Source organism: Ovis aries, chromosome 12 (genome assembly GCF_016772045.2).
Source record: "Ovis aries strain OAR_USU_Benz2616 breed Rambouillet chromosome 12, ARS-UI_Ramb_v3.0, whole genome shotgun sequence".
Lineage (NCBI taxonomy): Eukaryota > Metazoa > Chordata > Mammalia > Artiodactyla > Bovidae > Ovis > Ovis aries.
The window spans coordinates 41,079,258-41,359,694 of record NC_056065.1 but is presented as its reverse complement, the minus strand read 5'-3'; the positions used below and the strand labels follow the sequence as shown (position 1 = coordinate 41,359,694).

At 50.7% G+C, this 280,437-nt stretch overlaps 11 protein-coding genes and 1 long non-coding RNA gene across 38 annotated transcripts; 6 read left to right on the top strand and 6 right to left on the bottom strand.

The window, feature by feature from the left end:
• Window positions 1-61,942: 61,942 nt before the first annotated feature.
• FBXO2 (F-box protein 2) lies at window positions 61,943-76,872 on the bottom strand. 2 transcript variants are annotated; one of them, XM_060396486.1, is made up of 7 exons: window positions 67,778-76,872; window positions 65,334-65,454; window positions 63,948-64,319; window positions 63,372-63,501; window positions 63,204-63,299; window positions 62,611-62,749; window positions 61,943-62,372 (listed from the first exon to the last, which is right to left on the bottom strand). In XM_060396486.1, exons 2-7 carry the CDS (start codon window positions 65,392-65,394, stop codon window positions 62,238-62,240), a joined length of 933 nt encoding a protein of 310 aa, XP_060252469.1. In that variant the 5' UTR covers window positions 65,395-65,454; window positions 67,778-76,872; the 3' UTR covers window positions 61,943-62,237. The 2 variants fall into 2 exon arrangements, with proteins under 2 accessions (XP_060252469.1, XP_042113185.1); XM_042257251.2 differs by lacking the exon at window positions 65,334-65,454.
• Window positions 68,360-73,415, top strand: LOC101112585 (F-box only protein 44). Of its 4 annotated transcripts, none has more exons than XM_012187332.3 (6): window positions 68,360-68,431; window positions 69,342-69,613; window positions 70,715-70,812; window positions 70,985-71,080; window positions 71,187-71,322; window positions 72,256-73,415. In XM_012187332.3, the coding sequence occupies exons 2-6, from the start codon at window positions 69,349-69,351 to the stop codon at window positions 72,369-72,371; spliced, it is 711 nt and encodes a 236-aa protein (XP_012042722.1). In that variant the 5' UTR covers window positions 68,360-68,431; window positions 69,342-69,348; the 3' UTR covers window positions 72,372-73,415. The 4 variants fall into 4 exon arrangements, with proteins under 4 accessions (XP_012042722.1, XP_012042718.1, XP_042113197.1 ...); XM_012187328.3 differs by having other exon boundaries at window positions 70,715-70,841; XM_042257263.1 differs by having other exon boundaries at window positions 68,775-69,613.
• On the top strand, window positions 75,840-97,123 carry FBXO6 (F-box protein 6). 4 transcript variants are annotated; one of them, XM_060396487.1, is made up of 8 exons: window positions 76,639-76,721; window positions 79,400-79,546; window positions 85,278-85,541; window positions 92,326-92,620; window positions 94,705-94,831; window positions 95,350-95,445; window positions 96,353-96,488; window positions 96,716-97,123. In XM_060396487.1, exons 4-8 carry the CDS (start codon window positions 92,356-92,358, stop codon window positions 96,887-96,889), a joined length of 798 nt encoding a protein of 265 aa, XP_060252470.1. In that variant the 5' UTR covers window positions 76,639-76,721; window positions 79,400-79,546; window positions 85,278-85,541; window positions 92,326-92,355; the 3' UTR covers window positions 96,890-97,123. The 4 variants fall into 4 exon arrangements, with proteins under 4 accessions (XP_060252471.1, XP_060252470.1, XP_042113191.1 ...); XM_060396488.1 differs by lacking the exons at window positions 76,639-76,721; window positions 85,278-85,541 and adding an exon at window positions 75,840-75,944; XM_042257257.1 differs by lacking the exon at window positions 85,278-85,541.
• An 89-nt stretch (window positions 97,124-97,212) lies between these two features.
• On the bottom strand, window positions 97,213-102,502 carry MAD2L2 (mitotic arrest deficient 2 like 2). Of its 3 annotated transcripts, none has more exons than XM_027975638.2 (9): window positions 102,389-102,502; window positions 101,886-101,937; window positions 101,665-101,783; window positions 100,289-100,360; window positions 99,621-99,721; window positions 98,725-98,819; window positions 98,331-98,404; window positions 97,782-97,874; window positions 97,213-97,559 (listed from the first exon to the last, which is right to left on the bottom strand). In XM_027975638.2, the coding sequence occupies exons 2-9, from the start codon at window positions 101,923-101,925 to the stop codon at window positions 97,518-97,520; spliced, it is 636 nt and encodes a 211-aa protein (XP_027831439.1). In that variant the 5' UTR covers window positions 101,926-101,937; window positions 102,389-102,502; the 3' UTR covers window positions 97,213-97,517. The 3 variants fall into 3 exon arrangements, with proteins under 3 accessions (XP_027831439.1, XP_027831440.1, XP_042113184.1); XM_027975639.2 differs by having other exon boundaries at window positions 102,399-102,502; XM_042257250.1 differs by having other exon boundaries at window positions 102,447-102,502.
• Window positions 102,503-109,531: 7,029 nt separating this feature from the next.
• Window positions 109,532-141,502, top strand: DRAXIN (dorsal inhibitory axon guidance protein). The gene is made up of 7 exons (XM_015099216.4): window positions 109,532-109,666; window positions 124,120-124,580; window positions 127,465-127,652; window positions 129,304-129,415; window positions 130,519-130,608; window positions 132,049-132,138; window positions 136,405-141,502. The coding sequence occupies exons 2-7, from the start codon at window positions 124,160-124,162 to the stop codon at window positions 136,515-136,517; spliced, it is 1,014 nt and encodes a 337-aa protein (XP_014954702.3). The 5' UTR covers window positions 109,532-109,666; window positions 124,120-124,159; the 3' UTR covers window positions 136,518-141,502.
• Window positions 135,903-152,475, bottom strand: LOC121820781 (uncharacterized). 2 transcript variants are annotated; one of them, XR_009595829.1, is made up of 4 exons: window positions 151,736-152,475; window positions 145,124-151,322; window positions 139,777-140,282; window positions 135,903-137,451 (listed from the first exon to the last, which is right to left on the bottom strand). It is a non-coding gene; the product is annotated as an uncharacterized LOC121820781 (long non-coding RNA). The 2 variants fall into 2 exon arrangements; XR_006061471.2 differs by having other exon boundaries at window positions 145,124-152,475.
• A 108-nt stretch (window positions 152,476-152,583) lies between these two features.
• On the top strand, window positions 152,584-171,333 carry AGTRAP (angiotensin II receptor associated protein). 4 transcript variants are annotated; one of them, XM_060396489.1, is made up of 5 exons: window positions 152,584-152,793; window positions 165,583-165,617; window positions 168,231-168,336; window positions 169,151-169,325; window positions 170,634-171,333. In XM_060396489.1, exons 1-5 carry the CDS (start codon window positions 152,659-152,661, stop codon window positions 170,735-170,737), a joined length of 555 nt encoding a protein of 184 aa, XP_060252472.1. In that variant the 5' UTR covers window positions 152,584-152,658; the 3' UTR covers window positions 170,738-171,333. The 4 variants fall into 4 exon arrangements, with proteins under 4 accessions (XP_060252472.1, XP_027831438.1, XP_027831437.1 ...); XM_027975637.3 differs by having other exon boundaries at window positions 169,151-169,346; XM_027975636.3 differs by having other exon boundaries at window positions 152,693-152,841.
• A 15,219-nt stretch (window positions 171,334-186,552) lies between these two features.
• Window positions 186,553-212,077, top strand: C12H1orf167 (chromosome 12 C1orf167 homolog). The gene is given in 19 exon segments (XM_060395956.1): window positions 186,553-186,594; window positions 190,713-191,722; window positions 192,656-192,863; window positions 193,950-194,082; window positions 197,145-197,331; window positions 201,256-201,431; window positions 201,910-202,096; window positions 203,743-203,920; window positions 204,005-204,159; window positions 204,825-205,033; window positions 205,820-206,054; window positions 207,351-207,734; window positions 208,254-208,588; window positions 209,924-210,017; window positions 210,320-210,345; window positions 210,399-210,549; window positions 210,784-210,963; window positions 210,965-211,394; window positions 211,784-212,077. Coding segments are annotated over 19 exon segments (4,503 nt in total). The 3' UTR covers window positions 211,967-212,077.
• Window positions 212,078-212,371: 294 nt separating this feature from the next.
• Window positions 212,372-227,208, bottom strand: MTHFR (methylenetetrahydrofolate reductase). Of its 9 annotated transcripts, none has more exons than XM_042257244.1 (14): window positions 227,153-227,208; window positions 226,652-226,813; window positions 224,918-225,981; window positions 224,404-224,649; window positions 222,781-223,019; window positions 221,852-221,962; window positions 218,410-218,603; window positions 217,213-217,463; window positions 216,803-216,937; window positions 216,465-216,645; window positions 216,026-216,208; window positions 214,824-214,925; window positions 213,878-213,997; window positions 212,372-213,360 (listed from the first exon to the last, which is right to left on the bottom strand). In XM_042257244.1, the coding sequence occupies exons 3-14, from the start codon at window positions 225,025-225,027 to the stop codon at window positions 213,142-213,144; spliced, it is 2,091 nt and encodes a 696-aa protein (XP_042113178.1). In that variant the 5' UTR covers window positions 225,028-225,981; window positions 226,652-226,813; window positions 227,153-227,208; the 3' UTR covers window positions 212,372-213,141. The 9 variants fall into 9 exon arrangements, with proteins under 9 accessions (XP_042113178.1, XP_042113180.1, XP_060252096.1 ...); XM_042257246.1 differs by having other exon boundaries at window positions 224,404-224,646; XM_060396113.1 differs by having other exon boundaries at window positions 212,372-213,997; window positions 226,905-227,208.
• A 229-nt stretch (window positions 227,209-227,437) lies between these two features.
• On the top strand, window positions 227,438-260,667 carry CLCN6 (chloride voltage-gated channel 6). 6 transcript variants are annotated; one of them, XM_060396109.1, is made up of 23 exons: window positions 227,438-227,471; window positions 227,578-227,626; window positions 228,413-228,472; window positions 234,192-234,257; window positions 234,938-235,003; window positions 237,592-237,658; window positions 239,617-239,723; window positions 240,465-240,591; window positions 241,647-241,714; window positions 243,003-243,061; window positions 243,907-244,039; window positions 245,061-245,174; window positions 245,422-245,588; window positions 246,132-246,258; window positions 248,562-248,688; window positions 248,961-249,114; window positions 249,460-249,619; window positions 249,709-249,815; window positions 250,801-250,987; window positions 251,927-252,084; window positions 252,201-252,357; window positions 253,838-253,945; window positions 254,089-255,170. In XM_060396109.1, the coding sequence occupies exons 4-23, from the start codon at window positions 234,246-234,248 to the stop codon at window positions 254,686-254,688; spliced, it is 2,805 nt and encodes a 934-aa protein (XP_060252092.1). In that variant the 5' UTR covers window positions 227,438-227,471; window positions 227,578-227,626; window positions 228,413-228,472; window positions 234,192-234,245; the 3' UTR covers window positions 254,689-255,170. The 6 variants fall into 6 exon arrangements, 5 of the variants coding, with proteins under 5 accessions (XP_060252092.1, XP_004013764.1, XP_060252091.1 ...); XM_004013715.6 differs by lacking the exon at window positions 227,438-227,471 and adding an exon at window positions 257,468-260,667 and having other exon boundaries at window positions 227,526-227,626; window positions 254,089-254,214; XM_060396108.1 differs by lacking the exon at window positions 227,438-227,471 and having other exon boundaries at window positions 227,526-227,626.
• Window positions 260,668-262,871: 2,204 nt separating this feature from the next.
• On the bottom strand, window positions 262,872-263,951 carry NPPA (natriuretic peptide A). Its single transcript, NM_001160027.1, is given in 6 exon segments — window positions 262,872-262,883; window positions 263,410-263,540; window positions 263,543-263,603; window positions 263,606-263,610; window positions 263,613-263,736; window positions 263,832-263,951. Coding segments are annotated over 6 exon segments (453 nt in total).
• Window positions 263,952-274,335: 10,384 nt separating this feature from the next.
• NPPB (natriuretic peptide B) lies at window positions 274,336-275,536 on the bottom strand. The gene is given in 3 exon segments (NM_001160026.1): window positions 274,336-274,352; window positions 274,886-275,132; window positions 275,411-275,536. Coding segments are annotated over 3 exon segments (390 nt in total).
• Between the last annotated feature and the right edge of the window lie 4,901 nt (window positions 275,537-280,437).

The window sequence follows — 280,437 nt, the reverse complement described above, 5'->3', positions numbered from 1 at the left end:
TTATAGAAAGATATAAGTTGGCCAGACCCTGGTCATCAAGTGTGGAAACAGAACTGATATTAGAGACAACCAAAACCCATCCCAGAAAGTACTGTATCTCAGGAGACCTTTATAATGAGATCTGTAGTCAACCTTCGCTCCTTCTCTCGGGGTATGTAGTTACTGAGAATTACCACTGAGCTCTGTTTCCAGTCTGTCTTGTGCTCCTGGGAAGCTGCAGAAAGGCACTTTAAAGCTGATTCTTTAAGATGTGACTCTCTGTTTTTGTCCTCGCTGATGAACTCTTGACCGTACTGAGTGTGACAGTCTCCCTTTAAGGTCATGAAGATTTCAACACATTCTGAGGGTGGCACCTGCATTTCCTGTTTCAAGTCTTAACTAGGAGTATTGTTTCTCTTTTGTTTATCTATCACATATTTATTTGGGGCCAAGGAGGGGAGAGACACATCCTAGGGGCTTTTGGTGTGGGTGTCAGCCAAAAGGAAATTGTAGAGACAGCTTTCAATCAAATTTACAAGGGAATGTTGGGGAAGAAAAGAAAGTGGTTGGACAGACAGCTGGAAGCACAGACATTTGCAAGGCAAGTGGGGAAGAAGGAATCTGTGCCAAGATTAAGAAGGGGCCAACTGAGAAATGGAAGGGATACAGACAGGATCACCTGTAAAGTCAGGAAGAAGGACGTCAAAAAGTTGGGGGTGGGGCGGGAAGATTTTTCACTATTAAAAGAGTTTAATGATAATTCACAGTATGGCCGAAGATTAGGGGAAACAAGTGCTGTCTATCCCAACTCATGGGTGTCATTTGATAAAATTTTTCAGGAGGGCAATTTAGTAATGCTCACCCAGTCTTTAAAATACATACACCCTTTTGGAGCAATTTTGCTTTCAGTCATTTATTGTTAGATTTCGCTTCTGAAATGCTCTTTGTAATTCTGTTCCTAACAGGGGAAAACTAGGCTGAACCTATATGTGACTTAAAACATTCCAACAATAGGCATTTAGTTCCATAAATTATGGTTTTATCCAGACTGCAGAATGTCAAGGAACTATTCACACTGACAGTGTGAATGTTTATTGACATGAGAATGGACTCGACCACACAGCCAATGAGAAAATGAATCACAGAGCCGTGTGTTAAGTGTGATCTCCATTCTTTATTCCGGTTGTTAATAGATATTGATTAAAAGTCTATAAGAACAGCACCACAGTATCAATAGAGGTTCCTCTTGGTGATGAGTAGTGAGGGGGTCCGTGGTGGGGGATCAGCTTCCACCTGGCCCTAAATGCCACCTGCGACTGATGCCCACCCAGCTGGTGCCAGCATCCTGTAACCCCTTCTTTTATTTATTTATTTATTTATGGCTGTGCTGGGTCTTTGCTGCTCGGGCTTTTCTCTGCAGCAAGTGGGGACTACTTTCTAATTGTGGTGCGGGGGCTTCTCTTTACGGGGGCTTCTCTTGTTGCAGAGCAGTACACGGGCTCCAGAAGTTGCATGGACTCAGTAGCTGCGGTTCCTGGACTCTAGAGCACAGGCTCAGTAGTGGTGGTGCATGAACTTAGTTACTCCACAGCATATAGGATCTTCCCAGACCAAGGATCGAACCTGTGTCTCCTCACTGGCAGGCAGATTCTTCACCACTGAGCCACCAGGGAAGCCCCTGTAAGCCCTCCTAATGTACCTTTCCTATTGCAGAAGTTGGGGTGTCTCCCCCCAAATCTCACTATACTTCCCAGACTCCCTCAAAACTTAGAAACTTCAGTGATCTTGCCAGTTTAAAAATACTCCTGTGGACTGAATTGTGTCTCCCAAAATTGATATGTTGAAGCTTAACCACCCCCTCAACCAAAAGTGATGGCATTTGGAGATATGGCCTTTGGAAGGTGATTAGGCTTAGATGAAGTCATGAGAGTGGGACCCATATGATGGGATCAGTGCTCTATTTAGAAGAGATACCAAATAATTCTCTGCCCTGTGAGAATACAACGAGTGAGAAGGCAGCCGTCTGCAAGCCAGGAGGAGAACCACATCAGCCAGCATGTTGATCTTAGACTTCTCAGCCTCCATAACTGAGATAAGTGAGAGCTAAGTGCCTGTTATTCAAGCTACCCAGTCTATGGTATTTTTCTATAGCAGCCAGAACACATACCACATCTGTGTTTTATGCAGCAAGCCAGATTTCCGAAATTGGATTCTTTTTCACTTCTTAAAGGTTAACTTCTAAACACTGACCTTCATGGGGCTTGACTGCTTTGGCTGTTTCTGTCTGGTGGCTATGGCCTCATTCCTGGGCAGTTCCAGTGGCCTGGACTCCAGTGACCTGGCAGGGCTCATGAACCTAGTATTGTTGGTGTGGATGGTAGCAAGTGCATCCTGCTTCAGCAGCTGGGTTGGGGCAGTGGCGATGCTGGTCTTGGTGGCAGAGGTTTAAATCTGGAACAGCAGCCCCTCAATTCTACAAGAGGCTTCCTGACCATAGAAGTGACAACCCCTGGGGCTTCCCAGGGGGCACAGTGATAAAGAATCCGCCTGCCAGTGCAGAAGTGACAGCCTCCTTTTTGGTGGCCCAGTTCTGCTGCCTGACTGCAGGAATCAATCCTGAAAGGTCAAACTGGAGTCTGGGCCTCCAACCCCTAACGATTCTATAGACCATTAAAGATCCGGTGAAATATCCCTTCTCTCCTCTGAAACTAGCCTGAGTGTCCTCATCTCATTACTCCTAACAAAGGGGAGTTAGGGCTGGGTTCTTTCTTCCCCTCTGCCCTATTTTAAGGCCTGAGCTCAAAACCCAACTTCCCTTGGAAACCTCCCTTTGATTCTCAAAAACTCTCAACAGCGACTACTCCATCCTTTGTGCTCCTGCCATAATCTATCCTAATGTAAGGTGATCTTTCTGCCTGACCAGGATGGGACGTCTACCAAGGCCTCAGGGGACAGAAAGTCACAAAGATCTTATTTCAAAGATCTAGGTCACCATATCTGAATTTTTCTGATATGCAGATGGTATCATGTACTATTAATATTGTAAAAGAAGCTTCAGAAATAAGGCTATAACATGGTGAAGGTGAAACCAGAGGCAGTACGGAAAGCTATGCTGAAACCAAGAACAAACTAGAGAAACTGACTCCCCAAAAAGAAGTGTTTGGATTTTACCACTGGGTCCTTGATGAGTCTCCTGGATAAGAATCATCCGATATCATAATCCCTCACCACACAAGGCTACCGAGTACTTGAAACAATTATTCCAAACTGAGATGTGCTCTAAGTATAACGCAAAGCATAAGTGAAGAACCGACTCATTGGAAAAGACCCTGATGCTGGGAAAGATTGAAGGCAGAAGGAGAAGGGGATGGCAGAGGATGAGATGGTTGGATGGCATCACTGACTCGATGGACATGAGTCTGAGCAAGCTCCGTGAGTTGGTGATGGACAGGGAGGCCTGATGTGCTGTGGTCCATGGGGTCGCAAAGAGTCGGACACGACTGAGAGACTAAACTAACTGAACTGAGAATAAAATACACACCGGACTCCTAAGAGTCTGCCAAAAAAATAAAATAAAATAAAGAAGAATGTGAAATATTGCATTAGTGGCCTTTCTACTGATTACAGGCCAAAATGATAGCAGCTTGGATTTTTTGTTGTTGCTGTTGTTCAGTCACTAATTTGTGTCCGATTCTTTGCAACCCTACGGACTGCAACACGTCAGGCTCCTCTGTTCTCCGCTATCTCTCGGAGTTTGCTGAAATTCATGTCTGTTGGGTCAGTGATGCTATCTAACCATCTCATCGTCTGCCACCCCCTTCTCCTTTTGCCTTCAATCTTTCTTAGCATCAGCCATCTTGGATATAGTGTGTTAAACTAAATATGTTATTAAAGCTCATATTACCTGTCCTTTTTACTTTTTGAACGTGGCTGATAGAAAAATTTTAAATTCTGCATGTGCTTGGCATTCTATTTCTAATAGACGATGGTGCTGCCCTAGAGCACCTCAGGGAACAGGGACGGATGGGAGCCTGAGCTTGAGGGTCAGGAAGTGAGCACACTAAAGGGAGATGAAGAGAGGTGGGAGAGAAGGTAGATTTTTCAGAAAATTCACAGTAAATTAAAAAGGAACCACGGAAAATGGCTTCAGGGGAAGAGAGAGTCCAGGGAATGTATTTTAGGATGAGGAATCTGCGGATGCTGGCTGAAAATTAGGGTCCAAGAGTGGGAAAGAAAATCTGCCAGAGAGAGGAAAATTTATTGAGCAGTCCCAGAGTGGGAATGGAGGATGGGGACAGACACTGAACTCCTAGGGAGGAGGAGTATTTATGGGCATTAATCCCTTAACTGAAAAGGCAGGCTGAAACAGTACAGGGTGAAACAATACGTGTGTGTAATATACACACACCAAAGACAGAATAATCACCAAAGACGTGCGTGCTTTCTAGGGAGTCGGACTGCCGTTTCCTCTCAAGTGGATTTTCCTGTGTCTTCCAGTCTCTTTCATTCTCCAGGTATTGATTATGTAATTACAGAATCCAAGAGGCTTAGGAAGCTTCTGCGTTGCAGAAGGACACACAGAAAGCAGTTCTTTTGAGTCCCCTGAGACTCACCCCAGGCTTAGCAATCAGAATCTTGGGGTGGGGGCTCCCCAGTGATTTTGAAGGCAGCCCTGCTCAGAACCTCTCTGGCTCTGCTGCACAACCCATAAAGCTGCCTGGAGGCACAATGAAGCTTTGTAATACAGATGTGGGCTTTGGTTCCTGGCCTGGGTGCCATCCATCTCTCAGATCGATGGCCCCTCCAGGGTTGCTGGCTCAGCAACCTGTTCTCAGGCAGCAGCAAAGAAGCCTGGGAAGGCTTCTGGTTCGAAGCTGAGTCCGGGGAGCTTCCCAGGCAGGCCTGAAACTGATGACAGTTTCAGGTGACAGTGTCAGTCACCAGTCTGGCAGACGCCCCAGAAAGACAGTTGCATTAAATTCCTTCAGCCCTCTCACCTTTAATCCCCTGGCTGGCCAGGGCTGGTTGGGGTCATCCCATTCCACGTTGAGTTCAGGATAAAATGAGCTTAGGGAGCACTAACTATGGGCCCGGAGGTGGGGCGGCATTGGACATACCCCATCCCACTGACTGTTTTTTAAATAATTTTATTTATGTATTTATTTTTGGCTGTGCTGGGTCTTCACTGCTGTGTGAGCTTTTCTCTAGTTGTGGGGAGAGAGGGGCTGCACTTTGTCGCAGTGCTCCAGCTTCTCTTGTTGCAGAGCACAGGCTCTAGAGTACTCAGGCATCAGTAGCTGCAGCTCCCAGACTTCAGAGCACAGGCTCAATAGTTGCAACTCTGCGGCAGGTGGGATCTTCCTGGGCCAGGAATTGAACCTGTGTCGCCTGCATTGGCAGGTGGATTCTTTACCACTGAGTTACCAGGGAAGCCCCCCACTGACTCTTCATAACAACCCCACTGATGCTGATACCTTTTACTTCCCATTTTACAGATGAGGAAACCGAGACTCAGAGAAGTTAAGCCACTTGCCCAAGGGCACAAAAACCCAAGGCTGATCACTTAGTGGTCATACAGAACTCAAGCCAGTCTCAGGATGGGCTCTGTGTTCACCTCAGAGCCCATCCTGAGATTTCTCATTTACCTGCTTTTGTCCTTGACCTGCATATTTGAGTCTTAGGGAAGAAGGGTTTGGACTCTAGGAGTGAGCAGAATTTTGCATCTCTCTCTCCATTACCTGGCAGAAAGATGGAGAGTGCCTGGGGCTGGCCTCCTGCAGAGAGAAGTTCAGGGGGGCACCCTTTTAGGGAAAGGGTCCCTGTGAGGGGGCCAGAAGTAACTATATTCAATATGGTGTCACTTTTGACTTGTGGAAACTTGCCAAATGATTACAAACTAAATCTCCCGATGACAAAATAATGAGCAACTCATTTGAAATGCAAAATATTGGTAAATAGGTAAATCTCTGGTGAGAAGATAGAATAAATGGCACTTGGATGACATTTTGTGATTAAATTAAATGGCAACGGACTCGTGAATAATGTACCTAGAGATGTCTGGGGAGGGCAGTTTTTTCCCCTGAAGCTCAGGATGTCGAGCCCCAACTGTTTCCAGTTCCAGTCTAGGAGCTCAGCTGTCAGTCATGGGCTCTGGGATTTGAGGTGGGCAACTGGCCGGTCTACTCCACCACAGACCTTCAGAGAAAGCAGGGCCTGCCTTGTCCTTCCAGGAACCAACCCCATGTCTGACGGTGCCAGAGGAACCTTCACAATGTCTAGTCCACTTCTACACCTAGGGAAGCTAAGAGCCAGAAAAGGCAAGACACTCATCCAAGGGTGACTGGCAGAGCCAGGACTAGGACCCAGGTCTTCTGACCTGAAGCCCAGAAACCTGCCTTCTGCTCCACATCTCTCTTTAGCCCAGTAGTGACTAGTCTCCAGAGACGACCCCCCAAATAAACTGTACCTCCCAATGAGTGGTCCCCGCCCCTTGAATGTGGGCTGGTCTGTGACTTGTTGTTGACCAACAGAACATGATGGAAGTAACGCTGTATGACCTCCAAGGCTAGGTAACAAGAAACCTTGTAACCTCTACCCAGGCTTATTGGATGCTTGCTCTGGGGAAAGCCAGACACCCTGTAAGAAGTCCAACTATGCTCCAGGCTGTGAGGATACCCCAGCTAGCCACGTGAAGAATGTGCACAGAGAGGGACATGGCCGGGTAGCCCCCAGCTCTTCCAGCATCTCAACTGAAACACAAGAGATGCACATGAAGAAGTCATCTTAGACAACCAGCCCTGTCGGGCTTTCGGATGACTCCACCCAATCCGCCATCTGGGCTGTGACCCCTCGAGAGATCCCAGTGGAAATTTACCCAGCTCAGATATGCAGATGACACCACCCGTAAGACAGAAAGTGAAGAGGAACTAAAAAGCCTCCTGATGAAAGTGAAAGAGGAGAGTGAAAAAGTTGGCTTAAAGCTCAACATTCAGAAAACGAAGATCATGGCATCTGGTCCCATCACTTCATAGGAAATAGATGCGGAAACAGTGGAAACAGTGTCAGACTTTATTATTTTGGGGCTCCAAAATCACTGCAGATGGTGATTGCAGCCATAAAATTAAAAGACGCTTGCTCCTTGGAAGGAAAGTTATGACCAACCTAGATAGCATATTAAAAAGCAGAGACATTACTTTGCCAATAAAGGTCCATCTAGTCAAGGCTATGATTTTTCCAGTGGTGATGTATGGATGTGAGAGTTGGACTGTGAAGAAAGCTGAGTGCCGAAGAATTGATGCTTTTGAACTGTGGTGTTGGAGAAGACTCTTGAGAGTCCCTTGGACTGCAAGGAGATCCAACTAGTCCATTCTAAAGGAAATCAGTCCTGGGTGTTCATTGGAAGGACTGATGTTGAAGCTGAAACTCCAATACTTTGGCCACCTCATGCGAAGAGTTGACTCATTGGAAAAGACTCTGATGCTGGGAGGGATTGGGGGCAGGAGGAGAAGGGGATGACAGAGGATGAGATGGCTGGATGGCATCACGGACTCGATGGACGTGAGTCTGAGTGAACTCCGGGAGTTGGTGATGGACAGGGAGGCCTGGCGTGCTGCGATTCATGGGGTCGCAAAGAGTTGGACACGACTGAGCGACTGAACTGAACTGAACTGCGTCTCATCAACCCACAGAAATGTGAACATCAGTTCAGTTCAGTTCAGTTCAGTTCAGTCACTCAGTCGTGTCCAGCTCTTTGAGACCCCATGAATCGCAGCACGCCAGGCCTCCCTGTCCATCACCAACTCCGGGAGTTCACTCAGACTCGCATTCATCAAGTCAGTGATGCCATCCAGCCATCTCATCCTCTGTCATCCCCTTCTTCTCCTGCCCCCAATCCCTCCCAGCATCAAAGTCTTTTACGATGTGAACATAAGTAATAAATTACTGGGGGACTTCCCTGGTGGTCCAGTGGTTGAGAATCCATCTGCTAATGCAGGGGATGTGAGTTCAATCCCTGGTCCAGGAACTAAGATTCCACATGCAGAGAGGCAACTAAGCTCATGTTTCATAATTACTGAGCCTGCTCACGGCAGCTACTGAAGTCCAGGCACCCTACAGCCTGTGCAGACAAGATAAGCCACCACAGTGAGAAACCTGTGCCCTGCAACTAGATAAAGTAGAACACAGCAATGAAGACCCAGTGCAGCCAAAAGTTTAAAAATAAATTAAAAATAAAGTGATAAATTACTGGGACTTCTGTGAGGTGCAGTGGTTAAAATTCCATGCTCCCAATCCAAGGATACAGAGGGTTCGGGTTCAATCCCTGCTTAGGGAACTGGGGCCTCAACTGATAGTTCACACACCACAACTAAAGATTGTGTATGCCACTATGAAGATGGAAGATCCCACACACTGCAACTAAGACCTGGCATAGCCAAATAAATAAATAAATGAAAATAACTTTTTTTAAAAAAAAGCATCTCTTCAAAAAAAAAAAAAAAGACTGAGTCATAGCACTGGCTAGGTGGCAGTAGTTTGCAGGGCTGAGACCAGGTTCTCCAGAAAGCTGCAATGCTCTGAGTCAGCGTCCAACTCATGGTGCCATTTCTCCAATAGCCAAGATTCATGATCCAGGAATCAAGGGCCAGAAACGAGAGTGGTACCACCCACTAGGACCCCTTAGTGACCTGATAGCAAAATGCTTGCTTCCTCTCCCTGTGACTTTATGCTCCGCTGGCCCAGAGGTCTTACTTACGAATGGACAGATGGTTCCACTTGGAGACACATGATTGTTCTACTGAACAAGAAGTTGACTGCCACCTGGTCACTTCAGACTCCTCGTGCCTCTCAATCAACAGGCGAGTAAGAGAGTTACAGTGCTAGCTAAGGTAATTGATCTTGATTACCAAGAGGAAATTGGACTGCTGCACCACAGTGGAAGTAAGGAAGAGTATTGTTGTTCAGTTGCTAAGTCATGCCCAACTCCTTCCAACCTCATGGACTGTAGCCTGCCAGGCTCATCTGTCCATGGGATTTCCCAGGCAAGAATACTGAAGTGGGTTGCTATTTCCTTCTTCAAGGGATCTTCTTGGCCCAGGGATGGAACCTGCATCTCCTGCATTAGCAGGTGGATTCTTTACCACTGAACCACCAGGGAAGCCCAAGGAAGAGCATGCCAACTGAAAATTGTCACTTGCCATCTGCCGCTACAAGGATTAGGTCACTAGCCACTGCAGCCTCTGACCTTCAACACACCCTAAACTCTTTTTAGGAATGAGCACTCTGTGCTCTGGGGAAAATTGGCAGAATAGGCCTTTGGATAGTCAGATATTTTCAGGAGAAGATTTTATGTGCCCAATTCTTACATCCCCTCATACCTAGAAAAGCACTATAAATCATTAATGATTACATCTGCTCCTTATGACTAGCAACAAGCCTCTGCCAAAAGGTGAGCTCGACTGCACCTACCTCCCTTCACTAAAATCACACATAACACTGAACATCCCCCCCCACCACCACCACCTCTTTGGAGCAGTTTCTCAAAGCTATCTGAAATTCTCTCTCCTGGGCAATAGTCCTGATTTTGCCCCCAAAAAACCTTAGCACACAACTCATAATGTACATTGTTATTTTCAGTTGACAAGTATTCTGGAATACAAAAGATCCCTCAGGATGTCTTTTAGGATTACCGTGCCCTTTGATTAAAGTCACTGAAAAACTACCACAACTCAATCCAGGAAGGACTACCTACATTGAGGTGCTTCCTGAAGGCAAATGGAATACAAATATAGTGTCAAGAAAGGTAGTTTTAAATACCAACTATGACCATGTGACCAGTGTAAAAAAATCAAGGACTTTAAGTGTCATGAGTATTTCCACCTTATTTGTTATGTTTGTGTGTATATATACATGTATTAAGTAAATATCTTTGTTTCCTTTCTTTATCATGTAACATAAGATGTACTGACTTTATGTCAGTACTTAGATATTGTTAATTTTACATCATAGTATCTAAGTTATAGGATATCAGAAAAAAGAGTAAATATCCCTCAAGTAAACATCACTTACCTCTTCTTCTGGGAAAGAGATCAGTGCATTTTCAGTTGTATGAAGCATAGTTCAATCAAGTTAGGTGGACTTATGACCTTGCTATTGTATTTGTTCAGAGATTAGGTACAGTATAAGGGGATGTGTATGGAGGCCAAGTTGATAAGAGTTGAACTTATGACAGTTAATTTTACCTATCAACTTGGTTGGACAAAGGGTTGACCAGATAGTCAGTAAAACATCATTGCTATCTCACATGTCTGTGAGGACATCCCCAGAAGAGACAAGCATTTGAATTGGAAGACTAAGTAAAGAAAGATCACCCTTTACCAACATAGGTGGGCATCATTCAATCCATCTAGGGCCTGGATAGAATGAAGAGGCAGAGGAAGTGCAAACTTCCTCTCTTTGCTTGAGCTGGGACACCCATCTTCTTCTGCCCTGGACATCAGTGCTCCTGGCTGTGGGGCCTTCAGACACAGACCAAGACTCACACCATGGGTCCCCTAATTCTCAGGTTTGGGGACTCAGACTTACACCATCAACATCCCTGATTCTCAGGCTTTCAGTCCCCAGTGAATTATACCACCAGCTTTCCTGGTTCTCCAGCTTTCAGATGGCAGATGGCGGAACTTCTCAGCCTCTATTATTGTGTGAGCCAATTCCTATTTTAAAAATCTCTATACCTCTTTTATGCATATATATATATACATATCCCATTGATTCTGTTTCCCTGGAGAATGCTGACTAATCCAGCTACTAAGTTTGGGGCCAGTTTTTTATATAGCAATTTATAATCAGCATATAACTGACCTTCACAAAGAGAAAGAGTTTTCAGACAGCTCTAGCAATGGGAGATCAGGGCGTCCAGCCCCTCCTTCTGAGTTTAACGTGGGTTAAATCTGAACCCTGGATCTCCCATGAGGCCCACTGTTTCCCAGGTCCAAGGAAACCTGTCAGAGGTCATAGAGACACGGACCCTTTGGTTTATTTATTCAACAAATATGGATGAAGTTCCACCGTGCGAGCAGTAAGGGTACAGTTGGGAGAAAAACAAACACTGATCTCACTCTCCTGGGACTTACATTTCAGCAGGAAAAACAGACACCAGTCAGGTAGCCCTAGGCGTCCAGTTAGAGAGAGAAGTGTTCGGATTCCATGAGAGGCAGCCCTGCCCACCCTCCTGAATCCCCATCCAGTACCCATTGCCTCAAAGGAGGGGACACATGACAAGCCATCTGGGGAGGCTCCCAGTGTGCCTTACCTATGGGCTCACTGGTGTGAGAAGATTAAATATGAAAAATGTTCATAAATTACTCCTTGCAAGTGGGTGGTGCATAATGCTCAGTAAATGGCAGCTGTTGCTTTTATTTTCATTACTACCATGGTCATTAATGAAAGTCATACAGAGTGAAATAAGTCAGAAAGAGAAAAATAAAAATCTTTCATGCATATGTGTGGAGTACATGAATTCAGATGTGTGGAATCTAGAAAAATGGTACAGATGAACCTATTTGCAGGGCAGGAATAGAGATGCAGATGTAGTGAACAGACTTAGGAACAGAGTAGGGGAAGGGGAGGGTGGGACAGACTGAGAGATTAGGATTGACACATCCATACTATCATGTGTAAATAGCTAGTGGGAAGCTGCTGTTTAGCACAGGGAACTCAGTTCCATGCTCTGTGGTGACCTAGACAGGTGGGATGGGGGTGGGGGTGGGATGGGGGGGGGGGTGGGAGGGAGGTCCACGAGGGAGGGGATATATGTATACATATAGCTCATTCACTTTCTTGTACACCAGAAACTAACACAACATTGTAAAGCAATTATACTCTCATAAATGTTTAAAAAGTGAGTGTGCTTTACAAGAGTCTTCTATTTTTCCCAAAGTAATGGAGCACCTGTGGAGTATCTTTCCACTGCCTGCTTTGTAACCTGTTTGCAGTGGGATCCTCCCCAAGCCCCTGAAGCTTAACATCCCCAGATCTTCCTCCTCTCAGTCTTTTTCCCAACACTGCTCATCCTGACTTCTCAGCTCTGCCAGTGGCTCCAGTATCCATGACTTGGGGACACTTGAGCCAGTTCTCTTGTAAATGGGGTGGGAGGGAGCTCAGGGGGGAGTAAAGAGAGTAGGCTTCTCCAAGCCCAGGAGGATAGTGCTCCAAGATAGTTTTGATTTCCTATTACGGGATTCTTTTCAATAAAGGCAACTGTGTAAATGCACACAGAAATTGCCCTGGAGAAGGAAATGGCAACCCATGCCAGTATAGTTGCCTGGAAAATCCCACGGACAGAGAACCCTGGTGGGCTACAGCCCATGGGTCACCAAAGAGTCAAACATAACTTAGCAACTAAACTCCAACATATACATTGATGTAATTTTTAGACTAAAATTTTTCCCCATAAATCACTATCAAATATCATTGCCGTTCTCTGGAGACAGTTGGTGTTTGAATCCTGGTTCTGCCAGGATTCACTAGCTTTGTGCCATTCAATCTCTCTGTGCCTCAGTTTCCCCGTCTGTAAAATGGGAATTATGGCAGTGCCAAACACACAGGATTGAAGCAAATTAAATGAATCAGCAGTACAGACAAAGCCCTTAGAACAACCAGGTTAGCAACTATTTGATGAATGTTAGCTACTGTTTCCATTTCCTCTCCAGGAAATGGCTTTGATGCAGGTATTACCAGGACAGGCTGGTTGAGGCTGAGGCCGGTGGTGGTGGAATCTGTTTCTCCCTTTCTACCACTGGAAAACCAGGTCCTGGTTCTTCTCTGACATACTCCAGGGTCTTGGGCACCTCTGACCCCTTCCAGCTGGGCTGCGGATGTCCCCACCCACATCCCAGGGGTTTGGGCAAGATGGGTATGAGAAAGTTCTGAGAATGCAAATCACAGAATGCGCACAGCAGTGGAGTAAGCTCCCTGGCCTCCTGCATTGAGGCTGAGCAACTGAAGCCTCTAAAGAGATGAGAGGGAGGGACAGGTGGCAACAGACACAGGGAAGGTGCAAACAAAGGGCCCCCAGAACATCTGAAGTCCTTACCACCTGCTCCCGCCCCGCATTCCCTGCATGCAAGTTCGCCTTGCTAGGTCTGGGCCTCCAGGGCCGAGTTGTGCGGGACAGGGAGGCCTGTCCTACTGAGGAACCACCACCTCCCTGCAGTTCCAGGGATTTCCAGAAAACCACTGGGAGGGTTAGAGGGGCCAGCAGGAGGAGTGCCAAGTTCACAGTCCTACCCCAGAGCCCAGGCTTCCTCCCTGTCAACAGCCTGCCCAGTTCAAGGGAAAACTAGAGTCACAAGCCCCAGTCAGGTGCAGCCACATCCAGAGATAGGCAAGAAGAGAGGGCAGGCAAGGGCCCCTGCTGAGTGACAGAGCTGGGAGCTTGGGCACGGGACAGTGAGCCATGCAGTCATCCAGACCAGGGTTCGAGTCCCTCCTCTGCCTCTCACTCAGTGTGTGACCTTGGGCAAATCACTCAGTCTCTCCAAGCCTCAGTTTCCATTTCTGTAAAATGGGTATAAATAACCACCGATCATGAGACTGTGTATGAAGGGTGTTCACAAGTGACGAGCGCTTTATAATTATTACTGCTGCTGTTGTTGTTGTTGGCCTAGTGAGTCTGAAAGGGAGGTGGGCTTGTCCCTCATTGTGAATTTCTCTCTCCTGACCCAGGAACACCAGTGACTTGTGTGAAGCTTCCCCCAGGATGTCTGCCTCAGAGATGGAAAGGGCAGGGTGGAGAGGAGGTTGGCTATAGACCCAGAGCCAAGGGCCAGAGGCTCCCGGAGATGTGTGGCCAGTGGGAAACAAGGACATAGATTGAATAGCATCTCCAAGAGTCTGTTACTCAGGCACAAAAGGATGTTTTCTTCTGGGAAGCTGAAATGCCCTTGTCTCCCATCCCATTCCCTCAGATGCTACACACATTCACTCCTACCATGGTCCCTTCTGTCCAGAGGTCTGAGCAGAGTCCTCCAACCAAACCCAGCTGTGGGAAAAGGCTGGAGGCACGGGGCTGAGAGGAGAGAGCCAAACCTGGCCTTCACTGCTGAGATGGCAAACTGACCCCAATTTCCATTTTCCCAGGACACCTGGAGGTGTCTGGTGAAGGAGAAGAGCCTGAGTGGAGAGTTTGGAGCCTCTGACTGTAGGTTCATCTCCACCCCATGAAAATGACATTGTTAGAACGGGGGTGCTGCTCTTAGAGGCCCCGCGCCTCTAAGTGGGACTGCTATGAGGCTAAAATAACATGAAAGCTTTCCAGCACAGAGGCTGTGTTCCAGCACCCTTTAGGCAGTGGCACTGAGGTGCCTTCTGTGATTATAGGTAATAGCTCTATGAAGGCATTAAGTTATTACACAGCGTTGTCATTAAGCTACTTTGTGTCACTGAATTTAACTCCCATCCCCTCCCCCAGTGACAGGAAGAGATTCCAGCGCCAACACTTGGGGGCTGAGAGTCCTGCCCAGGTGATTCTGGGAACTTGGGGGCTGAGAGTCCCACTCAGGGAATGCTGGGAACTTCCTTTTCTTTTTTGCTAAAAGAGGCTCCTGATCTTTGTACTCACTGGCTCCTTCTTGAGCCTAGAATTTATGGGAAAGGAAAGAAATATTTCACCTAACAAATTGTCGAGCCTCTGTCTTTAGTCACTAGTCGAGGGAATTTATCTCACATAAATATGAGAGAGAAGAAGGCTCTGACTGAAATGCAAATCCGAACTACAATGAGGTATCGCCTCACACCAGTCAGAATGGCCATCATTAAAAGGTCTACAAATAATAACTGCTAGAGAGGGTGTGGAGAAAAGGGAACCCTCCAACTCTACTAGTGGGAATGTAAATTAGTGCAGCCACTACGGAGAACAGTTTGGAAGTTCCTAAAAGCTAAAAACAGCTACTGTATGACCCAGCAATCCCACTACTGGACATGTAGCCTGAGAAAACCGTAATTCAAAAGGACACGTGTACCCCAGTGCTCATTGCAGCACTCTTTACAACAGTCAGGACATGGAAACAGCCTAAATGTCCAACAGATGAAGGGTTTAGACAATCTTATTTGCAAAGCAGAAATAGAAACACAGACGAAGAGAACAAATGTATGGATACCAAGGGGGAAGGGGAGGAGGGATGAACTGGGAGATCAGGACTGACATATATACTACCAATACTATGTTTAAATAGATAACCAATGAGAACCCACTGTATAGGTGGCCTAAATGGGAAGGAAACCCCAAAAAAGAGGGATATATGTAAACATATAGCTGATTCACTTTCCTATATAGCAGAAACTAGCCTAGGCTTCCCTGATGGCTCAGTGGTAAGGAATCCACCTGGAAAGCAGGAGAATGCCTGCAATGCAGGAGATGCAAGTTCAATCCCTGGTTTGGGAAGATCCCTTGGAGAAGGAAATGGCAAGCCATTCCAGTATTCTTGCCTGGGAAATCCCATAGACAGAGGAGCCTGGGTGGGCTACAGTCCAAGGGATTGCCAAGAGTCAGACATGACTGAGCGACTACCACCAGAAACTAACACAGCTTTGCAAAACAACTATACTCCAATAAACAAATGATAAAAATAATTTTAAAACATTTAAAAAGAAAACTCTGACCTACTCTCGTTAGCCCTCAAGTGTGTCTGCCCTGAGATGCCATTAGCCTCTAGCACAGGGACACTGTGTTTCAACCTCAGGGCCTTTGTATATGCTCTTCCTTCTTCCTGCAAGTTCTTCCTCCAAGATATTCACACAGCTTACCCCTGTTCATTCAGGTTTCTATTCACAGGTCCTCTCCTTGATGTTCTCATAAAGAACATTTCCCACTGCCTTTTATCTCATCTTGCTTAGTATTTCTTTCTGGCTCTTCTCACTGTTTCTTATTATACCACTGGTGAGCAGTATACCATGATACCATATATATTCATTGGTCTGCTTTTGGCCCATCTCATCCACTGTAGTCAAAGTTCCCAGACGGCAGGAATAGCATCTCACACACAACTCTGTTTCCAGCACCGAGAACAGAGCCAAGCTCAGATTAAGTCCTAAGCAAATATTTTATAATGAATATCTGAAATAGGTATTTATGCTTTTGTTCTCTCCTCAGCAACATACTGAGTGACATCTGCCCCAAAGTTCTGGAACTTTAACAATAATGAGACCCAGGTCTGCCCCCAGGGAGTTCACATTCCAATAGGAAGCAGAGACATTGGTGGCAAAGGGTAAGCACAAAGCTAGGAGGCTGGACTCACATTTATCAACTAGCATTCATCTCTCCAGCCCTGACACCTCTCTTGAGCTCTAGACTCAGACATCAGCTGCCTTCTTGAAACTGCCACGAGGATGGGAATTCAAAGCAGAAATTTCAATTTCCCTCCCCACCTGCTCCTCCCTGTTTGTTCCCCATCTCAGCTGCTTAGAACAAAAATCCAGGCATCACCTTGCCTTCTTCCCTCTATCCTCACCCTGCATCCAATTGGAAGTCCAGTCTGCTTATTCTCCCGGTCACATTCCAATTCTAACCGCTTCCTCATACATCCCGTCCTTACTTTCCTTTTCCAAGTCTACTCCATAACTGATTCCAGCTCCCCCCACCCACTCAACAGCCAGAGGGATCCTTTTAAAACATGAATCAGGAACTTCCCCAGTGGTCCAGTAGCTGGGACTCTGCACTCCCAATACAGGGGGCCTGGGTTCTATTCCTGGTTGGGGAATTGGACTCTACATGCTCCAACTAAGACTTGCCACAGCCAAATAAAAAAAATTTTTTTAAATCATGAATCAGATAATGTGGCCCCTTCCCTTACCCAAAAGCCTCCAATGTCTCCCATTGCAGCTCCCAACAGCCTGTTGGTTTCTCTGACTTCATCCCACACAACATCCCATGTAAGCCACCACCCTCACCCTGCCCTGGCTCTCCTGTTGCTTTGCAGACACTCCAGCCTCAATGCTTCTGCCTCAGGGCCTTTGCACTTGCTATTTCCCTTCCCAAAACACTTTTCCCTCCAGATCCTTGTGAAGTCAGCTCTGTCTCATCGTTCAGCTCTCAGGTCATTCATTTCCTCAAAGAGACTGCCCCTGGCTACCAGATATAGCCCACCCACTCCCAGTCACTTTTACCTCATCACCCAACTGGGTTTGGAACATCATCTGACACTCCTGTTCACCTGTGTGTTCATAAAGTGTGCATCTCTGCCATTCACTGGGGAGGGGGAATTCAGGGCAGGGAAACCAGGCTGTGGAGAGGCTGTAGAAGGAAGATGGCAAGTCCTGTTTAATTTTGTTGAGTCCAAGGGGCCTGGGGTTGTCTAGGCAAGGATGCCCAATGGGCAGAGGACTTAAGGGTTTGGAACTCAGGAAAGTGCTCAGAGTTAGAGATGGGAATCTGGACAAGCTCCCTGAGAAGGGAGTGAGGAGTGTGGTGGAGTAACACAAGAGGGAGTTGGGAGCTACAGCAGGTTCCAAGTACTTGCTAGGAAGACCTAGAAAGAAAGGGCTGGTCAGATAAGCCTATTGGGCCAGTAGAGCATCTGCCCTGGGAAACCTGCCCTGGTGGTCCTCACAGAGAAGGACTGAGAGGAAGCCACAAAACAGGCCCCACCTCACCTCACATGATCTCCCAGAAAAGCAGTCCCTTCTCTTCTGCAGACAAAGATCTGAAATGTCAACAGAACCACAGTTGGGGCCCAACTCAAGCCACTCTCTTCACCCCGCTCCACAGGGACAGCTCTATTGGCCCTGGGACATTGATTCTCCTGCCCCTTGGCTCTTACAGAGGCCCTGCCAATTGATGACACTGAATGGAATCAATAGGACAGGGCAGGGGGCCCCAGGCAGAGACCGCATCACGGTGGTGTCACTGCCCAAGTCAGCAGAGACTGATTCTCATTAACCCGATGGGTTCTCCTGGAGCCTGCCGACTTGGACTCAACCCACAGGTTTCTGGCTCTGATCTCCCCTTGCCCTTGACTCCTTGCTAGCAAGAGCTGAATGGGGAGCACACAGGGAGTGGGGGTCCTGGGCCAAGCATGTGGGCCTTGGGAGCCAAGAGGGAGGGCATTGGAGTGGCCCCTGCCGATCAGGCCCAGTTCCTGGAGGGGGAGGGTGGCTGTCCCAAGGGCCCAATAGCTGATTCATTGGAAAAGACTCTGATGCTGGGAAAGACTCAGGGCAGGAGAAGAAGGGGGCAACAGAGGATGAGATGGTTGGATGGCATCACTGACTCAGTGGACATGAGTTCGAGCAAACTTCAGGAGATGGTACAGGACAGGGAAGCCTGGCATGCTGCAGTTCATGGGGTCACAAAGAGTTGGACAAGACTGAGCAGCTGAACAACAGGTAGCCTCAGCTCCCAGAATACTGTAGGTCAAAGGGTCAGCAAGAGCAGCGTCACCTAGTGGTTAGGGGCTCCGGCTGACTGTAGGCCAGGTACCTGAGCCTTAGCCTCTCCATCTATAAAGTGAAAAGTGAAAGTGTTAGTTGCTCTGTGTGTCCGACTCTTTGCGACTCCATGGACTGTAATCCCCCAGGCTCCTCTGTTAATGGACTTTCTCCAGGCAAGAATACTGGAGTGGATAGCCATTCCCTTCTCCAGGGGAATCTTCCTGACCCTGAGATTGAACCTGGGTCTCTTGCATTACAGGCGGATTCTTCACCATCTGAGCCACCAGGGAAGCCTTCCATCTATAAAGTGGGGATAATAAATAGTACCTACTCCCAAAGGGCTCTGGTGAGGACTAAAAAGATGATACATGTAAAATGCTCGGCACAGTGCCTGGTTCATAATAAGTGCTCGAGAAGGGAAGGGGCTCATCTTCCCTACTGCAATCCGTCATCTTTGTTTGATGAGGTAGAGATGTAGAAAAGAGGGCCAAAGGGTTCCCCAGTGGATAAACCCCAATTTCATTTCCTCCCAGAATCCTTGGCTCAGGGGAGCCTGTGTTCCATGTTATTCAGAACATTCTCCAGAGTCAGCTGTCAAAGGCTAGAGACATATTGCTGCTTACTGTACCCACCTCCCACTTGGAAGGTTATGTCCAGGTGCCCTGCCTTTAGCCCAGAAGTCCCTCCCCATGGCAACCCCTCTGCCGGTGATTCAGAACCGCTTCCTCCTCAAAGATCCCAATCAGGAGGCTCCCTGACAACTTTCAGGGACTCTGGAACTTTCAGGGTCTCTGATCAGAGGAGGAGGGGATGGAGAGTGGGAGGGGAACAGGAGGGAGCCAGCAGCAGCACATACCGACAGGAGGCTGGGTCCCCCTGGGTCTTCCTGGGAAAGGGAGGGGACCTGGGGGACTGGGCGAACCCCTCCACCCCCACCACCCAGCCTCTGAAAGAAACAGATTCTTGCTCCCTCCTCTCTCCAGATGCAGTGGGTTTTATGTGACAACTTGTAAATTTAATGACATCTTTCCCAGGTGGGCCTGGGGAGGCGTGGCACCCCTCCAGAGCAGAGTGCTGTCAGTAGCTGTTTCCAACCCACCAGGTGGGCAGAGCCCATCTCTGCTCCACTTTGTAGATTCCAAAACTGAGAATCAGAGAGGTTGAGTGCCTGGCTCAAGGTCACACATCTGTGGGGAGGAAGGGAAGCCCAGGTTTCTGACTCCAGGTCCAGTGTGCTCTCACAGGTTGGGGGAGGGATGGAGAAAGAGTCTCTTGGGGGAATGATATGAGGTCACCTGCTCCTGGCCACCTAGGACACTGAGTACTTTGGCCCCCTGCAGCACCCCTGCAGGCTGGGTCCCTGCAGGATGGCCCTGCATTCCAGGGAGTACAGACACAAGTGGAACAGCATGGTGGGAATCAGAAGGGGGCACTGGTCTCGATTCCAGCCTATCGCCCCATGTGACCTTGGATGGACCTCTTCTTTGCTCTGAGCCTCATTCTCTCCAGCTACAAAATGAAGAGATTTCATTAACAGATATTTTTTTTGTTCTGAATTTCAAAGGGATGGTCCGATACCCTTAGTTTATGGAAAATGTCTCACTCAAGGTCACACAGCTTCTTTGTGTCAGAGCCAGGCTAAGATCTGGTACTGGATCAAAGTTGGCCCACCAGTCCAGTCATAGGCTTCCTTCCGTCGGCCAGTTCTGACACCTCTGCCCAGCCAGAGCCAGGCCACACCCAACCCTCCAGTTTCTCCCAGGAACCATTTCTCCCACTGAGCCTGCAGCTTGAATCCAACATTGCCCAGCTTTGGGCTTGCAGCTGTGTTCGCAGGCTCCAAGGCACTTTTCTTAACAGGGAAGTGGCAGCTGGCCCTGCAGAGGGACAGGAGGGCTTCTGCTCACTCCTTCCCATCTCCTCTGGATGCCTTCCCTCCTCGTAGTGAGGGGGTTGCTGGTGGCCAAGATGCCAGAAAGGCTCAGGCTGAGATTTCACAAACACCAACAATAGCCCCAGACCTGGGACAAGCCCAAGAGAAGACGCCCTCCCTTCCATCAGAGCAAAGGGGGCCCACAGCTCTGATTAAGTATAATTGTTTTGCCATGATTTTTTTTGTAAGTATTTTTATAATTTTGCTCTTGGAACTGTTCGGTTACCTGGCACTGATGTAATTGGCAGTTGGCTGTGCCTTCCCATCCATGCCCTTGTCTTACCCGGGATCTCTCACCAAGTGAGAAAAATGTGGCTGACAAATTGCTTTCTCATGTAACGACACTTTTATGAATACCAAATGCGGTAATTAATGCCGTTGACCTAACGTTACATTTTGTAGACATTTAACGTTTATTAATTTCGATTTTGCAGTTTTCTTTTCCCATTTCATAGCCAATAAATATTTTAAGGTCTCAGATATTTTTTTGCAGGATCCTTAAAAGCTCGTAGGTCCAGAGAACTAGTGTGACCTTGAGAAAGGGGCTGAACCTCTCTGGGCCTCAGTTTCCCCAACCTGCTGTCCGGGAGCCCTGCCAACTTACAGTGACCCCTGCAGCACTGACCCACACCCAGGATCGACAGTTTAGAAACTTGGTAAGGCCAAGCCCCACAGGGCTGCCAGCCCCATGGTGCAGAGATGCTCAGAGCCACCCGAAGACGGAAACAAAGACCTCCCTCTCACCCATGAAGAGCAAAGCAATAAAACATGTTGTTTTGCCAGTCAGTGGAATTTCATTTGTGTGGTTTGGAGTGTATTTTCTAGTTAATGAACCTGCCACATTTATGACCTCTCTTTTTCAATTGAATGGAAAGAAAGGGGGGAAAAAAGGGGAAAGGTTGCAATATTTTCCCTATACTGCCAGTCAGCTGACAGCTGCAGGTCTGGGCAGGGCAGGGCTGCACCAGGGCAAGGCCCCCCTGCAAGCGCTGGTACCTGCAGTATAAGTGATCTGGGTTAGACCTCAGGGAAAGGGTCCCAACATAGGGAAGCCCCTCCCACTGCCCAACCCCCACCTGCAAGGAGTTTTCCTTGGTGGAGGTGCCTGGGTCCACTTCCTCCTCTGCCAGGCAGGCTGGGTAATGCCAGTTGATCTGTGTCCTCTATCAGAGTTAACTAGGTTTGGATAAAAAAGGCTGAAGAAACTGGGACATGCCTGCGGGAAGAGGAGAGGAAAGGGGCCCAGGCAGATTCATCCACTCTTGGGGGTCACCATGATTGGGTCCTGAATGACCCATGACAGGTGGAACCATGGCCTCAGCTACACACACACACACACACACACACACACACATACACGACCACCGAGGGGATGGGCTTCTGCAAGCAAGCCCCTATCCAAGTTGGAAAGATCCCTCTTCTTCTCTAAGACCTCCCTCCATCATCCCCACGCCCTTCTCACTGTCCCCTCAGCCCTGTCTAAACTCTGCAGTAGTGAACCGTGTTTCCCTCCATCCACTCATGCACATTCATTCACATTTACCAAGTCAAGTGGAAGGGACACTGCAGTGCACCAGCAAATCACAACCCTTGTGCCCTTGGAATTTACAACATACTAGAGAAATAGACAGGCAAGGTGGTTACAGAGAGTGACCCAAAGCTCTGATGGAGGAAATACAATCCATCAGGTTGCACAGTAAGTCTCCTCAGGAGGATTGGGGAGGGAGTGTTCAGGAAGACTTCCTGGAAGAGGAGACAGTTCAGCTGGGCAGGGAGGAAAAGATTCTGAGAGGAGGCTAGAGTGGGGAATGAGATACATCAGTCAGCAACCTCAGAGCCCAGGGCGGGCAGAGCCTGCGCCTGATGGACAACAGAGCAGAAGCCAGACCCCTGATGCGTGCCTCTGGCTGAAGCACCCACGTGGTCTCCTGGATGAGGAGGGAGCCGCCGGAGCGAGTCTAAGCCCCTGATTTCAGGCTGCCAGGGTCTCAAATCCTCCACTTTCCATGAGAGCAGAAGAAATGAGAAGCAGGCCCTCCCAGGGGATTTGCATTTTAAGAGGGATCAGAGCTCTTGGAACAGAAAGACCTACCACTGCATCATCCTGCTCTCCACCCTCTGTACCCAGTGAGCCTTTGCCTCAAGCCTTTCCTTCTCCTTTACCCTGTCTGGTCTCCAGACTCAGGCCCTTGATACTCATCTTGTGGGATGATCACCATGGTAACCCCCATCCTGGCTCCTGTCCCCTCAATATTAGCCAGGAGCACACTGGGTCTTACACAGCACCCCCAGCCTTGACTGAGCCAGCACTGAGCTTGGTGACCCCACAAGACTATGGGGGAACCAGGGACACTAGGCCTTCCAGGACTCAGCTCTCCAATTTGGCAGGGGGTAGGGAGGCAGGGCAGGAGAGGAGGAATGATGGTTTAATACATCCTCCTACCTGGTAACGCCTTCACCTTGTAATGAAACTATCAATGCCTTAACCTCAAGGACAGGAGAAAGAGGTGAAGTGAAGGAAACTGAGGCCCGGAAAGCTAGAGGCGCCTCCCAAAGTCATAGATATAGTAGGTGTCCTGGTTCCCATCTGAATCGAACTCTATCTGGTTCAAGAGTTTGTGTGGCCAATCACAAGTCCATCCAGGCCACCAAAACCACAGAGGCCTGCTGAGGCTGAGCAGGTCAGGTGAGCAAATGCAAGCAGTGAGTGCTATGGGGTGCTGGCAGGCAGCGCTCTATGCACACAATTGGCCCCAATTCAGGTCCAGTTGACAGCTGACACCTGGGAATATGGGCCCCGTGCTGTGAGGTCATCTGATTTTTTCCAGAAAGCCAGAATCCAGATTTTTATATGGAATACTCTGGTTTGTGAACATTATCTAATTAAAATATACTTAATTGGATGTAGTGTAGATCAAACAAGACATACCTACCTCCAGTTTGCATGAATACATTCAATAAATACTTAACGAGCACATATTATATATGACAGGTAGGGGAACCATACTGTCCCAGTGTGCCCAAGACAGTCCTCGTTTTAAGACTGAAAGTCCTGCACACTGGGAACCTTCTCAGTCAGGCACTGAGCTGCGCGTCTACAGGGGGAGTAAAACAAAGCCCCTGCCATAAGGAACCGTGGTGAGGAGAGAAAATTCACACACATACACACACACACACACACACACACACACACACACACACATCACCAGCACTGTGCGGAAGGAAAAATTGGTAGTAACGGATAGACTTAAGAGTGACTTGGGCTGAATAAAGTAAGTCAGAGAGTACGACAAATATTGTATGGAATCCCTTATATGTGGAATCTAAAAAGAAATGACACATATGAACTTCCTTACAGAGCAGAAAGAGACACAAAGACTTAGAAAAATGTACCTATGATTGCCAAGGTGGAAGGGATAGTTAGAGACTTTGGGAAGGGCGTGTATACATTGCTATATTCAAAATGGGTAACCAACAAGAAGCTACTGTACAGCACATGGAACTCTACTCAGTGTTATGTGCCAACCTGGATGGGAGGGGAGTTTGGAGGAGAAAGGACACATGTATATGTATGGCTGAGTCCCTCCCCTGTTCACCTGAAACTACCACAACTTTGTTAATTGGCTATACCCCAATACAAAACAAAGTTTAAAGTCTTGGGGGGGAAAAGAATGACTTGGGGATAGGAGTGGCCCCTTTGGCAAGTGTGATCAAGGAAGACCACTCTGAGGAGGTGACATTTATGTAAACTGAATCCTGGATGGTAAGAAGAAGGTCAAGGAAGAAAATCTATAGTAACAAAGATACACTGGCAAAAATATGAAAAGGTGTTTTCCAAGTTATTCACTGAATCTCTGTTTGTAACAGCAAGACTGGAAAAGACCCAGTAACATCGGGGATCAGGGAAGGGGTGCATGGGATGGGGGATGCAGTTGTAAGAAGGAAGGAGAAGGACCACTATACACCACTACTCAGTGACTTATTGAGGACGTATTGTTGAGCGGGAAGTCAGAGTGGAAGAAGATGTGTATAACACGCTGCTATTGTCTAAGACATTGTGTGCTTACATTTTGAAATATACATAAGCACAGAAAGGGGACAGTTCAATCTTTGTTCACATCTGGTCTGCGGGTATCCCATTGTCCTCAGCAAGACCAAAGTCGACAGGCAAGAAAGCCCCTCCCCTCACCAGGAGACCACAGTCTGATGGACACAAACTTTTACTGAAGAAAAATGAAGAGTTTGGAGCAACAATTCTATCACCAAAGAAAGATGCTAGCTAGATCAGGATAGGGCTTCTCAACCTTGGGAGTACTGACACTTGGGCTGGATAACTGCTGGGATGTCTTCCTGGGCACCACGGGGTGTTGAGCAGCATACCTGGCCTCCCCCCACCAAGTGCCAGCATCATCTCTCCAGCCGTGAGGACCAAAAACGTTTCTGGTCATGGATAAACATCCCTTGGGGAGAAAACCACTTCCAGAAGAGAACCTCTGGACTCGAATACCGCCATAACACAGCCTTGTAAGTGAATGCCTCTGTGTCATGATCATTAGTGGCAGAGAAACTCACAAGAGAGAAATTGTGCAGTCCTGGGCCTCCTGGTGAGAGTACACAGCTTTACCTTTGATGTATTCTTGCCGAATTATCTTACCTGAGGCTGATCCAGCCTCTAGATCTAGATCCTGCAGAGACAAGAGACAGGGGCTCATGTGCCATGACACCATGAAAGTTAAAATCCACCAAATCCAGACAGAAGGAAATTCTAAAATAGACACAGCTCAGTTTCTTCACCACAGTAATTGCAAAGACAGAGAGAGACGATGATGATGACTTAACCTACAGATTAAATAAGACTTAAGAAGGACTTCTCTGGTGGCCAGTAGTTAAGAAAATCTGCCTTCCAGTGCAGGGGACCAGATTTGATCCGGTCAGGGAACTAAGGTTCCACATGACATGGGGCAATTAAGCCTGTGCCACAACTGGTGAGGAGCCTACCCACTGCAACGAAAGACCCCAAATGCCCCAGCAAGGAGAAAGAGCGCAAGTGTTGCAACTAAGACCCAACACAGCCATAAATAAATAACTGCTTTTTAAAACCCTTTAAAAAAGAACTTAAGAGACATATCAACAAACTGTGATATCCAGATTATCCTATTTAAACTATTTCACTAACTATTTAAAAACTTATAAAAGACATATGACAGCAGGCTGGTCACAATGGGAAATTGAATTGGGGATTCAGAATCAAGCTGTGGTGAAGACCCTCCCAGTGCACAGAAGAAAACAGTCAGGAAGAGAATAAAGAGACAAGGGAGCAATTACATAAATCAGTAAGATTTCATCCTTAATATAGTGTGTGTTCTCAAAGGAAACAGCAAATGGGGCAGAAGCCATAATCAAGAGTAAAATACAAGAATGCTCAGTTGAATTAAGAAGCCACCTGAATCTGAAATAGGCAGGAACCCACAGGATTCCAAGCAAAAACTCAATACAAATAACTTGAAATCTTGCTGTTAAAAAAAAAAAAAAAGTATGGCCCAGACTGCCCTGGTGGTCCAGTGGTTAATAATCCACCTGCCAATGCAGAGGACGGGGGTTCGATCTCTGGTCTGGGAAGATTCCACATGTTATCGGGCAGCTGAGCCAGTGCGCCACAACGACTGAGACCATGGGCAGCAACTACAGAAGCCCAAGTGCTCTGCCCCTCGCTCTGCAACGAGAGAAGCCTCTGCAATGAGAAGCCCACACCCCACAACTGGGGAGGAGCCTCTGCTTGTTGCGACAAAAGAAAGCAACAATGAAGATCCAGCACAGATAAAAATAAATACATAAATAAATTTAAAAAAAAAAACATGGCCAGTGGGGAGGTTTGAACACTGCCTAGATGTTGAATGATATTGCGGGAATACAGTTTAATTATTAAATGTGATAATAGTGTTGTGGTTATGCTTTGGGAAAGAGTTTCTATCTTTTAGAGATAATGCTAAAATATCTGCAGATGAAATGACATGTCTGGGTTTTGCTTCTCAATAATATTGTGGGGGAAGTGAGTAGAGTTATAAATAAACCAAGAGTGATTGGTCATAAATGAATAATTGTTGGATCTGGATGATGGATTGAGGGGAGGTTCATTATTATATTGTCTTTCCTATTGCGTCTGTTTGAAAGCTTTCCATAATAAAAAGTAAAAACAAACAAGACAGGATTTGGGGTGAGAACTTTCTAGGCAGAGGTCATCAGTCATTATGAAGGTTCTGAGGCTGGTTGACCTTGGCCAGTTCAAGGAGGCCAGTATGACTGGGACATGGCGGCTGGTGGGTAAGAAAGTCAGATGAGGTCAGAGACACAGGAGGGGCCTGACCATGCAGAGCCTTAGTGCCGCTGAAGAAATGTGGGGTTTACTCTAATTGCCAAAGGACAGCTTAGAGAGCTGTGGGCAGGAATGTGGTGGGATCCTATCCATGCCTCTAAGAGGTCCTTTGATAAACACCATGTGGTCTTCCACATGATGGAATATTAGCCATAAACAAGAATGAATTACTGATGCACACTACAAATTGGGTCAAGCTTGAAAATACAGCAAGTGGAAGAAATCAGCCACAAAGGGCCATATGTATACTGTATGATCCCATTTACATGAGACGTCCAGAATAGGCAATCCACAGAGACAGAAAGCAGATTCGTGGTGATCAGGGGTTAGGAGGAAGGGAGAAGCAGGACTAATTGCTGATGGGTTACAGTGTGACTTCCTGGGGGCTGGAAAGTTCTGGAATTAGATAGTGGTGATGGTTGCATCACATAGAGACGATACTAAAACCTAGAACCCACCGAATCATACATCTGAAAATGGTGATTTTTATGTCACATGAATTATATTTAAAGAAAAAAAAGGGACGAGATCTTTCGGCCACTCTGGAGAGCAAGCAAATGGCGGGACTGTGTTGCAGGAAGAGCAGCAGGGGGCGTGGCAGTCACTGCAGGCCAGCAGCCTCGTGGCAGCTGGAAGGTCTCACTGCTCGAACCCCAGTGGGCTGGTTGGGATGGAGGCAACGAGGGATCAGGGTGACTCCTGATGTGAGTGTGAGCATGTGATGGCTTGGACAGTAAAGCATCTGCCTGCCAATGCAGGTGGTTCAATCCCTGGGTCGGGAAGATACCCTGGAGGAAGAAATGGCAACCCATTCTAGTATTCTTGCCTGGAGAATTCCAAGGACAAAGGAGCCTGGTGAGCTACGGTCCATGGGGTTGCAAAGAGTTGGACACGACTGAGTGACTGACACTTTCACTTTCACACGTGGGTGGGAGGTGGGTCAGGGGAGGAGCAGACTTTGGTTGTACAGTCTTTAGGTTCTGGATTCTCAGGTGTCATCACTGCTGCTCTCCTCCCATAGTCTCAGACCTTCTCTTCTGACCCCCGTGGGGTGGGGTGGGCCATGCGGTCAGTTCTGGCCAATGAGTTCAGGTTGAAGTGAAGTGCATCCCAGACTCTCCAGGGCTCTATCTGGGCCAAGGAGGCCAACAACACTTAAGATGGTGGTGTTCCACCAACTAGGTCCTGGGGCGAGAAGAGAGAAGCACAGCCCCTTGGATCAGGAAGATCCCCTGGAGAAGGAAATGGCAACCCACTCCAGTATTCTTGCCTAGAGAATTCCATTGACATAAGAGCCTGGTGGGCTGCAGTTCATAGGGTCACAAAGAGTCAGACACAACTGAAGCGACTTAGTGCACACAGCCCCACAGCCCCCTGCAGACCCACGATGGATGATTAGTGAGTGGCAAACACACCCTGTGTTGGTAATGCACTGAGATGCTGAGGCTGCACAGCTCGACCCATCCCGAACTGTGTGACGCTTCTGAGATGGTCAGCCAGCTTTCTCCCAGCCTGCCTCCCACCCTGACGGCAGGGCACCATTGAGCCCTGAGCTGACAACAGAGGACATTTCCTTCAAGCCAGTGCTTTGAGGGTTCATCCTTCCATGCCCAAGGAACTTGAGGCCAGGTACATAGGAGGGACCCAAAAGTGGAATGCAACCAAGTGGGTGGTCCCAGAGCAGAACAGGAGGTGGGGGTTGAAATCAGGTGGAAAAGATAAATTGACTTAAGGAAAAGTAAATAATGAACGTCCCTGGTGGAACAATGGATAAGAATCCACCTGCCGATTCAGGGGACACAGGTTCTGGTCCAATCCCTGGTCCAGGAAGATCCCACATGCCATGGAGCAAGACAAGAGAAGTCCGTGTACTGCACGCAACAAAGATCCAGCACAACCAAAAATACATAAATTTTTTAAAAAGAAAAAGTAAATAACAGTGCTTAACCAAGCACTGAACTGAACATAGCCAGCTTTTACTGAATGTAGACAACGTTGACAGGAGTGGTTGCAGCCAGTCTGGGTGGGTGAACCTCAGAGGGAGTGGACCCACCAGGAAGGCATCCTAGGGGAGGCGGCAGGTTTCATCCTGAATGCTTCACCCTGACCAAGTGAGGGCAGGAAGGAAGCAGCATGTGGAAGAGTTGAGAGGGAAGAACTCTCCTGCAATTCAACAAGAACTGCCCAGTTTCTCTGTGGTGGTCCATGGACCTGGCCCCTGTAGGGACTCCCAGGAAAATGAATCAGTTATCCTAGTGACTTCAGCTCTGTCCCTCCTTGGGAGTAAGACCCTGGCTCTAGAAGCCACTGTTATAATGCCCAATTCTTACCGAGAGGGAGAGTGTTAACACTAAGATTAGCCTCCCACCCCTCCCTCAACACAGCAGAGACACCAGGACCCTGGAGAGTTGGGGGTGATGGGACCTCACCAAGAGGGTCTGCCACCAAAGACCAAATTTGCATATTGGTTCCCAGCCTGGAGTACAGCTGAGTTCCTGAACACCAGGCCTTCTGCATTCTTTCCCCATCCCCCACTCCCACCTTCACTCCCGCCAGCAATATCTGAGGTCACGGACACATAGGTCATAGTCTCTTGTCCTCTGCATGACCCATTCTGCTTCTGAGAAATAGGTCAGGCCCCTGATCCAGGGGACTGAATGCCATCCAACCATCTTATCCTCTGTCATCCCCTTCTCCTTCTGCCTTCAATCTTCCCCATCATTAGGGTCTTTTCCAGTGAGTCAGCTCTTTGCATCAGGTGGCCAAAGCATTGGAGCTTCAACTTCAGCATTAGTTCTCCCAATGAATAATCAGAGTTGATTTCCTTTTGCATGCTAAGTTGCTTTACTCGTGTCTGACTCTGCGAACCTATGGACCGTAGCCCACCAGGCTCCTCTCTCTATGGGATTCTCCAAGCAAGAATACTGGAGTGGGTTGCCATGACTTTCTCCAGGGGATCCTCCCAACCCAGGGATAAAACCTGAGTATCTTATGTCTTCTGCATTGGCAGTGGGGTTCTTTACCACTAGTGCCATCTGAAAAGCCTTGTATTATTATTATTTGTATCTAATTGAAGCTGGCCTCTCATCTCTGGCAGACCTCATATGGATGGCTTCATAGCAGCTCCTGACTAGAGCTAACTGAATGTTTGGAAACAGTTGAAGTCAAGTTGACATCCCAGGTCCACCACTACCTTGAAGACATTGCTTAAATTCTCCATGCCTCTGTTCCCCACCCATGAAATAATAGTACCTATCTACCAGAGTTACCTGGCCCAGAGGAAATACTGAATACATTCTGATTAAGTTAATAAAGAAATGAAAGTTGGTATGCCAGTCAGGTGTTTTCAGTCACAAGCAACAAAATCTCAACCAAGCTACTTCATAAGGAAAGGGTATTTAGCAGCTCCAGTAACTGAAAACTCCAGACATAATAGATAGCTTCAGGTACAACTGGACCCAGGCACTAAACAATGTCCTTTGACCTCTTAGCTCTCTCTTTCTCTCTGTGTCTCTTCTATCTATTGCTCCATCTCTATCTCATCTCATTCTCATCTTTTGCACACAGCCTCCTTCACTTGGTAGGGAGAGAGTGAGGCTACAGACAGCTGCAGCTTACATCATCCCCACTAGTGATTTCAGAGGAAAAAGAAGATGCAAAAATCCCAGAGAAGATCTCTGATTGGCCCAGCCTGGCCACTTGTGTAACCTGGAAGGAGTCCACTAATGAAAAGCTCCCCACAACCAAAAAAGGTATACAGAGAGGGTGTTCCCCCAAAGGAGGAGGCTTCTGTCACCAGAAAAGGAGAAAGTGATGCTGGGCACATAAAAACAATATGGAGAGTTTGGATAGTCAGGGATTCCCTACAGGGGAACTAGGTAGTTTCCATGTGAGACTGTAGAGGAGGAAAGGATAGAGGAGAGGGAGGAGAAAGATGTAAGAGGGGTGAGGGATAGGAGATGAGGGGAGAGAGGAAAAGTAAGTGGAAGCAGAAAAGGGAAAGGGTACACCTGGACCACACAGTGCTGAAACTCTGGGCTCAGCATCCCCACATGCCCTTCAGAAGCACTATTTTCATGGGAGTAGCCCCACGCTAGCCCCAATCCCCCTTTCCACAAGGTAATCCCATGCCTCTTACCACAGTGGTTGGTTTACTAATAGATAAACCAGGTCTGAGCCAAGCCATTCCTGTCATTCCTCTGGCCATAGGTATTGGCTCTGAAGTTGAGTCACCCAGCCCACTTGGCTGAGGACTTTGGCTGGATTTCTGGATAGAAGTCTCTCTCCTTCTGTACTAGGAGATGTGGCTAGAACTGTGCAGCCCTTCAGCCCCCACAAAGGAAGCCATCCTCCAGTCAAAACTAATACCAAGAATGGAAAAAAGTGGAGAGTTGGGAGAATAATTGGGCATCTGGTGAGACTTTTGAGCTTCTTAGTCAAACAACCCTGGAGGATGACTTGCCGGTGGAGACCCAGAGAAGAGATGACACTGCAGCTCAAATCTGGAGGACTCCACTGTAGGACTCCCCCTTGTTTTAGGGAAGTCATTCTTTTGTTCTGTGCAGGCCTTCAACTGATTAGATGAGGCCCACCCCCATTATGAAGGGCAATCTGCTTTATTTAAGTTTACTGATGTAGATATTAATCTCATCCAAACACACCCTCCCAGAAACATCCAGAATAATGTTTCACCACATATCTGGACATCATGGCCGAGCCAAACTGACACATAAAACAAACCATCAGAGCATTATTTCCAGATGCCTCTTTCTCAGGTACAGACAAGAAACAAGCCCTCCAGATACAGACAAGAAACAGAGGTCCAGAGAGGCCCAGAGGTCTGTCCAAAGTCACAGAGCAATGCAGCACGGGGCCTGGCTGCCTCCATCCTGACTCCCAGGCCAGTGCACTCCAGACAATCCCCTCACCCTGCCAATCCCCTCACTCCTGCCATGGCTCCTGGGAACCCAGGGATAAGATGAGAGCAGGAACCACAAGCAGGTCAACCACACTGCCATCCTGACACACCTGAGTAATAGGCCCCAAGAAGAAATGCTAACTGGCATGGAATTTGCTTATCATTTGCATGCTGTTCCCTGAAGTTCAAAACACACAGATATTCATCAGATCTGACTTGTTCCCTACAGCCTCTTATCTTCAACCACATCCTCACAGAAGGACCTCAGAGAGCAATGCTTCTGCTGGTTGGTCAACTTTTATTCCTTGTATGTCTACTGACCCCCATCCTAGGGCCACATGGGCCATGGGTCTAGAAGCCCAGGTCTCCTGTCAGATGGGTTTATTATTATTATTTATTTATTTTTGGTTGCTCTGGGTCTTCATTGGTACATGCAGGCTTTCTCTAGTTGGGGCAAGTGGGATGTACACTTTGTTGCAGTACACGGGCTTCTCATTGTAGTGACTTCTCTTGTTGTGGCTCACAGACTCTAGTGAAAGAGGCCTTCAGTGGTTGCCACATGTGGGCTCAGTAATTGTGGCACACAGGCTTAGTTGCTCCGAGGCATGTGAAATCTTCCCCGACCAGGGATTGAACCCGTGTCCCTGGAATTGGCAGGTGGATTCCTATCCACTCTACCACCAGGAAAGTCCCTGCCAAGTAGCTAATACAGCCCTCCCCATGTGAAATTCACTTTAGGTGGTACCAAATGGACATTTGAAATTTTTAATACTCATGCATTCATTTTTGTGTTGCTTTGAATTTATGACTGGGGGATGCTGGTTTCCCATTTATGGTGATGATAGAAAGTTTCCCTTTAAACTAAATATAAGTGTTGTGTTTTTTTTTTAAGTGAGTCAGTGGAAATAGAGTGAGTAAATAATATAACAGGCAGTATGTCGATATGACCCAAACAGAGATGAAATGACTGAGATTTTAGAAACACTGGGCTGATCGAAATGTCTCCTGCCACCCGGCTGATCCACCCCTACTTGGCTTGTTCTCAGCAGAGATGAAGGCCCAGGGGACACAGTCCTGTGTGTTGGGAAGACATGTTCATTCCCCCACCTGAGTCTGCCTTGGAGACATCTGGCCTTGGAACCATGGCATGTCCAGACATCTTGCCCCAGAACCCAGGGAAAAGGTCCCAGAACAATTCTTGGGACCCAATATCTACCCAGGACTCACTTCCTCTCATGCCTCTTAGAAGGGGAAACATTTTTTCCCATCTAGACTACTCACCATCATGAAAATAAGTCATTTCTCCACAGAAAAATGCCTGCAAGGTAATTAATATCGCAGCCATTTAACTCAGCAGTAATACCCTCACCGTTAATAAGCTAGCTAAGAGTTCTGCTTGAAATTAATAACTTGCAAATGACCCAAGAGCCCTGGTTCCCTACCTTCCTTTTTTAAACAAAAAAAAAACACACAGAGAATTTCAATAGAAAAGCAATTTTCATTTATGAGCCAGTATCATTATTCATAACTGGAGAATTTGGAGAATTGTACGGAGTAAAAGCCTTTTCCACTTAATTAGAATCTTGAACATCACAGGAAAAGGGGAGAGACCGCATCTAGTACAGGAGACGAGGAGGCAGGAAATACGAATCAAAAGGAAGAAAATCTCTCCCGTGTAATTGCAGGTTCGCACAGCCGGGTGAGGAACAGGACTCAGTATCTGCATCTATTGCAGCAAGAAAATCCGGGGCTTGCTGTCACATCCAGGGCAGAGGCTGGCTTGTCACAGACATGTCCTCAAGACCCAAGCACTGAAGTCTAATCTTAAAAGCTACAAGGGAGGAACTTACTTGGTGGTCCAGTGCTGCCAATGCAGGGGGTGTGGGTTTCATCTCTGGTCAGGGAAGTAAGATTCCACATGCTATGTGGCCAAAAAGATTAAAAATATATATATATATACCAATGAAGCCAGAAGGGAGTGCACAGAGGCAGTGAACGGAGAAGAGGTGAGAGTAGAGGTTTGGGGAGAGAGGCTTGGAGACAGGAGGGGTGGAAGAGGAGAAAACTGTCCTGTCCTTCCCCCAAGACTGAGGTCCAGCCTGTGGCCCATCCCTCATGGCCACTCATCTATGTTGCTGTGCACAGGCTTCCTCTAATTGCAGCGAGCAGGGGCTACTGTTGATTGCGGTGTGTGCAGGTTTCTTGCTGCGGTGGTTTCTCTTGTTGCACAACACAGGCTCTAGGGACCGCAGGCTTCAGTAGCTGTGGCACACAAGCTTTAGTTGCTCTGTGAATACTGCATATTTTTGTACAGGTGAGGAGGTGAGGCTCAGTGAGGTGAAGGGACCTGCTGCTGGGTCACCAAGCCAGTGAGTGGCTGGGCTGCAAAGCAAGTCAAGCCCCTTTGATTGCATGCAAGGCTGAGTCACCACGGTCAACGGCCCCTTCATTTGCACAGCAGTCCTGCTGGGTTCATCCTCCCCTCCACTCTCTCTAAAACCTCCCAGCCTCCTGATAAAGCAGGCATCATCATCACACTTCACAAATTTGGAAACGGAGTCTCAGACAAGCTGAGGGCAAGCCTGGCTGAGGCTAGGATTTCAATCCAGATCTTGGACTCAAACATCAGGAACGATGCTCATTGAATCCAAACACATCAACTTCAACTGAACCCCCGGGAGCAGCGTCTGGGCCTTCGGCTGCCTGGAGGTCCCAGTGTCACCTCCACTCCATCCCCTAGAGCTTGGAGAAAACAAGTCAGAAATATCATTGACATAATCAACTCAGTCCAACTGGATTCATGGCACCAGCAATGAGTTGCTCTTTTTAGAGTGTTTCCATGAACTGTACTCTGCTCTAAAGCCTTCACCTCAGTTAACCCACCCTAGTGAGTAGACACCATTCTCCTCCCTTTAGAAGGAGGGAGATTGAGGCATGGAGAGGTCAGGCAACAAAGTCACACTGCCAGTCAGTGGCTCAACCTCCAGAGGCCTGGTCATAACCACTAGGGGACACTACCCTTGCACTGATATTAACACCAGCGAGGCCAACAATAGCTGAATGCTCATTTGCTGTTGTTTACTCACTAAGTTGTGTCCAGCTCTTCTGTGACTCCATGGACTGTAGTCCGCCATGGTCCTCTGCCCATGGGATTTCCCAGGCAAAAATACCGGAGTGGGTTGCCATTTCCTTCTCCAGAGGGTCTTCCTGACCCAGGGATCAAACCCCTGACTCCTGCACTGGCAGGCACATTCTTTGCCACTGAGACACCAGGGAAGCCCAAATGCTCATTTAGCACTGTTCTAAGTGACCAGTCCACATGAAGATCTCTAAGGGAGGTGCTATGCCCATCTCTCATTGTATCAGTAAGAAAATGAGGGCACAGAGAGGTAGAATGGCTTCCCCAAGGCCACAGAGCTGGGAGGAGGCTGAGTTGGGATTTGAACCCAGAAAGTAAGGTTCTGAGATCTGTGTTTTTAGCTCCCTCCCTCCTGTGACAGTTACAAGGGAACCCTGGAGTCATCCTGTAGCTTCACCCAGGCTGCCCATCATTTCTGGCTTCATCACCCCCTCCCTCCCCTCTGAGCTCTAGCTCCCCTGCCCCCACCCTGCCCAATGGGTTGGGGGACACAGCACCCACAGGATCCCACAGACGAGCCCTCCTCCTGCTCCCACAGGAGCCCCCTTGGCCACCACCTCCCACTAACTGCCCTTGGTGTCTCATCTCCAAACTTGAGCTCTAAGGGCTAGATTAGACTTGGAATGCACCTCTAAAGATCTTATATTCAAGGTCACAGGCACCTCACTCCCTGCTGGACTCAAGCAGCCTGATTCATGGGCCTCTAGTGCCCACCCCAAGAGCCAGCACCCTCCTTTCTTCTCCAGGTGCTGGCTTAGAGTGACATGTCCTGATGAAGCTCTAGGAACAGCTCTCAGCTCCAAGATGCTCCATCAGTTGGTAGGCCCGGGTCCCTGTAAGGGTCACATACCACCTGTGGACACAGGACAATCACCATAGCAGGCCTCAGAAGCTGCTGTCACTTCTGACTGCATGTGAGACATGTCCCTCTGTCCCTCCGGTTATCAGGGGGGCAAACGTGGGTGCCTCAAACAGGAATCAGCTCTCTGTCCCTTTTTAAAAAAAACTTTTTTATTGGAGTATAATTGCTTTACAATGGTGTGTTATTTTCTGCTGTATAGCAAAGTGAATCAGCCATGTTTATATATATCCCTTATTTTTTAGATTTCCCTGTCCCTTCTGAGGAACCAGATTTCTTAGGCAGTGGTTCCCAAATGTCAGCTTATGAATCAGCTACATCAGAATCACATCTCAAAAATAGAGCTTCTCAGACCCCACTCACAGATCAAGGAGAAGGCCCAGGAGTTGGGATTTGAAAAACCTCTTGTTCCCACTTGGCCTACTCTGGGCAGTGAGCTTAGGAATCACTGCTCAGGACACTTTATTCACAAAGGGTCAAACATGAGGGTATCTTAAGGACCCTCTAGTCCAGCCCACCCATTGTACAGATGGGAAAACTGAGGCTCATGGAGCTTGTCCTGGGTCACAGAGTGACTCAGTGATGGTGCTCTGACTCAGACCCAGGTGTCCTGCCTTCCAGACTAGGATGCTTGCCCTTCTAGGCCATCTGCAGAAATAGCAGAAAAGTCCTTCTAGCTCAGGGCTGGAGGCCATGCTTGGCACGGAGCAAAACCATCATAGAGAATTGTTGGATGGGAATTGAAGAGCACTGAATTGGAGACAGACAGTGCCTGTTTTTGCTCATCTGTCCCCCTTCTATGTGGTCCTAATGAAGCTTATTCACAACGCTCTGTGAAGCACAAACACACATCACATCACACACGCACACACATCACACCACACATACACATCACACCACACACACACACTGGAGAGTGTGTGACTGGACCAGGCTGCCCAGAGTTCTTATCCCCCTACTCACTGTGCCCCCTTCTCTTGGATCTGTGAGTAACAAACTGTTTTCAATGGCAAATGCCTCATGATCTCTTGGTCTCAACACACCTAAATAATGATACAACTATACTTTTAAAGGAAATCAACCTTGAATATTCATTGGAAGGACTGATGCTGAAGCTGAAGCTCCAATACTTTGGCCACCTGATTTGAAGAGATGGTTCACTGAAAAAGACCCTGATGCTGGGAAAGCTTGAGGGCAGGAGAAGGGGGTGACGGAGGATGAGATGGTTGGATGGCATCACTGACTCAATGGACATGGGTTTGAGCAAATTCTGAGAGATGATGATGGACTGGGAAGCCTGGCATGCTGTAGTCTAATTTCCACCCAACAATTCTCCATGGGGTCATAAAGAGACAGACACAACTTAGCGACTGAACAACAAAATACGTTCAAACACTCTCTGAGCCTCAGCTTCCCTGTTTATAAGCTGGGAATGCATCCATCCACCCTGCCTCACAGGATCTCAGCAGGAACCAGATGTGATAATGCTGTCAAGAGCCTGGAAAGTATAGAGGGCTCAGCAAACAAGAGGAGGCAGGTCCAAACCCAAAGGCAGCCCTTTGAGGAGGCACCATCAGCTTGCCTCTGCATGAGACCGCTTTGGAATAGGTTGGGCCAGAATGAGCAGCCAGATAGGTACACTGAGGCGCAGTGAGGTCAAGGACTCACCCAAGGACAGGCTGCTGGTTCTTCAAAGATTCAAACTTGAAACTGAGAAAGGGGAGGAAGAGTAATCCAGGCCAGCTGGAGCTAACCAAGGAGAGGGTCTTGAAGGAGGTGGAGCATCATGTAGAGAGACACACGGTGCCCATGTGCACAAGCATACACACGCACAGGTATGCACACACACAGGTATGCACACACACAGGTATGCACACACACAGGTATGCACACACACAGGTATACACACACACGTTCATACCTGCTCTTGCTGCCAGCCCAGGCAGAATTAAGAATGTAAGCAGTCTCTATATGTGGACTTTAGAAAAATGGTACAGATGAGCCTATTTGCAGAGCAGGAATAGAGACACAGATGTAGAGAACGAATGTGAAGACACAGTGGGGGAAGGGGAGGGTGGAATGAACTGGAAGATTAGGATTGACATGTGTAAAAGAGACAGCTAGTGGGAGCTTCTATAGAGCATCGGGAGCTCAGCTCAGTGCTCTCTGATGACCTAGATGGGTAGGATTTGGAGGCTGGAGGGGGATCCAAGAGGGAGGGGATATATGCACACATAACTCTGGGCTTCCCAGGTAACGCTAGTGGTAAAAAAACCCACCTACCAATGCAGGAGACGTAAGAGATACATAAGTTCAATCCCTGGGTTGGAAAGATCCCCTGGAGGAGGAAATGGCACTCCAATATTCTTGCCTGGATAATCCCATGGACAGAGAAGCCTGGTGGGCTTCAGTCCATAGGGTTGAAAGGAGTTGGACATGAGTGAAGCGACTTAACGCACATAGCTGATCCACTTCACTATACGACAAAAACTAACACAGCATTGTAAAGCAATTATACTAAAAAAAAAAAAAAATAAGAGTGTATACTTGAGGACTAGCTAGACAATTATCCTGTCAATCCCACTTCTAATGTCTTCCTCCTTGTCCTTGGACAAAACTAGGAATCTCTTTTATTTTTTATTTTTTGGGGAAACTCTTTTAGGTTCACAATTCAGTCCCTTCTCCAGCTGGCACTGTTTCCATGCCTTCCACATGGCCCCTCCTCACCCCATGAGTTTCTGTCACAGCCCTCTCAGCCCAGTGAAGCCTGACAAATCCTTCTTGCAAACATGTATGTGTCAGGCTCAGCATAACCTCCCAAAATAAAACAAAAACAAGTTTGAAGTGCCTCGAGATAACTCAAAGTGTAACAGCATCTCATAGCAGTGTAACAGCATCTGCTTTCTCCCCAACAGCACAAACATTTCTTGTCTGCAGTAACCATTCAGGCCCAGTCCAAGGACAGCCAGAGAAGTCTGTTGCCCCAAAGACCCCAGATAACTGGACCACAATGAATAGATTCCCCCTACCTTCCCACCCAGAGGGTGTTGGGAGTCAGAAGAAGGAAGGCAGCTGTTCTCTTGTGCAGACAGAGCATGACAAGAACAATCATAGGAACTGTCAGTGTCACTTACTATGGGCCAGGCACTGTTCTAAGCACTTTGCCTACATTAGTTCATTTAGTCCTCATTCCAACTCTGTGACACAGATATTATTGTGCCATTTTACAGATGGGGACACTTGCAGAAACTGAGACCATCTAACAACCCAGGATCAGCCTCATGGCAATCATCGCTGGAGCATAAAAATGGTGCCCCTCGAGGTGGGCGTGCACACTCCACTTTGCCACAGTCCTCACCACCCCTTGTTGTATCACACTTTGTCTGCTTGGCTCATTTAAGTCACTTTCTCCACCCCTGCATGTGTCTGGGTTTCAACTCCGACACTGTACTCTCTCCTCTCCTGTGCTTCCTCCACCCTCATCCAAAGAGTCAGGATCTGAGACCTGAAGATCTGAAAAAAGTTCCACCCTTTCCCTTCCTTTAGACTGACTCCTCCAGGAAGCCTTCTTTGTTTCATCAATTCTGCAGGTACCTGAGGTGAAAGGATTCCTGCAGGTCGTCTTTTTGCTTCCCTGGTGGCTCTGTGGTAAACTATCCATCTGCCAATGCAGGAGACATGGATTCAATCCCTGGGTCAGGAAGATCCCCTGGAGGAGGGCATGTCAACCCACTCTGGTATTCTTGCCTGGGAAATCCCCTGGACAGAGGAGTCTGGTGGCCACAGTCCATGGGGTTAGCAACTAAACAATGGCAACCCATCAGTTATATATGAGAGACTGGGTAGAAAAGAGCCATGAAATGCTGCTCCCTGCCTGCCCTGTCACCCAGCCCCGTCCCACCAACATGGTCTCAACTCCCATTCCTCCCCTTGGCAGGGGGAAAGGGCTGGTGCTGCTCGCAGGCTTATTTTACAAATGAAGGAACTGAGGCAAGACTCTGGGTCCCTCTTCGTAACATACGAGGCAGCTCTCAGGTCCCAGGTCTCCCTTGCCACCCAGCAAAGGCTGTTTTGTCCCTCATCACTCTTCCCCTTCTGACTCTTTTGATAGTTCCTCAGCTCTAGGATCAGGTCTGGGTCCCCCTGGTATTCTCCTGGGCACAGGCCTCCAGGGGCCCAAGCCTGGAGCTCCCACTGAGCCTCTCCCCTGATACTCAGGCCCTCTATTCTGCCTCCTCCATTTACAGTCATCCCAGCCCCTCTTTTCCCATGTTCCCCTCTCCCTTCTGCACGGCCCTCCGCAGGAGCCGAGGAGGGACTCTAGGACATCGCGCAATCATTCCCCTGGCTGGGCCTCCTTCCCAGGGCCCCAACCACTTGAGAGACACCCCCTTTTCTGGGGTTGGCAGTGGAGTCTCTGGCCCACCCAGGATCATCATTTCTTCAGAGCCTTTGAAGCACAAGCCCTGGCAGATCACTGAGCTCCTGCTCTCTCTTCCTCCCCTGGATACTGCCTGTCTCTGGAGGCCCCCAGCATCTCCCAGACAGCTGTGCAGGTTGCGCACAGCAACCCCTGCCCCGAGCAGCCACATGCTGCAGTCCTAATTGTCACTCACTAGGCATCACGGCACGTCCCTCACGTCCTGCCCTGTGCAGCTGCCAACCGGAGAGAGTGCTGCTGCGGTCTGTCACTCCTGCAGACGGGGTGGGGGGGGGGGGGGGGGGCCTCTCCCCACCCTCACTGAGCACCCCCACTGCCACCACCAGGCCTCTAAATGCCCTCAAGCAACTGGGGGTGGACCTCAGGGACTGGGAGAAAAGGTCCCCCCAGCGGGGGAAATCTCACTTGGCTGTAATTAAACTCCGCCACCATGCTGGCAGCAGACAAAAAGGAACACATAATGGGATTAGAATTGTCATAAATTAAAATCATAAATTCAATAAATGCCTTATCGGCCTCCCTCTGGAAATGGCTGGCCTACAGCGGCCGGCTCTGATAGGCATAATGGAGACGCTGCGGGAAGACGGGTCAGGGCAACCAGGCGTGCAGCAGGCGGGGAAGACTCTGGCCCAGCTGCCAGCCCAAGCTGATGGGGCCTGGCCAGGGGGCCCTTCTCCAGAGAACCTCCCATGAGGGCAGACCGCAGCACCTGGTAGTGCTTCAGAACCAGCCGTGGCTCCCTTTTACCCCCACAACATAAGGCAGCCTGGCACTTCACCAACTTTCTGCTTTAAAATCTGCTGACACATGCCTCTGCCACCCACCACGTGGGCATCCATAAAATGACCTCTGGCCTCAAATGTGTGGTGTGCTAGGAGGACATGTTTTTATGCTTTTTTACTGTGGTAAAAAGTCACCTAACACAAAACATAGTATTTAGCCACATTTCACTGTGTAGTTCAGCGGCACTAAGGACACTCACATTGTGCAACTCTCACCATCATCAACTCCTGAATTTTTCACCTTCCTTAACTGAAACTGTCCCCATTAAACACTAACCCCCATCCCCCCAACCCCAGTCCCTTGAATCTACCAGTTCTCTTTCTGATTCTATGAATCTGACTCTTAGAAGGGCATGCTTTGACACAGTCAAGTTCTGGGTTCTGAATCCCAGCTGCAGCACAGGCCAGTGGCATGCTCTCTGAAAGATATCTGCATTCAGGATCACCTAGCTGCACGTAGTTACAGAGTTCTGAATGAGCGCCAGCTTCTGTGCTCAATGTTGGGGGAAACAGCAGTGAGCAAGACACACAGGTCACGGATCTGGCATCTAGTGGGAAAGACAGACACATGCAGGTTTCCCGTGTGTCAATCATCAATCCTGCAGGTGCCTGAGGTGAAAGGGTTCTGACATTGCTGTGATTGTCCTTGTCAACAATTTCAGAGTTGTTGTTTTGTCACTAAGTCGTGTCTGATTCTTTGTGATCCCATGGACCTTAGCCCACTAGGCTCCTCTGCTAGGCAGTTTTTTTTTGTTGTTAACTGCCTAGCACCTCTATAACAGTTTCTTACATTTTTGGCTACATACTGTTGGATTCCCCCTTCACATGTCAAGACTTTGGAATCTCATTTTCAAGGGAGAAGACAGAAAGATAATCCTTTCAGCATGGTTGAATAAAATGCACACACACATATATATTAATCTATACACTTAATAGAGTTTGTTATATGGGATGCATAAAACACAAGCTTCACATACAGACACATTCTTTGTCTGTATAGCTGATACAGGTTTATGTCCTACTGTTATCTACAGAAAACACCCCTCCAAAGGTGTCTATGCCCTAATCCCCACAACCAGTGAACGTTTGGTTACACGGCAAATGGGAACTAACGTTGCAGATGGAATTAAGGTTGCTGATCAGCTGACCTAAAATAGGGAGACTGTCCTGGATTATCCAGATGGGCCCAATGTAATCCCAAGGGTCTTAGAGGTAGAAGAGGGAGACAGAAGAGAGAACCAGAGAGATAGCAGCGTGAGAAGAACTCGGCCCAGCGTAGCTGGAGGAAGGGGTCACAAGTCAAGGGATGCAGGCATCCCCTAGGAGCTGGAAAAGCAAGGAGACAGATGTTTCTCTGAAGCCATAAAGGAATGCAGCCCTGCCCATACCTGGATTTTAGCCCTTGATTCAATCCCTGGTCTGGCAACTAAGATCCCATATGCTGTGTGGTGTAGCCAAAAAAAAAAAAAAAGAAGAATCCCAGGAAGAGGACATGGAGGCTTGGGAGTTGGGGAGGATGGGGAGGATGCTATATAAGTAGGACAGATTGAAGGTGGGGCTTAAGGAAGGGGCAATGTTAGGAAGACGCCAAGCTTCTGGCTCAAAGACGGGAGGATTCAAAGAGGCAGCGGCGGGTGTGGGGGCTCCAGGAGAGGGACCCTATGTGCCCACCTCCCCATCCCATCCCCCTGCCCATAGGAGAGAGAAGGGAAATCACTCCTGACTTCCCCTGCAGCCTCCCAAACCCCACATTCAAAAGAGACTGAGAACTTCCCTCTGCACTAACGCTGCCAAGCGACCCAGTGTCTCAGCCCAGGAGGCAGAGCAAAAATCTTGCAGAAACAGAAACGGGGCTCTCTCCTCGTGAACCACGCAGCTTCTCAGGCTCGCTCAGGAGCCCACCCATTCCTGAGCCCAGTGCTCACCCCCCACCTCTCAAGCCCCCGCCCTCTAACCCTCTTGGGGTCTCCATTCCCCAACCTCAACTCTCAAACCAAGCCCAGAGTCATTGCTAGTGCTTATTAAGCCACTAATTAATTGAATTTTTCCCCCTCATTGCATGCTGTTAATTAGTTTCTTGTAGTAACAGAGACTATTATTCTTGGAAGTAATAACTTGGTTCAGGAGGCAGTTTTAATGTTACTTATAATTGCTTGAGGGGGTGGGGTCTTGGGCTCAGGTGGGCGGGACTAATTCAGGAAAGGAAGGGAGTAAAACAGACACACTTCTCTTGCCTAAAAGATGACTTTTTCGTTTGTCTGAATAGTGTCCTGCCTTTTCCAGTTTTCTCCAAAGAAACACATTATTTTTATAATATCAAAAGAAAAAAACTTAAGGCAGGGAAGGCCTTAGAGTGTCTAGAAAAATTGGGCCTGGGAGAGCAAAGCCACAGAGTGCTGGACTGCGGGGCCAGAGGGCAGTGGGCTCCCTTCGCTCCCACAACTTCTGTTCTAGGCTGTCCTTTCTATTCCCTCCCCATGAGCCCGCAGTGAGGCAGCCCCAAAACCAGGGTGCAAACTCAGGGCTCTGCCTCGGAGCCCAAGGACCTAACACTGATTCAAGCTGAGCTACAAAGAGAAAATAGCTGGGAGCCATGTGTGCCCCAGATCAGGAATCATGAGGCCACAGTGAGGAGATGACAAATAAAACCAACCAAGGGGACTTCTCTGGTGGTGCAGGCTTAAGTCTCTGCCTTTCAATATGGGGGACATGGGTTCAATCCCTGGTTGGGAACTAAGATCCCACATGCCACAGGGCAACTAAGCCCGTGCACCGCAACAAGAGAAGTCTGAGCTTCTAGATAAAGAAGCCCACACGTCACAGTGAAGAGCCTGTATGTGCCGCAATGAAGACCCAGCGCAGCCAATTTTTTTAATATAAAAAATTAAATAAATAAAAGCATCCAAAATCGCAAAGTCCCTCCATCTTCGTGGAGCTTTCATTTTAGCAAAAGAAACAAAGAAAGAAGAAAAACAGAAAATAAAAGAGAAGATCATGGGTGCAGAGAAACATACTGGAGATAGGATGGCCGGGGTCTCCTAGAGGAGATGCCATTTAAGCTGCAAACAGAAGGATGAGGTGGGGGGAAACCCAAACATTAAGAAAGGGTCTTCTAGAGGACGTGTCTATGTTATTCCCTGAGGAGGGGCCTCAGTGCACTCCCCCCACCACCAGATTCCTGCTTGTCTGCAGAGCCCTGCAAAAAGCTATCACTCACACCAATAAAAGCACCCGTTAACCTTGAGTCAGCCCTCAATTAGCCACAAGGTCTTAACTCCATCATAGCCTGGGGGTTAGAACAGAGGGCAGTGGGAACTGCATCTGATTCCCGAAATGACCTGTGATGTTGCGAAGCGGCCAAACAGAGGCTGACAGCTCCTCACTTCTCAACAGGAATTCATTTTGCTCTTCCTCAGTTCTCCCAGGATGAAGAGGCCACTTACCGGCAGGAGGAACATCCTTGGCAGCTCCGATATGATGCCCATCCTTTGCTACTGTGGCAGGGGACAGTACTGGGCAAGGCGCCTAGGGGCACTGGTGTGCAGATAAATGCTTAACAACCAGCTCTCCAAAGGGGAAAAGCCCTGATTTGCAGCATTTGTCAATTTCCATGTTGTCAATACCCTAGCCAATTTCAAACTACCAAGCTGAGCGTCTCTGAACGGAGATGCAGACTGGGGTGAGTATGCCTGGCACACCACTGCTTTAGGCATGACCCCTCTGCAAGTCTCCCCATCCGCAAAATGAAGATTAAATGAGATCATGGTAAATAACCATCACCCTCGAGAAGCGTCAACAGAGGTTGGTGCTGATAAAGCAGGGGTTCCCTGCTTCCACCCAAGGAAAGCAGAGGAGTCCTGGCACAAAGTTGAGAAATATCACCTGAGCATTTAGGGATTGAATAGCTTGTTGAACCATTTGTGTAGAGATGAGGTGGGGTGGGTTTGCAGGGGAGGGGGCAGGAAAGAGAACATAGAATCAATTCCCACCCCCTGCCAAGCTCAGTGCAGAGTTTCACCAGCTGGGTGGTAGCAGAGGGAAGGAAAATGTAGCGCAACTTCGGGTGCCCAGGACGGGGACCAGGCTTGGCTGGTTTATGCTCTATGCCCAGTCCCCAGCCTAGGGCATCGCGGGAAACACGGCTGTTCAATAAATGTTTGCCAGATGAGCTAATGAATGAATCCCAGTGTTCTCTCCAAGTGGGGGATGGAAGCCTTTCCCCCCTCTCTCTCAGTCCAAGCACATGCACAGCAGGCAGCCTGGACTGTGGCTGGGGCCCTGGAACGGATCACCAGGCAAGCCCCCCACCCAGACCCAGGACCCTGGGGTCTGTGGATGGGCCTGTGGTGCTGCATGAGAGCAGGTTAGAGACAGCCTGTGATTCATTGCAGCAAATGCCCAGAAAATAAATATCACACTGCCCTAGCCCTTCCCATTGCAGCCTCTAATATTGTTTCCGCGGGAAGAGGCCTTATTATTCAGTGCCTGTGGTGACAGCCAACGAGTAAATCAGTGACCTGGAGATTGCTTCCTGGGGAAATTGGATGTGGCTCCTGGTGATGGCCGCTCTGCAGGTGCTGCGTGGGAGGAGGAGGGGTCATTTGGGGGCAGGAGTCGGGGCTGGGTTTTCACATGGAGAGAAACTCCCTGACCATCTTCCTGCTTCCCACGAAGCTCACCTGATTGGGAACTCCACCCCACCCTGTGCGGTCACTTCCCAGATTCTCACTGGATCGGGAGTACCCCCATCACACCCCCATGCTATCACTTGCCTTCCTGGGACAGAACCAGCTCACAGACAGAGGCACAACTCAAAGGCAACATCCTGTGGTCTTCTGGGCACTAGTCCTTCCCAGAGCCTGTCCCCCAAGCCCTAAACCCTATACCAGTATCCACTCTTCCACACTGGAGTGGGTGGGAACCCAATCCACCAGTTACAATGATGAAAGATCATATCTGTTTCCCCAGTGTTGACACCTAATTCTTTACTGTTTGCCTGGCACATAATAGCCCCTCAGTAAATATTTGTTGAATGAATAGATGAATAAATGAAGGCCCAAAGAAATGGTTGCAGAACAGAACAGGCATGTGTGTGCATTTTTCATCTATTTCTCTGCCTTGCTATGTTCCTAATCTTTTCAAGGATGCACACCACTTTTCATCACAGCAGCTGTATAATGTACCAGGTCACACTCATCTCTAGTCTCTGGCTTTCTTAGTTTTCCTTCCTTTCCTCCAACTATCATAATGACACTACTCTGGAGGCCTCTTCCTGCATCCAGATGGTGGGCACCATGAGCATGGGCCCTGTGTCCACTGACCTCCTCCAGCATCATGTCTTCCTGCATCCCAGCAGGCTCCCACGGGACAGACTTCATGGGCAGTCAGATGCTAAGCTAGTCAAGGAACTACTTTGAGGGCAGAGGGCTTTCCTGTTGCTTTGACATTTCAGTGGAGAATTAAAAGTTCTGGGCACAGTACCCACAGAGCCACGAACATGGTGAAGATTAAAGGCCCAGTTCCAAGCTCTCACCAAGGTCAGCAGGATGCAACAGAGCCAGCTCCACTACCTGCCACTCTGGCAAATCTTTCTCCTAATTATACCTGAATTATGCAAATCAATACCAATGTCGATATAGGATTTCCTTTAACAAGTCAAGAACATGCAAGAAGTAAAGACCTGGGAAGACAGAAATCCATCTAATTAGGAGTGAGTTTCTCTCTTTTTCTCTTGGCTGTGCTAATAAATGGTTGCACGACAACCCCAGAGAAGAGGTCAGCGGGTAGAGCAAAGCAGGGCAGAGGGCAGACAGAACGTGAAGATGGCGTGTGAGCCAGAGGGGAGAGGACTGGGAGACTGGGGTCACACTGAGAGCATGTTGGATGTAGCATCAGTCACAAACAAAAATGGGATTTTGCAGTCTCTCTTTCCATCAAGCAGTTTAAAATCCGCCAAAGCTGGAAGTTGGGGGCCCAAGGACACAGAGAAGGCAGTCTCTTACCTCTGGAGACATGGACTAAGAAAGAAAGAGAGAGAGAGACAGAGGAGGAAAGGAGGCGAGGGGGAAAGAAAGAAAGAGGGAGGGAGGCAGGGCTTTCATACCGTGAACTTTTGCTGTGTGCCTCTGAGAAGCATTGTATCTCCAGGCTTTCATTTAACCCTCAGCACTTTGAGTTAGGTACTGTTATGACCCATTTCAAAGATGCAGACTGTGAGCTCAGAGAGGTGAAATGTCCTGCTAAGTTTCCACGGCTGTAAGCAGAATAATGAGTTTAAATGCTCAGTCGTGTCTGACTCTGTGCAGTCCCATGGACTGTAGCCCATCAGGCTCCTCTGTCTATGGGATTTTCCAGGCAAGAATACTAGTTCAGTTCAGCTCAGTTCAGTTCAGTTCAGTAGCTCAGCCGTGTCCAACTCTTTGCGACCCCATGAATCACAGCATGCCAGGCCTCCCTGTCCATCACCAACTCCCAGAGTTCACTCAGACTCATGTTCATCGAGTCAGTGATGCCATCCAGCCATCTCATCCTCTGTCGTCCCCTTCTCCTCCTGCCCCAGTCCCTCCCAGCATCAGAGTCTTTTCCAATGAGTTGCTATTTCCTCCTCCAGGGGGTCTTCCTGACCCAGAGATCGAACCCATGTCTCCTGCATTGCAGGTAGATTCTTTACCCACTGAGACATTGGGGAAGCCTCTAAGCAAAAGGCCGAAGCATCAATTCTTCTTGTCCCATCGCACTTATTGCTTCATTATATGCAACTGGGGCTCAAAGGCAGAATGTGGGCAGGCGGAGAGCTGCCTTTGGAGGGGTGGAAGATAGGACAAGCACACCTATCTTGAAGCCGTAGCAGCCTTAGGCCTAGGCACCCCCTCCAGCAGACCCCTCCAGCAAGGAAGACGCAACAAGGCCTGAGTTTATCATGAGGGCTGGCTTAACTCCCTTTGCACTTTATGCTCAATCATTTTATTATAGCTTGTCTTCCCCAGGTAGACTGGGACACACCTGACAAGTAATTTATGTACTCGATGATCAAACATCCTCCAAGCTGATGGCCCAGCATGAGGCATTATAGTATAGTGGCTAAGATCTTGGCCTCTGGAAGCAGACTGTGTCTGTCCACTGGCTTATAATCAGTTACTCTCCAAATCTCAGTTTTTCCATCTCTAAAATGAGGCTGATGACAGTGCTTGATACATACTAGAAACTATGTTAGCTGTCGTTGTTGCTCAAGGCAGGGCACCAGGCCTCAAGACGACTGAGGCACCATCTCTGTCCTTGAGGAGCTCCTAATATAAGAAGAACAGGAAAAAGATAGTGCTGTGGTAAGTCAATTACAGCAGTAAGCAAAGGGGCCATGGGAGACCAGGAAGGAAGCCCTTCACTCTGCCTGGCTTTGTCCTTTAGGGAGGCATGTTATAGTCAGGGAAGGCTTCCTGGGAGTGGTGACACTAGGTGATGGTGGTTTAGTCACTACTTGCAACCAATTTAGTCCAATTCTTGCAACCCCATGGACTATAGCCTGCCAGTCCCCTCTGTCCATAGAATTTTCTAGGCAAGAATACTGGAGTGGGTTGCCATTTCCTTCTCCAGGGGATCTTCCCGACCCAGGAATCGAACATGGGTCTCTTGCATTGCAGGCAGATTCTTTACCGACTGAGCCATGGTGTTTGCAAGCAGAGGGCTCAGCCTGTCCAAAGGCCTGGAGGCATTCAGAAAGTCTGCAGCAGGCAGCAGCAGCAGCTGAAGCTGGAGAAGTGGGTGGGGCCTTGCCTCCCAGAGATCATGACCACCCATCTAAGAGGTTGAGATTTCATCCCAAAGTGCCAGGGAGACCCTGAAGAGAGGCAGGATGAGCCTTGAACTTTGGAAGGGTTGTCATGCATTTGAGTGAAGGCTGGAGAAGAGGTGTGGAGGAGGTGAGGCAGGAAGCTGAATCCTAGCCCCCAAGCCCCCAGCTCCTAGCTCTCAGCCAGACTTCCCTCTGAGGGGGGCCCCTGCGGGAGCCTGAGCTCAGCGGGACTGGGGAAGTTATTAATCGCTCCACGATGCCGCAGGCCATGGTCCATTTGCTGCTTTTCTCGGTCTGTTTTGAAACTGTGAAATGAGCCCCAGTCTTCAAGGCGGCCGTAATAACCATCCCGATTCTGACATTTAAATTACAGATGGCATTTTCAATTAAACAGGCACTCTCAGCAGGTTTAATTTAGCTATCAGTTCTGGTCTGTTCTTTAAGTGCTAAAAAAAAAAAAAAAAAAAAAAGCCAGCAGTGAATTCTAGGTCTCTTTCCAGGAGGAGGGAGGGTCTCTGAAATGTGACATAACTCTCATCTTCTGGCTCTCACGGGGACTTGTGAAGCCTCCTGTAGACAGTCACACTCCACTGAATTCACCCTTGTGCACTCCCAAAGGCACTCACAAAACTACACACACACACAGACTCCCAGCTACAAATCCAGTGGCTTTGAGGGCATCATTGAAATAAGTGTGGAGGGGCTTGTGGCCTGTCTTATCCGATTCAAAAAGAAAAAAACAGCAAAAGATTCAGGAACCAGACAAACTTGGACTGAGATCTTTGCTCCACCACTAACCTGCTCTGAGACCTGGAGCAACTTACTTAACTTTGCTGAGTCTAAAATGAGGAGGAAGAGGAGAAGGGGACGACCGAGGATGAGATGGCTGGATGGCATCACGGACTCGATGGACGTGAGTCTGAGTGAACTCCGGGAGATGGTGATGGACAGGGAGGCCTGGTGTGCTGCAATTCATGGGGTCGCAGAGTCGGACACGACTGAGCGACTGAACTGAACTGAACTGAACTGAAAATGAGAATAAAGATGAGACCAAGTTGGAATAAGTATTAAAGTGTCCAACACTGGTGCTGGTTGATATAAGTGCCAATAATCCTTGTGCCTCTCCTTTCTTCTTCCCTTGCTTGCACTGTCACCCATAACTTGGAGCTCTCCCAGTTAAGATTTCCATCCCTTGGGTCGTGGGTCCTAGATGGTGGCAGGTCACTGTCTGCGGTGCTGAACCACACTTATTACTTACTTTCAGTTCCTCATGAGTTATCTCCTCCCTCCTGCCTGGTTGGTCTGCTCTGAGAATCTCCCTCAACCCAGGTTGCTACTGCAGGTGAGTTGGGTGGCAAAGGTCCAAATTTTCTCCTAAGGTTCTGCCTCCCCATATTCCAAAGTCACTAAAATCCAGGCTGAGGAGTGGTGGAACTCAAAGAAACAACATGCCTGGACCCTGTCCTCCAACCCTATTGACACAGAAAATCCTCAGTTTCAGTCAAGAAAAGTCCAGCTGCTGGGCTCCATCAGGTCGTATCTGAGGTTTTTATTGTCCCAAGTTGATCCCTGCTCTATTTTGGGGTTCTGAACAGGATGTAGACAGGCTGCCTTCTCTGGCCACAGCATGTGCTGGTTCAAGTACCAGGGAGAAGCTGGTTCTGGAGAAGCTGCAAGTGGCCAATTATAGCATATTTGCATACACTGCCCGCCCCCTCACCCTAGAACATTTGTAATCAGGTGGAATTAGGGCTGAGGAAAGGACCAGACAGAGATGATCACCCCTGCTTTACAGACCAGCTATCAAAGACCCAGAGAAAACCAGAAATCTACCCAGTGTGAGAGAAGGAAATGGCACGCAACTCCAGTACTCTTGCTTGGAAAATCCCATGGACGGAGGAGCCTGGTAGGCTGCAGTACATGGGGTCGCTAGGAGTCGGACATGACTGAAGCGACTTAGCAGCAGCAGCAGCAGCTACCCAGTGTATCAGGTCAGATCTAATTTCCCAGTCAAGCCCAGTCAGCAGACCAGGTGAATGTTTGCCCAAAGAATTAGAAATTGGGGTGGGGGGTGGTCAGGAGGCTGCAGCCCAGAATCTGGCTAAAACAGTGTTTCCATGGCTGTGTGTTTGGGGCATGGCTGGCTCTCCAAGGGAGAGTTTTATATGAGAGAAAGCTCTTTGGCTCTGGTAGAAACTTATTTGCAGTTCACAAAGCACTTTCTCAACCACTCACCTCCTTGGATCTGGCAGCAGGCCTGTGCCCTAAGTACTATTATCCCATTTCAAAGGGAAGGAAGCTGAGGTTCACAGAAGTGAAGCAACTTGTCCAAGGCCATCCTGAGAGAAAGCAACAGCATATGGACTTGAGCTCTGGACATGAGAAGCTCCATTCTCCTTGTACTAATGCCCCAGGCCACTCTACTCAGAAGGGAAGGGGATCTGGCAGGAGCCAGGGGGGCCAGATGCCCTCTTAGGAAAAAAATATGGGGACCTGAGATTGAAACTACGGTATTCAAACCAGACTCAAGAGGGTACATGGGTGCATATGCACCCATATACTGCTCTCTTCCAGAGGCCTGGAGTCACCTATATGTCTTAGGGGAAAAAAATAATAAACCCTGATATTTGTTTTGAATGCCAACTGTGCCCAGAGTTGCACTGAATGCTTTATGTACAGCATCCAATTTCATTCTTACGACTGCCCAACAAGCTGACCCAACATTTCTTCCTATCTGACAGATAAGTTCAGAGAAGGCCCAGTATCACACCGCCAAGAGGAGATGAGCTGGTCACTCTGCAGCAGGACCTGAGCTGGGAACCTTGTGCTCTGCCACTTCTCAGAACCTGACATGAAGTCCATTGCTGTGCTTATCACCACCTACCTTCTGGCTCCTGAGATCCCTTGTCCCTGGTGGACAGGGGCCAGGAAGTCCAATCAGGCACTTGAGGACCTCTAAAAACCAGGTCTCTGCCAGCTCTGCCCACTGTCCTCCTCATTTCCTTCCTAACTCCAGAACCTTCCCAATGTTTCCACACTCCCTCCCCAGCCTAGGTTCTCCTCCTCCAAGCCCTTCCTCTCCACCCAAAGGAAACCAGGGCAGGGATGCTGACCTCCCTCCCCACACCTATGCATACAGCTGATCCCAGAACCGAGATCCGGAGTTGGCAGAATCAAGCTGACCCTCAACAGATGCACATCTGTCCCCTCCCCCAACATGGCCTCAGTTTCCTCACCTGTAACTGGAAAGGTGTGGGGTCAGGGCCAGGGAGTGACTCGAGTGCATACCCCTTAGACAGAAAGAGCCAGCACTCGGGTGTAAAACAGGACTCTCCTCTCCATCCTCTTCCTCCTCCTTCTTCCTTGATCCCTGGGGGCAGTTGTTTGATTGACAGGGTAGATCTTTCTGGTGTGGTTGGGGGTGGGAGTATAATATAGAAAAGCAGCTGCAATATTAAAACATGACTTTACATTGGGGGGAAATAAAACAGATACTCAGTGTTCTCACAATGCAGGATAGAGATAATCCAACTTGGCAAAATTATCTTGGTCACAGGTGGATTAGACTGTGGTGGGGCAGGAGGTGGGCAGGATTAACTGAGGAGTCGGCAGAACTACTGTGGGGTGAGAGCCCCCATCGTCCCCCTCCCCAGGTTCCTGCTCCTCTCTCCTTAGTCAGGCCTCCAACCCCTGGGGAACCCCAGCCTGGATCGGACATGCCCCTTCCGCCTCCCAGCAGCTCCCTTGGCCCCAGCTCATTAGCCCTGATAAACCTGCTCAAATCCAGGGGGAGGGTTTTTCAGCTAAAATATCTCCATCTCAGGCTAGGTTTTTTCTCTCTTCCCTGCATCATTAGTGAAAGTGCAGTCTCTGCAGCTCCCAGGCTGTGTGGTGAAGAATGCCCCCCTCCACTGCTCCCTGGAGACCCCTGGCCAGACAGAGGGCTACATGCTGGGATCTGGCCTAGGGCTGGGCTAGGGGAGCAGATGGCTCTGGAGACCAAAAGGGAGGCAGAGGGAGTCCCGGCAGAGCCCCTTGTATCCTGCCCAAGAGAACGCCGAGTCCCCAGAAAACTGGAAGCAACTGCTGTCAGCAAGGTGATGGCCAACTGAATGCTTGTCCTGCACCAAACACTGAGCCAAACACCCACTCGTCCCTGCCCGAGGCTATGTGGGGTGGGACTCTATGTTAAACTTTCGTTGCACTGCCCAGCCTCCTCCTCTCAGCCCTGTGGTTCTCAGTGACTCCATTCCAAACCTTTCCCATTAGAATGCCACTCCTCTCACCACAATAATTAGCTCAGAAGTGGGCCTATGAATCCCCTGGACTTGACGCCAGAAAGACACGGGTCTAGGGGTGCTCAAGTCCCTTCCGGGATGAAGTCACACAGAACTGAGAGACAAAGCGAAAAACCCAAGCTCTGAATATACTGTTGGAGTTCCTGGATCCAGCTTTACCTGAAGGAACGCTATACTGGACTTCTCTGTTATGTGAGCCCCCAAAACTACTTTTTACTTAAACCACTTTGAATTGCATTTCTGTCATTCATAGCTGACAGACTCGCAACCAACACAAGCATTTTAGCACACCTCATTTTTTCCATCAGGAAACTGAGGCCCAGAGAGGTTACACTACTTGCCCCAGGTCACACAGCTATCAATCTGTGTGTATCAAACCAGTGATCCAGAGCTGGGGCAGAGGAGGGGGATATCTCGCAACTGGAACTTGTTCCCCCTGAGGTTCTGAGAGGAAGGGGGCTGGGGGAGGCTCTGAAGCCATTTTCAGCAGGACAAGGGACAAAAAGGTAACAGGTTGCCATGGTTACTGGCTCACTGTGTGGTCCCAGACAAGCAACCTCACCTCTCTGAGCCTCAAGCTGGCAACAAAATGTCTCACCCTGCAGAGTGCAGGTGTCCTTCAGGCAGGCGGGATGACTGCTCTTGTCCCCCACCCCAGAGGTCTGTGAGCAGGTGGCTTCCCCAGCCAGGCAACGGAGGTTCCCCCACCCTGAGGTCAGGCACTCCCAGCCATACACACACTCCACCTGGTTTTAAATGTCTCTCAAATACCAAATTCAATTTTGTATAACTCCACCAGCTCTGCAGTGCAGAATTCATCGGATGAGGAGCCTGCTTTTCGGGGAATAATTCATTTTTCCGGTGTTGGAGAGGAGAGTAATTGATCCAGGGGGCTGACGCCTCCCTCCCTTTCTCCCTCCTCGGGACCATCTGATTCCAAATGCAGCTCTGAGACTGCTAGGTCAGAGTCAGGGGGCTTCTGCTTTAATATATTGGATTATTCCACTCGGCAGTGACGAAAAACAAGATTTAATTCCCCGAGAAACGCCAGCAGAGAAAATCATTTCCCTGCCTGCTTCTCCCCTCCTTTTTTTTTTTTTTTCCAGAGACATCTTTGTCTTTGTGTAGGCTTTACAGCCTTGCTACAACCCTACACCAGAGACTTCCTGAACCTGCCTACCCCATCTAGAGTCCTCTTTTCCTGTCTTGAAGAAGATTCAAAACCCTTTCTGCCCACCCCTCCTCAATCAAGGGTCCCTGAGGACAGATGTTTCTGTTCAAATTTGGGCGACATTATGGTGCTTGTTCAGTCTCTAAGCCATGTCCGAGTCTTCGTAACTCCATGGACTGCAGCACGCCAGGCTCCCCTGTCCTTCACTATGTCCCAGAGTTTGCTCAGATTTCTGTCTGTTGACATGATGCTTAGCATGTTGATAAATTACAACAAGCCCGGGGAAAAGACCACTTAGTACCACAGCTCTGACTGATGGGACAGGAAGCTAAGAGCTGGCTAAGGAAGTAATTTACTTTCCTACCACCTCTCAGATCAAGAGTCCACTCATTGCCTCCTCCAGGAAGCCTCCTCTGATTAAGGTCCAAGTTAGCTATCCACCTTGGGGCTCCCAAAATGCAATAGGCTCCCCTCTCACAGCCCTTTTACTATCTGATGGTAGTTGCCAGACTTTTATGTATGTAACAAACTAGTCATGGCACTTGCTATGTGCAGGCCCTGATCCACGTGCTTTCCAAATATTAATTCATTTGAATCCTCCTAACAACCAGGAACTATGATCAGCCCCATTTTACACACAAGGAAACTAAAGCACCAACTAGTTATGTGACTTGGCCAAGGTCACATAGGTAGGGATGGCGAGAACTGGGAATCCAGGTGTCTCCTCCTTTAGTCTGTGAGCTCCCAAGGGACAGGGACCCTGTCAGTTTGCGAAACACAGAGGCTGCCATCCTCCAACAATCCCACCACTTCCAGGACAGAAAACCCCGTAAAAGTCACATGGGAAAGCCCCTTGATTTTGAGCAAATTCCAGCTCTGGAGTGGGACAGTCATCAGCTAGATTCCAACTGTGCATCCTTGGGTGGGACTGCGCTGCTCTGAGCCTTAATTCTGTCACAGTTTCTCAAACAGGAATGAAAACAGTACCTAGCGCACTAGGAGGATGAGACAAAGCCATGCACCGATGGGGCTTCGAGCACACCTAGCATTTAGTGAGCACTCAGTAGGTGTGAAAGATCCTGGACTCGAAAATGGAGGCTTTGGGGATACACTTGCCACAGTCAGAAAAATAACGAAACCTTATCAATCCAAGTCAATGAAGCAAGCTCTGAAATCTCAGTGCAAGGGTGGATTTTTCTTAATAGTGGCAGTAAGATGGGTGAGTTGCCAAGAACTACCAAGAAGAATTTTGCAAAGCACACACAATCCATTTACTTCTGGGAGTTACTGAGATGTGGGAGAGTCTGAAACAGGGGCTCACTGGACCAGAAGCAGCACTTGATGGGTGTTTCAGGCATTCAGCAAGTGTGTATCCAGTGCCTTGGAGTCATGTGGAGGTGAGAGGGGCACGAGCATTGGGGGCCTTTGGACCCAGCTAGCTCAGCTGCTGATTGCTTTGTGACCTTGACCGTGAGACCCACCCTCAGAACCGCAGCTTCCTTGTCCATAAATTGGGATGACAAAATGAAGCTTCCCCAGGGACTGCTGTGGGGAGCCAATCACGTAACCAGGGTAGCAGATAGAGAGGGAGTCATTCCTTCCCATTTCTCAATAACAGCAGCAGCAGTCAGCCCAATCCCATCAACCGCCCATCTTGTACAGAAAACCTCAGAGGCACAGGGAGCTGGACCTGGAACCTGACTCCTTGGAGCAGCAAAGCAGGTGGGCAGGTGGGGTGGCAGGTCCCATTTTATAGATAAGGGGCAAAGGGCTTCCCACGTGGCACTAGTGGTAAAGAACCCGCCTACCATTGCAGGAGGCATAAGAGATGCGGGCTTGATTCCTGGGTCAGGAAGATACCTTGGAGGAGGGCATGGCAACCCACTCCAGTATTCTTGCCTGGAGAATCCCCATGGACATAGGAGCTTGGCGGGTTACAGTCCTTGGGGTTGCAAAAAGTCGGACATGACTGAAGTTGAGCATGCAAGCATGTATAAGGGGCAAAGCCAAGTGTTTCTGTTCCATGCACTTGACCCTGGGTGAGCAGCATCCCTGATTCCTCGGAGAAAAAGGGAAGAGGGAGATCAGGGCTGGGAGGAGGCTGGGGACCCCTGTGTGCAGGTTCATTTATCAAAGGTGACCCCAGAATGGAGTCCATGAGGCTGAGACAGGTCACAGAGAGATCCCCTATGGGAGGAAAAGTAGGGGAGGGTGCCAGGCAGCCTGGGATGGAGACGGGTGAGTGATCGGAGAGCACTGGAGCCTCACAGAGCAAATACCTGGTATGTGCAGGGGTCCCTGGATTCCCATGGAGCCTCCCTCTGTGTCTTACAAACATCACCTGGGTGGCTGAGTCCATGCTCTTCATCTCCTTTCTTTGGCTCCAGCCCCTCCCCTAATCCAGGCAGTTCTTCCTTACAGCTAACTGAAACCTTTCATGCTACATCACCAACAAACCCTAGCTGAAGCACCAGAAGATGTCCCCAGCCCTGCCTATGCCATCTGCGAGCTGGTGGAGCTCCTGGCTCAGGGCGGTTATCTTGCTGACAATTAATAGGCTTTTGTTAGAGGAGAATGAATACCATCTCATCTTAATCTTCCTCATTATTCTCCTTGTTCAGCAGAGTCAACACAAGATTAGGTTTAATTTATGGGGGAAAAAATAGCAAAGTCATTACTCACCAGGAGATCAGGATTGGATCTGCCTGGGTGTTCTGTGTTCACTGTAAGTGAGGGGCCACGAGGAAGGCCTGGAGTTCTGCTGAGGTAGGGACAGGCTAGGGAGACCTTGGCCCCCAGATCCATTTGGGGCTGGAACCCTGGAGACCACCAGCCCTTTCCAGTCTTACAGGACTCAGGCCTCAGAGGACCCAGTCTCCTACATATTTCTCAGGAGCCTTTGCCATAAGACCAGTCCCAACGGAGGGCAGGGAGCTCAGCCTCTGAGGACACAGACTCAACCCAAGTCCACGGAAAGAAATCAGGATTTGGATTCAGATTCTGACTTCTGAGACCACTTCCTCTGCAGAGAACTGGCCAGAACCCACCCGGCCTGGCCAGAACCTTCCCGTCAAGGGAGCCTGGGGACTCCCTTGACAATGCTGACACCTAGCGGCTCTTAGAGGAACTGGTCCTTCCTTCCATCCTCCCTCTACATCCCCAAACAAACCATCAGTTCAGTTCAGTTCAGTTCAGTCGCTCAGTCGTGTGCGACTCTTTGCGACCCCATGAATCGCAGCATGCCAGGCCTCCCTGTCCATCACCAACTCCTGGAGTTCACCCAGACTCACTTCCATTGAGTCCGTGATGCCATCCAGCCATCTCATCCTCTGTCATCCCCTTCTCCTCCTGCCCCCAATCCCTCCCAGCATCAGAGTCTTTTCCAATGAGTCAACTATTCGCATGAGGTGGCCAAAGTATTGGAGTTTCAGCTTTAGCATCATTCCTTCCAAAGAAATCCCAAGGCTGATCTCCTTCAGAATGGACTGGTTGGATCTCCTTGCAGTCCAAGGGACTCTCAAGAGTCTTCTCCAACACCACAGTTCAAAAGCATCAATTCTTCAGCGCTCAGCCTTCTTCACAGTCCAACTCTCACATCCATACATGACCACAGGAAACACCATAGCCTTGACTAGACGGACCTTAGATGGCAAAGTAATGTCTCTGCTTTTGAATATGCTATCTAGGTTGGTCATAACTTTTCTTCCAAGGAGTGTCTTTTAATTTCATGGCTGCAGTCACCATCTGCAGTGATTTTGGAGCCCGAAAAAATAAAGTCTGACACTGTTTCCACTGTTTCCCCATCTATTTCCCATGAAGTGATGGGACCAGGTGCCATGATCTTCGTTTTCTGAATGTTGAGCTTTAGGCCAACTTTTCACTCTCCACTTTCACTTTCATCAAGAGGCTTTTTAGTTCCTCTTCACTTTCTGCCATAAGGGTGGTGTCATCTGCATATCTGAGGTTATTGATATTTCTCCCGGCATACCATGTACAAGAAAAAAAAAAAAACACCCAGATTTACAAAGTAAATCAGAAAGAGGAAGAGGGACTTTTAGCCATTTCAAAATGATTAAATAAATTTCCACCAAGAAGTCTAAAAGAAAATTCATCTTACCTTCCCTGACCCCTTCACCAAAATGGCCCAGGCCCCTTAGAACCCCCTCTTTCTGCCTGGGGCGATAATAAGCAGAGAAGCCCAGAAGCCTCACAGTCCTTGTCATTTCCAACTCTTTCCACTTCTCTTGCCCCAACTCTGTCCTCTGGCACATACTCATCTTGGACCCTGTACCACAGTGGAGTAGCTAGGACCAGGTCAACTACCTACTTGTCATATGACCCTAGGCTAGTTACCCAACATCTGAGTCTTATCTCTTTCATTCATAAAATGGGAGTGCCTATATCTACCAGAGAGGGCCACTGAGCAGATTAAACAAGCCTGTGTGCTTAGCACAGGAACTGGCAGCAGAAAGTCCTTAGCAAATGCCTATCACCCTCACCACCATCATCACTATCATCCTCTTCATCCTGCTTCTCTGAAAATTCGGTTTCATCCACTAAACTGTAAGCGTCTAAAGGTGGTTCAGTGGTAAAGAATTCCCCTGCCAGTGCAGGAGACACAGGTTCAATCCCTAGGTTGGGAAGATCCCCTGGAGGAGGACATGACAACCCACTCCAGTATTCTTGCCTGGGAAATCCCATGGACAGAGGAGCCTGGCAGGCTACAGTCCATGAGGTCACCAAAGAGTCAGACACAACTGGGCACACATGCTCACACCTCTAGCTCCTCATTCCCAATTCCTGCTAGACAGAAGAGATTTTTTTTCCTTAAGGGACACTGATATTACCTCTGCTTCTTGCAGCATTTATAGCCTATTAGACAGAGCACATGGTAGATGCTCGGGAAACTCTCAGGATCACCTGCCAACATCTCCAACTTCATGTCAAACCACTTTCCCACTTGTTCAGTGAGCTCCAGTCATGCTGGTTGCCTTTTAATCTGTGAGTAAGTTCATTCCCAACCCTGGGGCTTTGCATGTACAACTCCTGCAATGGTCTTCCCCCAGATATCTGGTTTCTCATCACCATTCGAATGTCACTTTCTCAGAGAGATCCTCCCTGATCACCTTGACTGTGCACAGCAGCACTGCCATGCTCACTCTCGACTTTGTTTACTATGCTATAGAGGTCAAGTGCCTAAGTGGCTGGGTAGAACTCCAGTTCTACCACTTACTAGCTGTGTGGCTTCAGACAACTTGCTTTGCCTCTCTTCAGTTCTCATATGTAAAAATGGAAATATTAATAATAATGGTTCCTACTTCATAAAGGTATTATGATGAATCAATATATGTAAATCTCTTGGAGTAGTGCCTGTTGTCTCTAAGTGTTATATCATGTTGGTAATTATCCTATTTATTTAACTGCATGTGTTTATGTTTCTCCATCTAGACTGGCAAAGAGCAAGTGCTTAAAATTACCGGTTGATTAGAAAGAAATCTTAGGGCCAGGCAGGCCTCTCCTTAATCACGTCCAGGTTGAGCTAAGTGGCCAACCAGTCCGCTGTCTCTGGCTTTCACACTCTCAGGGCCCTCGGGCTCCCCCTGCTGGACAGCGAATAGGTTTTGTTTTTGTGATCGCAACCTGTGGTAGCCGTCAAATTTCCACGCCCGCGTAGGGGACGGTAAACCTGGCTCTTTGGAGTCAGAACCACCTGGATCAGAACTTGTGCTTCTCCAGTTACTCTGCACGTCATACGGCAGGAAAGTCTCTCATTCAAGCCTCCTTATGGGCAGAAGGCGGGTAACGATGCCCTTGGCCCCTCCCCCCCATCTAGCTGGGTTATAGGCAGCGTGGTGTGAGGGTACCCTGCACACAGGGAGACCTGCAGGCCCCCATACCCCCAGCGTCAGCCCTTGGATGATGCACGAGAAGCCGTCTTGTCTTCCAAAGTGAAACGCCACCAGGTATCTGCTGTTCCTCCAGGGACAGACATGCAGGGACAGTCTGGAGCACCCCATTATCTGAGCCCCTTGGGTCTCCTCTGTGGGCCCTGTGCCCTGGGAAAGAATCTGGCCTCTGTCCCTCTGGCTGCTTCCTCTGAGAGCTGGCAGTTGGCTGGAGAGTGCCTTCCTGGGCTTGCATCCTCCTATTCACTTGACCCCCACCTCCCTGGCTGCTGTCTCCCCCATCGTGGCCTCAGAGGCCAAGGGTTCCCTGCCTCATTCCACACTTGTTTCCAGATCTCACAGTGCCCTTGGCTTTGGCTGAAGACCACAGACACTGCAACTCCTATATCTCCAGCCCAGACTCCTTATGACCCTCTTTCCCGAACACCCCCTGGGGGAGTTCTCCCAACCTACAGCATCTTTCATGCCCCCATACCCCTGCCCTGATACCTAGTCCTTTTGGACCCCTGGACTCAGATTCCTGGCCTCTCATACCCACTGCAACTCTCTGTCCAATCTCTTCCCAAACCCCCAGGGTGGTCTCTGGTCCCGACTCATCCTCATCTCGTTCCCCATGTGCCCATCCTATTCCCTCACCCCCAAAGTATCACCTTGCCCTTTACTCCTTTACTTAAAGCTGGGAGCTCAAGGGGTTACCCTCTTCCTTCATGGCTCCTCAGCAAACTGGGTCGCCAAGGTAAGGTATTGCTTACCCTGTCTGATTGACAACTCAGGTATGTGTGAACAACACCTTTCCCATTGGACTGTGAAATCCTCTAGAAAGGGCCAAGGGTGCTCATGGGACAGAGGGCTGTGGCTGCACCTTCAGACTAGGAGTTTTAAGGGATGTGTCTTCCCTATCTGACTGAGGATGCTCCCAGAGCAGGGAGCATATCTCCACCATTAGATTGGATATAGCCCTTCCCCAGATGCTCCATCCTCGATGTGGCCAGGCAGTTGACTTTTCCAGGGACAAAGAGTGTCTTTCTCAACCTTGTAACCTTAGGACCCTACACTAGGCTTGGCCCCAGGTTGAGATTTCAGGAGTCATGGGTGAATAAATGAACCAAAGAACAAAGGCAGGCAGGCTGCTGCTTAAACTCTGCAAGCCCACTGACCAGCAGGTGGCATCAAGGAAAGCTGGAGGGGCAGGGAGATTTTATTGGTCATCTTTTTGGAGAGAACAGATTTCTCAAGACCCTCAACCACCATCAAGACCAGCAGCTGAGAGTCCTGGGGAGAAGCGTGGGTTTGAGAGCTGTTGGGGAGGCCAGAAAAGGAGTTCCTGGCCCAGAGCCTGGTACACATCCTTCCCTCCACCTCTCCCTTTGAATCAGTGCCAGGGGCTAGCCTCTGGGCAGGGCTTGGAAAATGACCCATGAGACCAGATGCTAATGACTCCTGTCCAGTCCAATACTAGGCCAAGGAAGACAGCATGAAGTGGGTATGAACTGAAGAGGGACACCAAGCCTCCCACCTGGTCACCTCCCCACCTGAATCTCCCACCTTGAGCCACTAGCACTAATCATGGGTCCAAGAGAACTGGTACCATAGACTAGGTGCTGCCTCACTCACCATCCTGCCTTCAGAAAGGAACAGGGCAAGGGATCAAGAGAGGCCAGGAAGGGAGCCCCCACACACGCCCTGTTCTGGCTTCTGGGCAGTTTGGGTGTCAGTCAGGCGCCAGGCTCAGCTCCCCATCCTCGGCCTCACAATCCCAGCTTTGTCCCGTGGGTCCAGGCCCGGCTGGCTCTGCACCCGCCCAAGGGCCCCTGGAAACCAGAGCAGCTGGAACCCCACCAAGTGTTTTTCCAGACTGGGACAGAGGCCCTCAAGAGATAGAGACTGAGTGAAGGGAGGGCGGTTCATTCATCCGTTTGTTCATTCATTCCTTCGTCTGACAAATAATATTTATTGAACGCCCACAGTGGCAGGCACTGTGCTAGAGGACAAGTGCTAAGGGATTTAGTGGTCAGCCCAATGCAGACCCACACTCTCACCCATCTTATTTTCTGGATGCAAATATATACCAACAAAACCTCTCTCTTCCTGTGTGGAGGCTGGGCTTAGAGTATGGGACCGAGAGGAGTGCGTGGGGGTGGGGAGGGTGAGGATGCTACTAAGGCCTATCTAATCCCGGGCCTCTGCCCCTCCAAGGCAGCTAGGAGAGGCTGGAAGACAGGTCACTCAGGGCTCCACCCACACGCTGCTGTTGGTCACCCGGGCCCCGAACCAGCCCTTCCAGTAGACGCAGTCCTGTCCCCCGTGCTCGAAGCGGACGAAGCGGACGCCGGGGCCATAGTCGGTGAAGGTGTGGGAGATCTAGAGGTGGGGAGTTAGGGGAGGGTCAGACTCAGAGCCCTGGGGCCTCCCCCAGCCACCCCTACCCCGGCGCCCTGACTCTCCTCTAGTCCCCTGGACTTTTCAGCGCAGCATCCCTCCTTCGGATCTCTCCTACAGCCCAGGCTAGCCCCGCCCACAAGCCCCGTGGGCGGGGTTTCTACAAGCCCCGCCCCTCGCGTCCAGGCCCCGCCGGCCGCCCTCCGGCCTCCGAGCTCACCTCAATCCAGCCACCGTCGTCGCTGTCCGCCGGCACTGCCACCTGCCCGCTGTTGAACTCGGCCAGCACGTCCTCGTGCTCCGACAGCAGCTTCACCGTGAGCTCGTACAGGCAGCCGGCGTCTCTGCGGCCCGAGTACCTACCCAGAGGGAGAGAGCGAGCGCCCCGGGCAGGCTTCAGCCCTGCTGAGCCGATACTCTGGGCCCAGCTCTTAACGGAAATTAACCCTGTCGGCCGGTACTACCAATGACCCCATTTTACAGATAAGGAAACCGAGGCCAGAGAGAGAAAATGACTCGCTCAAGGTCCGAACCCAAGAACTAAATCCCAGATGGGCCAGACCGAACCTTGGGACCAAAACCAAACCTGCCGAGAAACTTCTTGTTTGGATCGCAGATGGATGTTGAAAAACAAAACCAAAAAAGCTTGTCAACATTTAAAACTCAAGAGGGGAGGCAGATTTCCACCTTCTCCTGAAAACCTGTGGCCCATGTTGTCGCAGCCTCTAGAGTTGGGAGGCAGGGGTCCCTGAAGCGGGGTAGCCGGTTCCAGTTGGCCCTCGCCCCCACTCCCCTAGCCCGCCGGCCGCTCACCAGTCCTTCACCACGATGGCCGGCTGAGTGGTGTCCAGTAGCTCCTCCCAGTAGCCCTCAGCCTGCAGATCAATGATCTGCGCTTTGCGACACCACCTGGGAGACTGGGGGTTAGGATGGAGTGGAGGCTCCTCCCCTCCCCTTCCCATCCGTCCCCCTTCTCCTTACTCGAAGGAGGAGGCAAAGTACTTCTTGACGCTCTCATCATGGGTGAATTCCATCCCACAGTCTCCGGGCAGCTCCTCCACCCTCCAGCCGTCCCCACCGTGCTCCACGTCGCACCAGCCCTCCAGGTCCTCTGTAGGAACACAACAGCCCCACGCTGGCCACCCCGTCCCTGCGAGGGTGTGGGGGGACTGGCTCTTGCCCCCATCGTAGAGGGAGGGCGAACGTGGTCCTTGAACGTTGGGCAGAGGGTGGTGGAGGTAAACGGTGAACACTTCCTGGTTTTCTGCCGGATTTCCTCACGCTCTCGGGAGGGTCTTCCGCGGGATCTGTCTTGCCCCAGATTCCCGGGGATGAAAGGACCCCCAGGGAGAGCGGACCCCCCCCCCCCACAAACCTAACCCAGGGAGCAAGACAGAAAGATAATACTACAGTCTGTGTTGGGGATACTCTTCGCTGGGCACAGCGCCAAGCACTTTATCTCATCTACCGCTCAAAGCAGGCTGGCCTTGTTACGGCCCATTGTAGAGAAGGGGAAGCTGAGCTCCCAAGGCCAGGTGACAGGGCGCGACCCCTCACCTTCCCCACACGGGTTGCGCAGCAGGTTGCGCCGCCTCTTGCTCAGGAAGTAGAACTGTTGCCAGTGGTCGCGCTCGTCCTCGGGGCCCTCCTGGGGCACCAGCCCCTCCTGCTGGCACTTGAGCAGCCACAGGGGGGCGCCGTCCACCAGCTCCTTCCAGCGCAGGCACACCAGGCGGCAGGCCTGCACCAGCTGGGCAGCCGGCAGCTCGGCCAGCACACGCAGCAGCAGCGGCTCGGGCAGCTCGTCCAGGTATGCCGCCTCCTCCTCCCCCTCGTCCTCGGGCCGCTCCTCCCCGCCGCTCGTCTCCTCCGCGCACGCCTCCTCCTGCTGCTCCGCCGGGCTGGCCTCCTCCGGCTGGCCCACGCTCTCTGAGGGTGGGCGGGGCGGGGGTGCGGCTGAGATTCCCCACGACTGTCCCCCGCCGCGCCCCACAACCTCTATGTGAAGGGCATCGCCTCCACCCACGCTCCGACAGTCCGCAACTGGGGCCGGATTCCGTGACCCGAGAGTAGGGCCTTGTGGAGGAAGCCCAGGGGACCGGGGCCACCGACCAGGCCCAGGTCTGAAGAGTGGCCTCAGAGGACTGTTTCCCTTGCACATCCAGTACACCACATACATACCTGAGCCGAGAGCAATAACTGATGATATTTCTGACACATGGAAGTCCCTTATCCCTCTGAACAGCCAGCCCTCTGAGATCTCTGCTCCAGTCACCTCCTCAAAGGAGCCCTTCTGGACCTCCCCTATTACAGTCTTCTCACCTCACCACTGGGAGTTCCGTCCTTTCTAGCTTTTATCCAAGAATGTGATGGTTTATAAACACCTTTCTTTGGACTAGACTGAGGGAATGAGGGGAAGAACAGGATCTGGGCAACTCACTGCTTCACCCCCAGTGCCTGGCATCTGACACACTCCCCTGCCCACTGTCAGCAGCTATTGTCAATTGCGCTGGGTTTTCCTGATCGTTTAGACCGTAAAGAATCTGCCTGCAATGCAGGAGACCTGGATTCGATTCCTGGGTTGGGAAGATCCCCTGGAGAAAGGAATGGCTACCTATTCCAGTATTCTTGCTTGGAGAATCCCATGGACTGAGAAGCCTTGAGGGCTACAGTCCATGGGGTTGCAGAGTTGGACGTGACTGAGCGACTAACACTACCAAGAGTTGGGCCCTATTTCATCCTAAACATTTTAATTGTATTTACTCTTTAAATCATCACAGCATCTCTTCAAGGTTGTCAGTATTACCATCCCATTCCGTTGATAAGGAAACTGAGGCACTGAAAGGTGAAACCACCCAGAATCACACAGCAAATGAGTGACTGGAACCTGGATTTGAACTCGGGCAATGGAGCTTCCGAGATGATTCTCGGAAAAGAACCCACCTGCCAATGCAGGAGATACAAGAGATGTGAGTTCGATCTGTGGGTCAGGCATGACAACCATGGCATGGCATGGCAACCCACTCCAGTGTTCTTGCCTGAAGAATCCCACGGATGGAGGAGCCTGGTCACATGGGGTCAAAAAGAATCAGACATGACTGAGGCAACTGAGCACACCATCAAGCTCCAGAGCTGCCTTTAACCACCACAGCCTTGAGAAAATAATTCGTGGAGTTGGGAGTTATAATTTTTATTTCACAGGTGAAAATGCTCAGGCTCAGAGGTGTGGAATGACTTGCCAAAGATCACAATGCTGGTATTCAGGCAGGGGACACAGGGACCTGAGGCCTGAAGGGAAGAAGAAACAGGGGCTTGCAGATGGGGGAGGGAGGCTCCTTAAAAGACAATGTGTGTGTCAAACAGGGAGGTGTAACACGTACTTGGGAAGGAGGGTTTCTTCACTCCTTTTCCTATCCCTGGCCCTCAGCTTCCCTGTCTATAAAATAGGAATAATCCCTGCACCAAGGCATTCCAATGGTACTGATGATCACCTCCGCTGAGGAGTGGGCAAGGGCATTCTAAATTATGAGAGGGACCCATGTCAGGAGCTGTGGGCTGAACTGTCTTTTGGATCCTGGCTGGCCTCAGCTGGGCCATCCGAGCCTTGAATAAGCAGATACTGTGTGCCCAGTTTCCCTGGAGACAGTGAGGAGGAGATGGAGCCACTCTGAGTGATGGGGGAGGCCATTGCTCTCAGACCTAAGAAGGGGTGGGGAGGGTTCCCTAAGGGCTGGGCCCTAGAAAGCCAAGGCAGTGGCGGAAACAGGCCAGACACCAGGGGAGGAACAGGTAGGGCCCAGACCCAAGGCTGGGGGTTGCCAGGACCTGGCCAGCCAGTCCTTCACCTCCTCACATGCAGCATTCCCCACCCCTAAACCCCAGTCAGACCCCTGAGAGCCGAATCAGGGTTTATCTCTTCAGACCCCGGAGCACACAGGGAGTCCTCAGGATATCTTATTCAGTGGATCTTATTAGTTAGCACAGTTCCCTTCATTATTAGCTTTTATTATTATTATTTTTTGCCACATCTTTATGATATGGTGCTTTACCCACCCCTCTGGCCAGGAGGCAACTGAGGCCCAGAGAGGCTTACTGGCCTCTCCCAAGTCACACCGTAGAATGGTGGAGATGGCGTAGAGGAAAATGCCTGCCCTGAAGCCATGTCACCTGCCTGCCCTGCTGCCCACAGCTCTCCAGGGAGCTGGGCCCAGTGTCCTCACCTCTCTACCCCTCCCCCTGCCCTGCCCTGCCCTGGCCCTGGTGGACACCTGATGCTCCCCAGAAAGGTGCACCTCGCCCAGTCCCCTCTCCTGGCCCCAGGCCTGGCACTCAAGGCCCCAGATCTGATTACAGGCCCCCCACCCTCTCTGGAGCAAATACAACTCCCCACATTGTTGCCTTCGGAAAGTTATCTGGGTCCTGGAAACTGCCTCCGAGGCTTATTCACTCACTTGGATTGGGCCCTTGAGTCCGGGGAATAGCTGGGCCCTGGGAAAAAGCAGGAACCCATTCTGGGTCCTATGAAAGGTGTGGCAAGGGGGCCATGGATTGGGAGTAAGAGCTGAAGGAGGTAGGATTTTCAGGGCTAGAGGGTGGGGCAGGGCATCTCGGCCACCCTAGTGAGCATCACTGTTACCCATTGTCTCCCCCAAGCAATGGCCTCTCAGATGGGCCTGATGACAAACAGGTGAGGGAATCTGGGAGTGGGCAGGTCTTGTTCCCACCCTGACTCAGCAAGCAACCCCTCCAGGCCCAGCAGGAATTCCTAGAGATGAGGAGGGGGTCTTTGGTGCCAGACAAGATGACTGGGCAGTCTCAAAGGGCTCTAAGCATCAGCTAGAGCTGACGCCTGAACTCTCTCACCACTGGCCTGGTGCCCACTGGGCATCCAGCCAACCAAATGAGGATAGCCCCTCCAGACAAGGGATCCCAGGAGGAAGGCTTGGATAAGGTGGGGAGAGGGCAGTAACCCCAAGAAATTCGTGGGGATTCAGACAACTCACGGCCCAGAGTTGGCAAATGCAAGAAGCTGATGGAATAAAAAGGCTTGCGGCCTCTTCCATCACAGATGGGTCCCAGATCCCGGTCATCAGACCCTCAGGAAGCCAAGAGGAGGAAGGAACGTGCTCCTATGCTATCTGCGGATTAAATGGGACCCAGGAGTCCTCCCTTTGCCTGTCATCTCTCAAGGCCTCCCGCACATCAAGATACCAGACAGAAGGCTGTGCTCCTTAGAGACTGTCTCAAGGGCTCTGCTTGGGTGAAAGTTTGCCGCTCTGGGTCTGGGGGGCCCCCTCGCTCTCTGATGCGCCCTCTCCATAGCATTCGCCCGCCTGCCCCGGTCACCCCTCCTAGACTGAGCGAGTGGATCCGGTGGCGGAGGCTACCTGGGTCACCGTCTCCGTCCATCGTTGCGGAGGGCGTTCGCGAGAGGAGGAGGACCCGGAGCGCTGCGGGGCTGTCCGAGTCCCGAGGCGGCGGCGGCGAGTCCAGGCGCTGCCCGCGTCTGGGTCGGGTCCCGGCCGACTGAGCCTTTTAAAGGCCCCCGCCTCCGCCCCCGCCCAGCGTTTGGCCCCGCGCCGGGACGCCCTGCAGTCCGGAGCGATCGACCAGAGGCCGGAGGCTCCCGGTTCCTTGGCAGACCCAGGAGGCCCGGAAAGGTCGGGTTTTGTTTTTGTTTTTTAATGTAGGAGGAGGGGGAGCCCAATTCCGGGCGTCTCCCTGCGCCCTCCTGGGGTGACTGCTTGGAGGAGGCGGTGAGGGGCGGAGGGTGCGCGGGCCAGTTGGAGGAAGAGGGCAGAAGCTCCTCCCGGCACCGCCTGCCCCACCCCCGCCACCCCAGGTAATTTTCCTACATCAGTGAGGGGGGCGTCCCAAGCCTAGTGCTCCCCAAGAGGCGGGGACCGGAGCGGGCCGCGGGGGCGGGGCCGGGGCGGGGCTTGGTCGGCGGCGTAGGCGAGGCCCCACCCACCGCGACTGCAGGTCCAGGCAGGCTCAGCCCCGGCTGCCAAACGGGATCGCATAGCGGCGGCCGAGCGCAGGTAACCGGTGGGAGTTGGCGTGGGGAGCGCCGGGGCGAGGATGAGGGTTGCGGGGGTCGGGGGCCTCGGTGCTTCCGGGCCCCGCCGCAGTGTGCCGAGAGAGGCCCAGCGCGAACAAGGCCCAGGCGGCTGGGTTGCGCGGAGCGGCCTCGGGCGGCGGCGCGGGCAAGAGACCCAACTGGGGTCGCCATCGATGGGCAGGGGTCCAAGCCTAGACTTTGAAAGCCACAAGGAGGGATGGGAAGTCGAAGACGCGCGAGGGCACCTGGGCCTGGAGCCCAGCCACGGGGATGGGGATGGGGGTATAGGAAAGACGGCTCAGCCTCGCCTACCGCTTCTCCAGTCTCACCCAGGCAGGTCATTTCCTCCGTGGTCTCGGAAACGTGGCTTGAGCCCTTTGGACGTCGGTCGAAGACAATGACAATTATGCTTTCCCCTCCTCTGTTTTGAGGATGGGAGAGAGAATGAGAAGAAGGTGCCAGACAGGCTGCGGGGCTTTGCGTTTGTATATCCAGGCGAAAGACTGGCCTATTGAAAAAGGCTGGCTCTAGACTCAGAAAGGGCTCAGGCTCCTTTCCGCTGCTTCTGTCCGTGTGGCCTCGGGCAGATCCCACCTCTTCTGCCTCCTTCGCCTCCCTTAGGGGCTATTGTGAGGTGCCAGTAAAAAAAAAACCAGAGCTCACCTTTTACTGAGCTTCTCCTGAGAGAGGTCCTTGAACCCTTTCCAGGAGGTAAGTACTGTTCCTAGCCCCACTTTACAGAGCAGGAAACTGAGGCTCAGAGAAGCCCGGTGACTTTCCTGAGACAATCAGTGGCAGAGCTGGGAGGAGAACCTCCACCACAGGGTGCTGTGAGTACCTGGCCCTCGGGAGGGGGCCAGGTCTGCAGTGTAGCTTGCCAATGCCCACAGGAGAGCTATGGCGGTGGGGAACATCAACGAGCTGCCTGAGAACATCCTGCTCGAGTTGTTTACACACGTGCCTGCCCGCCAGCTGCTGCTGCGCTGCCGCCTGGTCTGCAGCCTCTGGCGTGACCTCATCGATCTCGTGACCCTCTGGAAGCGCAAGTGCCTGCGCGAGGGCTTCATCACCGAGGACTGGGACCAGCCTGTGGCCGACTGGAAGGTCTTCTACTTCCTCCGCAGCCTCCACAGGAACCTCCTGCATAACCCATGTGCCGAAGGTGGGATGCTGACTGGATCTGACATACCCCCAAACACACATACTGTTGTGATGTCAGCTAACATTCATTAAGCTCTAACAATGAGCCAGCCAGGCATTTTAGGGGGCTTAATGCCTTTCATCCTCTTGCAGTAATCCTAAGAGGTAAGTGCTGTTAGGCACCCATCTTTCAGATGGGAAAACTGAGGCCAACAGTGGCATTTCCTATTCCACTCTTAAGGTTATTTCCCCAGTGACCTTTCTGAGAAGGAATGTTGGCCAGTTGGGACTAATTGTGCCCAGGACACAAGACCCAGAAGTCAGAACCATATTTTCTTGGCCTGGTTCCCAGACTCCAGGATTAAGCCTATTAGGAGTGTCCCAGAGGACAAAGGTGACTTTGCTCATGAAAGAGGGAGAGATCTAATCTTTCCAACACATTCCAGCAGCAGGTGAAACATGACTTCTGTGGTTATCCAGAGGCCCCCCTTTCTGTTGCTGTGTTGTAACTGATTAATTAGACACTGGGATGGGATAGGAACCTCATTCTCCATTATGTGGTCAAATTCTGGAGTGAAATAATAAAACCACCCAAAGCTGTCCAGAGCTTTCAGATGCCTCCTCACCTGACTCCCCAACAGCTATGTTCTGGACCAGCAGTTGACATACCATAGTCCATAGGCCAAATCTGGCCCAGGAGCTAAGAAGAATTTCTAAGGTTTTATGTGATAGTCAATATGTAGCCCACAAAACTTGACACTTTGTGGAAAAAGTTTTCCAGTCTCTGTTCCTGACCCGTTTACAGAGGATGAAACCAAGGCTCAGAGAGAGAAAGCAGCTTGCATAAGGTCACAGAGTCCAGTATTGGTAGAGCTGGGACTAGATCCAGATCTGCCTGGCATCAGAGCATTCCCTAACAGAAGTCATCTAGTCATTCCCACCATCGGGATTCTCAGCAGAAGTCAGTCATGGTGGTGCCTGGCACACCGGATGTGCAGGGTTCCCCAGCTGGGGGCTTGAGGGAAGCTGCTGAAATCCAGAGAGAGATGCTGGGAGCAAGGGGTGCTTAGGCGCTGACCACTAGGGGGGCCTCCCTTTGATGTGAACTCTGCTTTCCCACCAGAGGGATTTGAATTCTGGAGCCTGGACGTGAATGGAGGTGATGAGTGGAAGGTGGAAGATCTCTCCAAAGACCAGAGGAAGGAATTCCCCAATGACCAGGTCAAGAAATACTTCGTGACTTCTTATTAGTAAGATCCATGGGGTCTCCGGGAGGGGGGGAAGCCCAAGTCACTGCACCTTGAGGCCTCTCCTGCTCTGGGAAGGGCAGGCCTAGCCCTAGAGGGCCCTGGTGGCGAGCCCCAGCCCCTCCCACCCCTCCACCTACCCCCAGCACCTGCCTCAAGTCCCAGGTGGTGGATCTCAAGGCCGAAGGGTACTGGGAGGAGCTGATGGACACCACAAGGCCAGATATCGAGGTCAAAGACTGGTAAGTGCCTGGGGCAAGGGCGTGGGGGGGGCCTGCCACTCAGGTGCCCCACCCCTACCCTGCCCCCCATCTCCAAGGCCCTAATGGGCCCTCCCACTGCCTGCAGGTTCGCAGCCAGGCCAGACTGCGGGTCCAAGTACCAGCTGTGTGTTCAGCTCCTATCGTCAGCACACGCACCTCTGGGGACCTTCCAGCCAGACCCAGCAATGATCCAGCAGAAGAGCGATGCCAAGTGGAGGGAGGTGTGTGAGTCATGAAGGGAGGTGTGTAAGTTGTGAAGGGGATGGGGGCATACTGTCCAAGGCTGAGACCGCAGTCACACAGACCTGGGTTCAGATTCCAGTTCCACTGCTTCTGACCTAGGCTTTGGCTGCTCTGACCTCTAAAAGACTTCAATGAAATGATGCTTGGAAAGATATGTTCAAAAAGGTTGACTACTACTAATTACTACCAGTTATAACTATTGTCTAGGTCAGGGTTCAGTGATCTTTTTCTTAAAAGGCCAGATACAAATAGTTTAAGCTTTGCAGGCTGTACTGTCTCTGTCTCAACTACTCAGCTCATCAGCTCTGCCATTGTCATGAAAGCAGCTTTAGCAAAAGGGCATGGCTGTGTTCCAGTAAAACTTTATTTATAAAACCAGGTAGTGGGCCCCTAGACCAGTTTCCTAACTCCTGATCTAGACCAGTGATCTCCAGAACTTTCTGCAGTGACAGAAACGGTCTGTCTGCCCTGTCCAGTTTGATAGCCCAGAGCCACACGCAACAACTGAAAACTTAGTAAGAGCCAGTTTGTAGTGTAGCTGAGGAACTGAATTTTTAATTTTATCTAATGTTAATTAATTTTAACTTAAATAGCCACGTGTGCTCAGTGATGACTGGACATCTTTTGGCAGCTTGTAAAGTTTCCTTCAGTTCCTTTGAGCTGCACTTAGATAATCCCATGGAGTGGATCCGGCAAGATTTTGCTCCATTTTACAGATGAGGAAATTGAGGCATAGACAAGGGAGGTAGTCTGCCCAAAATCAGAGTAAGGACTCAAATTCTATTCTCCTGACTCCGGGTCAAGCACTAAGGCCTCAGCCCATCCTGGCCCCATCACCCCCTCAGGCAGTGCCACCCTCAGGGTCAACTCCCCTGACCACTCTCCTTTCCTCCTCTGCCCCACCCCACCAGGTCTCCCACACTTTCTCCAACTATCCGCCCGGCGTCCGCTATATCTGGTTTCAGCATGGCGGTGTGGACACTCACTACTGGGCTGGCTGGTATGGCCCGAGGGTCACCAACAGTAGCATCACCATCGGGCCCCCACTGCCATGACACCCCTAAGCCCCCAGCCACCTAATCCCAACTGAAAAACTGCTGTCAGAGAAGGGCTGGGCTTGGGAAAGGGAGGTAGAGGCCAGGCTCCCCCAGACCTCCTAGTTAATCTTTGCCCCCAGCTCCCCAATTGCCACTTTGTGGAGCCTCTTTGTTTGTGCAGCCTTCATATGTTATGGGTAGCTAGTTCTCTGCCAGGGATCTCAGTCTGAATGATGGGGCCCCTGAGGTTAGGGAGGCATAGGTCATTCCCCCAGGCTCCTCCCCCTATCACCTCTGAGGGAGGGTCTCCAAGCTCTGCTGATAACCCAGATCTGTGTGTCTACCTTCTCTCCCTGGGCCACTTTCTCACTGTCTTCTTTCAGGGCCCTCAGAGCAGGGACAGTCAGGACTTCCGGCAAGCCAGTGACTGCCCCATGTAGTACAGATGCTGGGAGGTAACCGTGTAGCTCAGACAGGTCTAGGAGTGGAAAGAGGGTTCTGCTGGCCCATCCTCTGACCCCTTCTCTACCACCTTCAAACTCTCTGACTCTGTGCCCCTACTCAGGGAGGTGGCTTTGGCCCAGAGGCTCAGGCCTGGTCTGAGATAGGCCCAGTGGGTGGGGTCCTGGCCAGGTCTAGACGGTCTTCACTGTCAGGGAAGCCCCAGAAGCCACATAGGTATTAAGTGGGGGCAGGGCTCTCCAAAAGACCCCCCTGGAACTCTGTGCAGGGTAAGCCAGGGCAGGTGGGAGTGGGGGTAGTGCCAGGACTGGTCCCTGAGAACTGGGATATGTGAACCCTGAATGAATAGGATAGGGGTTTTCAAGAACCACCTGTCTATCTCCATGCCTAGACCACACTCTCTGGAGCTTGGAGAGCATTCCAGGCCCCCACCCTACCCTCAGAACTACCATTCCCAGGACCTTCCCACCCTGTCTGCCCACGTTCCCACCTCTCCCTCCTGCTGGAAAGAGAGCTGTGCTCTGGTCCTACCCCTGCTGCATGTGGCCAAATAAAAGGTATTCCCAGCCCAACATGTGCCCTGTGTTTTCTGGGGGAAAATGGCAAACTTCATGGGAGGTCCTGCCTCTGGCCTGCAGAAGGTACAACTTGTATGGCTCTGTCCAAGGTACATAGAGGGGATGACATTTCAGGAGCCAGACTTCGAAGAATGAGGGTCCTGGGACAGACGACTGGAAGAGCTGCTGACCCCCACAGCCCAGCAGCTTCCTCTGGAGGCCTGGCCACCAGCTGGGGAGTGAGGCATGCAGGTTTCTTGGGCAGCTCTTGCCTAATAGGGACAGACCACTGGAAGAGCTGCTGACCCCCACAGCCCAGCAGCTTCCTCTGGAGGCCTGGCCACCAGCTGGGGAGTGAGGCATGCAGGTTTCTTGGGCAGCTCTTGCCTACACCTCTTGCTGGGTCAGCAGTGCCACCACAGGCACTACTTACTGTTGTTTTTTTCACTGTCCAGAGCTTTACTGACACTGGATGAAGCCTAAGAATTTATAGTGGCTCAGCTGGTCAAGAATCCACCTACAATGCAAAAGACCTAGGTTCGAACCCTGGGTTGGGAAGATTCCCTTGGAGATGCAAAAGGCTACCCACTCCAGTATTCTGGCCTGGAGAATTCCATGGACTGTATAGTCCATGGGGTCGCAAAGAGTCAGACACGACTGAGTGACTTTCACTTTCTAGAATTTATGAAGGTGCCCGGCACACAGCAGGTGTTCAATAAGTACTGTTAAGTTGCATTATCTTCACTCAACAGTTAGCTAAATTAGGGCCTCAACCAGGGCAGGGACTGTTACTGACCAGGGTTTTTGCCCTCCTTAGCAACAGAAATTGATAAGATGCCAGATAGGAAGTTCAAGTAAGCCTTTATTGGGACCTCCACTAGAGTAGGAAGGAAAGAAATCCAAATAACAGGTTTCCTTGCTCCCTGGCTAGCTCCAGGAGTGCAGGGGTGGGAGCAGAGGTCGGGGTGGGGGGTCTCAGCTTGGTGAGCTGGTTCCTTACATAGGGTGACGGTAGGGTTGTTAGGGGTGTGTTCCAGGGCTTGCGCTGGAGGGGTGGCCTAGGTAGTTTGCCCACCCCTTTGGTGATGTGTGCAAGGGGGCATCTGCAGTATTTGCTTTGGCTCCCAGCTCTTCAGAAGTGACAACTGGGTTTTTGGTCTTTTGTATCTAGTCCATAATTTTCCCCAACTTAGCATGCAGGCACTTATTTTCAGTCTCTTATAGTTTCTTTGTATTTTGTTGCTCAAGGGGACTTATGAGCAGGTGCAAGCCCTGCAGCAAAGAGTCCCTGGTCCCACCCAGCCTGTCTCAGAACCACCACCCAGTTAACTGTATGGCAAGTTAGCAAAGGACACTCTGTCTTGGAGGAGACACAGCCCTGAGTTAACAGCCTAGCCTGGGTCAGGCACCCCTGGGCAGTGCGCGCCCTTTATGACCCTTTGTGATTATCTGAAGCGTTGTTCTTCACTTGCTCAGTCATGTCCGACTCTTGAGACCCTATGGACTGCAGCCCCTGGGCTCCTCTGTCCATGGGATTTCCCAGGCAAGAATACTGGAGTGGGTTGTCATGCCCTCCTTCAGGGGATCTTCCCAACCCAGGGATCTAACCCGGGTCTCCTGCTTGGCAGGGGGATTCTTCCCACCTGGGAAGCCGAAGCAACAATTAGAACTGGACATGGAACAACAGACTGGTTCCAAATAGGAAAAGGAGTACGTCAAGGCTGTATATTGTCACCCTGCTTATTTAACTTCTATGCAGAGTACATCGTGAGAAATGCTGGACTGGAAGAAACACAAGCTGGAATCAAGATTGCCGGGAGAAATATCAATAACCTCAAATATGCAGATGATACCACCCTTATGGCAGAAAGTGAAGAGGAACTAAAAAGCCTCTTGATGAAAGTAAGAGGAGAGTGAAAAAGTTGGCCTAAATCTCAACATTCAGAAAATGAAGATCATGGCATCCGGTCCCATCACTCCATGGGAAATAGATGGAGAAATAGTGGAAACAGTGTCAGACTTTATTTTTTCAGGCTCCAAAATCACTGCAGATGGTGACTGCAGCCATGAAATTAAAAGACGCTTACTCCTTGGAAGAAAAGTTATGAGCAACCTAGATAGCATATTCAAAACAGACATTTCTTTGCCGACTAAGATCCGTCTAGTCAAGGCTATGGTTTTTCCAGTGGTCATGTATGGATGTGAGAGTTGGACTGTGAAGAAGGCTGAGTGCCTAAGAATTGATGCTTTTGAACTGTGGTGTTGGAGAAGACTCTTGAGAGTCTCTTGGACTGCAAGGAGATCCAACCAGTCCATTCTGAAGGAGATCAACCCTGGGATTTCTTTGGAAGGGATAATGCTAAAGCTGAAACTCCAGTACTTTGGCCACCTCATGCAAAGAGTTGACTCATTGGAAAGGACTTTGATGCTGGGAGGGATTGGGGGCAGGAGAGGAAGGAGACGACCGAGAATGAGATGGCTGGATGGCATCACTGACTCGATGGACGCGAGTCTGGGTGAACTCCAGGAGTTGGTGATGGACAGGTAGGCCTGGCATGCTGCAATTCATGGGGTCGCAAAGAGTCGCACAGGACTGAGCGACTGAACTGAACTGAACTACCTGGGAAGCCCCTTTAGTAGGTGCTTGCTAATTATTTATTGAATAGAGAAAGTGAAAGTCTCTAGACCAGAATTCTGGAGTGCCTAGCCTTTCCCTTCTCCAGGGTATCTTCCCAACCCAGGTCTCCCACATTGCAGGCGGGTTCTTTACCAGCTGAGCCATAAGGGAAGCCCTGAATAGAGAAAGGAATTAACTTAATCCCAACAAAAAAACACAGAGCGGATTACCTTTGAGTTAATTCAGGGCTACCCGAGAGATGGTAGGAGCCAAGCTGAAGGCCAGAGTTTCAGCAGTTTCCCTCTAGAGCAACTTCGCTCCCAGGGTCCCGGGATCCCGGGTAGATATGAGTGGCCCCAGAGGGGTGGAGCTGAGTCAGGAGGCGGCTCCGGCTTCCCCGGAAAGAGGAGAGAAGGTCGGTCCCCGCCGCTAAGCCGCCCGCCGCCTAGAAGGGAAAGCTTGAGGTCTGGAGCTCCCCTGACGCGGCCCCAGCCCTGAGAACCCCAGACTCCCTGGCACACCGTGGGTGAAGGGGTTCCGGCGCTGCGTTGGCGAGGTCTAGGAGCGGCCCAGAGGGAGGCGGCCGGAGCGCGGCGCGGTGACGCAGGCGCGGGGCGGGGCGAGAGCGCTCGGCAGCTAGGAGGCCGCAGGCTCCATGCCGATCCCGAGCTCCGGTCTCGCGGGGAGCGCCGCCCCGTGCCCAGGTCTCAGCCCAGCTGGGGGACCGGTAGGGGGGCGACAGGCGCGGGAGGGGGCTTGGGTCAGGCGCTGCGGGTCTCTGGGTCTCTCAACGTTGACCGAACCCGAGGACGCCGTCACTGGCGGGCCGACACCCTCGGCAGGCGGAAAGGGACTGACGGAGCCGCTTGGGGGCGTGGCGAGGGCGGAGCCAATCGCCGGGGTCTGGTCGCCGCGACGCTTAATCTTTCGCCTCCCGGCCTGGCTGTCCCGAAGCATCCTCGGCTTCCGGGGCCATTGCCGCCTCACCTCCAGAGCAGCGCCCCGGTCAGGAGACAGTCTAGGGACTCTGGGCACCGTCACGCCCGCGGGGCCTGGGACGAGGCCAAACTTACCCAAGCCTCAGCTTCCGCTTTCGGAAATGGACTTAGTAACAGGGTCTCAAGGGGTTCTGGGGAGAGTCTATGGCGTAAAGGCTAGTGCGTGGCTTCTGGACTGGTACGCAGGAAGCCCAGTAGGTGCGAGAGGCTGCTTCGTAGCGCTGATGTAGTCGTTTCCGCTTAAGAGTGCCCCAGGATGACCTTCACCCACCCAACATCCCCAGCTACCCCCTCTGCAGTCAGGCTTTGGGGATGGGGTCCAGTAATAACGTGGGTTGCCATGCCGTCCCTCAGGGGATCTTCTCAACCCAGGGATGGAACCCGCGTCTTTTATGTCTCCTGCTTAGGCAGGCAGGTTCTTTACTGCTAGTGCCACCTGATGTTGTTAGTCACTCAGTCATGTCCAGCTCTTTGCAACCCCACGGACTGTAGCCCACCAGTCTCCTCTGTCCATGGGATTCTCCAGGCAAGAATACCGGAGTGGGTTGCCATTTCCTTCTTCAGGGATCTTCCCGACCCAGGAATGGAACCTGGTTCTCCTGCATTGCAGGCAGATTCTTTACTGTCTGAGCCACCTGGGAAGCCCAATATGGGACCAGACTTTGGACCACAGGTTAAGACACCTCTAACTTGGAGATCCAACTAGTCCATCCTAAAGGAGATCAGTCCTGGGTGTTCATTGGAAGGACTGATGTTGAAGCTGAAACTCCAATACTTTGGCCACCTGATGTGAAAAGCTGACTCATTTGAAAAGACCCTGATGCTGGGAAAGATTGAGGGCAGGAGGAGAAGGGGACGACAGAGGATGAGATGGTTGGATGACATCACCGACTCAATGGACATGAGTTTGGGTAAACTCCCGGAGTTGGTGATGGACTGGGAGGCCTGGCGTGCTGCAGTTCATGGGGTGGCAAAGAATTGGACACAACTGAGCGACTGAACTGAACTTTGAGCCCAGGGACTTTTACTTCGTCTAGACAATGCTTTTAGAAGTTACCAACTTTTAAAAATCAACAGATTTCATGTTTTTAAAAAAAAATGTTTAAAATTTCTCGTGAAAAATGGGAAGACCTGGCCACAAGGAGTCTTTTTCCATCACTGCCCCAGGGACCAGGGGACCGTAGGAACCAGGCTCAAGGTCAGAGTTTCAACAGTCTCTGTTCAGGCTGTCCAGGCGGGGGCCCACCTGGCTCCCTGCATCCAGGAAACCAGGGTAGAGGTCTAGGGCGTGGCCTGGCGGAGGCAGGGAGAGGTCTAGGGCGTGGCCCCGAAGGGCAGGGGCTAGGTCAGGAGGACTCTGGCTTCCCAGAGGGAGGAGGAAGCAGAGAGAAGGTGAGTCCTTGCAGGAGCTACGTGTACCTTGTGGTGGTGATGGTGGTTGTGGTTTAGTCACTAAGTTATGTCCACTTCTTTGCAACCCCATGGACTGTAGCCCACCAGGCTCCTGTCCATGGGATTTACCAAGCAAGAATACTGGAGTGGGTTGCCATTTCCTACTCCGGGGGATCTTCTCAACCCAGGGACAGATACCTTATTTATCTGTTTATTTTTTTCTCTGCTGCTGCTGCTGCTAAGTTGCTTCAGTCGTGTCCAACTCTGTGTGACCCCATAGACTGCAGCCCACAGACTCCCCTGTCCCTGGGATTCTCCAGGCAAGAACACTGGAGTGGGTTGCCATTTCCTTCTCCAATGCATGAAAGTGAAAAGTGAAAGTGAAGTCGCTCCGTCGTGTCCGACTCTTAGCGACCCTGTGGACTGCAGCCCGTCAGGCTCCTCCATCCATGGGATTTTCCAGGCAAGGTACTGGAGTGGGGTGCCATCGCCTTCTCCGATTTTTTTTTGTCTCTAGTAATGGTAAAATCCTTCTCCCTGGGCAGGTGCCAGTGTGCCCACTCTCTTTTTTTTATGGGATGAATGTGTTTAAAAGACTGTGAACTGTGTGAAAATTAATAAAGGGAAACTGATAGTACAGTCCCAGCATTAAGAGGCATACTGGGCATTTCTGGCAGAAAGTGACAATACTGCTGCAAACAGAAAACAAAAATGATCTTCTCCTCGCTTGGCAACAGCTCAGCCAATGAGAGAATAACAACTCAACCAATGAAAAGCCATTATGCTTCCAACTCCTAGTATCTTCCAGTGAATTTTTTTTTTTTATAACAGCCCCACCCAACTTTCCCTTCTCCTCTATAAAAAGAGTCCCTTCTTTACTGAGTACGACTTATAAGTGTTTTGCTGAAGTTGCACAGCCTGAATTGCAGTTCTTTGCTGCTCCAAAATAAACCGGTTTTGCTAGTAAAAAAGTGACCATTTTACTGTTTTAGGTTAACTTTACACAGAGGTTTCCACGGAGGTTTCGCAGAGATCCAGAGAAGACCTTCCAACAACTCCAAGGCTGGTGAGCAAACAAGTGCCGCAATTCAAGGAACACACTGGGCTCACTACTTTCTTCCCAACCTGGCAGTTTGAGGGTAAGTTTTTCTCCTGGATCTGAGCTCCGCTCTTTCTGTGTCTTGAAGCTCTCCAGGCTTTATTTGGGGGCTTCCCTAGTAGTTTCAGATGGTAAAGCATCTGCCTGTAATGCAGGAGCCTCGGGTTCGATCCCTGGGTCAGGAAGACCCCCTGGAGAAGAAAATGGCAACCCACTCCAGTATTCTTGCCTGGAAAATCCAATGGACAGAGAAGTGTGGCGGGCTACAGTCCGTGGGGTAGCAGAGTTGGACACGACTGAGTGACTAACACACAGGCTTTATTTGGAATCAGTTTGAAGGCGCCATCCTTTTTTATTAAGGTGTTGTTTGTCTGTGAGTACTTGGTTAGCTCTTAGGCCTCACTCCATGTTGAAATCAGACTGTTCCTAGTGTAACTGTGCTAGCTTCCGGTCCAGCTACTTTTGGAACCAGGCTTTTCCTATTGAAACTGTGCTGATATTTGGCCTGGGGGCTGTTTAAGAATGATTCTTTTGCTCCAGAGAAAAAGCCCTGAAAAATGGGATCCTAGTTATATAAAAATTGTTTTGAGGGTGCTCCCCTTTTCAGGGACCCGAGGCAATTTTATGTTAAAAGAAAAAAAAAACCCTGCTGTCTCTCCTTATAAGCATTTTTAACTAAATGGACCAACTGAAAGAGATGTAATTTAGAACATCAGTGACCAATGTAGGAAACTTTTGAACTCCCCAAATTGCCTCTCTTAAAATTGTTCAAAGTAACTGAAGCAAACCTTAAAGACAAAACAGTTTCTGAGGTCTTTTTTTCCCTACCCCCTCTTCTTCGTCTGTGGATGCTGGCTCCCCGATGCTCCCTTGCTCAGAGCCTATCGGAACATGCTCCTTAAAGTTAATCTTCTGAGGATTGAAATAAATCGCAGATTACCTATGTTCCCTGGACCAATTGTGAGCCATAGTTAAAGTGTTTCCTAAAGTAACTGAGGATCCCCCATAGGTTTGCTGGAGATTTTAATAGTTTTTCAAACCTGCCAGTCTGCTTTCTCAGATTTATATCAGTCCACGTGCTTGTTGGTGAGTGTCAAGTAAACATTGGATGAAAGTAGCCCCATGGAAATATTCTGGAAGGGTTTTAGTAGAGCAAACCCCTACCTTTTGGCAAGAGGCTAGAACACTCATTGAAAACCTCCATTGAGCAATGACAGTAGCTTTTCCTAAGCCTGTTGATTGGAACAAAATGCAGCCTTACACACAAAAATCTGATGATTATTCTGTTCATGATTAGTTTAATCGACTTAAGGTTAATTTTTTAAAATATATGTATTTTATTGACATATAGTTGACTTAACAATGTTTCAGGTGCACAACAAGGTTGTTCAGTTATACAAATACACATATTATTTTTGAAATTATTTTCCATCGTGTGTTATTACAAAATATTGACTATAGTTTACTATGCTATACATAAACCTTTGTTGCTTGTTGCATATCTATTTTTTAATTAAAAATCTAGCATTCTATTCATACTTAGTCAAACAAGTGGAATCAAAATGTCATAAATTTTTTAGTTAGGCAAAAATTCATAAGTTTTCTAAAATATATATAATACATATTTGTATATGTATACAAAAGCTTTTCTACTACACTTGATAAAGGCTTGAGAAAGAACATCAAAAAAAAGAGATGGAGACATTGGAGAACATAAACTAGATGAAATGGGAACACTGAATATGAAATAGAAAAAGTGAAACAAAGTAAAAGATCATCATATAGCCCAGTTGTTTTTAAACAATGACTGCTCATTAGAAGCATTTCTGGCGCTCTGGAGGAAAAAACCAATCCCTGAGCATTTGTATGATTTCAGGTTATTTTTAAAGAAATATTCAACTTCCTTCAGATGTTGAGTCCCCTTGGGTAACTGTTACTTCCATGTTTATTAGTGGACTGAACCGGGGTCTTTTTCTTTTAGTTAAAAGCATGAGAATGGAATGGGAAACTGTGTCCACTCTTAGATTCATTTGGTAAATCAGATTACTTGCTCCCTAAATGAGCCACCAGAAAGAAAGACTTCTAAAATTCTTAATCTTCAGCTCCAGCAAGTGAAGGTCCCTAAACAGATCCAAAACCTTCTAGTTTCTGGTATTACAGAGAATCAGGGTATCAGAAAAAAGATTTTTACTAATTTAAGCATTTCAGGAGCTTCCAGTCTTCTCATCAAGTCTCTTATCAGCCTTTCCAGTGTCCTAATGCCCAGTGAGAGGGCTCCGAGAACTACAGGGGCTCTTCCCAATCTTCCCTGTTGATCAGCTCAAAGAAACATCTCTCCAGATTAGGAAGGAATTTCTGTCCTTACTGAGAGCAGAGCCACACTCTTGGTGCTCAACCCCACTGCAGAGAACTAATACAGTTCAGATAGGGGAATCTCTAATAACCCTCAATAGGCTCCTCTCTCCAAGCCTTCTCCCTTTTGTTTGGGCCTTTTAAGAGATACACACCCGTTCTCTTAGCTCCTCCAACTCCATTCATTATTAGGTTAAGGCTTCTTGAAAGAATATTATACCAGAATTTCTTCCTCCCAAAAGGAGGAAATAATTCTAGAATTTGACAGTAGCCATCAAAATAGCCAGCCAGGTAAATGAAAAGACCTTTTGACATCTTTTATTTGTTCTGTGTCTAACACTACAGGGGCTGATTCTAGAAATACCCATTGTTTGTCCCTGATGAATCAACTACCACCCTCCTTAAGGGCCAAATCTCAAACTGATACTGGAAAAATTCATGGTGTACCTCCCATTAAGATTCAAATAGATCCCTCTAAACTCTCCAGAATTAATCAATAGTCTATAAGTAAAAAAGCCCTTCAAGGTGTAAAGCCCGTAATAGAAGATTTCAAGGCTCATGGTCTCATTATCCATTGCAATAGTCCCTGTAACACCCCTATTTTACCCGAGGGGTAAAACCCAGGTGCTGAAGATGGTTTGTCCAGGACCTCCAAGCATCAAACACTATCTCTCAACACCCAGTTGTTCCTAACCCCTACATGCTACTGACATCTGTTCCCTGTGGAAGCAAATTTTTCACTGCAACTGATCTATGCAGTGTATTTTTCAGTACTCCAGTTGATAAAACTAACCAGTAATCTTTTTGCCTTCACCTGGAATGGACAGCAAAACACCTGTACAGTGATGCCCCAGGGTTTCACAGAAAGTCCTTACTTTTCATATATCTTGAAAGCGGATTTAGATGATATAAAGTTTTCTACAGATTCTGCTTTGTTAAAATACACAGATGACTTGCTCTTGTGCTCTCCTTCTCAAACCGCCTCACAGGAAGACAGCATCCACTTGCTAAAACTTTGAAACATAAAGTCTCCAAAGAAAAACTGCACTTTGTTCAAATTCAGCTTTGATATGTAGATCACGTGATCTCAGAACAGGGACTATGTTTGGATCCAGTTAGGCTCCATAATGGGCTTCCCAGGTGGCACTGGTGATAAAGATCCCACCTGCAAATGCAGGAGATGGAAGAGATGTGAAGTTCGATCCCTGGGTTGGGAAGGTCCCCTGGAAGAGGGCATGGCCATCCACTCCAGTATTCTTCCCGTAGACAGAGGAGCTTGGTAGGCTACAGCCCATAGGGTTGCAAAGAGTCGGACAAGACTGAAGTGACTTAACACACTTGCACAACAGGCTCCATGACATCCTAAACTTCCCCAGATCAAAAACTAAGCACTAGTTATGAGGCTTTCTCAGCTCTCTAGTTACTGTTGAAATCAGATCCCAAATTTCTCTCTATGGCTCAGCCCTTATGTGATTTATGAAAAACTGGTAAAGCTGACTCCGTTAATTGGAGAGGTCAAGATGATACAGCTTTTGAAGACTTAAAGAAAATCTTAATGAGACCACCTGCCCTTGAACATCCTAATCACCAGCTTCCCATTTTCCTCTTTGTGTATGAGAAGGCAGGGACTGTCCTCAGAGCACTCACCCCAAAACATGGGGACCATCATCGACCTGCAGGGTTTTGTAGCCAACAGCTGGACCCTGCGTTGCAGGAATACCTCCCCCCGACCTCCACCCATGCCTCAGCCATTCCTGCCGTTGCCCTCTGCTTAAGGCCACTGAAGAGATAACCATGGGATCCCATTCAACCACGGTTGTACCCCAGGTAGTGGAAGCCCTCCTGAATTCTTATCTACTCAACACTTTTCAGTCAGTTGCCTCACCTCGTATGAAATCCTTTTGCTGACTGCTCCCCACATAACCCTTTCACATTTACTAACTTCAGCCCAGCTGCTCTTCTCCCCTCCTTCACCACGAAACCCCTGCACTGCCTGACCCTCCCAGGTCACTCTTTGACTCCACATAAACATTTAGAGGAGATGTGTCTAATCACTGCAGATTTTTCATGGTTTACTGATGGTCCTTATTTAAAGGGAGAAAGTGGTAAATACTGTGCTGTGTATGCTATTACAACTCCTTTTGATATTGTTGAAGCAACACCTTTGTTCATTGTTCAGTGGCTAAGTCCTGTCCAACTCTTTGTCACCCCATGGACTACAGTATGCCAGGCTTCCCTGTCTTTCACTGTCTCCTGGAGTTTGCTCAAAAACATGTCCATTGAGTCAATGATGTAATCCAACCATCTCATCCTCTCTTGCCCTCTTCTCCTCCTGCCCCCAATCTTTCCCAGCAACAGGGTCTTTGCATTAGGTGGCTAAAGTATTGGAGCTTCAGCATCAGTCCTTCCAGGGAATATTCAGGGTTGATTTCCTTTAGGATTGACTGGTTTGATCCCCTTGCAACATCTTTACCCGTGGCTTAATTACCCTATAGGCTGAACTATATATTCTCACGGAGGCTTCAAAGTTTAGCCAAGGCAAAACTGCTTATATTTATACTGACAGTCACTATGCCTTTGGGGCAGCCTATGAATTTGGGATAACATGTGATCCCCTGGGCTGTAGCCTGCCAGGTTTCTCCTTTCCTTAGGATTTTCCAGGCAAGAATCTTGGAGTGGGTTGTCATTCCTTCCCCCAGGGGATCTTCCCAATCCAGGGATCAGTCCTCCGTCTCCCATATCTCCTGCATTGCAGGTGAATTCTTTACCACTGAGTCACTGCGCAAGTCCCCACAGCTGATAAAAGGAGATCTATTTTAATATTGTGTGTGTTAGTCACTCAGTTGTGTCCAACTCTTTGCGACCCCATGAACTATAGCTCGCTAGGCTCCTCTGTCCATGGGATTCTCCAGGCAAGAATACTGGAGTGGGTTGCCATTTCCTTCTCCAGGGGATCTTCCCAACCCAAGGATCGAATGCAGGTCTCCTGCATTGCAGGCAGATTCTTTACCATTTGAGCTACCCGAGGAGCTCAGAAAAACAAAAATCTAAGTACATCAGCTACTGGAATACTGGAGTGGGTTGCCATGCCCTCCTTGAGGGGATCTTCCCAACTCAGGGATCAAACCCAGGTCACCCACACTGCAAGCAGATTCTTTACCATCTGAGCCACCAGGGAAGCCCAAGAATACTGGAGTGGGTAGCCTATCCCTTCTTCAGGGGATCTTCTCAACCCAGGAATCAAACTAGGATCTCCTGCATTGCCTGCAGATTCTTTACCAGCTGAGCTACTATGAAGAACATTGCTCTACCACAGCATTGTTATTTTTAATGGAAGCAATTAAGCCTTTATTATAAAATCTTCTTCATAGTGTGCTCTTGGGAGATGAAGACCTTAAGTATCACACCTTTCAACCTAGAGATTTCATCTGTTGGAAAAGACACCTCAAGAAGGACTCTCTTCAGCCTCCCTGGAAAGGCCCCAGCAGCTGCTAACCTCCTGTTGTGCTGCCAGACCCCAGAGAATAGACTCTTGGATTCATGTGACGCATCTAAAGAAAGCGCCAGAACCTGACTGGACCTGTACACCATCTGGTGACCTGAAAGTAAAGATTTCCTGGAATTGAAGCAGATGACATCCAATGAGGCGGCTTGACCCAGATGTCTAGACAACCTGTTAGAAGGTTCAGTATTCACAGATGTGGGTGTCTTTCATCTAGACTATAAAACTGACCCTGGATTCTTAGCCAAATTGAGTCTCTGCGTTTGCAACCTACAATCTGTATCGCTGATGAAACATCTGATTCTGAAGAGTTTCTTTGGAGATAACAATACTGTCTAATTACTCCATGTTTATTCCTACACTGTGTCATTCCAAAGTTCTTGTTAATTCCTTCAGTTTTGAGCATAACTTTGCTTCCCAGTTGGCACTAGTGGTAAAGAACCCGCCTGCCAATGCAGGAGACAAAAGAGATTTGGGTTCAATCCCTGGGTGGGGAGGATCCCCTGGAGGAGGGCAGGGCAACCCACTTTAGTATTCTTGCCAGGAGAATCCCATGGACAGAGGAGCCTTGTGGACTACAGTCCATAGGGTCACAAGAGTTGGACACAACTGAAGCGACTTAGCAACAAATTGCTGTCTTCACTCTTAGAAGATACAGACTCTTAGATGGGAAATTCCTGAGAGATCTCCTCCTGCCCACCCCCCCTTCATACTTAAATGTGACCACAGTGGGTGTCCAATATGTGCACTTTCCCTCTGACATAGGACAAGACATTCAGGAAAGGTCCTTCCTGGCATCCAGAGACAAAAAGTGATTGAATGCTAGTTAAAAAAACAAAAAACCCTGAGTCTTGATCAGGGATGCTCTTGGAGAAAGATCTTGATCAAAAGGGAGAAATGTGAAAATTAATCAAGGGAAACCTTACTAAAATGGACTGCGGAGGACAGAAAGGGGAGAACTTGACAGTCAATACACATCCCAACAGGAAGAATCAATACGGATCTCCAGCAGGAAGTAACACTACTAGTGCCAGCAGAAGGAAGAAAAATTTTCTCCTTTCCTGGCAACAGTTTAGCCAATGGGAGACTGTCACAACTCAGCCATTGAAAAGTCAACCATATTTGGAACTCCCAGTTTCCTCCAGCTTTATAACTGTCCCTCCTGACTTCCATGTCTCTTCTATAAAAGAATTCCCTCTCCTTTGCTTGGGCTTCCCTTGTGGCTCAGCTGGTAAAGAATCCGCCTGCAATGCAGGAGATCTGGGTTCTGGGTTGGGACAATGCCCTGGAGAAGGGAACGGCTATCCACTCCAGTATTCTGGCCTGGAGAATTCCATGGACTATAGTCCATGAGGTCACAGTCCGACTCGACTGAGGGACTTTCATTTTCACTTTCTCCTTTGTTTAAGAAAATTTACAAGCGTTTCACCAGTTGTAGGTCCCAAATTGCAATTCTTTGCCAGTGTTAGTGTTAGTCTCTCAGTTGTGTCTGACTCTTTGTGACTCCATGGACTGTAACCCACCAGGCTCCTCTGTCCATGGACTGTTCCAGGCAAGAATACTGGAGTGGGTTGCCATGCCCTCCTCCAGAGGATCTTCCCGACCAAGGGATCGAACTTGGGTCTCCCACATTGCAGGCAAATTGTTTACCGTCCAAGCCACCAGGGAAGCAGTTCCTTGCCACTCCCAAATAAATCTCTTTTGCTGGTAAAATATCTGGCTGTTTTATTGTTTTAGGTTAACAACTGCTTTTTTGGCCAAAGTCACATGAGAAGTCTCCCAGTGTCCCTACAGATGGGAGGAGACTATTCCCTCCCACATGTAAGCAGATAAGGCCCTGAGTGATAGTGGCTACAGGCCCACCCCACCTCCACCCCGAGGGAATCCCCTTAGACAGCTGGATAACCACGATCCCTCCAGGCAAGATTCAGGCCAAAGTGGTTCAGTTCAGTCCCTCAGTCATGTCCAACTCTGCGACCCCATGAATCGCAGCAAGCCAGGCCTCCCTGTCCATCACCAACTCCCGGAGACTCACTAACTCAGACTAACGTCCATCGAGTCAGTGATGCCATCCAGCCATCTCATCCTCTGTTGCCCCCAATCCCTCCCAGCATCAGAGTCTTTTCCAATGAGTCAACTATTCGCATGAGGTGGCCAAAGTATTGGAGTTTCAGCTTTAGCATCATTCCTTCCAAAGAAATCCCAGGGCTGATCTCCTTCAGAATGGACTGGTTGGATCTCCTTGCAGTCCAAGGGACTCTCAAGAGTCTTCTCCAACACCACAGTTCAAAAGCATCAATTCTTCAGCGCTCAGCCTTCTTCACAGTCCAACTCTCACATCCATACATGACCACAGGAAAAACCATAGCCTTGACTAGATGGACCTTAGTTGGCAAAGTAATGTCTCTGCTTTTGAATATACTATCTAGGTTGGTCATAACTTTTCTTCCAAGGAGTAAGTGTCTTTTAATTTCATGGCTGCAGTCACCATCTGCAGTGATCTTGGAGCCTCCAAAAAATAAAGTCTGACACTGTTTCCACTGTTTCCCCATCTATTTGCCATGAAGTGATGGGACCAGATGCCATGATCTTCGTTTTCTGAATGTTGAGCTTTAAGCCAACTTTTTCACTCTCCACTTTCACTTTCATCAAGAGGCTTTTAGTTCCTCTTCACTTTCTGCCATAAAGGTGGTGTCATCTGCATATCTGAGGTTATTGATATTTCTCCCGACAATCCTGATTCCAGCTTGTGTTTCTTCCAGTCCAGCGTTTCTCACGATGCATAGAAGTTAAATAAGCAGGGTGACAATATACAGCCTTGACGTACTCCTTTTCCTGTTTGGAACCAGTCTGTTGTTCCATGTCCAGTTCTAACTGTTGCTTCCTGACCTGCATACAGATTTCTCAAGAGGCAGGTCAGGTGGTCTGGGATTCCCATCTCTTTCAGAGTTTTCCACAGTTTATTGTGATCCACACAGTCAAAGGCTTTGGCATAGTCAATAAAGCAGAAATAGATATTTTTCTGGAACTCTTTTGCTTTTTCCATGATCCAGCGGATGTTGGCAATTTGATCTCTGGTTCCTCTGCCTTTTCTAAAACCAGCTTGAACATCTGGAAGCTCACGGTTCATGTACTGCTGAAGCCTGGCTTGGAGAATTTTGAGCATTACTTTACTAGCATGTGAGATGAGTGCAATTGTGCGGTAGTTTGAGCATTCTTTGGCATTGCCTTTCTTTGGGATTGGAATGAAAACTGACCTTTTCCAGTCCTGTGGCCACTCTGAGTTTTCCAAATTTGCTGGCATATTGAGTGCAGCACTTTCACAGCATCATGTTTCAGGATTTGAAATAGCTCCACTGGAACTCCATCACCTCCACTAGCTTTGTTCATAGTGATGCTTTCTAAGGCCCACTTGACTTCACATTCCAGGATGTCTGGCTCTAGATGAGTGATCACACCATCGTGATTATCTGGGTCGTGAAGATCTTTTTGTACAGTTCTTCTGTGTATTCTTGCCACCTCTTCTTAATATCTTCTGCTTCTGTTAGGTCCATACCATTTCTGTCCTTTATCGAGCCCATCTTTGCATGAAATGTTCCCTTGGTATCTCTGATTTTCTTGAAGAGGTCTCTAGTCTTTCCTATTCTGTTCTTTTCCTCTATTTCTTTGCATTGATCGCTGAAGAAGGCTTTCTTATCTCTTCTTGCTATTCTCTGGAACTCTGCATTCAGATGCTTATATCTTTCCTTTTCTCCTTTGCTTTTCACCTCTCTTCCTTTCACAGCTATTTGCAAGGCCTCCCCAGACAGCCATTTTGCTTTTTTGCATTTCTTTTCCATGGGGATGGTCTTGATCCCTGTCTCCTGTACAATATCACAAACCTCATTCCATAGTTCATCAGGCACTGTATCTAGCAGATCTAGGCCCTTAAATCTATTTCTCACTTCCACTGTATAATTATAAAAGATTTGATTTAGGTCATACCTGAATGGTCTAGCGGTTTTCTGTACTTTCTTCAATTTAAGTCTGAATTTGGTAATAAGGAGTTCATGATCTGAGCCACAGTCAGCTCCCAGTCTTGTTTTTGTTGACTGTATAGAGCTTCTCCATTTTTGGCTGCACAGAATATAATCAATCTGATTTCGGTGTTGACCATCTGGTGATGTCCATGTGTAGAGTCTTCTCTTGTGTTGTTGGAAGAGGGTGTTTGCTATGACCAGTGCATTTTCTTGGCAAAACTCTATTAGCCTTTGCCCTGCTTCATTCCACATTCCAAGGCCAACTTTGCCTGTTACTCCAGGTGTTTCTTGACTTCCTACTTTTGCATTCCAGTCCCCTATAATGAAAAGGACATCTTTTTTGGGTGTTAGTTCTAAAAGGTCTTGTAGGTCTTCATAGAACCGTTCAACGTCAGCTTCTTCAGTGTTACTGGTTGGGGCGTAGACTTGGATTACTGTGATATTGAATGGTTTGCCTTGGAAACAAACAGAGATCATTCTGTTGTTTTTGAGATTGCATCCAAGTACTGCATTTTGGACTCTTGTTGACCATGATGGCTACTCCATTTCCTCTGAGGGATTCCTGCCCACAGTAGTAGATATAATGGTCATCTGAGTTAAATTCACCCATTCCAGTCCATTTTAGTTCGCTGATTCCTAGAATGTCGATGTTCACTCTTGCCATCTCTTGTTTTACCACTTCCAATTTGCCTTGATTCATGGACCTGACATTCCAGGTTCCTATGCAATATTGCTCTTTACAGCATCGGACCTTGCTTCTATCACCAGTCACATCCACAGCTGGGTATTGTTTCTGCTTTGGCTCCATCCCTTCATTCTTTCTGGAGTTATTTCTCCACTGATCTCCAGTAACGTGTTGGGCACCTACTGACCTGGGGAGTTCCTCTTTCAGTATCCTATCATTTTGCCTTTTCATACTGTTCATGGGGTTTTCAAGGCAAGAATACTGAAGTGGTTTGCCATTCCCTTCTCCAGTGGACTGCATTGTGTCAGACCTCTCCACCATGACCCTCCCGTCTTGGGTTTCCCCGCAGGCATGGCTTAGTTTCATTGAGTTAGACAAGGCTGTGGTCCTAGTGTGATCAGATTGACCAGTTTTCTGTGAGTATGGTTTCAGTGTGTCTGCCCCCTGATACCCTCTTGCAACACCTACTGTCTCACTTGGGTTTCTCTGACCTTCGGAGTGGGGTATCTCTTCACAGCTGCTCCAGCAAAGCGCAGCTGCTGCTCCTTACCTTGGAGGAGAGGTATCTCCTCACTGCTGCCCTTCCTAACCTTCAATGTGGGATAGCTCCTCTAGGCCCTCCAGCGCCCTTACAACCACAGCTCCTTGGATGTTGGGTTGCTCCTCCCGGCCGCCGCCCCTGGCCTCTGGTGCTGGGTGGCTCCTCCTGGCCACCGCCCCTGGCCTTGGGTGCAGGGTGGCTCCTCCCAGCCACACCTGACCTCAGACACAGGGTAACTCCTTTTGGCCGCCGCCCCTGACCTCGGACATGGGGTAACTCCTCTTGGCCGCTGCCCTTCGGGCATGGGGTCCTCCCGGCTTCTGCCCCTGACCTCGGACGTGGGGTAGCTCCTCACGGCCACGCTTAGTGCACCGGTCGCCGCCGCCCGCGCTTAGTGACACCACTCTAATTTTCCCAAAACCCTGTGCAATTCAGGGCTTCCCTGGTGACTCATTGGTAAAGAATCTGCAATGCAGGAGATCGGGGTTCAATTCTTGGGTCGGAAAGATCCTCTGGAGAAGGAAATGGCTCCCCACTCCAATATTCTTGCGTGGAGAATCCCATGGACAGAAGAACCTGGCGGGCTACAGTCCACAGGGTCACAAAAGAGAGGTGGACATGACTAAGCAACTAAACAAGAACAAAAGTTAATGATGCTTTGGAGCGCTTCTTGACCAGTTGTGCTCAATGCTTTACTTGTACCTATTCAGTCCTCCCAGGCCTTTTGAGGTCAGGACACCTACTATCTCCACCTGGGGCAGTGTGGGGGGATTACCTTCCCGGGACAGGGAAGCCTGGTATGCTGCAATCCATGGGATCACAAAGAGCTGGGCATGACTTAGCAACTAGACAACAGTCTTCCCAGATAGTCACTGAAGGCCACAACTAAAACACAAGCGATGTTGCATCTTCACCCTCAATCTGCTTTTCAGTTTCTGGGCATTTTGGAGTGATCTGAAGCCCAAGCCAGAACTTTCCGGGGGCGGGGGTGGGGGAGGGGGGGACCTCCTCAAGGGGACATTTTATCACATTCGTTTTCCAGGCTAAAGTGAACAATTTGGGGAGAGAAGTTTGTTTTCTCGGGACTAGCCCATTACTTAAGTTGTGAGCTAGTCTGTGGATGCGATAAAGATTTTATATTCTAACGGTGAATTCACATCATTAAAATATCACTGAAAGCTTTTGCAGAGCTTACAGACAACAGCATGGCAAAATCTTACAGTTCATCAGGCCCACCAACTAAAAATTAAGCCATTAATTTTTAATGGGGGGATGGAGCCTCTTAAAAAATTAATCCCTGAAGACTTTATCAATATTATTGTGCTCTTTCAAATGTGCATAACATGTGACCACTTTATTGTGAGGGGCTGCTGCTACGTCGCTTCAGTCTACCGTATACTAATGTGTATACTCAGTTGCTCAGTTGTGTCCGACTGTTTGCAACCCCATTGACTGTAGCCCATCAGACTCCTCCGTCCCTGGGATTTCCCAGGCAAGAATATTGGAGTGGGTCGCCATTTCCTTCTCTGGGCGATCTTCCTGACCCAAGCCCATATCTCCTGCATTTCCTGCATTGACAGGTGGATTCTTTACCACTGAGCCACCTGGGAAGCCCACCGTATACTAGAAGGGGGCTCAGATGTTTCCTGGCCTGGGTCCCTGGGGATCTGTGGCGTCCACCTTCCTGGTCCAAGCTCATGACGACTGTTGTTCCCCACAGGCCTGTGTGTGCACCTCACCCCCCGCAGCCATGGCCCTGGTCAGCATCAACCAGCTGCCCGAGAACATCCTGCTGGAGGTGTTCACACACGTGCCCGCCCGCCAGCTGCTGCGGAACTGCCGCCCCGTGTGCTGCCTCTGGCGCGACCTCATTGACCTCGTGTCCCTCTGGAAGCGCAAGTGCCTGCGGGAGGGCTACGTCACCGAGGACCAGGACCAGCCTGTGTCCGACTGGAAGGTCTTCTACTTTCTGTGCAGTCTCCGCAGGAACCTGCTGCGCAACCCGTGTGCCGAAGGTGAGCAGGGGCTGCTTCCCTCCCTTTCCTGAACCTCAGGACCTTTGCACTTGCTGTTCTCACACTACCTGGACTGTTCCCTCACCCCCCGCCCCAACACCTGTCACGTTCCCTTGGTCCTTCTCATCCATCAGATCTCAGTTCAGAGATGTGCCCTGATCCTGCATCTGAAAACAGTGCCCCCACCTCTGTCACGTCGCCCCATTTCCTTCCTTCATTGCACTGGTCATAACCTAGAATGACTCAATCTCTTGGGTTTTTGTGTTTTTTTTTCCCTCTGCTACAAATTTCAAATTCCTGGGGCCTGACAGATCTTGCCACTTGGCACCCCATGCCCACATAGCAAGTGCTCAGGACACACTGGTTGAATGAATGAGCATATACCCAGCACCCTTTCCCATCTAGTTCAGTCTTTGCTGCCTAAGGGCTATGTGCAAGCGGGCTATGTGCCTGGTCTGAGTCATTATCCTCCTGTCACCTCATGATACAGAGGAGGAAAATGAGGAATTTTGAGAGATGACTACAATCACGTGGTTTGAGGCTCCAGTTTTGCTTACGTTCTCTTATATTTGCCAGGGTTTGCTTATTTTTTCCCCTTTGTTAGCACCTTCATTTCATATCAGGCATCATGCTTCCTGCTGGGATATAGCAGCAACTGATCAAGAGGCCTAGTCTGCACGCTTAGAACCCTTTTCATGCTTGCTTTCTCTCTCTGTTCTCACGAGCATCACACAGGTTAGCCAAAGGAAGGTAGGGTCCATTTTATAGGTGGGGAGTATGAGGCCCCCCAAGATGAGTGTCTTGCCCAAAGATCTAGAACTGCCCAGCTTCTGGAGTCTGGTCCTGACTACTAAAGGTCCTCAGGCCCCATAGACAGAGCCCCACTCAGTCTCCTGGCCTGCCCCAAATTCTGCTCAGAAGCTGCCCAGCAGGTCCAGGCCACCAACTTGGCTCATCCAGCCCTGCAGAGCCGGCCACCCAGCCTTGCTCAGCTCTCCCTGTGGGCCTGCCCTGGGCAGTGGCCCAGCTCCTGGATTTCTGAGTTCTTCTGGTTCTCTGCTGAGGGAGCCCCCAGGGAACCTGGGGAATAGACGTAGGCTCCTAGTAGAGGGAGTAGTGTATGTAATAGTGTTGGTTGCTCAGTCGTGTCTGACTCTTTGCGACCCCATGAACTACAGCTCGCTAGGCTCCTCTGTCCATGGGATTCTCCAGGCAAGAATACTGGAGCGGGTTGCCATTCCCTTCTCCAGAGGATCTTCCTGACCCAGGGATTGAACCCAGGTCTCCTGCACTGTAGGCAGATTCTTTACAATATGAGCTACAGGGAAGTCCTAGTAGAGGAAACAAAGGAGTAATTTGGAAAAGCTCCCCTGGTGATTGTTCTGGAAAGCCTGGAGAGGAATCACTGTTTTGGGGGAGACAGAAAGGACAGCCTTATGCCTCCAAACCTACTCTGCCAACCTGGTGGGGAACCTGTCCACAAATAGAGGGTTACTACACGGCACCAACCCAGAGGATGCCCGGCCCCCGAGTCCTCCGTCCTGCCCAGGGCAGCAGGTTCCCACCACCCACCAGCAAACCCCCTTGGATCTCAGTTCCGTAGTTGACCTCCCATACGTCAACATCAGGGGGACTGCCAGAAAGTGGTCACACTAACCGTTCAGAACAGAATTACCCTCACGGGACGGGCCCTGCGTCATTCAGTGGTTTGAGAACTGAAATTTGGGTATTTCCCAGCGCCCCCCCCGCCCCCCACCAATACGGAAGTGAGGAAAGTGTGGTTTAGAATTTCTGCTTATACTTTTTGTTTTTTGCCCCTAGCTTCACGTCAGGAATTTAGCCAGTCAGAAACAAAGTGGGAAAGTGGGAGGGGAGGGTCTCGGATCAGAGCTGATGCGATGGGCACAGGTTGGAATGTGGAGCAGTGGGGGGTGGGTCTTTGCATGGTGGCTTCAAAGTGGTGTGGGGGGCATGCCTTGAGATCTGAGCCTCCCCAACCCCTGCCCCGCCTCCTAAGACCAAGTGGAGAGGGCCAGGCTGAGCATTCACACAAGGGATCTCACTGGGGCTTCTGTTCTTCCTAGAGGATATGAGATTCTGGAAAATCGACTCCAACGGAGGGGACCAGTGGAAGGTGGAGAGCCTCCCCGGAGCACATGGCACAGGCTTTCCTGACGCTGAAGTCAAGAAGTACTTTGTCACGTCCTATGAGTAAGACACAATGAGCCAAGAAGCTGTGTGGAGGGAGGAGGGTCCAGACACCTTCTGCCAAATCCCAAGGCCTAAGTGAAGGCCTGCCTGTGAAGCTCCAGGGAAGGAGTTCCCAAAACCAGCTCAAGGTCTACTGCTGCCTAGAGTAGGAGTCAACTCAGCAGCCACGTTAAGAGACAGCAGGGGTGGAAAGCAGTTTGAGGAGGCAGGGAGCCTGTTTGAGTGGTGAGGCTAAGTCAGGGCCGATACAGGCTATCCCCAGTCTAGGGACCTGAGTTTACAGGCGCCCTCCTTAGGGTGCTGGGAGACTGGGCCTAAGGACTGGGATGGATGCAGCCCAACACAAGTGGGTCAGGCTCCCCACATGTTCCCCACGGGGCTGCCAGGAAGCAGGAGCCAGAGTCCACAGCAGCAGTGACTGGCCCACAGTGATCGAGTGGGGACTGCTGGGTCCCTTGAACTACGCCCCTGGGTCCAGGCCATTCCTGCAAACACATGCCTTTCCCTCTGCTCCCCAGCATGTGTCTCAAGTCCCAGATAATAGACCTCAGAGCCGAGGGCTACTGGGAGGAGCTACTGGACAAGTTCCGGCCAGACATCGTGGTTAAGGACTGGTGAGTGGGGGCCCCCACCTGAGTCTCACACTCTGCAGCCCTCCCTCTTCTCTTCCTGAGATCCCCTGTAGGGAGTGCCTGCTGAACCCGGCAGTGTCCTGGGGCACGGGCTGCCCTCCTTCCTGCTGACAGAGCCAGCACTTACTCATTCAACACCTGCCTCCCACCACCACCACTGCCTTGCACCAGCAGATGTTAACCCCAGTTTACAGATGGGGAGACTGAGGCCTACAGATGTCACAAACAGGCACGGGAGCAAAAGACACCAGAACCCAGCCTCCTTGGACCTCACAGATACTCACATGCCTCCTTGCCTGTCTGTCGCCCCTGCCCCTCTAAACTTTCATCCCATAACTCTTTCCCAAGCTCCTATTCTGTGCCCAGTGCTTTGCAACACTCTGGCCTGGCTCAGGGCAGAAGCTGAACCCTGGTGCTAGCCAGGCCCACCACTCTGAGGGGGGAGGGTGGGGTTTGAGGTGTGCAGAGCTACAGAGGTTTCGGAGTGCAGTGGGGCTGACCAGAGGCTGAGCTCTGTGCCAGCCCCATCACACAGGCCCTCCGTCCCAAACCTCCATTAAAATGTACAGGTGACACATATCTGACAGCCCAGGCTTTATCTCTGTAGAGAGCCTGTCGCTTTTTAGGTTGAAAAAAAAGATTACGTTGAAATCTCCACTGGAACACCCAAGAAGGTTGTTGCCCCTTTTCTCAGATGGGCTCATTGAGGCCCAGAGCAGACTGTACTCCCACGGGCACAGTGGGGCACAGGGAGCACTACAGCCACCTGGGCCTCATGGGCAGAGCAAGGCAATGAAACTCGGGCTCCCAGTTAATGGGCCTGCTGGCTGCCTGCTTCTAGGGCCGCCTCTGTCTTGGGTTCCCAGTCCTGAGCCCCGCCCTCCCACAGGTTCGCCCCTAGAGCAGACTGTGGCTGCACCTACCACATCCGAGTACAACTGGCCTCGGCCGACTACCTCGTCCTGGCCTCCTTCGAGCCCCCGCCCGTGACCATCCACCAGTGGAACGATGCCAAGTGGACAGAGGTGAGGCCTCATCTGCTTGCCCCTCGCCACCTGCTTCTCCCAAGGCCAGGATGGCAGGAAATCAGGGGCAGCCCCAAGGCCCAGAATGCCCCAGTCCACTGCCTGGAGCTTCTGCCTTCTGGCCTGGAGGCTCAGCCTTGCAGGACTTGGCTCCACCCTTCCCTTCTCCAGCTCAGCCATCATCACCTCTCCAGTCCTAGTGATTGCTCTCTCTCCCCTCCCCCCAGGTTTCCCACACCTTCTCTGATTACCCTCCAGGCGTCCGCCACATCTTCTTCCAGCACGGAGGCAAAGACACCCAGTTCTGGGCAGGCTGGTATGGGCCCCGCGTCACCAACAGCAGCGTTGTCATCAGCCACAGGGTGACCAGGAACCCGCCCCACACCGTGGCGCAGCCCTAGACCTTGCAGGGGCCAGAGGAGGCACCCCACCTGCCCTCCGCACTCCATCCCCACAAGCCATCTCTGACTGTCCTCTGACAGCCATCCATCCGTCCTCTGCCTGGGCCAGCCGAGTGCCAAAGGTCCCTTGCAGGCAAGAGCTGAGCCTGTAGGGGGCAGCCCCAGCTCTGACCTGGGGCTTACTGTCACATAGCTCTGACTTTTTGTTGTAATAAATGTTTTCAGCAAAACTCACCTGGGGCTGGGGCTAAGGGTGGGGCTACAAGGTCCTTGGTGCTTGGGCAGAGAAGCAGCCCCTTCCCTCCAGGTAGTGACAGCACAGCTCAGCCCTGGGAGCTCTTTATTGAAACAACTCACAGCACAGCATTTGAGACAGACAGCGTTGGCCGGCTGAATCCCAGAAGGCTGAGAAACTGAGGTCCCAGCATTCTTCCCTGCCCTCCTGGCGGAGAAGGGAGCGATGCCTCCACGAAGGCAACCAGGCCTGAGCAGCCTGGGGCTGGAGGCAGGGGTGGTCCATACACAGAGACAATAAGAGCACTTGGAATCAGGGTGGCCCTGCAGCATGGCCCCCAAAGTCCGACAGTTGTGGCTTTCCTGGGGGGTACTGGGGAGGGCAGGTGCACCCTCAGCTGCTTTTATGCGCCCGCTCTTCTACGTAGAGCTGCATCTGATAGACAGGAACAGACACCATAGTCAGACAGACAACCATGGCACCTCCTTTGGGGAACCCATGGGGTCTGCACCCAGGGTGGGGCTGTGTGGCCACCGCCAGGGGTCAAGAGAAGAGGGGACTGGGAGCCTTATGCCAGGCATGCCCTGTCATTTCCCCTGAGCCTTTGTCCACAAGCCATCTGGTGAGGCCTCAGCACAGGGGCCCCAAGCAGCTCACCTTTAAGATGTCTGATGTCATGGTCTTTAGAGGTATCAGTCGGGGGTCGTGCATGTGAACATCCTGCTCGTCTGCCAGGATCCAGGGGAAGTCCTGGGGAGGGGACCAAGGGAAGGGTGGCAGGGGGCCGGCCCGTTGCCCATCTTCACTTTGCTCCCTGCTCCCCTTCCAGAATTGGCATCCTCGGACCTCAGGAAGCATCAGAGCCACCAGGGAATTGCTGTTGTGCAGATTCCCAGGTTCCCCCACCAGAAAGGCTTAGTCTGTAGATCTGAGCTGGCCTGGGGGCCCCAGTGACTCAACATGCCCCAAACACCAGTTCGGAAACTGGATCAAGGCTCCTCTCCTCTCAGCGCTGAGTGCCCAGGTGGGGCGTTGACAAGGTGGTGACCACAGAGCTGATGCAGGAGAGCTACTCATGCCAGGCACTGCCATAAGCAGTGTGATGAGTACCCTGCTAAGGCAACACCCCTGCTCACACAGAACTCTGATTCTCAGCACCTCCCAACTGTCTCCTGCCCACCCTCCTAGACTAGTCCCATCTCTCACCTTGATGACCTGGATCTTCTCCATGTTGCGAGTGGCAGCTTCTCTCGTGTGCACCAGAACGGTGAAGGTACAGCCTAAAGAGGCCAGAGTTCGGTCAAGCCTGGGCCACCCCATGCCTGCCACTGGACACAGCCTTTTCCCACAGAGCCTAACTGGCACAGCAGCCCCGCAGAGCAGAGCGTGAACCCAGTGCTCAGACAAGACACTCAACAGGGAGACTTAACCCCAGATGGAGTCAATCAAGGAGGCCTCCTCAAGTAGGAGGGTTCTTAAGAGGGGTTCTAAGGCAGGAAGGAAGAGAGGAGGCTTGGTGCAGCCAAGTAGGGACCCAAGGACACAGGCCAACACGGAGCCATGGAAATGCCCGGGGAGGAAGGGGTGGGGACGAGCACACCTGGGGGGTTGTGGTCCAGAACAGCATCACACACACTGATCTTCAGGATGAAGGCTCGGAGCAGCTGCTCCACGTGAGACAGCAGAGAGTCGGAGCTGGGAAGGAGAGAGGAGGAGAGTCTCCCAGCACATGCACGGCCCCCTCCCCCTGGCAGGCAATCAACCCTGGAAGCAGCCCTGGGGGTACAGAGGGCCTGGTGCTTCTGAGGGCCTGCCTACTTGATTCCGCATGGTTAAAATCCTCTGGGGAGTTTAAAACCAAGGCCTTGTCCCATCCCAGGCTAATTAAGTCAGAATTGGGGATGGGGGGAGGGGGGTAGGCGGCGAGCATAAAGAACTCTAGTAGGTGGTTCTAATGTGCAGCCCAGTCTGAGAACCAGGACACCAGGCCAGGAAGGGACAGGGCTTGCTTGAGGCCACACAGCAAGTAGGGACAGATTCTAGTGCCCTGACCTTACCACAGGAAGCCAGCAGCTGACCAGCCCAACACAGCCACCCAAGGTCAACTTCTAGTTGACTATGGACTGGATGCTTGACTGGGAAGTCAGGAAACTGGGTCTGTGTCCTGGCTCTGGGTGACCAGGTCAAGATCATCTGAGAACCAGGACACAGTTGATTGATTTCTGCATCTATAAAATGAGGATGATGGGACCAGGCATTTGCCAATGCCGTAATTTTCCAGGTGTCATACAGGAGGGTGTTCTGTGTAACCTGTGTGATGTCCACAGAGACTGCTGGGTGGCCAGCTGTGCCTCGGCCACTAACAGGCCTCGTTAAGGTGGCACACCTCACCACGTGTCCTCCCAGGCCTTTAGCAAGGCATTCAGGGGTTGCCTTGAAGGGGTTAGAGTAGGGGTATTGCTAGGCAGCCTGTGGATGGGGAGCAAGGCAGCGCACCTGATGGACAGCAGCGGGGGCTGGGTGATTTCAAAGACGAATTTCTCCACTGGGCGGTGCTCCTTGTCCAAAATTACCACCACCACTTTCTCCACATCATTCTGCAAGGACAAGAACCCCCTCCTCCAGAGCTGGGTCCCCGCCTCCCCCTCCCCCGCCCACTCCCCTCCCTGCCACCTGCTCCCTGCCCAGGGAAGGTTGGGAAAGACACTCGCACTCCTGCTCAGCTTCCAGGCCCAGAATCCCTGGGATCCCAGAAAGAAGTTGAGCAGGCACCCCAGTGGTACCCACGGAGAGGAAAGGATGCTGGGTCCCATTGTGATGCTAGGATGTCTCAGGGAGCAGAACAGATGGGGGAATCCCTGAAGGGCCAAGCCCAGACAGAACTTGGGGCAGAAGAAGAGAAAGGAACTTGGGAGAACGACCCCAAACCCTCAAGGCAGGCCCCACTCAGCAAATTTCAGGAACCAAGGCTCCAGGCCCAGCATGCCTTGAACATACCCCCATGCCCTGGGGCCTGTCCCTGGGCAAGGGTGGTTTCCAGAGAGCAGGGAATAGGCTTCTGGGTGTTATTAGTCATATGGACCTGAAAGGGTCCCAGCATTGCCCCATCCTGGACCATGGAGGGGCACTGGAGGCAGGGTAGGCTGGCAGCCTGGTGTTCTCACCTTCTCCAGGAGCGGCTTGACGCAGTGCAGTGTGTCCTGGATATACTGGTTCAGCTCCGGGTGACAGGACATCTACACACAACCCCCACGATGGCTGGTGAGGTTGCAGCACTGCTGGGGGGAACCCTGACACCCTCTCCAGCTGCCCAAGGCCCTGCCTGCCTTTGGAGAAAGGCCCAGCTGTTCCCTAGGGCTCCCCACCAGGAGACAGACTACCCATCATGAGGCTAAGAACTGAACTATCCACAGAGGGGAAGAAGTTAGAAGATCCTAAGAATTCAGTTCCAACATTAGCATTTAATACAGCATTAGGAGTTCCTAATGCAGGGCCACTGAGCTCCTCCAGAGTCTAAGATGTCTCTAAATTGTGCAGGTTTGAGTATACAGGCGTTTTTCCAGAGAAGGGATTCAAGAATTTAATCCATTTTCAAACATTAAGAATCTGGAACTAAGGACCTGAGTGGCCTCAGGCTTAACTCCTCTTTCCTTACTTCATCTGTGGAAGATCTCATTTAAAAAGAAAAAGGGAGGAGTAAGTGAGACAAGTACCTAGTATACAGAGTTGTTTAGTTGTTAAGTTGGGTCTGACTCTTGTGACCCCATGGGCTGGAGCCCAGCAGGCTCCTCTATCCATGGACTTCTCCAAGCAGCAATATTGGAGTGGGTTCCCATTTCCTTCCCCAGGGATCTTCCGGCCCCAGGGATTGAACCCGGATCTCCTGCATTGGCAGGTGGATTCTTTAACACTGAGCCACCAGGGAAGCATGCTACACAGTGGGTCCTCAGTAAGTGCTGATTCTTTTTTTTCATTTTCCCTATATATCCTTTTGCTTTTTTTTTTTTCCCACCCCCCACGTATATCTTTTAAGCTTCCGCCACCTTCCAGTGTTCAGTCATTTGTTCTAATATTTACTGCGTGCTTTCTAAGGGGCAAGAACTTCTAGAGGCTGGTGATATAGTCACATGTATTTACTGCTTCCTCTGCCTTTTAACCTAAAACAAACTGTTACAATTAGGGTAAATGAGAGGAGAGAGAAGGTGCCTGAGCTTATAGGAATCCCCTCCAAACTAACCATTCATCAGCTTCAGGAGACCTTTAAAAAGATGGCGGGGCGGGGGGACTCTAATCAGAGGACCTGGTCCCTAACTTCTGGCAAGGGGAATTCCCAGTTCAGAGAGGAGGGAAGGAGATGCCATGGCAGTGAGGGATGGGAGGTTGTGGAGCTATCAGCTGCTTCTGTGAACTAGAAGGCAAGGTCAGGCCGCTGAGGAATGAGGGCGCTGAGCCTGAAGGTGGAAGAGTGAAAAATCCCCTCTCCATCCGCTCTGTGATTCGGGGGTGACCCAGTGCACCCAACCTGGCTGTGGGGGCTCACCTGGACAGGCACGTTGTACTTCTTACGCTTCTGGAAGATGCCCACCGGGTAGACCTCACGCACGTAGAGGATCAGGTGCACCGCCACCTCCAGGAACTCGCAGAGCACATCGGCCACCACTGAGAGGGGAACAGAACCCGGTGCGCTCGTGGAGGGGGGAGCCCGCTAGCCCTGGCCCTCCCTCGCCCCCTGCCCCAGGTCCGCAGGTCCAGCCTCCCTACCTTGACCAAAGTTGAGGTCCTGTCGCGTGAGCGTGGTCATCCTTCCCGACACCTGGGGGGTGAGGCAGGAGCTAGTTCCAGAGGCCCAGGCAGCCGCAAGGCCCGCCCACTCCCGCTGCCCCTCCCCTCGACCTGGGAGGGAACCCGGGTAGGGCTGCCCGTCCGTTCTCATAGAACCAGAGCAGCTGGGAAAGCCCACCCCCCGCCCCCCACGCTTCCCCGCCCCACGCAGGTGTTAGAGCTGGGAGGCAGCCTAACGCCTGCGATCAGTCTCTGTGCACTGGCCGCTTCGGCCTGCAGTCTCGTGGCGCTAGAAAAGGCCAGAGTTGTGCCCGCATAAAAGGGCAGGGCAGCGGCCGCAGAGGAAACAACTGGATGCGCAGGGCCGGGAACGTAAAACTGGACACGCGGAAAGCGAAACTAGGCTGGAATTAGGACTTCACCCCCTGCGAGGCTGGATTCCTCCCCTGCTAGAATCCCGCCCCTCCCCTCCCTCCCCGTACCGGCTCCTGCCTCGATTCCCGGCTAGGGGCCCGGCCCCCAGCGAGGGAGACCACCGACCGGGTTACTCCCGCGCGCCTCCCGCTCAACCCGCCGCAGGGGCGCCGCTCCGTGACGTCCGCGGCGCTCCGCCGGGTCCTAACGCCGGCTTCAGCCACGCCCACTCCCCGCTCAGCCAACCACGGGTGCGGGAGGGAGGGGCTGTCAGAGGGGTGGGCCCTGTCCGGGCGCCAAAGTGATCCCAAGTCCGCTGATGCTGCTCCACGCCGCTTCCTTCCAATTAAAGGTGGGCACAAAAAAAACCACACACACAACTTTGGTCTCCACATTGGATCGCAACATATTTTCCTCCTCAGGGGATTTCTCCCGCTTTAGGATGTAAGGGACGAGGGCAGGTAGGTGTTGCTGGTTAGAGCCACTGGAGGTCACCGACAGGCACTCTGGACAGCGACATCTACCGCTAGCTCCAAAGTCACCATCCCCGGAATCTCAGCTGCCCAACCGAAAGCGAATCCGCCGGCTCCGGGGCGGGGATAGGGGAGGGCCGGCGAACACCTGGGACGTCCCCGTTCCCACCCTCATCTGGAGCCTAAATGCAGCCAGTCTTTACCTCCCAAGAAGAAAAAACCTCCCGGGATATGCATCGTAACAATAGCTGACATTTATAGAGCCTTTTCCCAGGTGGCTCAGCGGTAAAGAATCCGCCTGCCCATGCGAGAGACGCAGGAGACAGGGGTTCGATCCCTGGGTGAGGAAGATCCACTGCAGGAGGAAATGGCAACTCACTCCAACGTTCTTGCCTGGATAAGCCCATGGACAGAGGAGCCTGGCAGGCTGCAATCCATGGGATGGAGTCTCAAAGAGTCGAACACGACTGAGCATGTACACAAAGCACAAGAGCAAGCCAAGTGCCAGAGGCTGAGCCAAGTGTGTCCGTGAACCAGCTCACTAAATTCTCAAAACAATTCCACTGCAACAGTTGCTATTATTGTCCCCGTTTTACAGATAAGCCAAACAAGGGTCAGAGGGGTGAAGTAACCTGCCCCAGTTACCTAGCTACTGGGGGAGGGTGTGGACACAGATGTCTTCTGCCACTTCACTTTATAGCCCAAATGTTCCCCAGAGGCATGGACTCTGGAAGGGCTGAGAGGATCCTGGGAAATAATATTAATATTAAAATAATTACTGACATGAACACCCACTATGTTTCAAGTACTGATTTCTTTAATTTTGTCATTAACAATAACAGCCAAGCCTCCATTTTACAGTCCTACCTCATAGATGGTAAAACTGCCTCAGAGATGTTTCCTAATTTGCCCAAATCACACAGCTGGAATACAAACCCAGTTCTGACTTCTACTCTAACTCCAGGGCTTCACCTTATTTGCAACTCCTTTATTTTACAGGTGGAAAAACCAAGGTCAGGGAAGTGGCTGTGGAGTTATGGACAACAGACCAGGGACAGAAATCTGGGGATCTTGTCTTTGACCTCCAGGGACACAAAAGCTTGTTAGAAATCACGCCCATCTGTTGGTACACAGATCTAGCCAGGAAAGTTTACTGTTTACTGCTTAGTATCAGAAACCTGCACCCCTTTCACCCCAGATGCTTTCAAACCTGCCTTCACACATTTCATATGGCAGCGGTGATGGGGGAGAGAATAAGTAACCTGGCCCATTAAGCCAAAAATGCTAGCAGAGCATTTCTCAGAAGCAGTCCCAGGAAATCTGCATCAAAATCCCCGGGGAGCCTGTTAAACACTTGGAACCTGGGCTTCCCAGACCTATGAGATCAGTCGGGGTGCACAATAGGGCACTGGCCCTTTAACAAGCTCCCAGGGGCCTGATGCTGAAGAAGGTATGGGAATTGCAACCAACCTAATTGCTTAGGGAAAGTCTGCATTTCATAAAATTGCAATGTTTAACCCAATAGAATGAAGGATTTAATTTAGAAATGGATGTGCCTGGCAGCATATTCTGGGCACAGCAATCCTTCCCAAGATCTGGAGACCCCGCCCACATCACATAGGAGAGGACCATTTCCATATGGAGCCAGCTGAGCAGCTCACTTGTTTGTAGGCAGGTGTCCCTTGGCTCCTTGAGACTTAATCACTGTGGATACTTGGGAAACTGGGGAAAATGAGTGTCCCTCTTTGCCCCTCCCAGAAGGCTGCTCAAGCAGAATTTTCATTGGTAACAGAAAGTGGCAGTCTTAAGGGGGCAGTTCCTTGTGAAAAGTCCCTTAGGATGGAGCTCTAGGTAGCAGAAGCTCAGAGCCCAGTTACTCCTTCGGGGTGGCCTCCAAGGCACAGTGTAAGTGACCTGGGGACTCATGCCAGTGTTCCTTCCATTGACCCTAAGCTCCAGCTCCCTACCCCAAGAAGACATAGTGCAAGCCACTCAGAGGTCTCCTGCCACACACAGCTAAAGAACTTCAGAGAAACCTTGGTAGACAAACACCCCAAAACTCACATTTTTCCAATGAGGACACTGAGGTCCAAACAGCTTTGTCTGACCCTGGGGTACCTACCTTGTCAACTAGAAACTGCATAAAAATACTAGTTTGGGGCTTTGGATTCAGAGCTAGCCATAAACAGAGGAAGGGGGGCTAGGAGACAGATGAGGAGGGATCAAACTAATCTGACTCCATCTCCCAAAAGGCCTCCATCTCATTTGTGAAATGAACGGGCTGGACAGATGTTCCCTAAACCTCTGATGACCTCAGGGTTCCAAAGGGGCCAAGACTGGGGATAGGCAGGGGCAGGGGGCCAAATCAGCATGGGACCATGAGAGAGTTCTGAGAAGTCATCTGTCACTTCTGTCCACGTGGCATCTGATTTTTCGTATCTTAATCACATCAGCATGATGGATGGTCATGGGACCTAGATTACATTATGGAGTTAATGTATTACATTTTTGAATACCCATTTGCCGGGAGTCTGTTTTTCAAAGTTATTTCCATATTCTTCACCATAACGACAAGATGTAGGAGGGCACCTGGGAGGGAAGGGTAGATATTTAGGAGGAGAAAGAGCTTATTTGCCAACTGCAGCAGGTTCCTAAGGGTCTTCAATGGGAACAGAAAGAAACTCACTCCCTAGAGACATTTAAATTGAAACTGAGAGAAGATGGGATGTAAGAATTTTGCCAAGACTGCACAGACAAAGGAAGATTCCTGGGGTTCACTGAACAACACACAATGAACAAACAGGGTATAACAACAAGCAATGAAGTGTCCAGACCCCTAAGATGTTTCCTCTCATTCCCACCAGGATGATCACAGGACATATCATCCATCCCATCCCTGCCTAAGGTTCCCAGGACACCAGACACAGGAAGGCGGGAGGGGCCACAAGAGAGTCAGCCAAGTTTAGCCTGGTGACAATCCCACTGTCACCAGTGGACACTGCTGACAGTGGGATTCACCACAATGTTCAGGAACCCAGCCAGCTGGGACGCCCCCTGAGCAGAGGCCCAGCCTCATTCATTCTCTGGGTTCAGCACCTCCCCAGTGCCTGGCCAGATCCAGGTTCTAAATGAATGTGTGTCCAGTGAGCGAATGGAAGAATCTGAAGGAATGAAATGATGGTGGATAGTGACTTACTGGCACTTGCCTGACATGAGTCCTTATTGAGTCCAGATGAAGAGCAAAGGCCTCTGATTTCAGTGGATGGGCTCTAGGTGGTGGTATGCAGAGAAGAGCTGCTTTCACAAACAAGCAAGAGCTGCAGAATGCACTCCCTACAGCGCCCCTCAAACCCTGCTGCAAGAGGCTGCTGCTTCTGTCCCTACCACTGCCCCTGAACCAGATGAATCTCGATGTCTTCATCTGTAAAACGGGATCGTGGTAGCACCAATTCCATAGAGTTGAGCAAGGAATATGTGTGATAATGTTTGTAAAAACACAAAGTGTACAACGTCTGGCACATAAATACCCAATTAATGGCTGTCATGACAATGATATTAAGGTTGACACACACACAAACCACCTAAGCCCCTAGAGCAAACACTCTGGACCAGCCATCACGCCTTTCAAAACCCCATCCAAAGCATCCATAGCTGTGACCCTCTTGCTATTTTCATTTCCCCAGGCAGCAGGCAACCCCCCAAATGCCCTGAAGGGGGACGCGCATCCTCATGGCCCAAGATGCCTAAAGATAAGGAGCTACAGCTGAAATCAGCGCCTCTCCCTACTCATCTGGCCTTCTGGTGTGAGGCCGGACTATGCAGCTGCCCCAGATCTTGGGGTCCACTGCTGACCTCAGACTCAGGTCAAAGCCCTGGCCTTAGCCCAGTAGCACTGGATGGTTTCCAATACATCACCAACCAGGGCAGAGCCCCCATGCCATTTCCTCCCCAAGGTTCTGCTGACTTTCTAGTGTCATTGATCCCCTTGTTGGTCAGGGGGACCTTACAGATAATTTCTTCTTGAACTTTGAAACTTTATTCACAGAAGTGCACAGAGACACTAACTGTTATTCACATTTTAGGGGTTGCTGGGCCCTCTGAAGTCATCCTGGACCACAGGGTAAGAGATCTTGATCCAGCTCAACTGTAACTTTTTAAAAATAACTGCTTTACTGAGATATAATTAAATAAATAATAAATATAATTCAATAAAGAATCCTCTTTAAAGCATGCAATTTGGTGGGTTTTAATATAGTCACAAAATTGTGCATCCATTGCCAATATCTAATTCTAGAACATTTTCTTTGCTCCAAATAGAAAAACCCACACACATATTGGCAGCCACTTTCCTACTCCCGCCTTCTCCCAACTCCTGGCAACCAACCCCTAGTCTACTTTCTGTCTCTATGGATTTGCCTATTCTGAACATTTCATGTAAATCACACAATACACAGCCTTTTATGTCTGGTCTGTTTCACATAGCATACTGTATTCAAGGTTCATCCAGATATTGGTACTTCATTCCTTTCTGTGGTCAAATAATATTCTACCACATGAATATACCACATTTTGTTTATTCACTCATCAGGCTATGGGTATTTGAGTTGTTTCCACTTTGGCCATTCAAACATGGAGAAACTGAGGCCCAGAGTCACAAAACCTGGATAGGACAGGATTCCAGACTTCTCCTAACATCTACCTTTCCCCACAGCATCACTCTGAGAGGGCCCAGAAAACAGAATCCAAAAGACCACCCTACCAATGAATATCCATCACAACAGCATTGGAACCAGAGGAGCCAATAATTCACTTCTGGTTCAGTTAATGCTGGGCCACAGCTTCATCCTGGACAGGGGGAATCATGCCCACTGTCCTCCTCCCAGGCCCAAGCTACCACTGCCTCTTTTCTGCTGCAGTTTCCAGCTGGTCTCCCTGCTTTTGTCCTTGCCAAATGCAGTCTATTCTTAACTTTGGGAATCAGAGCCAATTAGTTAAAACCTAAATAAAATTATGCAGGGTTTCCTTGGTGGCTCAGCGGTAAAGAATCCGCCTACCAATGCAGATTGAATTCGGGTTCAATCCCAGGGTCAGGAAGATTCCTCTGGAGAAGGAAATGGCAACCCGCTCCAGTATTCTTGCCTGGGAAATCCCATGGACAGAGGAGTCTGGCAGGCTATACAGTCCATGGGGTCACAAAAGAGTAGAATATGACTTACCAACTAAACAACAAGTCAGATCATGTCTCTGCTCAGTTCATAACCCAGTCCATACTGGAGCCCAACAGGCTGACAATATTCCTATTAAAATAACAACAGTCGATAATTTTTCTAGATCATATCCTGTGGGGCCAGGACCTTAGGAACATTATCTCCTTACACAGCCACTGCACTTAATCCTTGATTCTTGAGAGTTAGGGCTAAGGGTGAGCTCAGAGAGGTTAGGCCACTTGAAGGAGAGGGGGAATGGCATCAGAAAAGGAGCCCAGGCATCTACCTGACTGTAGAGTGGAGCTCTTAAACCTCTGAGCCATAATTTGCCACCCTCCGGAGAAAGAAGACAGTCGAAATAGAGGCCACAGGGACAGCTCTGGGGGCCAGGCAAGACTGATGCTTCGCGCAAACCCGGCCCGCCCCACCGCTCTTTGATCTTTGCGGTGCTGGTGGCGCCACTGACCCCGCCGTGAGTTATGGGGGCCGCGGGACCCATACATAGCATTCCTGGACTCCCAGGGTCGGCACTCTGTGAGTGATGAATGAGCCGGCCCCGAGCGCTGGCTTTGTCCTGCCTGGACCGGGTTTTGGAGCGTCAGACCTATTTTGGACCAGGCGTGGCAAGAGGCGCACTGTGTGTGTGTGTGTGTGTGTGTGTGTGTGTGTGTGTGTGTGTGGTAGGGGGACTGTCTTTTTCCCCTTTCCTCGCACTGTGTGTGTGTGTGTGTGTGTGTGTGTGTGTGTGAGGTAGGGGGACTGTCTTTTTCCCCTTCCCTCCCAGGGTGTGAGAGTGGGAAGGGGGCTCTAGTCCAGCCGTCAGTGCGCCCGAGTCTCATCTGATAACGCTTTTAAGACCCCCTAGAATCCCACATGGAAGAGCGACCCCTCCCAGAACCTCGCCCCCAACTCCGTTCACTTTCCGAGGCTGCAAAGGCCCCGCGGTGCCTGGTTCCGCCTTCCTCGTACCGGGCGTTTCTTCCTTCCCATTTGACAGCCTAGGCGGAATAATCCTTTTGGAGAACCGTCGGCCTTTGCTCGGCCAGACTCGCCGCAACTAAGCGCTCAGCCCCAATTCATTGTTGGGGTCCGCCAGGGACCCCCTGCCGCGGCCCTTTGTCGCCCGCTCCCGGACGGGCCGCTCCAGAGGCGCCACCGCTGCCCGCGCCCCGCCCGTCCCACGCGCCCCGGGCCGCGCCGAGGCGGCTCTTACGCACCGGGAGGAGTGGGCCCGCCTCTCCCGGTGCCCGCAAGGCCGCCCGGCTGCGCCCGCCTTTGTCTACCTTCTTTGTCTGCCCCGCGCCCTCGCGGCGGCGGCGGCGGCTAGGCCTCTGGGGAGCCGGACCGGAACGCCGAGCGCAGCTGGCAAGGGCGCGCTGGCCGGGAGCGTGCTGGGCCCGGCTCGGCCCAGGGCTGCCCCTCGGCTGGGGGCAGCGGAGCCCTGTCCCCGCCACCCCTCCCTCTCCCCTCCCCGTGTTCCCGCCCCCTTCCCTCCCGCCCGCCCCCCTCCCCCTTCCCTCCAGCCCGGCTCAGCCTCGGCACATCCTCCTGCCGCCCGCGCACCTCTCCTCGAGGTCCTGGCTTCGCGGCTCTGCCCTCTGCTGCGCTCGGCTTCCGCGGGCGCTCGGCCGCGAGCCCCTCGGCCCCCGCGCCGCGGGTCAGACAGGTAAGGCATGGCCTTGGCCCGCCCCCGGCCCCGCCCTCCCGCCTCACCTAGTTGCGCGCCCGGACAAAGGTGGGCTACCTGGAGCGCTCAGGAGCCAGGCGCGCTGGGGACTGAGGCTGGAAGTGAGGATGCTGCTTTCTTCCCTGTCCTCCCGGCCCTCGGACACGTCGGTCGGTGGGTCCGCCGCCTCCTCTCCTCGACGCGTCTCCCCTCAGCTCCTGGCTCTGCTCCGGAGCTCCTCGTCTGCCCACCTTCCTCCGGTCACCGACTTTCCCACGTTCTGACACTGCCTCGCGTGAGCCCTCGCCTCGCTCTCCCGGACTCATTTTTCGCCCACTCTCCTCCTCCGCACTAGCCTTCTCGCTGTGGGATCCGGTCTCTCTTTGTCTCTCTGTCTCTGAGTCTCCGGGTGGTCTCTCGGGCTGAGGATCCCAGTCTGACGTTGTTTGAAGAAGCTCGAAAGACTCCCCGAGCCCCGGGCAGAGCTGGCAGGAGTGTCCTCGGCTTTTAGCAAGGCTACCTACGGGGCTGGAGTGTGCGCAGGGAGAGGGAGGCTCTAGGTGCGCCCCGGCCCGGGCCCTCCCATCCCGACCCGGGTCAATTCCACGCCCTAGTGATCCCGACGGCGCTGGGCTAGGTCTTCTGGCCCCGGTTCAGGCCCTCTCCCTGCCCACTGCCTGCTTTTCTCCAGCCGCGCACCAGGGGCTCAGGCGCCGTGAGGGAACCAGGTTTGAGACGTGAGGCCTCTTGGGTTCCCGCCAAGTCCTCCCTTGCTCCACCGGGTGCTCCCTCGGCCCTCGCCTCGGTCTGCTCTCTCTTGCTCAGAGCACTCTTCCATGCTGCCCACCTCCCAGCCTGGTGGCATGGAAGAAGTGCCCTAGTGTTGGTTCAGTACCCCTCCGGAGTCAGGCAGACGGAGCCCGAGGGACAGATCCTGGACAAAGGAACGTACTTCTCTGAGCCTCAGTGTCCCCTTGATAACTCGGGGATAATAGCACCGACCTACAGGGATGTGTGTGGAAACGGTGAAAAACCATATGGAATGTCAGCGCAGCACGCACTGGGTGGCCATGGGTGATTCTACAGTCTCTGGGTGGGTGGGGACGAGGCTCCACAGAAAGGGGGAAACGGATCCAAAATTCAAGGCTTAGAGACCCTGAAAAGAAACCTGACTATGGCCCCTCCCCTATCACAATCACCTCCCCCTACACACTCTTCCAGGCACTCTTCTCTCTTTCTCTCCCTCCTCTTCTCTCCTTGTCCTAAAATCGGAGCTTAAAAATCAGAATAAAAAGGGCCTCTGCTTTCAAAGTGAGATCAGTGTGGCTGTTGATGTTGCCAACAGCTGGTCATTGATTGAGAGACATCCGTGTGCCTCATTGCCAATTCCGAATCTCCATCTTGCACCCATTTCTTTTTTATTGTTTTTTAAAAATACGTATTTATTTGGCTGCACCGGGTTGTAGTTGCCGCATGTGGGATTGAGTTCCCTGACGAGGGATGGAACCTGAACCCCTGCATTGGGAGTGCAGAGTCTTAGCCACTGGACCACCAGGGAAGTCCCTCTATTTCTTTTTCAGTGTCTCTCACTTACAAGCCACTTCCTTTCCGCGGGGTGGGGGGGGGGGGGATTGTCTTTTGGATCCTGAACCTGCTGGGGAATCACTCAAACCCTCTGACCATCTGTGTCATCATGACAGGTGGCACACGACTCCAGGAGTCAGGCAGTGATGTGGACTTAGTGGCATAATGCGGGCAACTTTATAACATCTCCTGACTGGCAGGTTCTAGATTCTCCTAGCTGAGTTTTTCAGCCCCAGCCAGGACTGGCAACCAGAGCCTTTCTCTTTAGAGAGGGAAGAATGGGACTGAGAACACACACACCCACACATATACCGACCAGACTCCTGTTCACCATCCTTCCTGCCACTTTCACTGCCTTCCTCTATCCCTAACCCCCTCAATGGCTCCTTGTTTCCACTGAAGTAACAACCTTGCCTGCCTCCCACCACGCCCCCATCAGCATCAGAGTTTTCGGCCATGATAGAAGGCAGACCGTCTCCATGCCCTGATGGACTCTGAACTCTTCCCTCTATCTGAAATGTCTCCCCTTGCAGGCCAAGGTCAGATGGCCCGTCCTGTGGGAAGCCCTCCTGCTCCCCCTTTGCCTCCCTGTCTCTCCTGGGCTGCACTTCCCTGGGCAGCGTGGGTCTTGTTCCACTTATGGTCCCAGTGCCTGAGACACAGCAGGTGCTCTGTCCATATTTGTTCTGATGAATGGAATCCTTGGCTAAGGGGACAGGGATGAAAATTGCAAACCACAGGTTATCCCTGGGTTCCACTGGGTCCTGCTGGCCAGGCCAGGGGCAGAGTGGGCTCTAGAGCAAAGGACCAGAGCTGGGGCAGTTGGAGAGGGAGCAATTCTCCTGGAAAGTCCCTGTGGCACCAGGGCCTCTGCATGCCTCCAGAAGTTGAGGATGACTTTTGTGCCTGATTGTAGCAGAGGTAATAGACCAGACAGGGAAGCAGCTGCCTGAATTCAGCAGACTAGCTTAGCAGCTCTGTGGCCTGCACCTTCACTTGTTTCAGCCAGAAACGTGACAGAGCAGAGATTTTGCATCCTGGCCTCCCTGATTCCGCATTCTGAGGTGAGCAAGAGCTGGGCATGTTCCTGGAGTGGGGAGGAGTCATCGGGCATCACTCCACTCGCTCCTTCAGGTGAGATTCCCTTCTCTTGCTGCTCCATGCCCTCTGCTTGTCCAACCCAGCTCTTCCTCTCAAGGGGGCCAGTGGAGCACACGTCTTCCCAGGAAAGACCCTGCCCCCACGCCAGGTCCCAGCTTTGGCAGCCACCCACCCCCCAACTACAATACCATGGCCTGACATTGACTGTCTGAGACACTTCCCTGAGTGGGTATGGGGGCACAAGTACTAGAATCCAGAGCAGCTGCGATGATATAATTGCAGAACCTCAAGTTTTTAGGAGCCCCCTCTGTGCCAGCCTCTGGGGTAAGGCCCCATTTTGTCATATCTAAAAGTCAGAGCTTCAGCACTGGTATTAGTTACTGAGTAAGCAGGAGACATCAAGGTCAAAATGTGGCCTTTGAAGTCAGGTGGCCACAAGTTCAAATCCCCACTCTCCCATTCACTCTACTGTGTAACCTTGAGCAAATCCTTCAAATCTTTGTCCTGATGTTGATCCACTGTTACTGTCATTATTACCTGAAAAATATTGTCCACTTCAAGGGGCTAAATTAGATAATACACATAAAGCCCTAGGTCTTAAGAATAGTCGATGCCCTATAAATAATACCCAAACAAACACTGACTTTTCAGATGTGGGACTGAAGCCCAGAAAGGTTAGTTGGCTTGCCCAGGGTCACACAGCTATTAAATGCTGGAGCCAGGATGCACAGCCAGGCTTGCCTGACTCCAGGTGTCTTCCTACCCGACACTGGCCTCTTCCAGAACTGACAGCAGGCATTCTATCACTTGATGATTAAGTGATGGGTCCAACAAAATTGTCTGGGAACCAAGATAATGACATTTGGGGGATGAGGGCACCAAGGGGATGGCTTAGGAGAGGAGGAAGAGGGCTGGCCAGTACCTGTAATGTACCAGGAGATGATAGGACTCCACCCACCTTCCCCCCTCCAAATAATACCCTTACATAGAATTTTTTGAGGTGTGAGGCCTTGGGAGGGTGGGAATTCCCAAGGCTGCTGATGGGAAAAATAAAAGCAGATGGAGCTGCCCCTGTGGAGAAGCCAAACCTCATTTGCCAAGACAATGGTCCCCTCCAGGCAGGCCTGGGCCTGTGCTGACCTGCCCCACCGAAGCCATCAATCACCCCACTGAGGACTGAGGACGGGGCTACCTGTGTCCACCCCCCACACATGCAGGCACAGATGCATGAACACTTCAGGAACCCACCCCCACGCCCCACGCCCGCTCTTCCCCCTCCTCATAATTACAGCAGCTACTGTTTATTGCACCCTTACTGGGTACCACTCACTGTATACCTTTACCTCCCTTCATTCTCAAAACCTCCAGCATTTTACAGGAGAGGAAACTGAGGCTCAGAGGGGTTAAATGATTTGACCGGGGTCACACATTTTCGCTCTGTTCAGGGGGCTCTCCCATGGCTCAGATAATGGGTTTGGATTGACATGTGTGTGTTTGAATCAGTAATAATTATGTCTGTGCCTCCCTCTGTCACTGGGCCTGTGGCCTCCCTGCTGGGTCACAGTGGGGACCTCTAGATGGCAAAGAATGTGTTTTTACCCACAGATTAGAAGCTCCGTCCAGCAGAGTTTTCCCCATGTCCTGGGAATATCCGAGGCCAGAGTTGTGGGTCCCCTTGCAGACTGGGAAATCCCTAAGGGAAGCAGTCAGGTCTCCCCCATTAGACTGGAGGCTTCCTGGGGCAGAGGCTGCTTTTGTTACTCAAACCAGAGCTCCCTGAGGACAGCAGCTGTGTCTCATCAGTCTTAGAGTCCTCCAAGGTGAGACCTAGATCTTCCTTGTTAACCGTCAGAGCTCCCCAGGGCAGGGCTTCTGTCCCAGTCAGAGTTTACTGGCAGTTTCCAGAAGCAGGGACCAGGTGCTCAGACTGGAGCATCTTCTCTTGCATGGCACTCAGGCCCTGCACCCAGAGGGGATCGGCAGGTGTTGACTACCTGATGTTACTCTCCATCCTGGTGCTGCATGGTCAAGAAGCAGAATTCCCTGTGTGAGACCAGGTTGGCAGATCTGTGAGGGATGGGTGGGACTCTGGCTGTTCTGAGGCCTGGGGAGGGGCTGACAGGCTCCTTCCTGTTGAACAGGTGTCACTTTAAGGGTGCAGAGCCTCTGAGAGGCAGGGTAGATGGGTAGGGACTAGCTCAGGACTGTCAGGGTCAACCAGCCAACAAGCACCCTCCACCTAGGGCAGCTGTTTCAAGTCTCACCCCCAACACCCCCCAGTAAGCTCATCTTTGCTACCTTCCCACCCACCTATACTGCCTGAGTTCCTTCCATACCTAGAAATGTCCCCTCCCCCAAACACACAGAAGTTCGAATTTCCTAAATAGTCAAATCTCATGCCAGGTTAATAATCCCATTTCACAGACAGAGAAATTATGACTCATGATGAGGTGTGATGGTGGGAGGAATTGTGGGAGGCACTAGAGAGGCAAACTCTGGTCCCAAATTGCCTTAGGAGGAGCCCAGCTGGTGAAATTAAGATCCAGCTCCCCCTCCTCCACCCTCACTGAGGACAGAACTATTTTGTGACTATTTATTTATTTGTTTATTTTTGGCTGTGCTGGTTCTTTGTTGCTGGGGCAGGGGCTACTCTCCAGCTGAGTTGTGTGGGCTTTTCATTGCTGTGACTTCTCTTCCTACAGAGCATGAACTCTAGGGCAAGCGGGCTTCAGTAGTTGTGGCTCTGGGCATTAGAGCACAGGCTCAATAGCTGTGACACACAGGCTTAGTTGCCCCAAGGCATGTGGGTTCTTCCTGGACCAGGGATCAAACCCATGTCTCCTGCACTGGCAGGCAGATTCTTTACCACTGAGCTACCAAGGAAGCCTAACACAACTATTTTGATTGAACAATTACAACTTCTCATTTTCCAGCCCTGGGGGAATCAGCTCCCCTTAAAGAAGATAGGAATCTGCTCCTAGGGAACCAGGACCTCTAAGACCCCCACCCCCAACTGGAATTCCAGATTTGTGGAGCTGACTGCCCAGTGGCCCCACTGTTCTAAGAGCAGAAGGGGGGACTTGAGGATGGCCATCTCCACTGTTCAATTCCAACCATTTCAGGAAGTGTATGACGGAATCATGAGGAGGCGTCAGAGGGAAGAGTCTGGCCGATTAGTCCCAAGTTAGAGCATTCCTTCTAACAAAGTCTGTCCTGAGCACTACTGAGTTGGGGTTCTGGGCTTACAAACACTGCCCCTGGGGCTCCCAGGTGTGAGAGTGAGGCAAAAGTTCTTCGTGTGTAAAGGAGCTGATCTCTGTCTGTTCTATGTGTTGTGGAAATGTCCCCTGAAGAGTTTTAAGCTGGAAAGCTAGTGATTGGATTTGTCCTTCTGATCACAAAGCTGAAAATGTTCTGGTGATAAGCCAGGGCCCAGGGCAGACAGCAGCACCGGAAGTTGTCTGGGTTATTGGAAACATGGCAGGGAACGTGGCATGGCAGGGAATGCGGCACCCACTTGGAGCCCAGTGTGACCTGAGACTGCTGCTCTGAAGGACAGAATTCAGCCCCTTAGGGTCAGGATCCCCAGAGGGGAATGGTGAGATGCCCAGAAGGCCACAAAACCCCAGACCCACTTCTCCCATGAGCTGGGAGGACTCAACACCTGAGCCCAAGAATACTGACTCCCAGACTACCCCAGAGTAAGGCTGGGTTCTCTCAAGGGAACAAGATCCCCATGGAGATGTTTCTTGACTTCTCAAGGGTAGAGGTCTCTTCTAGTCCAGGTTTAGCAGAAGGCAGCTACCTTCCAGTTTCTTTCTTTCTTCTGTTTATTTTATTTAATATTGGCTGCACTGGGTCTTTGTTGCTGCATGCAAGCTTTTTCTAGTTGCAGTGAGCTGGGGCTTCTCCCTAGTAGCAATGCTCGGGCTTCTCATTGCAAGGGCTTCTCTTGTTGCAGAGCTTGGGCTCTAGGGTAGGCGGGCTTCAATAGTTGCACCTCGTGGGCTCTGTAGTTGTGGCACACAGGCTTAGTTGCCCTGCGGTGTGTTGGAACTTTGTTCCCCGACCAGGGATCAAACCTGTGTCCCCTGCCTTGGCAGGTGGATTCCTAACTTGACCACCAGGGAAGCCCCGACCTTCCAATCTCTTATGAGTTAAAGAGGGTTAGACTGTTTCTGTGTGGAGCATCATTTTAAGACCTGAGCTGTGGCCAGGGATGTGGCAGGAATTAGAACCCTTCTCTCTCCATTTCCCTGACCCCCCAGCACTGTGCACCCCTTTCTGAGGAGCCCTTGAAAGACAGGTGCCCCAGTCATCCCAGAGACCCCAGTGCTGGTCTCAGGATGTCCATCCCAGCAGCTCGGTGGATTAGGATCTCACCTGTGCTGGAGGTTAGGCATGATTCAAGAGGTGGCCAGAGCAAGGCAGAGCTCCTCCAAAATCAAGTGAGAGGGAGGGCTGGCCCAGGAGTGAACTTCTTATCATCACACATAATTGTGTTTTATTTTCTCTCTCTCTCTCTCTTTTTTTTTTTTTTTTTGGCAAGGAGCTTGTGGGAGCTTAGTCCCAGCCAAATATTGGACCCATGCTCTCCGAAATGAAAGTGCAGAGTCCTAACCACTGGACCATCAGGGAAGTCCCACATATTGTCTTTGAACATTCACAGATATGTCCTGTGAATTCATGCTGCTTTGACACTTGTCCCTGGCCCCTGGGGGCTCACTGCAGAACCAGGAGAATATGAGGTGTCATCCCTCCCCACAGGGGGCTGTCAGGTGGACGGGAAAACAGATGGAGGATCTTGTCACCATGGATCATAAGTTCCCAGGCTCCCTTGGCAGAGGGCCCTAGAGACCACTTAATCTAACTAATCTACTAATCCAGTAGTCTGCTTCCACTATGCTTCCCATCTGTCTTATTTATTTATTTATTGAGCAGTGCCGATCATTTCCCATGAAATCTTATCCATAATCCCAGGTGTTCAGTTGCTGAGTTGTGCCCAACTCTTTGTGACCCCATGGACTGCAGCATGCAAGACTTCCTTGTCCTTCACGATCTCCCAGAGTTTGCTCAAACTCATGTTCACTGAGTCGGTGGTGCCATTCAAGCATCTCTTCCCCGTTGCCCCCTTCTCCTGCTGCTCTCAATCTTTCCCAGCATCAGAGTCTTTTCTCGTGGGTCGGCTCTTCACATCAGGTATCCAAAGTATTGGAGCTTCAGCATCAGTCCTTCCAATGAATATTCAGGGTTGATTACCTTTAGGATTGACTGGTTTGATCTCTTTGCAGTCCAAAGGACTCTCAAGAGTCTTTTCTAGCACCAAAGTTCATAAACATCAATTCTTCTGTGCTCAGCCTTCTTTATGGTCCAGCTCTCACATCCATACACGACTTTTAGAAAACCATAGCTTTGACTATATGGACTTTTGTCAGCAAAGTGATGTCCCTGCTTTTTAACATGCTGTCTAGTTTTGTCATAGCTTTTCTTTGTCTTTTAATTTCATGGCTACAGTCACCATCCAAAGTGATTTTGGAGCACAAGAAAATAAAGTCTGTCACTGTTTCCATTTTTTCCCCATATTTGCCATGAAGTGATGGGACCAGATGCCATGATCTTAGTTTTTTGAATGTTGAGTTTTAAGTCAGACTTTTCCCTCTCCTCTTTTACCTTCAACAAGAGGCTCTTTAATCTCAGTACTAAGACCAAAAAAGGCATGATTTTAAGAGCAGTGTGGCACCCCACCACCACCACTAATTTCTTCCCCAAATCAAAATTTTTTTCTATCTCATGAAGATACAACTTCAAGCCCTACTTTCACGACTGTCTTCAGCCTCTCCTCCTTGGAGGTGCTGTGCAACCTCTGTTACGCCCAATGTCCCATACTGCCTACTTCAAAGTAAATCAGTGACAAAAAGAGAAGCTATCCTCAATGGCATAAAAGAAGACAGTGGATGTCAGTTGCGTTTGTCAGTATGAAGTGGAGCCTCTAACTGGCTTTGGTTGTTGGTGCCCAGAAAATCCTGGAGAGTGTAAATAAGTCATAGCAAATGTCAACAGTTCTTTTAAACTGCTCACATTTCATCCCTGGAACACTCTTCACTGACCCAGGAGAAGCCCAAGTTATGGTGGGGCTGTGCCCGAGTTAAAATTGGGTAGAGAACGCATTTGAGAGTGGCTGTTGCTTCCCAGGTGATGCTAGTGGTAAAGAACCTGCCTGCCAATGCAGGAGACATAAGAGACGTGGGTTGGATCCCTGGGTTGGGATGATCCCCTAGAAGAGGCATGGCAACCCACTCCAGTATTCTTCCCTGGAGAATCCCATGGTCAGAGAAACCTGGCAGGCTACAGACCACAGGGTCACAAAGAGATGGACATGATTGAAGTTTACCTACAGTATGGGCTTCCCTAATAGTTCAGTTGGTAAAGAATCTGCCTACAATGCAGGAGATCCTGGTTTGATTCCTGGGTTGGGAAGATGCCCTGGAGAAGGAGTAGGCTACCCACTCCAATATTCTTGAGCTTCCCTTGTGGCTCAGCTGGTAAAGAATCCTGCAATGTGGGAGACCTGGCTTGGGAAGATCCTCTACAGAAGGTAAAGGGTACCCACTCCAGTATTCTGACCTAGAAAATTCCATGGACTGTATAGTCCATGGGGTCACAAAGAGTCAGACACGACTGAGCGACTTGCAGCTTGCAAAATAGTTTTAAAACATTTAAAAATTAAGGCTAGAATCAAATGCTTAGAGAATCCCTGAAACATGTCTATGAAATATGGTGGCTCAAATGTATCACTTTCGCACTCAAGATGGAGATCCAGGGTGAAAGGGTGGGGGTTGATAGCTAAGATTTCTCAATGGGTGGTTGTCTGGCTCACAGCCTGGACGGAGTGTCATAACCCCTCAGCTCCATCAGAGCCTCACTGATATCCCTGGCTTGGGATTCCCATCTAACCCTCTTCAGCCAGCCCTGCTCCCACCTCCCACCCCCATCCTGCCGCCCTCTCCCCTCCAACCCATCAAACATTGGGTGAGCTAATCAGTAAAGGAGGAATTCAGGCCCCACAGTTGTCTGCCAGGCGGGTAGGCAGGAGGCTCCGCCTAGTCTCCTGGCCCCTAAATGCAAGGCTCTTGTGGGGAGAGGGGTTGGGGGCTCAGGAGTCAAAGCAGGCTCCAGACTCCATTAACTGCCTTCATTTGCATGTGACACTGCATCCCTGCGGGCTTCTGGATGGAGACCTCGCTGGCAGTTTAACTCCACACAGTATGGGGACAGGATGAGGGCCTGAAACAAACCCCTTCCTCCTCCTTTGTCAGTTTCCTCTTCTCAGCTGCCAGAGCCTGGCCTGGCTCCTGGGCCCTGATTGCACTCACAGCAATGGCAGGAGATTACATGGGAGAGGCAAGCAACCCCCCACTGAAGCTCAGAGGAGGGGTGAGGGGGTGCGAGGACTGACTGTCCGTGTGTGCTGGGTGCAGACCCTGAGGTGGAGCTTTATCACTCACTAGCGGTGTCACCTTGTGCTTGTGGCTTACTCTCCCAGAGCCCCTGTTTTCTCATTTTAAAAATACGGAGAACGACCTGCCATATGCAGGGCAGTTGAGAGGATGCAATAAAAAATGGATGAAATAAGCTTGTAAGAGCCTGGCTTCCCAGCCGCTCAGGGAATGGCAGCTCCTATGGTGACAATTGCTCTAGCTTCGTTTCGTTTTTAAGGAGCCACTATTAGATCTCTGTTGTGAGAGAGCTATCTCTGGGTGTGGATGGTCCTTCTGTCCCTCAAGTGCTGCCGAGTGTCCCTAGTCCTAAGTAAACCAGACCCAGGCCAAGAAGAGTAGGTTTTGTGTGCAAACCATAGGCAGAACCATCCAGGGCTGATGGGGACCCCGGGGAGACAGGACACCTGCTGCCGCTTCTCTCCTGGCTGCTTGGTGCCTTGGGAGGCAGCCTCCAACTGGCCTCCCGAGCGGCAGAAATGGATCAGAGCCCTCATCACTGTGGATCCTTGGCACGACTTCTGTAGCAGCCCGCGTTTCCTAAGCGGCTCTTTGCCAGATTGGCATCTTGGCTGCTGCACTGTGCCAAGATTCAAGTACAAATCCTGCGGGCTTGGAAAGAGGACTCCATGCTGTCTTCAGGGCAAAGAGGCTCCGGGATCCCCAGCTCTCAGTCCAGCATGCTCTCTCTCTCTCATTCTCTGAGATCATTTCCTGCTGGACCAATCCTGCTGTCACACACACACATTCAGACACAAACACTCAGACACACACAGACACAGACACACATACTCAGACTCACACACACACTCAGACACACACATTCACACACACACTCAGACACACACACAGACACACACTCAGACACATACACACTCAGACATACACACTCAGACACACACACACTCAGACACACACACACTCAGACACATACACACACTCAGACACACACATTCACACACCCTCCCTGGGAATTTATGTATGATCTTGGGCTCAGGTATCAGTTTGATTCCATTCTGATCCTTAGCTGTTGTTTAGTCTCTTACGGTGTCCAACTCTTTGAGTCTCCATAGCTCGCCAGGCTCCTCTGTCCATGGGATTTCCCAGGCAGGAATATTGGAGTGGGTTGCCATTTCCTACTCCAGGGGATCTTCCTGACCTGATGATCAAATCCTCATCTCCTGCATTGGCAGGTGGGTTCTTTACCACTGAGCCACCAGGGAAGCCCAAAGTTATAAGTGCCTATTATTTGCAGAGCCTTGTAAATGTGACAGAAACAGGGGGAAAAGGGGGACAGAACTTCCTGTCTAGTTGGGGGTCTGATTGGTCCAGCCGGAAATGATCTGGGCAGAGCTGTGTGGCATCCCTGAGGAGGGAACTGTATCTCAGTTCCCACTAGAGAAGGCTTTCTGTCAGAGGGGACATTTGGGACAAGTCCCAGAGGACAGGAAGGATTTCCATAGAGTAGCATGAACGAGAGTAGAGAGACAAGAAAGATTCGGGGTGGCGGTGTTCGAGGCCCAGGAAATAATCTCTATTGGCTGTGATGGGAAGGAAATAGAAGGCAGGGCTGCACAATTAGGCTGCGGTCATGTTACACAAGATCTTGAGTGCCAAGGTGGGGAGTCTGTGGTTAAATGGGAAGGGAACTAGGAGCCAGGGGAACTGGGAGCCAGGGGACAGTTGTAAGCAAGATCAGAGTAGCTTGGCAGCAGTATGGGCTGGGGCCAGGGGCAGGATGGTACTGATAAAAGTCTGAGGAAGGGGATGGCCCGCATGCTGAAATCCTCCCTTTCCTGCTTCAGGTTGGCCCCATACATGATTTGTGGGGTGCAAAGCGGCAGGGAACAAAGATGGCACTGAAGTTGGGGTTCCTGGGTACAGTGAACAGACCCATGGTCACCAGCAAGGGCTTGGTATCAGGACTTCATTGGGAGAGATGGCAAGTGCGGATAGGGTCGTGATGCAGGGGGTTGTCTAAGGTTGGGGTAGGGCTGGGCTTCAGCTCCTGGCTCTGCGGGGGAGATGCTGTCCTCTGGAACTAGTGCCAGGGCTGGTCATTGAGCTCAGAGGCCAGTTCTGAGTCACTGATTGGCCTCATGTGTGTCCACAAGGACAGCAAGCTGCCCCTACATGACATGGGGCTGCTCACTCCTCACCCCTCTGCCAAGACTCATCTGGTCTCTTGCCTGCACTGTTTGGGTAACTCACCTTGCTCCTCTCTACCCTCAAGATGGAGGGATTCTACTCCCTCCCCAATGTCCCAAAGGTTCCCTGTCGATGGAGGCGCTCTGTGGGTTTCTCCCAGGCTGTCCATGTGATGTCCTCGCAGGACAGAAGTGGGGGCTGGGTGGTGGACAGCATCCAACACAGACTCCACCTCCTTCAGTCACAGCGAGAGGAAGGTGGAGTCTGGTAAATGCAACCTGGCATCTGCCTGAGGCTTGGAAATAGGGTTTGAAGGGTCCCCCAGAGCAGAACAATGCTTGACTGACAAGCTCCTCAAAGGGCCCCTCCTCCTCCCACCTGGCTGCCTCTGGAGTGCAGGCCCGCCTGAGCACCGGCCTCCAGGGCTCTCATTATGGAAAGGCTAGGGGTGAGGCTGGCGGGGCAGAGCCTAGGGCAGTGGAGGCCAGGGCCCGAGCCTCCCCGGGGACTAGGACATGCCAGGCGGGAACGAAGGGAAGGAAGGGAGGCCAGTGACCAGGCAAGGTTGGGGAGGAGCTGTTTCTCTCCCTCTGCTTCCCCCCGACTCCTCCCCAAGCAGGTCAGCCTGCCCTCCCCGCCCGCTTCAAGGGCCCCTCACTTGGGGTTAGCTAACAGTGAACCTGGGACGGGATGGCCATGGCAGAGCCTGCAGGAACTGAGGGGGCTGGAGGGAGAGCTGCTGGCCGAGGTTCCCAGGCCACCAACCTTTCCTCAGCCCTGGGCAATTACAAGGCCACAAATCACAAGGAAATGGTTGTGTAAGCACCTTTGCGAGCTTAATGGAATATGCAGGCAACCCGAGGAGGCCGTAAAAATTCAATCAGCCCAGCTAACCTGGTGCCCAACTCGCCTGGGATGTGGTGAGGCTGGTGGGGTCGAGGGGAGAAGGGAAGACTGTTGGGGAGGGGAAGGGACATCCCCACTGTCCCCCAGCCACACTTCTCCTGAGCCTTAGCTCCAAGTTCTTCTGGAACATTCGGGAATTTTGACCCTTCCCCCAGTGCAAAAAGGGGAGCAGTGAGGTCCCATGAGATGCCCCCACTTCCAGTGCAGAAGAACAGGCTGTCCCCAGGGGAGGTCAGAGGTAGTTCACCCCACCCTGCAGGGTCAGAGTCCAGCCTCCAAAGCACCTCCTGGCCCCCGGCTCTGGGAGGGACCGTTCCGGCCCTGTCAGAACCTGCCTGGAACTTGGAGGAAGAGAGAAGGCAAGGCTGGGCTGTCTGGGAACAGTACGTGGGGGCTCAGGGCACAGGCTTAGCAATGACTAAATGTCACTTACTCCATGTGACTCACCCTCTCTGAGCCTTAATTTCCACTTCAGAAAATAATAGGCGCCACTTCAGAGAGTCGACAAAAGGACCAAGTGATAGAAACGCACACCAAGCGCAGAACACGATTCTCTCTTACAGCATGTGCTCAAATGCTTTTATTCATTTGTTTGATTTTAGGCTTTGAGTCAAGTCTCTGGGACTATAAGCCTATTTCTGAGCTTGGAGGGACTCAGCTCATTCCCGGAATCTTAGCCCAAGGCAGAGGTTTGCGCAGAAGAAAGGAATCTAGACTGGAACCTGGGTGTTTCTTAAAACTACTGAAACTCAGGGATTCTCAGCTTCAGCACTGTGGTCTTTCTGGGCCAGGACAGTCCTGTGCATTGCAGGGTGTTTAGCAGCATCCCTGGCCTCCCCCCAGTAAAGTCGGTAGTGCTGCCTAGTTTGGGCTACCTAAAATGCTTCCAGATGTTGCCAAATGTACCCTGGGTGGGGGGAAGGTCAAAGTCCCCCTCCATCCCTGTTGAAACAGACTGCACTATAACAGTGTGAGTTAGGGGGGGACAGCCCTGGTGGTCCAGAGGTTAAGACTGCGTGCTTCCATTGCAGGGGGCATGGGTTCGATCCCTGGTTGGGAAACTAAGATCCCGTATGCCTTGCGGCATGGCTAACAGGTAAATAAATAAAAATAAATGTAAGTAAGCAACTTATAAAAGAAGAGTGTGAATGAGAGGACTGTGGATGTGGAGGAGGAGGGCTGCAGAGCTGCCCCCTCATGGTCCTACTTTTCTTGCAGGAAGAAGCCCTCAGCTGGGCCCACCACCCACGCTGCCCCCATGCTGCTCCTCACCCTCCTCCTGCTCTTGGAGCTGAGCCTGGCAGGTTCCCTGGGACCCGGAAGCTCTGCTCAGATCCTGCCGGAGAATCACATCGACCTCTCGGGACCAGCACTGTGGATGCCTCAGGCCAGCCACCACCGTCGGCGGGGCCTCGGCAAGAAAGAGCAGGGCCCAGGCACACCTGGCTGGACCCAGGATGGGGCTGTGGTCACTGCCACCAGGCAGGCCTCCAGGCTCCCAAGGGCAGAGGGGCTGCTGCATGGGCCAAGTCCTGCAGGCCTGCTGCAGGACAAAGGTCTGCTCCGGGGGCTGACTCGGCCCTACCCCGAGAAGGAGAGCCGGGCTCCAGGGTCAGAGAGGGTGAAGAAACGAGGCAGGGAGCACAAGAGACGGAAGGAGAGGTTGAGGCTGCACAGAGGTAGCTGGAGGTCTGCGAGGGGGTGGGGCCCTACAATGTGGGGAGGAGGACAGTAGGGGAAGGGGATCAGACCCAAATGACCAAGGGGATGGACTTCAGGTGACAGACATGGAGGCTGGAGGTGGGGTCAATGGCAGGAGCTTCCTGGGAGGACAACTGGATGCCCCAAAGAGGGCAGGTAGTGGACCCTCAGAGGAAGAGAGGGGTCTCACTAGATTCAGAGGGATCTGGTGAGAAGAGGTGCTGGGAAAGGCGGGGGTCAGGGTGGAGCAGGGGAGGAAGAGAAGAATATGTGGCCATAGAAGCTCAGTCTTATCTATAGATCATCCTCCTGATTCAGGAAGTTCTACCTTGTGTCTGACCTAAATCCATCCTATTGTAAGTCCTAAGCAGAGATGGGACAATTTGGTGCCTCCCAAGCACATCACTTAATCAGCGCTGAAACACAGAGCAGAGCCTAAGAGCTTAGACTCTGAAGAGCTTAGACTCTGAATTGCCCCAATTCATATTCTGGCTCCACGACCTCCTGGCACGTCACCTTCCTGTGCCTTGGTTTCTGCAAAGTGAAGGCAAGGCCCCCTCTATCCTCATGGTAGACTCAGAGAAATTTTGCTATCTGGAGTACCTAGAACAGTGTCTGCCATTTGGCAGGGGCCACAGCAGTCGTTGTTTCTATTCAATAGTTAATTCTCAACTTTCTCTCGATGCTGAATCCATCCATGTCCTCTGACCTGGACATGGCTTACCCAAGGAGAGCGGTCACGTCCTTATTTCTCCTGCCTCTGCCCTGTTTGTTGATGGAGTTTCCTCCCCATCCTTCTTTGTTGTTGTTGCTCAGTCACTCAGTCATGTCTGACTCTTTGTGACCCCATGGACTGCAGCATGCCAGGCTTCCTGTCCTTCACTATCTCCCAGAGCCTGCTCAAACTCATGTCCATTGAGCTAGTGATGCCATCCAACCATCTCATCCTCTATCATCCCCTTCTCCTCTTGCCCTCAATTTTTCCCAGGGTCTTTTCCACTGTGTTGGCTCTTTGCATCAGGTGGCCAAAGAATCGGAGCTTCAGCTTCAGCATCAGTCCTTCCAATGAAATATTCAGGGTTGATTTCCTTTAGGATTGACTGGGTTTGATCTCCTTGCTGTCCAAGAGACTCTCAATAGTCCAACCTCCTTACCTTCCTTCATGTTCCTTTCATGTTCCCAAATCCCCTGTGAGCTCCAGACTCCCCGAAACATGTTTCAGCATCTCCACCCAGCTAACCCCTCCCCAGTCTCCCCTGGCGAGAGCCCAGGCAGGCAGCCTCAGCTTCAAGTCTCTTTGTGTGACAAGACTGCCTCTAGGGGCGGGCCAAGAGCTGCAGGCATAGATGGGGGCGGGCTTCTGCAGGAAGTGGGTGATGGAGCCTCCAGCCCCCTTTTCTCCTGCAAACAACTGAGGCTTGTTTCCCTGCCAGGCCCACTGAAACCCCTCAGGTGGACAGAACACAGTCAGAAGAGGGGGGCCCAGCTTAGATTCTCAGCCTCCCACCCCTGGGGATCATGTGTCAGGTTGGTGTGAGGGTGGTAACATCCTTGATGCCAAACTGGAAGGCATACACCCTGCATGGACTCAACCCAGCCCAGCTCCAGTCCTGGCTCCAGTGGACCAACGGGGCCCTCCCACAAGAGTGAGTGAGTGGAGGAGGGGACAGTGGCCATCTAGAGCTCAGGCTGGATTCATCTCAGGAGGGTAGGGTGGCCCCAATGGACCCAACCAACATTAAAGTCAGCTCTTGTCTGAGAAAAAGAGGCAAGCATAAGCGTGGGCCCTCTAGCTTTTCTTGATGCCTCCTGGCTCCTGTGTGCGTGTATGTGTTAGTCACTCAGTCGTGTCCTAGTCTTTGTGACCCCATGGACTGTAGCCCAACAGGCTTCTCTGTCCATGGAATTTTCCAGGCAAGAATCCTGGAATGGATTGCCTTTTTATTCTCCAGGGAAACCTCCTGACCCAGGGGTTGAACCCAGGTCTCCCGCATTGCAGGCAGACTCTACCGACTGAATCACCAGGGAAGCTGGTTCCTGACCACCCCTCAACCCTGCACACTTTCCCCCTCACACTCATCCTACCCCATGCCCGTGTAACTTGGAAGGCGGCATCAGTGGTTAAAAGTATTGATTCTGCATTAGATGGACCTGGATTTAAATTCAGATTTCAATACTTACTGGCTGTGCACCCTCAGACAAGTCACCTAACCTCCTTGTGCTTTAGTTTCCTTCCCTGTAGATGAGACTGAAAGAGTACCTACCTTCCAGAGCTCCTGCAAAGGTTAGGTGAAATAACGCTTATAAATCAGGACCCAGCATGCAACATGGTCCCAGCTGCAGCATGTGCTCAGCAAGCAGGGTCATCATCACCATGTAGGGAGCTCTCACTTCCCAGCCTTCTCAAAGGCCTCTCCCCTCTGCAATGCCTCTCAGCCTCATCACCTTATTCCCCTACTCAAACTTCACCTCCTCCAGGAAGCCTTCCATGGTTAATCCTACAAACTTCACCTCCTCCAGGAAACCTTCCATGGTTCATCTTACTGGTTTCCATTCGTTGCACTTACATCCCTGGCTGCACTCCATCAAGCTGAACTTGGAGTTTCTGGAATGTTGTTTTAGAGGGAGAATCCCCAACAACACTGCAAGTTCATCCTAGACATTCCCCCTTATCATGCCCCCAGCCTCCTGTTTCCAGCCCCCTCCCCAGGAGGGTGGGCAGCAGGGATGCTGGTTGAGCCAATAACTTGTTCTATGATTCCTGCTGCCCCCTAGCTTGCAGCAAAAACTGCGGGTCCTGCTGTGGGCTGATAGGGGGTGATGAGCAGATAAAGTCGCTGTGTTCCCTGCTCCTTGTCTCAGGCCGAGCTTTGGTCAGAGGCCCCAGCTCCCTGATGAAGAAGGCGGAGCTCTCAGAAGACCAGTCCCCGGAGGCTTCGATGGAGGAATCCTCCACCAGCCTGGCCCCCACCATACTTTACCTCACCACTTTTGAGGCACCTGCCACCGAAGAGTCCCTGATCCTTCCCGTCACATCCCTGTGGCCCCAGGTAAGGGGCTGGAAGGGTCCTTGGGGTGACCTCATGCAAACCCCTCCTAGTACCTTTAGGGAGACTGAGGCACAGGGGCGGGAGGGAGTTGGTCCAGGCCCATGAGGCTGGATGGAAGCTAGTTCTCCTGATGCCCATCCAGCCCAGCTGTGGCCAGCCAGCCCACTGTCCAGGGAGTGCTGCCACTGACCAGGCAGTGGTCCAGGGGCTCATTCTATGGAATTGCCAAGGAATCAAGTACCAGCTCAGCACACTGGTCTCTGAACCTAGAAACGTCAGGCTTTGGGGGAAGAATTTTGTACACCCCACAAAGGACAGAGAATAACAATGTCTAAAACCATGTCCCCAAAATCCAGAATTAACAAGCTTTAGTTAACACTTCGATGCATCTGCTTCAGACCTTTAAAAAGAGAGGGAGCAAGCAAGCAAATGTGGCAAAAACACCAACCATTGGTGAGTCTGTGGTAGTTTAGTCGCTAAGTCGTATCTGACTCTTTGCCACCTCACAGACTGTAGCCCACCAGACTCCTATGTCCATGGGATTTTCCAGGCAAGACTACTGGAGTGGGTTGCCATTTCTTTCTCCAAGGGATCATCTTAACCCAGGGATCGAACCTAGGTCTCCTGCATTGCAGGTGAATTCTTTACCAACTCAGCCACCAGGGAAAACCCCTTGGTGAGTCTAGACAAAGGGTATTTATTCTTGCAATTAACACGAAGTGCGTCGTTGCACCTCTTCAGTGGCTTTGAACATTTTTTCAAAATAAAATCATTAAACATGACCAATAAAATAATTCATGTAGAAGAAGTAAAACTTTTTAAGGAGGAGATCTTCCTTATTCTCTTTTTGGGCCTTGCACTCCCTTGAGATCCTGATAAGCCATCTCCAACAAATCCCATGGTTATCCATGCCATCGAAGGGCTCCCCGAAGCCCATCTGTTGAGAATCCAGCCCTATGGCATGCTTGCATGCTCAATCACTTCAATCATGTCCCAATTTTTGTGACCCTATGGGCTGTAGCCTGCCAGGCTCCTCTGTCCATGGCGTTCTCCAGGCAAGAATACTGGAGTGGGTTGCCATGCCCTCCTCCAGGGGATCTTCCAGACCCAGGGATCGAACCCAGGTCTCCTGTGGCTCTTGCACGGCAGGCAGATTCTTTACCGCTGAGCCATTAATGCCCATGTTCACAGATCCAGCCCGGAAACCACAAAGGGTGCGGCCGGGGGGTCTAGAGTAGAACTGAGCTATGGATGTGGCCTCAACAGTGCCATGCCATGGAGAGTGCCATGCCGTGCCATGCCATGACATCTGTAGGGGAGAGAAGGGACAGGGGAGCGAGCAGCTGGGTTTCCTCCTGAGCGGACACGCTGCCTCCCCAGCCCCCTCCGCACAGAGCCTGGGGACTGCAGCCACTGCCTGTAGGTGCTGTCCTGCCTGGGGGCGGCTGCTCTGGGAAGACACTGCTCAGGTAGCTGCTGGAGCCCGAGGCCTGGTGGCCATCTTGAATTCCCCAGGCTGAGATTGCTGGCTGTTCAACACGCCATGAGCTGGCCCAGGAGCCCCTCCTTTGCCCTCTGATCCTGGGGCCCCACATTTCTTCTTCCACCTTTTGGGATCTTCAGGCTCCCTCTTCTCCACCCTCCTCTGCAGGCTCACCCCAGGCCTGATGGGGAGGTGATGCCCACACTGGACATGGCCTTGTTCGACTGGACTGACTATGAAGACTTAAAGCCTGAGGTCTGGCCATCCACAAAGAAGAAAGGTACGTCTGCCCACCCCTCCATGCCCCTGCTGGGCTCCTCCCCTCCCCAACCATGCCCTGGGATAGGAGCCTGGTGACCCCAGCCTGACTTACAGATGTCCAAGTTGGGGAGAGGGGTATGGAGTCTATAAGGGAACAGATACCTGAAATAGACATGTTGCTCTTAAGTGCTCATCACACACTGGACGGATTCCAACTAGCTACTCCTTTAACCTGAAGAAAATAAAAACAGGTCTGTTCTGCTGTTGATCCCCTCTGCCTTTTTAAAAAGTATTTTAAAATTTTGTTTGTATTTATTTATTTTGGCTGAGTCCTTGTTGCTGCCTGGGTTTTTCTCTAGTTGCAGGGAGCGGGGGCTACTCTCTAGTTGAGAGGCGGGGACTGCTCACTGCGGTGGCTTCCCTTGTTGGGGAGCACCGGCCCTAGGGCAGGCGGGCTCCAGTAGATGTGGCTCCCCAGGCTCTAGAGCACAGGCTCAGGAGTTGTAGCACACCCGTTTAGTTGCTCCGAGGCGTGTGGGGTCTTTCTTACCCAGGGATTGAATCCGTGTCTCCTACTTTGGCAGGTGCATTCTTTACCCCTGAACCACTAGGGAGTGTGTGTTAGTAGCTTAGCCATGTCTGACTCTTTGGGACCCCATGACCCTCCAGACTCCTCTGTCCAAGGAATTCTCTAGGCAAGAGTACTGGAGTTTATTGCCGTTCTCTTCTCCAGGGTATCGAACTTCCCGATCTAGGTATCGAACTCAGGCCTCCTTCATTGTAGGCAGAATCTTTACCATCTGAGCTACCGGAGAAGCACTAGGGAAGCCCCTCCACACACAGTCTTTTTGTCCACTCCTTGTGGCATATGGGACCCTAGTTCCTCAACCAGGGATAGAACCCGTGCCCCTTGCATCAGGAGCACAGAGTCTTAACCACTGGACTGCCAGGGAAGTCCCCTGATCCCATTTTAGAGAAGAGAAAACTAAGGCAGAGAGGCTTCATGTCTTACCCAAGCCACACTGTGGAAGTGGTGGTGTGAGCACTCTGACCCTGGCATCCAGTGCTTCATCACTGCTCTGATGAGCCTCAGCCTCTGACCACACATCCTGTTTTCCCCAGAGAAACACCGCGGCAAACTCTCCAGTGATGGGAATGAAACATCACCGGCTAAAGGGGAGCCCTGTGACCATCACCAGGACTGTCTGCCAGGTACCAAACCAGCATCATGTTCCAGGCAGTAGACAGGGCACTGGGGGAACCGTTTAGGGGTAGTAAATAATAACAACCACTTTGATGAGAGTTGCTGCCATACTTTATTCTATTTCATTCTCACAGCAACCCAGACATAGAGGGACCCTGTCATTCCCAATTTTCAGGCAAGGAAATTGAGGCTCAGAGAGGCCAAGTGTTTCAGCTGTGATCACAGAGCTCGGAAGTGGCTCAAACTTGGGTCTGCTGGTTCTGAACCACTGCCCCACACTGCCTTAAGTCAGGATGACCCTTCTCCCGACTTCTCCCAAACGTCTTGTCGGGCTTCATTCTGTCTTCATCCTGTCATGACACTGCTGGGCTCCTGTGGGTGCTTTGATAACATCCTGACCTGTTCAGCAGCTGAGCCCATCAATACAGTCTGAGAACAGGGGCCTGGGGTTTGGATGGATGGTCTAAACCACTGGCCCTCGACTGGGTCACTCGGGACTTCTGGGAAGCCGAAACCGAGATAGAGTTAAAAGGGCAGGAGGTTTCTGGGGATGGTGGGGGATAAGGTCTGTGAACAATGAAAGCAGGAGGAGGGAGGAATGGACAGGAGTCTGATACAATCTCAGCCAGCCCAATGGGCAGCTCCAGAACAAAGACTCCCTGTTAGAAGAGGCCCCCACTGGGCAGAAATAGCCAGGCCCTGGCAGCTAGTCACTGCCTGGGCTGTTCTGCTCAGGCCCAGTGTGACATCATCAGCCCAGGAGGCTCCTGCAGGTGTTAACAGTGGGGGCTGGCGGCTAAGTGCTCTCCTGCCCAGTGGACTGCAAGGGCAGAGACTTGAGTGGCACACCTCGGCTCTTGTTAATTCAGTAACCAGAATATTCTACAAAACAGCAACCAAACCATTTGGCATTGTGTAAGCCAGACCACCAGCTCCCTGACAAGCTGTTTCCCTTCCAAATGGTTTTTCCACCCAGAGCAGGAAGAAAAGGCTCAAGTTTGGGCCAACTGAGTGGCTCTGAGAGTTGGCTCTGTGGTGGGCGAGGTCGTGCCTGGGGCTGTGTCTCAGGGGCTTCTGTTTCCCCATCTGTCAAAAGAGGACGTTGGCGTCCATGATCCCTGCAGCCCCTCCCAGCCTCACACTGACTCCACACCTGGCGGCCCTCTAGCCTTTCCACCCAGTGGGGAATCAACAGTGCCTTTCCTCCTCCCATGATCAATCAATTGCCCATCTGGGGTGTCTAGGGTCTCAGCCGCCCGCCCTCTGGGGACCTCGGCCAGGACATCCGTTGGTGGTTCCGGCTGGGAGGCTTGTGCATCAGATGGTCCACCCGGCCAGGGGCAGCCCCGCCACGGAGATGATGGATCTCCTGTCCAGCGGGAGCATGTATGGGGTGGCAGGGGGGTCTGCTCGGCACGGCTGACCGCGTGTGCTTGCCATGTGGGCAGGGACCTGCTGCGACCTCCGGGAGCATCTCTGCACACCCCACAACCGAGGCCTGAACAACAAATGCTTTGATGACTGCATGTGCGTGGAAGGTGAGGCCAGATGCCGGGGGCTCCCTCGGCACCGAGAACCTTGCCACCTCCCATTCTCCTCGAGGCAGGGGTGGGCAGAGAAGGGGGTGAGAGAATCCCTGGGGGGCTGAAGACACTAGCAGGAACAGCTTTGCTCAGGGCTTTCCCAGTCTGTGAATTCATTTAGTCTCTATTCCTGGCATCGTTGCTCAGAGTTGCTTTTCTCACCTCTTGAAATACAAGCTGGTATGATCTCCCATGATCTGGAGACGGGAGAAGGGAGAACAGAGAAGGGTATCTTTTAAAAGAAGATCAAACTTGAGAAGGCTGGTGCTTTCACACCAGAATTCTATTCCAGGGGAGACATTCCAAGTGTGATAACAAGGGGTGGGGAGTGAATTTCCCAGCGCTTTCCCAAGGAAGGAGGCTCTTACCCAGCTGGCCCCCTCTTTACCTCCTCTGAGCTCCCACCTGGAGCAGTGTGTGCCCTTCTGCCCAGGTGTGCCTCGATGTACCCAGCTCTGTGCTAAGCACTCTACCTGTTAGCTCCTTAGTCTTCACAACCATCTCAGAAGGGAGCTATCATTCTCCCCATTTCACACAAAAGTAAACTGAGGCACAGAAAGGTTAAATCACTTGCACAAACCTCTGTAGCTAGAAAAGTGGGGGAAATATTTTAAATTGTGTATTCTGAAAATTTTCAAATACATATTAAAGTCTTCGGAATAGTATAAAGAACCCCCATTTCCTATCATCCAGTTTCAGTAATTCTCACTCATGGCCAATCTGTGCTGTCCCCACCCCATCCAGTTCCCCCACTGCAATAGGATTTTTTTTGGCAATAGAATTTTGAAGCAAATCCTAAGAATTTAGATATTTTACCTGTGAATATTTCCATATATACATCTAAGAGACAAGTACTCTTTTAAAAACAAAATACCGAAAATGCACAATAATTATTGGATGTCATCCCACCTCCAAGGTTCACTTCTCTAGGGTGAGGGGTTTGACCTTTGTCCCTTTGTGAACTGTCCTGAGGTACACGCCCTATTTTTGCTCACATTAGCCTCAAAAGTTATCTGAAAGCTGCTTCAGTCCAATTATTCATTTGTCCAGTTGGTCAAGACATATTTCCTGAGTGCCTACTATGCACCAAGTTCTGATTAAGACATTGGGGGTTCAGGGGTGAAGAGAACCAACAAGTTCTCCACCCATGGATTCCATTCTAATGAGATGAGCGACAGCAAATAAATGGGCTTCCCTAGTAGCTCAGATGGTAAAGCATACGCCTGCAATGCAGGAGACCCAGGTTCAATGCCTGGCTTGGGAAGATCCCCTGGAGAAGGAAATGGGAACCCCCTCCAGTATCCTTGCCTAGAAAATTCTCTGGACAGAGGAGCCTGGCAGTCTACAGTCCATGGGGTCACAAAGAGTCGGACACGACTGAGCAACTAACACACACACACACACACACACACACACACACACACACACACACACACAAGCAAATAATTAGATGTCTGTAAAAAGGAGTAGAACTGCAAAGACAGTAATTCAGGCTGGCCTGGGAGTTATTTTAGAAAGGATGGACAGGAGTGGACAGCAAAACTAGCCACCTGAAGATGAGAAGTTGGGCAGGAAGGGAGAGTCCCAGACAAGCAGCAGAGCAAAGGCAAGGACCTCAGACAGGAGCAAGGCTGGCATGTCCAAGTGCGCCTGGCACGCAGCAGACACGCGGTGGCACAAGAGGAGGTGGGAGAAGCTGGGGGGTAGGATCAGGACTTCATTATCATGTCGGCAGGTTTTTTTTTTCTTTCTTTCTTTTTAGTATTTATTATTTGGCTGCATCAGGTCTTAGGTGCTCCGCCACGTGTGGGATCCTTGTTTGCCCACCAGGGATCAAACCCACGTCTCCTGTTTTGCAAGGCGGATTCTTAACCCCTGGACCATCAGGGAAGTCTCTCAGCAGGTTTTAAGAAAGTGAAAGACCTGGTCTGACTTTTGAGTATACCATCTCACTCTGGCTGCAGGACTGTGCAGGGCAGGACTGGAGATGCAGGGACGAGCTAGGAGGTGAGGGGATGGAGGCAGGCAGGGGTGGAGATGCTGAGAAGCCACCTTCTGTTGCCTGTGTGCAAGGTGGGGGCCCATTTGGTGGAGGAGGATACTGAGGTGCATAGCAGGCTGGAGGGCACTCCAGTCCAGGGAGCCTGGAATTAGCACCAGGGCCTCCAGGTCCAGCCTGCCCAGGTGAGGGGGATGTGGCCTTCTGCTGCACATGCCCAGGTGGTGCCCTGCTGGATGCTCAGGGGGCAGCCCTCTGCCAGGGAAGCCATGCTTCCTTCTTCCCCTGGGCCTCAGTTAGGAGGGGGAAGCCTTCCAGGCCTTCAAAAGATAACCGTTCAGCCAAAGCCCCATCTGCTCATTTCCCTGGGCCCTCCCATCCTGGCGAGTCCCGCCAAAACTCTCATTTCCTCCCTGCAGACTCAGACTCTGGGGAAAAAAAGAAATTGAGTGGAAATGACAGCTCCTTAAAGATGGTCCAGGAAGAGACTGTCGCCCAGATGCTGCAGCAGAGGGATCCAAGTGATGCCAGGAACCCTCACGAGGACCAAGAGTCCTGAGGACTTCTGAGGAATTCTGAAATGTCGGATGCAGGTCCCAGAGCTGACGTCCAGCAGTCTGGGCCAGCCTGGAGGGTTCCAGAAGGGCTTCTATGGCTACCATCCACTCCTATTCATGGTCCCCTGCCCCTCCCAAGTCTCACTCGTCTGGCCACACATCTGAAGGCTCAGTGATCCACGTGTTGGTTCTAGACCCCTAAGCACAAACTTCACAGCAATTTCTGTATTCTCTTGACAGTGACATAAGCAGATCTTAAACTGGTGATGGCCCCTCTCCCTGTGGCCACTCCTAACCAGAAATGAAGAGATTGCTCTGACCACACTGACATCTCCTTCCCTAACCCCCGACCCTGAATCAGGAGGATATGGCCTTTTTTTTTTTTTTTTTGGCTGCATTGCTGTCTTAGCTGCAGCACACATGATCTTCATTGTGGCGTATGGACTCTAATTGTGGCTCTTAGACTCAGCTGCGGCGAGAGCTTAGTTGCTCCATGGGATGTGGAATCTTAGTTCCCCAATCAGGGATCAAACCCACATCCCTTGAACTGCAAGGTGAATTCTTAACCACTGGACCACCAGGGAAGTCCCGGGAGGATGTGGCCTGAAATGAAAACCGTGCCTGCCCATGTATGCCAGGGGATGTCTATCATGGGCCATAATTTAGCCCAAGCAGGAACTCCTCCCACTGGTGGGACAAGAGGGCCATGCCTGCTCTGATTAAGGTAGTCAGGGAGGTCCTCTGAGAAGGGACTGTGAAGGAGCAGCTATGCCAAGAGCTTCAGGAAGGGATTTCTGGCTGTGAGAACAGCAAAGGCGCTGAGGCTGGAAATGGTGGGGCGTATGAGGAAAAGTGCGAAGACTAGGCGTGGCTGGAGTTAAAGTGAGGAGGAGTGGGAGGTAAAAAGAGCAGACAGGGGGTTAGGGCAGGCCCCAGAGAGTCTTGCAAGCCAGGGGAAGCAGTTTAGATCTCTTTTGGAGTGCAGTGAAGAGCCACGGGAGGTTTTATAGGGAAGGACAGAATCTAAATCTCTTTTATTTATTAGTATTATTTGCTGTGCTGCATGGCATGTGGGGTCTTAGTTCCCTGACCAGGGATCAAACTCAAGCTCCCTGCATTGGAAACATAGAATCTTTACCATTGCACGGTAGGGAAGTCCTGCATCCCTTTTAAAAATAATTTTAATAGACTATTTTTAGAGTCGTTTTAGGTTTACAGGAAGATTAGACAGAAAATACAGCAGTCTCAGACGCCTCCCCCAATTTTCCCTTGTTATCTTACATTAGTGTGGTACACGTTCTAAGACTGGTGGACCAATAGTGGTACATTCTTAAGTCCATAATTTACATTAGTGTACACTCTTTGTGTTGCACATTCCTTGGGTTTTGACAAAGACTAGACATGTACCCACCATTATAGATAGTATCGTACAAAATAGTTTCGTGGGCCTAAATATCTCCTGTGCTCCATCTGTTCACTCTTCTCCGTCTGTGATTCTCTTTTTTAAACCCATTCAGGCTGCTGTGCGGGGGATGGATTGGTTGTAGGGCAGAAAAAAGGAAGGCAGTGTTGGTGAAACGGTGCGAGGCCGGGCGGGGGTGGGGGAAAGAGGGAGGGGGGACTGGCTGGTCTCACGTCTGACCCACCTTGCCTCTCTTCACTCAGGGCTGCGCTGCTACGCCAAATTCCACCGGAACCGCAGGGTCACCCGGAGAAAGGGGCGCTGCGTGGAGCCCGAAACGGCCAACGGCGACCAGGGGTCTTTCATCAACGTCTAGCGGCCCGCGCGAGGCGCCTCTGCACCGGCCTGGGGACTGGGCTCCGGAGATTTGGAGAAGCCGGGCAGTTTTTTTTATAACTAGCGGTGGCAGATCAAATGCGGGACCAGCTGACTGAGGCTGCAGGCTCAGATCCAGGACGCTCCGTCCCGAGCCCTGGACAAACTGCCCCTGCCCAGGAGCCGAGCAGCAGCACACCTGCACCCACCCCTGGGCGGACGGGACACCGACACCGCCTGCGCATCCCGGTGTCCGTGTTCTCCGCGATGGCAATGTCGAGAGTGCCCTCTATCGTCCACCAGCAGCACTGCAACGGTTTCAAGTTTCAAAAGGAAGAGGTTTTTGAGCTGGAAAAGAATGGAAACTTCTGAAGAGATGGTGGTGAAGTCGCTCAGTCGTGTCCGACTCTTTGCGTGGACTGTGGAACCAAAAGGCGGGAGATGAATACTGAAGCACCTTCTATGTACCAGGCACTGTGCTAAACGCGGGCCATACGTTATCTCGTTTATCATATGACCTTTTAAAGTAGGCATAATCACCATTTTACAAGTGAGGAAACTGAGGCAGGCTTAAATGATCTTGTCCAGGGTCCCAGGTCAATGCTCCTCAAACCTTCACCTTGTGTAAGAATCCCCAGGGATCTGGTTTAAAATGCAGATTCCAATTCAGTCGATTCTGCATTTCTAACAAGGTTCGGGGCTTGCTGATGCTCCTGGCGACCGGGGACCCCACTGAAAGCACCAGGTCCCAGGGAGTCAGGAGTGGAGCCGGCGTCTGAACCTGGGTCTGCCCTGCTCCAAGGCTCACATCCTTGCTCTTCCACAACCAAGCACTCATTCCAAGTTCTCCACGGCTTTCGGTGAGAGATGTGTGTTCCCTGGTGGTTCCTTTTGCTGTGGTGAAGGTCAGAATAACAGACAATTCTCTTCCTTCCCTGGACAAAGGTGTATCGTTTAAAAGAAAAAAGAAAACGTGCATTAAGCACCTGCTTTCTTACAAGGCAGGATTTGGGCAGATTGGAGAACTGGTGTTCTGAGACAGGAAGTGTTTAAAGGAAACAGTAAAGCTGTTCCTTATGTCTCTGGCCCTGCTCACCCCGTCCTGGGATGTGCACTTTGGAGGGGCCTGAAAGCTGCCACCCCAGGGGTTCTTTAGCTTTTGGAGTTCATGACCTTTGAGAATCTAATGTAAGCAGGGGCTCAAAACCACACATTGCCAGTTGGCACCCACTTTGTATACGTCTTTAGTGGTTCTAGGTCCCCCAGAGACCCTCCCAGGTCTACACTTCTTCAACAGAGTGTACTGAGGAGTTTGGGGGTATCTCTTCTAACTGCATCCACCACAGGCCAGACCCATGAGTCCATCCGAACACCTTCCTGAGCTGATGTGACTCTAGCGGCCAACTCAGGAGAGTCATTTAAATCCTTCCACCTGGCATCTCACTCCTGACCAACCCTCAGGTTCAAGGCAAACAAGGTTGCAAACCTTCCCTCTCCAGATGCCTTGCTGGCCTGGACCCCAGCCAGAGGGACCACGCCCATAGGATGCCGGGGCTGTTTACTCCATTGGGAAAATCAGCTGGAGTCAAGGGTATGGCACCGAGGAAGACAAACAGATCTAGAAGAAACCAAATACACCGGCTCTTTTCTCCTTATTCAAGTTCAAAAGGCATGGGAATCTTAGGGAGGGGAGGACCACAAGAGATCAAAGCCGGCTATTTGAACATTGAATCTGCCTGCAGTTTTGTCTGTTTGAGACTAGACAAGGCCTGTGCTGTGTGCCTCATATGGGGTGGCCGATTTGAGGTCATGATAGAACCCTAGCGGGGGTGGCTGCAGACATAGAACCCAGAATTGCTTTTGTCTGGCGGGGTGGGGGGGGGGGGGGCGGGGGGCAGTGGTAAGGGTGTCCCTGGCCATCAGTGATGGAAACAGAAAAAATTAGGACAAAGCTGGAAGGCTTAATGGAGCTATCAGTGCCTACCAAGGGAGCTCCACGGCTAGAAATTCAGGGCCTATCTCTTTGCCCTAGCTACTTCCATTTTGCATTTGCAAAGGCAAAGTGGGTAGAATTCTCTTAACTCCAGAGTTAGGGGTCTCAAAGCCCCCTCTGTGTTTAACAAACCTCTCTGCCAGAAGTTCTTCCTTAGGTCTGGCTTAAATTTCTTTTGCTGGTGCATAAGCCAATATTCTCGAATCCAGGGTTCAACAAACATCATAAAGGGCCAGATAAATATTAATATTATAGGCTGTGTTCCAGTGAAGCTATTTATGAACACAGAATTTCAGATAATATCACTTGTCACAGATGATCATTCTTTTGATTTTCTAAAACACATTTTAAAATGTGAAAACCTCTTAACTTGCAGACTACACAGAAACAGGCAGTGGGCTGGACTTGGACCCCTGGCCATGGTTTACCAATCTCTGCTTTAATCTGCTGGTCTCAGCCTTGGCTACACATTAGGACAGTCTGGGAAACTTTCAAGAGCCCACCTGCAAAGATTCTGGTTTAATTGCTCTGGGTTGTGTCTGGGCATTGTACTTTTGCAAGGCATCTGGGTGGCTCTAACATGTCACCTGGGCCTGGGCCTGGGCCTCCTGCCTTCATCCTCATGCTGGAGTGCAGCTGCTGACAAACGGCCTGCTCCACCACTCACTACCTTGGTGACCCTCGGAGACTTCATTAAGGTCTCTGTGCCTGGATTTCTTTATCTGTAAAATGGGGCTAATCACTCTTCCTTCATAGGGGTGTAGTGAGATGTAAATACAAAATCCTAGCAACATGCTTGCTACAGTGCCTGGCACATAATAAGCCCTTAGTGTTAGCTAATTTATTTTCTAGGATGGTTTTAGCAGGTGTTCTGTTTTTTGACAGTGATCCATCACATACTCAGAAATCAGTTCAAAGTCACCATTCAGGATCCTTCCTCAAAGCATGTTCCCTGGAACATGGGGCTGTGAGATGCTCCCTTAGGAAAGAGGGGATGTGGTTCTGTGGTCAAAGAGGTTTGGAAAACTGTTCTGGACTCAGCCCGAAGCAGCATGTACAGATTCTGTCCACTAAGGCAGAGCTGTGGATGTCAGTGGCTATGCAACAACAGGATCAGGAGTTTCTAAGTATATCCCCCCTCCTCACCCTGAGGCTGGGAAGAGCTGAGCAGGAGGTCAAGTGGAAACCAATAGCTACTGGGACGATCACCTGTGCCCCCTACATTCCTCCTGAGGGAGCTTTCCAGCCATTCCCCAGAGATACTCACTGTTCCCACAGGGCTGCCTTTCCGTGACTTGTCTGGTGATGCCAAGAGTGGCTCCTGAGCCTGCCAGAGATGGGCGAAGGGTCAGAGGACACGAGAACCATGCCACATGGGAATGTGACAGCTTCACCTGCTTCTTGAGGAGTCACCGAGCCATATGTCGTGTCCCGAAGCCAAGACCCCTTCCACCACCTAGAAGCTACAGGTGGAGCCTTTGTTGTTAAGTCACTCAATTGTGTCTGACTCTTTGGCACCCTATGGACTGAAGCACGCCAGGCTTCCCTGTCTTTCACCATCTCCTGGAGTTTGCTCAGATTCATGTCCATTGAGTTGGTGATGCCATCCAACCATCTCGTCCCCTTCTCCTCCTGCCTTCAATCTTTCCCAGCATCAGGGTCTGCCTTACTTCAAGCCATATTCAACACATCCAATATGATCTAATGTCGAGATGACAGGCATCAGCTTCCTGGAAGGGATCCGCTTTGCAGCTGGAGAGACATCTATGCAACCTGCAAGGAACATGTTTATAAAACAACAGAACAGCAGCAAGGAAAAATGGGTGCTGGGAGAGACAGCAGGAGAGGCCAACTATTTGGGCCCCTCATTGGGGGTTGCATGCGGTTGACAGGGACACCATGACCTTCATGATGATCATCACTCCTGTGGGAGATGGGAGGGCATGTGCTGGGGAGGGCATGGTAGGACTTGCCAATCTGAAGAACCAGGGGCTTCCATCACAGGGAGTATATTTACTGAATCCTAAATCAGGATGGTGGTCTGGTGGAGGATAAGCAGCCTCTTCTGGATGCAAAAGACTTTCTGGTCCCTCCGTCCTTTTTTTGTTATTGTTGGTACAAGGAATAGCGACTTTATTCGGAAACCCAGCCAACCCCATCTTGCCTGAGTTAGAATTCAGGCTCCTTTTATATTTAAAGGGGAAACTCAAACACTTTTTGGTTTCCATCAGCCTTCGTCTCTTCTTCCCTGCAGTCAGTCATTCACAGGTGGACCTGATCAGGATGTTCCTTTTGTGCTAAACAAAGATATTTTAGCTTAATGCTCATTATCTGGGAAGCAGGGTTCCCAGTAATGGGCCATTATGTGTAATTTAAGTTTATAGGCAATGTCTCTGTAGTGATTAATTTGTAATAGGATACAAAAGGTCTTCCCTATCACAATTCCCATTGTCAATGTCCGTTCCACAGTCTTGTGGGGGAAAGACCTGGGAACTCGGCAGAAATGTGGGATCCCCACTGGGACCTACTGAATCAGTATGTCTAGGGGTGGGTTTTCACAAGTTCTCCAGGCTGTCCTAGTGCACAGTAAAAGTTCAGAGACACAGTAGATGCAGAGAGGGAGACAGAATGGCCGTCTGGCCAGGGACATTTGGATGATTCAGGGGCGTTTGCATATGAGTGTGAGGTTGACCAATCTGAGATCCACTTTGCCTGGTTAACAACCAGCAGTGACCAACTTGCAGGCTCCAAGGCCCTGCCTGCTGGGCTGGAACTGGCCTTTATTTTTAGAGGAAATGAAGTGGAGCATCTGGGCCTGGGGCCTCAGTCTTTGGGTTTTCTGGCTCTTGGGCACTTCCCTGGGGGACTGTGGTTCCTATTTATAAAGTATGGGGGCAACAGGGAAGTGGGGAGGTGCTACGTCCTTGAGTCCCATGATGGCGTGTTGCATGTGCTCTCTTGAGCTGTAAATAAAGAGATGGTGGTTAATAAGCTTTCCTGTTGTCTCTCTCTGCCCCTTCAGATGGTCTGTCTTGCAGACAGGGAGCACTGTCAGGGTGTTTCGGGGGAACTCAGCCTGGTATTTCTCCAGCTACTTATTCATTCACTCTGCACCTTGGATTAAGCATTTGCTCTGAGCTAAGCAGAAGAGAGTGGCAGAGGATGAGATGGTTGGATAGCAGCACCTATTCAATGGACATGAACTTGGGAGAACTCCGGGAGATAGTGAGGGACAGGGAGGCCTGGAGTGCTGCAGTCCATGGGGTCACAAAGAGTCTGACATGACTTAGCAACTGGACAACAAAGCAGTACACAGGCAGGTAGGGTCTCCACCCTCACCTGGCCTGCATCCTGGTCCTTTAACCAGACCATTGTGGGGGAATTTCATATTTTTATCTTCTCTCACTTTAGGGTGGGGGCAGCTAAGCTCCCAAAGAGATTACAAGGCTGGCCATATACAAGGCTGGCAAGCACATTGCAGGCAGAGAGTGCTGAGAAAAGCAGGTGCCCGCTTGGGCAGAATGAGGAAAACAAAGCAACGCCACCTAAGGCCAGGCCTGGGCAGGCTCAGATGCCGTCTTGGGAAAGGGCGTGAACTGGCTGGGGGTGGACTGTCTTAGCACCAGGAAGGACATCTGTTATCTCAGTGGCAGCTCCAGCCAGCACCACCCAGCTGTGCAGACCAGACCACCTCTGAGCCTAGTTGATCAGAGCAAGGCTATGTTATGGCTCTCAGTGGCTCTGTGTCCTAATGCCGAGGGAGGGTCCAGACCCTCCTGGGAGCCAGAGTAACCACAGATGTGGGAAGCCCCTAAAGGCCAAGGGTCCTTGTGGAGATTTCCCTGCCCAGGCACCACTGAGGGACTGGCTCCAGCAGCCTGGACAGGGAAACCCCCCTAATCCAGGGTTTCTGTAACACAGGCCTGGGGTGCCAGTGTCAGGATCCTCTGAGGGGCAGACCCACGGTTCTGAGGCTACCCAGGCCCCTGACTCAATCTCTAGGGGTGGGCTTGGGAATTTGCATGTTGATAAGTACCCCTTCACCCCACCCCCAGTCCTGAGAACTACTGCACCAAACCTTCCTGATAACGCACATTCTTCCCTGCTAAGGTCCCAGGTAGCTGGCAAACCGCCCACTGAGGGTGGATCCCAGGAATCAAGCCCAGGAGGTCCCCTTTCATATAAACAACTGCTCAACTCAGCCATTGTAGTGCAAAAGGCTCCAGAGACAACACAGAAATAGATGAGCACAAATGCATGAACATGGTTGTGTTCCAATAAAACTTTATTGACACCAAAGGGCAGCAAGCTGGATCTGCCCTTGGTCTGTAGTTTGCCAGGCTCTAGTTGTTACTGCTGACCCCGGGATCAATGGTTATAGAAAGGCATGCTGGGCTTCTAAAATCTCCCTTTGTTGTGGAATGTCAACTCAAACCCATTTCTGCTAAGGAGGGTCTGAGCAGTCTGAAGTGAAGGGTCAAGACCAGTTGAACCTGAGGCCATGGGGACTTCGATGGTCTGTGCTAGCAACGTGCATGAGGCCCTCAGGGGATCAGGTGGCTGGATTGGCAGTGTCTCGGGGTTCTCCAGAGAAACAGAACCAACTGAGCATTTGTATTTATGTATCTTTAAGTGTCTATGTGTTTACTTTTTCTTTATATATGTATTTATATAAAGAGATTTATTTTAAGGAATTGGCTTACGCTACTGTCGGAGCCATCAAGTCTGAAATTTGGAGGGCCAGCCAGCAGGTGGGAAACTCAGGCAGGGCTCAATGTTGCAGGCTTGAGGCCATGTTTCTTATTCACCAAGACCTCAGTTTTTGCTCTCAAGGCCTTCACCTGATCGGGTGAGGCCCACCCACATTCCTGCAGGTCATCTCCTTTACATGAAGTCAGCTGCTTGTTGATGTTGACCACATCTGCAAAATGCCTTCACAGCAGCACCTGGAGCAGTGTGTAATTAAATCTTTGGGTACAACAGCCTGGCCAAGTTGACACAAAAATATAATCACGGGGGCGGGGGCAGGGGGAGCTCCTGGAGTTGGGCTTCCGAACTCCAGATCCAGATCACAACACTTGGGTGTGTGATAGCATTGTCTGTGATGTATCATGAAGCTCTAGGCCTCCTTGCTCCGTTTGCCAGCTTTAGCATCAGGTGGCAGCAGCTGCGGTTACCATCTGTTATGTATGTGGGCATGGGTGCTTTGGTGTGCCCAGAGGAGTGTCTGGACCTGAAATTCCACTTGGGGTGGATAGGATGCAAGGGTGCTGTGAGTGGACCCGTGTAGGCAAGTGGCTAACAGGGGCGCCCCTTCCTTTCATTGCACCCCCACCCCCAATGCTTTATCCTGAAACCCACCTGTTTGTGCTGGGAGGCCAGCCTCAGGACAACTGGGCTCCTTCCACAATGGTGATTGGTCAGTGCAGTAGGGCTGGGTAGTCAACTGTGCACATTGTGGTCCCAAAATGTCCCACTGTGTTCCCACCCTTGACCTTGAGTCAGCTCCTTGCACATAGTGAAATCCAGGGTTAGTGGAGAAACGCATTCATCTGAACACTACCCTGACCTCTGTTTACTGAGCTGACTCCAGTGCACGAGGCACACACCCTCTGGTGTAGCTGGAAGTTGTCAGAGCCCATTTTGCAGACCAGGAGAACTAAGGCACTAAGAAACAAAGGCCACTTGTCCAAAGTAATGTAGTTACTTAGTGGCAGAGCTAGGGACAACTACCCAAGTGTCTCTGAGTCTAAAACCTAACTGCGGGTAATAATTCCCTGGCATTCTAGTCATTAAGACTCCACACTCCCCTGCTATACGGCACAGGGAGCCCAATCTGGTGCTACGTGACCACCAAGAAGGGTGGGATGGGGTGGGTGGGAGGCAGGCTCAGGAGGGAGGAGATAGATATGCTGCTGCTGCTAAGTCGCTTCAGTCATGTCCAACTCTGTGTGACCCCATAGACGGCAGCCCACTAGGCTCCCCTGTCCCTGGGATTCTCCAGGCAAGAATACTGGAGTGGGTTACCATTTCCTTCTCCAATGCATGAAAGTGAAAAGTGAAAGTGAAATTGCTCAGTAGTGCCGAACTCTTAGTGACCCCATGGACTGCAGCCCACCAGACTCCTCCGTCCATGGGATTCTCCAGGCAAGAGTACTGGAGTGGAGGAGATATATATATATATATATATATATATATATCTGATTCGAATTGTACAGCAGAAACCAACACAACATTGTAAAGCAGTTATCCTCCAATCAAAGGAAAAAAAGAAAGAAAGATTCTACGCTTCCAATGCAGAGGGTGTGAGTTTGGTCCCTGGTCAGGGAACTAAGATCCCACATGCTGTGCAGTGCGACCAAAAATTAAAATAAAACCTGATTATGTCCACCAGCCTCATGTTCCTCTCAAAGGCCACAAGTTCACTGAGCACCTACTAGGAGTTAGTCACCGATCCTCACCCTTGGGCCTATCCACTTGGCAGATCACAGGACTGTGAGCTCACCCGGGGCTATCAAGGCTGCTGTCCAGGCCAGCAGGGGTGGGAGGTGGGACAAGAGCTCTGGCCGCAGGTCCCAGCCCTGGGCTGCCTGAGCCAAAGGTCACCCACTCACCTTCAGGCAGCCTCCTGGAGGGCTCCTCAGAGAGAAAAGGGGTTGAGATTCCTCCCAGGGGCTTTCCAACTGGTGAAGTCCGAGGAGGCACCCTGCCCTGTCCCACCACTGCTTCCTCATTCTTCTCTTATCTCTCCGCCAACTCCTTAGTGACCCCCAGCATGTGAGCTGAGACCTCGTGGAGCCTGCAGCAGAGACTGAGAGCCGGTGAGCAGGCAGCAATGGGTGAAAGCAAATACCAAGATAAACCCCGCCTCAGATAGGCATCCAGGGAGCCACAGGGCTCAGCAGCATAACCGACCTTGTTTGTGTTTCTGAGCGATCACTGAGGAGCAGCCAGAGCTCTCACGTGCCTCCTTGGACTCCAACCCCATCCACGTGGAGAGATGGGAGGCCACACAGAGAAAAGGAGGCAGCAGCCTGAACTCAGGACAGAACTGGGACAGGCAGTGGAGGCGAGAGGCAGTCAGCATGTTTAGTGAGGGGCCTGTGAGATCAATCTGCCTGCCAGTGCAGGAGACATAGGTTCGATCCCTGGGTCAGAAAGATCCCTTGGAGAAGGAAATGGCAACCCACTCCAGTATTCTTACCTGGAGAATTCCATGGACAGAAGAGCCTGGTGGGCTACAGTCCATGAGGTCACAAAAGAGATGGACAACAACAATAATAATCTCAAACTCCCAATCCAGCAATCCTCTTTATGTCACCAGGTGTATGCATGCATGTGTGTGTGTGTGAGCACATGTGACCTCACAGTTGTTGTTCAGTTGCTAAGTTGTGTCCAACTCTTTGCAACCCCATGGACTGTAGCATGCCCAGCTTCCCTGTCCTTCACCGTCTCCCGGAGTTTGCTCAGATTCATGTCCATTGAGTCAGTGATGCTATCTAACCATCTCATCCTCTGCTGCCTCTTTCTCCTTTTGCCTTCAGTCTCTGGGATTAGCAGATACAAATCACTACACACACACACACACACACACACACACACACACACATACAATGGATAAACATCAAGGTCCTACTGTATAGCACAGGGAACTTTTTTCAATATCTGGTAATAAACCATAATGGAAAAGAGTATGATAAAGAATGTATAGTACATATTGTTGGTGTTTAGTTGCTAAATCATGTCTGTCTCTTTTGCAACCACATGGCCCATGTAGGCAACCATGCTCTTCTGTCCATAGGATTCTCTAGGCAAGAATATTGGAGTGGGTTGCCATTTCCTTCTCCAAGGGATCTTCCTGACTCAGGGATCAAACCCATGTCTCCTGCATTGGTGGGCGGATTCTTTACAACTGAGCCAATGGGGAAGTCCACATATATTATATACATACAATTGAATCACTTTGCTGTTCAGCAGAAATTAATACAATGTTGTAAATCAACTATACATCAATAAAAATAAAGAGGATTGCTGGAGAATAGATGAGGGGAATGAAGAAAATGCCATAAGATTGAGAGTCAGAGTGCAGCTGAGGGGCTGGACTTGTCTTGGGCAACGGCCGGTTACATTGCTTTCTTTCTGGCTGGCATCTCACACGACCACCGGGACACAGCAGAGCACAGGCAGTTTCCTTTCTGCCATCTCCACCCTCACCATGGGGTCCATAGTGCGTTGTGATGAGTTCTCTGATAGCTGACTTGAGCACGCGGGTGTCTGGAGGCATGGGGAAATATTGCAGAGTTCAGTGAGGCTGTCCCAGGATGGGGCCCACCCAGCAGTGATTTTCACAGGGCCCCGAGGAGCTGGCGAAGCAACTGGAACATTAGAAATTATTGGCTGCATTTTAGGGCTCAAGAAGGAGTATTTAAGGAGACTGACTGGGGCCTATAAAAGTTAGTGATGGATGCTGCTGTAAGTCTCAATTCTGTGCCATTGGGATAATTGTTTCAGAATCAGTCTCCCAAAATGAAGGGCATTATTATAATAAAACTCCTCGCATTTGCACCTACCTTTATATATATATAGGAATAAAATTGATAAATTGTCTCTATTAATGATAAATGTTCATCTATGTATATACGAACTAATTTAATAATTAAAGAAAAAAAAGAATCAGTCTCCCTTTCTTATGACTAGTGATACAAACAGATGCCTCCCTGGAGAGGAGGCTCTCACACCTCCTGGCAATGTCCAGGCTCCTTCAGAAAACCCAGGAAGAGAAGAGCAGAGTTACCCACCCTATCATGCCCCCCCAACCCCTGGGGCACGTGCTTCCCCAGGAACCATCCCTTGCCTGGCTCTGAGTGAGTGATGCCAGGAACACAGATGATCTTATTGACAAGTCACAATGACTTTTGATACTTTCAGAAACTTAGTATCAACCAGAAACCAGGCCAAAGGATCTAGGAGCTCAAGAAAGCCATACTGACTCCAACCCTACAGGATTCTACTCAAGTTTCATCACTTCTCCTGCCCGTCTCCCACTGTCTTTGCTCAGAAAGAAAGAGGTCATGTCCTCATATACAAAGAACCACCCTGACTGATCCTGAGTGGCCCCAGCCTGCAGCAGCTTGAAGCAGGACTTTGGTTCCCGGCCAGAGATTGAGGTATGGTCTCAGCAGTGAGAGCACCAAATCCTAACCACTAAAAAAGAACCTTGATGCTGGGAAAGATTGAGGGCAGGAGGAGAAGGGGCAAACAGGATAAGATGGTTGGATGGCATCATCAATTCAATGGACATAATCTGAGCAAACTCTAGGAGATGGTGAAGGATAGGCATGCTGCAGTCCAGGGGTGGCAAAGAGTGGGACTGAACAACAACAAGACCAGTGGTCAATGACAAGGCCCTGGCCCCTCAGCTTTGCAGAAAAGAATTCCCACAAAGACAGAAAATACTGAAACAAAGTATTTATTAGGAGGAAAAACGGAGTACAGTAAGTGTGGATGTACACAAGGGCGGGCTCAGAGGGAGAGTGTCCCTGCGGTAGTTTGAATCACTTTTATGGGGCATTTCTTCCAGGCTTCCTTTGCCTGATTCTGAGGCTGCACTGGTTTAGTTCAGGGTCCTCCCACATGTGCGTGCCCATCTCTTAGCCAAGATGGGTTTTAGTGCAGATGACAGTAGGTAGGTAGACATCACTTACTATGAGGGGATGCCCTCTCCTTTTTTGACCTCCAAGGAGCCTTTCTGCGCATGTGTAGTTGGGGAGGTCTCCTTAACTTCGAGCATGAGGACAATGTGGTCTTTTATCTCTTATCTGGCAGGGCCCAGCTTCTTCCATTATCTTCCTTGTAGGGAGTTTCTGCTATTATAACTGCGTCCCCTGTGGCTCAGAAGTAAAGAATCCATCTGAAAGTCAGGAGCCACAGGAGACGTGGGTTTGATCCCTGGATCAGGAAGATCTCCTGGGGAAGGGCATGGCAACCCACTCCAGTATTCTTGCCTGGAGAGTCCTATGAACAGAGGAGCCTGGTGGGCTACAGTTCATAGGGTTGCAGAAAGTCAGACACAACTGAAGCAACTTAGCACACATGCACCAACTGTTATGAAGTTTCCGTCCACAGGGGAGAAACTGTTCCTAACCCTAACCCTACCCTACCCCCTCAACAGGGGGCCCATCTATCTCCTGCCTCATGACCAACGAAACACCTCGGCCTTCCCCTACCCTTAGGCCAAGAAACACAGAGCTGGTGTGTTTCTCAGCTTCTCACAAGCTGAGAAGAAGCACTGGGGCAGAGGTCTCCAGATCGAATCCGGATCCAGCATGAATCCTGGTAGCACCCAGGGGCCACAGCTCTGCCTTTCAGGCCCTTCCCTGATGAGCTTCCTGGGTAGGGCCTGCTCTCTCACAGGTGCCTGTGACTTTCGGACAATATTTTGGTTACTTTCTCTGTTTTGTTTCTTTCTGTTGATGTCACCCACTTGCAGAAGGAAGTGGCCAGATCACAGCAGAACTGTTGAGTGTCCGGTACACTGTGGCCCAGAGGACAGTTAAAAATAATTTCAAAGCCTTATTCAGTGCCTCCCACAGCCTGGGGCCTGTTTATCGCTCTCTCCATTTTTGAGATTCAGAAAGAAATTCAGAGATTAAGCAACAAACCCAAGGTCACACAGATATAGACTGGCAGCACTGGGTGGGGATGGGTGAAGCAGGGGTACAGTAAATGCTGGGGAGGCAACAGCATGCTGAAACACTGAGGTCCATCTCCAAGGCTTTGCTAGTGGGAAAGAGGTATAAGCATCTCCCAGTCCAAGGGGCCTTTCCCTGCTGCTTTAATTCAACAGACATGTATCAGGGGCCAGGAGCTGCTGAGAGATGCCAGAATATGTTATGGTTTTTTCATAGCAGTACAGCAGTGATTTGCTTATTGAGCACCTACAAAATGCCAGAAGTTATGTCAAGCATGCATCACCCTGAGGTTTAAGATCACTGCTAGGAGGCAGGGCAGGGATCCAAATAATATCAGTAAAGAACACAAGTGAGCATGGGGAAGAAATGGCTGTGACTGCTTCATTGGGCATCTGTATAACCAGCAGCACTGAGTGGCCTCCTGACAGAATCTGGATTATTCCGAGGACAAGTGGGTGGCAGGTTTTCCCCCGTGCCCATGATGGAAGTCGTGCCAACACACTGGTTTAGCTGGTGTATTCCCTGAACACTATGTGCCAGGCAAGTGTGGAGATGGCAAGACCCTCCCAGGGCTTGCAGTCTAGATTGGGGAGGGTGAAGGGGGACAGACAATAACACGTCAACAAGTAAATGGAGAGGTCAATACCTTCAAGAACTGATAAGTGCTACGAAGGAAAAAAAACTGGATGGTTACTACCATCTTTGACAACAGTTTGACAATTTCTTAACAGCTTAAGTATACACACGTCATGTGGTCAGCCATTCCATTCTAAGATAGTCACCCAAGTAGGCCTTCAATAACTATTCCCTTAATGAATAAATTAATGCATCTATTCTGCATGACAGTTTTTCGGGTTTTGTTTTGTTTTCAATTGTGGTAAAAAGAAATAAAGTTTACCATCCTAACCATTTTTAAGTGTACAATTCCAGTAATGTTAAGCACAGGCTCCCCTGATGACTCACACAGTAAAGAATGCCAGCAATGCAGGAGACCCAAGTTTGATCCCTGAGTCAGGAAGATCCTCTGGAGAAGGGAATGGCAACCCACTCCAGTATTCCTGCCTAGAGAATCCCATAGAGGCTACAATCAGAGGTCGCAATGAGTCAGACATGACTGAGCAACCAACACACACACACAATGTCAAGTACATTCGCCTTGTTGCGCCATGTCATTTACTTTTCATCCTGAAGGTACTGAGGATAAAACTCAGCTGAGACAGAATTGGTGAGGGACATGAAAAATTTAAACTTGACTTCCAGAAGTGTACTCCCTAAAAAATATGGCCCCAAAGCCTGTACTTTGTGAAGGTCCACTTGTCCTTCCATAGTCAGAGTGGGTCCTGGCAGGAACTCTAGCTCCTTTGAGGACAGTTTCACTTTCTTTTGTCCCTTTGGGCTCCCTCCCCACCCCTGCTGGGTCTGCCCCACCTCCACCTTGCCCCAGAGTGCCTCTGGCCCCTGCTGGTCAGATGAAGGCAATGTCACTGCAGGGACATTCCACAGATTCTTGTATTTCATCTGGCTCCAGTCTGTCTTCCCCTCCTTGCCTCACTCCATCTTTGCATCTCAGCCCAGGCTGTATTTTCCTGTGAAAATACAGTGGAGCTGAGTGGCTACATGTCACAGTCCTGAAACCAGACCTCTTTGGTCTCCAGCCCAGTTTCATACCAACTAAGGATATGCCTTTGGGCAAGCCCCTTAACTCCTCTTAACCTCAGTGATCTTATGGTAAATCAGGATAAGAATGGCACCCACACCACAGTGGTTGTTATGAATATTTATTATGAGCACTTTTCACATTGTCTGCCACAAAATTGTACTTAATAAACGTCAGCTCTAATTCCAGGTATTGTTTGTTTTGTATTTTCTCCTTACAAGGTGATCAGTTTTATTACATACCTACATCCTTGGATTAAACACCTCTACAACTGAGTGACTTCACTTTCACTTTTCACTTTCTTGCATTGGAGAAGGAAATGGCAACCCACTCCAGTGTTCTTGCCTGGAGAATCCCAGTGACGAGGGAGCCTAGTGGGCTGCCATCTACGGGGTTGCACAGAGTCGGACACGACTGAAGTGACTTAGCAGCAGCAGCAGGATCCAGGGTTTATAGGAGACATCTCTTAGAAGGAAACAATAATGTTATAATATCCACTAGTTACTGAGGAATTCCTCTTTTCTAGGTACTATGCCAGTAACAATAATTTATGATAATTAACTAATAATGAATATCAAAACAGTAGCAAGTCCTGATCAAGGGCTGTCTGCCAGGCAATGTTCTAAACATTTTTACATATTAACAAATCCTTATTAACAAATTCAAAATAACCATCCTTCAAGGAAGATACTATTATTTCTCTCATTTTACGGATCAGAAAACTGAAGCACAGAGAGGCAAAGTGACTTGCTCAAGTAGAACCAGTAAGTGGACAAAGTTAGGACTCAAACTCTTTTCTCTGGTCCAGCTAGTCCTCTGGGCTCTGAATCCCAACAATCGTGCCCAGTGTAGCTATCTGTCCGGTCTCTGAAGCTTACCAGCTCTCTGTTACTCTGGCAGATGTGCTATTCTGCTCAGGGGGCTGGACAGCTGTGTCTCCAAAAGGGACATTCAAATAGGCCAGCGGACTCCGCGACCTTGCAGAAGACCCCACTGCTGCTGCTGCTAAGGCGCCTCAGTCGTGTCCGACTCTCTGCAACCCCATAGACGGCAGCCCGCCAGGCTCCCCCGTCCCTGCGATTCTCCAGGCAAGAACACTGCAGTGGGTTGCCATTTCCTTCTCCAATGCATAAAAGTGAAAAGTGAAAGTGAAGTCGCTCAGTCGTGTCAGACTCCACACCCACCTGGAAAACTCCGCTCTTTGTATCTAGAGTCTGTATCTTGATAGGATCTTAGGACCCACCCAGCCAGTCTTTCAGGTTTCCACGTGGTCTCTCCCCTCCTGGAAATAAGAATAAGCACTCAGCGGGACAGACCCAAGGGGATCCCAACAGTCTTGAATAAGTCTTCCTTACCTTTAAAGTAAGTGTCAGTATTTTTTCTTCAAACATGAATTAGTTCATTCATCCTCAGAAGGATTCTATGAGGTAGGTAACCGTCTTCACTTTCACTGGGGAAGGAGGGAGGAGAGACTGTGCCCTCAGGGATGAGACACCAGCTGTTACCACATCTGCAGATTGTACTTGGAGGTTCCCCCAAGTTCTCCTGGCTGCAGGTGGTCCCGTCAGCCCACCTGCTGGGATTTTAACTCGGCGAGATATTGCGCCCTTTGCGACACAAATCTGGATATTCTCCAGCCGCCCGCCACCCCGCCCCCGCCCCCGCCCCCGGCCCCGCCCCCGCCCCGGCCCCGGCCCGCCCCCGCCCCCGTCCCCGGCCCCGCCCCGTAACTACCTGGGCAGTGGCGCAGTGAAGGCTCAAGCAGCACGACGCCGTCTCCTAGATACCGGGCCGTCGTCACATGACCTACTCACGTGACCCCCCCCCCACAGCCCAGCTGGGGTTGGAGCTCTGGCAAAGGGCAGCCGGCGGGGCGGGGCTGGGCAAGTTTGTTTCCCGAGTTCGGAGACCAGGAGCCCCCGCGGTTGTGGCGCAGGTGCTGTCCGGTTGGGTCGCGATGGAGCTGCCAGCCGTGAACCTGAAGGTGGCGATGGGCGGGGCGGGTCTCCCGGAGCGTGTTGGGTATTTGCGCTTTTAGTAGGTGATTTTAGAGGTGAGGATTTTAGAGGTAGAGGACCGAGAATCTGGGGAAAGTGGAGTGGTGGGGAGAAAGAGAACGAACAGAGCCCAGGTGTAAGGAGGTGGGCGGACAGACCATACCAGGAAGACAGATCCAGAAGGCCAGCAGGAAAGACCGAGAGGGAGCTGGAGGAGGGAAGCAGCCGTCTCTTCCCTAAGACCGGTTCAGCTGGGAGCGCTGAGCCCCTGAGGCTCGCTTTGGCCTGCGCGCCCAGAATTTCTCTGGAGAAAGAGGAGAGCGTGGTGGGGAGGGACCCAAGGAGAGCCCGAGGCTGGACTTGGAGGCAGGACACCTGCCTTCCACCGAGAGAGGGGTAAAGCTTTCACCTGGACCCCCAACACTGCCCTTACCGCCTCTCTTGTTGGGAAGATCAAGTTAAGGAAATCAAATGATCCCAGACAGATGGTTTTTCAGAGTTGATAGATTCAACGTCTTTATTTCTTAAGCAACACAGACACCAATAGAATTTACTCAAAAGCAGAATCCCCCAACTTTGCACATTTAGGAAAACACTGTAGGTCGCTGGGGTGTCTTCATTTCCTGAGCTGTAAGAATGCCAAAGGCTGTTCTTCTTTTTCTCCCCGCCCTCCTCCAGCCCAGTGTTTCTTGGCTGGGTTTGCCACTGAGAGGCTGAAGCCTTTAGCTTTGGTCAGAAAGGTTTTAGCCTTGGACCAGACCTGCCATCTGCGGCCTAGGTACAGTTTCCTTTGAGATTGTATGCAGGAGTACCCTCTTATTCACCCTTGACAAAGCATTATGCACCCATGGTGTCTGGTCCTAAAGTAAGAGATAGATGACTACAGAACAATACATCATCCATATTTGGATTATTAGACATGGTCTGTGTTGTGACTTCACGTGGGCACATTTCCTTAATATTGAACACTTGCTTCAGCAGACCTCTCCGAGGCTTCCAGTCAACTGCTGCAGGGGGAGAGATGGCTGTGACAAGGGAATGGGCTTGGATTGAAGGTTTAGCAGGGAAGAAATTTACACGAGGGCAACTGAGGTTCATTGGTATCAACATTCACTCTGTTCCAGGCTGTGTGCAGTTAATGCCGACTACCTTTTCTCTGATTAGAGACTTGCCTAAAATAATTATTAAGGGGGAAGGAGGAAAGGGACAGAGGAGCAGGAACTGACGAGGGAGTGAGCCCTAATTCTTAGGGCGTCTGTGGTGTGCCGGGTTATTTATTTAGTCGTATCAACCTTCTGAGATTTTTGTAGCTGAGCCAACTTCAGCTCAGACCAGATAGGTAACTTGTCAAGGCCCCACAGAGATTAAGTGGCAGAGTCAGAATTTGAACCCATCACGGTCAGACTTCAAAGCTCTGTCTTTTCCTGGCCACCATTAGTTAGGGCCAACTTCTGCTTTGACAGTTAGTGCCCAGTGGGAGGGCTTAGTCTGTTTGTGGCTTTTTTTTTTTTTTTTTTTGGAGAAACTTTGTGGGCCTCACAGGCCACACGTGACCACAGATGTGAGCTTTGCCGGCTTTCACTGCCCACAGTGAAATAGCTGGTCCTTTCTTTGACTTGGGAAATAAAACACCATATCTCTAAGGGTCTTAGCTGCTACCAATCAGAGACAAGTAAGTGCTGAGAGGTCGTGAACAGCTAGGGTTGCCAGGTGACATTGAGGACATCCAGTTGAGTTTGAATTTCATATCAACAATGAATAACTTTTTAATCTAAGTATGAAAAGTGAAAGTCATTCAGTCGTGTCCAACTCTTTGTGACCCCAGGGACTGTACAGTCCATGGAATTCTCCAGGCCAGAATACTGGAGTGGGTAGCCTTTCCCTTCTGCAGGGGATCTTCCCAACCTAGGGATCGAACCTAGATCTCCCACATTGCAGGAGGATTCTTTACAGCTGAGCCACCAGGGAAGCCCCAGGATACTGGAGTGGGTTATCCTATCCCTTCTCCAGTGGACCTTATATCCCAGGCAATATTTGGAACAGTCTAGAAAATTATTCATTATCTGAAATTAAAGATTAACTAGGGGTTCTGTTTTTGTTGTTGTTTTTTCTGGCCTCCCACAGGAGTCTAAGTGGGCTATTCTGAGATCAGAACCCCTTGGGAGCTCAGAAAATGCCCAACCCCCCAACCCTGCACTACCCTTGCCCTCCTTTCACACATTCCTGGGGTATTGGCTCAGTGCCTGCTTGTGCCCAGCCCACCCACAGTAGGCAGTGGTGCCAGGTGAACAGAAGCAGCTGCCCCGGGCCCTCCAGGTAGTTCCTAACCCAATGCCACACATGAGGCAAGTCCTGAGCTGAAGGAACGTCATTGTGAGAGTTTAGAAAGTTCTAGACTTGGGTTCATGAGGGCTTGTGAGAAAAGGCCCTTGGGAGGAGGGTGCAGGGGGTTAGTATAGCATGAGGGTTAAGAATTCCGGAACCTGACTGCACAATAGTCAGGGACTGCCTTGTCTCGGGGCTTCCCAGGTGGCTGAGTGGTAAAGAACGTACCTGCAATGCAGGAGACATGGGTTTAGTCTCTGGGTGGGAAGATCCCCTGGAGTGGGAAACAGCAACCCAACCTGGCAGATTACAGTCCATGGGGTCACAAAGAGTTGGACACGACTGAAGCAACTGAGCACGTGCACAGCCATGTCCCAGAGGCTGACTGCCTAGCAGGCAGGGTGTTGAATGTTTCGCACACCGCTCCACCTCTCCATAGCCACACAACACCCCCATGGAGCATTATTATCCCCACTTTAGAAGAGCAAGCGGCAGTTGGAGAGCTCAGGTGATGGCGCGGAGTCACACAGCTCTAAGTCATGGAGCTGGGGTCTGACCCACAGACTTGGCTCCAGCAGCCACACGGCCAACTACTGCCTGCCTCTGCCTTCCCTGTCTGGCAGCCCTGACTGCTGCCCCCTGGGTTCAGCCCTTGGGGATCCTTGGGGATCTTGCTGCCTCATTCAATAGGCCACTGAGTGTTTGCACAGGACTAAGAAATATATTCTGGGTTTTTTGTTTGTTTATTTTTTGTTTTGGCCCCACCACACTGCCAGTGGGATCTTAGTTCCTTGACCACAGATTGAACCTGCACCCTTGGCAGTCCTTACCACTGCCCTGCCAGAAAATTCCCAGGAAAAAATATATTCTGTATATTAATCTGTATGGAGGGGGATTCCCTGGTGGTCCAGGGGTTTGAACTCCATGGTTTCACAGCTTGGGGCCCAGGTACAATCCCTGGTCAGGGAACTAAGATCCTGCAAGCCATATGGTGTGGCCAAAGAAAAAAACCAAATTCTTTATGGTAACCTCAAGTCTGTCGACCACCTGGCTAGGCAGTCCCAGCCCCACTGCCATGGGCCCTCCAGTGATAAATGAAGGGTCTGAATCCTGGTCCGAGGACCCCCTCGGTTTCCCCTTAGCCTTCCTTCCTCCTGGTCAAACATACTCATTTCCATCCACCCTTCCCTTGCTCTTCCAGATCCTAGCACTGTAGTACAGTGGGTAGAGCACAGGCTTTGGGGCCATCAGATCTCCCTCTAAGGCCAGGCTTTGCTGCTTACCAGCTGTGTGACCTGAAGCAGGTTTCTTAACCTCTCTGAATATCTGTTTCTTCACAATAAAAAGAGAATAAAAATAGACCCTACCTTCTAGGATGATAAGAGGAGGATCCAGTGGTCCAGGAGGTGATGTAGCTTCACAGTTTTGTTGTTTTTTTATTTTAATCTTTATTTTATGTGTTTATTTATTTTTGGCTGCACTGTGTCTTTGTTGCTGTGCAGGTTTTCTCTAGTTGCAATGAACGGGGCCCAGTCAGTCTCTAGTTGCAGAGCATGGGCTTCTCACGGCAGAGGCTTCTGTTGTTGCAGAGCACGGGCTCTAGGGTACACGGGCTTCAGTAGTTGTAGCACATGGGCTCAGTGGTTGTGGCCCATGAGTTCGGTTGCCCTGCAGCATGTGGGATCTTCCTGGATCAAGGATCGAACCAGTGTCTCCTACATGGGCACGTGGATTCTTTACCTCTGAGCCATCAGGGAAGCCCACATCACGTTTTTAGTAGCAGAAAAACTCAGACCCAAGCGACTGATTCTGCGATTTGCATCTAGGCTCTCTTCTCATATATAACTGTTTGGGCCAATGAATCTCTCACAGCCTCAGTGTCTTCATAAGTGAAACATAAGGGTTAAAACTCTGCCCCAGACAGTCACAAGGATGACATGGGCCAGGTGTTCAGGGCAGTGTAGATATGTGGCAGGCACATCTGCATCAGTAGCAGGGGTTGCTGTAGGTGACATGATTTCAGGATGACTGTCTGCAGAGGTTGTGGTTGTTGTTGTTCAGTCGCTCAGTCATGTCCAACTCTTTGTGACCCCATGGACTGTAGCCCACCAGGCTCCTCTCTCCATGAGATTCTCCAGGCAAGAATACTGGAGCGGGTTGCCACTTCCTTCTCCAGGGGATCTTCCTGACCAAGGGATCAAACTCACATCTCCTGCATTGGCAGGTGGATTCTTTACCACTGAGCCCCCAGGGAGGTGCTTACAGCTATTTCGTGGAAACATCCAGTGACTATCAGATGCCTGTCTCTTTCTGGTTGAGGCGCCCCTGTGGGACACGAGGGTGATAGATGCTGCCTCCGCGTTACCAGGGAGGAACCCAGGGCTCCAACACAAAAGGAGGTGGCCCCTGGGCCAGAACTCAGGTCTCCTACCCCCAGTCCAGCATCTTACAAGCCCCTGCTGCCATGGCTGGTCTCTCCCCCCTGCTCTTCTGACACGTCGAACACTGGCTGGGAAAGGGCCAGGCAGCCCTGTGGGCCAGGTGCTATACGAAGAGTCCAGGAGCTCAAGCCTCTCTCCTCTTGCCCAGCCGGGAGCAGTCAGGCCGCCGGGGCACAAGCTGGACACACGTGCCCCTCTCTCCCCCATCTCTGTGGCTGTACCTGAGACTCCCCAGCATTCTCTTGGTGACCAGATACCTCCCCCAGAGCCAGCATACAGTTCTTTTGTGCTGAGATAAGGGCTGTGGGAGAGGGCAGGGCTGGTTTGGCTGGGTTTCTTTTTCTTTTTTAATTTCTACTGAAATGTGTTGTTGTTTAATCGCTAAGTCATGTCTCTTTGTGACCCCGTAGACTGCAGCACACCAGGCTCCCCTGTCCTTCGCTGTCTCCTGGAATTTGCTAAGATTCATGCCCATTGAGTCGGTGATGCTATTTAGCCATCTCATCCTCTGCCACCCTCTTCTCCTTTTGCCTTCAGTCTTTCCCAGCATCAGGGCCTTTTCCAATGAGTCAGCTCTTCGCCTGGCCAAAGTATTATAACTTCAGCTTCAGCATCAGTCCTCCCAATGAATATTCAGGGTTGATTTCCTTTAGGATTGACTGATATGATCTCCTTGCAGTCCAAGGGACTCTCAAGAGTCTTCTCTAACACCACAATTCAAAAGCCTCAACTCTTCAGCACTCAGCCTTTTTTATGGTCCAACTCTCACATCTGTACCTGACTATTAGAAAAACCATAGCTTTGACTATATGGACCTTTGGTGGCAAAATGATGTCTCTGCTTTTTAATACACTGTCTAGGTTGGTCATAGCTTTCCTTCCAAGGAACAAGCGTCTTTTAGTTTCATGGCTGCAGTTATTGAGTATAGTTGATTTCCAATGTTGTGTTAGGTGTGCAGCAGAGTGAGTCAGTTAAACATATACTTATATTCACTCTTTTTTAGATTCTTGGCTGGGTTTTTTGTTGGAGCTTTCCTGCACATTTGACCCCTCTGGGCCCGAGTGGGTGTGCCCTCCCATTACAAAGATGGGGAAAGTAGCCGATGAGGCTCCATGGGTTTCTTTTCCCACAGCTGAAGAGACATGCTCCACTGGTGCTAAGTTTCCTAAATATTGAGCAAACAAAAGTGATGTCGCACCAAGGGGAGGTGTGTCTGCTAAAGGCCCGCAGGATTTCCAGGTCATACTGTTTTCTTCCCCAAAAAGAGGGCCTAGTTTGGGGGCTTAGCCAGGTGCTCACTCCATATTACAGGCTTTTCTGGCTCCAGGAAGTACTTTATCCCACAGATTACAGAGTGGTTTCCTCACAGGCTTTCCTGCATGTCACTGCCTTTCCTTTTCTGAGCTCTGCAGGCCAGGCCTGGAAAATCCCATGGATGGAGGAGCCTGGTAGGCTGCAGTCCACGGGGTCACTAAGAGTCTGAGCTACTTCACTTTCACGTCTTAGAGAAGGAAATGGCAACCCGCTCCAGTGTTCTTGCCTGGAGAATCCCAGGGACGGGGGAGCCTGGTAGGCTGCCGTCTATGGGGTCGCACAGAGTCAGACACAACTGAAGCGACTTAGCAGCAGCAGGCCAGGAGCATCCCTTTATTAAAGACCTGCTGTGTGCACAGTCTAGAGGTGGGAACCAGAGCATTTGGGAATGAAGACTGTTTCTGAAATAGAAGTTGAGGGAGGGAAGGACTCAGTGTTGATGTTGGGGAGTGGAGAAGTGATGTGACTGTGACTCCTTCCTTGGTTTCTTGTCTTAGTTAAAAACCCAACACCAGGACCACCTGGCTGGCCGAGTGTGGCAGGTCCCTTCCCCTCTCTGGGCAGGACTTCCTGTCAGAGGGGACTGAGTTTTGCTCTCAAAATAAAGATCAGAGTTCTCTCCCACGCCTCCCAGGCTCAGCCCTGCCCCCACCCCCATCCCAGCTTCCTGTCCCTCCTCTACTCTCCTCTTCCACTCCAGCCACATGGGCCTCTTTTCAGTCTCCAGAAGGTTCCATGCTCCCTTCCGTCACAGAGCCTTTGCAGGTGCTATCCCTTTGGCTCGAAATGTTCTTCTTTCCCCTCTGTCCCTGGTTAACTCCTTGCTCACCCATTTCATCTCCCTGAAACGTCATCCTTCAGAGAAGCCTCCAGTGCTCCCCTCCTCTGATCCAGAATGAGCGTCCTTTTCTTTGCCGTTACTTCCTTCTCAACAGACTGTCTGTTTGGACCCCACGCTCCTGAGGTAATTTTTTGGTTAGCAGGTGTTCCCCCCCTACCCCACTCAGTTCTGGAAGGGCAGCCTAGGACTGCATCTGCCCAACTTACCTTTGAATCTGCAGGGTGGAGGCCAAGCAGGTGTCAGCGATGCCAACTTAACCTGTAAATGATTAAGTAACCTGGCACAGTTTGATCACCCTTCTTCAGTCCCTGTAGCATCCTGGATGGCTCAAGTGGTAAGGAATCCACCTGCAATGCAGGAGTCATAGGAGGCATGGGTTTGATCCCTGGGTTGGGAAGACCCCCTGGTGGAGGACATGATAACCCACTCCAGTATTCTTGCCTAGACAATCCCATGGACAGAGGAGCCTGGCAGGCTACAGTTCATGGGGTCTCAAAGAGTCGGACATGACCAAGCACACTCATTCTTCTGTGTGCTTAGTCAGTCATGTCTGACTCTTTGCAACCCCATGGGCTGTAGCCCACCAGGCTTCTCTGTCAGTGGGATTCTCCAGGTAAGAATACTGGAGTGGGTTGCCATGCTCTCCTCCAGGGGACCGTCCTGACCCAGGGATGGAACCCAGGTCTCCCACATTGCAGGCAGATTCTTTACTATCTGAACCACAGGGAAGCCCAAGAATACTGGAGTGGATATAGTTCAGTTGAGTCGCTCAGTCGTGTCCAGCTCTTTGAGACCCCATGGACTGCAGCACACCAGGCTTCCCTGTCCATCACCAACTCCCAGAGCTTGCTCAAATTCACGTACATTGAGTCGGTGATGCCATCCAACCAGCTCATCCTCTGTCGTCCCCTTCTCCTCCTGCCCTCAATCTTTCCCAGCATCAGGGTCTTCTGTAATGAGTCAGCTCTTCACACAAGATGGCCAAAGTATTGGAGCTTCAGTTTCAGCTTGGGCTTCCCTGGTCACTCAGCTGGCAAAGAATCTGCCTGCAATGCAGGAGACCCGAGTTCCATCCCTGGATTTGGAAGATCACCAGGAAGGGAACGGCTACCCACTCCAGTATTCTGGCCTGGAGAATTCCTTGGATTGTATAGTCCATGGGGTCACAAAGAGTTGGAAACGACTGAGCAACTTTGATTTTCACTTTGTTTCAGCTTCAGCACCAATCCTTCCAATGAATATTCACGACTGATTTCTTTTAGGATTGACTGGTTTGATCGTGCAGTCCAAGGGACTCTCAAAAGTCTTTTCCAACGCCACAATTCAAAAGCATCAGTTCTTTGGTGCTCAGCTTTCTTCATGGTGCAACTCTGACATCCATACATGACTACCGGAGAAGCCATAGCGCTGCCTATGTGGACCTTTGTCACCTCTTCTTAACGTCTCTGCTTTTCTACGTGCTGTCTAGGTTTGTCATAGATTTTCTTCCAAGGAACAAGTGTCTTTTAATTTCATGGCTGCAGTCACCATCCGCAGTGATTTTGGAGCCCAAGAAAATAAAGTCTGTCACTGTTTCCATTGTTTCCCCATCTATTTGCTATGAAGTGATGGGACTGGATCCCATGATCTTTGTTTTTTGGATGTTGAGTTTTAAGCCAGATTTTTCACTCTCCTCTTTCACCGTAATTGCTTTCTGCCATAAGGGTGGTGTCATCTGCATATCTGAGGTTATTGATATTTCTTTCCGCATTCTTGATTCTAGCTTGTGCTTCATCCAGCCTGGCATTTCGCATGATGTACTCTGCATATAAGTTAAATAAGCAGGGTGACGATTAACAACCGGGGCATACTCCTTTCCCAATTTGGAACCAGTAAATTGTTCCATATCCAGTTCTAACTGTTGCTTCTTGACCTGCATACAGATTTCTCGGGAGGCAGATAAGGTTGTCTGGTATGCCCATCTTTAAGAATTTTCCAGTTTGTTGTGGTCCACGCAGTCAAAGGCTTTAGTGTAGATGTAGATGTTTTTCTGGAATTCTCTTGCTTTTTCTATGATGCAACAGATGTTGGCAACTTGATCTCTGGTTCCTCTCCCTTTTGAACATCTGGAAGTTCTCAGTTCACATACTGTTGAAGCCTAGCTTGGAGAATTTTGAGCATTACTTTGCTAGTGTGTGAGATGAGTGCAACTGGGCAACAGTTTGAACATTCTTTGGCACTGTCTTTCTTTGGGATTGGAATGAAAACTGACCTTTTCCAGTCCTGTGGCCATTGCTGAGTTTTCCCACATTTGCTGGCATATTGAGTGCAGCACTTTCATAGCATCATCTTTTAGGATTTGAAATAGCTCAGCTGGAATTCCATCACCTCCACTAGCTTTGTTTATAGTGATGCTTCCTCAGGCCCACTTGACTGCTCACTCCAGGATGTCTGGCTCTAGGTGAATGATCACACCATCATGGTTTTCTGGTCCATGAAGATCTTTTTTGTGTAGTTCTTCTGTGTGTTCTTGTCACCTCTTCTTAATATCATCTGCTTCTATTAGATCCATACCATTTCTGTCCTTTATTATGCCTGTCTTTGCATGAAATGTTTCCTTGGTATCTCTAGTTTTCTTGAAGAGATCTCTAGTCTTTCCCATTCTATTGTACTCCTCTATTTCTTTGCACTGGAGTGGGTAGCTTATCCCTTTTCCTGGAGATCTTCCCAACCCAGGAATCGAACTGGGGTCTCCTGCATTGCAGGCAGATTCTTTACCAACTGAACCACCAGGGGAATCCACTCACTCCTCAGTCCCGGGGGAAAACCTCAGAAGACTAGTTCTACTCTGCCTCGGTTTCCGCGTCTTCATAATAGGAGGGCACATCTACTCAGGCCCTGGGTGGAACAACACCTGGCTAAGTTGGGATTGAATCCTGGCTCTGCTCTGTGACCTGGAGCAGATTACTTGCCGTTGATCCTTGGTTTTCTCAACTGTGAAACGTGGGGAATGGTGCTTCAGAGGATTGTAAGGATGAAACACGTTCACAGGCAGAAAAATCTTACCTTGGTGCCTGACACATAGGAAGCACTTATTAATAAAGGTAGGTGGTGACCAAGATTCCTTCCAGAGCTAGCCTTCTGTCATATTGTTCTTGTTTGGTCTCTCAGTTGTGTCCAACTCTTTGCAACCCCCTGGACTGCAGCACGCCAGGTTTCCCTGTCCTTCACCAACTCCTGGAGTTTGCTCAAACTCATGTCCATTAAGTCGGCGATGCCATCCAGCCATCTCACCCTTTGTCTTCTCCTCCTGACTTCAATCTTTCCCAGCATCAGGGCCTTTTCTAAGGAGCTCTTCACATCATGTAGCCAAAGTATTGGAGCTTCAGCTTCAGCATCAATCCTTCCAGTGAATATTCAGGATTGATTTCCTTTGAGATTGACTGATTTGATCTCCTTGCAGTTCAGAGGACTCTCAAGAGTCTTCTCCAACACCACAGTTCAAAAGCATCAATTCTTCAGCATTCAGCCTCATTTACGGTCCAACTCTCAGTCATGTAGGCTCAGCTTTTTTGGTGTCTTGAGACCTCTGTAAAGTCGGGTGTGTTGGTCCTTAAAGAGCCATTCTCCTAGTCCTTTGTAGCTGGAAAAGGAGTTCTTTAGGGGTTGGGGACCACAGTCTGGACTTGGTTCACTTAACCTGAGCACTGGGGGCAAGGTGGGGTATCCTGGCCATCTGCCCTGGATGTCATCTGCCGCCCACCCTGTGTGGAAAACATCCATGTGTGTCCAAGCCCAAAGAGCTTCTCTCTCTAGCACAAAGGTTAGGAGCCCTAGTTTTGGAGTCAGACTTACCATTTAATTACAGTTTTGCCATCAGTGGAGTCATGATCAACTTAATTTACCTCTGAGCCTAGTTTTCTTAACTGTAAAATGGGAATGATTCTAGTATCTGCTTCAGAAGCTCAGAGAAGGTCACAATGGCACATTGCAGATGTGCAATAAATAATAACTCTCTCTCTCTCTCTTTTTTTTTTTTTTTTTCTGTACTGGGTCTTCATTGCTGCGTGCAGGCTTTCTCTACTTGCGGTGAGCTGGGGATTCTCTCTAGTTGCCACACTCAGGCTTCTTGTTGCTGTGGCTTCTCTTGTTGCACGGGCTCTAGGTTTATAGGCTCAGTAGTTGTAGCACACAGCACCTAGTTGCCTCGTGGCATGTGGGATCTTCCCAGACCAGGGATCGAACCCATGTCCACTACATTGGCAGGTGGATTCTTAACCACTGGACCACCAAGGAAGTCCAATAGTAATTCTTCTAGAAATGCAGCCAGAGTTCCTTGCTGCAGGTGGCATCCTCTCCTTAACACCCCCACCCCCCTGAGCACAAGACTAGAAACCTGGGCCTTTCACTGCAGTCCTTGCTGTGTCCGCCCTTGCTCTCTGGGCCCAGCATGCTGACGCTTTCTCAGGCTCTTGGCATCTTTGGACCCTTGGTGCCTGGAGCAAACTCCCTTAAAGGTCCTTGTCCACCACTGGACCCTACTCCCGCCATCTCGCCACCACCCCCGACCTCAACCCCATCCTGGCCCTGCCCCTCCTCAGGACTCTGGGTGTTGTGTCCTTGCCTGTGCTTCTGGGAGTCCACCCTCGAACACCCCACTCTCCCTCCCCTGTGCCTGGCTGGTCCCCAAGTCCCCTTTAGCACCAGCTCCGAATTCCCCACTTCTTCCCCCTGCCTTCCCCATAGCATCCATGTGTTCCTTCCTTCCTCCTTCTTTTTTTTTTTTTTTAATATTTATTTGGGACTTCCCTGGTGGTCCAGTGGTTTAAGAATCCACCTGGCAATGCAAGGGACGTGTGTTCGATCCCTGATCCAGGAACTAAGACCTCACATGGCAAGTGAGCCACTAAGCCCTCGCGCTGCAGCTAGAGAGCCTGCATAACACAGTGAAGATCCCACGTGCTGCAGGTAAGACCTGACATAGCTAAACAAATAAATGAATAAATATTTACTAACAGAGATCTTTAGTTGCAGCATATGGGATCTAGCTCCCCCCCATCAGGGATGAAACCCTGGACCCCCTGCATTGGGAGCACAAAGTTTTAGCCACTGGACCACCAGGAAAGTCTAGTACTATCTTCTTTATTTGCTTTGCAATCAGGACTCTCTTGATTTCCAGGAATAGAGACCAGTTCCAGTAAAGAGGGCTGTCTCTGAGGACATATGTGACAATAAAAAGAGTGGGACAGTGCATGGACCTAACATGTTACCTTCCTGCGGAAAAGCTCCTGGTGACTTCTTCGGTGCCCTTGAGATGAAGTCCATGCTCCTTGCCGGGGTCCTCCAGGCCCACCTTTCCCCTCTGGTCTCCTGCCCTCAGGCTGCTCTCCCATTCCTTGGATGCACTGGGCATCTGCTCAGCCCCACACGGCTCCCCAGCTCCAGTGTACTGAAATCAGCCTCATTTGAGCCCCTCCCAGCCATCAAGGCCTCCTCTGGTTTCAGAACAGACTTCCAGATTCCCCAAAGGAGCCTCCAGCTTTGGAAGCAGGGAGGGGTGTGGGTGTCAGCTACCCCGAGGGACTGGGGAGGGGTGACCTGGCAGTGTCCTCTGGCCTGACCTGTGCCCTTCCTCCTCCTCTGCCGCTGTTGGGGGCCACTCTCTTGCTGGTGTTTGAGCAGACATCCCTGAAGCCCTCTTAGGCCCTAGGCAGGAGCTTCTGGTGTGTTTTGGTTCCAGAAGCTTTGCTGCCCACTCACCCTGCCACCATGGTGGTCACAGTTGCAGTTCTCTTCTTTACCCCACCCCCTCTGTTTTTGTGCCACAGGCGATCCTCCTGGTTCACTGGCTGCTGACGACCTGGTGAGTGAATGTGGGTGTCCAGTTCTGTGTCCCCCTGGTCTCCCAAGATCTGGGTCCACATGCCTCTCTGGGGTCTTGTGCACGTGTATCCTGGGTCCTGTCCACATGTATTCCTGGGGTCTTGTCCATGTCTCCCGACCAAGACTAAACAGCTCATCTGTCAAGATCATCATCAGCAAGCTCCTGTGTCCCAAGGATATTGGAGGGGCAGGTGGTACCTAGAGGCCTTTGCCATCACTGACCCTAGGAGCTTCTGGCCCTCATCCTCAAGAAGACAGCAGCCCGAGGGGCAGTACTGATAGCTCAGACCTTTCTCCAGACACTGCCCAAGCCCTTGGGGCTTGGCATCCCTCTGGTTCTGCCCCTAGGGCCTTTGCATCTGGGGCTGTGAGGTGTTGAAGCCTAGGGGCTGGCCTCTCATACCTTGCTGGGGTGGATGTCCGGTGGAGCTCTGTGTGTCTGTGACCTTGGGTGAGCCACTCAAACCCCCTGAGTCATTTTCTCACCTATAATGTGAGAGTATTACTGACCCTCCCACTTATCCTGTTAAGTCATCTGAAGGTGCAAACACGATTTCTGAAACCATAATAATTGCTGACATTTATTGAGGGTGCCTTCTGGAGGTTAACTCAGCAGCTCAGCAAGTAGACACATGATGAACCTGAGTACAAGGGTGAGGTCACTCACTTAGAGGTGGACCCTCACTCTCATTTCATACCCCCTGCCCAGAGACAGTAGACTCAGGATTTAGACTGACCCTGGTCATGTCCTTAGCCCTGCCATGTTCCAGCCGGGTCACCTTGATCAAGTGACTCCACTTCTCAGTACCTTGGTTTCCATCTATAAAATGGGTGCAAGGATGCATGGCCCTCAGGAGCTGTGAGGGAGAAGCATGGCCTTGCTCTGCTCACCAGACACTGCCCAGGCCTACACAGGAGAGGCCCGGGGACCGCAGGGTGATTTTCATCATTACCTTCTGCTTTATCTGTCGAGTTTCTGGGGAGATTTTTCTGCCCAACCAAGACTGGAAACCACTGAGCTCACGTGTGCATTTTGCAGACGTGGAAGTGCAGTGTACGTGTTCATGGGTATGAATAACGGGAGCAGTGATCATCATGGTTAATGGCCTTGGGGAGCAGAGTGAAAATCCAGATTTCTCAGGCGCACTCCCTGAGACTGAGTTAATGAGTCCAGGCCGGGCCCCCAGCACTTGCTTTCTCAAAACCAAAAAATGAGATGACTGATTTCCAAGTAAGCCCCACGGTGCTCTGTACTTAACTGCTTTGTACATGTTTTCCATATGGTATACTTCAGGGAATGTCATTTACATTTGTGAAGCACCCCACTCTGTGCTTGGGCTGTCCAGGTGGGTAAGAGCATGGCCTCTTGAGCCAGACTGCTGCTGCTACTGCTGCTAAGTCACTTCAGTCGTGTCCGACTCTGTGCGACCCCATAGACGGCAGCCCACTAGTCTCCCCCATCCCTGGGATTCTCCAGGCAAGAACACTGGAGTGGGTTGCCATTGAGCCAGACTACCTGCGTTTAAATCCCAGCTCTGCCACTTAGCAGCTGTGTGACCTCAGGCAAGTTCCTTGACCTCTCTGGGCCTCGTGCCTCTTTACAAGGGTTGTTAATGCATATGCATATAAACGAACCCATTTAAAGCACTTGTAACTGTGCCGGGTACTAGTAAGGGGTCTGGGTTAACTATGCTTTCCTTTGAATTGACAAACAGTTTAGTTAGTAGCGATGGACTACAAAATAAGAGAGTAGGCATTGTGTTAGAAGGTGGTCCTTACAGTGGGGCAGTCGGGGAAAGAGTCTCAGAGTTAACATATGAGCTGAGGCTAAAATGACAAGAAGGGACCAAGTGTTCAGGCAGAGGGAACAGCAAGGCGATGGATGGGAGGTATAGGCTGGACTGTGTCATCAGACCCCACAGGGCCCTGTAGACCATGATCAAGAGTCTGAATTTTCTTCCAAGAAAGTGTTGGAGGACTTTCAGCAGAGAAATGACATCCCCTGATTTACCTTACTGGTTGCTGTTTATGGAGGAGTTAATAAGTGTCTCTAGTGGTGAAGAATTTGCCTGCCAATGCAGGAGATGTAAGAGACACAGGTTCGATCCCTGGGTCTGGAAGATCCCCTGGAGGAGGGCATGGCAACCCTCTCCACTATTCTTGCCTGGAGAATCCCATGGACAGAGGACCCTGGCAGGCTACAGTCCATGGGGGTCACAAAGAGTCGGAAATGACAGAAGTGACTTAGTATGCATGCAAGCACATTTATGGAATGACAGGATGGGACAGGCGTGGAAGTTAGGGGAACAATGGGGAGAGGCTACAGTGAAACGATCAATCCCAGTAGGAGAGGATAGTGGTTTGGACAGGGAGGGATATGGCCAGATTCCAGATCCGTTTGGGAAACAGCCGATGGGATGTGCTGACATTTTTGGTGCATGGGTGGGAAGTAGGGGAATGGAGAGGGAACGAGGCTGAACTGTGGCCTCTACTCGTGGGGGCCCTGGGACCTAGTGCCCCAAGAGGTGACCTGTAGGAGGGGTGGGCACCTAGGGGGCACCTCTTGACTTGACTCAGGTGCCTCCTCCCGCAGGGGCTGCATCGTGTTCCAGGGCCCCTATGCCTGGACCAACTTCCCCATCCTGGCCTTGGGCGTGTGGGCCGTGGCGCAGCGGGACTCTGTTGACGCCATAAGTATGGTAAGCTGGGGGAGCTGCCAGGGAACCGGCTTCAGGGTGGTCGTGGGCCCAGCTCCATCTTCCCCTTTCCCTGTCCTGTCTTCTCTGCCTTCTTTTTTCCCCATTTTCCGTTTTCTAGAGTCCAGGCTCCCAGCCCACATGTATCTTCACTAGCCTGGCCTGCTGCTCTGCCTGCCTGGCTCAGAGAGTCTCCTCATTTTTTTCCCCAAAAAGGGCATAGGGTGGACTCCCACCAGTGCCCCATGAGATTAGCCATTCCTGGAGGGCAGTAGGGCATGTGCCAGTAACCCCCCATGAGGGGCCCTCATGAAGAGGGAGCTCCACCACTTTGTGAGGTCAGAGTGGGCACAGTCTGGCTAAACTGTCCTACCGGGAGCCCCTGGACACCCGCCCAGACCCCATGGCTGTGAGCGCCAGCACTGGCCTCTCAGGATGGTTAGAGACTGATTTCTTCAGTGGTGGAGATGGAACCAGTGAATTCCAAGGGACCTTCTATCTTAGAGATTCTGAGCCCACATCTTGTGCCTCATCACGGCCTCAAGGATAAGAAGAGTTGGGGGAGAGGACTCTGTCAGAGGATAGGGACCCCATCCCTGCTCTCAGCCCTGCAGTACCCAGTTGGGCATCTAGTCTGCAGAGTCCCACCTGCTGTCTTGGTCTGTCTTCCAGCAAACCCCAAGGACGCAGTAGGGCACAAATGGAGCTTCCAGTCCGGTATATTTGGTGGGGGGATAGGGTGACAGGGCAGCAGCGCGCTCATCAACCCTAATAACACCGTGGTCACCCCTCGGCCCTGTGCCTGACTGTCTTGCAGTTTCTGGGTGGCTTGGTGGCTACCATCTTCCTGGACGTGATCTACATTGGCATCTTCTACCCGAGGTCCAACTTCTCGGACACAGTGCGCTTCAGTGCAGGCATGGCCATCCTCAACCTGATCCTCAAGCCGATCTCCTGCTTCTTCGTCTACCACATGTACCGGGAGCGTGGCGGTGAGCTCCTGGTCCATGTTGGTGAGGCCACCAGCTCCCCAGTGCCCCTCCCACCAGCCCCGGTGCTGGACTGCTGTCTCCTCTCCTCTCCTCAAGTCTCTGCCTTGCCCGCCCCCCAGCCCCTACCCCAGGGAGCCAACCTTGCCCCCTGAGACAGGGATTCAAGGTGCAGGGTGGGGCCTGGTGTGGGCTCTGGGCACCAGGCTGAAAGGTATGCAAGTTTCTGGTCTCCTAGAGGAACCCAGGGGTCCCCTGGCCATCCGTGCCTGGCTACGGTGCCATGTCCTTCTCTCAGCTTAAACATGGGTGCAACTGGGGGCCTGATCCCATAGGCACCTGCAGGGCCAGCTTCCCCTCTCAGCTCCCTCTAGCCCCATCACTGGAACCCCCTTTCCTGCCACCTATGGGGTCTGGGCGACCAGGGGAGAGCCAGTGCTGGCCTGGGTCCTGGGGGCCCCAGCCAAAGCCAGCCCTGAGCTGGAGCCCTGCTTGTTGCAGCCCTTCCCCAACCCCCTATGACACCCGTTCTCATGTCCTTTCTGAGAGAAGTGGGGAGAGCTGTGGTCTTCTGCCTTTCACTCTTGAGAAAAGTGGCCTGAGACCTGCTAGGGGAGCAGCTGGGTTGAGGATGGGAATGGCCCAGGGCAAACTGCCAGGCTGCCCGAACCTGCCCCAGGGTAGGGAGGAGCCAGCGCCAGCACCGTCCCTCCATTAGACAGATGAGGAGACAGAGGCCTGGGGTGCTGGGGGCTTGTTCAGGAGCACAGGACAGATGTGGGGAGTGAGGATGGGAGTGAGGGGTACGGCACCCAGAAGCCAACAGCCTGCCTGGCACCGTCTGGGTTCTGCAGCTGCGCCAGCCCGGGGGCCCTTCTGGAGGCTGTACAATGATGTCCACTGTCTGGGAGAGGAGCTGGAGGGGAGCCCATGGGTCCGGGGCTGGGCATATCTCGGCCAGACTCCTGAGCACGTGCTGCATTGGTTGGAATCCTAGTGTCCTCTGCTTCAAGCTTTATAATCTCAAGCAAGGCAGTTTATCTTTTTAACACTCGGTTTCCTCATCTGTAAAGTAGGGACAAAAAAAATACCCTGCTCTATAGGGTTACAGGAAGATTGAATAAATGATACATGCTAAAGGCTTGGTGCCTGGGGCTGCTGCCACTGTCTGTCCTGGGTGCCTGGATGCCCAGCTCTGGCTTTTCTTGTTGGGGTGGGATGGGTGGTGGGGAGTAGGGGGACCTTGGTTTGGCCTCGTGGAATGTCCTAAGTCTTGACCCTTCATTTTTTTCTTTCTCTCCAACCCCCCAGGTTTCCTTGGGCCCTCAGAGGAGCGCAGTTCCTACCAGCCAATCGACTCCTCAGAGGTGCCTGCTGACCCTGAGAGCAAGGCTCACGTCACCCGAGGATACTGAAGCCCAGCCCAGGGGCCAGTCTGACAAACTGTGGAGCCGGCAGAGAGGAGGCCTCATCACCTTCTTTGTGCCTTGGACATCATCCTAGGGGCTGCTCCTGACTGCCCCCTGCTTTCTCAGAACTAACTTGTGTCCTCCAGTTCCCCATCTCAGGGATTGCCTGAGTCAAGTGCCCTAAGAGGCCCAGAGCCCCTATGCACAACTGTCCCCAATTCCTCGAGCCCTCTCCTCCCTTCCGGGTAGCCCACTGGTCCCAGGCTGGGAACTCTTGTTGCTTTTGTCCCCTCCACCCTTAGCTGCTCCGTGCAGGCCCCAGGCCGAGCCATGCCCGAGCCTGGCAGGATCAGGCCTCTAGGGGCCAGTGGTGCCCCCCACCTCCGCCTCTCCTGAGGTTGGCCATGCCCTCCCGCAGGAGCTCTGAGCCTTGGGTCCTGCTCACTGCCAGGAGCACAGGGGTGAGGACCCCTGGCTTCTCACTACCTGGTCAGTTGGTGCCTGGGGACCCCAGGGCTGGAGGCAAGAGGGGTCTGCCGCCCCTCAGACACCCATCAACCTCCAGCTGCAGGCCACAGCATTAAAGTTCAGGGAATTCTGCAGCCAAGTGTGTTTTGAGCCGTGTTTCCTCTCGTTTCAGAGCTGGGGCCTGAACGTGCCATTCCCAGGAAGATTTCTCCTGTGAATCTCCAGGGTGCCAGGGCTTAGGTGCTTGTTTTCTTGTGACAGGAGGAAATGGGGGCCCGTGACCAGCTGGGCCTGCCGGGTGCTCAGCCCTGGCCCAGAGGAGGCCCCAGGAGAGGAGGGCACTGTCCAATGTGTCAAATAGGCATCCATGTCTCTGAATTAAGTGACAGGTATTGGTTTGAATCCTGCTCTGCCACTGACTGTGTGCCCTTGGGCATCTCAACTTTTGGACCCCGTATCTGCTGGAAGAGGGCTAATAAGCTGCCCAGAGAGAAAGAGATGACGCAGGTAAAATGTACAGTGCCTGACCTTCAGGAGGGCTTCCTAAATGACAGCAAAGTTTTTGGTGGGGCTGCTCCCTAAGCCCATGCTGATGTTGGTCAATAGTCCAGGGGTGGCCTCCCCCTGGCAGACCTGGTATCTTGGACTCAGAGCAAACTGGGACAACTGTCCAGAAGCTCCAGGGGTTTCATGGCCAGGACCCTGCCCCACCCCTACTGGGATGGGTATTGACCACTGGGCCCCAGGCATCTGGACTTTGTCAGGCCATCCTGGCTTGCCTGTCCCTGGCACAGAGAGGTTAAGACTGGGTACACAGCCCCCACTGCTCCATTCTTCCGTATGCATCCATCCAAAGAGGCTGAGTGCCTGCCAGTGCTGGGCATGGGCCTGGGGGCTACAGGGGTGAACTCAGGTCCTGCCCTCAGGGTAACAGACACTGGGAGTCCTCTGTCAGGAGGCCCAAACCCTGAAAAAAGGAACATGGGCCTCTGAGGAAGGGACCCAGGAATGCAGAGCAGCTGCAGAAAACCGGAAATAGTCTCATAGTCAGACGAAGGCAGACAAATAAGCCATGGTTCATTCATTCTAAGGAATACTGTTCAGCAGTTCAGATGAATAAACCAGACCTATTTCTATCAATGGTGGTCCCCCCAAACATCGGTTGCAGAGTGGCACATGCAATATGAGAGCCTTAGTGTGAATTTTAAAAGCTCATAGAAATACTTTGTATTGTTCATGGGTGTGTATGTGGTAAGACATAAAAGCGTTGACTAGAAGGACCAGTCTCAAGTTCATGACTGTGGCCTTGGGTGGGAGAGAGGTTCCAATTCTCTCCCCCACCCCCTCCCCACCCCGCCCTTTAAAAGCTGCACTGGGTCTTCATTGCTGCACACAGATTTTCTCCAGTTGCAGAGCGGAGGTTACTCTCTGGCTGCAGTGCATGAGCTTCTCACTGGCGGCTTCTCTAGTTGCAGAGCACAGGCTCTGGGTGCGTGAGCTTCAGTAGTTCTGACGTGGTGTACTAGGTATACTACTTCCAGTGGCGCATGGGCTTAGTTGCGGCATGTGGAACCTTCTGGGACCAGGGGTCAAACCTGTGTCTCCTCCGCTGGTGGGCGGATTCCTACCCACTGCACCACCAGGGAGGTCCCCAGTTCTCTTGTTTATACCAGTTCCTGGCCCGCGGGAGGCTGGCAGTGTATGTGCTCCTTGAACGTATCAGGAGGCCACCATGGCTGCAAATGAGGACAGGAAGAAGGAATGAGGTCAGGGAGGCAGCAGGGGCCAGATGATGCAGAGTCAGAAGGTCATTTCAAGAACTTTGAATGAGACAGGAGCTGCTGGAGGGCTTTGGGCAGAGTTGGACATGGTCTGATTTATGGTCTAGAAGGACAGTGTTGGACAGAGAGGTGGGGGTGGTGACAAGTGGTCAGGCCAAGCAGAGCACCAGGCACCAGCTATATCAATCTAGGGGAGTTCTTCAGGTACTTCTGCCTGATAGGGATAGAACAGGTCAGGAATAGGTCGCAAAGATCCCTTAGGGAAATGGCAACCCACTCCAGTATTCTTGCCTGGGAAATCTCATAGACAGAGGAGCCTGGTGAGCTACAGTCCATGGGGTCACAAAATAGTCGGACATGACGGCATAACAACAGGTGGCTGTAAAAGTTCTAGATAGGGAAACCTAGGAAACGTTGGGAGACCACTGTAAGTTGTTGATCACTCAAGAAAGCTATTGGAAGGTAGTGGAATTACAGCCTTGCCAAACTATAAAGTCATAAATAAAGGCACGAGATATGCCCCAGGCCATTGTGTGTGTGTGTATGTGGTAAGTTGCTTCAGTCGTATCTGACTCTTTGCGACCCCGTGAACTGTAACCCACCAGGCTCCTCTGTCCATGGGATTCTCCAGGCAAGAATACTGGAGTGGGTTGCCGTGCCCTCCTCCAGGGATCTTCTCTGACCCAGGGATTGAACCCGCGCCTTTTATTTCTCCTGCATTGGCAGGCAGGTTCTTACCACTAGCATCACCTGGGAAGCCCCAAGGGCATTAGATGAAAGAAAAATGTCACCTCTTTTCTTTTGATATAATAATCCTAAGAGGTCAAGAAGAGATGGCAAGAATACACAGAAGAACTGTACAAAAAAAGTCTTAATGACCTGGATAACCATGATGGTGTGGTCACTCGCCTAGAGCCAGACATCCTAGAGTATGAAGTCAAGTGGGCCTTATGAAGCATCACTATGAACAAAGCTATTGGAAGTGATGGAATTCCAGCTGAGCTATTTAAAATCCTAAAAGATGATGCTGTGCAAGTGCTGCACTCAATATGCCAGCAAATTTGGAAAACTCAGCAATGGCCACAGGACTGCAAAAGGTCAGTTTTCATTCCAATCCCAAAGAAGGGCAATGCTAAAGAATGTTCAAACTGCCGCACAATTGCACTCATCTCACATGCTAACAAGGCTCAAAATCCTTCAAGCTAGGCTTCAACAGTATGTGAACTGAAAAATTCCAGATGTTCAAAATGGATTTAGAAAACTCAGAGGAACCAGAGATCAAATTGCCAACATCCGCTGGATCACAGAAAAAGCAAGAGAATTTCAGCAAAACATCTGCTTCGTTGACTACACTAAAGCCTTTGACTGTGTGGATCACAACAAACTGTAGGAAATTCTTCAAGAGATGGGAATATCAAGCCACCTGACTCCTGCAAAACGTGTATGCAAGTCAAGAAGCAACAGCTAGAACCAGACATGGAAAAATGGACTGGTTCGAAATTGGAAAAGGAGTACATCAAGGCTCTGTATTGTCACTCTGCTTATTTAACTTATATGCAAAATGCCTGGCTGAATGAAGCACAAGCTGGAATCAAGAGTACCAGGAGAAATATCAACAACCTCAGATATGTAGATGATACTACCCTAATGGCAGAAAGTGAAGAGGAACTAACGAGTCTCTTGATGAAGGTGAAAGACAAGAGTGAAAAAGCTGGTTTAAAACTGAACACTCAAAAACCTAAGATCATGGCATCCAGTCACATCACCTCATGGCTAATAGATGGGGGAAAAGTGGAAACAGTGGCAGATTTTATTTTCTTGGGCTCCAAAATCACTGTAGCCATGAAATTAAAAGATGCTTGCTCCTTGGAAAAAAAGCTATAACAAACCTAGACAGCTTATTAAAAAGCAGAGACATCACTTTGCCACCAAAGGTCTGTATAGTCAAAGCTATGATTTTTCCACTAGTCATGTACAGAAGTGAGAGTTGGACCATAAAGAAGGCTGAGTGCCTAAGAATTGATGCTTTCAAACTGTAGTTAAGAAGACTCTTGAGAGTCCCTTGGACAGCAAGATCAAACCAGTCAATCCTGAAGGAAATAAACCCTGAATATTCATAAGGACTGATGCTGAAGCTCCAATACTTTGGCCACCTGATGCAAAGACCTGACTCACTGGAAAAGACTCTGATACTGGGAAAGATTGAAGGCAGGAGGAGAAGGGGATGACAGAGGATGAGATGGTTAGATAGCATCACAGACTCAATGGACGTGAATTTGAACAAACTCCAGGAAATAATGAAGGCCAGGGAAGTCTGGCCTGCTGCAGTCAATGGGTCAAAAAGAGTCAGACACAACAACTGAACAAAAAGAACAATCCCTAGTTTGACCTCAGGTCAGATACTCTCCTGACTGATAGGAAGGAGAAGCTCATGATGTAAGCTTCACATCTTCTGAAGAAGGTCGTCTTTTCCCTTCCCTTTTTCCTTTGACAATAAAACTGTAGTCTACTTAATCCTGGGGCAGAGTTCCCTCACCTGCCTACCTGCATCTCTTACAAGCATCCTATGTTAATAAATCTGCTTCTTGCCTATCACTTTGCTTCTTGCTGAATTCCTTCTGTGCTGAGAGACAAAGAACCTGAGCTTCATTAAGTCCTGAAACCAGGTGTGTGATCTTAGTTGGAAGACTGTGGGTTTTAGCTGGGTTCAAGTCCCAATCTGAGGTGAATTGTTTCATGCCCACGGCAACTTGGTATTGGAGGCACCAAGGAAAACACCAGGCACTCAAGCACTGATGGACAGTGCTGGACTCATGCCGAGAAGAAGCTGCATGATCAGCATCAGTAGTGGTCATCACTTTGCCAATAAAGGTCTGTATAGTCAAAGCTATGGTTTTTCCAGTAGTCATGTATGAATGTGAAAGTTGGACCGTGAAGAAGACTGAGCACCAAAGAATCGAGGCTTTCGAACTGCAGTGCTGGAGAAGACTCTTGAGAGTCACTTGAGTCCAAGTGAATCCTAAAAGAAATCAGTCAGTCCTAAAGAAATCAGTCCTGAACATTCATTGGAAGGACTGATGCTGAAGCTGAAGCTACAATACTTTGGTCACCTGATGTGAAGAGATGGCTCACTGGAAAAGACCTTGATGCTGGGAAAGGCTGGAGGAGAAGGGGACGACAGAGGACAAGATGGTTGGATGGCATCTTGAACATGAATTTGAGCAAACTTCAGGAGATAGTGGAGGACAGAGGAGCCTGACATGCTGCAGTCCATAGGATCACAAAGAGTCGGACACAACTGGGTGACTGAACAACAAGTGGTGTGTGTCCCCTGGGACCAGCAGGTCTCTCCCGGCAGCTGATGGGCAGTTTGCTTGCTGGGCCCTCTCATGTCACAGTGGAAGCACCTTATCCCTTCTTGAAGGACAGATAAAGCAGTGGGGTTGGCGGGGTGCCATATGACAGGCATGTTTAAATGGAACAAAAGAGCACACACTGGCCTGAAAGAGGGTAAGATATTCCCACGCCAGGTGATGAGCTTGGCAAGGCCGCATGGGCTCTCCATCTCTCAGTGAGGAACTGTCCCAGGCCAAGCAGGATGGACAGGCCACACCGCAGAGATTACCTCTCCCAACCTGGAAGCTCTGGGGTCTGTTCTGAAGGCAGAGCAGCAGGTTTCACTCTTGGACTGGATACAGGAAAGAAAGAGAAAAGAGGATATCAACATGGCAAAGTCTGGGGTTCAATCAGCTGGAGCTACCACTCATCAGGAGGAGGCAAGGAGGCCAGGTTCAGGGCAACGATGCCTAAAACTTGGCCCCTGTTGCACCAGGGCTGAACTGAATCTCAGAGTTTTGGGTGAAGTAGAAAAGAATAGGTTTATTGCTTTGCCAGTCGAAGGGGGACATAGTTTTATGGGCAGGAGTCTTCTATATCCTCCTTTGCCTGCAAGGCAATAAAGCTGTTCTCTTCTATTTAACCCAAACCTCTCTCTCCGAGATTCGAGTAGGCCCTGGTGCCCAGAGGCCGAGTTTTCGGCATCAACAAGGCCACGAGCTCAGTCTCCAATGGGTCACGCTTGAGGTAATGGGGCTTTCTAGCCAAACATTCTCACCACTGTGATCTTTCTTTCTTTCTTTTTTTTTTAATTTGAGCAACTTGCAGCTCGTGTGATCTTAGTTCCCCAACTAGGGGTCGAACCACAGGCCCACAAGCAGTGAAAGTGCTGAGTCTTAACCACTGGATCCCACCCTCTCCCCGCCCAGGGAATTCCCACTTATTCTTTTTAAAAAGCCAGTTTCTGTAGGGATTTGGAAAGAGACTATATATTTTTAACGTATTTATTTTTGACTGCACTGGGTCTTGCTGCACATGGGCTTTATCTAGTTGCAGGGAGCTGGGGCTACTCTTCATTGCACTGTGCAGGCTTCTCATTGCGTTGGCTTCTTTTGTTGCTGAGCACCGACTCTAGGGCGCAGGCTCTGTAGTTGTGGCACACAGGCTTAGATGTCCCACAGTGTGGGGCCCTAAATGGGAAACCTTAAAAAGAAGGGCTAGCTTTGCGATTTAGAGCTAAGATGGCGCCTAGCGGAAGAGATGAGGGCGTGGCTTAAGTTGTTTGTCAAAATTTTTGATTGGCTCTCTTGATTTCTATGCACATGGACAACGCGTGATCACCATAGACCCCTGTCATGATGTAAGCACATGGTAATCTGACCTTTAACTTGATTGGTAGAACTATGGAAAGTCCCTCGCAAAACCCCCCCTGCTTGCCTATATAAATCAAGAGCTTACGACAACAAAGCAGAACTGCTTAGACAGAACCCCTGTTGCCTCTGATTGTCTCTCGCTCACTGAGGGGCTGGGTTGGCAGACAGCAGGCTCACTTTTCCTCAGGACCTCTCAGCTCTGCTGAGGGAAGTTCCACTGCCTCTCTCTTTCTGCGGAGCACCCCCCACACCACAGCATGTGGGATTTTCTTGAACCAGAGACCAAACCCACGTGCCCTGCTTTGGCAGGCGGATTCTTAACCACAAGACCACCGGCGAAGCCTGAGTGGCGATATTTTAATCTATAGTGTTATCTGACATTCTAGAAACTCAACCACAGGGAGCAAATTCCTCTTGCCTTTGGTTCCCTGCTGGCGAGAGCTAGAGTTACCTATCTTGTCTACAAATCTTCTATTTCTTGTCTTCACAAAACTGAGCCCTCCAGATTTAGGAATCAGAGAAACTTCCCTGGGAGGGCCGGTGTCTTTTCTTATTGTCGAAACTGGACCAGAGCAGGAAACACCATCCCTCCTTTGCATCAGGCCCATCAACCGATAAGGGTTTAACAGATAAGGGCTTGTTTATACAGATTTCTTGATCAGAAATCCCCTGTCTCTGGTGATAAATGTCTTCTTTTCTCCGGAAACAGCAAGGGTACCTTGCATGCGGGTGTCTCATGACCTGTTTCAGGAAAGAAGAGCAGGAGAGTTGGGGAAAGGTCAGAGGGACTTTCCTTCTGCTGTTTTCTCAAAAACTCCTGTAGCTTAAAATCCCCTTGAAATTAAAAGACGCTTGCTCCTTAGAAGGAAAACTACAACAAACCTAGACAGCATATTAAAAAGCAGAGACATCACTTTGCTGACAAAGGTCCGTCTAGTCAAAGCTATGGTTTTTCCAGCAGTCATGTACAGATGTGAGAGTTGGACCATAAAGAAGGCTGAGCATCAAAGAATTGATGCTTTCTAATTGTGGTGCTGGAGAAGACTCTTGAGGGTCTCTTGGACAGCAAGGAGATCAAACCAGTCAATCCTAAAGGAAATCAACCCTGAATATTTACTGGAAGGACTGATGCTGAAGCTAAAGCTCCAATACTTTGGCCTCCTGATGGGAAAAGCTGACTACTGGAAAAGACCTGATGCTGGAAAAGATTGAAGGCAAAAGGAGAAGGGGGCAACAGAGGATGAGATAGTTAGATAGCATCATTGACTCAGTGGACATGAATCTGAGCAAACTCTAGAAGACAGTGAGAGACAGGAGCCTAGAGTGCTGCAGTCCATGGGGTTGCAGACCCAGTGACTGAACAACAACAAAGCTTAAAATATTCTATCTGCCAAGGTGCCATATTTGGGGATAGCATGTCCTGAACCCCATCACCAGTCTGACCACCCATTTATCTATCCATTTATTATTAATTCCATAAACACTTATTGAATGCATTCTACAAATTTTCAAAAAATTGAAAAAACTGTCAGGAAACAGATCAAAAGGTTTTATAAAACATTACTGTTGTTCAGTCACCCAGTGGTGTCCAACTCTTTGCAACCCCATGGACTGCAGCACATCAGGCCTCCTTGTCCCTCACCATCTCTTGGAGATTGCCTAAGTTCATGTTCCTTGTATTGCTAATGCTGTCTGGCCATCTCACCCTCTGATGCCCTCTTCTCCTTCTGCCCTCAATCTTTTCCAGTATCAGGGACTCTTCCAGTGAGTCATCTGTGTGCTTCAGATGACCAAAATACTGGAGCTTCAGCTTCAGCATCAGTCCTTCCAGTGAATACTCAGGGTTGATCTCCCTTCAGATGACTGGTTTGATCTCCTTGCTGTTGAAGGGACTTTCAGGAGTCTTCAGCACCACAGTTCAAAGGCGTCAACTCTTTGGCATTCTGCCTTCTTTACGGTCCAGCTCTCACAACCGTATGTGACCACTGGGAAGACCATAGCCTTGACTATATGGACCTTTGTCCAGCAGAGTAATGTCTCTGCTTTTCAACACACTGTCTAGGTTTGTCATCACTTTCCTGCCAAGAAGCAATCATCTGCTGATTTCATGGCTGCAGTCATCATCCACAGTGATTTTGGAGCCCAAGAAGAGGCGCCTATCTTGATTCTGGCTTGTAACTCATCCAGCCGGGTATTTCTCATGATGTGCTCAGCGTATAGGTTAAACAAACAGGATGACAGCAGACAACCCTCTCATATTCCTTTCTCGATCTTGAATCAATCAGTTGTTCCATACAGGGTTCTAAGTGTTGCTTCTTGACCTGCATACAGGTTTCTCAGGAGAAAGGTAAGATGGTCTGGTATTCCCATCTCCAAGAGCTTTCCAAAGTTTGTCATGGTCCACATAGTCAAAGGCTTTAGTGTAGTCAGTGAGACAGAGATAGATGTTTTTCTGAAATTCCCTTGCTTTCTCTATAATCCAGTGAATGTTAGCAATTTGACCTCTAGTTCCTCTTCCTTTTCTAAACCAGCTTGGACATTTGGAAGTTCTTGGTTTGCATAATGCTGAAGCCTAGAGTGCAAGATTTTCAGCATAACCTTACTAGCATGGGAGATGAGTGCAACTGTCAAATGGTTAGCACATTCTTTGATACTACCCTTTTTGGGAATTAGGATGAGGACTGACCTTTTCCAGTCCTGTGGTCACTGCTGCGTCTTCCAGATTTCCTGACATAGTGAATGCAAAACCTTGATGGCATCCTCCTTTAGGGATTTGAATAGTTCTGCTGGAATTTTCATCGAATCCACTAGCTTTATTAACAGCAATGCTTCTTAAGGCCCACTTGACTTCTCACTCCAGAATGTCTGGCTCTGGGTGACTAAAATATTATATCAGAGATCTAAACTCAGAATCATAGATTTGAACTTGAAGAGAGCTTACAGCTCCCCTAACCAATTTGAAAGTCTCTTTTATTTCAAATGCTTTGTTCAAAAGAAATCTTATCTAGTATATGGAATGGAGCTAGTCTGACAAAGCACATCCCAAGCTCCCATCACCAGTGCCACACTAAGGTAGGGCCTCTGAGCACAATATGAAAACTGGTCCCCTGATCCTCCTTGTTCCACAACTGGGGACACAGCCCAGGAAGAGGAGACTCAGACAAGAGCACATGGAACGTTCTTGATTTTAGAGCCAGATTGTGACTGTGCAAAATGGGATGTCAGGTAGAATTTCATAGGAAAGAAATAGGGGATTTCTCTGGTGGCTTAAATGATAAAGAATCTGCTGCAGTGAGGGAGACCTGGGGTCTATCCCTGGGTCAGGAAGATACCCTAGAGAAGGGAATGGCCACCCAATTCAGTATTCTTGCCTAGAGAATTCCATGGACAGAGGAGCCTGGCAGGCTACAGTCCATAGAGTCTGCATGGAGTTGCTTGGACATGACTGAGCAGCTAACACTTTCACTGATGGTCCAGTGTTTAAGACTCTGGGCTCCCAATTCAGGGGGCGTGTTTTCAATCCCTGAGGAACTAAGATCTCGAATGACATGCTGCATGCCATGGCCAAATAAAAAACTGGAAAGAGATATAACTTCTATCTATGAAAAACAAAGTGACTGAAGTTAAAAATTCAGTGGGTAGGTTAATTCATAGAGGAGATTCACCAGAGGAAAGAATCAGTAGCCTTGAAGATTAGAGGTGAAGGATGCAGCAAAAACAGGCAGAAAACAGGAGAAGTTAAACAAAGGACAGAGTCAGAAGGTCCAATAAAAATATCATCAGAGTTTCTGAGGGAGACAGTATGAGAGAGAGGTAACATCCAAAGAAACAATAGTGGGGAGTTTTCCAAAATGGAAAGACACCAAACCCAAGATCCAGGGAGCCAAACAATCTCCAAACAGAATTAATATGAGGAAATCCATGTTTATCAACATAATGGAACTTTGCTCACTCACTGATGTATCTTCAGCACCAAGAATAGTGCTGGCTTCCAGTAAGTCCTTTATGAAAGTTATGGAATGGGGGCTTCACTGGTGGTCCAGTGGTTAAGAATCTATCTTGCAATGCAAGGACACCAGTTTGATCCCTGGTCTGGGAACATCCCACATGCTGCCAGGGCAACTATGCTCATGTACCACAACTACTAAGCTGGTGCCCTAGAGTCCATGTGCTGCAACAAGAGAGTAGCTCTGCTCACTGCAACTAGAGAAAGCCTGTGCGCAGCAACAAAGACCCAGTGCAGCCAGTTAAAATAAAGTTATGGAATGAATGGATGAATGAAAACAGCAGAACATCAAGGACAAACATTAAGATGCCAAAAGCAGTTAGATACATATTGTCCTAAAAAGGAATGACAATTGTCAACTGAAAAAAAACACACAGACTAAAGGTGGAAAATTATGTTTTATTTGGTGGACAAAACTGAGGACTTAAGCCAGGGACACAGCCTCTCAGAAAGCTCTGGGAAACGGCTCCAAAAAGGTAAGTAAGGGGGAAGCCAAGGTATATAGGAGTTTTTGCAACAAAGACCAGCTAATCGGAACATCAAAAGGTTACTGTTAATTAAAGAAAACCAGACATTTCAGGTAGATGCATGTAGCAATTTTCTAGGTATGCGAAGACGCAAAAGTCTGGGCTCCTTGACGTCATTCCTTTGATATGCATCTCAGTTACCTGGGGCCAGTATCCTGTGCTTTCTCATTCTGAGTGTCCTCAGGGAGCACCTCATGGGCCCCTGTTATGCGGTGGCTTGACAACCGCAGCATCCTTTGTTTACTGATATGGCAGCAACATTTTTCTTTCATAAAATTATACTGTCAGCTGATGTCTAGTGAGGTATCTGTCAGGATGAAATACATATTCAGAGGAACACCAGTGGAGATTATCACCAATAGACATTCCCTACAGAGGTGTCTCAGAGAAGGCAATGGCACCCCACTCCAGTACTCTTGCCTGGAAAATCCCATGGAGGGAGGAGCCTGGTAGACTGGGTCCATGGGGTCGCTAAGAGTCGGACACGACTAAGCGACTTCACTTTCACTTTTCACTTTCATGCATTGGAGAAGGAAATGGCAACCCACTCCAGTGTTCTTGCCTGGAGAATCCCAGGGACGGTGGAGCCTGGTGGGCTGCTGTCTATGGGGTCGCACAGAGTTGGACACGACTGAAGCGACTTAGCAGCAGCAACAGCAACAGAGGGGTCTGAAGAACCTTTTTGTGGAAGAAGGAAATTTTTCCATAAGGAAGATCTGACGCCCATGAAGGAAATAGTAACAGTGAACATGTGGCTTAGTGCTCAGGACAGTAATACTATATGTCAGGAGGAGCGGAGCAGGCACAGTGCCACCAAGTCCATTTGGGGTCTGAAGGGAAGGTAGATACTGGATTACCTTCAGACGTTGTTAAATAAATACACATATTAAAAGGTTTTGGAGGACCACTGAAAGAAAAAAAATAAAATGTGTAATTTCCAAAACAGTGGTGGGGAAAAATATGAGGAAAAAGGAAACCTTGATTGATTATAAAGAAGACAAGAAAGGAAGATCCTCTGGTGGTCCAGTGGCTAAGATTCCTTGCTCCCACTGCAGGGGGCCAGATTCGAACCCTAGTCAGGGAACTAGGGGCCATGTTCTGGAACTAAGAGTTCAAATGCCGCAGCCAAAGATCCTGCATACCTCAAGGAAGATGGAAGATCCCACGTGCGGCAACCAAGACCCAGCACAGCCAAATAAATAAATAAAAATTTAAAAATAAATTAAAAAGACAAGAAAGGAGGAAAAAAACCATGAAATGTGACCATTAGCAAGCATCAAATAACATGGTTTATATATATATATAGTCATACATTTGTAAACGACTTTTTCAAAAATTCCAGCCAGATTGTGTTTTAAGAACCATGACTAAAATATATAGACACAGGAAGCCTGAAAGTAAATGGATGAAAAAGTTAAACCAGGCAAAGAAGGACCAAAATAGAGCTGGTAAATATAATTACCAGACTGATTTGACTTTAAAACAAAAAGTATTACTAGAGATAAAAGAGGACTTGAAATAATAACCACACCCTCCAAGAACTGCTTTAATTTAAAGGCTCTTTAGAGTACATCACGAGAAACCCTGGGCTGGAAGAAGCACAAGCTGGAATCAAGATTGCCGGGAGAAATATCAACAACCTCAGATATGCAGATGACATCACCGTTATGGCAGAAAGTGAAGAGGAACTAAAGAGCCTCTTGATGAAAGTGAAAGAGGAGAGTGAAAAAGTTGGCTTAAAGCTCAACATTCAGAAAACGAAGATCATGGCATCTGGTCCCATCACTTCATGGCAAATAGATGGGGAAAACAGTGTAAACAGTGTCAGACTTTATTTTGGGGGGCTCCAAAATCACTGCAGATGGTGATTGCAGCCATGACCAACCTAGATAGCATATTCAAAAGCAGAGACATTACTTTACCAACAAAGGTCCGTCTAGTCAAGGCTATGGTTTTTCCAGTGGTCATGTATGGATGTGAGAGTTGGACTGTGAAGAAAGCTGAGCGCCAAAGACTTGATGCTTTTGAACTGTGGTGTTGGAGAAGACTCTTGAAAGTCCCTTGGACTGTGAGGAGATCCAACCAGTTCATTCTAAAGGAAATCAGTCCTGGGTGTTCATTGGAAGGACTGATGCTAAAGCTGAAACTCCAGTACTTTGGCCACCTCATACGAAGAGTTGACTCATTGGAAAAGACTCTGATGCTGGGAGGGATTGGGGGCAGGAAGAGAAGGGGATGACAGAGGATGAGATGGCTGGATGGCATCATCGACTCGATGTACATGAGTTTGAGTGAACTCCAGGAGTTGGTGATGGACAGGGAGGCCTGGCCTGGTGTTCATGGGGTCGCAAAGAGTTGGACACGACTGAGCGACTGAACTGAACTGAAAGGCTCTTTGGCATCACCTTGCCAAACAGCTAACTCTCATATCAAACCCATGAAACAGTCCAGTAAGTCTCATCACTCCTCTTTTACAGATGAGGAAGGAGCCTGCGATTCAGAGAAGTTAGAGACTTGCCTAAGGTCAGACAGCAATCAATACTGATCACAAGTCTTCTGACTCCAGGCTCCGTGCTCTCCATATTTAGAAAGGAGAAAATGGGAAACAGCAGGGCAGGGCTGGGTGAGGAACAGCACATAGGCAAAGAGGCTTGGCAGGGAGAAAATGCCTGGAAAAAGGACTGTGCCGACACACCGTGGAGGGGAGTGGGTAGAGTGGATTCCAGCCAGTTTTGAAGGGACCCAAAGCTTTGTGCAAGAAGTTTGCACAAGCCCACCTACCTTGCGAGTACTCTAGCGTGGAGGACTATCCCTTCCAGCGCCCTCGAGCTCGCGCACGCGCAGACACCGGCCATCGGGCTCAGAACTCCCACGCAGGCGCCGCGTGCACCCTCCGCAGGCAACAGCTGAACGCTGGGCAGGCGCGCTCTCTGAAGTCTCCCAACACATAGCCGACTTACTTGGGTCGTTAGCCGTCCGGCCTGAGACCCCCTTCCGTGAAGGTGGACGGAAGGTGAAGGTGGACCAGAGAAAGACAGACACGCGGGAGGGCAGGTCCAGGAAGGCAGGAAAACAGTTCTGGTGGGAAGAGAAGAGATGCTCTGATCACCTTAACCGGCCAAAGATGGAGTGCCTGCGGGGCAGGGGGCAGACAGGGTGGGGTGTGAGGAGAAGGTAGATGGGCAGGTGAGTCCAGGCTCGGGACCAGGGGAGTTGGAGGTAGGAGAGGATATTGTGAATTGAGCTGTCTCGACTCTCCTTTGAAAAGAGGTAGAGGTCCAAGTGGTCCTGGTTAGGAGCATGCACTGTGGGGTTGGACCCCAGGCATAGCGCTTCTGCAGCTGCTGATCTACTTTAACCTTTAGGCTGGGCAGGAACTACTTCTTAGGGCTACAGAGAAGATTAAATGACAGGAAGCATCCTAAAGGCTGCATGATGCTGAGTACCAGCCGGTCACTCCTTTAACACAATGTACAGGCCCCTGCTACGTGCCAGATACTGTTTATTCTATGTGCTGTGAATACAGCAGGAGAAGAGACAGTGGCTTCAGTCCGCTGAAGGGAGAAGAGCAATTTTTTTCAGTCTGTTAGGCGGGGAAAAGTCATGGAGAAAAATCAGGCAGAGTGAAAAGAGGGAGTAGGGAGGGTAGTGTGGAAAGGGCTGGGGGAATGGTCAGGGAAGGGCTCCCTGTGAAGTCTGAGCAGGATTTGAAAGAATGAGGGAGCGTGGGAGGGAGAGAGAGAGTTCTGAGCAGAAGGGACAGCAAGTGCAAAGGCCCTGAGGTGGGAACATGCACAGCATCTTGGAAGAACATGGAGGAAGCTGATGTGTTCAGAGCAGAGAGAACAAGGGCAGGGACAGGTGAGGGGAGGTGGGGTAAGCTAAGGGTGGGGAGCAGATAGCATAGGGCAGGGGTCAGAGAGTAAACATATGCAGCCATAGACAAGCATGACCAAAGAGTGGGACTATGTTCCATCGTCACTTTGTACATAAAATAAAGGTCCCCGAGGTAGGGCTTCGAAGCCTTGGTTGAGGACTGAGTGGGTGGGGGAAACTTTGGCAGTCTTGGAGTTGAGTCAGGGCACACTTGGATCTCAGTATTCACAGGTCTCACTCTGCTCTCCATGGGAAGGAGGCTCTTGGGTGTGGGGACAAGGGCAGAAGTGAGGAGACCAGTTAGGAAGCAAGAAGAGAGGGTGACTCGACCCAGGGAGGTGAGGATGGAGGCGGGGAGCAGCGGCAGATTCTGGGTGTCTTTGGAAGGTAGGACAGATGGGGTTAGCTGATGGATTGCATGTGAGATGAGGGAGTGAGGAGTCAGGATGTCCCGATGGAGCCGTCCTTCTGGAAGAAGAGCAGGATGGGAGTCTGGGTGAGAGATGTCCGAGGCTGAGGTCGCCTGGGGTGTGAGCATCAGGGGAGTGGGGGTAGGGGCTGGGATTGAACATGGAGACGAGGAGGAACCAGCAGAAGAGACTGGAAAACAGGCAGGAGGGAGGGAGGAAAACTGAGAGGGGCAACCTGGAGTCAGGGAGACAGGGACTCTGAGGAGACTAAGTAATCAGTGTCCTGCCCCCAGAAATCAGAGGGCTGGGCATTCCCTGGTGGTCTGGTGGCTAGAACTCCACACTTTCACTGGGTTTGATGAGCCTTGAAAGGAAAGCTATGACAAACCTAGACAGTGTATTAAAAAGCAGAGACATTACTTTGTTGACAAAGGTCCATATAGTTAAAGCAATGGTTTTTTCAGAGTCATGTAAAGATTTGAGAGTTGGGCAATAAAAAAGGCAGAGCACCGAAGAATTGATGCCTTTGAACTGTGGTGTTAGAGAAGACTCCTGAGATTCCCTTGGATAGCAAGGAGATCCAACCAGTCCATCCTAAAGGAAATCAGTCCTGAATATTCACTGGAAGGACTGATGCTGAAGCTGAAACTCCAATACTTTGGCCACCTGATGCGAAGAACTGACTCATTGGAAAAGACCCTGATGCTGGGAAAGATTGAAGGCAGGAGGAGAAGGGGATGACAGAGGATGAGATGGCATCACTGACTCGATAGACATGAGTTTGAGCAAGCTCTGGGAGTTGGTGATGGACAGGGAAGCCTGGCATGCTGAGGTCCATGGGGTTGCAAAGAGCCAGGCATTACTTAGCGACTAAACAACAACAGGGAGCTAAGATCCTGCAAGCTGGGGGCTGAGAACTGGCCAGGGGTGTAGCATCTCAGAGGTCACCTAGAGGAAAGGATCTTTGGGGTGTGGGGAGCCTGAATGCAGTGAGGTCAGCAGAGGTGAAGGTGGGGAAGGAATTGGGATTTGGGAGTGATGAGAAGGGAAAACATGGCCTGGATCCTTCCTGGAGGCTCAAAAGGAGAATTTTGTTGTTGTTTGGTGTTTTTATTTTCAAAGATGGAAAAAAATAACCACCATTTAAGTGCTGATGGGAATGAATCAGTCCAAAAAAGGAAAGTGTTGATGGTGGGGGAAGTGACTTAAGGAGTGGGGACAAGGCCCTGACACACCATAGCCTGTGTCCTGCCCCCCAGCTCTGTGTCCTAGTGGGGGTGGGGGGCTGAATCAGCTGTGGGGCTATGGGGATCAAAGGTGCTCTTTCTGAGTCACAGAATGGGACCTCAGAGGCTGGTGGTGGCCCCAAGTGCTGGCTTTGGGCAGGGCAGACAGGATGGCCTCCAGAGCACAGAGGAGGGTCAGGCTGGGAGTGGGACCACACAGGATGGCAGAGGGGCTGGGAGAGACTATGGATACAAAGGTGACAAGTGGGGACACTTAACAGCATTTCTCTTTATATATATTTCTTTACTTTTGTTTATATATTAGTTGGCAGTACTGTGTCTTAGTTGCAGCACACGGGATCTTTAATTGCAGCTTTTGTTATTGTTCAGCCACTAAGTCATGCCTGTCGCTTTGTGACCCCATGGATTGCATCATGCCAGGTTCCTCTGTCCTCCACTATCCCCTGGAGTTCACTCAAAATTCATGTCCATTGAGTCAGTGATGCCATCCAATCATCCTCTACTCATCCTCACTCAATCCAACCTCTCATTCTCCTTTGCCTTCAGTCTTTCTCAGCATCGGGACCTTCAGGTGGGATCTAGTTCCCTGACCAGGGATGGAACCCAGGCCCCCTGCACTGGGAGCATGGAGCCTTAGCCTCTGGACTGCTAGGAAGTGCCAGCATTTCTCTTCTGATGTCCCTATTTGATGGGTAAAATAGGAACAAGTTCTGCTGTAGGGGGTGAGCGGAGAAGAGATGGCAGAGGCTTGAAGACAGCAGAGAAAGTGTGAGTTAGCATCTGGGAGGGCTGGGACGAGGGGACTAGAGTCTGATTCTCCAGCAGCGTTGGGGGCCCCGCTTGAGACTGAGGTGGTACTTTCTGAGTGAGGCCACCAGTGCAGTTGTAGAGTTTCCTTTAGTCACTTTAACCTGTGTTGTCATTTTTCTGAGTGAGTGGCAGAGAGGAGGAGCTGGGAGTGCACAGAGGGGATGGTTAGAACACTGGATGGTTAAGCTGCAGGAGGCAGGAGAGAGACATCAAGGATCAAAGGACAGAGGGTGATGAGAAGGGAGGACTAGGTCTCATGCAAGGTCCAGAGGAGGGAGCTGGAAAGATGGGTGTGGGCTCTGAAACAGAAATTAGGGAGGGGTGCAGTTACTGAGGATGACAAAGTCTGGGGGGACCCTGGGCACCAGTGGCTGAGGTTGGTTGAAGGACAAGATAGTGGGAGGCAAGAAGATCAAGGACTCACAGACCAGGAGTTAGAGGGATCATCCATGTGGAGGGTAAAACCACCCAGAACTTAGGTGTGTGCTGGACAAAGTGACAGTGAGCTGAAGCTGACATCTTCAAAAAATAAATAATCAGGACTTCCTTGCTGGCTCACCTGGAGCTTAGAAGCAGAGCATTCTAGAGAAGAGAGGGAGAATGATTGGAAAGTGGCCACAGGAATCAAAGAAGGGCACCTCATCCTGCCTAGAGGTCTGAAAGAAAGAGCCCCTACCTGACAGGGCTGCTGGGGAAACGCAGTCCACAGGAATCTGTTATCAGTGTTAGAAGGAGTGGGTGCCGGAAGACATGAGAAAATGACAAGGGAATAGGGTGGTAGGGGGCTGGGGAGAGGAGACCCAAAGGGGCCCTGAACAGAACAGCCAGGCTGGACCTCAGGGCAGCCAGGGATGGGATTGGGGACCAGGGATGGGCATGGCTGGGTAGGAGCTGGACACCCTGTCCTTACCCCTCAGAGCCCCTCTAATCAAATAGGACAGCCAGCTGTGGTGTGGAACAAGATCACAGCCCCTCGCCCCCAGCTCTGCCCTGGAGCACATGGAGCTGAGACCTGATGCCAGCCACAAGGAGAATGTGCCTCCCAGGCCGGCAACCTCCCTGAGGCCAGGCAAGAGGTTCAATGGGTCTGGATCAGAGGTGGCAAGAGCAGGGCCCCCTTGGGTAACAGCCCAGAGCCCCTTTCGCAGACAGGCCAGCCCAGGGCCTTGTTAATTCCTGAGATTAGCTGTTTGAGGCCAACTGGACCAGGACAAAGTCTTCCAGCCCAGGCTCCAAGGGAGGATCAGGAAGTCAGGACGTGAGATGAAAAAGGGGGAAACAGGAGCCCCAGAGCTAGGTCTTTGCAGTGGTGGCTGAGGAACCCCCCTGCTCAGGTGCCTGTGGCTTCCAGGCCACAGAGCTGTGCAGCCAAGAGTGAGAGCAACCCAAGAACCAGTGCAGATTCCAATTCACACGCCAGGTTCTCTGTGTTCTAGCTGTGTGACCATAGGCCAAGATACTTAACCTCTCTGAACTTTAGTTCCTGTCTGCGAACTTTCATGGCCCATTCTACCTGCCAGGCCCTCCGAGGCATCTCACCAGCACCCAAGAGGCTGGGTGGAAGGGAGGCGGGCTGGGGAGACTGGTGGCGGTGGAGCGGGGTTGGGGGGTGGTGGCTGTGAGGGGGAGAGCTCTAAGCCCCACACCCTTGGTCCCCAGAGCAGCTCCCTTTTAACTTTAATGTGTTGGGTCTTGCTTTGACTCCAGCTGTGAGCCACCCCTCACCTAGCACCTCTGTTCAAGCTGGACACCAGGGAGTCGTCCTTGATGCTTCTTTCCCCTTCACCCTCTTTCACGCCTTCACCTTCTCAGCAGATCTGATCTGCCTTCTCTCCAACCTCCTACTGCCCCCATCTCAGCCCCATCACCTCTCACCTGGGAACCCCCTCAGCAGCCTCCCTACTCTCTCCCTGCTTCCCGCTGCCCTCCTTCCGAGCCCCTGCCCCATCCCCACTCTGAGTCCCTGCACTGATGCCAGGGGTGCATCCTGGCATCCATCAGTCCACCGCTTTTGGGATGCATCCATCGGTCCACCTGGGACAATAGGTGACACAGACCTCTGGACTCTGGGCTCCCTCCCCTGTCCCTCCCGAGCACTGACCACAGAGTCCTCCCCCAGTGCATAACTGTCTGTCCTTTCTTTAGAGCCACGGAGACTCCGGAAGAGCCTGGGTGTTGGCCTGGCCAGTAGACATGGCCAGTGGGTGCCCGTGGGCCCGGCTGAGAGGGGAGGGCCTGCTGCCACGCCGTGCCTGGGGACAGTGCTGCACCAGGAGCCTTGCCGAGTCCAGAGCAACCTGGCCAGCCCCAGCCCCAGCCCCAGCCTGGGCCTCATCCTGAGGGACACGACCAGCCGTCTGACCAACTCAAGCTTCCAGCAGCAGGTCAACCTGAAGCCCTTGGTTGGGAGACCCCAAGACTTTGCAATCCAGCAAAGTAACTTGTGCGCCAGGGAGACCCACACAGCTGAGTGTGGACGTCTCACCAGCCCCCAGCTCTGGTCAGAGCCTCAGAAGAGATTCTGGCCCCACCTGGTGCCCCAGGGAAGCCCCCTATCCCGAGGGCCACTGGCTCACCCGTCCTCCAGTCTGAGGCGGTCCTGGCTGCTGGCCACAGCTCCCTCTTGCCCAGACATCAGGCTTACTACACGGCTGGCCCCCCTTAAAGGGCCCGCATGGCCAGACCCTGGATCCCAGTGTGGCCTGGGGGGCTGGGCCTCCAGGCTCGCGGGGGAGCCCCTGACCCTGAAAGACCTGGCTGTCCCTGCCCAGAGCCCGCCTCAGGCCCCATCCCAAGCTGCCATTCACCAGCTGCTGGTCTGTGTGCAACGCCTGGAGTGTGAGGCAGTGCGGCTCAGGTGCCAGGCGTCCCGGGAACCCCCAGGCCCTGTGCTGCAGGAGCCCTGGACCAGAGCTGGCCAGACACTCCCTGTCTGCTCCCAGCCCAGCCAGCCTGTTCTTGATTCCTGGGATGAGAGGAGGAGACACTCCCGAGGCCTCAGGGGAACTCCCGGTTTCCCAGCGACACAGGGGGCCCAGGAGGGTCTCTCAGACTCTCAGGCAAGCAGCAAGCGTGCATCACTGAGGACCACTCTGCAGATGCTGCCTGGGGATGCCCGTGACCCTGAGCAGGTGGTCCTTTCTGCCTGCCCACTAAGGCAAGGAGAGCAGTGCTCGCCGGGGACTACACACGGCTGGGGGCAGAGGGGGAACCCCCTGCTCCCTCCAGAGGCGGACAGCAGGGAGGCCAGATTCTGCTCTCCAACCTCATCCAGTTCAGCCCGGGACACCCTTCCTGGGCGGGAAGGAGGGAACAGGGCCCCAAGGGAGCGGATCAGCAGGGAGAAAGAAAGGCCAGCTTCCGGGCTGCCAGACAGAGCCTCCGCGAGGAGTGCCCTGCAGGTAGGGGCCAGAGGAGTCTGGGAGTTAGGGGACCCTGGGTTGGGGGCTGCCCTCCCTTCCAGGAATTCTCAGTCCAAGCTGGCTGTCACTACCCTGTCACCCTCCCTCCAAAGGGAGGCCTTGGGGAGGCAGGTTTAGCAGGGGGTATCTAGTCCTGCTCGCTTCTCGGCCTGAGAGTGTGTTGTGTTCTTTTATTTTCCAAGAACAAAGCCAGAAACACTGTGAACCTGGAGCCTGAGTTCGGCCGGTGAGGATATGTGCTGTGGCGTGGGGACCGAGGCCACGCTCTGAGAACAGCTCCTGTCCCACTTGCCTGCAGATTCGGGCCTGATGGCGATAAGGCCCGGCTGGCAAATCCTTGCAGAATTTAAGGGGGAGGGAACCTCCCAGGCCCCTAAGGACAGGAATGTGGGGGCTGCTGCTTCCTGGGATCTGAAACTTGTTAGGCTGCCCTGCACTCTTGGCAGTCAAACAGGGCATTCCCCTGCCTCCAGGAGCCCTTTTTTATGGAATTTCCAAGGCTAGCCCTCTGCAGAGGAAAGGCCTCCCGGTATCCAGCTAGCCCTCCTGCCTCAGGGTGGAGCATCACCCTCCATGCTGGAAAGGCAATGTGGGTGGTGCTGAGCCCCCAGCTGCTCCCTGGGGCTGGGGGGCCAGGCCCACCCCTGGTCAGCCTCATCTGTCCCCAGCTGGCAGTGGCTGTCCAGATGTTTCAGAGCATGGTGGCGCTGGGCACACCGGCGGCGGGCAGTGGCAGCAGCTGTGGCGATGGGCCGGCGGCAGCTGTTACGCAGGGGTCTGCGGGCACTGCGGTGGGCACTGTGGCTCCGGGAGGCCCAGCTGGAGGTGGCGTGGGAGCGACACACTCAGACCCTGCTGGCCCGAACCTTCCAGAAGGTTAGGAACCTCTAGATTAGGGCATGGGGAGGTGATGAAACACTTGTGTGTCTGGGGAGGAGGCTTTCTTGAGGCACAGGTTGTTCCCCCTGAGTGATTAGCAGTAGAGCAGGCAGGCATCAGTCCAGACACGTGACTGAACTCTGCTCAAGTTCAAATCCTGTTTCCACCGCTTTCCTTTCCTCCACATTTTCTCACTGTGTGATCTTGGGGAAGTTACTTGACCTCTCTGTGCCTTAGTCGCTTTAGCTCTGAAATGCACTCACAATAGTACATACCTCTCAAGGTTGTTGTGAGGTTGTGCTGTGCTTATTTGCTCAGTCATGTCCGACTCTCTGCAATCCCTCTGTCCGTGGGAATTCTCCAGGCAAGAATACTGGAGTGGGTTGCCATGCCCTCCTCCAGTGGATCTTCCCATCCCAGGGATGGAACCCAGGCCTCCCGCATTGCAAGTGGATTCTTTACCAGCTGAGCTACAAGGGAAGCCCCGTTGTGAGGTTAAATTAATAAATATGAGGAACTCAGAATCCTGCTTGGCACATAGCAAGCCCTCTGCTATTTAAGTGGTTGCTTTTGTTTTTTTTCAAGTAGGGGCTTCCCTGGTGGGTCAGCAGTAAAGAATCTGCCCGCCAATGCAGGAGATGCAGTTTCGATCCCTGGGTCAGGAAGACCCCTTGGAGAAAGAAATGGCAGCCCACTCCAATATTTTTGCCTGAGAAATCCTATGGACAGAGAAGCCTGGTGGGCTATAGTCCATGCTGTAGAAAGAGTTGGACACAACTTAGCGATTAAACAACAATTTTTTACTAGAGGTTTGCTAGCCAGGACTGGGAGGGCATTTCGGTATTTGTCCCTCCTTAGGAAAAGTGTTTTGAGAGGGTCTAGCTCCAGGTTTTGTCTCCCAAGGAAAACCTTGCCTCTTGGGCTCCATTTCTCCATCCGTCCATCCATCTATCCATTCATTCCCAAAGAGGCAGGGCCATCTAATTGGTTAAGACCAGTGTCTGACTTTGTCTCTGCCCTTTCCGCTCAGGGCATACTTGAGCCATCAGCCAATGTCCCTCTTCCCCTTCTCTCTTGACCTAGTGGAGACACTTGATTCAGCAGCACAAACAAGGGCAGCCTCATGTCCAGGCTGGGCCAAGACCCCTGTCCTCCAGGGAAGACCAGGACCAAGGACCCTCAGGAAGGAAGCCGGTGATGGATGGTGCCTGGAGAAGCAGGTAGTCTGGGACACCCCAGGTTGGTCAGTGTGACCTGGACAGTGCTTGTGGCCTTCCCTCCTTGTCCCTCACTTCCCCTCAAATGTGGTCAAGGATTTTTGCAAAAGGATGTCCATTGCGGCGTTATTTATACCTTTGAAAACTTCAAAACAGCCTAACTATCCAACATCAAGTGAGAAAATTGTAATTTAACCATGTGATAAACATTTGGCAACTGTTCAATATGATGTTTATCAAGATTTTAAAAATTCCTCCTCATTCTTTTTTTATTTTTTGTTTCCATATCTTTATTGGTGTTTTTTCCTGTTATAATAATCATAGTAGGAATGCATGCTTGATTTGAAAAAACATTCAAGATAGTTGCAAGTATTTCAGTTAATTCAAAAGTTTCATCTCCCTCCTTATGTATCTTATCCTCCTTCCTAGAAGTAGCTTTATGGGTATTTGCATATGGGTATTTTTAATGGTGGGAGAAAAAAAAGAGGATTAAAAAAACAGTGCCTAATGGGCTTCCCTGGTGGCTCAGTGGTGAAGAATCCACCTGCCAATGCAGGAGACATGGGTTCGATCCCTGATCTGGGAAGATCCCACCTGCTGCGGAACAACTAAGCCTATGTGCTACAGGTACTGAACCTCTTCTCTAGAGCCCAGGGAATCACAACTACTGAGCCCCTGTGCCACAATATTGAAGCCTGTGTGCTCTGGAGCCCATGCTCCACAACAAGAGAAGCCACTGCAATGAAAAGCCCGCTCAAATGCAACTAGAGAGTAGTTGCATTTAGTTGCAACTAGAACTTGCCAGAACTAGAAAAGAGCCCATGCACCAATGAAGACCTAGCACAGCTCCCCCCACCAAAATAGTACCTAAGAAGTTCCCCAGCAGTCCAGTGGATAGGATTCTGCGCTTAAAAAAAAAAAAAAAAAACGAACTATTTATTTTTAATTGGAGGATAGTTGCTTTACAATATTGTGTCAGCTTCTGTCCTATGTCAACATGAATCAGCCATAGGTATACATATGTCTCCTCCCTCTTGAGCCTCCCTTCCCATCCCACCCCTCTAGGTTGTCACAGAGTACCGGGTTTGAGCTCCCTGCACCATATAGCAAACTGAGACATAAGCATTACCATATGTAAAAGAGACAGCCAGTGGGAATTTGCTGCAGGACTCTGCTTTCATCCCAAGGGCCTGGGTTCAGTCCCTGGTTGGGGAGATTCCACAAACTGTGTGGCTAAAAAAAAGGAAAAATAGTACCCAAGATGGGCTTCCTTGATAGCTTAGTTGTTAAAGAATCCACCTGCAGTGCAGGAGACCCCGGTTCAATTCCTGGGTTGGGAAGATCCCCTGGAGAAGGGATAGGCTACCCACTCCAGTATTCTTGGGCTTCCCTTGTGGCTCAACTGGTAAAATCTTAATATAAAATTATATTTTATATTATAAAATATAATATAATATTTTAATATAAAATATTTAAATGTTGCATAACAATGTGAATTAGTTAACACCACTGAACTGTTCACTTAAAATGGTTATTGTGTTTAAAATATTTATTTTAAAACACTTGTGTTTAAAATATTTACTTAAAATGGTTAAGATGGTAAATTTTATGTGCATTTTAATTACCACTGTTAAAAATAAAAATAAGTAAATAAATCTCATTTCCCCCTGCCCCCCCCCACCAAATGCTAAAATGGAAATAATGGTCATTTCTGGAGCAGTGAGGTTTAAGATGGCTATTTTCAGTTCCTCAGTTTTCCATCCCAACAATGTATTGTTTTTGTTCTTTTTTCATTTTTAAAATTTTATTGATTTAGTTGAGGCTCTGCTGGGTCTTTGTTGCTGTTTGCAGGCTGTCGCTAGTTGCAGGGAGTGGGGGCTCAGGCCTCTCACTGTGGTGGCTTCTCTTGTTGTGGAGCACAGGCTCTAGGCTCATGGGCTTTAGTCGTTGTAGCTCTCGGGCTCTAGAGCACAGGTTAGTAGTCGCGTGCACAGGCTTAGTTGCTCCATGGCATGTGGGAGCTTCCCAGACCAGGGATTGAACCCATGTGCCCTGTTGGCAGGTGGATTCTTAACCACTGGACAGACCATCAGGGAAATCCCATTCTTATTTTTAAACAATTGTGTTTAAAATATTTATTTAAGTAATATTTATTTTAATGCATGTTTGTTGTAAAAAACCCAAATGGTATTAAAGAGAATACAGCAAAAGCAGAACCCTCCCCACAAATTACTCACATATCAGGAACAGAATGTACTGTCTGGAATAGAACAGGCGGGTGGCTCAGCGCACCTTTGCTCCGGCCGGCAAATGCTCCTTCAGGACTGGGGTGGATGGGTTGGGACTGGGTGCCCTCCCTAGGCTGGGGAGGACATCAGTTTCTATCTGGGCAACTTCACTCTCAGTCCAGGGAGTCTGAGAGAGGAGGCGGGAGCCCAGCCGATTCCGTTGTGTTCTGGGCCGAGGCCAGATGGAGGAGACAGGGGAGTCCCGATCCTGCAGGCTCTGCAACATCTGTCTGGTGAGATGTGGGATTCTGGGGAAAGGGGGAGATGGATCCAGGCGGGGCAGGGCCTGAGTCCCTACACTGGGCAGACAGAGCCAGGCAGGGTAGGCCCAGGCCCCCACACTGGGCAGGGCAAGGGGGCAGGGGCTCCTCAGTGAGTAAGTGAGTGCTTATTGAGTATCTACCCTGGCAACTTCCCAGACAAGATCTCATTTAAGTCTCATGGTGACCTTGGCAAGGCATTGTTCCCATTTTACAGATGGGGAACTGAGGCACAGGGAAATTAAGTGACCAGCTCAAGGACACATAGTATAAGAGGGGCACATCCCGCATTTGTGTGCCGTGGAAGATGGATACAAGCCAGACAGAAGCTTGTATGTTAGAACTGGGAAGTCCTTAGACATGACTCACTCATGGGGAAACAGAGGCCCAGAGATGGAGAGTGACTGACGGGTCCAAGGCCACTCAGCCTGGCATCCCAGGACTCAGTGGTCCCTCCTGACCCTGTTGCTCCCCTCTACTCACTCTCTCTTCCCACCTTCTTCCCTCCCTTAGTCTTCCTCTTGTGGTGCCATCAGAAGGGATGGGGCAGGCAGGAGAAGGGGGTCCAGGGAGAGGCCTCCCAGGCTACGCTGAGGACTCAGAAGATGGCAAGGCCCCCCCACGCCTGGCGCTCTCCTGCTGCAGGTGCGGCCTGGGTGGCCCTACTGGACCCTCAGCATCGGAGAACCTGGCTCTGCAGGTAGGGGGAAGAGAGAGTGGGGACCACTTTCCCTGAGGCAGAGAGGTGGGATGCAGCTGGGAGAGGCCCTTTAAGTCAATTTTTCACAAAATATATATTTATTTGGCTTCACTGGGTCTTAATCGTGGCAAGCAGGATCTTTAGTTGCAGCATGTGGGATCTAGTTCCCTAATCAAGGATCAAACCTGGGCCACTGCACGGGAGTGTGGAGTCTTAACCACTGGACCACCAGGGAAGCCCCTTAAATCAATTCTTGACTCCTGGTGTTGAGAGAACAATGAAAATAAGAAATGAATACATCCACCATTTAGTGAGACACTAAGACCTGCCAGACACCACCCAGGGGCTGGGATTTAGTTATGCATGCGTGCTCAGTTGCTGAGTCCTGTCTGACTCTTTGCGACCCCATGAACTACAGTTCATCAGGCTCCTCTGTCCATGGGATTTTCCAGGCAAGTGGAGTGGGTTGCCATTTCCTCCTCCAGAGGATCTTCCTGACTCAGGGATCAAAACACATCTCCTGTGTCTCCTGCATCGGGAGGTGGATTCTTTTTTTTTAATTTACTTACTTATTTTAATTGGAGGATAATTACTTTACAATACTGTGATGGTTTTTGCCATACATCAATATGAACCGGCCACAAGTATACATGTGTTCCCCTCATTCTACCCGCCCCCACCTCCCTCCTCACCCCATCTCTCCAGGTTGTCCCAGAGCACCGGGTTTGGGTACCCTGCTTCATGCATTGAACTTGCCCTCGTCATCTATTTTACGTATGGCAGTGTACATGTTTCAATGCTATTCTCTCATATCATTCCACCCTCGCCTTCTCCCACTGAGTCCAAAAGTCTGTTCTTTACATCTGTGTCTCCTTTGCTGCCCTGCATGTAGGATCATCAGTACTGTCTTTCTAAATTCCATAAATATGCATTAATATACAGCATTTGTCTTTCTCTTTCTGACATACTTCACTCTGTATAATAGGCTCCAGGCTCATCCACCTCATTAGAACTGACCCAAATGCATCCCTTTTTATAGCTGAGTAATATTCCATTGTGTATATGTACCATGGATTCTTTACCACTGAGCCACCTGGGAAGCCAGGGATTCAATTATAAGCAGAGCTTTAAGTCCATGGAACCCATGACTCAGTGCAGGGAGAGATAGGAAGGAAATTAACAATCACAAAGGATGCGTGTGTATGAATACCACCCAAGTTAAGTGTTGTGAAGTGAAGGAACACAGAGCTACATGAAGATTTTTTTTCCCTGTTAACTATTTTATTATGGGACATTTTTATCTTACACAAAAGTAGGAAAACAGAATAAATAGCTTCAATGTACCCATCAAGAAAATCACGTCCTGAGAAAACTTGTTTCATCTGTACCCTAGCTACTTCCCCCACAAAAACCCCAGGCATCCTATCATTTCATATGTACATATTTCTGCAGCATCTCTAAAATAGAGTCTTTTTTTTTAACTTTTACTTTATTTCACTTTACAATACTGTATTGGTTTTGCCATACATTGACATGAATCCACCACGGTTCTACATGCGTAAAACAGAGTCTTGAAAACAACAGAACCACCATTCCATGGGCTTCCCCAGGTGGTGCTAGTGGTGAAGAACCCTCTCGCCAATGCAGGAGACACCAGAGACACCGGTTCAATCCCTGGGCTGGGAAGATCCCCTGGAGGAGGAAATGGAAACTCACTCCAGTACTCTTGCCTGGAGAATCCCATGGACAGAGGAGCCTGGCGGGCGGCCGTCCATGGGGTTAGACAGGACTGAAGCAATTGAGCACGCGCGTACCACCATACCATGACCACACCTAAAATATGAATAATTCCTTAACACCAAGAAATAGTTGGTCAACATTCAAATTTCCGCTTCTACTATGTGTTGTTATCATCTGTTTGAATCGGGATCTGAATAAGGCCCATGTGCTGCCATTGGTTGAGGAACCATCAAAGTCTGTGGCATTCCCTCTGAGCTTCTTGTTGTTTCTTCCTCTCAATGATCTGTTGAAGAAACCAGGTTGCCTGTCTGGCAGCTTCCCACGGTCTGCATTCTGCTGCTTGCATCCCCTGATAGGGTTTTCTGTGAGAACTTGTTTTGTGCCGCGTGAGTCTTCATTGCCGCGAGGGCTCTCTCTAGTTGTGGTGAGCGGGGGCTACTCTCCAGTTGCAGTGTGCGGGTTTCTCACTCCAGTGGCTTCTCTCGTTGCGGAGCACCGACTCTAGAGGTCCTGGACTCAATGGTTGTGGCACACGGGCTTAGTTGCCCCGTGGCATGTGGGATCTTCCCGGACCAGGGGTTGAACCCGTGTCCCTGGCATTGGCAGGTGGATTCTTAACCACTGGACCACTAGGGAATTTCTCTGTGAGAACATCTAACAAAGGGAGCTGACCTCGACCCGAGTTCAGCAGAGATGGGAAGGATGCATGGTTGACTGGTAGAGGAGAGCAGACAGGAGCGCCGGGCAGAGGGAACAGCACGTTCAAAGGCCTCTGACAGCGGAACATGGAGAATTCAAAGAAGGACAGTCAAGCTGGAACCCTGTTAGTGCAGGGTTGGAGGCCAGGGTGGTCTGAGATGAAGTTGGAAAGGTGTGCAGTGGTGTTGGGGGGCAGATCATCAGACAGGGCCTTGTTGGCAGTGGGGAGCAGTTGAAATTTTCATCAGAGCAGGGAGACTACTACTGGAGGACTTTTGCAAGAGAGTAAGATGCCTGCAATGCAGAAGACCCAGGTTCCATCCCTGGGTCAGGAAGAGCTTCTGGAGAAGGGAATGGCTACCCACCCTAGTATTCTTGCCTGGGAAATCCCATGGACAGAGGAGCCTGATGGACTATAGTCTATCAGGGTCACAGAGTCAGACAGAATAGAGCGACTGCTGCTGCTGCTGCTAAGTCGCTCCAGTCGTGTCCGACTCTATGCGACCCATAGACTGGACTATGCAGCCCACCAGGCTCCCCCGTCCCTGGGGTTCTCCAGGCAAGAACACTGGAGTGGGCTGCCATTTCCTTCTCTAGTGCATGAAAGTGAAAAGTGAAAGTGAAGTCACTCAGTCGTGTCCAACTCTTAGCGACCCCATGGACTGCAGCACACCAGGCTCCTCCGTCCATGAGATTTTCCAGGCAGGAGTACTGGAGTGGGGTGCCATTGCCTTCTCCTAACACTTGAAAAATATTTCTCTAGGGACTTCCCTCGGAGAAGGCAATGGCACCCCACTCCAGTACTCTTGCCTGGAAAATCCCATGGACAGAGGAGCCTGGTAGGCTGCAGTCCATGGGGTCGCTGAGGGTCGAATACGACTGAGCGACTTCACTTTCATTTCTCACTTTCATGCATTGGAGAAGGAAATGGCAACCCACTCCAGTGTTCTTGCCTGGAGAATCCCAGGGACAGCGGAGCCTGGTGGACTGCCATCTATGGGGTCGCACAGAGTCGGACATGACTGAAGCGACGCAGCAGCAGGGACTTCCCTGGGGGTCCAGTGGTTTAGGGCTCCACACTTTCACTGCAGGAGGTACGGGTTTGATCCCTGGTCGGGGAACTAAGATCCCACAAGCCTTGAGGCACAGCCAAAAAATTAAAATACAATTTTTAAAAAAAGAAAGAAAAATATGAGTCTGGTTATGCTGTAGACACTGACCAGAGGAGTGGGGGCAACAGTGGATGCGGGAGGCCAGGTAGGAGGCAGCGAAGAACTGCCAGGCACCCAGAAGTGATGGTGGTGCGGCCTGAGCAGATGGCATGCCTCACTATCCTTACAGCAGCCCCATTTTACAGATGAGAAAGCCGAGGCTCAGGGAGGCGAGTGGCTCACCCAGGGCCTCAGTGGTGTGTCTGGCGCATGGCAGGTGGCCATAGCTGCTGTTCATTACGACGAATACCAGCACTTTCTCTTGGCTGTCCAGGTGCTTTGGGGCCTGGCAGCGTTTCCTGCAAAGAGGGACCCGGTATCGGGACCACGTGGCCAACCGCCAAGCAGGGACCCTGAGGACGTGCTTGCAGCAGTGGGTGAAGATGAAGCAGCTCCGGGCCTCAGACGGGGAGAAGGTGGCCCAGCTGTCCCTTTGTTGGCAGAAGGCAGGTGAGTGAGCAGCTGGCCAAAGGGCTTCCCCTCCCTGCACCCAGCAAACAGCGCCAATTCAGCTCCTTCTGCAGTCGCCCTGGCTGACTTACAGATTCTCAGGTTGGGAGGTGATGAGATTGGGAGCTTTCTCAAGGGTGCAGCCTGGCAGACCTGGGAGGGTCCCTGGAGCAGCAGGCCTTGGTGGGCCCCATCCTGGCCGCTGTCATGAGCTCCTCTAGAGGAGAAACCCATTCCATCCTCTACCTCGAAGGGCTGTGTAGCGCCTATTCCTGGGAAGCCCCAAATCTAAGGGAGACACACAGCCCCTGCACCTGAGACCAAATAGGATCTTTGAGGTGTCCTGATGGGGGAGGGTTTGGAGGTGGTGGGAGGGGGCAGTGCCCATGAGGAGAGAGGTCCTAAGGGGCTGAGGCAGTGACCGCCAATGGCTTTGAGCAGAGAGAGGTCACTAATTCATCTCTTGTCTACTTCTTAGGGAACATGGCTCTCTTCAGCTCAGTCCCTGGAGGGGCCACAGCCCATGGGCTGAGGCTGATGGCTGCGGCCCGGGTGCTGCCTCAGGAGCAAGGCCAGGGCTCCCTGCAAGAAGCCTGCCGGAAGCTGGCCCTCCAGCGGGTGCTGTTGCTCTGGAGGACGCGGCTGTCCCAGCGCCAGCAGGCGGAGTAGGTGACCGCAAGCTTGTGACCTGGGGTAGGGTCTGGGGGAGCCTAGGGTGGGCGTGTGAGCAGTGCTCAGCACAGGATGGAGCATTCCATAGGAACAGGTGGCATCCTGCTCCTCCCTGTAGTCTCAGCCTGGGGCCTGGCACCCCATGGTGCCCGGCGGGTATGGGGCTGTGGGAGGTGACCCAGGGACACTGAGACAGTGGCTGAGCAGAGAGCTGGTGGCAGGGGTTGGGGAGGGTGGGCAGGGCGTGCCAGGGGCACAGACGTGGAATCCTACCAGGATGGCCGGAACATGATGGGAGGTTGGTTTAATGCTCAACTCCCTCCTCAGAACCAGAACCCACCTCTCACCCATCTCCTGGTTGAGTGGGAAACCATGTCTGTCTCCTCATCAATGCCCCCCAGTATTTTGCAGGTGCCTGGACTGCCTGTATGCACAGAGTAGATACTCTAAATGAATAAAAGCGAGCCACTTTTCCCTGCCCCCAGTTGCCTTACTGGGGCTTCCCTGGTGGCTCAGTGGTTAAGAATCCGCCTGCCAATGCAGGAGATGCAGATTTGAGCCCTAGGTTGGGAAGATCCCCCAAAGTAGAAAATGGCAACTCACTCCAGTATTCTTGCCTGGAGAATCCCATGGACAGAGGAACCTGGTGGGCTACCGTCCATGGGGTTGAAAAGAGTCGGACCCGACTGAACGACTAAGACACAACACAGTTGCCTTATTACACAGCTAGAGAAACAGGTTCAGAGGGGTCAAGCACCGTGCTCTAAATCACACTGTGAATCTTTGGCAAGAAAGTCCCTATAGTGAGACCTTCTTCATGATGCTTTTATACAAGACAGGATGCTGGGATTCAGGGCCCAGGCTGATGGTTGTGGGTGAGGGGGCTGGCGGAGGTCAGGAGGGGTCAGCTTCACTAATGGGATGTCAGGAGGAATGAAAACTAGCTGCTGCAGGGTTAAGAGTTCTGTCCTTAAAAGTTGTATACCCGGCACCCATCAGCCCCTCACCCACTTGGTCCACTTGGACCCTCAGTCTCTTTTAATGCTGGCACTCCAGGGAAACTCAATTCACCATGATCCTTCAGAAGGTAGCCCTCCCTCTGCCAGACTGTCCTCTGGCATTTGGGTACCAGGGCACTGTCCATATCTCCCTGCGACATGTCTGGGCTTCCCTGTAGCCTGAGGCCAGTGCTAGGATCCCAGGTCTAACACTGTTTGGCGTTTGAGGAAATGACCTTTCCTCAAGCCTCCGTTTCCCTACCTTAGTAACCAAGTGGAGGCAGAAATACTGGTGTGGGCTCTTGAGTCTTGGGTCTGTGGGCCTGGGCCTGGCTCCACCCACCTTCCCAGGGAGTGTGGTGAGAATCAAGCAGGTGATCAGGCAGGTAGAGCTGTGCTCTTGGCCTCAGCTGCTCATGAAGGTCACCCTGGGACTTTGGGAAGCCCAGGCGGCACCCACACCATTAAAGCAGAATCTAAAGGGGTGGGGCCCCAGTGGACCCCAGTGGACATCGGTATCTCTTAGAGCCCCGGCTGGTCCCAGTGTGCAGCCAGTCTGGTGGTGCCCAGCTCTGCGCCCTTCCAGCACCCCTAGCCACGGGTGAGGTGCGACCCCGGCACTCCCCTGCCCCCTCCTATAGCTCCTTCTTCGAGGGCGTGCAGTGGCGGGCACTGCGGCACATCCTGAGGGGCTGGCGCCTGAGAGCACGGGATCCAGGCAGCGCCAGGATTGCCTCGGGCCCAGATCTGCTGGGCGGCGCCCTGGGAGGGGAGGCCCCGCCAGGCTGCAGCACACACCGGAGAAGCTCCCAGGACAAGGTGAGGGGCAGAGGATGGGGAGGAGGACGGGGGAGGAGATGGTGGCAGGCCAGGGCACCCAGGACCCCACACCTCCTTCCCCAGGCTTCCAGGGCCCCTGCCCTCCTGGAGATGCTCCGATTGAGCTTTCTGTGGGCAGTGGGTCGGCGACAGCAGGGGCGATGTCTTCTGCTCTGGCGGGCGCGGGCCCAGCAGTCCCGGGACGCAGCGAGGTGGCACCAGAGCACGCTTCAGAGGCGGTAAGGACCCCTCCCAGGATGGGAGCCGTGCTGCCCGCCCCCACTGTGGATTTACTGTTTCCCAGCAATCCTTGCCTTTCCATCCGCATCCCCTTGGGGTCTGCATCCCAGAGGGCCCCCCTCACTCCCCAGACTCAGGTACTGCCCTCCTACCCTGCCCTGCTGCGAGGCATGAGGGGGAGGGTAGGGATCATGTGAGGCAGGGTATTCATTTCTCCCAGAAATTTCATGGCTGTGGTCAACTCAGCTTTGCCCCACACTGGCTGCGTGATCTCGGCAAGTTGCTTAACCTCTCTGTGCCTCTATCTCCCCATTTGTATGGGGTTCATACTAGGGCTCTCACTGGTGCGACTCAATGAGGTAGGGGCACGCACATCCCCTAGCAGGTACAGTGCCTGGCATTAGCAAGCACTCAGTTCACAGTGCTATTCATCACAGCATTTGGCATCAGGGGTCTCGGGTCCCACTGTATCCTGACCACCCGTCAGCATGACCCTCAGGGTAGCGTTGAAGCCCTCCAGCCCCCAGCAACCCCTCCTCCTCCATGATGGAAACAGGAGGAAGGGTCACCCAAACGCCTCCTTGCTGCTGAGGGGAGGGGAGGGCAGGGCCAGGCTGGCCCAGGGTGGGAGTGACCACCTGAGGGTGGACACTCCCCTTCCCAGCACCCTCCTTGACTGGAGCCGCTGGGCAACAGCCCAAGGGGCCCAGAGAAAGCTGGCTGCCCGCTGGGCCTGGGATCGGAGGGGCAGGGCTGCCCTGGGCCTGTGGCGACAGCGGCTGGTACAGCGGCGGGAGGTGGAGCGGCGGGCCCAGGAACGGGGCCAGAGACTGCAGCAACATGCCCTGAGCCACTGGCACTGCTACTGGCAGAGTGAGTCGGGGACTGGGACGGGGCACCAGGGGTGAGGGAGGGGCCAAGATCCAGCAGGGACATCCAGGATTCAGGTCCTCTAGCACAGAGTCCAGTGATGGACTGGTTGACAGATTGGGACCGGGGTTGGGGGGGCAGGGTGTGGTGTGTGTGTGTGTGTGGATGCCGTATGCTTGGGTTCACACTCCCCACTCTTCCATTCCCTGACTGTATGGACTTTAAACAAGCTACTTAACCTGAGTCTCAGCTTATTCATCCATAAAATGGGGACACTGGTACCCACCTGCTAGGGTAGTGGTGGGGCTTCTATGAGACAATCCACATGGAGTGCTTGGCTCAGAACCCAGCTCCTTGTGGGTGTGACCGTCATCATCACCATCTTCAACTGCATCCTCATCATCCTCTTAGGAGTCAGGTGGTCCTCAGAGCCCAGCACAGGAAGCAGGGGCCAGTGGGGCCATTTTAGAGGCTTCTCACTCCTCCAATGTCGTATCAGTGGGCTGGCAGGTGGGGACTTGGCTGTTCAGAAAGTTTGTGTCCTGTCCACTGGGGACAGCAACTTCCCTGACCCAACTGTTGCCCAGGGATATTGACCCAGTGTTGCCAGACCTCTGTTTTTACAGAAAAGCTGGAAATCTATATTTTTGTGTGAATTCTCCTGATTCCTAAACATCATCAAGAAATTTAAAAGAACTCTATGAGTTGGTTGGATTAGTTACCGGTAGAACACCTATAATGGGAGCATTTTAACCCAGTTAGCCATTCCCGCTTGGGTAGACGATTGAGACTGGCGAAGCAGGGGCCCATGGTTCCCCAGGGCCCAGGCTGAGGCTGGAATGAGCACTCAGAGGCACCTCAGCATCTCTCTGGCCATAGGACAGGCATTCCTGCAGGAGAAGTGCCAGCGGTGGATGCAGGCCCGCTTCCAGGGCCTGCAGAGGGCCATGTTCTGGGGCTGGCAGCAGGCGGCAGCTCGCCGGAGACCCGTGGCGGCCAGTCCAGAGCAGCTGCTACTGCAGAGGTGGGTGCGCGAGGCTCATCCCCACCTCAGAAGCAGCAGGGAGAGAGCCTAGGGATGGGAGGCTGGGTGGCCTCTGCAGCTCGAGAGACAGGCCAGGCTGGAGACCTGGCATCCAGGCAACAGGGGCATGAAGGGAGACCCCAGCCTGGAGTCAAAACCATCAAGCTTCCATTCTCCATGCTGTTCAGGAGGGGGGGGGACAGTAAGCCCCTAACCCCTCCCAATGCCCTGACAAGCCCTGGGTCTCCACCTCCTGGCTGGGTCAGCCCTTTGGTTTCAAAGCTCACTGCTAAGATGGGGGAACCAACTCCTCAACCAGCCACTAGAGCATGTGTTCCAACTCCACGTCTTGTTTTAATGAATCACAGCACAGGAGAATACCATAGTCAAAGAAGAGCGCGAAATCTGAAATAGAGACGGTCTAGTGACACATGTATACAGATCATAGATGCGTGTAGTTTTTTAAAAAATTATCTTTGGCCACACCCCACAGCCTGTGGGATCCTAGTTCCCCAAACAGGGATTGAACCCAGGGCCCCTGACAATGAAAGCATGGAGATCTAACCACTGGACCACCAAGGAATTACCTGGATGTGTGTTCTCCCAGGGCTGGTTCTATACAAACTCACAGGCGTTCTCAGTGCTCCCACAGAAGCAGTGAGCCATTCACTGCAGAGCAGCTGATGTTTTCTTGGCCCCTATGACCACAGTCCCCTCACTGACCTCCTGCCCTAGAGTTGCCGTGTGAGGGCAGGCAGGGTGTGGCTGTTCCCCTGATGTAGGGGACCTGGACCCACATCACCAGGCTCCCACACCATCCCAGGCAGCCTGCCCTCAGCAGCCAGGGTGCACGCATGCTGAGGCCCCTAAATGAAAGCCAGGGCTCTCACCTGTCACACATCAGTCCACACTTCCTTTTTTTCCTTTAAAAAAAAATATGTATTGATTTTTTTTTGTTTTGCCCATGCTGCATAGCATCACATGTGGGATCTTAGTTCCCTAACCAGGGATTGAACCGAAGGCCCCTGCAGTGGGTGGAAGGCAGAGTCTTAACCACTGGACCTCCAGGGAAGTCTGGTCCAGATGTTCTTAAGGCACCTAGGCTGTGTATACAAAACTGTGTATAACCTGTGATGGTTTGTGGACGAGTTTCAGGTGTAGCTTTGAATACCTGGACTGGAGTACTGCAGTCCATGGGGTTGCAGAGTTGGACACGACTGATCGATTGAACTGAACCTTGAATAAATCAGACTTCTGGTTTGAAGTCTAGGCCCCTCCTCTGCCCCTGTTCTGCAGCCACTTCCAGGCCTGGTTTGGAGTCGTGAAAGCCTCCTGGGCCAAGCATCCAGCCTTCCAAGATGGTCTGAGGAGACGGATACCCAGGGCCACATTTGCCAGTGAGGCCCCAGCGATCACAGCCCAGCCTCAGGAGCTGCATATGGCCCAGGCCTCCTGCTGGAAAAGCCGAGAGCAGGGGTGCCAGGCGGACAGGCAGCTGAGGAGGACCTGGGCCCAGCAGGCATTTGTTGCAGGGCGAGTGGCCCCAGGCCAGTGTTGCAAGGCCCGTCGGCAGGCAGGAGAGCGCTCCAGGGCCCAGGCCCTTGGCTGGATGCTGTGGGCACGGGAGTCCTGCCAGCACCGGGTCATTCGAGACCATACTGTCCCGACTCTGAGCGCCAGGTGGGTGCCCTCAACCTGAGGGCAGTCCCGTACTATGTGAGGCCAGCTTAGACCTTGAACTTGTTTAGAGTCAGGGTACAGGGTATTTGATGGCTAGTGGTGGGGCTCAGGGGGCTGAGGGTGATAGGATAGGACATCCTGGTCATTGCAACTAGTCCTGGGGTCAAATGCCAGCTCGGTACTCTCCAGTCATGCCACTCCCTCCTTGGGCAAGTCTGACTTTGAAGGTCAAAGTAAGATAATAGCCCTGCCTTGCAGGGTGGCCCCAGGGTTATCGTGGGCATGCTCTCAGTTCAGCTCAGGCCAGACGCACACCAGGTGCTGAAAATATACAGCAGTGCTTGTCGGGGGATGGGAACATAGGAGCAGTGGGCAGGCCTGCTTTCTCTCTGTCCCCATGTGTAATATTCTGCCGGTCTCTGTGCCCATTTGAACCTGATTTCAACAGAAGAGGGATGAGGGAGGGGAGCATAGGCATGGGGCTTTGCCTGGACCCGCTGGAGGGTCCCAGCCCTGATGACTTCGGTGTGGGCTCCTCCTTCCCCTCAGGGTCCAAGAGACCTGGACCAAATCAGCGACTCAGGGGCATGTCCAGCGAAGTGCCGTCACTCACGTCCAGCAGGCTGAGCCCAGGTGCTTCCTGCGAACCCACTGGTCCCAGTGGCGGACAGCACTGTTCAGAGTGTGGCTAGAACCACAGGCAGAGGTCCAGGAGGCCAGCAGAGCCCACCCAGCCAGGCCCAGGGCCAGCCTCCGGCGCTGGCCTGGGCTGACCACCAGAGGGCGCCTCCTGGTGCTGATGAACCCTCCAGCCCTGAAGAGGCAGGTGAGGCTGGGCCCAGGTTGGGTGGGAGGTCCCAAATGACCCGAGGGCCAGTGGCCTCAGAATCAGCTTGCTTCAGCCCCGGCGGCCAGGGTGGCTGGATGCTTCTCCAGGATCCCAGTGGCCTTGTGGACACCACGCCTACGGGTTCTCAGACAGCCTCTGGTCTGGCAGTCACCCAACTATGGGACCATCAGCAAACATCTACTGAGCACCTGCTGAGTGCCAGGCCAGTGCAGTCTGCTACAAGGACACACCCTGGGTGGCAACTGTTAAGGAGCAGACACCTGAACTCCCAAGTCAAGGTGCAGCCTAGGCTCAAGATAGGTGATTGAGTTCAGTAGAAATGGTGACAAAGAGCTAGGTGGCCTAACAGGAGGGGAGAAGCCACAGTGAGTGTGTCACTCCAGGCACCAGGAGTGCCACTGCACGGCAGCCTAGGGACACTTCATTGCAGGACACACAGTATTCCTCTAGATGACTCGCAGCATCACGAATCCTATTCTAGGATGCCAGGAAGCATGCCATAGCCTCTAGGAAGGTTCTAAGAAAAAAAGATTCAAGTCATTTATTTTAAATGGAATTGAAAGGGACTAACTTTGGTTGCAAATCTGCATTTTCACCTATGTGGGGCTATGGCAACTGCAGATTTTGAGGTCTCTGGGTATTTTCTTTCTAGATCTGTGTTTCAAGACTTTATTTTCAGAGTATGTTATAAACACTTCCATTCCTGTCAGCAAAGGCAGGCAGGGATCCCGTCTACTGATGGAGAAACTGAGGCTTGTAGAAACAAAATACAGTAAATGCCAGGAACGGTCAGTGGTACTAGGGTGAATTCCAGCCCCCCCCCCCCCCCGCTTCTACTGCATGCACACACATGCCCAGGCAGCCCTCACCTAACGGGGACAGGCTTTATGCCATCTCTTGGTGGCACAGGCTCCCTTCAAGAGGCCCCGCCTGAACAGAGCAGTTGCTGGGGGCTCCAGCCCTGGAGTCAGACCACTCTGGAGAGGTAGGGCCTCAAACGAGTAACCTTTAACTTTGTCACTAAGTAGGGAGAGAAATGCCCACCTCACAGGCCGTACCTGACACAGGCAGGCTCTGAGCGGTAGCTATTATTGGTCCACTCACCTTCTGGAGTCTCCAGCCACGCGGGAGGATGGGGGAAGAGGCAGTGGCACGTACCAACAGCCACATTACTCTTGGCCCTTTTCTGTCCCCTCTGGAAGCCTCACAGGAGAACCTGAGGCAATGTGAACCGTCCCACTTGTGCACACACAAACAGAAGTCCCCTGACTGGCTGGGGTAGGACAGAAAAGGAATCCTGCCAGGTCACTGGGGTTCAGGTTTTTCTCTGTTCCTTCAGACCCACAGCTGCAGGCCATGGGCCATGGGGCCCAGCCCAACCCAGCACCGCAGCCCCAGTGGACGGATGCAGGGAGAGGCGTCCTGGGCTCAGAGTAAGGAGACCCTCCCTCTGGGGATAAACGAGGTCTGAAGTGCAGCGGTGAGTTAGTTACCAGCTCTCACAGGCCTGGAAATCAGCATCGAGCTCTCTGCGAACCTGTCTTACGTATTTACTGTCTTCCCCACCCATCTCCTCTTCTGGAACATTTCCCAATGTTGGGAAAACAATGACAATTTCTCCCGCCCCACCCAGTTCCTTCTCTTAGGGCCACTGGAGACTTGGGCAGCTGTGGTGGAAGCAGGGACACTGGCTTCATTTGCTCAACACCATCTCTTGTTCACCGTTCTCTTACAGTTCAACCTGCAGAAGCATCGGGGTGGGTAAGTCTGCTCCCCTGAGTGATGTGTTAACCCCTTCCAACTCCCCTTTCCAGGTGACAGCCAGCCTTCCCTCAGCCCCACCTCCCAGCTCCAGCTGCAGGGGCCCAGGTGCGCCTGCTGGGCCCAGGACCAGTGCCCTGCGGGGCCAGGAGGGGACTGCAGCTCTGAAACCAGAGACCTCGAGGGCAAGACAAGGCATCTGGGGTAGGAGCAGAGGGTGTGCGTAGAGGGGGAGAGGTGAAGATGGGGGCCGGGCCGAAGGGTTTGCCTGACCTGTGGCCAGAGCCGGCGCCCCCCGGCCAGTGCTTGTCCCACAGGATCCCAGGCCCAGGCCTGAGGCTCTGCCCTTTATCCTGACCATGAGGAAGTCGTAATGGCTGTCAGGACCCACCAGGGCCTCTCCCCTCAGGAGGAAGTACCTGCAGTGCTGGCGACTTGAGGCCCGGCTGCACCGGCTGCAGAGCTCCCAGCAGGCCAGGCTCCGGGCAGCTGTGTGGCAGCGCTGGGTAGATGCTCAGGGGGTGGAGAGGCTGGCATGGACACTGGTGAGTGGGGGGCCCCTTCCCAACCTCACACTGATTGCCCATCCCGTCCCTTTCCCAGCCCTAAACCCTAGACACGCTCTCTCTCCAAGTTTGGTCTTTGAACCTACCAAGCCTGAAACCTTGGGAACAGGCCCAGGGACCTGCATTGTTAGCACATCTCAGATGACATCCCCTTGTCACACCCCCCTTCCCCCGAGCTGGGGCTTTTGGCCTGGAGCAGAGGGAAGGGCCCCTTCTACCCTCAGGGCTGCAGGTGGGGAGAGGCAGCAGAGAGGCTGGGGGCTGCCGGGGACAGCAGTGGGCCCAGCTCAGGGCCTCCTAGCAACTGTCCCCACAGCTCAGGCAGTGGCACCTGAGATGGGCCTGGCGACTGTGGCGGCGGCGCATCCTGCGGTTGCAGGCGGCTCAGCGGTTACAGAGTCAGGAGGACGGCTGGGTCCTTTCCCAGGTACTGGCGGGCGGCCCCATCTCCAGCAGGCCCTTCCCAACAGGGTCACACCTGGGCATTCCTGAGCTGCACCCTCCCTGGCAGCTGTCCCCAGAGCCTCTCCATTTTCAGGGAGGGTCAATTCAGTTAGGAGAAAACAGCCTGGATTCCTTAATTCAGCTGGTGAGGAAGGGCTCCGCCCAGTCCTAGTTACTGGTTGGAGGACAAGGCTTGGCCCGTGACACAGCTGTCGTTCACACCAGCCCGTGATGGCTGTGGGTTGCTGAGCGTCACCCCTTCCTGACGTGCAGAGCCCAGCTTCCCTGGTCACAAATCACACATACCCTGAGCCAGGGCTTTTGACCTGGGGCAGAGAGAAGGGCCCTCTCTTCCCTCAGGGACAGGATCTGGGCCCAGTACTGACCACACAGACCTGGAAGGGAGCCACAGAGCTGCTCCCTCCTGATTCCAGGCCTTTAAGAAGTGGTACCAGGGTCTGGCAGCCAGGGGCCTGAGGGCCAGAGCCAGCAGCAGCGTGAGGCCCTGCAGCAAGGCAGGCCTCAGGAGGCCCGGAAGCAGGCCGGGAGCTGCCAGAGCCCCCGCACTGGGTGGACCTGGGGCGGAGAAGGGGGCCCAGCCGCAGCTGTGACTTGTTCTCATGGAAAGGAAAACAGATTGGAGCTCCACCCATTTGCGGAGCGCAGGCTCAGGCCACAGAGAGCCCAGGCCAAGAGCTGTGAAGGACAATAAAACGCCCTCCTCAACCCCAGCCGCTTCTCTGTCTCTCCCCTGCCGGCCAGCCCCTGGGATCCATTTCCCCTGCCATCAGGCTGCCCTGTGGACACTCGCCCCCTCTCCTGCCCCTGAGCTGGTGAAGACTCACAAGAGGGACTGGGACAGGGACCAGCCTGTGTGCTTGTGTCAACTCACAGCCCCTGGGCAGTGGGGAGCAGTGCCAGGCAGACAGCTTCCTAGACAGGGTGCTCCGAGGGGAGGAAGCAGCTGGCAGGAGGAGGGGGTTCTGCCTGAAAAATAAGCCAGCTGAAGAAGTCAGTCAGGCTCGGCCAACCTCATCTTCACCCTTGATGGTAACAGGCAGGGTATCCTTTCACCCTTCAGGGCCAGGGGAGAAATGGGAAGGCCAAGGGTACAAGGGTTCAAACACCTTTAACCCTTGGGCAGTTTCTCGAGTCATGGGGATAAGTCTTTCAAACAGCAGCACTGTAGAAAGGGGAGAAACCCAGTTGAGCTCTCTGCTAAAAGGAGGCCAAAACCATTAGGTTTCAATTCAAGGTCCGTCCAGGGGCCGCTGCCTGACGGGGCAGTTGGCAGGCAGGGCAGTGGCTGCCTCTTCATTCCCAAATGGGTGGCACCCGGCTGCCAATGCCTGGGAGGTGGAAGGATGAGACGCTATGACCTTGTCTCCTCTGCAGTCCCACAGGGCCTGCTGCAGTGTTCACTTTGCCTGTTCTCCTGGCGCCCCAGGAGCGAGGTCACTGGCAGTCCCAGGCTGGCCCCAAGGGGCTCCATTAGCAACAGCCCTTCTCGGGGTGGACGGCGTTCTGCCCATGGGGTCCTTGTGGAAGGGGCTGCTCCCCACCAGAGCACAGACTCTCAGCTGAGCTGGAACACCAGGTTCCCATGTGGGGTGGACTCAAGTCCAGCCAGAGCCTGGGACCCTCACACCAGTCTAGCTGCCATCATTGTATCAGAGGGTGGAGGCCAGGGCTGGGGAGAAATGAATAGGGGTCTCCCAGAGAGCCAGGATGGAGATGAGGAAGGCGGGACACAGTGGCCTCAAGCTAAAGTTGTCAGGGTGCAGGGTCACAGCGCCTCTGTCTCCCTCTCGTCTTGGGGGGGCCTGCTGAGAAGCTCAAATGTGTCTTCCACCACCTGCCACAGGCAGTTGTCCAGCGGAAACTCGTTGTCCACCAGGTTGACCAGGAAGTAGTTGTCGTGGATGTACTGGATGATCATGCGGGAGGGGGACTCCTCCTCATACAGCTTGCCCCACTGCTCAATCCACAGAGCGAAGGCCTCATCCTGCACGTGTGCACATGCGAGCACACAGGCACACACACAGACACACACGGAGTCACAGGCACACACGCACAGAGAGGCACAGGGACGCACGGTCGCACACAGAGACAGACACACGGAGACGCAGGCAAACATACAGGAAAGCACAGGTACACACAGTCGCACATACAGAAACACACACAGAGACGCAGGCACACAGGTACACACAGTCCCACATACAGACAGACAGAGATACACAGACACAACAGCCAGGTTAACAGAGCTGCCTCTACGCTGGGGCTCCATGCTCAGCAACCCAAGGGCTTCTGCTGCTGCCCAACAGGACATATTCCAAGAACTCAGCATAGCCCACTGCCAGTACCACCCCCCTCCCCAGGCAGGAGGTAATACACCGTGAGTCAGAGTCAGGGTGCTGCCAGCCCCGGGGGTGCGGCCTCCAGCCACCTACCCAGGACCTGGCAACACCGCCCGCCCAAGGCTCTGGAGGTGGGCAGGGCAGGCCTGCTCCTGGCCCCCTTACCTTCCAGAACATGAAGCTGACCGGGTCCACCACTGTGGGCTGGATGATCTCTCGGCCAGGGAAGATGCCCCAGGTGACTGCGTTGGGCTGCAGCTCGGGGGCGTTGGTGATGTTTTCACCCTGGGGGAGGTGGGCAGGAGAAGACTTGGGGTGCAGACAGCTGCAGTCCTCTCACCTGGAGCGCGCAGCCCTGTTCCCCTCTCCACCCCCCAGCTCTGCAGCTCTGTGACCAGCCACAAGCCTGAAAGTCAGAAGTCATCCTGGCCTTTTCTGCCCTCCGCCCGAAGCGCCAATCAGCTCTTCTTTCAGTGGTCTGCTCACTTCCTCTGATGTTTCGTCTGACCAGGCCTCTCTTTGCTACTTAGATCACCAGGCCTGGGGACTCTTGTCTGCCCAGCCCTGTTATTCACACAGCTGTCCACTGGGACCTGCCCCCAATCAAACACAGGGCCAAGGCTACCTCTTGCCTATAAGGGAACCCTCAAATGCCAAGCAGGACAATTGAGACCCCTAAGGACCTGGGCCTGGCTAACACTTCAGCCTCCCTCTGACCCCATTCAGTAGTGAGGCCTTTGCACACCCTCGGCCCTTTCTCTGGATTGCCCTTTACTCCTCATCCTTAAAGATTCAGGTTACACAAGATCCCTCCCATCGCCTCCTCTGACCTCTCAAGTTAGACATCCCTCCTGCATCTCTAGCTTCCTCTGCTGAAGTTCACTGTTACAAAGTGCAGCCGCTTGCACCCATTCATAATTATCCACTGATGGCCTCCTCACTAGGCTGGGAGCTCTGGGAGAGTGAGGCCTGGCTCTGTCTGCTAATCCACTTGGCATAATGCCTGGCCCAGTCAGGTGCTCTGTGATTGCTGAATGGCAGAGTAAATGTGGTGCCCTTGGCCCTGGTGCTCTGGCCCTGTCAGACACCCTTTGACCCAGGGCTGGCCTACCTTCACATCCACGATGTGGTAATTCACCCGGAGCTCATACTTCTTCAGCACCTGCAGAAGTGCCTCCACCGTCTCTCGGGAAGTGAAGAACTCTAAGTAGGCCTGCGGGAGGGAGACAGGCACTGTCACGTAACCTGCAGGCCTCGCTGGACACCTTCCATGGGCACTGCTGAGCGAGCTCTGTGCTCTGAAACGCTGGACACTTGTCCTACTGACCGTGTTGGGGAGGCACTCATGAGGACACGTGTGGCAGGACACTTAAGGTGTCGGGATGAACAGTGGCCACTAGCTGGAGTTAGCAAATACATGAATGACAGGGAGGGGAGCAGGTATGTGCAGTTTCTTGGTCTCGACGGCTCTGAGGGCCATCTGGCACCCTTCCATCCAGTGGAGAAAGTGTCCACAGAGAAACCATTTCAGAAGCTGTACAGGGAGCCCAGATTGGCGAGAGAGGCCTGACACACCCAATCCCTTGTCTGCTGGGTGGAGGGCTTTTCCAGCACTACCTGGCCATGAGGAATTAAGCTGGGTTTATTTGTTTAAATTTTGGCCGCACCATACGGCATGTGGGATCTTAGGTCCCTGATTGAGGGATCTCACCCATCCACCTGCACTGGAAGTGTGGAGTCTTAATCACTGGACACCCGGGAACTCCGAAGCTGGGTTTATCTAAATTCACTTGCTGTAGTACTCATACAACTGCAAGGTGGGGGCTGTTAGCTCCATTTTACAGATGAGGAAACTTAGGTTCAGGGAAGTTAAGGAACTTGTCTGCACTGACTGTACACAGCAGAGCTGGTATTCAAACGCAAGCCTGTCTAACCCCTGAGCCTTCAGGCTTTAGTGTAGAATGTAATTTTGACTCTAGCAGCCCCTGGAGAAAGGGATCCACAAGGAACAGTAATAACAGCTCCCAGTTAGGGGACGTGTCCCACGTGCTAAGCACTTTACGTGCTTTGTTGTGTTTCATTCCCAGAACACCTGGCATATCCCCATTTTACAGAAGGGAAGGCTGAGGCTCAGAGCGGCCAAGTGACCATTCTACCCAGGTCTGTCCGACTGTAAGCCTGAGCTCCTGTCCACTTTGATTCACTGCTGCTCAGAATAAAAAGTTCCCGAGAGGAAGGCCACTCTGTCCACAGCCCTGGAGAACCCCTGCATGCAGGTCAAGGGGTGGGTAGCTCTGTGGGTCCCTGCCACACCTTCTGGAAGACATAGCCCCCACTGGGGCCCCAGCCCACGATGGGGTCAGAGGACGGCTTCCCGTTGATGTTGGGCTGGGAGTTGATGGTGAGGATGCCCCGCCGGTTCACTCTCAGCAGCTCCTCCTTCATCAGGCTGGTCTCGGCCGCCAGGGGCTCATCATTCCAGGGCAGGCAAGTCACCTAAGGAGGGTGAGCCCAGCTGGGGCAACAACCCAACCTGGCACCCTGGGTCCCTCCCTGTTACAGTCCCCATCAGAGACCTAGCCTGTCTCTGCCTCTGTAAGCCCCTTCCGGGCACCCCACATGGGGATCCCCTGACTCACCTCCTCCCTTGGCCGAGGTGCCACATCCAGACATGGTGACAAGACTCAGGGTAGGGCATCTGGCCCACGGGACGAGGGGCAGTACCTGGGGATCCCACCCCAGCTGCACTCACTTTGTAGCCGTTCTGGTTGGGCTCTCCCGAGAGGTAGTGGGCAAAGACTTGGAAGACACTTTCCTCACTGGTCAGCTCCTCCCCCCACATCTTCAGCAGCTCTTCCTTCGGGGACTTGCTCTTTAGGTAGAAGAGGTAGTAGTCCTTCAGCTCCCCAAAGGCCGGAGAGGAGGAATTGCCCCTGGTGGAGGAGGTGCCCTAGGTCAAGTCGAACTCCTGACCTTGGGCTCCAGGCGGACAATGGCCTCCACCTGCCCCTGGGGTGATGCATTCCTGTGAATTGTCCGAAGGGCTCCTCCACACTCAGATTCCTTCCAGGTAAACAGAACCCCACTCACCAGCGGCCGTTGGGGAATTCGTCCCACTCCTGCGTGCGGTAAATGTAACTCTTTGGTCTTGAGGCCCAGAAGATGGGCCGGACATCCTCCACCCGGCGCTTGGGGTGGGCACTGAGGGCCCAGGGCAGGGGACGCCTGGGTGAGAATGGAGACAGAAAGGGTCAAGGACTGGACAGAGGGAGGGAGGGAGGCAGCACTGAGCCCAGGTTCTTCCATTGAACTCAAACATCAAGCTGGACAGGCAGTTCTGGCTGAGACTGGAGCTCTAAGACACTGGACACTACACAACCCTCTGTGCCCCATAGCAGCTGGCACAGCTAGGGTGCACACTTTCTGGGACTTCTGACTTCCTGACCCACCCGACTCTCCTCTGTAGCTCCCAAGCCTGAATTCAGGGCCTCTGGCCTCACCTGGGGTCCTCGATCCAAAGCCCCAGGCGCTTCAGCACCTCGATGGTGGCCACCTCGCGGTTGAGGGTGTAGAAGTGGAGGCCTGGCACCAAGCCACTGGCCAGCAGCTCCTGGCACAGGCTCACAGCCTGCTCGATGCCATAGTTGCGGATGGCAGCGTCATTGTCTTTGATGGGCTCAATCACATCCTTGATCTGCTGCGGCACCTCCAATTTGGATAGCTTCACCAGCTGCCGGAGGGAGTGGTAGCCCTGCCCAAGATATGGGGGGCTGCAGGTGCCATCTCCTGGCTCATCTCTCACCCCACATACCCATACCCCCACTGGGTCTCCTGGCCTCTGTAATGCGACACAGAGAGACCCAGGACAGTCAGGCCATAAACCACAAGCAACCTTGCCTACTGCAGCTTTTTCTACTCTGCAGATTAGAGCAGCTGCCCACAATATCCCTTGGGCTTCCCTGGTGGCTCTGGTGGTAAAGAATCTGCCTGCAACGAGGGAGACCCGGATATGATCCCGGGGTTGGGAAGATCCCCTGGAGAAAGGAATGGCAACCCACTCCAGTATTCATGCCTGGAGAATGCCATGGACAGAGGTGCTAGACGGGCTACAGTTCATGGGGTCACAAAGATCAGACATAACTAACACTTTCATACTTCATAGCATCTCAGCCACAGGCCTGAGGCAGCCCTTTGGCCCCTAGATGGATCTATTGATAGCACGGTGGTCATTTAAGCCAGTGGTTCCCAAGCCTCACCAATCACCAGAATCGCCCACCACATTTAAGAAATAATGGACAGATTCCCAGGCCCCACCTCAGATCTACTGAACCGGAACTTCAAGGCACGGGGTCTGGAAATCTATCCTTTGAAAAAGCTCATTAAATGATTCTGGTGACAGTGAAGTTTGGAAACCATTAACCAAAATTTATAATGAGAGTAATAACCCCTTTTAGTGACACTTATCAGCAAGCCTCTCCAACAGGTACTACTGCTATTTGAGAAGACATCACGGTGTGTAGTGGCTGGCAAGATAGCATTTTGCAAAGATTGAGCATCCGTTTAATGAAAATCTAATGAGCATCAGAAAGAACTTGAGCCTGAACCTGGCACTTCACCCCAGAGCCCTGGCTAAGGGGGAAGTGCTAGGATGAGCAGGGACAGTGGTGGGAGTCCATTAGCCCTCCTGGGACCCTCACCTGAATAGGGAAGATGCCAGGGAGGATGGGGCAGGTAATGCCTATCTCGGAGCAAGCCTTCACAAAGCGGAAGAACGTGTCAGCCTCAAAGAATAGCTGGGTGATGATGAAGTCAGCTCCCGCAGCCACCTTCTCCTTCAGGTGCTTCAGATCGGCTTCAAAGCTCTCTCCTTCAGGGTGGCCTTTGGGGTAACCTGCCAACAGGGATACAGTAGAAAGAGGCTGGCTCCACCTGCTCAAGGTGAGTGATGAAGAAACCAGAGAGCCGGCAGTGGACAGCTCCGGACCCATACCTTCTAGCCTCTCAGCACGGACAGGCTGAAGTGGTGATGACTGAGCTGCTCAGATGGGCCCCTCTCCCCGAAGGTGACTCTTGGTGAGAGCTGGCTTAGAGTCAGCACCGCTCCCCTCCAAGAGTGGGGGTGGACTGCCCTCAAATTCCCACACTATCCTGCTTCATGGTCCGTGCACAGTCAGGCCAAGCTGACCTGGATTTGGTGGCCACAGGAAAGAGAAAATGCTATATTCACAGTGGCTGGGCAGCTTGGGAGGCTGGGCTTGACTCTAGGTACCGGATGAAAACAGTGCTTTTAATTTCACATCAAAATCACTCAGTGGTTCCAGACGTTACAGTCAGAACCACGTTACACAAGGAAGAAGTGAAGAGAGCGGAGAGGTTCTGCTTGAAGAAAAGAATGGAGAGAACATTGTAATTATTCCTAAATGCCCACAGGTCTGTCACCAGGAAAACAGAATAACCTTAGTTCCTTATTCGCCATATCCTGTGCTGCTTTTGATGGCAGAACTAGAATCAGTTTCAGAGAGCTGCCTGACAGTGGAAAGAGCAGCCCCACAAAAGAACAAACTCCCAGGGTGTGAAAACGCGGGGCGCGGGGGGCAGGGCCAGCGGGCGAGGGGAACACATGTCCAATGCTGCGATGGCAGGGATGTCTGGCAGGCAGGGCCAGACCTCCCCAAGGCACATCTAGATTCAGGAACGGTGTACCTTACCCCACCCCACCCCACCCCATTTCCCTAAAGGACTAAACTCACTAGTGGCTCTGCCTGCACTGAAAGACCAGAGGACCTAATGAACTACAAGCAGAGCACGGGCTTCCTCAGCCTGAGGCCAGGGCAAAACCCTAAGGAAGTGACAGGCCTGAACCCAGGCTGTTGGGCAGCCAGGCTGCTTTGCTGTGACCAGGCAGTTTCACTCTTAAAAAAGCCCGAGTCATCAAAAATGGATAGAAGAACTACTGTTTCAGGGATAAGGGGGTGGGAGGATTAAACACCAGACTGTTACACTTTTCAATAACAAGGCTATTTTTCCAGCAGGAATTTCAGAAACAGAGGGTTTTAACAGCCGAAACTCTAGAAAACCTCAACAGCACCCAAGAGATCCAGCAGTTGCTGACGTTTGGGTTTCGCTACATTCTTATTCTATGGTGGCCAGCTGGGTGCTTCCTAATCCACCCGTCCGCGTTCTCATCCACTTCACCATGAGCAAGGCACCAAACCACTCGGCAACTGTACGCTCACAGCTCTGCTGGTTTCTACTTGTGACCATCCAATGCCCACCACACGTGGGCACATTCCCCAATCAACCACTGTCTCGTGGCCCCGTGAGCAAGGACACTTGAATTCCCAATTCCTCATCAGGGCCTCCCACACTCATCTACCTCAACTGCCTATTCTGAACACTGAGAACCGTGGGCCCGTACACTGGGGGCCTGGGGACACAGCCCAAAGCCCTCACAAGAAGTCATTTCCTTGAAGTCACATGGCTTACTTTTTAAAGTTCAGATCACTCCGATGTTCCACTCCATAACATACCTGGGGGTTCATTTTAATAAGACTGATAGAATTTTCTACAAAATATCTGAAAAAAATCATCATGCAAAGACGATGCACCAAATGAATCCCTGGACGTCCAGTGTGTCTGGCACACACTGCCTCATCATATCTAAGCCCCTATTCGAGAAGCTTAAGGCCCAGACAAGAGTGTGGGCAAGAGGGAAGGCTACGCCCTCTTTCTAGTAGGTGAACCTCACCTCCCGGCTGTAGCTAAAGAAACTAGACTTGAGACTAGAGTTCTCTCTCCTGAGATCTGGATTTATCACTGAGGCCTGTAGGTCCGTCTTGGCTACACTCAGGAGCAAGCAGTGGGTCACGTGTGTCCCATACGTATCAGAGACAGGGAAAGTGTACCTATCAGATCTACTGGATGAAGCATGGAGCAGTGGAAGGCAGAGATGGGGCTCTGTGGCCCCAGCGAGGATGAGGGAGGGCTGGGGATTCCAGGGCTTAGTGAGGTCTGATGCCATTTCCTGACCTTATTCTGATAGTCCCTGCCCTCGGAATCTTAATTACTTAATTACTTTTGTTTGAGGAGGAATAGAGCTAGGGAACAGGCTAATACCAAGAAAAGGAAGAAGAACAAAACTTTACAGTATGAAGGGATACAAGGTGGGGGAAAATCCTTGGTTCTGATTCATGTTCACCTTGAGCAAATAAAACCTCACTTTGAAACTGTTCAAACCTCCCTAATACAGTTAAAAATAATGTGGCCCTTTTCCCTTTCACATGAAAACATAACATCTTTTTCTCATCAGGTCAAGAACACATACGTATCTTCCTTGGAAGTCTGAGTAGTTAGATTTGGGCCACCAGGAGTTGAAGAAGAAGGGGAGAGGAAGGGGGTCGCAACGGTGGTCTCAGATATAAGGACAGAGGAGCCCTGGCCATAGGACAATGGCTTGTGCTACATGAACAGAGAATCAAGTTCAGTTTTGGAACTTTTCATTCCATTGTATTCAGTTGTATAGTACTTTCAAATTCAAAATGAAAAGAAAATCTGCTCTGTATCAAAACATCTGAGCGATGTTACATTTTTAAAAACGGATGGAGGACTTCCCTGGTGGTCCAGTGGGTAAGAATCTGCCTGCCAACGCAGGGGACACAGGTTCAGTTCCTGGTCTGGGAAGATCCCACATGCTGTGGGGCAACTAAGCCTGTGAGCTGCAGCTATGGAGCCCACGTGTGCTGGAGCCCAAGCTCCACAAGAGAAGCCACTGTAGTGAGAAGCCTGAGCACCACTAGACAGCAGGCACCACTCACCGTGACTAGAAAAAGCCCCCGTGAAGCCGCGAAGACCCAGCACAGCCAAAAATCAATACATGTTTTTTAAAAGTAAAACTGGAAAAAAAAATTAGGGGATTGTGACACTCCCAGGAGTGTGGTGTATGAGAGGAGGAGGAAAAGGCAGAAGACGTGGTCTGTCCAAGCACCTCTACACCTCCATCACTCCATTCCATCACAGCACAGGCCTCCCCCCACAGTGCAGGCAGGCCCCCGTGGTGCAGCGAACCTTCGGGGTCCTCACCTGTGCCTCTCCTTCCTTCTTCTCTCAGGCCCCACCCACTGGGATGCCCCAGCCCCTCACCTGCCACACAGACGTCAAAGTAGTCACCAAACTCGTTTCGGATGTGCTTCACCAAGTCCGTAGCATAGTTGAAGCCTCCTTCCTCCTCTTCCCACTGGTCACCTATGGGGTCTGCAGGGTTGGAGGTCACAGTGCTGGGTCTCACCCCACCTCCAGGAACCTCTCTGTTCCTTCTCCCCACGCCCACACCCAGGGCCAAGAGAATCTCGAAGGCAGAGCCTTCCTATTGCTGAAGTTGGTGTCTGCACTTTCCACTGTAGCACTTGGTAACAGTGGGAAGGACAACAGCAGCCAAGCCAGCAAACAGTTGCCAGACACAGATGCGGGCAGCAGCTGGCAGAAACAGCTGCTGCTCTGCATTCAGCCCGGAGCATATGAGATCCTCCCACCTGCTCACACCTAGGTGTGTCCAGCCACCTCGCCCAAGCCCGCTGTTCGCTCTCCCACTCCCTGGGAACCGTTGCCTCCTGGGAGAAGCTTCCACTCATCTTGGGTGAGACATGGTCTTTGGGGATAGGGAGCATGAGGCCACAAGGGCCCACCCAGCAGACTGCTGCTTCCCACACCTGTGTGCCCCAATGACAGCCCGGGCCAGAGGCATAACCAGCTACTCTCACTCCTGGGACATAAGTCAGAGCCGAACTCTGTGACTGGGTCAAAAGCCAGGAGCAGGAAGGGATCGATTCAGTGGTGTACATCACAACAGCGGGTTATCAGGCACCGGCTGTGGTCCTGACTGAATTCCTACTGAGAGGTCAAAAGGTCAAAAAGTGGCTCCATCTGTGTGTTGCCCATGGTCCTCTTGACCCACACCACCTACTAATGCTACTGGCAGGGATGGGACCTGGAGAAAAGTGAAGGACCACTGCAGAAACAGAAGAGGTCCTCCAGAAAGCAAGACCCCAGAGAGCAGGCCGCTGGCTCCACACCTCCCCTCAGCGCAAGGATGTTCTTCAGGCCCAGCTGCTTGGCTTTGTGCAGGTGGCCTGTGATCTCCTCCCGGCTCTGATGGCAGCAGGTCATGTGCAGGATGGTCTCCAGGCCGCAGTAGTTCACGGCGGTGCTGGCAATCACCATGGACGAGGTCTCCTTGTCGGAGCCAGGATCCCCAGCTGGGTGCCAGGTCACGTCTACAAAGAGGGGGCCACCCGCTCCCATCCGGTCAAACCTGTAGGGAATTTCTTTCTGAGGAGGGGCTCCTGGAGGTGCACCGCCCGTGACCACCTTCCCATGGGGTCTTGGACTTAGAGAAGCCTCACCTGCAGGTTGGCATCAGACTGACCTGCATTCACATCCTGGCTCTGCTACTCACCAACTGTGCAATCCTGGGAGAATTACTTAAACTCTCTGCGCCTCAGTTTTCTCATTTCTACAATGTGGCAGGGGACAGTGCCTACTTTTTATTAACATTCTGAGGATATCATGACAGATGGCTCCACGACTCAAGAACAGTACTGGGTACGCAGTGAACAAGCAATCGGTGTGCTGCTATTATGATTACTCTTATTGCAAAGATAACAACAATAAAGCCATCTTCTGTGAGAGCGGCACTTTGGACTTTTCAAAGTGCTTGGATATTTACCATCTCGGGTGAATTAAGACATTTTGATGGATAAGGGTTCAGAGCACTCCTCAGAGTGGCAAGCAAGGCCTTGTTCCAGGGAAAAAGAGGGTCAGCAGACACGAGTTTCTTCCATGCTACCTGCCTCTGCCATCCCCCAGCCTCCCACCACTGCCCAGTCCTGGCAGCAGCCAAGAGTCCTGCAGAGCACAGCCACATTACCAGGACTAGTATCAAGAGCCACATGGATGCTGTGTTATAAGCTGTGAAAAAGTGAAAGTGTTAGTCGCTCAGTTGTGTCCAGCTCTTTGTGACCCCATGAACTGTAGCCTGCCAGGCTCCTCTGTCCATGGAATTCTCTAGGCAAGAATACTTGAGTGGGTAGCCATTCCCTTCTCCAGGGGATCTTCCTGACCCCAGGATTGAACCCGGATCACCTGCATTGCAGGCAGATTCTCTATCATCTGAACCACCAAAGAAAACCATTATAAGCTATGGTGCATTTGCACATTTTTGTGCCTTCAAATTTCACAACCATGGGAACGACACATAAGTGCAAGCAATACAAAGCATAAACTTTAAAAAAAGAACTGCGATTCATAAAGCGCTAATGTAATCCAGTTGGCATTTCTCGATTTCAAGGGCATAATCCAAACTTGCTAAAAATGTTCTCCAAGCCACTGTTTTTTAACTTTCTAAACTCTACTCATGATCTAGCCACAAACTCCATCAAAAAATGTTGTCTGGGAGAATGAACATTTTTAACTCATGGAAGACTGTGAATAAAAATTCCACGTACCTGGAGAGACTTTTACAGACCAGAAAGTGGCAAGTTGCGTATCAAAGCATCTCTCCTGGCTTGGTTTCTTTCCACCCCTTGGAGCTACCTTTTTTCTGCTGGATCAAAGTGCAGCGCAGCCGCAGGGCACAGTTCACCTATTCACCTTGCCTCCACTCCCCAGTCTGTACTCCTTATCTTACACCAACTCACCTGGAGATGAGATTGACAGCACCCTGGGCAGTTCGGGGAGGGAAGAACTCTAGGGAGAACCACTTGTCACCAGAGTCCATCCTCCGCTTCATCTTCTCCCGGAGTCTCTCACATCGCTCGGGGTCCAACCCCGGCGTGGAGCACCTTGAACTGTCCTTGGAGCTCTCGCTGCCGCTGCTGCTGCCCTCCCAGCGGGGGCCAGGGCCGCCGTTCCCTCTGGGTTCGTTCACCATGGCCGAGATCCTGCTGCACGGGGCGAGGGCAGGGGGCGTGAGACTGCAGGGCAGGTGGCCGAGCCCCAGCATGGCAGGGTCAGGTGAGAGATGCTGCATTTTCACGCAGGAAGAAGGCTGGTGAAGGTCTGGGTGACAAGGCCCCCACCCAGCGACTCTGCAGTAAGGACTGTCTGCGCTGCCTCGCTCCAAGCTTGGCCCTCCGCTGCTGCCTGACTCCAGGGACGTCAGCCCCCACCCGGCACATGCTCCTCAGCCCCTGGGTCCTCCGTGACCGCTACCTGATGGAGGGCGGCACTGAGAGCCTTCCGCTGCCAGCCTCCAAGGCTCTCATTCCCAGGGAGGGGCAGCAGTGCCCCACTGGGAAGACCTTGGGTTTTGGACGGTCCATCTCCACCGGGGTAAACTCAGACCCCGGACCTCTGAGTTCCTGAGAAACGAGGAAACTTCCTCAGCGGGTGTGCCTGACTGGGCGGAGCCATGACAAAGGAAGAGCTTAAAGCTGTGGCTGGGGCCAGCGCGAGGGGGCGGGCGCAGGATTCCAGGCGAGAGGGAGGGCTGAGGCACTAAGCCTTGAAGATGGATAGGAGGAGGGGGATGTGGGGCTGCAGACCGCAGCGTTTGGGTGGAGATGAGGTCAACAGATGTTCGGGACAACTGGAGCACTCGCCAAGAAGAACAGTTCGGCCCTGGAAACATCTCCTGGGACTGGGAACAGTTTGTGTGCATGCAGGATGGAAGGGCTTAAGGGCTTGACAAAGCTGCCAGATTTCTCCCAAGTTTGTGCTTCTCTGACAAGACCATGTCATGAGTTAGAGGTTGAAATTGGCTGGGTTCCAAAAGTAGCCAGATCCAAGCTCTGTAAGGGCATGGATTTATGTCTAACTTGGAACAAAGACTGTCCAGTCTGTGCATGCCTTCCAAGCTGTTGTCCTTACACACATCAGTGAAGTCAGTTCAAGAAACTGCACAGCCATCACAGCTGAAGCCCTGAACCACGGCAACCACAGGCAGGCCAGGCTGACAGAGGGCACGGGGCTGCGGGGCAGTTTGGTGGGAAACATGGGACACACTACTCATACACCGCAAGAGTATCCAGTGTGTGGCAACTCAGAACATTAGAGGAACAACCAGGCCAAGATCATGTGTTGGCCTGCTGCCAAGCCCATGTTCTTAACTAGTTTGGGGTCCCAGACTCATGAGAAACTGATGAGATCCAATGCTCCTCTACCCTAAAACATACACAAGTGTCCTTGGTACATCCAGGGTCAAGCAGTTGACTCCAGACTGTGCTATCCATCCTGAGGGACGTCCGTTTTGATTCTGACCTAAAGCTCTAGTTTCTCTGAAAGGGATGAACACAAAGAGTAAGAAAGGGGAGTGTGTCAAGATCACACTCTGGCCTCTCCTCAGAAAACGAGCGAGTGCATCGTTAATCATCTGCTGGACCAAAACAGGAGCCGGGAAGAGGTTGAACCACCTACAAACTAACTGCTCTTTCCTTTGTTCATGAAGACTTCCTAGCTCTGACCAGGCACTACTCGTTTCAGCATTTTTTCACGTGCTACCACTTTTCATTTTAAGCTAGGACCCCAAAGAACCCTGTTGCAGCTGTGGATTCACATGTTTATCTCCCCTCTTCCCAGTTCCCTGAGACCAGGGCCAAGTATTCTACCTATGGTATCCCAATGCCTGGCATCTGGTAATAACAACTGGCACTCACTGGGCACCAACAGGCCAGGTCACACCGTTCTCAAAACAACCCTCCACCAATGGATGTGCGTGCTCAGTCACTCAGTGTGTACAACTCTTTGTGACTCCATGTAGCCTGCCAGACTCCCGTGTCCATGGGATTTCCCAGGTAAAAATACTGGATTTGGGTTGTCCTTTCCTTCCCTAGGGGATCTTCTGGACCCAAGGATCACACCGGTGTCTCCTCCTCTCCTGCACTGGCAGGCGGATCCTTTACCACTCAGCCACCTGGGAAGCCCCTTTGCCATTTGATGAGCACTTACTTAACCGGTGCCAGGCACCCCGAACAGTGGGGAAATACCGGAGTCCACCACACTTAGAGGGGCCCGGGTGGGCACTTGTGTGTAGCCCGATGCAGTGGGCGTCGGGGACAGCAGTGCCAGCGGCCCTCGGCTCTTCTCAAGGTGTTCAGCCGCTCTGGCGCGCTGCGAACAGAATCACCGCGTCACTGGGTCACGGGCGAGGGCGGAAACCTAGGCCCAAGTCCGGTCCCAGGGCATGGGGTCACCACCACACCTCAAGGCCGCCTCAGCCCTGAAGTCCTTCCGTCCAGGTTGGGGGCCGAAACTGAGTCTCTGCTCCAGGGTTGGGGGAGTCGCAGGGCAGTCGGTGGGGGCTATATTAGTCTCACCGAGGGCGCGCGTGCAGAGGGGGCTGGCCAGCCTCCACCGTTCCCCGCGGCCCCCGCAAGAGCCCCCCCTCGGGTGGGTGGCCTCCAAGGCCGGGTCTCCCCTGCGGGCGACGGACGCCTCACCGTCACTCACCCTCTGGTCACTGATGACTCAGAGCTCGCGGCCTCCGCAGCGGCGTGGCGGCTAATGAGGCTCCGGCGGAGGGGGCGGGGCTCGGGAGGAGGCCAGGCGCGGGTGTCAGGTTGCTAAGGGAGGCGGGAGCAGAGGACGGAAACCGCCCTCGCGGACCCCCCGGAAGCCCCGCCCCCAACATGGCCGCGCCCAGAAGTCTCGCTGGAAGCCGGCCCTCCGCCATCATGTGACGCGACCCCTCGCCCCACCCGTCTGCAGCCACTCCCCGTCTCCATCCTCAAGCTCGAGAGGGCCACGTGACACTCCCGGGACCAGTCACGTGAGGCGCGGATCCCTGGGTGGGAGGGAGGTGGGCAGAGGGGTCCAGAGTGGCAGTAAAGGAGGAAGATGGCGGGATGCAGAGGGTCCCTGTGCTGCTGCTGCAGGTGGTGCTGCTGCTGCGGTGACCGTGAGACCCGCACCCCGGAGGAGCTGGTAAGGAGCGGGTGGAGTCGGGCTGAGAAGGGAGCGGTTGCTAAGGGACTGCGAGAGGCGTTGCCGGGGGTGGGGCCGGGTCGAGCTAGGCCCGCAGGTGGCTGCGGGTGGGGCCTGGGCTCCGCACCCTGGGCTCTCGAAGCATCTGCCCGGCTTCACGTGCCCAAGTCTGGGGTCTTTTCTCATAAGCCCTCCCTGGAATCTGAGGGAAGATCTAGGCCAGCTCTAGTCAATCTCATCCATATTAATTTTTTAGTTTCCACCTAAAAGGAGTTTTGAATGAAATGAACATTTTCAGAATGAATCCCTTCACTGGACTTTGCATATCATGCCGCTGGCTTAGTTTTTCCAGCGCTCTGTCACTGTATCCTTCACCCTTTCTGGGTCACTGATAATCCAGCTTCCCTCTGCAAAGCACCCTGGGAAAACTTGAGTTGTATCCTCAGAGTTGACAAGTCTCTCCTGATGTGAGACTCTACATGTTGTCAGAAGGAACCTGAATTCTTTCCCTCTTAAGCTGGCGGGTGACATCTTTGAAGTGTCCTGAAGATGAGTGGTGATTTGAAGAATGTATGGTAGGAGTGAAGAGCTCAGCTGATGACTGTATACCCTCACCGCATCACCCCCATCCCAAAATGGTTTTTTTGTTTGTTTTAGGTGTTCCCATTTGATTATAATGGCTACAGAGGATTTAGAAATTCTTATCTGATTTCAGTAAATATCTCTGCCTCTTTCCACTTTTAAAAACATTGAAAGGGTCTCCCTTCTCTGTATTTGTTTTTCTAGACCATCCTTGGAGAAACACAGGAGGAGGAGGATGAGATCCTTCCAAGGAAAGACTATGAGGTAAGATTCTTAGATGCTGTCTTGGGTAACAGAAGAAGTGAGTGACCAGCTCACTTCAGACTAAAGCAAAAGCATTAGGATTCCAACCAGAGATGCTCTATGACCTTCTCTTCCAGGGAGTGAGTAGGTAAGAGAGAAGTTCTTTGTTAGAAGGGGCTGTTTAAGTTTTTCTCATTTTAGCCTCAAAACAGGGTCTGAGTGTGTCTCCAGGCTTTCATCAATCTATTGCACCTTAACCTGGTTAGAGCATGTGTTTGCCATTAGACTGTTTGCTTTTGTAACTTGTAGAGACCCAGAGTCAAAGTCACTGAGAGCATTTGCTTGTAAACAGGTGTGAGCCAGGAAGCCTTGCTTTTTTCTTCCAAGAGAACTGAGTTTTCAGATGATTGTTTCCTGCCCAAGCAGCTTCTCTTGGAAATGTCAGTTCTTGGTTATAGTTCCTGACTTCATGCACGGGACTCAGAGACAGAGTGTGTGTGTGTGTTTTGTGTGGTGGGGAGCACTAAGGCCAGTGCTGCTAGAGTATACCTTTTATTATTTAGTCAGCTTATAGTGACATTACTATGACTTTTGAAACGGCAAAAACAAGCCATGGTTGTGATAGAGGATTTTCATATGATTTGCAAAAAGAAGCTAGGGAAAAATCTACAATCCTGTTCATGAAAAGATGACTATTCATTTTACTAAACGTCCTTTTCCATGCCTTCTTTTAAATAACAAAATGAAATTCTACTAGATAAACTATTTTAACATGGTTTTCCCTCCCAGTTTATAACAGATTTTTGTTTATCAATAGATACTTTTCTGTAATTCATTTTTAAACGGGGAAATAGTATTTCATTGTCTATGAAATAAGATAATGTTTTTTATCTGACTTTTCTATGTTATGAATTGCGTGGTGGTGACCGTCCTTTCTTGTTTAATTGCTTTCTTAGAACTAATTCCCAAAGTGAGATTAATCGTGTCTATACTTAATGACTTAAAAAAAAATACCACGTACTTAAAAAATTCAGTATTCCAGAGCAATAACATACCCAGACTAATTTTCTTTCTAATATTTTATCTACTCTTGCTGTAGAATTTAGTGTATCTATTACGATTTGTAGCTTCTCATGGAACTTTTTTCTTCTAAGTTCCATGAGAAGCTACAGATCATAAATGTAGACAAAATGGGCAGAATAGTACACTGAAAACCCCCTGTACTCATCAGACAGCATCGTTCAGTCACGCCTAACCTTGTTTCGTGTGTGCACCCATCCGCTTCCCCGTTCCCATATTATCTTGAAGGAAAGTCTATACATCATATCATTTCACCCATAAATAATTCAGTTCAAGTCTCTAGTGGATAAGGACACTTTTTTCCCTATCATAAGCCAGTGCCATTTTCACACCTAAGAAATTCACAATAAGTCCTTGATATCAAACAACCAGTGTTTGGGTTTTCCAGTTGTCTTATAAATACTTATAAAGTATTTATATAAGTACTTATAAAGTCGTAAGTACTTTTTCATAGTTTGTTTGAATTGGGTTCCAAGTAAGGTCCTAATGTTGCACTTGTTTGATACATCTTTTAAGTCAAATAGGTTTGAGATGAAGTAGATTCCACCTTTATCTTTGTTTTGTTGTTTCATCTTTTTTTTTTCCCCCTTGCAATTGACTCAACAAAATAATTTTAAGAATCTAAAATTTGCCAACTGTACCGCAGTGGTATAATGTGTTACTCTGATGTGAGTGCTTTTAATCAATCAAAAGGCACTATATCCAGTGATGTATTGTCTCATATTTCTTCTTAAAAATAATTTATTTTATTTATTTGGCTGCGCCAGGTCTTAGTTGCAGCAAGCGGGACCTTGAATCTTTGTCAAGGCGTGCAGACTCTTAGTTGCAGCATGTGGGGTCTAGTTCCCTGACCAGGGATGGAACCTGGGCCCCCTGCTTTGGGAGCATGGAGTCTTAGTCCCTGGACCATCAAGGAAGTCCCATAACTCTTAAATACGTGTTTGCTTGTACACAGTAGGAAGATTTGCAAGAATTAGTATGATGATCCATTTCGTGCTGTCACCTTGCCATTCCCCCTTGAACCTGGTGATATCATTCTGATGGTTACAACCGATGCTGTCCCAGCCTTTATCCTCCTCCTGGGATCTCAACACTGCATGTCTCCTCCATTGATCTTCTGTCCCTTCACTCTTTTTGCTAAGTTGGACTCATCAGTAATGTATTTACTCTCACCTGATATGCATATTTGTGTAAATTTTATGGGTTAATATTCTTCCATGTGAGTCATTAATATTTCTCAATTAACCATCTTCTTGAGAGCATCTGCTGTAAGAGCAAGTTTAGTTAGGCATTGACTCAGAAAAGCCAGCTCAGATTTTATTTATGAGGGATCAACTAGAAAACCGTTCTGCTGAAGATCTTTCTAAAATGTGCTCCTTCCTGCCTTAGTGGGCTTCCCTGGTAGCTCAGCTGGTAAAGAATTCACCTGCAGTGCAGGAGACCTGGGTTCAATCCCTGGGTTGGGAAGATCCCCTGGAGAAGGGAATGGCTACCCACCCTGGTGTTCTTGGCCTGGAGAATTCCATGGATAGAGGAGCCTGGCAGGCTACAGTCCATGGGGTAGCAAAGAGTTGGACACAACCAAGTGACTGACACACACAGTTCCTGCCTTAGTAAGAGTTCATTGTACGTACTTGACTTTTTCTTTAATGAGTTGGGGGTCTTACAAGATGTTAGAATCCCCATTTTGACATACATTCTCATTATAGATGGTTTGAATAGTATCAATTTCCTGTTTGTGAGATGAGACCATTCCCAAGGAGTATTGTTTTTCTGCATGTCACAGAACCTATAGTGCCCTTTTGAGGTAGAGAAAGGCTCCCCCTCAGAGCTGAGGACTTAGAATAACAGGCCTCCCCTCTCTGAGTCATTTCAACGCCAGTACCCCTGCTAAAGGCCCACCGAAGGTGCTCTTTGTGTGAGCCCTAAGATGCCTTCCTGAGTGAATTTGGGCTACACCTTTGTCCCCATTTGCGCCCTATAGCCGGATGCCATGTTTGCTCGTAACCTTGGACATCAACCCTGCAGCCTACCTATACAAGTTTTATTTTTAAAGAATTTTATTTTAAAGAAGTTGTTAGTTTCCCAAACCAAAGAGTAACATATACAGCAGAAATAAAAGAAAATTAGTCATGGCAAAGGAGAAGGAATTATCTGATTTTAATAACAGATCGTACAGTTCATGGGTACATGTTTACCAAGTGTCAAATTTTCAAAACTTAAAAAAAAAAGTTTGGTGTTCTTGTATTACAGTTCTTTCTAAATGTCCCTTTTAATAGCCTTATTGAGCTATAATTCACATTCTGTACAATTTACTCATTTAAATTGTACATGCAGTGGTTTTTAGTATATTCGCAGAGTTGTACAACTATCATCAAATCAATTTCCGAATATTTTCATCACCCAGAGAGAAAACATGCATCTGTTAGCAGTCACTGTCCACTCTTCTTGCCCCTGACCATAGGCAAGCACTAATCTACTTTCTGTAGCTATACCTTTGCCTGTTGTGGACGTCTGCAAACCTTTTCAGTGTTTATGGAACCTAAGTGTTATTAGAACCATCAAGCAAATAATTGCTAGTGATTTTTATACATGTTGGGCATGAAGGATATCATATTTTTCAACATGTTAATTTTTTCCCATTTGTTCCTAGAATGTGATGTCCTTAATTGATTAAAACATGTGTATATACATACACACATATATGTATATGTGCGTGGACATACAGTTAACCCTTGAACAACATGAGTTTAAAGTGCTCAGTTCTACTTATATGCAAGGTTTTGTGTTTTTTTCCAATAAATACTGTATTTTCATTTTACACATCTTTAAGTGTGGGAAAAAATTTGTGTTCCATTAGAGATCACAATGTGTGGAATCTAAAGAACTAGGGTTGAGTCCTGATTCTATCCGCATTATTTCAGCTTCTTGTCCTTGGTTGAGCCATTTATCAAGTTCTTCATTTTTGAGAGAGAAATAGCAAAATGTGGATTTTTACCTGTGTGGAAAGTTGCTTCCCCTAACCTCTTTGTTGTTCAAGGGTTTACCGTATGTGTGTGTGCGTGTGTGTGTATGTGTGTGTATATGTAAAGTATTTATGTATATATATATTATCACTAGATAAACATATGTTTAATCATTCACTGATGGGTCTAGTTTCCCAGCAGAAATATTGTTTACTGGTTGATTTTTTTCCTGATTGTGTTTTTTTCGTTTTGTAATCAGGCAGACAGTTTTGTTTCTAATATAAAAAAATGTTCACCATATTTGCCTGGAGAATTTTAAGTAATATCCAGATGTGAGTGGCTATTGAAATTACCACCTCAGAGTTAACCATTGTGAACGGTTTTCCCAAATGTTTTTTATTGTATGCTGACATACAAATCTTTGTTTAATCAAAATAGGATGCTATTACACCATTTAATCTGCATCTGCCTTTATTTATTTTGCATCTTGCCTTTTTTACTTAATCTTTGCCCATTGGCCACATCTGCCCTTGAAAACCTGTCCAAATTCTTTTAATGGCTACATGAATGTGTGCATGCTAAGTCACTTCAGTCGTGTCCAACTCTGTGCAACCCTGTGGACTGTAGCCTGCCAGGCTCCTCTGTCCATGGGATTCTCCAGGCAAGAACACTGAAGTGGGTTGCCATGCCCTCCTGCAGGGAATCTTCCCAACCCGAGTCTCTTACGTCCCCTGTATTGGCAGGCAGGTTCTTTACCACTAGTAACACCTGGGAAGCCCTATGACTACATAGTCTTCCATACTGGGTGCGTAACAGTTGATTTGATCAGTCACCTGCTGCTACTCCAGGACCCTTTTGGAAAAGGAATTTGGACTTTGGGTAGTCACAGAAATGGAATGAACTGTCACACGTCACACCTGCGTTGGTTTAGCGGCTGACTCTGAACTCCTGTGTGGGAGTGTGGCCACTGGGCCAGTGTCCAAATTTGTTCACTAGCTCATGTGTAGGTAGCAACAGGTTACGGGGAGAGAGCACACAGCAGACTGTTTTCCTTTGGTGCCAGACTGTTGCTGCTTGTGCATGATGTAGAAATAAAATCACTTCCTTTGAATTGTTCCTCAGAAATGCCCCTGGCACACCTGCAGATCGTTTGCAGAACTGCTGTGTTCTGTGAAGTTTAAGGAACTGTTTTAGGAGCCAGGCTGGATCTGTGCCTCTTCTAACATAAACTGGAAGTTGTTTTTTAAAACAGTCTCCACGTTTGTGTTGTGACTCACCTTTTTCACAGATGCTAACTGCAGAAGATACTTAAAATTAGACTTGCTAAATTAATTTGTTTCTGGTTAATGGAAGCATTTGTTCGTTAATGGAGTAAGTTGGGTTAGCACCAGTGAGGGCATGAGGTCTTTTAGTGTTTGGCAGAAACAGGGCACTTAAAAATATGTAGTTTAAAACTTTTTAAAGCATAAAGTATTCACCTACAGGGGTGCTGCTGAAACGTCCATGTAAGTGATTTTGATTAAGAAGGACCTGAGGGGGTCCAAGAGTCTGTGTTTCTAATAATCCCCTCCTGGGTGCAGCTCTGACCATCAGTGCTTTGAGTGGTGGGAACTGGAAGGTTTATCCTTTCCAGGTTATGGTAATTCTTCCTATCTGCTTATGACTTTTTCTTTATTCACACATCCCTCTTTCAGAGTTTGGATTATGATCGCTGTATCAATGACCCTTATCTGGAAGTTTTGGAGACTATGGATAATAAGGTGAGTTCCTTATTGATCTTTTGGGACCAAGTAGGTTTTATGACAGCCTCTTTTTCTTTTTTTAATTTATTTATTTTAATTGGAGACTAATTACAGTATTGTAGTGGTTTTTGCCATACATTGACATGAATCAGCCATGGGTGTACATGTGTTCCCTATCCTGAACCACCCGCCCCGCCCCCATCCCACCCTTGAGCACTCTGTCTCATGCATCAAACCTGGACTGGCGATCTGTTTCACATGTGATAATGTACATATTTCAATGCTATTCTCTCAAATCATCCCACCCTTACCTTTTCCCACACCGTCCAAAAGACTTTTCTGTACATCTGTGTCTCTTTTGGACAGCCTCTTTTTTGTTCTAAATACTTTAGTGATTTTCCTTTTAACCTTTGGACTCTTAATCCTTTTCATGGGATATCTATTAATACTGTCTATTAACTAAATTAAATCTATTAGTTCCTTAGTCCTTCAGCCTGCCAGCCAGCATGTCCACTGTCAGTGCACCTGGCCTGGCCCTTCGCCTCCTTCATTCTTGCATTGTAAAGCTTACCTGTCACACCAGACATCATCTCTGTGCTTGCTGTCCATGTGGAATTTAGTCTGACACTGGTTGGCCGAGATGTAGTCCCTCCTTGCTGCCATCATAATCCTGAGTCATTCTTTTCCTTTGTGAACAGAAAGGTCGCAAGTATGAGGCAGTCAAGTGGATGATGGTGTTTGCCATTGGAGTCTGCACCGGTCTGGTGAGCAGGCGGGGAGATCGTGGGCCAAGGGGCAGCAGAGGGCAGAGGGCATGCGCCAGTCTGGCAGATAAGTCATTTGTCCTTATAACAGAGAATGCCTTTTTTTTTTCTTTCTTTCTTTTTTAAGTATAATCCTGATACTTTTTTTTATACTTTTCAATTTATGAAATGAAAGTGAGCCATGCAACGCTGATGCCCTTTAAAGCACTCGAAGTCTTGCTCAAGACCTGTCCTTTGTTATGTGGTCCCATTAGGTAGATGGCAGAGTGGGGAGAGTGCTTAGTGGATGCTGAGGTCACTCTGCAGGGAGAAAGCAACATGATGAGAACAAAAGTGTGGCTATTATGCTCTTTGCTCAAGCGCAGCATGCCAGTAAACAAGACATCGCGGATCTCCGTGAACTCATTACGCCGTCCCTCTTCCCTGAACACTGCTCATTTTACCTGGAAGGTAGAGCTGGCAGTTGTGGGTAGAGGAATACGCCTGAGTGCACAGGGTTCTGGGTCAGCACGTTCACAGATGAATCCCAGACGAGAAGAAATCATGAAACATCGCCAAAGATTGTCATAGCAAAAGTCTGGAACCATAACTGCTGACTCACTGTGCTTCAACCTGGAGCAGAGAAGCTGGAAGAGTTTGTAATCCAAATGATAAATGTCAAATCTGATTTTTGTCAATACGTTGTTAGAAAAGGGGATTGTCTTCATCCATCCAGACTGCTATAACAAAAGTACCATGGACTGAGGGGTTTAAACAACAGGCATTTACTTTTTACAGTTCTGGGGTCTGGAATGTCCAGGCCAACAGACCTGGTGTCTGGTGAGGGCCCAATTTGTCATTCACACATGGGCGTCTTTTTGCCGTGTCTTCAGGTGGCAGGAGAGGCAAGGGAGCTCTCTGGGGTCTCTTTTATAAGGACACTAATCCTATTCATGACCTAATTACCTACAGAGCCCCCTCCCACGTCCTAATTAGAGGAGGTTAGCATTTCAACATATGAATTTGGGAGTGGGCAGGGGAGACCACAAACATTAGCCCGTAACACTGTGTATGTATTCTTAAGCAGTATCCTGTTAATCACCTTTCTCTAGAATTAACCACAGGTTTCAAACTTAATTCTACATAACATACCCATTAAGTGTAAATACATGTTTAAACATAACATAGCCACAAGAACTGACCACAGGTTTTAATTTCAGATTTTTACTGTAGTAAATTCAGAGATCAAGGAACATCTTACTATTTAAGATTAATAGCATTCAGGAGGCCTCTTTGATAATGTTCTGCCATTGTGGGGGCACCGTGGGCTGATGTAATTGTTTTATTTTGCTGTATAGTTGCCTGGTTGCAGATTACCCTGTAATAAGCATAGTCACTAGCCATATAGGTGTTAGTCTTTCTGCAACTGTCATGTCAAACTCTAGCAACTCCACTGAACACCCTCCCGTTGTGGGAAAGCAGACCTGCCTTAATAATGTAGCAACCATCTCCTCTTGCTGCTGGCTTTCTTCTCCTTTGATCTGTCACTGTTTATTGTTTCAGTATTTAAAAGCCCCCAAGCACTGGTTTGTGGGAAGACCAGAGTTAAAGGCACAAAGCCTTTGATCCTGAATTCACATGGTCAGAAGTCTTCCCAGTTCTCTGAAGTCCTGAGCATGCACTTCAGAGAGTGAGCTAGTGGAACAGGAGTGGTTTTCTCTTACTCACCAGGCTAACCATTGGCTATACAATGGTTATAAATCAAAGTCATGACTTACAAAATGGTAATAACTGAGTGCCAAAGAATCGATGCTTTTGAATTGTGGTGGTGAAGACTCTGGAGAGTCGCTTGGAATGCAAGGAGATCAAACCAGTCAATCCTAAAGGAAATCAGTCCTGAATATACTTTGGCCACCTGATGCAAAGAGCTGACCCATTGGAAAAAAGTCCTGATACTGGGAAAGATTGAGGGCAGAAGGAGAAGGGGGTGACAGAGGATGAGATGGTTGGATGGCATCATCAGTGGACAAGAACGTGAGCAAACTCTGAGAGATAGTGGAGGACAGGAGCCTGGCGTGCTACAGTCAAGGTGGTTGCAAAAACTCGGACATAACTTAGCAAATGAATAACAACAGACGTGCAAGAGGCGTATACTACTTCTGAGTAGGTACTGGCTTTCAAAGTAATATTCTGATACCCTAATCCTTTCTACACTTACCCAGCTAAGGATCACTGAAAATGTGTTTGGATTTCTTCTTTTGACCCTGCCTTTGGAAGAGCAGAGCAGGCCCTCACAGGCCTCTGTGCTGTTTCTAAGCGCTCTCAGTCTTCCTTGGTCTTAGGTTCTTTTTCTATTCTTATCCCTATGTGTTGTAACTCTCCTTCTGACAACTTAGCTACACCCCTTCTTTTGTCCTCAGAAGGGCTGTGGGACCAGACTCAGGTGGGGCACTCCTTGACTAAGGAAAGGCCTGTTCATACATGGCCTGTTGGTAGCATGGGTGCGTGTGACCAACAAGAACAAGCGGTGGGGGGTGGGAGGCTGTGTTTCCAGGGGAGTGCCTATGACAGCGTGGAAACTCAGGTGACAGCTCTTGTCCTCTCCCCAGGTGGGTCTCTTCGTGGACTTCTTTGCTCGGCTCTTCACGCAGCTCAAGTTTGGAGTGGTGCAGGCTTGTATCCTTTACAGGGGTCACAGTGTTCCCCAACATGTGTGGTTGCTCACCCTGCTTTCCCATACAGAAATGAGTTTACAGACGTGATCTTTGAAGAGCTACTTACTGGCCACTTGGGTTTAAAGTTTTTCTTTATTATCAAAGGACACAGAGGAAGACTTGAATAGAAAGATGCTCGTGGTCATGGTAGTAACACAGGAAGCCCAGATACCTGTTTTTTCTCATCAGTCTGTGAACTGATTGTGGTTCCAAGGAAAGTCTCACTAGAATTGTTCATGGAACTTGAAAATTCTCTTCCTAAATTTGTGTGGAATCATAAAGAGCCCAAAGTATCTGAGACAGCTTTGAACAGCAGATGGGACTGGCCATCCTAGATGTCAAGATTTACATAATTTAAGATACAGTAGTTAACCCAGTGTCATAGTGGTACAAGAACACCCAATTAGACCAGTGGAAAGTAATAGAGAAGCAGAAACTGGCCCACACACATACAGCAATGCAGTGAGTGAGAGAGTTAATATTATAAGTCAGTGAGAAAGGATGGGTTTGTTAATAAAAGATGCTGGGAGATTGGTTACCCATCTGGAAAAATTCAAAATTAGATTCTTACTTTGTACTGTATGTTAATTCCAGATGGATTAAAGATGTAAATAGGCAAAACAACATTTGAAGAGACTGTAACATCAAGACCAGGGAGTAATTTCTAAGAACTCCAGAAGGCATGAAGATCAGTAAACTTGATGACATCAAAGTAAACATTTTGTTTATACACACGCCAAAAAAAAAAACTCAGACAATAAAACCCCATAAACAAACTGAAAAACAAGTTTACAGCTTAGGAGAAGTGATTCTTTGTGCGTTTAAGAGACAAATAACTAGAATCCATAATAGAGGGAGAATGGCAACTCAGTTAAGAAAAAAGCCGAAACAGCTCAGTAGAAAAACGTACAAAGGATGTGAGCAGACAGTTCTCGGAAGAGGAAAATTACCTGTGGAAGAGCGCTTACCTCACCACCATCAGGGAAGTGAAAATTAAATAACAGGAAGGTGGCGCCCCTGACTCCTGTGTTTGTGTTCTAGGTGTGGCCCTCAGGCATGCGCGGAGATGTTCATTGCATCTCTAGGATTGCAAAACACTGCTGTCACACCAGAGGGACGAGTGGGCCAGTTGTAATTCGGATGGTGTAATTTTAATTTCACAGAGAAGTGAAATTGAACCAGAGCTTTTAGATCAGCATGGCTAATTCTCAAAAAATGTTGAGGGAGAGAAGGCAAGGGTAGAAGGTGCATCAACCGCAACGCCACTGTTTCAATTTCAGAAACACTGAGAACAGTGTGGATGCACATGGACATGTTCCAGGGAGGATGTGCAAGGGTTCAGGTTAGGGGTTTCTTCCAGGAGAGAGGGAAACACAAGGGGTTTTGTTGCTGTTTTGAATGGTATCTAGTGTTTTAATTTTCAAAAAGCACCTGGAGCAGATGTGGCTTAACACTGAGATTTGTTAAGGCTCTGAGGGTATAGGTGTTTGTACATCTTGTAATGTTTGAAGTATTTCATGATTTTAAAATGGTTCCTAGTGTAGGAGACAAAGGTTTCCCAGGTGGCTCAACGCCTGCCCATGCAGGAGTCGCAGTTTCTACCCCTGGGTTGAGAACATCCCCTGGAGAAGGGAATGGAGACCCACTCCAGTATTCTTGCCTGGGAAATCCCTTGGACAGAGGAGCCCAGCAGGCTACAGTCCATGGGGTTGCGAAAGAGTCAGACGTGACTTAATGACTGAAAACACCAATGAGAAGACATCTCAGACAGTTGTGTTTTTGTGAGGTTTATATGTGGAAAACAGGAAGAAGTGCAGTGAGCAGCCCCCATGCTTCAGAGGAGGAGAAACTGCTTCGTATCCAGTGGTGGCAGGACCACCCCTGCTGGCAGGCTCCTTTTCCTTAACCCCATGTCTGCAGCGGTGGAGGAGTGCAGCCAGAAAGGCTGTCTTGCACTGTCCCTCCTGGAACTCTTGGGTTTCAACTTGACGTTTGTCTTCTTCGCAAGCCTTCTTGTCCTAATTGAGGTGAGGTGTGATGGGGATGAGGCAGTGGGGGTCTTGCCTCTTGCTCATGAGGTTCTCCATTTTTCTCCATCTTCATTTCCAAAATGTCAAGACACTGATTGAGTCTTAAGAGTATAGATTCCTGTAGAAAAAGTGATCTCTCTTTCACTTAGGTTTTCTGAAAGTGGTTTCAGGCTCTGGGGAGATAAAAGGGGAACAATCTAGACTAGAAGGTTGCTTCTCAACCTTGGCAGCACATTAGAAGAAACACCTGGGGAACTGTAAAAACACCTTAGAATAACAAATGCTTTAAACCTTAAAGAACTTTAAAAGTGACCAGCTTAGACAAATGAGGTAAGAATCTCTGGAAATAAAGGGCAGTATTTGGCCACCTGATGCGAAGAGCTGACTCATTTGAAAAGACCCTGATCCTGGGAAAGATTGAGGGCAGGAGGAGAAGGGGATGACAGAGAATGAGATGGTTGGATGGCATCACCGACTCGATGGACATGGGTTTGGGAAGACTCCAGGAGTTGGTGATGGACAGGGAGGCCTGGCATGCTGCGGTTCATGGGGTCGCAAAGAGTCGGACACGACTGAGCGACTGAACTGAACAGATTGATTGTTGAAAAGCCTCCCCTCTCAAGAGATGTTAAATCACCAGGAACTTGTTAGAAATGCATCAGGCCTACTGAGTGTGGTGCTGTCCAGGATGAGGCCAGTGGGTTCTGAGTTTCTCAGTATGCCTGCTCTCCCCCTCAGCCAGTGGCAGCCGGTTCTGGGATCCCCGAGATCAAATGCTATCTGAACGGCGTGAAAGTGCCTGGAATTGTGCGTCTCCGAACCCTGCTCTGCAAAGTCTTTGGAGTGCTGTTCAGTGTGGCTGGAGGTCAGGAGGGTCTTTCTTTCTTCCTTCTTTTTCTTTTTTAAAAATATTTATTTATTTGGCTACGCTGGGTCTTATTTGGGGTGTGCAAGCATCCTCAGTCGTGTCCAACTCTTTGTGACCCTGTGGACTGTAGCCTGACAGGCTCCTCTGTCTCTGGGATTCTCCAAGCAGGGATATTGGAATGGGTTGCCATTTCTTCCTCTAGGGGATCTTCCCAACACAGGGATCAAACCCGCATCTCCTGCATTTCCTGTGTTAGCAGGCGCCATTTCTTTATTGCACTACCTCAGAAGCCCTGTTACTTGGAGCACACAGGATCTTTTGGTTGTAGCATGTGGAATCTACTTCCTGACCAGGGATCAAGCCCAGGTCCCCTGCATTGGGAGGTTGGAGTCTTAGCCAGCAGACCACCAGGGAAGTCATCAAAGCGTCTTCCTGACCTTTATCCTTCAAGCCTTCCAGGGGAGAAGGCGACAAGAATCATTATGGGTGTACATTAAGCAGATGTGGCCTTGAAGTTTCTGCCCTCAAACAGATCTCTGTACTTTTTGTTGATGAGTTAGTTTTTAAATGTAAATGCTGTTAATAAGTTACCATTCAGAGCTGTCTGACCAGCGCACCATTGAGTTTCAAAGTAGAGCGCCTGTCTAGTTGGTTTGTGGAGTTGGCTTTTAGCAAAGTCAGCAAGGTTTTTGTGCCAGATGGTAAATATTTTAGGCTTTGTGGGCCAAGTGGCAAAAAGGAGCTATTATGTAGGTGCTTAAACTTATATAACCACTTCAAATGTATCCATTCGAGAATGTAAAAAACCATTCTGAGCTCTTGGGCTATATAAAAATAGGCAGCAAGCCTGTCTTGTCCCACAGGCTATGATTTGCTGACCCCCAATTTAGAATTTCAAGGTTACTTTCTCTTATTTGGTGGGGATTTGACTCACTCTTACTGTTAGCAAGTCGCTTGATCACCTCTGTTTTATAGTTGTCAAGAGAAAGGTCTATGTAACAAAGATTGTTCTGTGCTGATAGATTGTCTTGCCTTTTTCCACCTGTTCCCAGGGCTCTTTGTGGGGAAGGAAGGCCCCATGATCCACAGTGGAGCAGTGGTGGGGGCTGGCCTCCCACAGGTAAGGGTTTATGGGCTGTCAGGGGTTAATTGGCCTTCAGAGTGGGCCTCCTGGGCAGGGGCGTGTCTGTGGTTAAAATTGGAAAAAAATCCATCAAGAGCACCCTAATGTGGCCTTGGTCTCCATTATCAGTTTGGGTTGATGAGAAACTATGAGGTCTGTCTCCCAGGAGAGCAGGTAGCTGGTACCTGGAGGTTGTACTGGGGCCCTGTGGGGTCCTGGGAGCAGAAATGGAACAGAGAGAAAGTTTAAACGAAAGTTACCCGGTGCTCCCACAGCCGTTGCCAAGCACCTGCACACAGGGTGGCTTGCAGAGTGTCTCGAGAGAGGCTGGAAGCCTTGGCTATGATGGTTTCAGGCACAGGCCAACGCTGATACCATTGGATGCAGCAAGGGAATAACAGCTGCTGTTCATCAGGTGCCATCTGGGCCAGACTCTCTTGTCCCATCTCCTCTCTTCTTGAAAGCCACTTCAGGGACTTCCCTGGTGAGTCCAGTGGTTAGGACTCTGAGCTTCCACTGCCATGGGCCCGGGTCCCATCCCCGGTTGGGGAACTAAGATCCCACAAGCCATGTGGCCCAACCAGAAAAAAGCCCCCTCGGGTTTAGTTGTCCTCCTCCTCATCATTCCTAGATGAGGAGCTGAGGCTCAGGGAGGCCAAGGGGCTCACTCGGGACTCCGAGACTCCCCTTCTCACAGGCTGGTCCACAGAGGAAAGTCTCAGTTCCTTGTGAACTGTCACTTGTAAACAGTTTATGTCTCACATTCTAAGGGGAGGGAATTGGCTGTGGTCATTGTGTTGTCCAGGAGAAGGAGAGCAGTCCCTGTCGCCCAGAGCCCATCTTTTGATCTCTCCTGTTACTGCCTCATCTCGTCTCCATGCACCGGCCTCTAGGAAGTAAGCTGAGAGGTAGAAGGAGGCCAGGCCAGGATGGGGCGGTAGTCTGAGACTTTGTCAAGCAGTCACTTGGCTCTTCCCTGGTGACTGCCCCGAGCAGAGCTCACGTTGTCTTCCGTAGCAGCTTTCCGTTTCTCTCCACCCTTCACCCAGCTGTTTCCCCTTTTCCTTTCAGACTTGTTGACTATGTACAAAATGCAATTTCCAAAGAGCCTAGGAATCCGGGGGTAGGAAAGAAGTTCCTCTTCAAAGTCACCTCTTTTAGCAGCTGCTGTCCTAGACTCTCCTCCTTGTGGCTCCTACCCAGGAGCGGTCAGGCTGCGGGGACTCAGTGCTGTGGCTTCCTGCAGCCTCGGGCCCCTCCCTAACTCTGTTTTCTCCCATTCTAGTTTCAGAGCATCTCCTTACGAAAGATCCAGTTTAATTTCCCCTATTTTCGAAGTGACAGGTATGGAAAGGTTAGAAATTGGGGTGTTTTTGTTTTTTAAAAAAACAAGCTGTTCGTTTATTGCCACTGAGATCTTGTACTTGCTGTAACCGGGCTCACGGTCTCCCCAGCTTGGGTAGGCTGCATGCAGAACCTGACCGTCAGGAAGGAGATGGGCTTTGAATTATTTTTCTGAAGATTAGGAGCACAAGGGGCAAGCAGGTATCACAGCTTCTGTTTTGCCATAACCTGGGGCCTAGAAGCATCTCTGGCAACACAGAACATGGTCCAAATCAAAAATACAACTGGGAAAGTCCATTGGCATATTATCAAGATTGGAGTTTATTTACTTGGTCCACCACTTCAGGCTTGGAAGGTCTCTGCACCCTGTGCAATTTGCAGGTATTACTGACCTGCATGCCTGGCAAGGCCCTGCAGTCAGGGGCTCACACCCGGGTTGGGGTCCACCTTCTCACCTTCCTGCCGGGCACTGTCACCTGTCCTGCTTGCAGCCACACTTGGCCATTTTCTCTGGTATTGGGCTTTCTGGAAGGAAGGTCTAGGGAGCCGGTGGCTCAGTGGTGACACCGGAAATCTTCAACCTGCCTTCTGAGAGTTCATGCTTGGAGTTGACTAACATCAGGGAACCCCCTGCCTGGCGGAGTTCAGTGGGGGAGAGCATCTGGCTGGTTAGTGAACTGTGTTCAGTGCCGAGTCAGTTTGGCAGAAACCGAAGCCCTTTGTGAGGCCTGACTGTTCTTGGGTCTCGAGATAATAAAATGTCGGTGCATAAGGAAGTGAGAAAACTGCCCTTTGCAGCCTGAGGACTGTTTCTCAGATAAACCATCTCTCTCTCCACCCCTCAGAGACAAGCGGGACTTTGTATCAGCAGGGGCAGCTGCTGGAGTTGCTGCGGCTTTTGGGGCCCCCATTGGGGGCACCCTGTTCAGTCTGGAGGAGGGTTCGTCCTTCTGGAACCAAGGGCTCACATGGAGAGTGGTAAGGAGGGCCTTCCCCGAGCTTAACCACCCACCCACACCCCAGGTTTCATCTGGACAACTCTTACTCGATACATTTACCAGGAGTTTTTTTCCTCCTCTTTCACTGTTTACCACAGACATACTTTATGTACAGTCATAAATGTCTGAAAATAAAAGGAACAGAAAAGGTAGACCATGTCAGTGCTAACCAAAATAAGGCTGCTGTAGGTGGTTCCATGGTAAAGAATCCACCCCCAGTGCAGAAGACTTGGATTCAGTCCCTGGCTCGGGAAGACCCTCTGGAGAAGGAAATGGCAACCCACTCCAGTATTCTTGCCTGGGAAATCCCATAGACAGGGGAGCCTGATGGGCTGCAGCCCATGGGGTTGCAAGAGAGTCGCACAACTGAGCAACTCAACAACAAAGAGTAGTTTATTAGTGTTAAAGGAGACTTTGAGACAAGGGGAATTACCAAAGTGAATAAGGGACATATCCCAGTGGTATAAGGCTTGATTTAATGGATAGTTTCAGGTTAACCTGTAGTTTTGATGAGGCCAGACTGACTTCTTTGCTCTAGATGCCTGTATCCTTCTATGGACTGTATTCTACTTCCCTTATTAACTCATGTGGACTGTTCTCTACTTCCCATGTCAACATCCTTCCCGTCCCCAGTGAGACATTACCCTCTGATGACGAGCTATCTGACTGGGAAGGTGAGAGCAGCTGTGGTCCTGACTGAGCGCCCATCTGCTCGCTCGGGGAACACATTCTGCCTCTGGTGTTTTCTGTTCCTCTTTTAGCCTAGGGTCTGGTGCACCATAGACTTTAAATAGTCCAGAGAAGGCTGAATGGAAACTCCCACTAGCCCGATTTCCAGCTTTTCACACTTGAGGTGAACTTACAGCCGTGGTCACCAGAGCCCCATGTCCAGACCTGGAGTCGGAGGTCTCTGTGTGGAGCAGTAGGTTTATGGGACGCGTCCGGGAGGAAGTAGGACTTGTGGCTTTCAGCTGTTTTTGTGTTTGTCACCTGTTTCCCAGCTCTTCTGCTCCATGTCTGCCACCTTCACCCTCAACTTCTTTCGTTCTGGAATTCAGTTTGGAAGTTGGGGTTCCTTCCAGCTCCCTGGGCTGCTGAACTTCGGCGAGTTTAAGGTATGTTTTGTCCTTGCCCTCAGAATTTCTTTCTTGGCCCATGACAACTGCTCTTAAGTAAAGTAGCAGCGAGAAGCTGGCAGAGGTAGGTGCGCCTGGGCGCTGTAGCCTCCTGCACGCGTATGCTCAGTGTGGACAGGATTCCAGCACCGCTTCGCCTCTCGTTTCTGTCTTCTCTGCTCCTGCCCCTTCCTGTTCTCACGGGCACTCTGGTTTTTCTCTCTCCCTCCCCTGCCCTTTCTCTCAGTGCTCTGACTCTGATAAAAAATGTCATCTCTGGACAGCTATGGACTTGGGTTTCTTCATCGCGATGGGGGTCATTGGGGGCCTCCTGGGAGCCACGTTCAACTGTCTGAACAAGAGGCTTGCAAAGTACCGTATGCGAAACGTGCACCCGAAACCTAAGCTCGTCAGGTACCCTCGCAGTCGCCTCCCCCACCTGCTGCGGCTCCTGGGCCCCGTGTGGACCGGGCCATCTCTCCTGAGGAATAGACCCCACTTCCCACGCCAGCTTCCAGGTCACGTCTAAGACTGAGAACATAAACGTGTTTATCAGACAGACCAAGAGACTGCGGCTGAGCTTAACTCATATCAGAGCCACTCTGGCTCCCGGCCTGTCTGGACTTGGCCACGGGGACTCATGGGAGAGTCAGTATCGGCCCCACCAAGAGGTGTGCTGTCATGAGACTCTCACCCTGGGACTTAAAGTGGGAGGCCGTTCATTCCTTGGAGAGAGATGATGTGGCCGCAGCAGCCTCACCACTAACCACCTGTACAGATTTGTACATAGAGATTGCTGGAACACAGCAAGCCGCTGATACATTCTGCACATGTGCTGACTGCCCAGGGGCAGCTGTGCATGCTCTGGGGGCAGGGAGGGTTGGGGGTAGGCAGTTTCGAGTTCCCAAGACCAGGTATCTTTTTAATCCATGCCAACAGCTGTGTTTTGCCTCCTAGAGTCTTGGAGAGCCTCTTGGTGTCCCTGGTGACCACTGTGGTGGTGTTTGTGGCCTCCATGGTGTTGGGAGAATGCCGCCAGGTGACTTCTGCGGCTCAAGTTGGGAATGACTCCATTCCACTCCAGGTAACCTCCTGTGTACCTGCTGCCCTTGTCCTATGTCCACAAAGACGAAGCATCCAGAATGTATGACGTGCCTCTGTTTAGAGCCAGTGTATGCATTGGTTCACTGTTCCACACCTGAGTCAGAATGCTAGGTGGCGGATGGGGATGGGGGCTGGGCTTCGTAGCTGTCATTTTACCTAAGAGAGAATGTTCACCAAACTGGCTCTTTTTCACTTTTGTGAACAGTCCTGGTCATCATAGAGGGGACTCCTCTCTCTCCCCTGACCCCTACAGTGAGGTAGGCATTGAAGCTTAGTTTACAACGTGTGTTGGATCTGAGAGTGGACCCTAGGGTGGAGGCTGGAGATTCTCTCAGTACATGTCTTAATGGCCCCTGGGGAGCTACTGGAGTCCCTCCGAGCCCCTTTGGGCTTTTGTCTAGAACGGCTGCATCTTCCGTGTCCCCAGGAACACTAAATAGCTAGAATGTACTCAATCAGAAATCAGCAAACTATGGTCCATGGACCACATCTAGCCCTTGGCAACTGCTTGTTGCTGTGTAGCCCCAGAGCTAAAAATGGTTTTTACAGTTTTAAGAGTTGGGAAAAGAAAGCCAGAAGAACATGCACTAGAGACTATATGTGGCTTGCAAAGCCTAAAATAGTTACTCTCTGACTCTTCGCAGGAAAAATCTGTCGATCCCTGTTACTGGTTATTCCCCAAGGCCACCTCCTTACCAGGCCAGTACTTTCCAAAGTGTGTTCTAAGGAGCATTTATACACATGATTCAAGAGCAAACAAATGGAAACAGATTCAGATGAGATAACCAGGCCTAAGTAGGTTTCTTGAACACAGGACTTCTCAGGGCCTTTAAAGTTCCAGTAAGTGTTAGGAATGTTCGGCGTGTTCTTTGTGTGCCAGGCGCTCCACTAAGCACTGTACGTACATGACCTCACTTAGTTTTCACCATGGCTACTCTGGCTAGTATTGTCCCCACTTGACAGATGAGAAAACTGAGGCAAACTGAGGTCTTGCCCAAGACCAGTCAGCTAGTAATAGGTAGCCTGAGATAGATGTCATTCCCATGTTATAAAAGAGGAAACGGAAGCTTCACAAAATGGAGTACCTTTCCCAAGATCACAGAGGGTGACAGGGTGCGAGTTGGGTCTGTCTGATCATGGAGCCTGTTCCCTGCTTGTTGCAGGTACACTGATTTCCAGCAAGTGCAGTGGAGCTCCTCTATGCACTTGACCACAGGACTCTTTCCAGTGCGCCTTCAGCACTGGGTTCCTCCAGACCTAAGTTGGGGAAACATTGCGTTGTTGGTTATTAAGCTGTTTCCTCAGCTTGTCGACGCTTGACAGCTTTGCACATACATCCCGGTTGCCCGCTCTTCCCTGCCAGGTTCTGCCCATAGGGGGCACTCCCTTGTTTCCTGCAGCAGCCTTCATCTGGCTGTGTTGCCCAGCCAGGCGCACCTCGTAGGATTATACTAACCCATGGCCTGCTGTCGTTACAGTGTCCACATAAGGGCATCTCTACAGTGTCGCTGATGGAATGGGATCCAGGAACAATCCGTCTCCTCAGTTAGCTTTGCAGTAACACCCATTAGTTGTTTGCCCAGGGACAGGTATGAGGTTCACCCCCTGTGCTGCTGAACACCAGCAGCCAGAAAACGAACACCCCTCTGATGAGTCTAACAGTGCCAGGCTCTCATCTGCTCACACAAGATGATGAAGAGGGGAAGAGGGCTGGGGTGTGAGGAAATCTCGTCTTTTCCCATCTTGGGTTTTGTTCAGCCAGGTGAGGGATGGGCAACCAGGAGCAAGGTATCTGCAGTAGGCCTCATATACGCAGGTTTCTCCTGCAGCAAACTCGGGGCAGAGGCTTTTTCCACTTGGAACAAAGCTGGGCTTAGGTCCGCAGCGCCCTGGACTCTCCTCTGCAGACACCTGACCACTCTGGGCCTCTTGTCAGGCCTCTACCTCGTCCTCCATGGTCTGTGGTCCCTGGGGACCAGGCTTCCCCCAGCGCCTCTGACAGAAGTAGCACTGAGCCAGACCCACAGTGAATCATGGCTGTGGTTATATTTTTGTTGCAAATGTGCGTGAATAAGGGCCATCATCCTGATTCTTTCTCAAAATGTGAGGAATACAGTATCACAGTTGGCTGCTTTTGGATCTCGATCTGTTTTTGCTACCTGTTTTATCATGAGTAAAGTTTGCATGCCAGGTTTGTTGCAACCTTGCTGGAGACGTCCCACTTGAAATCTCAAGTGCCCTGGTCAGGGACCTGTGTTTGACTTTTTGATTCTTGCTTCTCAGGTCACTTCAGAAGATGTGAATTCAAGTATCAAGACCTTTTTTTGTCCCAATGAGACCTACAATGACATGGCTACCCTCTTCTTCAATCCCCAGGAGTCTGCCATCCTTCAGCTTTTCCACCAGGATAGTGAGTCTCAGGGGTTGGGTTTTGGGACAGGAACAAATGATTATTCACCCGCCCTTTCCCTTTACCCTCAGACACAGCTGGGCTTACCCCTAATTTTGAGCAAGAACAGGGCTTTTCGTTGGTGACATCACCCAGACAAAGATAGGCTTTCTGCCTCCAGCACTGGAGGTGAACCAGACAGGATACAGTAGGACCTGGTGGGAGCCGAGTAGTCTGGGAGGCCTTGGTAAGCATCTTAGTGGGACTCAGGTCAGTCTGCTCTTGCTTCACAGGTACGTTTAGCCCCGTCACTTTGGCCTTGTTCTTCATCCTCTATTTCTCACTTGCATGTTGGACTTACGGCATTTCTGTTCCAAGTGGCCTTTTCGTGCCTTCTCTGCTGTGTGGAGCTGCTTTTGGACGTTTAGTTGCCAATGTCCTCAAAAGGTACTCTGTGCGTGTGTGTGTGTGTGTATACATGCACTTATGCACATGTGTGGGAATCATAGCTTCCTACCCAACCTCACAGGCTTCCCTGGAGGCTCAGTAGTTAAGAATCCACCTGCAATGCAGGATACCTGGGTTTGATCCCTGGGTCGGGAAGATCCCCTGGAGAAGGAAATGGCAACCCACTCCAGTATTCTCGCCTGGGAAATCCCTTGGACAGAGGCGCCTGGCGGGCCATAGTCTGTAGGATCTCAATAGTCCGACATGTCTTAGCGACTAAACTACCCTCACCCCACCACACGCTGTATGATTCTGAGCCATGTTCTTGGTCTCTTTCTTCACCAGTTACATTGGATTAGGCCATATCTACTCCGGGACCTTTGCTCTGATTGGTGCTGCGGCTTTCCTGGGTGGGGTCGTCCGCATGACCATCAGTCTCACGGTCATCTTGATTGAGTCTACCAACGAGATCACTTACGGCCTTCCCCTTATGATCACCCTGATGGTGAGCACGCCCCTTCTAGGCCTTGTTCAGATTCAAGGCCCAGTTCCCCCCACAGCAGCCTATTTTCAAGCCTTTCCTTTGTATTTCAGGTGGCCAAATGGACAGGGGACTTTTTCAATAAAGGCATTTATGACATCCACGTGGGCCTGCGAGGCGTGCCGCTGCTAGAATGGGAGACAGAGGTGGAAATGGACAAGTAAGGCCAGGATTTCTCTTTGTGTCTTAGTTCCAGAATTTATGAAGTCTAGGGCCCAGGAACTTTTGTATTAGGGGGTAGTAGTACAGATTCTTGGGTTGGAAGAAGGTAAGTAACAATAGCAAGCACGTTTGTCCCCAAGTGTTTTCAGGAGAGTGGAGTCGCCCCGTGGGCTGGAGGCTGGGGTGGGCAGGGTCGCTTCATGGACTGTTCAGCCGCTGTGGCATTCTGGTGAAACAGGAAGTGTTATGATTGAACATTTAAGCGTCCAGTCATTGTGAGTGACAGCAAGCTGCCTCATGTGCCCAGTGAAGAGTTGTCTATCAGTGGTGGCTCCTCTGGGCATAGACACCAGCTTATCCATCAGGCCTCTCATGTCTGGAATCACGCAAGGTGCTTAGAGTCTGTCCTGTAGGAGTCAGCCAGCTTCCAGAAAGGACCAGCCAGTCAATATTTCCAACATTGCAGGCTATGTGGTCTCTATCACAGTTATCCAGCTCTATCATAGTAGTGCAGAAGCACTCGTGGACAACATGTAAATGAGCAAGCGTGACCAGATTGGACCTGTGGGTGATACTTGCCATCCCTGGTCTAAAGGGACACCCAAAGATTCTCATTTTAATTCCCATGTCATTAGCAGTTCAATGGTGACACATGGCATGTGCCATGGGGTGCTGAGGAGGGATGGCTGAAACCCTGAGCAAGCAGATGGGGTTCATGGTGAGGGGGCATTTGTATTGAGATGAGGGTCTTGGCCCACCCACCTGACAAGGCAGGGAAGAGCATATTCCAGATGCAGGGAACAGTGCCTATGAAGGGGATGGGAGTACCAAGGAACACGTGTGTTCAAGGATCGGCTGGAGGTGGTTCAGAAGAGGGACCCTGGTGGTCCAGGCAGCACGGAGAGGGAGCGCGGCCATGTCACGGCTGCTCCCGGGGCCACAGGCTCCATCGTGAGGCTGGACCACTTCTCTCCCTCCCCCAGACTGCGAGCCAGTGACATCATGGAGCCCAATCTGACCTACGTCTACCCGCACACCCGCATCCAGTCCCTGGTCAGCATCCTACGCACCACTGTCCACCACGCCTTCCCGGTGGTCACAGAGAACCGGGGCAACGAGAGGGAGTTCATGAAGGGCAACCAGCTCATCAGTAACAACATCAAATTCAAGGTAAAGAAAGGGACCCCGGAGGAGGGGTGGACCATGGACAAGTGGTTCCCTGACACTCACACTGACCCCATACTTGTCGCACCCTGTACACAGGGTGGCCCTGGCTGGCTCTTGTGAAAGTCAGCACCCTTGTCATTGTATGCGACAGTGAGCAAGGACTGGACAGTGAGTAAGGACTTCATTAGGCCATCAGGATGTGTGTGCATTCTCACTCCAGCAAGCATGCGGATAAGTGGTGGTTTTAATCAGCCCACCAGGCTCCTCAGTCCATGGGATTTTCCAGGCAAGAATACTGGAGTGGGTAGCCATTCCCTTCTCCAGGGGATCTTCCTGACGGAGGGATCGAACCCGGCTCTCCCGCATTGCAGGCAGATTCTTTACCATCTGAGCCACCAGGGAAGCCCAGTTTTAATCAGCAGTGGTTAGCATTCGGTGCAGGTTGTCCCAGAGAGGGTTCTGAATTGCCAACAGTGGGAGCTGACCTACTTAAGAAAGAAGTCTGTAGGAAGCTGTGGGACGGACAGGGAAGCTGAGGAACCAGGCACGGTGCACCCTGGGTGAGCAGGTGGCTGGCGGCTCCTCTGTGGGTACCAGGAGGCAACAGCGTTGAGGGAGGGTCCTGCTGCCTCACTTGGGCTGAGTCCCCACCCTTGGCTTTGGAGGTTGGGGGCGCATCAGTTGACAGGCCCGCAGAGCTATGACATGGGAGAATTGCCTTACTGTCCCCACATCAAAGGAGTCGGGCCGTGGGGCCGGCAGAAAACTTGGGCTCCAAGAGGCTCCTTGAAACACAAGTCTCTGAGCCACCGTGCAGGTTTCTTGACGTTTTGGCGTGGGCCTGTGCCTTTTGACCCTCAGGGTCATCCACCTCCTCCCCTGAGTGGATGCTGGCCTGCCCTCGAGCAGCCGTCTGTTATCACTGCCCCCTCCCATTCTCAGAAGTCCAGCATCCTCACCCGCGCCGGCGAGCAGCGCCGGCGAAGCCAGTCCATGAAGTCCTACCCATCCAGCGAGCTGCGCAACATGTGCGACGAGCACGTGACCTCCGAGGAGCCGGGCGAGAAGGAGGATCTCCTGCAGCAGATGCTGGAGCGGAGGTGAGGGGGCCCCTCGCCCAGGGCCGTCCCTGGGAGAGCGGGCGGGGCTCGGGGCCGTGGACGGGACGCAGTCCTGCTGAGGGTGCCCTAGGCAGCATCTGGTTTTTGTATAACAGATACACCCCCTACCCCAACCTGTACCCTGACCAGTCCCCGAGCGAAGACTGGACCATGGAGGAGCGCTTCCGCCCGCTGACCTTCCATGGCCTGGTCCTGCGCTCGCAGCTCGTCACGCTGCTCGTCCGAGGAGTCTGTTACTCTGAAAGCCAGTCGGTGAGTCTCCTTTCTTGTCTGCACCGGGCCTCTGGAAAGCATGAGGGCGCTCGGAACCCAGTCCCCACACCTGCTGCCGAGCAGTGCGTGCAATCCCTGCTGCCCTGACGCTGAGCAGGGCTCAGAGTCCCTCCAGGGCCTCTGCACCTGTTGTTAAGTGTCCTTCTGCCCAGTAGCCTTTTAATATAACTTCTACACTTTAATTTCTGCCATGTGTGCACTTTGTTACATGTGTTATCCAGAGAAATACCTTTGTTCTTGTTAATTTCCCTGTAGTCTTTTTTTCTCTGTGGTTTATGTGTGTTCAAAGTGGTCCATACAGTGACCTGCAACACACTTCACCCTTTCAGATGGAGCCTGAAAAACTCACACAGAAACCTAGTTCCCAAACTAATTTTCCTTTGGGTCTTGCCCGTGGGCAGCCAGCCTGAGGTCATCAACTCATGTGTGCAGGACAGGAAGGGCCACGGATGGAGTGGCTCGGGCTTGGGGGTATGGCCTGTGGGAGGCCCAACCTCACTGGAATGGCCCAAGGGACGAGAGTTGGAGGAATGAAGCAGGCCAGACTACACAGAGCCTCACCTGCAGACAGAAGCCACCAGTGCTGGCCTGAGGAAGCCCTGGGGGTCAGCGGTGGACAGCAAAGACCATGGGCCGAGGGGAGAGAAGGGGAGGAGGGTTGGGGAGGAGTGGTGACCGGTCCAGAAGACTCAGGATGCAGGAATAGTGGCAAAGCTCCCCTGTGACTTTTCTGGGCTGACTTTCCTAGAGCTGCTGTTTCCAGTCACTGCAAACTGGGCAAAATCCCACAGGCGGGCCCCTCAGACGCTTCCAGCAACAGCAGTGTGTCCTTGCTTGGTTTTGACGGCCCTGGGACAGAACGCCCGGTCGGCCAGGCTGTGCTTCCTCTGAAGGCTCCAGGAAAGGATTCATGCCACCCTCATTTGTGGTGGGTGCCCTCGGCCTGCCCTGGCTGGAGGCACATCACTCGCGTCTGCCTCTTTGTTACCCGGCCCTCCCTCTGTGCCCTCTCTTGTTTTAGCAGGACACTAGTCCCTGGGTTTGGGGCCCACCCTCCTCCATGTGACCACCTCTTACCTTGACTACATCCGCAAAGGCCTCTTTTCCAAGAAGGCCGTGTTCACAGGTTCTAGGCATTAAAATGCAGATGAATCTTGTAGGGGACCCAAGTCACCCCAGCTACAGCTACTATTACCACTTTTCTCATTGAAACTCTAGAATAGCTCACATCTGTTCTACAGATGAAAGGGATGTTCAGAGAAGTTAGGAGACCAGCCCAGGGGACACAGCTAGGGAATTGGCCAAGAAATGGCTTTGGAGCAGGAGGTTTCACTCTAGAGCACCTGTCCTGGCCCTGCGCTCCCTGCCTGGCTCTGAGACCTTGAGGGAGAGTCCCCTAAACATGGTTCCTCCTGTGGCCACATCTGGTGCGAGGACAGTGTCTGGGTTGGGATTGCAGAGTGCCAGCCAGCCACGCCTCTCCTACGCTGAGATGGCTGAGGATTACCCGAGGTACCCCGACATCCACGACTTGGACCTGACCCTGCTGAACCCGCGCATGATCGTGGTGAGCAGGGCTTCCCTGGGGGCCGGGGCTGGGTGAGGAGGCTGAGGGCCCATCCCGCACAGCCTGCTCCTTGTCTGCGTGGCCAGCATCACATCCTGGGTGGGCAGGACTGGCTGCGGGTCACCGTGTTGCCTTCTTTGCAGGACGTCACCCCGTACATGAACCCCGCACCCTTCACGGTCTCGCCCAACACCCACGTCTCCCAAGTGTTCACCCTGTTCAGGACGATGGGCCTGCGGCATCTGCCAGTGGTGAACGCAGTGGGCGAGGTGAGTGGGGCCTGTGAGGCGGTGCCTCCTGGAGGGGAGCCTCTAAGCTCGGCGATAGACGAAGCAGCAGCACCCCGCAGGGGTGCCCCCCAAACTCAGCCTGCTCTGCGCTCCCCCAGCAGAAGTGAGGGGCAGAGGGCTGGGCGGGAGAGAAGCAGCTTTGGAAACTTCCCCTTTGGCCTCCCGGGTGTTTTCTACATGCGGTCTCCTGTGTGGCTGGCAGGTGGAGCCAGTGTCGCACTGGTCTTGCCTTCTGTGGAACAGCAAAGCTTAGGCCTGGAGCTTCCCTGGGAGTCAGTGGTAAAGGATCCGTCTGCCAATGCAGGCAACTCGAGCTCAATCCCTGAGTCGGACAGATCCCCTGGAGAAGGAAATGGCAACCCACTCCAGTATTCTTGCCTGGAGAATTCCATGGACAGAGGAGCCTGGCAGGCTATAGCCCATGGACTCACAAAAGAGTCGGACACAGCTTAGCAACTAAACAACAAACTTCTCTGTATCCTAAAATCTTTCTCTTCTTGTTGGACTTGGTGGTGCCTTCTTATGGGAAGGGGATCGGTTCTCTACCTGTTATGGGAATTTGTAACACTAAATGAGAGAATTTCAGACAAACTACTCGAGAGAGTGTTAAAAGATAAACTACCTAATTATTATTACAGATTTTTCCATTTTTTCTTCTTAGAACATTTTTTTTCTTACTAGAGCAACATTGGTGTTTATAGAAAAGTGTGAAACTATAGATAAAAAAAAGACATGGCAAGCCCTTATCTGTATAGAGGCAGCCATGTTAACTTTTTAAAGTATCTCTTGTTTTTGCCTCTGCATCTAGGAGTGAGAGACTTTATATGCCAAGTTTCAGTGAAAATGTTACCACTGCCTGTACTGTTTTATATCTTAATTTTTCAATGAATCTATGGGAAATGACTTTCCATGGCAAAAAGTATTCCTTTAGGACATTTTAATGGCTCAAGAGCATTCTGTTGCACAGCTGCCTGGTCACTTACTCATTTCTCTGTGGTGGGATATTTAGTTCAATTTCACTGAGTGAAAGTGAAAATGTGAGTATGTTATTTATATGACTCAGTCGTGTTCGACTGTTTGTGACCCCATGGACTGTAGCCTGCCAGGCTCCTCTGTCCATGGGATTTCCCAGGCAAGAATACTGGAGTGGGGTGCCATTTCCTTCTCTAGGGGATCTTCCCAACCCAGGGCTCACACCCAGGTCTCCTGCCCCGTGTCTCCAGCATTGCAGGCAGATTTTTTTTTCTACGGTCACTTTAATGGTCACCTTTCTGAGGCTTTCAGTCAGTGCCCCCTAGCTGCCTTGCAGGAAATGACGCTTCTCCAAAATTAGGGCTACCCAGCAGAACCCCGATAGCGTGCATGCCCTTACATGTGTTTAGTGGCTGGAGGTGGAATCGTGCTCCTTGGAACACAGCTGTGCTGACAGTTCTGGGACACCCACCCCAGTGAGATGTGAGTCACTGCAGTGACTGTGGGAACCCCCTGGTTTTCTGGACTCTCCTCTGCTGAGCTTCTTTCACTGGTGTGGGGAGGAGGGTGAGTTCCCTACACAAAGCAGTTTTCTGGATACCAGCTGGGTGTCCTCAACTCAGTTCAGTCCTGACACTGTCTACCTGGGGATGGTATCATGTCCCTTGGGTTAAGGGCTCAGCCCCACAAGACGGTTCAACCTACCCACCTCCCCAACCTCAGTTCTCAATCGAAAGTCTAGGTTGTCACCTGTGCTCCTAACTGACTGGCCATAGACGGTTCCCATGACCCCCTGCTCGCAGAATTCAGAGACACTCATATCCTTTCGTTAATTTCTTGCTTCATTCAGTCATTTATTTACTCATTCACTCATTCATTCATGATTTTTTGATTTATTGGCTGTGCTGGGTCTTGTTGCCGCACAGGCTTTTCTCTGTGGTGAGCGGGGGGCTACTCTCTAGTTGTGGTACGTGGGCTTCTCATTACAGTGGCTTCTCTTGTGCAGAATACAGGCTCTAGGCAGGTGGGGTTCAGTGGCTGCAGCTTCTGGGCTCTAAGGCACATGTTCAGTGGTTGTGGTTCATGGGCTTAGCCGATCCACGGCATATGGGGTCTTCCCAGACCAGGGATTGAACCCATGTCTCCTGCACTGGCAGGCAGATTCTTTACCACCGAGCCACCAGGGAAGCCCCCCCTCATATTCTTTTATAATAGATTGTAGTCCATAACCTGAGAAGGAAATGGCAGCCCACTCCAGTGTTCTTGCCTGGAGAATCCCAGGGACGGGGGAGCCTGGTGGGCTGCCATCTCTGGGGTCACACAGAGTCGGACACGACTGAAGTGACTTCGCAGCAGCAGCAGCAGCAGCAGCGGCAGTCCATAACCTGGAATGGGCAGATGGAAGAGATACACAGGGCAGGGGGTGGGGGATGGGAGGCTGAGCCCTACCTCCTCTCTGGCAGGCTGGGCACCCTGCTATCACCTCACAGGTTCACCAGCCTAGACGCGCTCCAAACCCTGTGGTTCAGGTTTAATAGAGGCTTCATGTCACAGGTGTGGTTGATTACATCTATGGCCATTGGTGATGGAGTCAACATTTCCCACCGCCCCCCACCCCCACCCCACTGGGTAGCTAGGGCTGACAGCTCCAATCGTCTAGTCATACACTTGGTTCCCTGGGAAACGAGCCTCCATCCTTAAAGGCTTCCCAGAAGTGACATCATTAGCATAAACTCAGCTGTGGTTGAAAGGGGCTTGTTATGAATAACAAGACACCCTTCTTTTTCACCACTCAGGAAGTGCTGAGAGTTTTAAGAGCTGTGTGCCAGAAACTAGGGTGATGACCAAATATATTTTTCTTACTATGAATCCAATATCACAGTGACTCAGGTAGTTCTGAATGGTGAAGCCGGCTGGGTGTGGTGGCTGTGAAGCTACAGACCATGAGCTCTGTTTAAGAAGACATTCCTGTCCAGATTCCAGCTGGCCCAGCTCAAATCTCTGCAGCTGGATTTGTCCCATTGGCCTCCAGCTTGCGATCCTGAGCTTTCTCTGTATCTCGTTTCCGTCTAGAAATGAGGTACCCTTCAGAACAAGCGTCCTGATCGTACTGTCGGGCCCGCCCTGGTCCTTCTGGGACCTGATTCTGGCCCTGCCACCTGAAACAGACAGGCCGGGCAAGCTCTGTTCACTCCTGTCAGTTCTCTTCCCAGTGGGTTTCACTCTGCAGGTGACTTGGGTCTTTTCTTCCTGGTCCTAGATCGTGGGGGTCATCACGCGACACAACCTAACGCACGAGTTTCTGCAGGCCCGGCTGCGGCAGCACTACCAGACCCTCTGACAGCCAGGCTCGGGCTCAGCCTCACCGCCGCGTGCCGGCTGTCCTTGCCGGAAGCCGCCTTGGGGGGCAGCAGCTCTGGCTTCGCCACCACGGCTGGCCGGACTGTTCCTGGGCACAGAAGATCCCCAGTCACCCACTCGCTTGGAAAGCCTACGGTCATCGAACACTTTGCCGTCAGAGATCCTGGGGGTGGTATGGGACCATCAGAGCCTGGACTTGTCTGACTGCTCAGCAAGTATCTTCCCGTTTTCTGCTCCCTGCGTTCCTCCATCCAGTGCCAACCTAGGCCCCAGCCCCACTCCCTGCTAGCACCAGGACCAGTGGTGAGTCAGGCCTCGCCCGCTGGAGGGTGACCCTCAGAGCAGGTGTCCCTCCTCCTCTTTGCCACTTCCCTAGGGAACCCAGCTGTTGCCTTAAAGCATCATGGGAGGTGCTTTGGCCAAGGCAAACACGGGTTGGGGGAGATATGCCAGTTGCAGAATTCAGTGAATGAGGAATTGGGCCCTGAGAAAACCACCCACGTTTCAGAGAGCACCCCCCCACACAACTCACTGGGACTCAAGTTGACACCATCACTAGTTCATTTTAAGGGAAGTTCTTCTGGGTGTGAGGTGGGGCCCCTGTGGTGTGAACCTCCCTGGAACCACCAGCTCCAGAAGCACAAAGCGTTTAAATCCTGCCCGTGCTCCCTGAACTTTATGATAAAGCTGACGACAGGGTCAGATTTCCACCTGTCCCAGCTTTAAGCATTTCGGCTTTCTCTAATTTCCCGATTACCCATGGTCTCCTTGTACCGCATTTTCACCCCGGTCCTTCTCCTCTCCATCAGATTACTAAACTTCACTCCAGTTCTATCTGCCTTTTCGTGGTGAAGCAGCCACAGCCCAGAGGACCTTGCATCACCCCTAAAAGCAGGGCTCCCTTATATAAAACTGCTTCACTTGACCCTGGGGAACAGTGCCGTTATTCATAAGACGGGAGGGAGTGAATCCTGAACCAGGAATGTGGATGGGTCCGTGATGTGGCTGAGAAAGCCAGAGTGTGACTGCACAGCAGGTGTTCATTCGAGGAAGAGGGTGTCTGCCCTTCATAAGCATCTCGCACTCGCCTGCTGCTGGCCATCCCCACCATCCCGAGGGGCTCAGCAGCGGCAGCCTCAGGAGGGGTCAGCAGTGGGTAGGGGGAGGTGCTTCCTGCCAGCTCACGCCCCAAGGTTTTAGTATCAGACATAGGAAGCCTCCCTCTCTGTTTCTGTCACTCAGTTTCCCCCCGGCTGTTTGGTCATCTCTGGACAGGCACCCAGAATGAGCATCTGGGTGTCAGGCATTTGCACTTACTTTCCTCTTTGTTCTCTCTACTTTCAGCAGCATCTTTTTTTCTTTTTTAAATTGGAAGAGAATTACTTTATAAGGTTGTGTTGGTCTCTGCTGTACAAGAGCTCAAATCAGTCATAATTATATACATATACACACAGCCCCCTCTCCGGAGCCTGCCTCCCATCGCATTAGACAGCCCTGCAGCAAATGTGCTTGAAGACTCAAGATGGCATCTGTTGGCATTTAGCTAGTTGTTCCTTTTTTTTTTTTAATCATGGAAGTTGCCAGAGGGCATCCGCGCCAGGCCACGGCAAGGCCATTCTCTCCTCTGAGCCCCCCTGCTTTGTTGCCAAGACTGCTGCTCAGCCTAGGGACGAGGACCCGTCCTGCCTTGCCAGCTCTGGTCCTGTGCTCCACGCACTCTAGGGAACAACCCCTGCACCCAGGGGCCATTTCCACATCGTCCCCAGTGACTAGGGCCCCTCTGTTCTTCCTGTTTTCTCATCTCTTTGATCAGCATGACTTTGACATAAATTTTTTGACTCCCTTGGGTGCACTTGACTTATGAAACAAAGATGAACATTCCAGTAAGTAATTGAGGAACTCACCAGGACCAAAAGAGCAAGCCCTCCTAAGTGTGATGGTGTTCAGCCAGTTGCCACTGTTCTCAGGCAGCATCTGGAACTGGAACTTGCTCCCTTCTTGCTGCCACTCTCCCCTTCCTGAAATTGACAGGACTGAGGTCCTCCCAGCTTCAGGGGGCGGGGTCACACGGCTGGCCGGGAGGCTGCCCTGGGTGAGTGGTGTTGGAATTTATCCCTCCCGCACTCCATGTTGTGCTTAAGTCACCTGATATTTTGTTCCCATCGGTGCAGCCCAGAGATAGACGGCAGAATGCAGACACCTCCCTCCCCCTGAACAGATGCATCAGACCCAAACCCAGCCCCTCTGGAATGGCACGTCATTTTCTGTCCTGGCGTCTGCCCTTTCCAGACAAGCCCAAAGACTAGCACAGCTCCACTTGTACCACAGTTAACTGTCAGCCTCATTCCTTTGATTTCTGTTAGTTAGAAATCCGCATTTCAACATCTTGCCTGTTCCCATCACAGTCACCTCCCAGGGATGTGGCCCCTCAATAGATTCTCAGGGGCCAAGCTTGGGATTGGCTAGAGGTGGTTTCATGTTCCCCAGCTGAGGTGTCAGAGGAGGGAGCAAGTCCCACCCAACTGTGGGACCTTTGTGCTCTGGGAAATAACTGCTCATGACCACAGAGGATGAGATGTTTAGATAGCATCACCAACTCAATGGACCTGCATCTGAGCAAACTGGGAGATAGTGAAGGACAGGGAAGCCTGGTGTGCTGCAGTCCATGGTGGCGTAAAGAGTCAGACGCAACTCAGCGACTAAACAATAAAAATGGCTACATTTCATTAACGGTTCCTGGCTGGAATGGATGCTTGCTTGACCCAGCTGACCATATGACATTTTTGAGGCAAAGTCACGTACTGATATGGCCCTCGGGGATGAAGAAGCCTGCAGGAAGGCCAGCAGCACCCTGGTGGCCCCACAGTATTGATGTGCAGTGTTACACCACAGCTTGTGGACTTTGGTCATCTTGTCAGAAGCAGCTTTCTTCTTTCTTTTTGCACTGTTTGTTTATACAGTAACGTTAGCTAATTCTATGGTGTATATAAATTGTATTTTTTTTTAATTTGTAAAGTTCTGTTTTTATTTGAACGCTTGGAACTTGGAGGTTCTCATTGTAACCGTGTCAGAATAAAATGTCTCCATCCATCTCCATCATCCTTTTGTCTGCACAGTGCCCTTTTTTTCTTAGTGTGGTGAGGACTTGTTTTCATTTCATTCCTCCCCCTCTCTAACATGTACAGATTGCAAAGCTGGAGAGGGGTTTATAGCCTCAGGTCTCCTGTAGCTCTCCCAGCAGGACTCTTCATCCTCAGGGGGCCACTTGGCACCTTAACATAAGAACCACTTAGTCCTACGGATATCAGCAAAAACCACAGCAGTCGCCCTGCTCTGTCCCCCCTTCAGATCAACACTGTTGGGCTTGTTCACAGATCCTTTCCACCTATAAAATCACCTGTCCTCACAGGCACTCCCTCACACAGCAGCTGGTGGAGAATCCATTCACTTCCTGCCAGTGCTTCATTTAGGATACCGCCCCACAGGCAGATTCCCCCAGTGTCCAACCAGAAGAAATCAGACCTTGGTGCCAGCCTCCACCTCTCAGGGCTTTTGGGTCACATTTTGTTTTGCCTGAAATGTGATTTCTTAGTCTCTGGGTGGTCTGCTTTGAGTTGCTGTCCCTCAGTGACAGAAATGCTGGCTGGGCTTTCCTGGTGGCTCAGATGGTAAAGAATCTGCCTGCAGTGCAGGAGACCTGGGTTCAACCCCTGGGTTGGGACGATCCCCTGGAGGATGGCATGGCAACCCACTCCAGTATTCTTGCCTGGAGAATCCCATGAACAGGGGAGTCTGGCAGGCTATAATCCATGGGGTCGCAGAGTCGGCCAGGACTGAGCGACTAAGCACAGTGGCAGGAGCAGCGTCGGTCTACTCAGGCCCCTTCATGCATCCTCCCTCACTCATCACCCCTTCACCCATCCCTGCTTCAACCTGTCCCTCCTGCAACTCATCACCCCTTCCACCCATCCCCCAGTGTCCTCTAAGTTCCAGGGGCGTCTCATGTATTTGGCACGTTCAGTCAATCCCATCTGTGAGAACCTGCTGTGTCACTGTGACACCTTGGCAGTGAGCCCAGCTCCCCCCTCCTCCCCTGCCAGCAGCCCCTGCTCCTCAAGTCCCAGGCCTTCTTCCTTTCTCTCCATCCTCCTGGTCCTTAGTTTTCCACCTGGTCCTCCTGTTCTTAGTTTTCCACCGTCTGCATTCAAAATCCACACAAGGAACATCTCTTTCAGAAGCAGTTACCCTAGAGTTCTTTCCCTACCTCCCTGCCTAACCATCAATTCTCTGCTGGCCTCCCCCTCACCCTACACAGAGCATATTACTACTTTACTTCGTCCTCTCTCAGTTTCTGTACAATCTGATCAACTATATGTAGGGTGCCCGCTGTGCCACGTGCTGCAGGGCCTGCTGAAGGGGCATTTACCTCCAGGAGCTTGCAGATCAGGGACACAGACCCAGTTGCATACCCAGGCATGTTGCGGTGACTGGTGATAGTTATAAAATGCTGCAAGTGAAGAGCTTGATCTGTCCTGGGCATGTGGTATCCTGGAAGGCTTCAGGGAAGAAGTAGCTTTCTTAATGAGCTTAAGAAATGAGTAAAATGCTTGGGAGAGGTGGGGAGCTCTGGATTAAGGGCATCTACGTGGAAGGAACAGCATGAATAAAGGCATGGGGAAGTGAAGGTGTAGGGGTGTTGGAGGAATGTCATAAAATCCGACACGGGGAGTGTGGTGTCAGGGGTAATGGGTGAGGAGGTGGCGCGGAGCCCTGCTCCCTGGTGCAGGTAAACTGGGGCAACACCCTTTTCAGAAGTCGATACAAAGAAACTACTTCTTCAGCAGCTCAATTTTGCTGTGAACTTAAAACTGCGCCCCCAAACAAGTTAATTACTTAAAAAAAAAAAAAAAGAATGAAAAAGGAACTGAGAATTCTCCCCAACAAAAGTTTAAGTGACAAGGAATATCAGGCTGAACTCTCTTCCGGAAATGAAAGAAATCACACCAACCCGAGCCTACTGCTTCTGTCCATGGTGCTGAAGTTTATTCATTTTCAAACTGATGTTGGTAACAGGTGATAAAAACTTAACACATGGGTGGGAGAGGTGGAGAAGCCACAGTTAAATCACTTTGTCTACATTTAGCATAAAATGTGAGAAATGTTGACAGGAAGCTGATGCTTGAATAGAACACTTGTCGCAACTCAACTTGATGGCAACCAGATGCGACAAAGTTGAGTGAGAGACCCCAGGGGATTCTCTTGAAGACTGCCTGGGGCCTGGCCTGCCTTTTCCTCCCTGGCCGTTATCTTCGATACTACAAGAGAGCAGAGACATGTTTGGTTTGGTGACCTGACTCCACCGGAAAAGTCAGCTTCATCAGACTCTGCTCCCTTCCCACCAGCCTCCACTCCAGCCTGATGACCCTCTGACTTCTGTAAACTGGTAAACAAATTGCCCGTTAGGAGCTAGTAAAGTCAGTCCTGCCCAATTTCAATCCTTTGGAATCTGATGATTCTGCAAAGGACATGAACTACCAATCAGCAGAGCACAGGTGATTTGGCCCCATGAACAATTTAAGTCCCCATTGCTCGTGGCAGTAAAGTCTTTTTTTCTTAGCATTTTCTCAGCCAACTGTAGCTGAGGTTGGTATCATTGTCCTGAGACTCAGAGCACAACCCCCTCCCCGCCAGTTTGGGGCAGAAATTTTAAAGGGGTTGCTTCTATGCTGTCCCTTTCCTACTGAAGGCATTCCCGGGTGGTGTTCTTTCGCAAGGTTTGAATGTCAATGAAACCATAATTTCCTTCCTCCCCATCCCACTTCCATCCTCAGGTCCTCTTACCCGGAAGCTGTTGCAGCCCAATCCACTCTGGGCTCCAATCCTGTCCATCCTTCCCCCGAAGCAGCTGGACCTCCGCAGGCTCCGAGGGGCAGTGAGCAGTGCCCTCAGCTTGCTCTTCAGGAGGGCAGATCTATCGGAGGATTCCCAGGGTCCCCGCCCGAGGGCGCCCCCATCTCTCTGGGCTGCGTTGACCTCCCCCATCCAGGGAGGCACCTCTGAAAGAGGGCTGAGAGGGGCCCCAGCTTCTTCATTCTGCTCACTTAATACTTGTGAGGGCACAGCCTCATCTTCTAAAGGCATCTTGTCCTCCAAACGGTCCAGCAAATTCTTTACAAAAGGAAAATGGAAAGGGAGAGGTCTCGCTGCCTGGCCCAATGTCACAACCCCCCTCACCCCAGACCATGCCGCTTTCCTGGCCCTACCTTGAAATCCATCAGGTCTGCATTGGACACAGAGCCATACACGGGATTTGCTCCTGTTTGCCCTGGGAGCTGAAACGCCAGAAAGAGGAGGAAGCTCGTGGTGATGGCGGAGGAGCCCATGCTGGCGTCGGTCAAGGAATGGTCGGTCTGGTGCTTGCTGCCTCCTCTCTGGCTTCTTTGGCCTTTCACTGTTGGCCTTTGTCCGTCTCTGTCTCCCAGCTGCCCTGAGCCTCCTCTTTTTATAGCCCCCTGGCTCTCTGGGAGCTCGTCCGGGAGAGGGACGGAACCCTCCCCATTCTGTCACTTGCAGTGATAAAGCAGCTGAGTGAGGAAGCAGCAGAAGATGCCCTTTTAAAGTTATCAGTCCAGGCTGCTTGTCACAGCCCCTCTGCCTTGAGCAGCCCCGACAACCCCCAGGACCCTCAGCTGCAGGAGCCACATTCTTGTTGATTTGCCTCAAGAGGTTCCCACTTCAAAGGTGTGAGAAGAGCAAAAAAGAGTCCTTGGTTATCTCACAGTGATGCCTCCGGCTTCTTTCTCCTCGGCAACGGGACTCATGCGGGGAAGCAGAGGGTGACGGTTGGCGGGCGCCCAGCTCCCCTGTTGGTTTGCTGCTCAGCTGTCAGGGCTCCAAATAAGGGCGGGAGGGGAGGATGTGGCAGGCAGCCGGCTGCTCGGCTCAGGACAAATTAGTCCAGATGCTGGAGCTGGCCTCACACCTGACTCATCAGCAGTGGCGAGGGCAGAACCTGCCCCCCGCAGGGCTACCCCCACCCCCTGACTGTCCCTCTCAGTGTCCAGGTGAAGAGAAAGTAGTTTTCTAGAGTCCTAATTCAGCTGGAACCAAATGGGACCAATGTCCCAAGAATTCCACTCCCCAAAAGAAACACAAGACAAGTTTGGGGAACATGATCATTCCTGTGCAAAGCCTGCCCTCCTTCACTGCATGGCTCCCTCAAAGGTGTGGGGGGAACTTGACACTAGGAGGATGCTGATATTTTCATTTATGGAAGCTTGCTGCTTCTAGAAACTCAGACTCGGACTCAGCTGAAGTTTGTAATGCCTCGCACCCTCCTAGGAACACTCCCAAGGTGAAGTTGGCTGATGGAGGCAGCTGTGACCCATGCAGTTTCCCTTAAGGTCTTTCATGTCCTCTAAGGCCCAGCAAGCAATGAGCCATCAAGGTCTCTGTTTTCCTGGCCCCCCAAAGAGAAACACCAGGCAATGAGCCTCTCTATCTGCAATGAATGGCCTCCTTTGCTGGTTGTTGCTCAGTTGTTCATTTGCTAAGTTGTGTCTGACTCTGTGACCCCATGGACTGCATGCAGCCTGCCAGGTTTTCCTGTTTTCCACCATCTCCTGGAGTTTGCTCAAACTCTTGTCCATTGAGCCAGTGATGGTATCTTGCCCACCTCTTCAGCTGCCGTCCCCTTCTCCTTTTGCCCTCAATCTTTCCCAGGATCAGGGCCTTTTCCAATGAGTCAGCTCTTCCCATCAAGGGGTCGAAGTATTAGAGCTTCAGTTTCAGCATCAGTCCTTCCAATGAATATTCAAGGTTGACTTCCTTTAGAATTCACTGGTTTGATCTCTGCAGTCCAAGGGACTCTCAAGAGTCTTCTCCAGCACCACAATTTGAAAACATCAATTCTTTGGTGCTCAGCCTTCTTTCTGGTCCAGCTCTCACATCCATACATGACGACTGGAGAAAATGTACAGCACTGGCCTCCATTTACCAAGTGCCAGACCCAACGCTATATACTCTTCAGTGCAATGTATCTAGAGGGGAAACACTACACTGAAGGAATGAGAACCCTGCATTGCAGCCCAAAGCAGTTAAATTGCATGTATCTTTGTGACCTTCTTTTCCTCATCTGTGAGCCTTAAAAGAACTATTACTGTATAAACGCATTTTGAAGTGTGAACTGACTCACTGGAAAAGACCCTGATGCTGCAAAAGATAGAGTCAGGAGGAGAAGGGGACAACAGAGGATGGGATGGTTAGATGGCATCACTGACTCAAAGGACATGAGTTTGAGCAAGCTCCAGGAGTTGGTGATGGGCAGGGAAGCTGGTGTGCTGCAGTCCATGGGGTTGCAGAGCCAGACACAACTGAGTGATTGAGCTGATCTGAAGTGTGGACTGCCATATAACTGCATGATACTCATAATGGTTATCTTTATTGTTTGGTTGGAATATGCAAGACATGGTGCTGAGAGCTATATGTGGATTCTTCCCTTTTCATTACCAGCCCCAGGAGGTGGGTATTGTCCCCATTCACAGAGGGACAGAACTGAGCCTGAGAGCATCTGTCACTTGCCCAGTGTCACTCAGCAGGATTGGGACATGAACCCCAGATCTGATGCCAAAGCCTGCAATCTCAACCCACTTCTCAGATACTGCTACTTCTTAGCACAAAGTTTCCTTAACAATACCTTTAGTCTCAGTTCCTGATTAAACACTGCCCTAGTCTTAGTCCTTTAGATTGCCTCTGAACATCTCCTTGCCTTTCCCCTGCCCTGGGGCTGTAGCTTTGCATGCTTGGCAAGTCTGTGAGTATGTGGACTGTCTCAGGAAATCAGCATACCCAAGCCCCATTGATTTTGGATGCACACAGCAGCAAGTGGTATCTTGCAGTAAGCAGCAGTAGTGAGCTGGAATCCAGACCTTAGTTCCCTGACCAGGAATCCTAACCGTTAGACCAGAGAGGCCAGCAGCTAGGGCCTAAATCCCCAGTCCTTGCCTACTGAGATAAGAAGGAATTCTGATGAGGAGGTAGAAGGTAAAGAGAAAAGTAAAACTTTTATTAGAAAGGCAGAGTGCATGCAGAAAGACGCATGGGCGAACTCTGTGAGAGCTGTCTCCAGAGTCACACCTTTGGAAAGTTTAAATCCGTTATAAAGGGCCAGTTTTCCAGGTCTTTGTCTCCCCTCTGGCCAATAGTCTTGTTTTGCCCCTCCTGGCTAGTTTGTCTCAGGACCCTCCCCTCCCAACCAAATAGATTTCAACACAAAGACATCTGGGAGGAAAGAAGGAAGACTCATTATGACCTGGCATCCCCTGACTTTTGACCCCCAAGGAGACTTTCTGCACTTGTGTAGTGTCTCCCTTGTCCCAAGGAGGGGGAATATGTGATTTCTTGACCCTTCACTCAAACAATGTTTAGCCCTTCTCTGTTCTTGCCATGATTGTTATCTTAAGGTGTGCATAAGAGACAAAGCCTGGCTATTTACCCTGTTTCTATTGTTACTTTCATTTCAGAGGGTAAACAGGAGTGAGAGAGTGCTTGCGTGCCCAAACAAGTCCAGAGGGGAAACACGACACTGAAGGGAGGAGAACCCTGCACTGCAGCCCCAAGCAGTCAAATTGCATGCATCTTTGGGGCCTTATTTGTGACTCCATGGCCTGTAGCTCACCAGGCTCCTCTGTCCATGGAATCTTCCGGGCAAGAATATTGGAGTGGGTTGCCATTTCCTTCTCCAGGAGGATCTTCCCCACCCGAAGATCAAACCTGTGTCTCCTGCATCTCCTGCTTTGTCAGGTGGATTCTTTTCCCACTGAGCCACCTGGAAAGTGCCTAACCTGGAGCCCACCTATGTCCTGTCTCAGGCAATGTAAACAGGAGGCTAGTAATACAGGTCCAGCCTGAAGCCCCCTTTTTCTTGCCCCATGAAATGTAAACAGGAAGCTAGCTATGAATGCCTAAACTGGAGCCCATCTATCTCCTGCCTTACCGTGACCTATTTACACACCTAACTCGTTTCAGTCTACCCTCTAGAACCTCAGGAACTGCAAATGGAATGACAGCTCTGTCCTAGCCAGACCCTCCTCCACCTACGCTCAGTCCTTGGCTGGTCAGATGGAGAGGCTGTTACACAGCAAGAGGACAGGATATCTGGGCAGAGGACATGAGAGACATCCTGGGTAGTTTTATTCTAAAGGAGAAAGCAAACCCCTTTACTAATTTGGATTGGCCAAACTCAACTTCAGATCCAAAATGAGTGCAATTCTGAGTAGGGAGGCGTCTGGGAGGAAAGAAACAAGACTCATTATGGCCTGGTATCCCTTGACTTTTGACCCTCAAGGAGACTTTCTGCACATATATATCTCTGAGTGCCAAGAATCACTGTATCCTGACGTATCCTGGAATGCGCTCACAGCTTAATTGCTCGGGTTATTATTAGCAGAGGATTCAGTGAGCAGCCACCCTTGGGGAACTGATGCTCCTCGAGTGTGCGTCACACGGGCTGTCTCCTGGAGATGCCTTTTGAGATAGGCCTTTGATGCAGGCAAGATTCCGGAAGGGCACCATGGTGGGTGGCCTCTGCTGTGGTTTAGCCTCTGAGGGCTGATGCTGCTCTTGCATCCAGCGCCTCTTCTGAAGTCTATCGGTGGCCCAAGGAAAAGTGAAAGTCCCATGCAAGTTTCCAGAAGCAGAATTTAGAACTTTTTTCAGTTTACTTTTATTATTAAAACTTTTCCCCTTTCAGAGTGAATCTGGAGTGGAGGCACCAGTGTCATTTTTTTAGTTTCTTCTTTTGTCTCTCTCTCTCTCTTTTTTTTTTTTTTTTTTGCAGAAGGTGGGTGGCAAGAAAAGAATACTTAGTTTCTGCCCTGAGGACTTTGTACAGAACACCATCTCCTGCACTAACAGAGCCCAGGGAAAACAGACAGTCCCCAATATACTCAGTACCCCAGTGCTATGAAAGCCTTTGATTTGAGCCTGAAATGGAAAATGACTTGATGTACAGTTTCTCCTCCTTTCCATGTCCCTGATCCACCTCAGGATATGTGTGTGGAAGAATTAATATTTAATGGGGTGTTTAGAAGCCAGCCTGTGGGAGTGAAAAGCAAAAGACACAGATGACCAGATCCATCCCCCACCCCCACCTCTTCAACAAGCTGAAAAATAAAAAGCCTTTATTTCCTTATCACTGGAAAGAAGTCATCTTAATCATGTGATGGAATGAGGGTTGCAAATGGCTGGGAGAATCCAGAATTGGGGCATCTCCAGTCTCTAGCTGAGTTTGGTTTCATGATCCTCCAGGGGGATGCTGTGGGCCGCTTCAGGGAGCTACGAGTGCCCAGAGATGTTACACATGTGCAGAACTAGTGTGAAAGACCCATCACATTCCTGTCATGACTCTGTCAGACCTAAATAGCCCAAAGCAGGAGCCCCAGTTGGGAGAAATTGGTAGGACACTGGTCCGTATTTAGGAATAATTGCTTTAGACTTTGAAAATGATGTTCTGTTTCTTTGGTGCAAATTGGAGGTCACTGAAACTGGAATTTGGGGGCAGGTTGCCCAGGGGAAAAGGCCCAAGGCAAGTGTATTTGCTAAAGCTTTTGGGGCTTCTACTTCAAGTGAAATAAAACTGAGGGGAAAAGGGAAGTATTAGTCAACTATTGCTGCGTGACAAATTACCCACCTCTTAGCAACCTTTTGTTTTTCCAGCTTCAATGGCTCTTTGGTGCTGTGCACAGTCTTCCTCTAGTTGCAGTGAGCGGGGTCCACTCTCTAGCTACGGTATGCTTGCTTCTCATTGCAGTGGCTTCTCTTGTTGCAGACTATGGGCTCTAAGGTGTGTGGGCTTCAATAATTGCAGTGCGATGGCTCAGCAATTGTGGCGCACAGGCTTAGTTGCCCTCAGCATGTGCGATCTTAGTTCCCAGACCAGGGACAGAACCTGCGTCCATTCTTAATCAGTGGACCATCAGGGAAGTCCCTACCTAAGCAATTTTAATCAACACGCATCGACTATCTAACAGTTTCTGTGGACCAGGGATCTGGCTCTGCTTAACTGGGTACCAACTTGCTCAGAGCTTGCACTGGCTACAGTTAAGATGTTGGCCAGGGCTATGGTCATTTCAAGGCTTGGCTGAGGACCTGTTTTCAAGGTCACTGGTGTGTCTTTTGGCAAGCCTTGGGTCCTCACTGACTGTTGCCTGGAGATGTCATTTCCTTATGACATGGACTCTCCATAGAGGTGCAGCTGACTTCTTTTAGGTAGAGAGAAAAGCAACAGGTAAACCGCCATCTTTTTGTAACCTAATCTTGGGAGTGGTAGCCCATCATTTTTGTTGTCCTCTGTTCACTAGAAGTGAGTCACTAAGTCCATCCCATACTCAAATGGAGGTGCTTACCAAGGGCATGAATACTAGGAGATGAGCATCACTGCAGACCATCTCAGAGGCTACCCACTACAGGTAAGGAAAGAGAAAGAGCAAATACACAGTGATATGTTACCAAGTTGGTCACAGCTTTGAGAAAACAATTTAGTGGTAAGTTGATTGGTAATTGGTTGGCTGGTTGGTGGTTGGTTGGTCATGGTGCACCTCTCCAGAGAATTTCATGGGACCCAGCATCTTGGAACAGTCTGTGAGGAAATAAAAGGATGAGGGCACTGCATCAAATCCTTTGGGCTGCTGTAACAAAGTACTACAAACTGGGTATCTTAAAACAACAGGACTGTATTGTCTCACAGTTCTGAAGGCTAGAGTCCAAAATCAAGGAGTCATCAGGGCCATGTTCCCTCTAAAACCTGTACGGCAGGATCCTTCCTTGTCTCTTGCAGCTTCTGGTGGCTGCCAGCAGCTTCTGGTGGCTGCCAGCAGCCGTTGGCAGTCCTTGGTTACAGATGCATCTCTTTGATCTTCATCTCTTCCTTCTTGGGTTTCTCTCTTTTTTTCTTGTAAGGACCAGTCAGACTGAATTGGGCTTCCCTGGTGGCTCAGACTATAAAGAATCTGCCTGCCAGTGCAGGAGACCCAGGTTCCATCCCTGGATCTGGAAGATCCTCTGGAGAAGGGAATGGCAACCCACCCCATTATCCTTGCCTGGAGAATTCCATGGACAGAGGAGAATGGTAGACAACAGTCCATGGGGTCGAAAAGAGTCAGACACGACTGAGTAACTAACCTCACTCACTTACACTGAATCAGGATCCCACCCTACTCCAGTATGAGTTCATCTTAATTTCCTCCGCAATGACCTGATTCACCACACCCCCTCCAGCACACCACCCATGGACATACCTGGGTGTATGCCCTCCAAGGAGTACATGCCCTCCTTGGGGGCCTCACAGAGAGGAGGAGTCTCCCTTTGGCTAAGGCGTGAGGGTTCTGCTTTCTCCCCCTGATGCAGGAAGAACCAAGTAGGGAAGCCTGGAGCGGGAGTGGGGGGGGGGGGCAGTTAGGAAGCTGGTGTACCAATATGGGCATGAGTGGTGAGGGAAAGAAGGAGGAATGGACGTGGTACCTGCCTGGGTGGTCCAGTCAAAGAATGAAGTCAAGGAAGATTCCAAGGGCTGAAGTCATCAAGGGTGGGGAGCCCTGGAAGAAGGTTTACTCATTCGGGAGTGTCTTAGTTTAGGTTCTCCTGAGCCTGAGACATGTATTCAAGCAAAGTAGTTTATTTTCGAGACAATCCCAGGAAATATTGGCAGGAGACTGGGGAAATGACCAGGGAGAGGGGTTTAGTGATCACCATGGGCAGCTGCAGCTTAATACCCATCCACTGCAGAGAAATCTGGGGACCAGTAAAAGATGCACACCACTTGTGAACCGAAGGCACTACTCGGTATGGGTTGAGTGCTGCTCCTGGTCCATGTCAGTTTCCCAGAACTTCCTGCCTGCCCCCAGAAAGTGGGCTCTGGCTGCCAGAGAAAGTCTGGGGGCAGGAAAGTGGGATGCTTCCAGATGGAAGTGGGGCTGGTGAGCACTGTGAGGGCAAGGATTGTGTTTGGCAGTGTCAGAGACACAATGCTAGGGGCAAAAGAATGGGAGCCACTGTCCCAGGGCTGAAGTGCTATAGAATGCCCACACAGTTCCATGAGGCCCGGCTCTTCATCCCATGAGAGAAACAGGCCTCTTAGTGGAAATGCACTGAATACGTGAAAAATTCTACAGAGACAAAGATAGCTGAGAACTGCAAGATGAACAAGACAAATGGTCAAGTTCATGACTTCGTGCTTAGACCTGGTTCGGGGGTAGGGGCGGGGAGGATGCATTCTTTTTGTGCCACAAATCATTCTCAGGGAGGTCAAAGCTGCCCCAAAAAGGATGGAGGGGGGAGTGTAAAATCTGTGACAAGAGATGAAGAATTCAGGTCCAACACTGTCCTGACTTCAATAGCTTCAACACTGGAGACCCAGCAGAGCATGCTCACCCTCTACTGAAGCTCCTTTTAGCTGCAAAGCTGTGGGCTGTGAAGCATGGGTCCGTGTCCACCAACATGTCTTTCTGGGTAGGTTACAGTGACAAGCATCCATGGAGATACATAATCTGGCAGCTTCTTTGGAGGACAAGGTTGATCATAGGTAAGTCAGGGAGATTAAGGCCATGTCTGTAGCTCCATGGGGATGTGTTTGAAGGGGCCAGGGCCACAGGTCAGGGAGGGCTGGTTTTAAAGGGCATCCTTAGACAGTGCGTGTGCCATTTCACTGAGGACAAACACCAAGCACAGGAGGAGCTTGCTGAGATGTCATTCCATTGGGTACATCAGACTAGCAACTCCCCACCATCCAGAAGTCACATTTGGCTCTTTGGTTTGTTTTAGAGTCCTTTTTCCTGGACCTTGGCTTAGGTGAAAAGCCTCAAGTAACAAATGTATCTGTATCATGCACAGACTCTATCACCAGAGCCCTATTTATGGAAGAACTGGACTTACCTGGAAGACTTCTGAAGTGCTGGCTGGGTTTGTAAAGTGGGTGTTCTGGGAGGAATCTGTCTTCATCATCTGAGCAGGGGAGGGAAGTTGACAACAGGCAGTGGCCCCAGATATTGAACTGACTGATGCCATTACGAGGGGACCATCCCTCCCACCAAGAAGCCTAATTCACTGGCCTGGGAAGAGGTGGATTGGTCAGTGATTAGGTGTATGGATGTTGGGCCAGCCTGTGTGGGCTTGAATCCTGGCTCTGCCGCTTTACCAACTGAGAGACCCTGAGCAAGACATATCACCTTTCTGTGCCTCACTTTGTAAAATGAATGATAATAAGAGTTCTTCCTGCATAGCTGTTGTAAGGGCTGATATGAGTTCATGGAACTGTGCCTGGACATTATAAGTTCTTTATAAATATTAACTATGCTAATTACTCATTACCACCCAGGGTCAAAACATTAGGCAAAGATGACTCACAGGTTTTTTTGTTTGTTTGTTTTGAGAATAAATTGGTCCTAAAACCTTATTTTCAAAACTTTAATCTCATTAGATATCTATCACCTCAGATGCAAACTGGGTTAAAATGAGAAATAAAACAAAGATCCACCAATTCTGGTTCCCCTCACTCAAAGAAACATCAGATGAGGACAGGAGGAAAGTCATGAGTGCAGTTAAAGGTCTGGAGCTCAGGCAAAGAGTACAGGCTCCAGATTCACAAGGATCCCTGCTCAAATTCTAGCTCTGGAACTTAGCAGCTGTATGCTTTCAGGTAAGATGCTTCCCTTTTCTTGATCTCAGTTTTCTCATCCATAAAATGGGGATACTTATAGTCCTGTTCTCCTGCTGAGCTGGTACCATAAAAGGCATTCTTGGCAAAGGAAACTGCATAGGCTGAAAGCAAGAGCAAGTTCCATCACATGACGTGGGATGCCTGGAACCCAAGATGCAGGGGGAGGGGCATCCTGAGAGGAGAGGGCAGTGACCCCCTACTAGGACTCCCAGCTGATTAAGGCAGCACAGTAGGGTTCTGGGGCTTGTCTCTTTTCCTGCTATGCTTGTGGGCTCAGGAAATGAAAATGCTATTAAACTCAGGGTTTTGAAGTCAACTTCCCAGGATGACATCAGGAATTGAAGGTTTGAACCTGAGGTTGGAGGCAGGAGGGAGAACTCACACTCATCAAGAATGCAAATAAGCCCTCTCTCTCTCTCTCTGATACACACACACACACACACACACACACACACACACACACACAGCCCTCGATCTCTGAGAGCTTCTGGAAACAACAAATATACAGAGAGTACCTCCAGTCACAGAATTCTAGGCAGAAGGAAGGCACGGGGCAAATACCCTGCCACACACCCTCATGAAGCAGGAATACATCAGGGTCCATTTAGCTCCCACAGAGAAACTGTCAGACTTTCAAAACTAGTTTCTGGAAAGTGTCTCAAGTGTCTGAGGTGTTTAGAGACATTTCAGAACAAGAAAAAAAACTTTCAAGAAAAGTAGTCCCCCTCCCAGCAACTGCTTGATCATCAGCCCTTGAAGCCATGTGGGGACACCCCACCATTAAATGGACACCTTTGGGACTTGCAAGAAAACACAGAGTTGTTTTTTTTAATGATGGGTTATTTTTTAAAACACTGAGACAAATGAATTTCAAAAGGAAAAAGCTATAATACTGACTTTATTTCATCATGGAAAATTTGTGTCCGAAGATAAGAACCATTTTATATAAAACAACCAAATAAATAAATAAATAAAAATAAATAGGAGTTGCTTCCAAGGGGATCAGGAGTTGATGGAGAATCAGATGCAGCCATATCTGCAGCCAGGACCTCCTCTTAGTACCTCCTCAGCACTGTGGGGGGAAAAGAGAGGGTGATGATGACTTTGGGGTGGGAGACAGGAAGGATCTGAGCTTTCCCTCACCCTGTGCCACCCCTGCCACCACCCTCTCCAGTTCATCTGCATGTTTGGGGCTTTGGAATAACCCATCTCCCCGGACCTCCCCATCCTCCTTGTAAACCAGGGATTACCATCCCCCTGGTGGCCCTCCCCTCTGCCTTTGCAGCTTTAGACAGTTCAGGGGAAACCAGGAGGAAAAATGTTAACTACTCTTTCTGCTCCAAGGAGGGCCTGCTGAACAGTGACTGAATTACATCCTAAAGATTCTGCCCCTTTCAGTCAGAGGCAGGAGGTGGATAGAAGGGGCTTCCAGACATGATAATGAATGTTGTCCAAATTTAATATTCCCAGAGAGGCATGCCTTGGCCCTGAGGACTGCCAGCAAAGAAGAGTGATGTTCTTTGTTCAAATTTTGGTCCCCTGAGACATCGGACCCAGAAGTGGCTCTAATGGTGATGTGCAGTGGGAATGCGGACAGGCGCTCACCGTTGCAGCCCAGGCCGCTGAGGGAGCCGATCCGGTCCAGCCTCCGTCCAAAGCAGCCCGAGTCGCGCATCATCTTGGGGCCCCGCAGGGCCCGGAGGAGGCTGTGGTGGGGCTCAAGGAACCCCGCGGGGGCTGCCGCCGGGGAGTCCCAGGTTTCTTCCAGGCCCTGGCCCTGCTGGAGGGGCTCCACGCGCAGCTGCTCCGCCTGCAGCTCCGAGACCCTGTCTCGTAGACGGTCCAGCAGCTCCTGCAATGCACGGTAGGGGAGCCGCAGCTTCAGAAACCCGCACCCTGGGCCCAGCCACCCTCGACGGCGGCAAAGCGATCCAGCCGCGCTGGGTACCGGCTTCCCGCACCCAGTCTCTCCATGTTCTAATTCCCTTTCTGATTCTCGTATCACTAATTCCCAAGGGAGGGTGGGGACCTCTTGGGATGTGAGTGGAGGGTCGGGGGATGGGGACCCGCTAACTGCTGCTGTCCGCGCCCTCTTGGCGAACCGGGTTTACGCAGTTCAGCAGCGCTCACCTGTAACCCAGGCAGTTCCGAAGCCGAGCCGGGGCCACCCAGCGGGTGGGAACGACATCCTAGCAGCGACAGGTGCAAGAAGAGGAGAAGCAGGAGCGCCCGGGACAGCGCCGTCTGGGGGTCCATGTCGCTGGCGGAGCGGATGGAGGTTGCGGCCGCGGCTGCTTCGCTGGGTTGCGCCTCACGTCTCACCTTCTAGTGCCCGGTGGGCGCTCTCCCGGATCCTTGGGCAACAGAGGCCTTTTATCCCTGGTCCTGGGAGCTGGGCCGGCCCTGCCTCTCTGGGTTATCTCTGATTTATCGGCCGCATTCCGGCCCGACCCGCTGAGCTCAGGGCGGGGGAATGCACCTCTCCGCGCCGAGGGGGTGGAGGCTGGGGAGAGCAGGCCTTGTATAGAAATGGGCCTGACCGGGAGCTGGAACGCGCGCCCGGGGTGGGGGGCGGGGGGGTTTGGAGGGGTGGGGTGCGGGAGTGGGGGCGTAGGCAGGGAGGGGTAGACACCAATAGCCTTTCGTCTCTCTCTCTGCTTCCTTTCCTGCAAAACCGCCGGGGGCATTAGCGTGGATTTTTTTCTTTCCTCCCCACCCCCATTCCTGAATTGAGAAGAGAGAACCCCAGCGATCAGAGACTCGACGCAAATGCCGGGCGCACGAGGTGACTCACAAAGAACAGCCCCAGCCAACACCCCATCACTGCAGCGCGTCTTCCCTCCCCGCCTGGAACTCGGCACCCCGCCTGGAAGAGCGCAAGCCTGCAACTCTGCCCTGCGCCAGACCGCCGGTCCCTCGGGCGCGCTGACCGCTGTCCGTGGTTCTGATCACGCTGAGCCACCAACGCAAGAGTTCTTGCTCTCCTCAACTCCGGTGTTGCCAGAAAGACAAGCACAGGGCAGGGGCCAAGAGACGCCTGAGACCCCCTCCCTGCCCTCTCACGACCTCCTGCACTAGGATGCTAATTCTCCAGTGTCACCTGATTAAAAGTCTGGGTATGACAAGGAACTTCTGGAATGCTGACCCTTCTTCCGTCCCTTAAAGGGTAGAGCTGATTTGACAGGAATTTTGAGAGGCAAAGCCCAGAGATGAAGTCATTCAGGAATGCCTTCTATCACATCTCCTCCAGGTGCCAACACCTCCTCTCCCCCACCAAGTCAGCATAACGGAAAAAGCAAGGATGACTGCAAGATGGTTATCTATTTCGTGGGACAGTAGGGGTGTGAGGGAGTCTTCTGCAGTGCCTCCTTCAACTGGTCGTCCAGGATCTCATTCCCATTTGCAGATCTGGTCTGCAATTTGCAGGTCTGGGCCTCCTGCCTGTGATTGCAAAGGGGGCTCCAAGGGGGAAATGGCCCTGGGAAGAGACACAGCAGATTAAATCCCCCTTAAAGTGTGCGTGACTGATGTCACTGCCCCTTCCAGATAACTTGTGTTGGCAAGCATCAGGATGAGGGAGAAGGGTTGTTCAGGAAAGGAAAGGAAAGGTGTTATGACAAAAGTGGAGAAAGGGGCAGAAGCTGGGACCACTAAGCAAATCTTGCCTGAAAAATAGCACTTCCCAGGTATTGAATGAGAAAATTGTTATTATTGTTCTTCACTTTTTGGATAAGGAAACTGAGCCCAGAAAAATTAATGTACTTTTCTCTTTTCTTTTTTACAGAAAAATTGATTTTTTACTTTAATCAAGGTACAATTGATTTACTTAGTTTCAGGTGTATAACATAGTGATTCCATATTTTTATAGATTATACTCCATTTAAATTTATAAAATATTAGCTATATTCTATATACCATATATTACATCCTTGTATCATATCATTTTACACCTAGTAGTATATCTCTTAATACCCTACTCTTATTTTGCACCTCCCCCATCCCACTCCCTAATGGCTGTCACTAGTTTGTTCTCTGTACCTCTGGATCTATTTCTATTTTGCCAGATCATTCACTTGTTTTATTTTTTTAGATTCTACATAGAAATAAAAACATACAGTATTTGTCTTTTGTGGATGTACCAGTTTACATTCCCACTGACAGTGCATCAAAGTTCCCTTTTCTCCACATTCTCGCCAACATTTTTTATTTGTGGTCTTTTTGATGATAGCCATTCTGACAGATGTGAGGTGATATCTTATTGTGGTTTTGATTTGCATTTCTCCACTGACTAATGCTGTTGAACATCTTTTCATGTGCCTCTCGGCCATCTGATGCCTTCTTTAGGAAAACATCAAATCAGGTCTTCTCACCATTTTTTCCATCAGGTTTTTAAAATATTGACTTGTATGAGCTGTTTGTTTGTTTTGGATATGAACCTCTTATCAGACACATCATTTGCAAATATTTTCTCCCATTCAGTATCATGAATCATGAAGTCTCTCAGTCATGTCCGACTCTTCATGACCCCATAGACTGTAGCCCACCAGGCTCCTCCATCCATGGAATTTTTAGGTTGTCTTAATCTATTTTCTTAAGATCACACAATTGACAAGTGCTAAAACCTGGATTCTAACCTAGGCAGTCTGATTTTTAGACCTGAAGCTCTTAATCACTGCCAGGGGGATTGTTAGGTGTTTCTACTAAAGAAAAATTAGATTACCCTATGGTCATTTCTAAAGCTACAGAAAGCTGTGCAGTGAAGTATGTGTAAGTCTGGTCCCTGACACAAGGGGAAGGAGGTCAAGCAGAGGCAAGTTCAGCATTTTACAGATAAAGATGGGGGAGAGCTAAGGGCTGTGTAAAGATGTCAGTCCTGGAGAGATTCTGGGAGCTGGAACAGTGTGTGCCTGTGTGTGCGCACGTGCACACATGCACACCAAAGGAATGATATCCAAAAATTAAACGGCAGAGAGAGACAACAAAAGACAGCCAAGAGCAGAGCTGAGACTTAAGGCTGGGGCTGCTGAGGGTGTAGAGAATCCCTAGAGCTGGAAGTCATGAAGATTAAGGGTTGGGAGCAAGACAGAGTCCATCAACCAATACCTTTCCAGAACTGATTCTGTATCTAGCCTGAGCCTTGCTTTACTCTTCTGCAAAATGGGCATATGCTCCCTCCTTTCACAGTCTAAAAGGGAGAAAAAAGTGTCTTAGAAAGTCAATAGCAGTGTGAAAAGAGCCAAAGAATTTAGAAGACATATGAGAGTTCATCTTTGCTTCAAAGGAGATTCTGTCTCAATGGGGAGACAGAGCCATTCCAGGGGAAAATGGTAAAGTGCTGAGCACTCTGACCGAACTGCTATCTTCTCAGAGTGGAGGGGATTGTGGGAGAAGACTTCAGGGCAGACGCAAGACCGAATACACACTCCAGGGACTTCTGCCCAGGAAGGGACAGCTCTGACACCAGATCATCTCCATCAACATTTATTGAATGCCTACTCTGTGCCATGCACTTTTCTATCTCTATTTAATGGAGCTATGAGGTAGCACTACCACCCAAAGATTAAATGAGATGGATACGTGGTAAGCTGAATAACAGCCTTCCTGAGATGTATATATCCAAATTCTCAAATCCCTATGCCTTTGAGGAGCATACAGTGTAGGGAGAGAAACAGACAGTCACAGGCCCCCAGGGTAAGGTGGTGACTGATCCAACAATGCTCTGGGAACGTGGTAGGAACACTCAGTTGAGGAGGCAGCTTCCTGGAGAAGGAAGCTAATTCTCGGCTAATGCTTGAAGAAAAAGAATGGGTCAGCCATGAGAGAGATGAGGAGAGTTCTGGGCAGAACTGGGGGGCTGGTTAAGTGTTCAACTACTTCTCCTAGCATCTTAGTTCATTCAGTCTGCTGTATGAACTAGAAATACCATAGATTGGGTGGATTAAACAGCAGAAATTTATTTCTCTTAGTTCTGGAGACTGGGAAATACAAGAATCAAGATGTGGGCAGAAATACAAGAATCTCACCAGTGTCTGGCGAGAGCCCATAAGTTGTCTTCATTGAAACCCCACATGACAGAAGGGGTAAAGGAGACATATGGGGTTTCTTTTAAAGATTTTTTGATGCGGACCATTTTTAAAGTCTTTACTGAGTTTGTTACAATATTGCTTTCGCTTTAAGTTTCATTTTCTGACAAAGAGACATTTGGGATCCTAGATCCCGGATCAGGAATCGAACCCACACCCCGTGCATTGAAAGGCAAAGTCCCAATCACTGGGCCACCAGGAAAGTCCTAGCAGGGTCTTTTTTATAGATCCCATTCATGAGGGCTCCACCCTCATGTCTTAATCACCTCCTCAAACCCTACCTCCTAACACCATCACATTGGGGGTTGTTTCAACATATGAACTTCAGTTCAGTTCAGTCACTCAGTCGTGTCTGACTCTTTGCGACCCCATGAACTACAGCATGCCAGGCCTCCCTGTCCATCACCAACTCCCGGAGTTCACTCAAACTCACATCCATCGAGTCAGTGATGCCATCCAGCCATCTCATCCTCTGTCATCCCCTTCTCCTCCTGCTCTCAATCCCTCCCAGCATCAGAGTCTTTTCCAATGAGCCAACTTTTCACATGAGGTGGCCAGTATTGGAGTTTCAGCTTTAGCACCAGTCCTTCCAAAGAACACCCAGGACTGATCTCCTTTAGAATGGACCGGTTGGATCTCCTTGCAGTCCAAAGGACTCTCAAGAGTCTTCTCCAACACCACAGTTCAAAAGCATCAATTCTTTGGTGCTCAGCTTTCTTCACAGTCCAACTCTCACATCCATACATGACTACTGGGAAAACCCATAGCCTTGACTAGACGGACCTTTGTTGGCAAAGTAATGTTTCTGCTTTAGAAGGATACAAACATTCGGTCTATAGCACCTAGGCTCTTGGCAGAAGGAAAAAGATGCAAGAAAGACAGGTTTGGGATAGCTGATCCCATCAGGGAGTGTGGCTTGGCTGTATTATGCTGAGTTACTTCCCTACAGCTTCTCTTCACATCCTACTTCTAGCCCAGCCCTGAGCAGCTATGGGGCAGCATAAGAGCACTGGGCACCCAGAGACAGGGGAAGGCGGGGCAAGGAGCACTGCCCCAGAAGTCAGCGGTTGGCGA

Coding starts and splice junctions, on each gene's coding strand:
- CLCN6 (XM_060396108.1), top strand. CDS start 227,540: ATGGCGGGATGCAGAGGGTCCCTGTGCTGCTGCTGCAGGTGGTGCTGC. Junction 228,473..234,191: donor TTCCAAGGAAAGACTATGAG/GTAAGATTCTTA, acceptor TCCCTCTTTCAG/AGTTTGGATTATGATCGCTG. Junction 239,724..240,464: donor GCCTTCTTGTCCTAATTGAG/GTGAGGTGTGAT, acceptor TCTCCCCCTCAG/CCAGTGGCAGCCGGTTCTGG.
- LOC101112585 (XM_012187328.3), top strand. CDS start 69,349: ATGGCGGTGGGGAACATCAACGAGCTGCCTGAGAACATCCTGCTCGAG. Junction 70,842..70,984: donor TACTTCGTGACTTCTTATTA/GTAAGATCCATG, acceptor ACCTACCCCCAG/CACCTGCCTCAAGTCCCAGG. Junction 71,081..71,186: donor GATATCGAGGTCAAAGACTG/GTAAGTGCCTGG, acceptor CACTGCCTGCAG/GTTCGCAGCCAGGCCAGACT.
- FBXO6 (XM_060396488.1), top strand. CDS start 92,356: ATGGCCCTGGTCAGCATCAACCAGCTGCCCGAGAACATCCTGCTGGAG. Junction 94,832..95,349: donor TACTTTGTCACGTCCTATGA/GTAAGACACAAT, acceptor TCTGCTCCCCAG/CATGTGTCTCAAGTCCCAGA. Junction 96,489..96,715: donor ACGATGCCAAGTGGACAGAG/GTGAGGCCTCAT, acceptor CCCTCCCCCCAG/GTTTCCCACACCTTCTCTGA.
- MTHFR (XM_060396113.1), bottom strand. CDS start 225,027: ATGGACCGTCCAAAACCCAAGGTCTTCCCAGTGGGGCACTGCTGCCCC. Junction 218,604..221,851: donor CTTTGACGTCTGTGTGGCAG/GTGAGGGGCTGG, acceptor CCCTGTTGGCAG/GTTACCCCAAAGGCCACCCT. Junction 217,464..218,409: donor CTGGCATCTTCCCTATTCAG/GTGAGGGTCCCA, acceptor TATCTTGGGCAG/GGCTACCACTCCCTCCGGCA.
- DRAXIN (XM_015099216.4), top strand. CDS start 124,160: ATGCTGCTCCTCACCCTCCTCCTGCTCTTGGAGCTGAGCCTGGCAGGT. Junction 124,581..127,464: donor GAGGTTGAGGCTGCACAGAG/GTAGCTGGAGGT, acceptor TCCTTGTCTCAG/GCCGAGCTTTGGTCAGAGGC. Junction 129,416..130,518: donor GCCATCCACAAAGAAGAAAG/GTACGTCTGCCC, acceptor TGTTTTCCCCAG/AGAAACACCGCGGCAAACTC.
- AGTRAP (XM_027975637.3), top strand. CDS start 152,659: ATGACCTACTCACGTGACCCCCCCCCCACAGCCCAGCTGGGGTTGGAG. Junction 152,794..165,582: donor CCCCCGCGGTTGTGGCGCAG/GTGCTGTCCGGT, acceptor TTTGTGCCACAG/GCGATCCTCCTGGTTCACTG. Junction 168,337..169,150: donor CTGTTGACGCCATAAGTATG/GTAAGCTGGGGG, acceptor ACTGTCTTGCAG/TTTCTGGGTGGCTTGGTGGC.
- FBXO2 (XM_060396486.1), bottom strand. CDS start 65,394: ATGGTTGTCATGCCTGACCCACAGATCGAACTCACATCTCTTGTATCT. Junction 63,300..63,371: donor TACTTTGCCTCCTCCTTCGA/GTAAGGAGAAGG, acceptor CCAGTCTCCCAG/GTGGTGTCGCAAAGCGCAGA. Junction 62,373..62,610: donor ACGACGGTGGCTGGATTGAG/GTGAGCTCGGAG, acceptor CCCCACCTCTAG/ATCTCCCACACCTTCACCGA.
- MAD2L2 (XM_027975638.2), bottom strand. CDS start 101,925: ATGACCACGCTCACGCGACAGGACCTCAACTTTGGTCAAG. Junction 100,361..101,664: donor AGTACAACGTGCCTGTCCAG/GTGAGCCCCCAC, acceptor GGTTGTGTGTAG/ATGTCCTGTCACCCGGAGCT. Junction 97,875..98,330: donor AGAAGATCCAGGTCATCAAG/GTGAGAGATGGG, acceptor TCCCCTCCCCAG/GACTTCCCCTGGATCCTGGC.